Consider the following 288,358-nt stretch of genomic DNA (forward strand, 5'->3'; position numbering starts at 1 on the left):
AAACACTGCTAAGCCGGTCCAACACAAATTGAGTAAAGCCGCCCTCAAGAGGATCGCATTGGCTGTGCACGTGGAAATGGCACAAGTCTCAAAGGGGACTCCACTGCAGAACCCCAAAGGGTTCTAACCCAGTTGTGGGCGAGGATGTCAGGAAGGCTGGCAGCAGCCAGACTCTATAGAATGTTTCTACTGCCTCAGAATGGGCCACATGGCCGACCAATGTCACTTAAAGGCGTATCATGAGTAAAGATTGATAAGCTTCGACCAGACCCGCAAAATCCCCATCCACACAACCAAGCCCAGATTAACCTGAATGCACCTCACATTCAGACACAGGGAAATTAGTCATTAACTACACCACCATGACAGGTACGAGATGGTTGGCCGAACACATAGCAACAGCAGTAGCAGGCAGGGAACACTGCCCAACAAGCACCGGGGCCACAACCTCGGCAGGGTGTGGTGACTGTCTGGAGAGGCAATGCCTTTACACAATCGCAAAAACCAAATATGCGGTAAGTTCAATATCCTAATAGGAAACATCCACTTCATGCACACTTCAAAATCCATTTAAAAAATAAAGACTAGTGACATAACATTAGGAAAATCCAAGCTTTACTTGCTTAGGGCTGCTTTACGTTTTGTTAATCGGGGAATCTAATCTACAGTCTGGCATTTGGGTGCCTGCCGGGGACTAAACCCCACCCTGCTGCCGATCCCCCAGGCAACGTGGGGGGAGGGCAGTCTGATGAGGGGGAAGGGAGGCCCTCAACCAGAACCTAAAAGCAAGCACCCAGGTCCCGTCACCCAAGTCCAATTGGGACCCCATTCTCAGGCACTCAACCCAGGACCCACATTTCTTCATGTCACGTGGTCCCAATAGCAGAGCCTCCAAAAAGCCAGCGGCCTCCAGGCCAAGGGAGGCCCCCTTTCAGTTCCAAAATGAGGCGATATTCCAGTGCCGGGAGTCAGGTTCCCCATGCACTTGGGATAAAGATGATCCCATAGCCACTATGCCCCAAGCACAAATCTGACAAATTGTGAAGCAGCGCATAGCACCAGGTCAGCAGGGAAATTCACCAGGGCAGTCAGCTGTCCCAATTCATTTACCGTATCGGGTACATTGCAATGGATTTTGGCCTTGGCTCAGACTCTCATTGTAGCAAATATTGTGCCCCCTCTGTTCCTCCAATAATTTCAAAGCCTGCTCGCTAGGTCATGTCTCTCGAAGACAACGAGAGAAGCATACTGACAGTTAGCAGTCCCTGGCCACAGCCAAGGATGACAGGCCTAAAACATCCTGTATTCGAGGGAGGGGGGGTGGCATAGGGGAGAGTCTGCAAACGTCCATCACAGCACCATGCAAGGTGCAGAGATATGCTCACTGCCGTATACGACCTATCAACTAGATCGCAAGGACTTACGTGCATAATGTCTGGGAAAAACAATAGGCCCAACATCAGACACCACCACATCAGATACACATTGGACAGCCAGGCAGATCTCTGACCAACTCCGGTATGCAACTATAGAGACAGCATCACATGATGGTCTAAGGGGGCGCCCAACGATCCGCAAAAAAAAGGCCCAAGACTAGCCCAAAACGAGGACCAGAAAAGGGTGTAGCCAAAGCCATCTAGTGCCATTAGGGAGATTCACACTGCACGCTGCATGCCAAACTAGAGGGAAATGCACATGACCTCGGAGCAGGTTAGGATCACTAACAACCCCCAATTATGACACTCCCTCTTCTTTCACTTCGCCTGCGCCCGTGTAGATCAAAAGGCACTGCCCACATCGATAAAGTACCCACGTACACACAAGCTAGGGAAAGTACAGTACTAGAAGACTGATGACACCCATGAAACATCCACAGGCTCACGTAGACCACCCCATAAAACATCCTCTTCCGTCAAGGTGAGGGGGGAGTACCAATGACCCATAAAGTAAAAATCCAGATGACCCATGACTAATCACCCACCATTCTTTTAAGTATCCACCCTGATTGGGGCTACCTTCTGGTATCCCACAAAAAGTTGGGCAACGAATGTACAGAACACGCCCCTAAAGAAAGGCACAGGAATGAATGAATGACGATGACACGTGTTTTTCTGAATTAACCAACAAACCACAGCTCTTATACAAAAAGTCTGCAATAGAGCCACAAGTGCCCACCTTGACAGAGGCCCACCACCTCTTCAGTGACCACTCTCATAACCCCAACAAGGCTCAAGTGTGCAAGTCAAAGACCACAGACTGTTTTTAAGAACTTTGCAAATAAACTCTTTCACGCTTTACCAAAGTAAAGAAACGCCCATTCGCCAGAAGACTACAGACTGGAAGTCATCCCAGGACCTTCCATGGTTCAAAAGTTATGTATTATTGTACTATTGTATACCCTCTGTTTACTATGGGTGTGGTCACATCCATGCATAAACATAAATCAGCCTAGTCAAATGGATCCCACCTCAACAGTTCTACAGCACTTGCGCAGGGACCTCTCTCACATTTCTTATAATTACCCTGAACCCAACACAAGTATTCCACACGCAATACACAGCGGAGTATTACACAACACATAGTATCAGCACATGACTGCCGTGGGTCCCCCGACATCAGCCAGATCATGTTACATCTGTTCGCTGAAACCCACATCCAGTAGGTAAACACAGACTTCATTAAATCAAGAGATAGCCCCAAAAGCGCAAAATGTCTTATTCACCTGTACCTATGTAGGATTAGGGCCATGATACAACCTAACAGAGTAGAACCCCATAGAGTAGTAGTAGTATACCAAACCTGATATGAGACCAATCCGACAAGAATGTACCTCTTCACCTAGCCTGAAGATATTCAAACCGAGCTAGACAGGATGTGCAGGCGGGGCACTGCTGTAGGGGGGGATACTGTTTGGCCCTGAGATTTTCCAGAAAAGAGGTTCTTGTAAGTGGCAAAACCACTGCACCAGTGCACACCACATCCAAACAGAAATCAATGGCAAAGAATAACGGTTCTTAATAGTTATTTTATTCAGTGCGCGGTAATCAGTACACATTCTCAAATCACCATTTTGTTTAGGGACCAAAAAGAGTGGTGATGAGGTCGGAGATCGAGAGGGTTGTATGAACCCGTTATCCAAGTACTTTTGTAGATAATCCTTGAGATGTTGATTTTCAGCTTCGGTTAGTGCATAAATTCAACTGCAGGGAAGGTTTGCCCCGGCTCCAGACCTATTTTGCAACTGTAAGATCGATGGGGTGGGAGTTTCCTAGATCCCAACCCACTGAATACTTCAGAAAACTCTTGGTATTCTTCTGGAAGAATCTCCGTTCGCACCACACAAACCATCAACTTGTTCTCACATAGCAAGGTCGCCCGTCCTTTTTCTTCAGCTTCCAAATTCTCATGAAAGCAATGTTCCAAACAGTAGCTGGAATTTAGCTCCACGGTTCTTTCACTCCAATTTATGGTTGGGTTATGCTCCGTTAGCTACGGAAGTCCCAATTTGATCTGGAACTGAGGAGCATCGATAAGATCAAACTGAATCTTCTCCCAATGGCCTTCTGTAGAAATGAGTTCCACTACTTCTGTATGACTTACGATGGGGCCAGAGGATAGGTTTGTTCCGTCCACTGCCCTTATAGCTTCACATTTGGCCTTGGGAATTGCCTGTAACCCACCTTGGAGGAAAACTTTAGGTCACAAAAATTCCCCATGGCACTTGAATCCAACATTACTGCTACTCCTTGGAGAGTGTGTTCACGGTATTCTAGAGTCATGACCATGATAAGATGGGGAGACGAACATTGTAACATGTTTGCTACTTGGTGACTTGTTGGAGTTGTTTCAACATCAGCATCCACCAGTCCAACTCTTCCTACTGGTGGTGCTGCAAATCTTCCTTCTTGAAGGACTTGTTTTTTTTGGGACACCCTCTCACGAAATGGCCGCTGGCTCCACAGTAGAGACAGAGATTATTTTATCTTTGTTTATCTTTTTCTTCCTTAGTGAGTGGTCCTCGTATAGTTCCAATTTGCATAGTTTCTATGCCTTGTTCTTTCTCGGCTGATTTTGCAATATCTGTTCTCATCCGATCGAATCTGGGAATACCGAGTCGAAATTTCCTCCTTTTCTCGCCTCTTCTCTCAGTTTTGTCAGTAATCAATTTCTAAGGTCAGATCAATAAGAGCTGACACCTCGGTTGGACGATTAGGGATTTGCGCTAAAGCATCTTCCAGGTCATCTTTCAACCCTCAATAAAACAGGGCGGCTCTCTTGCTCTCAGGCCATTCAGTTTCCACAATAAGCTTGTTGAATTGTGCGCAGATAAGTCACTAATTCCCGATTCCCTTGTCTCAGTTCTAGTAGTTCATTATTGGTTGCTTGAGCTACCCTCCTTAGGTCAAATATGCGCAACAACTCCTTTTTAAATTCCTAAAAATCATACAAAATTGATGAGTCTTGTGAGACCAAGGGCATAGACCAGGAGGCGGCGTCTCCATCCAGATACGAAAGGATAAATGCTATTCGAGACTTCGCATCCGGAAAGACGGTAGGAAGACACATGAAATGTAATGAGCATTGTGCTAAAAAGATTTGGGCCGTCTGAGGATCCCCACCGAATTTCTCTGGGGGGGCTAATGGTATGATGGGACCTAAAGAGTGCACTACTTGAGTGGTGCACCCCAGACTTGTAGTTGAGCATGCATTTGAGGTAGAAGCTCCAGGAGATAAGGGGTTAAACTTAACTCCAGAGCCTTCTCCGTTCATTTGGACAGTTAATTCTAGGGGTTCTCTTCTTGAAGCCTCTATTTATGACTAGAGAGCCTTATTATCCCTCACAGTTATTAGCTCCTGTTGAATTGCTTCTAGAACCTTCCCTAAATTCTTTAAGTGAAAAACCTCTGCCATTTTGCTCGGGAGAGTACATTTCGTGGGCACTTCGCTCTGTCAAGGCCCGACGTGTACTCACTTCCACTTCCAGTACTCTCAGGAGCAAATGCTGAATTCTCCCAATTCCCTTAACAGAACTTCCCACGAGCGCCAAAGTCATAGGTGATTGTGTGAACCCTGCCGGGGGAAAGGGAATGGGGACAGAGAAGAGACTGCCTCGCTTTTCTTGGTTCTCCTCACTCGTCTTTTTCTTTTTTCACACCTTTTGCCTGCTTTTCTCTTTTCTATTCTCTCTCTTGTATGTAGAACTGTGAATTAGACAATAAATGTACCACAAGAGGTATGCAGTTCCTAAGGGGACAGGAAAGACAGGTCTTTCTTCGTGATGCCCTCACACACCCCGAAGGATGTCATGATTCATCATTGGGCTTTGCTCCTCGTCGGGCCGGTGCTGCAATGCCCGACGGGCTCACCGTAAACGGGGCTCTTTGGCTAAGACCTTTTTGAAGAAGCCGTAGGGTGCGTGCGGGTGTGGGGGCAAAGGTGTAGTGCACAGGTAGTGGATTAAAATAAGTCTGGAGCAATCTTATTCAAAAAAGGTTTAATGGTTAAGGTAGATCCAGCTAAATTAAAAGTGTGTGGATGCCCTATGTGGAAATAATGTTCCTAGAGGGCTATCTCTGTGAAGTGGGTCGACATGTTTCATTCCCTTGTCGCTCCTAACGAGTCGTGTGGCACTTCTTCAGGACCTAAGTGAATGAGTGGTGCACTACTAGATGTCTGGTTCCAAATTTATTGGGTGAAGACCAGACAACATAGAGTGGCGCCCTAGTAGACCTATACTGGGCTGCAGGAGACCTGTAAGAGGGGGCAATGGTAGAGAAAAAGGGAGGGAAAAAGACTCAAACAATGGAAAATAAAAACCTGAATAGACAGAGGTTGTCTCTGTAGGGTTAAAAAGGCTTACGCACATTACTAGGTGCTGGTTTAATTGAACATGCACAAGTAAGCGCGTGAGAGCGTGGTGGGGTGCCAAATACTGGTGCTTATGCGGTGGTGAGAGCCACTGGTCATGGCCGGTGCTTATTACTTGTCTCTTGCGTCGTGTAGATTTGTCCGGAGGAAAGAGTGCCTAGGCAAATACGTAATTGGTTAGTTAAAATTCCTGTTCAGACAAAGGAACCATCTTTAGCCAAATTACGACAAGCGGACAGGGAGGAGCCTCGTCCAAGGTGAGGCGCCTATTGTAGCCGGAGTAGTGATCATGGACATCCAGGGAGATACGCCGGATGATGAAGGTGCTCAACTAAATGGTGAAACCATGCACAAACATATAGGTTGAGGTGGACCTGGTAGCTCACCGTTATTCCTAGCCGGCCAATGCTGGGAGACAGTAAATGATAACACATAGAGTTGCACCCCAGAACGGAAAACCGAAAGGGTTTGAGGGCATGGTTTAAAATGCCGTACATGATAATACAGTCTAAGCATGCACTCCACACCACTCCACATAATAACAATTTGCATTTCAATGCAGTTAGTGACCAAAATGACAGTCTAGCAGTAAATGTTAACACGTAGTGTTGTACCGCAGAATCGCGTGTTTGCTAGGAAACCGGAAGGATTTGTGGGCGTGGTATAAAATGCTGTACATGATAATACAGTCTAAGCAGGCACTCCACAACACTCAACCACAAAAACAAATTGCATTTCTATGTGGTTAGTGGCAGAAATGACAGTCTAGCTGTAGATAATCACTGATAGCGGACATTAGTTTACCATAACTACTCACCCCAGTATAGTGGTCTATGGCCTGACGGGGGAAGTAACAGAGCAAGTTGTTGCTCTGAAGCTAAAAGGGAAGGAAAAAAGGCATATCCTGGTTTGCAATGCAGTTTGTAACACAAAGCTTACCGGAGAGTTCCAACAAACGGAGGAGTTGCATATACACTGCTGGGTGGAAGGCAACTAGCTAGGATCCTAACCTCGCTCTGGGCCCCGTGACTTTTTCTTCCGGGTGGGCGTATTTAAGCCAAATTGTGTTTAAAAAGCTAGTGCGCTAACCTTGCGGCCATGATGGTTGTGGCTGACAAATACATCGGAAGTAGAGCGTGCTTAGAGGCTGAAACACTAACCTTGTTTGTCATGAAGGGAGTGTCAGAAGAAAGTTTATTAAGTTTACGTGAGGACAATTACCTCGGAAGAGGCTAACACACTAACCTTGCCTAACATGTAGGAAGTGTAAGAACTTGCCTAAATGAGTTTGTGTGGGAGAGTGCCCGATAGTGATGTTGGCGCAGGTGACTGATGCCCCATGGACATGTGTATAACGATTAGGTAAAACACGGATCAAGTTGTGTGTTACTACTTAGTTGCAGTGCGAGAGACATAGGAGATTTGCCATTTAACATTTCTAGTTTATGGTTTATGTATCTGCAGAAGACCCTTTAGCCTAAGTCAGATCAGTATAATGGGTCTTATCTTATGCCCATATGCTTGTGATGCCCCGCGCAAGAGCTGGATCAGAACTATTACAGTCAGGTAGTCTGTGGCTTGTGATATAAAAATTCTGGTGCTCTATGGTGGAGCAGGTTATATCACGCTGGCCGTGTTGCCTAGTCAATGTTGGTTATTAGCGATTAATTTCCCCCCAGGGGATATCGTCATTGAGCCCCTTAATGTGGGAGGACAGTTTGAATACCCAACGGTGTTCTTTTCGGAAAAGTGTTTCTTTTGTGAAGTTTTTGCAAGATTCTAAGATGGTCCAACAGAGATCGTTGGGTGTGTGGTGTGCTTCTACATAGTGAGTACACATTTTGGTGTTGTTTTTTTTACACCTGATGTTACTCCTATGTTCGCTGATCCTTGTTTTTACCGGCCGGGTTGTCATGCCAATGTACTGACGCCGGCAGGAACATGTGATGAGGTACACACAATTGCTAGCATTGCAATTGGTGTATTTCTTTTGTTTCCACGTCCATGTATCTGTCAGTGCGATACTTTTTGTTGCCTTGGCAAATGGGCATGCAACACATTGCCTGCAGGGGTAATGACCTGTGACTGGCGGTAAATCCCAGAGTGTGTTAGGGGGTGTGGTGTGCTGTTTTGGTCTAGTGTTAATCAGCAAGTCTTTGATGTTTGCTGTGCATTTAAAGGCAAACCTGGGTTTGTCGAATGCTTGTTCCCCTACTTAGAGGATTTTCCAGTTTTTGTTGATCACTTTTTTGATCATGTTGGATTGAGGGGTGTAGGTAGTAACACAGGTCAGCAGGTCTGTCTTTTGTTTGGTTTGGTTTTCAAGAAGGACCTGTCTGTTGGTGTTTTGGGCTTTTTTTGGGGCATTTTTGATTTGATTTGCTGGATATTGTCTCCGTGCTAAGTTTGTGCTTAGTTCGGATGACTGTCTCTTAAAGTCTTCCATGTTGCTGCAATTTCTACGCATGCGCAGAAACTGTCCATAGAGGAGATTTTTCTTGAGGACTCTTGGATGGAAACTCTGGTAGAGTAGGGGACAGTGACTATCTGTGGGTTTTTTGTAGGTGGTGGTAACCAGTTTGTTGATCAGGAGGTCCAAAAATGGGATTTCAGAAACAGAGCTGTTGGTTTTGAAGGTGAGGTATGGGTTAAGACTGTTGATCCAGGTAAGGTAGGCAGAGATGTTGTCTCTAGTGTCTTTCCAAAATACAAGGATGTCATCTATGTAGTGTCACCACAATTGGACATTATCACTGAAGGGGTTAGTGTTGGTAAGCACATGTTTGTCCTCAAACTCTGAAATGTAGAGACATGCCAGGCTTGGGGCAAAAGTACTACCCATAGAGGTACCCTGGGTTTGGTGAAAGAGACTGTTCTCAAATTGGAAAAAGTTTTCAGTGAGTGCGATATGGGCACATTCCATGATGAAAGTAATGGGGGTAGGTGAGGTCCATGTGCCATTATGCAGGATGGATTCCACCACCTCAAGTGTACTTTGCTGGGGGATGTTGGTGTAGAGGACCTCTACGTCTAGAGTTAGTAGAACATCAGGTAGAAGGCCCTCTTGATTGGTGGTTTCAATCAGTTTTAGGACATCCCTGGTGTCCTGGAGAAAAGTAGGTGTTGTGCGGAACAAAGGTTGGAAGAAATGGTCGCAGAACTTAGAGAGTGGCTCCAGAACCGACCCTATGCCTGCGATTGGTCTGCCAGGAGGTGGGTTTAACCCCTTTGTGTATTTTAGGCAGCGTGTAAAAGTAGGGTAGTCTGGGGTTGTGGTTGATTTGGAAGTCCCCTTCATGTTTTGTAATCCACCCTTGGTTGAGGACTGTGGAGACCATAGAGTTGATCTGGGTCATTAGATGTGGTGTTGTGTCTTCAGTGAGGGGTGTGTAGTAGCGCTCGTTTTGAAGTTGGCGTAGACATTCATTTCTGTAGTCAGTAGTTACCATAATCACGATTGCTCCCCCTTTATCAGCCTCCTTGATAGTGATCGTGGGGTCGTTGGCCAGGAGTTTGATTGCCTCGGATTCAGTTTTTTAAGTATTCATGAAGGTTGTCTTTGTCTTTGTCCGTTGCTATCTCTTTCAGGACAGCTATCTCAAAAGTTAAGATCTCTGGTGGGACCATATTGGAGGTTGGCGTGAAGGTGGATGGTTTACGCAATCCTGTGTTGTCAGGTGTGGGAGCTGGTTGGTTCCCAAAGTAAGCTTTTAGTCGTATCTTCCTGAAGAGACTCTGGAGTTCACAGTGGGTACAGAAGTCATCAGTGCTTGGTGTGGGAACGAAACCCAACCCGCGTTTGAGTACATTGTTTCTGTCTGGGTTAATAGTCTCTCTGAGAGGTTCACCATTAGTTTTTCTTCTCCAGATGGCTCCGTAGTTCCATTTGCATTGTTTCCTTTGACCCTGCCATTGGACCTGTTTTTGTTGTTGTTGTGCCCCTCTTCTTCTTTTGCCGCGGCCTCTGCCCCAACCTCTGCCTAAAAAAGGTTGTGGTTGGAAGGGGGCAAAAAGGGGTTGGGGACCATGTTGGTATTGGGGGTATTGCCACATCTGTTGGCCCTGAAAAGGTAGTGGTCCTTGATAGGTAGGTGAACCATATCCATACATCATGTCGCGTAGTTGTTGGTTGGTGCCCCGGGTCTCGTTGTTCGAGTTGCTGCTTGAGGAGTAGGTGCGTCTGCGTGAGTTAGAACTTTCATCAGACGAATAGTCTTCTCTTGATGGCACATAATCTTCCTTAAGGTATGGATATACCTTTTCTTTGCTAAATCTAGCAATGTCTTTTTGCAGTTTAGTCACCTTCTGTCCTCATGAGGTAGTCTTTGTTGTCGTGTATTGCTTTTGTGCTTTCTGCTAATTTGGCCTGGAACACTGCATTGGCAATGGTGGATTTCAATGTTCCTTCAGCTATTGCGATTTTTGTGATGAGTTAATCGGCCATCTGTTTGGCTGTCCTGATAATCAGAACCAGAAGGCCCCTGGTACATTTCCAGGATACCAGAGACCATTCTTCCTTGAACTGTTTATCCTCGAGGAAGATCCTTGGAGAGTTGGTCACTATCAGGCTGTAGGGGCTACGTTGGCACAAAGATACTCCGTCATTATCGCCCCATGCATAATGATTTTCATCAGCTGACGCTTCATGTTTGTAATAGTTGTCCAGTTGCTTTTGGAGCTACTGGTGGCAATTCCTCCATCTTGGTCAAGCAGTGATGGTGTGCGTAGTATCTCAGAGACCAAATCGTCATCACAGGAGAGTCCTTGGTTCCAGACATCTAGTAGTGCACCACTCGTTCACTTAGGTCCTGAAGAAGTGCTACATGACTCGTTCGGAGCGACAAGGGCACGAAACATGTCGACCCACTTCACAGAGATAGCCCTCTAGGAACATTATTTCCACATAGGGCATCCACACACTTTTAATTAAGCTGGAACTACCTTAAGCATTACAACTTTTTTGAAAAGGATTGCTACAGACTTATTTTAATCCACTACCTGTTCACTACACTTCTGCCCCCACACCCGCACGCACCCTTCGGCTTCTTCAAAAAAGATCTCCGCTAAAGAGCCCCGTTTACAGTGAGCCCATCGGGCATTGCAGCGCCGGCCCGACAAGGAGCAAAGCCCAATGATGAAGTATTACATCCTTCGGGGTGTGTGAGGGCTTTCCCGTCCCCTTAGGAACTGCGGGGCATATTACAAACAAGTAGCGATATTTATAGAAATAGGCTTAGCGACGATTTTTTATCGCTGAGCATCGCCGGAATTTATCGCTGAGATAACGTGCTATTAGCAACGTTTATCTCCAAAGCAATACATTTTCCAGCGAAAGCGTGAATATCGCTGAGAATACAGCGATATTCACGCATTAGCGATGAAATACTCTTAGCCATGTTATCCACCTCCCATTGGATAACATGGCTAAGAACTGGTCTGGGCAGGTGTTGGTATTTGCGCTTAGCACGAATATTTTCATCGCTACGCCTGCCCTGCTAATAGGCGATAGCGATGTTAGCGACTGTTTTCAGTCGCTAACAGTTTGTGTACGCCCACATTGCATGTCATTAGCGATAAATATCGCTAACATGCAAAGCGGGCCCCAAACCCCTCGCTATCACCTAAAAGCTGTCCCTAACTGCTGTTAACGACAGCTTGCTAATAGGGCGATAGAATTATCGCCGCTTAACGGCCGAAAATGGCCGCTAAAGCGGCCGAAATTCCCTATCGCCACCCTTGATAATATGCCCCTGCATACCTCTTGTGGTACAGGTATTCAGGAGCCCTGTATGCAGGACCTGTATAAATAATGACTCCCGGTCCCAAAACCTTTCTTTTTGACGTAATTAGAAAATAACACCATTAATTCTTCCCCAACAACAAATCTCCTTTAACATGCTCTGTTCTCTCTCTTTCTTACCCTTGTAGCTTTAGGCTTTAACTCCTCTTCTTATTATCTTTACAGAAAAAAATCCAATTCCAATTTTAGGTCACTAGTTAGCTAAACTGTGAAAGAGAACTGCTTGCCATGACTTTGTGATTTAATAACAATACTGACTTCTCTCAATTTGTTTCTTTCTCATTTCTTTTTCTTAGGTTTTAAATACTTGCCGTTTTGTAGCTGTAGATACACCAGAGAAACCCCTGGACTCAGCCGGACCTCAGGTAAGTCTTTTTTTAATGTTCTGGTAACCTCTTGTGTCTTTCAAATGCCGAAAATTCTGCCTAAAATGCCTTAATACAAGCCTGAAAATTAACCTGACTAACTATCCGGCGAATTCTGAAATGAACACTACCCTACGCCTACTTAGAATGCATGCTTACAAACTACACTTATTCCTGACTAAACTAAACACTTGCACAATAGGTGTTCTCTGGAAGGAATCGATGGTGAAGTGCGCAGTTTAGAATTCTGCCGACGCACTTCACTGCTGGTCTTGTCCTCGCGCCTGGAGCCAAATGCGAGAGACTACACCGGTAACTTGGTTGACGTTCTGCCATTTTAGGCGTGCTCTCCCGAACACTCTGCTTCGCGTGACTACCACCTTAAATCTCCAGCGACTCGGTAAGCTTTTTGGAGTCTGCCTACCGAGAGTTACAGTGGTGCAGAGAAGCCTACGGGTTCTTGATTTCAGAGCCCTGACACCAAGGGAGATTGGCCCCAATAAAACACAGGAGGGGTGTGCACAGCACACACAGTACACGCAGTGATCACACACTCCTCATGCCGGACATCTGGACACGTTATCCACTGGCCACATTGTGTCCACGCACGGTCAAGACCCACCTGCATTTGTTATCAGGTGGCTACATTTACAACTCCAAGACTAGTCCCAAATTCCTTTCCCTAAAAAGAACCTAAATTGTGTTCTGATGCGCCATGATGTGTATATAATGATGCTCAGAACCAATGTACTTCGAGGCAGTCCTCAGACCCCAACACTGTAACTGTCTCCCGGCCTTAGCGTTTAATTAAACCCACTGTTCATGTTTTGCCAAAGCTCTTGTCTTTTGTTTTTTCAAGGTAAATTCACATTTGAGCAACATATGCTTACCTCTGTGGCATTTATTTTATGGTTTTGTGACATGGAGCCATTTCATCATATATACTAATAAAGGTTTCTGTGATATTAAAACGATTATTGCTAGAGGACTGAGCAAGAGATGAGATGAAACATGTCTGATCTACAAAGGTTTATGTAATTGAGCAGTAGAATTGTTTTATGATACTGCAGGATTTGTCTAGCTGTAGTGCATTTGGCCTGTAATTGTGAGATGATCTACTTTGAAGCAGATACTGCCCCTAGCTTTTTTCCCTATGTATTAATAGTGGTGTTGACTACCAAAGAAGCGTCATCTTTTAGGTCTTCCCATAGACTCTAGTAAAACGTGGCTACTTCTGATTCATCAGTCCAAGCAGCCTCCAAAGTCAAATGTTAAAAATGAGTTACATAGGAAACTAAAGGCCTGCTTTAGAGTTAGGTATACTGGTACTGCATCACAAACATGGCAGATAGCCAATTGGCCTTAATACAAGGGCATCAGGTTATTACACTCGTTGGTCTACACAACTTGCAATAAGACGGACTGAAGAACCATCATGTTTATGACTGAGCACCTATCCGCCAAATTCCAAATTAGGCCCTGACTCTTGATTCCATTGTGTAGTGTCCGCAATCCCATATTTTCTTTTTGTGTGGAGTGATTTTTTTTAAAACCCTACGCAAGACATTTGCAGCATCAGTATAGACTAATCTGGTTGTGGACTTGAAATAACAAGATCAAAAGGATTGCTCTGTGAATTACTAAGCAGACGGCTGCTTTTATTCTGATTAGTGTGATTTTGTAGGTTGACCATTTCTGCCTGTGTTATCTTTATCTTTCCTATAAAGATTTCACCACCTGGGTCACGACTGCAAAAGGACTCATGGCAAGGACCATGTGGTGGCCTGAAAAAATGTCAGAAACCTAACCATTAGTCATAATGCATTCCCAATACTTCTGACCAATGTTACAAACGGACACCCTGGGAAAGCAGTGGTAAATACAGTAGCGAAGAAGAGAAACACCCCAGTACAGGTAGTGGGAGAGAAATGCAAGAACACAGGGCTCACAAAGGTAATTTTTCAATCCCAGCTCGGTGAAATGAGAACAACCTACCAGCACAGTTCTCTGTAGCCAAGTTGTCTACCTGAAGAGCAAAGTAGTTCATAGCAAGGGAGAAGGCAGAAGAGGACACCTTCCATCTTGGATTCTAGAAGGCTCACCAAACCAAAGTGAGCCCATACGCCATGGCCTACCCAGCATCCTCCACAGGTGTCACTCTCTCCCACGAGTAATACTGTCATGCTCCATCACCCATTCACACAGTGTGGAAGCCCCACCAGATGCCTACTCTGTCTGACTGTGCAGTGAGTCTTGACAAAACCTGACTCTCTATTCTTTCTTTCATTCATCCACCGGTCCTTAAATTCGTGTTCATTCATCCTTTATGATATTCCAATTCAACAGGTCATTTCCATTTCCACTCTTAGTCCTTCATTCATGTATCTGTTTATCCTTCCTCAGATGTATCCCTTCAACCTGTAACCCATTCTCAAAGTCATTCATTCACCTAACCTATGATGCTCATTCACCCATCCACGCATTTGATCCACCCATCCTCTCACTCTCATTTATGCATCCTTTCTACCATATACCAGATTTTGTCACTCATCCTCACGTCAGATGCACTCATCCTTCCATTCGCACTGCTATTTATTTAGTCATATATTCACACACCCATCCTCACTCTATTTATCATCCATCCTGTTAGACCTGGCAGCTCTTGATGCAGTGTCCACTGTCCTTTTTTGCTTATGGCCTCCTGTTTTTGACATCTTTTTTGCTAGTTTTAGGTTTCTGGGCAGTTTACAGCTGCTGACCAATGCTAAAGTTCAAGTGCTCCCTGTCTAAACTTGTAAAGGTAATTTGTTCTCCTTGATTGATATATTTAATTTCCTGTAGGTCCCTAGTAAAGTGCACTCTATGTGCCGGGGGCCTGTAAATTAAATGCTACTAATGGGTCTGCAGCACTGATTGTGCCACCCACTCAGTAGCCCTTAAAACATGGCTCAGGCCTGCCATTGCAGTGTCTATGTTTGCCATTTTTAAACTGCCATTTCAACCTGGCAAGTGTACCCACTTGCCAGGACCAAACCTTCTCTTTTATTACATATAATTGACCACAAGGTAGGTCCAAGGCAGCTACGTGGGCAGAGTGCAGTGTATTTTTAAAAGGTAAGACATGCAGTGTTGTGTTTTACGTGTTCTGATAGTGAAAATGTAATTGTTTTTTCGTGATTGCAAGGTCCATCTCACCATAGGTTAACATGGGGATTGCCTTGAAATATATTTTAAGTGTAATTTCCCATTGGGAGCAGACAGAAATCGGAGTTTGGTGTCTCTGGACTCATAATTTAAAAATACATATTTGGTAACATTGGTTTTTAGATTGTAAGTCTGGAAATGCCACTATTAGAAGTTCCCATTTTCTTACTTTAACCATTCTGTGCCACTGCCAGTCTCTGAAATACACATTCGGGACAGGGTGACAGTTGGGCTCTTGTCCATTCACTCTAGAAAGTCACACAAAGGGAGCCCTACATTTCCTGATGGTCCATCACTAATGCTGATGGGCCTTCCTGAGCTAGAGTGGTGAGAGGAGTTGACACTTACACTTGAATACGGCTGTGCCTGTCCCCACACAAAGAAGTCTCCACCCCCTGTAGTGTGTCTGGTGTCAGGGCAGGGTCTTGTGCAACACCAAGACTTTCCTTTGAAGTTTGCTTCCTTCAAAGGCAAAAATTGGGTATAAGTACTGAACCTTTGACACTGTATACCCAGAACACTTCTGGACTGAGAATATTCGGCCAGAAAGAAGAGCTGTGTTGCTGCCAGGAAGGACAGCCACTTTGCCTGTTGCTCTGCTGTGCTGGCCTGCTGCTTGCTGCTTCTGTCCTGGAAGTGAAAGGACTGGACTTTCCTTTCTACATCCTGCTTTCCAAGGTTCTCCAAGGGCTTGAGTTGCACTCGCCTCATGTTGGAAGTCTCAGGGCCATCAAAGACTTCACGTGCATCAACTGGACCCTGCTGCTGTGAGTCCTACTCTGCCAAGTGCTGCCAAAACCAGTTCCTGGGCCCTTGAAGGTGAGTTTTGCTGCAAGAAGAAGAAAATCAAAGCATCAACTATATAAGCGTCAATCGTAACCAGCACATCTCTGCAAAACTTAACGCATCGCCGCTGCCTGCACAGAAGCGTGGTTCCTGCTTGATGCAACAACCGCGACTTACAATGCAGGTTCCAGATTTTTGACACAGTGCCTCTGAAGAACCGCCATTGCATGAGTTTTGAGCAACGCATTACCGTAGTCTGCGACGCACTGCTCTGACTCCACCGCAGCACCTGTTTCTACGCTGACTTGACTTTCGACGCATCATCCCTGGGTGCCCTTTTCTTCATCCAACCTGCAGCGCAGTAAGGAACCAAGGTATCGTGCCTGCAAACGACTTATCACCTCCCCTGTGCCACACATCATCACCGGGTGTTGGTGGCTCAACGACTGCACCGCCTTATGGAACTGATGCATCACTGGCAATAGCTTCGCATCACCTCCTCTGCACTACGCACTGTCCCTCGGCGCCAACAAGCCAACGACCTGGGTAGCGGTAAGGAACTGACGCATCACCTGCTTTTTCAATGCCTCACCTCCCCTGTACCACACATCTTATTTGATTTTTGACGCATCTAATGTACTTGTTGTGATCAAGCGCACTAGTGGTTTCTAAGAGCTAAATTCATATCTTGACTTGTGTATGTTGGATTTATGTTGTTTTATTCAGATATATATCGGCTATTTTTCTAAACGGGTGTTGAATCCTTTTGTAGTGTTTTCACTCTGTTACTATATGTGCACTAATACTTTAAACATTGCCTCTGAGATAAACCTAACTGCTCTGTGCCAAGCTACCAAGGGGGTGAGCGGGGTTATCTTGAGTGAGTAACTAGACTCGAGTGAGGGTCCCTACCTGGACAGGGTGCAAACTACTGCCAACTAGATATCCCATTTCTAACACTTCCATTGACAAACACCCATTAATCTTTGTACATTAATGCATTCATCTGTCTACTTCAACACTAAGTCATCATCCCTCAACACGTTCATGTTCACTCTTTCATATTCACCTATCCATTTTTGTACTCTTAATCATGCCATCCATCCTCACACCCTCATTCATATATTCACCTCTAATCTTATGCTCAGTCATTCACTCATTACTTTGTGCATCTATTCTCTTTCATCTACACATCCTTCCTGCCATCCTTATGCTCTCATTTACCCATCTCTCTCTATCTTGTTCACATTTTCACCCATCCTTTCATGCTCTCTTATCCATGCATTCATTCTCACTTGCAATCATACAACCATCCATTATTACACCACCATTCATTCATGCCCACGAGCATTCATCTATATTCATCCATAAATAAAGAAATACATTATGTTACAAAAATCAATGCATGTTATCCTTTTCATCTTCAAGGATGGATTTTTTTTCTGTTTCTGGCCACAGTACTGATATCAGGGGCTTCAGTTCTGTCACCAGTTACTTTTGAATGGTCCACAAGCGACAATTTTCTAGAAATGAACATTAATTTCTCCACACTGTAACTGTTTCAAGGCTGCAATAACATATTTCCGAAAACATGCTTGCCCTATTTCCATTGTTTTCATAGAATCATAGGAGACACTAAATTTCTAGGGTGGACAGGGACAGGCTTAGGGACTTTCCAATGACCCTATACAAAGTGCCCATGGTCTGCGAGCCACAGACTCCAATGAACGTAAACAGCCCCATAGTTCTGAAGTGAAATAGAAGGGCATGCATGTAGTCACAGTTTGCAAATATGCGTTAATGTTATTTAAATAATGCAAAAGTGGGCATGTGATGTCAAGCACAGGTTTTGGTGAGGAAGGATACCCTTTAGCACTTTTGCTTCTTTGTGTGTATGCTGTAAAATGCAGCACGCATGCAAAGTTTAAAAAGCTGAGAGAAAAGAAAAGTTTTCTCAAACTATTCGGCTGCCGCGAGGAAGCATACCTTTTTGGCACAAAGTCCTGTCTACTTTTTATAGCAGATAGGGCTTTGCATCAAAACTCGTGGGTGGTTACATGGAAACGCCCAGTTACAACCCATGGAACGCCCCTTGACGCAAAGTAGCACATAGCTCTGTTTTGCTTTACATTAGGCACCTTTCAAATGCAAATTCCCATTTCTGTTGGGAATCAAGCCTAGCACAACACTTTGTCCTGGTTTTCCATCACTTTAGTGAACCAAATCTAGTGAAAAGTGTTAGTATATATCCCCCTAAGTCTTTTTGCACATTTTTTGGCAGGCTACCTTATACTGTGGACAGCCAGCCATACACTGTAATACATGTTTTAAACTGATCTAGATATTCACAATGCTCTCTCTCCCAGACTGAGGGCCCTTATAGTTCTATAAACAGTACACACAGATATTTAAAGTAATCATTTTAAACAAAAACACTTTCCCACCAGAACAATTAATTTCCCACAGAATAGTTTAGCTTGCATTTATTTTTCACTTAAGGTATAATATTGTACATGTAGTTATTGCACAAAGACAGGGCAATTGGTATTATTATGTATTATGATTATTAAAAAGACCTTGTAGAGCACAGCTACCTACAACAGGCTTCCCGGCGCTGGAAGAACAAATACGGACAAGTGGGGACATGTAATGCTTAGATGAAGAGATGAGTTTTCAACTGTTTTCGAAAAGTAAGTAAATGTTTGTTTGATCTAAAACGGGTAGGAAGGGATTCCAGAGTATGGAGAACAGATAGCAGAATGAATGACTCCACCTCTTTCTTTCTTCGCTCTAGGAAGGGCCAGAAGGAAGAGGTCGTTTGATCTCGGTTCTCTGGGGGCACTGTATAGAGTGATGAGATGCTGAAGGATATGTGGGCCAGGGGAATGTTTATCCTATGGGCGATGCATAGAGCCTTGTATTCTATTCTTTTATTTATAGGCAACCAATGAAGCTGAGCAAGTACCGACCCTGATGATTGCATTCTGGGCAGGCCCAGTAGTGCTCTGGCTGCAGCATTCTGGGTAACCTGCAGCTTTCTGATGACATATGAGGTGCTGCCCAGATAGAATTGCTTTAGTCGAGGCAGGAGAGTATCAGGCCTTGAACCACCGTCCTCCGACATTCCACAGGGAGCCATTTAAGTGTCTTCCTAAGAGACCTCAGAAACGAAAGCAGGGGGCTGCAACTATCTTTGCCTGAGAACCCTTGGTCTTTATCTAGAATGACTTCAAGGCTCCTTACTTCTAGTTTGGAAGATGGACACTCTCTCAAGCACGGTGGCTTGACTAAATTATGCATCAGTAATAGGCAAAATATGCCACATAATGTAAGACATTTTTTGATGGTATTAGTTCATTATATTGACATGTTTACAAATCTTAGCACCGGGCAAAGGTTTCACCTCATTTGCATCAGTTTAACAGCCAAATTCAGAAATAAGCAACTGAAAAGTCGACATGCCACTTTACAAATAGCTTTCCAGTGCAGTGTCTCTTGCTCTGCAGTTTAACTAACTTTTGATCCATTTGAGCTAGAAACATATTTTTGCTAAACTCTGACGGTTATGCAGCAGATGATGGTTTATGTGACAAATTCAGCAAATCCATAATTATGCAGAAAATGCAGCAGCCACAAAATTTGCATTATTCTAGTGGCCCTCCAAATGGTGAATTGCTTGATGGGGTATTAGTAACAGTCACAAGCTGGCCCACGCACACGTGTACAAAAGATTAGCACAACACAGTATGATAGTACTTTCCAAGACTGCCTGGGCTCAGTCTGATGTGAAATGTAGTCATATCGGCTGACCCATCATGAATTCCAACAGCAGCAAATTACATCTTTAAATAGTAAATGTAAAAAATGTAAAACAGGAAAAACAGCTGGTAAAAGGTAACACAATGGTAAAGCTTCGAGTCAGAAGCCCCAAAGATCACATCAACCGACATTCAAACGTGTTGTGTTTCAGGGAGAGGATACATTTACACAAACCACTCCACCTCTGGCAGTGTGGTTCTGGCGCATGATTAAATCACACTAATATCAAGGATCTTGCTTAGGAGGCTCTCGTAGCCACTTCTTGAAAAGAGCAACGCTGAATATTGATCAGGAATGAACATGATTAATTTAAGGATTTCATTTTTATTTTTTTTGGCTTGGGCTCCTGAATATTTCAATCAAAATATACTTGCAGGTGTTGAGTTGGGCAGCACTTTGATAGTATTTTTTTCAGCGTGAAGCTTGGATTTTAAATGCCAAGCGGAGTAGGGATGCTCCCTGGTCCATGCCTGATCAGCTGCTTCAGTAGAGATTTTTCCTTCTCTGAATTCTAGGCCGTGTAATCAGCCGCGGCCCCGGCTGGTAAGAGCGGTGGGGCAATGGGGCTAGGTGTGTGTTGCTGATTTCCACATACGACGATGAGGGAAAATGAATTATTTATTTAATTTCCCCTTGTGGTCGTCTGTCGAATCCCCCCAAACCCAGCCCTACCACTCTTACCTGCACGGACCGCGGCTGCTTGTAGTCTTGGTTTTATAATGGAATGAAAAGACTACACGCCTCACAATTTAAAGGCAAAAACCAGGGCTGGAGAAGCACATAAAGTATGGACCTGGCAAACATAGCAGGGCTGTTTCTGAGGACGGCCTGGGGCACTAGATGGCTCAGAGCCTAGGCCTGCTAGGCAGTGGGTGGTGTGTGGAGGGACTGGTTCTCCTCTGGGGCAGGCTGCAGGCAGTAAACAGCAGGCGGTAAACAACTTTCTCCTTTTATTTTGTCCTCACTGGCACGGGATTCTGTGAAGCTATGGGCGAGCAAGAGGGTGAACACACAAAGAATGGGCAAAGCCCCGGAGTCTAAATATAAGAGCAGAGGGTTTAAGGTCTGGGTGACTTTTGTGACGGTTGCCTCGTTGGGTAACCCACAGATTAGTAGTAAGAACTAAGGGCAGGTCAGGAGGGTAGAAGTAGGGCCATCATAGGTTAGGGTGACCACATTTTGAAACCATCATAGGACGTAGGACTACAATTTTACATCAACTAAGGGGTATAATGAACAAAATGAAGTTGTGGTGCACTAAAGTATTTGCCTAGGATCTGACAGTTTGGTTAAGCAGGGAAGCTGGTTGTGATTCCCGATTTTTCAATTTAACACTGTGGAAATAGATATCTCTTTCTAACTTCAATGGTTAATGCTTTCTCTGTAATTCTTAGAGGATGAGGTTAGAACGCCAGAGACCAGAAGAACCCACATTTTATTTTTGACAGTTTTATCAGGGGCGGCTCCTCCATTAGGGTGGACGAGCGTCGCCCCACTGCTTTCCCGCAGTGCGAGAAGCTGAAACATAAAATTATATATTTAATATCATTTTATGTTTCTTCGACTTGCTCTGTGAAAAAGCAGAAGTCAGGGTATACCTGGATGGGGGTTGGGTGGGACAGTATGCCTGGTTGGGGGCGGGCGGGATGGTATGCCTGGTTGGGAGCGGGTGGGTGGTCGGGGAGGAGTAGCTCCCCTCTGGGGCCGACCAAACCAGTCATGCAGCCTACATAGAGAAATTGACCTCTCCGTAGGTGCCTGGCTGGGCACCGTCTGGACCAATCACAACGCTGCCATTGCAGCGTTGTGATTGGCTTGGGGAGGGGAGGGAGGTTGCCTGCTTCCTGTTCCTGCCTGAGGTAGGAGAGCAGCAAAGCAGCAGGAAATCGTGGGACCCGGCCAGTAGCGGAGGCGGCGTGGGACCCGGTACGTTACGTTTTTTTGTATTTTTAACCCCCCCCCCCCCCCACGTGACCCCCCACCCGCGAGTCATGCCGGCCACAACTGTGTTTTATACAGCATGAATCTTGTCCATGGACATAGACACATAGGCAAGGCAAAGGAGAGGGACTGCAAAACATACTTTTTGCAGCACAGTGAGATTTTTTAGGTTTCATTGGATGCAGAGCCAAGGTCAAGATTCGAACCAGGCTCCCCATGTTGAATTGTTGGCAGCAGTAGCCATCAGGCCACATGGTCTCCTGTGAAAGTTCAAATGATTTTTGGTTCGAGGTTCCAGGAGGCCTCAAGCTGAGCCAGAGCCAAGCATCTGGCTTCTTCCAGCCTGGCTCCAGCTTTCAGTGGCTTGCCCACCTTTACATTCAGTTTGGTTGCACTGTGGGATTTGCAGTTTTTCATCTACAAAAAGTAACAACAGTACTGAAAGCTACTGAAAGCTAATTGTAAAACTAGAATATAATAAGTGTACAAGACACAAGGGAAGGTGTTGTAACCAATACATCTGAGACAACAGGAGGTGTTGGAGAGAGGCACAAGGATCCATAAAAAAGGCTTTCCTACAATATGGAACGAGAATGAAAACATTCATATTTTTTAATCTTATTTAGCACCAACATTTTGCCAAATTCTGTTACAATTCAAATGAGAAGAGTGCAAACGTGTTTTCATTAAATAGTCCCTATCCTTCTTCTCAAAGGTTAGTTTTGAATCTAAGGGGAAATATCATGTGGTGGGGCATCAGCTGAGGGTCTTCCCAGATGCTGATTTGCCTCTTTGTGTTTTACTGATAAACTGAAGCACAGCAGGGGAGTCTATAAAACAACAGTAAACAATTGTCTTCTGTCCCTGCGATGATATAACAGGAAAGAGACAAAAGAAATGGCTCTGCTACCCATGAAGGCGCTTGAGAGATTATGTTTGACCTCCTCCTCAATTTGTCCCAGTGCCTAATTTGAGCCGGTGGTTTCCAGTGCTCGGCACCGGCCCTTTTGACAGTTTGCCACAAGGTGGCTTTGTCTGTGTACGTTAGAGATGAGCCCAACAATAGTTGTTTATTAAATAAATATGCATTAAAATGTCTAATACCTACTCCTCAAACCATGCTTACAGTTTTGGGGGCAAGGACTAGTATAAATTGCCACAGGGTGATGAGTGAGGAGTGTGATGGTCAGTAGTTATGGTGGTATGACGTTGGCATCGCTCACAGGGGCAATGGGTAGTGCACGTTGCAGTGACCTCATACCAAGGGCCCTGACACTTATTATTTTTTTGTACAAATTAAGCACTGATTTTGCCCTCCATGTCACCCGCACTCCAACATCGGCAGGGATACATACCCCTTGTCCTCCACACTTCCTACGCCCTTGAGTGTTTTCAATTTCCCATATAGGTTCAATGAAATAGGATCCATTTCCCGCCAAATCCTGCAAGCGGGCCTAGGCCATCCTTCAGACCGATCGTTGCATCTGTAGAGGAAGCAGGGATACTGCTGAAAAGCCTGTGTTTTCTTTCCCCTTCTAAAGTGGCATTGATTATTTCCCCGGGATACACAGCGAGATCATAGATGAAAGAGGGCTCCTGGCTGTTCTTCCGCTGCATTCAGCTTTCATTTCCAATTTTTGTTTTATTTGTCCTTAATGAGAAAAGAAATAATTTAGTGGTTCGAGTGCCTTGCTCACTCCTCGACACAAACAGGTCTAAATTCTCCAGTAAATTGACATTTTAAAAACGTAGCTATCAAATGTTGTTTCACTTTCATAAACCATTCAATTCATAATCTTGATTATATTGAGACACAAATGTCCACTTCTTGTGTTTGTCTAGAGTGGTAATGATGCCTGTCTTGGTTACTGTGTCACAGAAAATATGCCACCGCATAACCATTTACAGCTTTAGTTTTTTTTTTAAGTGCAGACTTCCCTGGTGATCTTAAAGGACATTCCTGATTTTATTAAAGACATAAAGGTGAATATATGGATTTCCTTTTTCAAACTCTATTGACAGCCGCAAGTGTCTGCACTTGTCATGGAACCTTAGGAGGAAAATTAGACAGGCAGGAATAGAGATGATTTTATCTGTTTGCTTATGCCCCTATCAACAAAATCAACTAAGATTGATTAAATAAACATCTCCAACTAGGAGGTAAATCCAAAGTCCACACCTTCTTCACACCACCAAGCTACATAAGGTTCATATTTGCACATTGGCATTTGGTTATCTGAGATCCAATGTGTTCTACTCTTGGGACACTCCAACCTCTTTGGGTTGGTTGCAACCCTTATGTGCCGGGCCAGTAGGAGTGAATTCTGCTCCTGAGATACATCTGAATCACAGGTACATTATCATCAGAGAGAATTCCACTATATTGAATATGGCTCCATACACCAGGATGTTCAGCACCAGCGCTACTCGTCAATTCTCCAGGATATGATCCCCGCTTATGGAAACCAGCTGGTTCCACCGACCTTGCCACCCTGTGCACAGAGCCTCACAGCTCAAAAAGACCCAGAAGCGAACCCATAGGTCGAGCGAAAAGAATCGGAAAAAACGGTTGTATGATGGAACAATGCAGGGAAATGCTTCGCGTGCCTTTACATCGCATTTCCAACCCCGCATATTTTTAGAACGCATATGCTTTTACAATGTATGCCTTTACCACACATTGTTTACATATATATTTATATATATAAACAATATATTTGTGGGGTGGCGCAAACACCCTCGAACTTACCTGAAATGCGTGGTAAAGGCATGCATTGTAAAGATATAAACGTTGTAAAAACGTGTGTGGTAAAAAATGCGAAGTAAATGCCCCACGTTGTAAAAGCCTTGTGGTAAAGGCTGTTTCATGGAAAAAATGAGCCTCGGGCAGTAGCAGCCATTGATCTCTCCTTGGGGACGGGTGAGGCACACCCCCTATGCCTCATCTGTGACTGCTATGCCAACCACAAGGGGTTCATTTACCACTTACTATCCCATTTTGATGTTGCCTCTGCATTCAGCGATATCCTTGTCAACCACTGCCACATTGTTGGACAATTCTATCTTGACTGGCTCAATTTCCTTCTGCCTCCATCCCACCTGACACCAGTGAATATACCTTTTACAGTGATGGGATGATTTGATGAGAATTATAAATGATACACTTCTTTCCCACCCAGATCAATATAGCTGAAGGATCTATTATATATATATATATATAAGAAATTCAACATCTGGAGAATAGATTAGACTCCTCAGCACACTGTTGGATGAATGCTTCTATTTGATAAGGGACAATTAAGGCCTTGGAACTGAGGAGCTGTATTAAGTTGACTGTTTGAGGTGTAGGTATCATGAATAATTGTTTTAATGTTATGTTTAATTTATATATATTTGTATGGTTTTGCTAAACCGAATGCTGGTTCTATGTCTGAGGGAAGTTTGGATTGCAGCTTCCTGTGCTTTAACCTTTTTGGTGATATTATAAAAACATACACTGTTACTGGTTGCAGGATATATTGTTTCTATGAGTGGGAAAAGCGTGCACTGCTCCAGCACTGTCAGTCCAGACAGCCAAAATACCAATTGACTATGTATGTACCAACAGTGCAAAAGGACCCTTTATTAGGGCAAGTCCATACCTGCCATCGAGTCATACAAATACATGAACCTGGCCCCATGTCACTCATAAAATTCAAATGGTTAACATTCTCCACCCTTACCCCACCCAGCCCACCCAACATCACCTGCCCATCTGCACCCAAACCATGCATCTCTTGCAAGCCCTTCCCTGTCCTCCCAAACTGCTTTTTCTGCCTTCTTCCTTCCCGCCTGAGCCATCTGAATTTTCACCGTTAACATTAATACCAAAGACGCGAGAAGATGGGGATCTAAGTTAACCTATTGCAGTAAATTGTGCTGTAAATGTTCACCCAGCTCAAAAACTAGGGGAAATCATCTAGATCTGTAAATAAATGAAAGTTCTTTGAAATACTACTGTGCACAGTCTGTAAAAATGTCAACAAACTAAGGGCCATATGTATGAAGGTACCCATTTGCGAATCTCAAATAGCGATTTTTTAGAAATCGCTCTTTGAGATTTGTAAAGTGGTATGTAAGTAGAAAATCACATTTTTTTGCGATTTCTTAAAATTCCTTAATTGCGATTTGCAAATTGCGAATCGCAATTAAGGAATAATTTCCCATTCATTTCTATGGGCCAGGAGGCCCATAGGAATGAATGGGAAGTTATTCTCAATTTGCGATTTGCAATTTGAGAATCGCAAATTGAGAATAATTTCAAGGGTGCAGGGGTTTCCAAAGGACACCCTGTTTCACCCCTGAAATTAGCATGGTTGCACATGTGGTGCACATACATGCCCTAAAGGCATGTATGTGCTTCACAGTGCACTTTGAAAAATGCAAAAAAGTGAATTTTCAAGGAATTCGCAAATTACCACCAACTTGAAGTTGGTGGTAATTTGCGATTCCTTAAGGCCAATTTGCATTTTTATAATGCTTCTTACATTGCATTAAAGGAATCGCAAATTGTGTGATTCCTTAAATGCAATCGCAAAAGAAGGAATCGCAAATTTTGCGATTCCTTATTTTGCACGCAGATTTGCTTAATACATACCATTTGGCCAAATTGCATTCGCAAACGCCGAAATTCTGCGAATTTCAGCATTTGCGAATGCAATTTGGTTTGATACATATGGTCCTATGCTCCTGTATTTTAAATGTATACATTGCACAAACTATACCTCTGTGTTCTAAAATTAATTTAATGATCCTGTAAGCTCTAAACACACCTACATTCACATGCTGATTTTATTCACCAGGCTTTGCACTGCCCAGGTATGCAAGAGTTTTTTGGAGATGATAGTACACCCTATATTAGACATTACAACTAACCCAATTAAGGCCTTGCAAGGCCCGATTCAGGGCAGCGCGACCGGTGCGGCTGCACTGGGCGCTGACCTGTGGAGAGGGGCGCGGACCTCGGGGGCGCTGTGTTTAACAAAAATTTAAGTTTGGAGAGATGAGGGGCACTTTTGCCAGGTGGTAGTGAGAGAAACCAAGGCGGAGGTCATAGGGTATGGCGGCACCAAAAACGATTGTCACACCGGGCGCCACCAGTGTTAAAGCCGGCCCTGAGGCCGTGCCACTGGTGCTACTACTGAGCTATGTCGCAGGTATACCTAGGCGTATACCTCTCACTGCCTCTGCTAGCCAAGCGCCGAGCGGCGATGGAATGGGGGCAAAGAACCCCTTCAAGAACTCAACATTGGCTTAGGGATCATATCTATTGTAATGGCAAGGCTGAAATATGGCAGCCACCCACAGCTAGATCACAAGATACAATAGTCTGAAATATTGAAATTGTTCAACTACAATAGCCGACAAGAAGTACGACTCCTGGTCCAGGGTTATCCCAGAAATTTTAATTGTCTTGGATTTTTCTGTTAGACGTGACTGTGAAGTATATTTTTATATGGATCTTTTCTGTGTAACTTAAGATAATATCAAGTGTGGTTCTTGGAAATGACTTATTGGGTTTTACCTACATTCTTATTAAATTAAGTAAATGTTTTGAAAAAGAAAAAAAATCATGTTTTCATTCTACCTGGTTTCATAATACTTAGGTCGAGTGATTTGGGCATTTGGATGGGCTCTGTTTAATAAATCTTTGCGCGGATACTCCCACAATGCAATGCGACTCAAAAAAACTCCAATTTACTACCTGTTATAAAGCCCGGCATGCACAGTGTTAACTTGCATTGTTTTGCACCTGTGCAGGTAAGGACAGCGAACTTGCATGCTTTTTTCATTTTTGTCTTATAGTAGTAGTCTGTATTATGTCTCTATATGTAAGGTAGGTGGACCAATCGCACCAAGCATACAAATGTCTTCACATTAGTGAAGAAAGCCTGTATTTAGCAGGAACATCTGATGTATTACTGACTTTAACGTTTGACCCAGCATTTGTGATATATGATATTTGACTTTTCAGTAGGATAACACAATATGAGTTTTATTATAAAATAGTTTTATGCTGTGTGCAGGATCATGATTTTATAACATGTGTAGATAGTTCTACCTATAGTTTATGCTGCTTTTATTTAGCAGTAGTAGGTATAGGCCATTTTGCAAGGGGAAATCAAACTTCCATTGCTAACATTGTGCTTCAGATGTGTACAATTCTCACACATCTTGGGAAACAAAAAGCCCACGTTGTAGCTGCGAGTTAGAGAGGAGACTGGCTATGCTGTGGGGATCTTCTGAAGAATAAGAGTGAGGTAGAGACGTCTGCCAAGGCGAGTCTGTGCCCACAGCAGACACCACAGGAAAGGTGTGTGTGGGACATTGTAACACAGCAGAAGAAACTAAGACAGACTTCTGTTAGACTCGTTTTTTATAAGATGTTAGATATTCTTTGCATTTTCTTTGTTATTCATCGTTGCTAATGCTCTTACTATTGCAATAGTTCTTTTTTTTTTTTTTTCAGAGTTTTTATATAGCACGAACTAGACCCGAACTGAATCAGGTATCAGAGCGCTTTACATAGCAACAGTTACGTTACATGAGGACACGCATTCATTTTAGGCACAGGGAGATTAAGTGATTTGCCCAGAATCACAGGAGTTTTTTTGGCGTCGTTACCGAGACTCGAACCCAGATCCCCAGGTCCGAGTTCGAGCGCCCTGGCCGTTAGCTACTCAGCAGTGGTAAATAAAAAGATTTGTTGATACCACGTTCTTGTGCTATTCGACTTCTCAGAAGCACAGTGGGAGCCCATTTCAAATAATCCCGCTAGAAATTCTGGCAGTTCTGTCCAGTCTCCCTACTGACCCAGCCTAATAAATAGCTGATTGAGTTGCCTTTCTGTTCTCTTTGCCCTGCAAGCTCACAGGCTATCTACACAAGACTTGGCACCAAGGGCCATATGTATCAAGCTAATTAGCATTCGCAAAGGCCGAAATTCTGCGAATTTCGGCCTTTGCGAATGCTAATTAGACAAATGGTATGTATCAAACATGTTTGATGCAAAATAAGGAATAGCAAAATTTTGCGATTCCTTAAATGCAATGTATCAAACAAAAAATATTCAAAAAATACCATTAAGGATTCGCAAATTACCACCAACTTCTAGTTGGTGGTAATTTGCGAATTCTTTTCAAAAAGCTTTTTTCCAAAAAACAAAAAGGTGCCATATGACGCCCATACATGCCCTTAGGGCATGTATGTGCGCCATATGCCCCCAAATGTCTTTTTCAGGGGTGCAGCAGGGTGTTCTTGAGACACCCCTGCACCCTTGGAAAAATTCCTAATTTGCGATTAGCAAATTTCTAATTGCAAATTGCCCCTTCATTCCTATTGGCCTCCTGGCCCATAGAAATGAATGGGTAAATTGCGATTAGCAATTAGCTAATCGCAAATTAGGAATGGTAAGGAATCGCTATTATATAGCAATTTTGTACATACATACCGGTTTGCGAATTCCAAATAGCGATTCCTTAAAATTCGCTATTTGGAATTCGCAAAACGGAAGTATGATACATATGGCCCCAAGAGAGGTGTAGTGGAAGGTGTGCAATCTGGGCTTGCGTCAGTGACTTATATTAGCTTTTTTTATCCAAGATCTGTTTATTTGCTTTTAACAGTGTCACAGACAAGCATCACTCACAATGCATATAGTCAGATCAGATATACATTAGCTTTTTTAATAAATATGTACAGTAAGTATAATATAACGGATTGCAATGTAATGCCATGACTGCACTTGAACAGACAACAAGAATGTCTTTGCAACATGGCTCAAACACAGCATTTGTTATATACACATACCATTATGCAAAGTCCACAAAAAACACTGAAATCGGTGCCAACCTGACTGTTTCTTCACCCTCTCATTTAAATGGGCATGACAGAGGAATCGTGGCGGCATCTCTTCTGATTTTAAGCAGAAATGTATAGCACCAAAAATCTACAACGACCAATAATCACGCACATAGGCACACGCAACACCCCACTGCACACCGTTTAGGATCAAACATAAAGATGGTTATACACGAATAAAGTTATTTTTATAAAAGCACACTCAATTTAAAACACTTTCACAAATGATTACTTTATTTGTAGTATATGATACTCGACCAAATACAAATTGTAACTGCTGAACTTAAACTATTTAGGTTAATTCTGGAGTGAGTATGAGGTGCCCCCAGAACATAGAAGAGAGTAGCACGGACTCTCTAACTTGAACTGAATAATGGTGTACCAATCTGAATTAATGAAATATGTGACTCAGAGATATAAAACAGAAAACAGAAAAAAGTCCTATGCCAATTAAATGCCACTGAGAAAAATTGAAAAAATGCCCATTACGAGAAATGGTGGCATATTTCCAAGCCCCTATTGCCACGGGAAAGTCACTTTTTATGACATTCCTGTGGCGATAGTGGCTTCGCCTTCTTTACCAGGCCTTGTAAATAAGGCCCCCTTTCACGTTATGCTTAGCATGAAAGGGGAGGGCAATGGGTGTAGCTGTGGGTATTCCAACGCAACACCCATTGATTCTGACGCTGACCCTATTTACAAGGGAGCCGTAAATGGGAGGCAGTGCCAGAATTAAGACCAGGGAAAACCTGATCTTACTCTGGCGCAACGAGGAAAACATTTTAATTTCTCCTAATTTTTGCTGTTTTCATGTGTGCTGCGTTGTGCAGCACACATGAAAACAGCAAAAGGCCAATGATTGTTTATGTACAGGAAGGTCCCCCTTCCTGCATATAAACAATAATTTTTTTAATGCAATTTTGCAACTTCTGTGTGTGCTGCATTAAGCAGCACACATAGAAGTTACAAAACAGCATTTAAAGATTGTTTATGTGCAGGAAGGGGGACTTTCATGCACATAAACAATCTTCCTCTGCACACAGACACCCTTGCACTATGGAGAAGAAGTTGTCATGAGGCTAATAAATATATGGATCAAGCCAATATTCCCAATCATATCTCTTAGGCTGTTAAAGTGTTTTTACTAAAATCATGGCAAGTCTAGGTAACCAGAGGTAGCAGATGCCAGTTTGTGCCTTGGTACCTCTGACACTAAGGGGTCCATTAGTATTGCGGGTGGATCGCCACCGCCCGTATAACGGGGGCGATCCACCCGCGAAAAACCTCTGCCCGCTCTCCATTTACCATCCCCCCCGCCACATTATCATGGCGGGGGGGAACCCGGCAGACGGAAAGACCGTCCGCCGGTTTTCCGCCTGGTCGCAGAGTCGACCGGGCGGAAAAGGTGCTAACATGGTGGCGGTGTCTGGGACATCCATATTAGCATGTCTGCTGGGTTGTGTCTTTCCGAAGGCAGGTGTTTTTCACCATTGGGGGTGCGTAGCGGGCCCCCTGGGATTCAGGGGTGTGCACATGGGGGGTACCTATGATACACCCCTGCAGTTCCCTGCACAACATGGCAGGCACCGCGCGGTGCCTGCCATGTTGTGCAGGGAAGTGCACGCCATGCCTTCCTAGCATTGTGGCAGGCGGTGCTGAGTGCACCGCCCGCCACAAAGTCAGGAATGCAGGATACGCCCGCCACTGTAGAGGGCGCATCCTAATAGCAGGCACGGGACCTCCGCAGCATCGGCGGGCGGTCCCATTCCCCATCCGCCCGCCATCCTAATGACCCCCTAAATGTGCTATTTCTGGCCATAGGACTCATGAAGAAAAGACAAGAACATAAAATAAAGGATTTTAGAGGCGCACTGTTTACGGTCTGTAAGTTTCCATTCCTTGCCCTATACCTAACTGGAGAAAAGAGCATTATCCATTTGCTTTGCATATGTTCAAAATTGAAGGAAGAAAGAAGTGGCATTTTAATATTCGCAGAATTCGGACTTGCTGACAAGCACTTATAAGGTGTCTAAAATCAAACAACATCGTTATGAACTCTGCATTCGTAAAAAATATACTAATGATTAAAAAAATTAACCCCTGATGATTTGATCAAGGAGAACGTATAGGGCGTGATTAGCAATTAATCTGTACAATAGGTTTTGCACTACTCAGACTAGCAATATTTTAAAATGTGGACATTTTCAATTTTTAATAAGTATATTTTAATTCTAAAAGTATGTTTTTACTTTAAATATATCAGCTATAATATGAATTATTATTTTTAACTTAATGTAAGATTTTAAATAATCAAACAATAAAATCTATATATACACTATCCGTAACTGCTCAGCAGGAAATAGAAGGATGTACAAGAGCTAAACTTGGGACAAGGGATATCAACAGCAATAGTTTCAGGTTCCATAATGTTCGTAATGTTAGTCACACTATCCAATGCATTTAGTTGAATCAATTTGCATGACAATAGGGTAATTGCTCAGAAAAAGAATAAAAGGCAACTGTGCAAATACCAACATCATAAGAGGAGGTAGCTGCCAGCTGCAGGCTAGAACTGCCTACCACGAATCCTCAATATTAAAACTGTGGAAAATGATTATTTTTCGTTATTTATGTCCCATTATACACCCTCTCTTTTACGTCCCGAGCTCATCATGACGGTAAATAGAAAAAACCCGGGCACATCAACGTAAGGTTGCACGCAAACACATCTCTTCCTCAAACTGCAACTGTACATTCTTATGGTTAAGCCGATTCCGAGAACCGAGCCCCCGTTGTACCCCCCCCCGCTTATGGTCAGGCTAATTCCGAGAAATAAGCCCCCGTTTGCCAAGACACAACAACCAATTCCGAGAAACCAGCCCCTGTTTGGTAAACACATGACACCAGGCATCCTGTCACTGCCATTTTTCCTTTTCTTATCCAAGGAACCAGCCTAGGGTTATTTCTTAACTCTCTGCCTCTGCCTCTGCCATGACTTCCTCTTTATTGTGACACAGTTTCATCTCAACTGCCATGATCTCTGTATGATTGACATTTTCGTAACTGAACATTACTCAAGGGAAGCTCCTTCCTCTTTTTTGTATATAATTGCCATGTTTTCTGTGATTAAAGTAGAGACTATTCCAGAGCCTCCTTAGGTGATGGAGCTCTCCCTTAACTCGAGTTACTGAATAAAGACCCCAAATTCTAACCACCACGGACTCTGCTCTTCATGCTTGACCTTATTGATATTATAGAAATTCCGATCAAGGTAAATTACTAAAATATTTACCACAGTTAATTGGCGCCCGAACAGGTACTTCCCTTTCTCCCCACACGCCGGTGATGCGGACCCGAACCTGTCTCTCCAGACATCGACGGACTTCCAAGTGCACACTGCAAGGTGTTCCTGCATGAACTCCTTCGTGTCGAAGAGGGACATTGCCGCGGCTAGCCATCCACACGAGGCGGTGAGGACGGCAGCGGAAGTCTCGACCCAGAGCCCGAACATTGGGGAGTTGCCGAGTCCGAGGTCTTCAGAACCCCGACAAGTCCCTGATCAAGAGCGCAGCGCAACTAGTCCAGTGACCAGATCTTCCAGATTTTTCAAGGTCTTCAAGTTCTCTGCACCTCGGTGAGTACTGCTGGGAGTGTATCAAGACGGGTTCTGATCTTTTTCAGAAAACGGTCAAGACGGGTTCTGATTTTTCAGAGCACGGTCAAGACGGGTTCTAGGTTTCTAGAAAACTGTATGTTTGTATTCTGATACTCAGGGTATATCAAGTTATCAAGTGTAAATTTTTGTTTTATTTATTGACGAAAATGCCTTTGTTTTCTAAATTGTGTAAACTGGGTACCCGGAAGGGGTTACTGGAACAATCTGTACCAGTCCCCCCAAAGGATACTCCTGGTTACTTCATGTATACGAAATATGGAATTGGTGCCATCTTGTATTTGGATCTTTGGGAAGGTTACACTAAAGATTTAGAAATTGCGATCAGATGGCCAAAGAGTGGCACATGGGATTTGAATTGTATCATGGCGGTTGAAAAGAAATGCTGGGAAAAGAAAGCAAGACCCTCGATGTTAGAGAGTGTCGAAATATGGCGAAAGGAAGCACATCGAAGGGAACAGAAAGAGCAAGGAAAAGTAGAGAAAGCAAAGAGAATGTCGGAAGAAAGTAGGATGAGAAAGTTACAAGAACAGAATGATGATATTAATTTTGAACAAGTGAAAAGGGAGGTCTCGGCCTCTGTGACGGGTATATATCCCATCCTCTCGCAAAAGACAGGGTCCGAGGATAGTTCAGACCCTAATATCCCTACGGCACCTCCACTTCCTAAGGTTCCTCCCATGCCCAAAGACTTCATTACCACCTATTTAATGGAACCACCTCCTGCTTATACTAATCAAATAACAGCCAGACGAGTAGTTACCCAGACGGAACCCATCCCTGACACTACAGGTGGCGTTCCACCTATGTTAGATTGTGAGTACGACCCGATTCCAGGGGAAGGTTCACAAGCAGATGTCTCCTATCGCTTACGGGAAGCCCTAGAAGGCATACGGGAGGTACCAAATATCACGAACTGCCTGAATAAAATTTACGAGGCCCTCCGAACAGGGGAAAATTTTGAAGCCTTACAAGAGGCTATTAAAGATAGACCTATCGCTCATAGAAAATGTCTCTCACGATTTATGCTTACCTGTTTTATCCGCATGATCTCAAGTGCTGGAAAAAAGGTTCCCGACGGTCTACTTCAGCTAGATCAAGCAGTGGTAACGGGAAGTTATAATAAAATAAAAGAAATAGATCTCTTTATCCCTCTCTTCACCAGTAAGGTTTCCGATTCACACCAGAAAGATGCCCCTACCCAAGAAACAGAGAATGAGGGTGCAGACTGAGACAGGGAAGAAGAAACTGTCTTTCACGGAGCAATACGTTCCCGTATCCCTCGTTCCCAAGGTAGCGAACAACTCAGGAGTAAGACTAAAAAATTGTCAGCTTCTTCAGATAGATTGTTCCAACAAACACAAGAAGCCTTGGATGATTGGATGGACGACGAGCCTCCACTCACCACACAAGAAAAAGAACTCGCTCGATCAAGCGCCCATTGGGTGTCTCAATACTCCATATACGGCCCTGACATAGTTGCTCTAATGTTTTTATCGCTCCCTATGACATCTCAAAGACTTGCCAGCATATATATGGTTCAACACCTCATTACCTTGTATGAAGACACTGGCTACCCGCCCAAAATATTACGTCCTCTCTTACGGGATTGTCTAGAAGGTAGGTGGGCAGCTAGGGGACAAGAATTCCTCAATATTTTCCTGGATCAGCAACAACGCTATGTCCAATGCTTTTCTGATGCATATGACTCAAATCCCCCTCAGTACGGCCAAGGTCAATTTCCCCTCCGAGAAGTTCACCCCGCCGTAGATTCTGCAGGAAAATTACAACAGACGTTTGTCTATACTCCCCTGACAAAATTAGAAATATTAGAAATGAAGAAAATGGTCCCTTCTCATGAAAAAGATCCTACAGGATTCCATAGGGAACTTAAGGATATTCTTCAAATGGGCTCCTTTACTTATAAGGATCTCAATATCCTCCTCAAAGTCCTGCTACCCCAAGGAATATACGACACATTAAAGGGAAAAGATTGGGAGATTGAAGGGAAAAGGGTAGCATGGACAGATTTGGAGGCAGAAGAAAACACTCGTAATCCTGGACAAGGCCTGGGACCTCTAGTCCTGGAGCTCCCTCGCATTCTCCCAAAAATACTCTCTCAGTTGTTGGCCACTAAGAAAGAAGATTGGGATGCTATCTCTGCATGCAAACAAAAACCAGATGAGGATGTAGGGGACTATTATACAAGATTAGAGAAATGTTTTCTTATCAATAGCGGTCTCTCCTCAGGTGGAGACGCCTATAGTCGATTGTTTGTCTCAAAATGTGTAGAAAATGCCTTACCTATGATCAAAAATAGAGTATTAAAAGTTGAAAGCACTTGGCAAGCTAGTTCCCCTTCACAAGCACTTCAGATGCTCCAGTATCATCAAAACCGAATTAGGGACGAACAAGAACAAGAGAAAAGAAGGACAAAAGATACTAAGATGAAGGTATTGGTAGCGCAGACGAATACAATTACTCAAACCAAAAAGCAACCTCCAGTACCACAAGAAAGGGTTACCTGTAATTATTGCAAAAAGCCTGGCCAGTTTGTACGTGACTGTCCAGTATTACAACACAATATTGCTACTGGAAAGACACAACCTCGCACCTATACCCCTCGACCCTCTGCTCCCACATCAGCTTCCCCTGCTGATACTAATCTAGCGACACAACTCTACCAGTACCCAGTGTCGTCCTATCCTGAATTCCCCACAATTTCATGAGACAGCTGGGAGGAAAACGATAGTCGTCCACTGATCCCTGTCCCGGTCGACCAAAAGGGTCCTTATGTACATGCTAAGCTCTTAGGTAAAGAAACAAAATTTCTGATAGATACCGGGGCCAGTAGGACGACAGTGCAACACAACGAAGTTCCCAAGGTACCCCTCTCTGGCTCAGATAGTATTTCCTTGGGTTTTTCAGGTACACCAGTCATCAACAAAGTTTCTGAACCAGTGTCACTTCAGGTTGGCCCTCTTACAACTTCCACCAATTTGGTACTTACTAAGTCCTGTCCCGAAAATCTACTTGGCATTCAGACATTAAAAGGTCTGGGTGCTGTGATATGCTGTTCCCCGGAAGGGATCCGACTATTCCTCCGAGATTTCAAAGGTCATTTCACCACACGAGAATTGGATGTCAGATTAAGGGACATTCCTGCTACATTATGGGCTACTGATCCAACAGACGTAGGATTCATGGATATTACACCACACATTTTTTTTTTTTTGTAAACTGTTTTATTGAGTTTGTGCACACAGCATACAATCTTAATTCACATTCCCGCCCGTTCAGTTCACATATAGCTATGACACTTCTAACAACCTCTCGCAACCGTCCCTATCCAAAACATCCCACCTCCCTCTCTACCCCCGCCCCCCCCTTGTCAGTGTGCCTCCATGGTCCTGAGATAGCCTGACAGTTCCATCCTACAGCTAGCAGATGATACTCTTCTTCAGCTCATGTTCCCTTCGAAGTCCGGGGGCTGTCGAGCGCAGCACAAGACCTTCACTCCGGTCTAAGGCTCCAGTGACCTATGCAGTCTGCTCTCGTCATGCATCTGGGCTCCCCTTCTAACCCTCCCCTCCCGCCGCATCAGCCCCCACCTCCCCCTGTCCCGTGTCCCCCTCCCGATTCACCACCCCTCCAGTCGCGTCACTATCATCATCCTCCAAGAGTGATTGCAAATCCGTTACTAGCGCGTTCCACGCCCTGGCAGTATCTAGCGCCTTATCGTTAGCCATACGCCTAGCTAGTTGCAGCCGGAGAGAGCCTTCGCACGCAGCCCATTGCGCAAAGCACCTCCGCCACCTCTGGAAGTTAGGGCCCCCTCTTGCTTTCCAATGTAAAGTAAGTTCCCTCTTGGCCATGATGAACCCCAAATCATAAAACTTGCTAGTGATTTTAGTGGCAGGAGTATGGGGAAACCAAAGTAGCAAGCAAGCGCCCGCGTCTACATCCACCTGACGACCCGTGACTGTGTTCAGGCAAGCAAAAACATGAGACCAATAGGTGCCAAGCCCTGTGCATGTCCAGAACATATGCGCAAAGTCAGCGTCCTCCGCGGCGCAGCACGGACATAACGATTGCTCACCTCCAAAGATCCTTCGAATTTTGGCAGGTGTCCAGTACGCCCTATGAAGTGTGTAATATTGAACCATCTGGAACCGAACATTACGGGTGCTCTTCCAGGCCCTGCGTACAAGCTGAGGCCAGGTTGTCTCCGGTATTTGTCGACCAAGGTCGACCTCCCAGCGCTCCCGCAGCCCGTCCAGGGGAGGAGGATCAGCCAGCGCCAGCCTCCGGTACAGACATGTGTTGGCCTTATAAGTGCCAGCCGCCATCACGACATACTGGCAGCCTAGCGACGTGGGGGGTCCACCAGCCCCATCCTCCAACGCCTCTGGATCCCCGTAACCAAAGCCGCATGTAACAAAAAGTCACCCCGCGGCAGATCGAAGGCCTCCTGCAGAGCGCCGAACGACATCAAGGTGCCGTCCCGGTATAGATCTCCTAGCATGTGAACACCGAGGTCCTCCCAACAGGCAAGCGCCGACCAATCTCCGCCATGCGGGAGGGCAGTACACATGCCCAAGGGAATCTCCGGCGCATACGGGGCGCGACACCCCACCCGCCTGTGGCTATGTAGCCAGCACCGGCGAAGGGTACGCTCCTCAAGAGTCAGTCGCTCCAATCGAAGCTCCTGTTGGAGCACAATAAAGGATAGGACATGGCGCTGCACAATCCGCCCCTGCGGTCCGTCCGGTCCTCTAAACTCCCGCGCCACCATCTGCGTGAGCCATTGAAGCTGGGCAGCCAAATAATACCATTCGAAGTCTGGCACTGCCAGGCCGCCCTCCTCCCGGGATCTAAGCAAAGTGTTCAGGGCTATGCGTCGCCTACCAGTGCCCCAGATAAAACCTATCACCTCAGACCTCAAAGTTCGGAAGAAGGAGGGCGGTATCCACACCGGCAGCGTGCGGAAAAAATATAGGAGGCGCGGCAGGACCACCATTTTCAACAACGCAATTCGCCCCGCCACTGACAACGGAAGGACGCGCCAAAACCGCATGCTACTTCTAATGCCCCTCATGGCCCTACCCACATTCCCCTCATAAAGGAGCGAATGGGTGTGATATATGTGCACTCCAAGATACTGCAGGCAATCCGGTTCCCAACGCAGGCCGTCCAGCACCGCCGGCTGGGCGCAACGGGAATTCAAGGGGAAGAGGCAGGTCTTAGTCCAATTAACCCGGAGGCCCGACAAGTTCCCGAATTCCTGGAGCAAGGCCCGTGCTCCCGTCAACGATGCATCGACATCGGCCAGGTATAACAAGAGGTCCTCAGCATACAAGGAGATATGATGCAAGTCGCCGCTCGACGGTACACCCTCAAAGTACCTTCCCTGCCGAGCCCGCGCCGCCAGCGGCTCAATCGCCAAGGCGAACAGGAGCGGGGACAATGAGCAACCCTGTCTGGTGCCCCGACCTACCGAGCACGCCGCGGATATGGAGCGACCCGTCCGGACCCTGGCAGTGGCCGACTCATACAGCAGCCTCGTCCAACGGACGAAGCCCTCCCCCAGCCCGAACCGAAGCAGCACGCAGAACAAATACGGCCATTCCACACTATCGAACGCCTTCTCGATGTCCACCGACAGCACGGCCGCCCCCGCGGGGCCCTCCCCTTCAACATCCATGACCCTTATCAGACGCCGTATGCATGTCGAGGTGTTCCTAGTAGGAATAAAACCCGACTGGTCCGGGTGCACCAAAGAGCACATATGGGCGGTCAGCCGCGTCGCCAAGAACCTGCTCAGCACCTTGTAGTCCACCGTTAGCATTGACAACGGGCGATATGCTGTCCTAGCCGTGGGGAGGCCACCCTTTTTCAACAGCGGGACTACGATCGCCTCTCGTGCCGAAGCCGGCAACCTACCCTTCTCCCAAGCCTCCCCATAGACCTGGTGTAATCGAGGGGTCAGGAGATCCACATATGCAGCATAAAACTCCACCGGGAGGCCATCCCCCCCTGGCGTTTTCTTCCTAGCCATATGCTTAATAGCTGCCCTGATCTCCCCCATCGTAATAGCGGACCCCAACGCGGCACCCAGCTCCGGATCCAGCCGGTGCAACTGGGCCTCTTCAAGAAAGGCATCCAGCATCGCCGGGCAAGTAGCCATCCTGCTCCGATAAAGGTCCGCATAGTAATCCCGGAATTGAGTGTTTATCTCCTGCTGTGAATGGACCAGGCCCCCCGTCGGGGTGGCCAGCGACAAAATCGGCGTACCCCTGGCATCAGGAGTGGCCAACCATGCCAGTAGCGAGCCGGCCCGATCCCGTTCCGCATGCGCTCGGACCATATATTCCCGGTAATCATGGCAGCGGAGCCTCTCCACCTGAACTGCCACCCGCTCTCGAGCCGCCAGTACCGCTTCCCTATTACTGCCCGCCCCGTGCTCGCGTCTCTCCGCCTGCCGCAGAGCGGTCTCCTCCCGCGTAACATCAGCCAGCAGCGTCCGGCGAACCCCCGACGAGGACGAGAGGCACGCGCCGCACACCACCACCTTGAAGGCGTCCCACTCCATCGCTCGTGTGGTCGCGGTGCCCGAGTTCTCAAGGAAATAACGTTCAATGCAGTCCCGCACTTCAGCGTGGAAGACCGGGTCCTCCAGCGCCAGCGGGTTCAACCGCCATGTGGGAACCGGCTGTCGCTGCCTGGTCCAGAGGACCGTGAGCAGGCAAGGGTTATGGTCCGATATGGTCCGCGCCAGGTACTCGCAATCGCTCGTAAGCTCCTGAGCCCCACCCGAGCAGAGGAAAGTGTCGAGGCGCACATGCAAATCATGCGGTGCCGAATAAAACGAGTAGTCCCTATCCGTGGGGTGACACGTCCGCCACGCGTCCTGGAGTCCCCACCGATCCTGCCAGTCCCTCCGAGCCTTGGCCACTCTGCGCACCACCGACTGAGCGAGCGGTGGATGGGAACGGTCCATCTCAACATCCGCCACAGAATTAAAGTCCCCTCCCATGTACACCGTGCCCACCAGCATATCCGGCAACCGGTTTGATAACACGGAGAAGAACGCAGCCTGATCAAAGTTAGGGGCGTAGACACAGCAGAGCGCAACATCCCGGCCATCTAGCCTCCCCAACACTGCCACAAACCTCCCCTCCAGATCCACCCTAGTGCTCAATGACTGAAAGGGGACAACCGCCCGAACCCAAATTAGCACCCCCCTAGCATGCGCAGAGTAAGTAGTATAGAAGAGTTGCCCTCTCCAACGCCGCTGCAGCGCCTGCCCTTCTGCCAATGTTAAATGCGTCTCCTGCAAAAAGGCCACCTGGACCCCCCTCCGGACCAAATACGCATGCACTTTGTATCTTTTTCTCATAGAGTTGAGCCCCCGCACATTCCAGGTGATGCACTTCAAGTCTAACCTAGCCGCCATCATCTAACTTATAGCAATGGCCAATCCCCCACAGTCCCACCGGCACACTGACTGACCCAAGGAATTCAGAAACCCCAAAACAACTCCAACCAACTCCCACCCCACCCACCCCCAGAACAGGCATCAAACAATTGTCACCCATCCAAACCCAACCCCCGAGTACGGGGGAAACTCTGGAAATACCAGAGACTCACAAGTTATGTGAGATCGAGGAGGTGACTCCCCGCCAGCCGGTCGGATAGCCCAGACCCGTCGCACCAGGAAAGGTCGATCCCGACTAAGAGTAGACCTCCCCCACCCCTCTCCCAGCAGCACCACCACCCATCAAGAAGGCCAGGGACCAAGCACCACCCACGCTGAGCAGAGTACAGCCGCAGGCCCATTCGATCGGAAAGCAAGTCCCCATCCGCCCACAACATACCACCCCACAGGGCCAGCACACCCCCTTACTGTCCATAACTCAGCTGCCCGTAGTCACTCATCAAGCAGTCCATCAGCTGTTTGCGGGGTGATCCGAGGCAAATCCCCAGTTTCCTTGTCCGAAGCCTCATCCGAACCACCCGGTTCCGCCTCATCCAAACCCAACCTGGAGCCTGAGTCCGCCACCTGAGTCTCAGGTACTGCTCCGGAAATGTCCGACACCGCTTGTAGGGCAGCCCTCCTCTCCTGGTCCGTCTGTGAAGCCGAGGGTGACCTCCTGCTCTGTCCTCTCCTCCTATTACGCCGGCTCCTACGCGGCTGCGGTCGGGCCTCAGCATTCCCAGTCCAAACCCCCGTGCCATCCTTGCCCGCTCGGTACCGCTCCAACCACTGCCAAGCATCTTCCGGGGAGTCACAGAACGTCGCCACTCCGTCCACCAGCACTTTCAGGCGAGCCGGGAACAGCAGAGAATACTGCACCCCCTCATCGCGGAGAGCTCTTTTAACAGTGACGAAGGAGAAACGGCTGCGCTGGACCTCCTGGGAGTAATCAGGGAATATCGACACAGAGGCATTATCCACCTTGTAGGGACCAGCCAGCCTGGCCTGCCGCAAGATAATATCCCGGTCCCTGAAGTGGAGTAGCCGAGCTATCACAGGTCGGGGAGGACGTCCCGGAGCAAGAGGACGGGCCGGCACCCTATGAGCTCTTTCCAAAGTGTAGAAGTGCGTCAAGCCCTCCGGGACCACCACAGCTCGCAACCAGGTCTCCAAATACGCAACCATGTCGTCCCCCTCAATATTTTCGGGCAAACCCACCACGCGGATATTGTTGCGCCGGTTGCGCCCTTCCGCGTCAGCCGCTCTCCTTTCCAACTGCTGCACCCTGCGGGTTAAGTCCTCCAACGTGTCATCTGACTCCTTCTGGGCCGGTTCCAATGTTCCAAGTACCAGCTCAGCCGCCTTGACACGATCAGCAAGCTTGTTATGGTCCGCTTTCAAAAGGCCAAGGCCCGTGGAGACCTGGGCGATGTCCTGACGCAGCGCCTCTCTCGTGTCCCCTATGGCCTTAAGAATTTGGTCCAACTGTTGTTGTTGCAGCCCAGCCGCCCGGTCACCCGTCTGTTGCAGATCATGAGCGTCAAGAGAATCCTCAACTTGGTCCGGCGGCACCGCGCCCGCCCCCTTCCGCGGCTTCCCCATGGGGGCTAGCTGGCGATTGCGCCGACGCCAAACACAGTAGGGCCGGTCCAACGTGTCCGGCAAAGAAGGCCACAGTCGTTACCACGCCAACAAGCCTGGCGAGAAGGTGGGGTCGCACACGATGAAGAGAAAAGAAGGGGGGAGGTAGTCAGCAGGCCTCGCCGGACTCTGGCTCCCGGCACCCCAACAAGACTCCCTCAGGTCAGTGGCCCAGCAGCTGCCAGCCCAAACCGCCAGCAACCTCACACTGCTCCGGGCTTCTCTCGATGGCCGACAGGGCCCAAGGCAAAAGTCCAGGATATCAGCAGGGGGGGCCCAAGTCCCCACCTAGGGCCAGAGGGCCGCCCAGGGGAGTTAGCAGCGCCTCCAGTACCCCACGGCTCGCACTCTGCGGGCGGCCCCAAGATCACTGCTGCCAAAGTCAACCATGGGCCACAGCGGGTTCCCCAGACAGTCTCGGGCCCCTACCACCACCGCGGGCACCAGGCTGCCCGACTCACCTCCACTGCTCAGCCGATCCGTGGTCGATTCAGCACCCCCCGGCACCAGGCGGGTGTTCGTCTCCGGGGACGTCACAGGAGCCGAGCGCCGGCGACCCACGGCGCCTCTCACCTCTGATGGGCGCCTCCGCTCCCGGAGTCCCCGCCGAGCCGCTCCGCAACAGCAGCGGTTCGACACTCCTCTTTCCGGCGTCCAGCTCGCCGCTGCCTGTCCGTCGGGTTCCCTACGGGGGATCTCCCGCAGTCGGGGTCGGGGTGCCCACCAGCACCGTCTTCTGGGCGCCTGCAGCGGCGCAGCGGCGCAGTTTCCGGCGGCCTCGCAGAAATCTAGGCCGGGGATCAGCCGCGAAGCTCAGGCCCAATCAAAATGGCCGGCGGCCAACACCGCTGCGCCCTCCGGAGATCCCAGGCGTCTGCAATCACGGGACCCAGCGCACTTCAGGCCAGCGCCGAGGTGCCCCGTGACGATTAGGGAGCAATCCCGAGTGGTGGCGCCGCCAGGGGGGTCAGTAATCAGGATAAATGCCGAGACCGACCCGGAGCTCAGGGCTTAGGCGTCCATACTCGGCGGCGTCGTAGCCACGCCCCTGGATATTACACCACACATAGTCACGTTAAAAGAAGGTGTTGTCCTACCTCGTGTCCGACAATACAAGTTACCTCTAGATGCGGAACAAGCCCTTATTCAGATTATCGATGACTTGATACAACAAGCATTTACAATGCAATGGTCTCGGCATTATTAAAGGTAGAGCTATTGGCATTGCTCATGACATTTTTTTTTTTTAAATCATAAATAAATGGCATTGTCATTTACATTGCCAATAGCTTAATCGTTAAATAAATGGCATTGTCATTTACAATGCCAATGGCTTAATCGCTCGCAAATGCATGACCTATTGCATTTACACCCACACAGAGCCACACACACACACACATACAGAGCCACCCACACAGTCATTCACATAGAGCCACCCACACACACAGAGCCACCTACACAGAGCCACCCTCACACAGACAGAGCCACACACACACACACAGACAGAGCCACACATAGAGCCACACACAGACCCCTAGTGACAGTAAATAATTCTGAGCCCCCCCCCGACACAAAATAGGTATTATCTGCTCATTTCAACCTCCCAAATTCCATGTTCTGGAGCCACTGGACCAAACATCGCCCTTGGAGAAAGCTAAAAGCGCTTGGTTTTGCTCATGACCTGCCTGACAAACAAACCAGTTTGTCTCTTTTCTTCTGTACTAATGTTTTAGCTCCGCTTCAACACACAGAGTTGTTCTATAAAGTTATCTCCGATGCACTAAAGAAATGAAATCTATCCTAAATAGGTCTAGTTGTTTTCCTAAAAACAAAGTTATCTTACAAATCCCTGTAATTAGAGGGTATCAGGAACTTTATTGCTTTATTGCGAACTACGTAAAATATGGACAAGTATGCAGTATAATCTCACTTTTATTCGGGAAGAAGAGGACGTTTGTGAATGTAACTCTGGGCACCCTTAGCAGCAACACTCCATGACAGCCCCCCACCCACACACCCCCGCCTCCCCCCCTTCGCAAAATGTAATGCCCGTGAAAAGGGCAGGTGAACGCAGAGTGTCATATGGAATATAGTCCTGAGAGCACGATTAAAAATGGAATCTAAATATAGTGTATGGTATAAACTATGCACCAAAAAGTGTGATGATATAAGATGAACAGGGGCGTGACATATAATATGCAATGCACTGTGCGCAATGACAGATTCATTAGAGAGCGCGATGTAACGCAGGAACTAGCGTGTTCTATGCAATATGCACCTTGCATTGTAATATGCAGAAGGTAGTGTTGTGTAACCTAACTAGTCTCTAAAGTTGTAATATAAAATGTGTGCTGGGGCGTGTAACATTGCATATGCACTATTTACAGTAATACACCACACGCGCTGGGAATGTGACAAAGATATGGATCATAGATTTGAATATCTATGGCAAAGCGCCGTGCGTTATAACATAGGCATCGAGGCACTCAACACCTGTGTGTACTGCATATTGTGGAAGGCACGCTAGATGGGGCAATACGACCCATGCGATGGCTAGTGTGTCATGACATATTCACGGGTGGTGTTACAGTGCACATGGGCATTCGCACTAGCTGGTTGCATACAACACAGCGGTGTGTGGCACAGGGTGGGTACTGGTGGGTGTACCACAGCATTGGGCTCAGCCAGAGCGCGCTGTGGCTCTCAAGCGAGGCTCGTCTCCTTTTCAGAGTAAAATAAACAGTATTACACATCCGGCGGTGCTTTATTTGTTTTATTAACCGCGAGGTTTGTGTGGGTGGGGGGTGAGGGGGTTCTTGCATAGTTTTGGTAGAATCCCGCGTGAATGGCTTGTTGTGCGTGTGTATTGAATGTGCCCGTTAACAGTTTGTATAAATAAACAACAAGGGTGTGTATTTGTGGGTACAGGAAGGGGGGGAGGAGTAAGCGCTGTAGGGTCGTCATACACGTCAGAGCTTCACTAGCGGTGTAATACATTCCACGTGGATTTATTGTATGCACGTCACTTTTTCCCATATTACAAGTGACGCACCAGGGGCACAAGGGGCTTATTGGGCTTGTAAATAAGCCCCCAAGTGTAGCCGATGTTATGTACGTTTACACATATATATCAATTAAAGGTACCCAGGAGTAGCTGTTTCTACCGCCTACTGGCCCCTCTCTGTCCTTGAGACTGGCCTGAGGTATCATGAAGACAAAGTCAGGCACAAAACGTTTTGCCAAAGCCCTGTTTACTTGCTGTGGTTCAACTCCTTGTCCTACCCTCAGTAGCACGCAGGAGGCTGCTGAGGGGCTGGGGGTTGACAGAGATCATGACCCTGTGATGTAATCGCCGTGTGCGTGATGTCACTTCCGTTACTCCTCACTGAATCAAGACATCCTCGAGTTTACGATGTTTTAGTCCATTCTTAAGATATTTGAAAATGGTGTCTTGGCGCTTTGCAAGACACCTCAAATAACCATTCATTGCACAATCCCCGACAATATGTTGTACTATATACATACGAAATACGTTTGAAATGCATAACCTGGCGCTTCCTGCCCACCTGCCAAGCTGCAGGTGACATGCCCGCGTGTCAGAGGTGATCTGTCACCTGGTCCCATCGGATGTTATGACCTAAAAAAAGTGACATGGGCAACAGATTCCTTTTCCAGAAAGACAATATCTTCGCGCGGATCAATAGTGGTTTATTTGGACCCTCGGCACGTGCGCTGTCGGCTTTTCCTGCCGCCTCGTTTAATCCAAAGCGTGAAGAATTATCCACCAGAGCGTCCCCTGCACCCCACAGGCAAACACCGGGCCTGGAACATTCGGGGGCGGCCTAGCATCACTCGGGGGACCTGAGCGCTGTCGAGGTCAATATATATATTCGTATGCCTTTTTATAAACGTAGAAAAAGACACGACCCCCATAAAGTAGTTTGCCGTTTATCACAGGATTATCGACGTTTATGAGTCAAATTTCCGCCTCTTCTTTGATTGAGTGCGGAGGTTTGCTCCGGCCCTAACACGTCATCCATCATATCCAAGTGCCTAACCTTCCAGTAAATGAACGGCGAGCCTGCTTGTTGTCCTGCTGAGTTTTAAGGTGGCGCACACCGCCACGTCTTCGCCGCTCAGATTGCGCAGGCTGTAAAATGTAAGCGGGTTGAAGCACCATTTTTGCGACCTGATACGATATCTACATTCCACACTCCAGCCGTGCCACCAGCAGGGATGTATGACGTTACAACGCATACTTTTACTCCGCAGACCATTACAACGCGACTTTTACACCGCATACCGTTACAACGCATAGCGCCTTGGGGCGCTGGATAGTGGTAAGTATAATTTACTATTCTAACTCCAGTCCCCGTGGACCCTAGGGAAGGTGTTGGATAGTAAATTATACTTATTCCCTATCCTAGAGCGCCCCCCAGCGCAATGCGTTGTAATGGTATGCGGAGTAAAAGTCGCGTTGTAATGGTAGTGCGGAGTAAAAAATGCGTTGTAACAGGTGTATACCCACCAGCAGCCATTCTTCCTAGAAGGATCCCGCTCTCACCTTGGCTTGCAGCAGCAGGATTTCCAGCGCAGAGTCTGTGGGACTCCGATCTGGCAGAGGTACGATTACGAATGCGGGAGGGAGGGGTGGGGGCCGGGGAGCGGCAGAGCACAACGGAGGAGAGCTGCAGCAGAGGGAGGGGGGGGAGGCGAGAGCACGACGGAGGAGGGCAGAGGGAAGGGGGGAGGCGAGCGGAGCCGAAAACACCACCACGTTTCTCCGAGGCAAGGAGAAAATGCCTCGGAGAAACGCACAGCCATTTTCGGATTCGGGGGCGTGTTTTGCTGTTTTGAGTGACAGACAACGTCACTGTCTAAAGAACAGCAAAACTTACGCCCCCAAATCCGAAAAAGACGGAGCCTATTCGGAGGGACGGCTCTCTCCTCCAATGGCTGGCCTCCGTTTAGGAAGCCAGCCAATGGAGGGAGAGCCAAAAAGAGGGAGGGATAAAGCAGCCCTCTTACTGACAATAAATCTCAGACTTCCGGTCTGCCTTCAGCAGACCGGATATTACCTCGACCTAAAAAGGAGTAGTCAGAGAAGTACCTTCCAACATATGTAATTCGCCAGTTTTGCCAGTGCGAAAGAAAACAGATGACGGTGCACCACCAGTTTACAGACTCGTGGTTGACTTACGTGAACTCAATAAATGTGTGGTACCACAATACCCTGTGGTCTCTGACATCAGTACTCTGCTAACAGCTATAGAACCTGATGCCACACATTTTACAGTTATTGACCTTAAAAATGCGTTCTTTAGTATACCCATTCACCCAGACAGTCAGTACCTATTGGGATTCTCACTACAAGGTCGTAGTTTTTGTTTCACAAGAGCTCCTCAAGGATACACAGAAAGTCCCAGTATCTACAGTCAGGCACTTAAAAGACAGTTGGACGACATTGTTCTGCCCTCCAATACGACATTGTTACAATATGTCGATGACTTGCTGATCACCGCACGTTCCGAACCAGAATGTGAACAGGCCTCACGAATTGTCCTAATGTTCCTTGCACAACATGGCCACAAAGTTTCACCCTCTAAACTGCAATTGTGTTTACAGAAGGTGGCATACTTAGGATACCTGCTGTCAAAGGAGGGTAGGGCACTCACACCTGAAAGAATCCAACTCATTTTTAACATTCCTGTCCCTAAGACACAAAAAGAAGTCCGTGCTTTTATTGGCCTCACTTCCTATTGTAGACAGTGGATTCCCCAGTTCGCCTACTTGGCCAAACCCCTGATACAACTAACGACCTCCGATTTTGCCACCTCTTCTCCATTGCCATGGACACCTGACATACTTTTGCTTTTGACACCCTTAAACAAGCATTATGCTCTGCACCTGTCCTAGCCACACCTGATTATGCCAAACCTGTTGTCCTCTTTGTCACGGAACGGGAAGGTACAGTCTTGTCAGTACTCACACAAACACAGGCCAATAAACATCGCCCCTGTGCTTATTTCTCCAGTACTCTCGACCCTGTTGCACAAGGTCTGCCTGCCTGTTTAAAATCCGTTGCAGCTACGGCTCTGGCAATCCGACAAAGTGATTCCATAGTGCTAGGACATCCTCTTGAAGTACAAGTCCCACATGCAGTAGAATTACTTTTGAATAGAACACAGACACAACACTTGACCATAGCTCGCCTCACAGGTTATGAAGTCACACTATTCCAACCCCACATTACCATCAAGCGATGCAATATCCTCAATCCAGCTACGCTGCTACCCACTGTTCCAGTAGACTACCAAACTCATGACTGCCTAGAGATAGTCGGACTAGTCACAAAGCCCCGGTCTGATCTTGTAGATGTTCCATTAAAAGCAACAGAACACACACTGTTTGTAGATGGTTCCGTATGCGCCTCCAAACAGGCAAACTTTCTGCAGCTTATGCTGTCACTACAGAAAATACAGTCCTCCTGGCAACTAGAATACCCGTACATTCAGCCCAAGCAGCAGAACTCATAGCTCTTACACAAGCATGTGAATGGTCAAAAGGGAAACGAGTCAATATCTACACCGATTCGCAATACGCGTTCGGGGTAGTCCATAACTTTGGTATGTTATGGAAGGAAAGAGGTTTCCTAACCTCTCACTGAACTAAGATACAGCACGGACATCTTATCCTTCAGCTACTAGAATCAATACACAGACCCACAGATGTAGCTATACTGAAATGCAAAGCACACACAAAGGTCATAGACTCTATCACTAGAGGTAATGCTCTGGTGGACGCCACAGCTAAACATGCTGCTCAGACAGGAACACTAAATACTGAAACTACTGTTAGGACTGTTTGTCCAGTCATCGATCCTATAGTAGACACCCAAAACCAAGCTACAGAGACAGAAAAGAGGAAATCGGAAGAAGAGGGAGGTTCTCACACAGATCAGGGTTGGGTAGCAAAAGACAAGTCCAAATGGTTTCTCCCTGACATAATGGTTCCTGTAATGATAGAAACTGCCATGGTCCCGCACATCTAGGAGAAAAAGGAATGTTAGACAGTCTAAATTTGATATGGCATAACAAGCATTTACGTTCAGCGGCTAAACAAAAGGTACGAACCTGTATGATTTGTTGTCAGTTCAATCCCGGGAAAAGTGTCTCAGTTGAACAAGGAGGGTTCCATCCTCCAAATTACCCCTTCGAAGTCCTCCAAATGGACTACATACAAATGGAAAGATGCCGGGGGCATAAGTATGTCCTCGTAGTAGTCTGTACCTTAACCCGATGGACTGAAGCATACCCCATCCCAGACTATGGTGCCCAGATGACAGCTAAACAATTGGTAAGGGAATTCTTCCCCCGATATGGGTTGCCAAGAGTCATCTACTCTGACAACGGACAACCATTCTCCTCTAAATTAATGGAGGCTGTTTCCTTACTGTTAGGATACACCTGGAAATTCCACTGTGTTCGACACCCCCAAGCGGCAGGCCTCGTCGACGACATAATCAGACACTAAAGACCAAACTAGCTAAGGTATGCGCTGACAAACAGATAGACTGGGTTACAGCCCTTCCGGGTTGCTCTCTTCTACATGCGAATGGTGGCACATTCCCGGACGGGTCTGTCACCAAATGAGGTCACATATGGGAGACCTCCGAATATTTGGGGTGCCCCATCCCCTAGAAAGCTAACTGATATTGATTCAAATGTACTGACAGATTACCTAGCTTCTTTGATGTCTGCACTACGTTCTTGTCGTTCACAGGTGGCTGCTGCCTTTCCAGACAAGACAACGCCCGAGGAACACGCCATCCAACCTGGGAACTGGGTTCTAGTCCGGAATTTCGACCGCACCAGTCCCCTGGAAAGAAGGTGGACGTCTCCCAAGCTGGTACTACTCACGACGAGGACTGCAATCAAAGTGGAACGGCGAAAAGGTTGGCTCCACGCAAGCCACTGCAAGAAATTCTTCGGACCAACTCCTACAGACATTGTTGCTAACCCCAAAGACATTGAGACAACAGACTTTATTTCACCCCTTCCTGAACTTTCCCCTCAAGAAGAGTACAAATAACGGCTGCGATCCCATCAGAAACAAGCTAGAGACATTGTATCTGACCTCGACCTACCGGTGGCTATTTAAGTCCAAGACGTAGTTTTGGTGAAGCGGTTGCTGGGAAGTGTCAGGTCACGTATACAAAATTGACTCAGACTAGCAGCCAAACATGGAAAATATGTCTAAACGCGTGAAATTGTTACATAACAAAGTTTCAATCCTCCTCTCTATAATGATTCTTATTTTCTGCATCACAGCTTGCCTAGGTTGGTTCCTTCATCTAGCTTTTCCACCGTCTTCCCTCATGCTTTTGAACAACACAGCTATGCACTCACATGTAGACCTTCCTCCACATCTCAAAAATAGAAGAAAAGAATTCTTCAATAACACGTTCATCTCCACACTCCACCAACACCAACTGGTTATTAACAAAACAAACTGTTGGGTCTGTGGTTTAATGCCACATTCTGTACATGGAGGAATGTCTTTTATCCCTCTCCCTTTTGGCTATGCTGGATCTACCTATGCCCTCTCTATGATATTCTCCGCTTCTGTTAGAAACATTCCTGAGACCAAGGCCAAGAACGCTAGTACCTGGAACGAGATAAAAACAAAGACAGTACGAGCTGTTCAAAAGATGGTAGATTTCACCACGACATGGGGACGAGCAGATAATAATGAAAATACCAGTTATTCCCTCTTTAACGACACTACCTCCTTCAGGGAAACATTCTCAGTACAAAAGAGACAGACAGAACAGGGAGGATGGGCTGTGCCTCATAAGGGCCTATTCTGTGTAAGAGGAAAGGGCAAGGGTCAGAAAATGGGAGACAGTGAGTGTTATAAGACATACACTCTACCTGATCTGAACTCCCAACGATGGCCACTGCCCCCAACACCTATTTCATCTGTGGACCTAACACACGTACTTGGCTACCCCAAGGCTGGTCCGGGAAGTGCTACATTGCATTTCTCCTTCCCCCTACCTATACCGCCCCAGCAGACTACCATCTAAGTGACCCTCCGACTGTAATTAATAGACAGCGAAGCTGAAGATACAGCGGACCAAGAGGATGGCGATTTCTTTAAAGGAGTCATCCTTTCTGGGGGCCCATGATCACCAGCCGTCACATAAGGCAACTGACTCGTGTAGTCCAGGGAGCCATAAATGAGACAGCTGGTGCATTAAGCAACATCACCGCTGAGATGGCTGCAGACAGACTCATGACGTTGCAGAACCGCATGGTTCTAGACATCATATTGGCCGACCGTGGTGGCGTATGTGAACTGATCGGGTCCAGCTGCTGTATATTTATTCCAGATAATTCACCCTCGGTGTATTCCGCTATTTCCCGCCTTCATGTACTTTCCAGAAAACTAGCTGCAGACACGCATGCCAGGTCCCTGACGGGTTGGCTCTGGGGCCTCCTGTCCTCATGGGGATGGAAGGCACTTACAGTTATAGGTCTTGCTCTAGCCATTCTCTTCACCTGTTGCCTCTGTATTCAGTGTAGCTCAGCACTCTGTAGTTTCTGTATCACTACCTGCATTCCCAGATCCCAAACTAGAAAGAAAAACAAGGAAAAGATTATGTTACAGGAACAAGTGGACAACCTAATGCACATAGAGGTAGATTAAGAGAAACAATCTTAAAAGGGTATATTATGGGACAAGAAGGGAATGTGGAAAATTATTATTTTTCGTTATTTATGTCCCATTATATACCCTCTCTTTTACGTCCCGAGCTCATCATGACGGTAACTAGAAAAAACCCGGGCACATCAACGTAAGGTTGCACGCAAACACATCTCTTCCTCAAACTGCAACTGTACATTCTTATGGTCAAGCCGATTCTGAGAAACGAGCCCCCGTTGTAACCACCCCCTCTTATGATCAGGCTAATTCCAAGAAATAAGCCCCCGTTTGCCAAGACACGACAACCAATTCCGAGAAACCAGCTCATGTTTGCTAAACACATGACACCAGACATCCTGTCACGACCATTTCTCCTTTTCTTATCCAAGGAACCAGCCTAGGGTTATTTCTTAACTCTCTGCCATGACTTCCTCTTTATTGTGACACAGTTTCATCTCAACTGCCATGATCTCTGTATGATTGACATTTTCGTAACTGAACATTACTCAAGGGAAGCTCCTTCCTCTTTTTTGTATATAATTGCCATGTTTTCTGTGATTAAAGTAGAGACTATTCCTGAGCCTCCTTAGGTGACGAGCTCTCCCTTAACTCGAGTTACTGAATAAAGACCCCGAATTCTAACCACCACGGACTCTGCTCTTCATGCTTGACCTTATTGATATTATAGAAATTCCGATCAAGGTAAATTACTAAAATATTTACCACAAAACAATTGTAACAAGTTGTCCTTTGTCATAGAGGCTGACACCGCTGTCCAGTGACTAATGTTGTAAAGTAAAACACCTATATTGTAGTGCGCTCAAGAGATGAAATAATCTAGGTGTGAATGATACACTGAAAATAATGACAATATACAGAGATTATTTGGCAACATAACATGCGCTATACTGTGTAAATGTGCTATACAGTCTGGCCAAGAAACATATCACCTGGGAAGTTGCATAATCCCTTAAGGCATTATTGAGGGAGATCAGATATAAAATCCATACAATGGAAAATTGTATTCAAAGGAACGAAACCAAAGCACCCACATTAATTTTCTGTTGCAATTGCTAAATAAAATTTGAAGCAAATTAATTGACACTACAGCAGAAAATATAGCATAGAGTTAGAACTTCTGGTAAATTGACAACAACCAAATTCAGAATGAGAAGAACAGCACGAGGAAACATGAGAACCTTACACTTATGTACATTTCCAAGAAGTAGTTGGTGTTCAATGAGGAACTGAGAAATGTTTTAGTATATAGGTGACATCATAATGGAATTTTGCTAGACATTTGGTGGCCAACCTCTCCAAAAAGATCTAGGGTAAGCAGGAACTTTATCAAAAATAGAAGAAATCATAACAAAAAAAGTTAACAAGCCGGTCTGAGATAACCCAGTGAAGCCTAGAAAGGCCCAAACCCAGAAGCAAACAGGGCATGAAACACATACATATCCTGGTCTATTAAGAGGACTCAGACATCGTGAGAAGGTAAGCAGAAACAATACATGTGGTTCACATCAAAGTACCCAGTCATGAACTGGAAATATAGATACACAGACACTTGTTACATCTCTGATGAAAGGCATCAGACCAGAACATATCTATTTCTGTTACATTGGCACAATAAGCAATGGAAGGCTTAAAAAATAAATATTTTGCTCTTGTAAGATGTCAATATGGACAGGGTCCAATTCGGCATGTGAAATTTGACTCTGAAATATGGTCTAGTTGAATTTTTGAGGTACTTTGAAAGGAGATGTGGCTTGGTGGCTAGAGTTGCTGACTTTGGAACCCGGTGACCCTTTCGAATCCCAGCCTATATACAGCTTTGTTCAACCATGTGTGATTCTGAGCAAATAAGTTAACATCCATATGCCTAAAAAATGTAATATGTGAAATGTATTTGTGTAATTCCCTCTTTATTTGTAGATGGTCTCCCAACCCCACGTTAAATGTATGTTATATACTTATAAGTGCTCTGTTACTTCCTAGCTAGGTTTATGGTATATAAATACCAATTCAATACGATATATTGATCTCTACCAAGTAAAGGGAATTTGAGTGGCTAAAGGGATGTCTTCTTGTTATAGGAATTCACTGCTTTATTTTGCCTAGCCACATAAGTCAACACACTCTACTAAGTGTGCGAAATTCATTGTTTTTGCCCTGATCACCCCCATTTTTTGCTTGGTACTCATGTAACTTACTCTGACTATGCGTTCGGCTCTCCTTATCAAACTCAGGGCCAGTGATCTGCTCTAAAGGTGCATGGTATAATTACAATCGGCAATGATACACACCTGTAAATCCCTAATAAAAAATAAGGCATAGGGGATACAACCTACCTATAAGCCCCTAGTAAATGATAGGGTTGGGAGGTTTAGAGGCCCAGTAGAGTTTCTGCAATGGAGTGTGCGCTGCTGTTTTGCCTGCTGTCATTTTAAAGCCAACCCTGTTTTGCAGACAGTCTTTAAAGTTACATTTTATATGGGAATTCGACTTTGGAATTAAAGGTACTTCCAAAGTATTAATGTACCTTATTTTTACATATAAGTCAACCCTAATGTCTCCCCTCTGTGGCTTATGGGTATGGTATCTTGTAACTATAAGCAGTGTCATTATAGAGGATAGTTTATAAGCCCTGGTTAGGGAAAACGTGCCAATTTTGTTTTCCCCCATTTTAGCAAATGGCTCCACAGGCTAACATTGAAATATTTTATTTAAATATAAATATTGACAGGAGCAAAATCAAAATATACTTCAAGGTATCAAATGAATATTTATGATACATCCAACAACTTGCCACTGTCAGATTTATAATAACTATTACAGAAAGGAAGTTATTAAACTTTCTTTTCGGTGTGTCAAAATCTAGCATTCCAGCTGCACTCTCCGGATTGGCCAGACTTCCCAGGCTGAACCAGATCTGCCCTGAATGAGGTGTGAAAGGTCCTGTCAGAGAGCTAATTATTTCCTGTGGGTGGAGGATTGCTGCTGCAGGAGACGATGACAGGATGAGGGTTACAGGTAGCCAAAGTGGTTTTCAAAGGGAGAATGACACTTTAGGACAGCACAGACTCACCCCGCATCCTACCACCCCAGCCACATTGGAGTCTCAGTAATTAGATTAGTCAAGCAGTTTGAAAGGGAGTGATATTGAATTTTAGCCATGCAGGTGGGTTATCTTAGCCTGGTCTAAATTCAAAAGAGAGACTTTTTCCATTTTGGATTTTGAAAGAATAGTGCTTTCTGGGAGAAGAATGTGCCACACTTTGGAGAAAGTGATCCTACACCTGAGTGGCACCCAACATTCGACTCATCAGGGGTGCCCCCCTGCTTGACGCCCAGGAACACTGCATAAATATGGAAGAGCTGCATAGCTCCTCAGATCTGCTGCCTGAAACTAGAAGGGGAAGAAAAACTGCTCTGCTGGAAACCTGATATTCACCCCAAAGGTTTGCACTCAGAAAGACTGTGCCTGCTGCACATTCTGGGACTACAGGCCTAAAGACTGTGCCTTGCTTCACAAAGGATTAAGGAGTGGATTCCCTGAAGCTATACGTTAACTGAGCCCTGTGAGAAAGGGCCCTCTTTCTGCATGGTAGCCCCCACTTTTTGCTGAACTGCTGCTGTGCTTTGACTGAGTGTGCCCTCGGCTCCTGCCAATCAGGTACCCAGGGCCTTTGCTCTTTCCCTAAAACTGCATTGAAAACCAAATCCCAATTGGCATTTCTGGCCACAGGTCAGTCTGTGGAAAATGGTACCACCTGTACCCAGGTCACTCTGACCAGAGAAGACCCCTAAGGGCTGCAGCACTTATTGTGGCACCCTTAGAGGCCCTCTACCACTACACTCACACACTACCTTTGCAGGCTGTGTGTTTTGGTGCAGAACAAAGGTAAGAGTCGACATGGCACAGATCCCTGTATGCCATGCCTACAGCCCACTGCCGTGGCATAGATCTGTCTCCCCTCTAGCTGGGTGCACTATACCAGTGGTGAGGGTCCTGGTGCATGAGCTCTGAACCCCTACAGTGTCTAAGTCCATTCTTCAACATTGTAAGTGCAGTGCTGCCATTAGGAGTAAATGGTACTGGGAGTTTGTCATCACGAACTCCAAAGCATCATAATGACTAAACTGAAAACTGAGAAGTTTGGTATCAAACTTCTCAGCACATTGAACCCACACTGATGCCAGCGTGGAACTTTTTTTAAAATGTATTTATTAATTTTCAAAATAATATAACAGAACACAAAACGAGATACCCAAAGGAAGAAAACATGGAAATGAAAGAAAAAAAAACAAAAAACCTTTGCATTGTCCACATCCCCAATGATACAAAAAAAGAAACAGTGCGCTCGCAGGAGCCAGCAATAATCCCACCAAAGCAGCAACTTAAATCACTGTGAAAATGAAATACATGCATTGACAGATAGAAGCAAGGCCAACACCATCAAGGAACCTGCAGCAGGCAAGAGCCAGCACAAAGCATTTACAGAATATCAGTACATGGCACAATATCGTTTACATTAAATCCCGCAAATGTGGCATTTTCAGTTCTAGCCAGCATCATTAACAGCATCATGGCCCATGCAGAATCCCCAGTCCGCTCCCGAGCCCGGTCAACAAAGGGCCCCCATATTTCTTTAGGCCTAGAAGCAGGCGGCATGAGTTCCCAGAAAGTGGCCAATTGTGTCTGGCCATATGTGACATCTTGTATCCAATTCTCAATCGTGGGCTTCCTCTTTCTACCCCACAGCCAGGCTATTTGGCGCTTTGCAAAGAGTAGCAGTAGAGCGTGCAATTTGCGTCTAATGACTTGTGTGTCCTTCACATATCCTAGCAGAGCTACTTGTGGGGATGGGGACAGTGCCATCACCAATATCTGGTTGATAGACCATAAGGAGACCTTGTCCTCCAGCCAGGACACAGCCCTCCCATAGTTCAAAGCCCAAGGTTCCTGTATGTTTCGGCTAATACAGACGCCCAAGTACTTCACTTGGTCCTGTTCCCATTTCAATGAGAATTCCGAAGCCACCGCCTTGGTATTGTCAGTTAAGGGGAATATCACTGATTTTTCCCAATTTATATTTACCCCCGATTACCCGCCAAATTTGATGAACTCACGCAACACGACATCCAGATTGCACCCAGTGTTAACAATGTATAACGTTATGTCGTCCGCATTGAGCGAGATCAACAGACTACGAGCACTAAAGCCAATCCCTTTATCAGTATGGTGTTGACGAATACGTGCAGCCAGCGGCGTCAGCGTGGGACTTAATGAAAAATGCACACTGAGGGCATCTTGGAGATGCCCCCTGGAAAATGACCTACCACTAGTGTCCAGGCAGAGTGGCTGCTTTCAGCTGCCACCACCATACATGTTTCTGGACCTCTGGGTCGAGAGCCTGCTGCTCTCGGGTGCCTGAAACAATGCACATCCTAGGACAAGGTGCCAAGCCTCCTCCCCCAGGATGGGCAGGGTCCACGAAGGGGAAGCCTCAAAGGCTTGCCGCCTTTGAGAGCTTTCCCAGGCCACCTGCTGTTTTAAGCAACTGGTCCCCATTGGTTCTGACCTCCACTTTGGGTGGGAGAACTGGTGGGAAAAACAAGTGAGGAAGCGTGGTGTGCTCACCTCTGCCAACTCCACCCCTCAGGTGGGGGAGGTGAGGTGAAGCACAACTCTCAGTCCCCACATCTTGCAGATGGGGGACTCAGCCAACCAGGGAAATGCGTATGCCCCCTCCTACTGGAGGGTGGCATAATAGGGGTGTACACACCCCAGGGAAGGGACCCATTGGTCCCAACCTATTTTCCCAACCTCTAACTCCCCATAATCTAGTATTTAGGGGCACCCTTGAAACTTGCTTCCTCAGACAAAACCTGCAAGAAGAAAAGAAGAAGAAGGATCGAACAGCCGTGCCTAAGCTAACCAGAGGAGGACACCCACTGACTTGGCACGAGCCCTACCGGCCTATGCCCACCTCGAACCTGCTCCAGCAAAATCATGATGTGTCCTGTAGCCAGCAACCTCGACAAACCCAGAGGACCTGCCTGCCTTCAATCCCAAAGACTCTGTCCGCAAGGATCCGCGGGTCGGCACAACTGTGTACCCGATGCCCATGGCCCGAGTTCGGGTGTTCCAACACCAAGAGGAGGTCCCCCTGGCGATACAGACCCAAGAACCCATGACCCCTGACCTGCCTCAAGCCTCCAGCCAACGCTTGCAGCCTCAAACCAGAAGGTCCCCCCAACTGCGACCAGGAGCTGGTAAGAAGATCTGACCCTAAAAGGCACCCATCCACCGGATGCCCCACAGCCTTGTGTGGCCCAACCGACGGTGCCTAACCAGCCCCCAAGATCCCAACTTGGGGGTTGGTTAGGCACCGTCTCCAAGTGGTGGTCGCACCCAGAAGACCTTCGTCCCAGAGCCTGCAGTACTTTTGCAAACCGGAGTCTACCCATTGAAAGGTACAGGGCTTCCAATGCCAAAACAGCACTCTGTACCCGGCCACCCCAGAGCTGCTGAAGGTGCATTTTTTGTGCTAGCCTAAACCCCCATTTGTCCTGAGCGTGAGTCCAGGAGCTTTGCGCCCACAACCCAGTGACCTGCTCGTCAGCAGCCACCAACGGGAGGCCCCCTATCCCCCATTGGATAACATTGGGCCTCAGTACTCTGCACCCAGCCGCCCTAGTGCCACTGAGGGTGTAACAAGAGTGCATCCTTGACCCTGCAGGAACCCTGAGTCTAACCCCAGCACACCAACTCCCACAACAAAGTACTTACCTTTAAACAGATAACACTATTTTTCTCCATAGGATAACATTTACTGTTTTTCTATGAAAAGTTTTTAAGTGTGGAGTTAGAAAACCTAAAGAAATTCTTTAAAATTGTACTAACTAACAAATACGCTGTTACTTACCTGTTTACGGGAAATGTCCCAGTGTAGTATCCAGTTATACTACACTGTGTAAGAAAAGTAATCTGAAAGTAATGTACTGGTCATTTTACTAAAAAGCCCATTCAAAGTATACGTACTGTATACACAAAGCATTGCATTTCTCAGTAACAACACTGTAAATCAATCAAAGTACATTTACAATTGCATTTCAAACTGTTCACAAACTGTATATTTACTGCAAAGTATTTATGCCTTACCTGTGCCAGGCTTGCTTGGTTCTAGAAAATAAAATAACGAAAAGAATATTTTTATACAAAAACAATTGATCTCAAGTTCAGTCTTTGAGTGTGTGAATTCATTTGCTGACTATGTACAACAAATGCTTAACACTGTCCTCTGATAAAGCCTTACTGCTCGACCACACTACCACAAATAGAGATAGATGCTATCTACTTTACTTCTTCTTACCTTTTGAGTTCCATTGGACTCTGTGCACATCTACCTCACTTTGGTATAGTATATGCAGAGCCAGCTTCCTACAAGCCCACCTGCATCATCTCCACCAAGAAGTCCCCATCCTGGAGTCCATCCAGTAGAATGTTAAGAATTTGGCTAGGTGCATTGTGGTAATTGTAGTTCCAAACTTCCAAGGGCTATCTCAGAGCTTTTAGACCCTTGTATTTGTTTTTCGGACAATTTGAACCCTGAAGAGGAACTTCAGGGAGAGGTTACACAGGTTTGGAGAAGTTTGTGGCAACCTTTGGAAAAAAAACTCAATAAGATGACCGACTCGATATCGCGAGTCATGCCAACGATCCTCAACCACGACCCAGCCTGGATTTCAGGTTTGTCCCGCTGAAAGCTCGGAGCTCCAAACTTCGAGAATTTGACCGGGCCTCACTGAAAGTCAAGCTGGCGAATGTCAATCTAATCCCAGCCTGAAGGGGAGCCTCATTTGACGACGAGAGAAAAAGCTCCAAAAAAACAATTAAGTGTGAAGGTACATTTTTGATGGTGGCCTTCCGCTTAGTGTATCTGACCAAGGCTCCATTGCAGTCAGCCTCAAACTTTGACTTTGTCCAGATCAAGCACGACGATTAGATGTCCCAAAGTGGCGCTGTAGGTTTTTAAGAACTAGAAAGTCTTTATTCTTTAAAATGTAATATCTCCGGTTTCCTACATTGGAGTTTTGTCATTTTGGTGTCATAAAGATAAAAGTATAATCTATTTTTATAAATTGGTTTTGGATTTTTATTGTGTGTTGTGTCTTACTTATTTAGTGTATTGGTGTTTGTAAATGTTTTACATACCTGTCTTCTAAGCTAAGCCTGCCTGCTTGTTGCTAGCTACCAATGGTTGAGCAAGGGATTCATTTATTGAGACTAGAGCAGCTAGTCATGCATGGACCTGGGAAGTCACAAGTATGGTTAGGGCTTCAGTGTAATTTGACTTACCTGCATAACAATTTGTTTCTTTTTCTGTTTTTTAATAATTCAAATAGCAACACGATGGTGCTGAATTCTGTTGTCTTACTTTGTACCCAGAAACCCTAATTCTCCAACTAATAAAAGTTCAGCACATACATAAAATGTCAGAAGGCAAAGTCATGGAGTTAGCAAAGGATAAAGTAAAGTTCGTGCCAAATACCACTACATAGGGGCACTGTGTGATGAGCTGTGTAGGAGAATACTAACACTCATAGTGCTACCCAAAGAGCCAGTTGTAGTAGTGTTATATCTGACTAATTATGGAGACACACATAGCAAAGCCATTATCTAAATTATCAGTGCTGGTGATAGGACAATACACAGCAGGAAAGGAGCAGAGAGAGCAGATAGAAATTGAATAATACATCTCCTTGAGGTTTGGTCATATAATCACACCATCATTCTGTTTGATAATTCCAAAGTGTATACTTTTATGTGGGGTACATGCTTTTGCCCAACTTTTTAATGTATGCTCTTCTAAGTGAGTGTGCCTATTTAAACTGAGACAATTTGGTATCCCCGATTCTGTATCCATTATAAATGAGACAGTAAAGGAAGCCTTGGAAAAGTTAGATGCGAGATTTGAGGAGTGCAATTAACATGGTGGAATATTTGGTAACTCATTCACCTTTGTCATCTAAAATGTCATGATAAATGAGGTGCCCATTGGCACAAAAAGGGCCACGGACTATGAAGGGAGGGGTGAACTGAACATGATACTTGATCCCAATCAGCCATATGAAGATTTGTTGAAATCTAAGTTGTTAAGACAAAGTTTGAGTGTCAATGAAGGGAAGGGTGCTAAAGTGAAATCGTTGAGGAAATTCTCAGAAGTGTGTATGGTGAATTTAGGAAGTCGATAGAGTTCTACAAGCTTACCTTGAAGGATGACACCAACCCCTGTGTGCACAAGATTGACATAGTACTTTTAGATTTGTGCAGCTGAAAAAATGAGCTGAAGAAATTGAGGAAGATTGGTATAATCGCATAAATGGAAGGCTCAGAGTGCTTGGCGCCCATCGTCATGCCCAGAGATTTGTTGAGATTGTGTGACAGCCTACCAATGCAACTTCAACCAAAACTTCTGGGTAGATTCGTGACTACTTCCAAACATTTCTGAAACGTTAGATACATTAAAGGGAGAGGTAATGTTTACTTCTTTGGATATGTCTGCAGCGACTACCAAATTGAACTACATCAAGAGTCTCGCAGCATTACACATTCATCACCGCGGAGGGTACCTATCAATACAAATGAAAGCCATTTGCCCTGGCATTGGAACTTGCTAGAGTCCAGAGAATGACTCTTAATTTGGGACCTCCCAGATAGATCAACTCACGAAATATAATCTAACTGCAGCTAACAAGAACCCCGGTGTCTGCCTTTTATGGGATGGTGGAAGGTTCTTGTTTGAAGGAGGGGCGGGCAAGATTGGGGGAGGGGCACCCCGTGGGCAGTGGCGATGTAAAGCGGTTTACACTTAGGAAGGAATTCATTGCTATTCTTGTGCAATAAGAAGAGGACACCGAACAGTTTGAATGCGGTTTGCAGCCATTAACACCCAGGCATGCACAGATACTGCTGGTGCATGCTCTGAGAGGTAAACATTCACCAGTACACAAAATGTTACTGCCTTAAGCCTTGCTAAATACAGCTTAGTATATTTGTCTTCCAGTTTGTGCGCACCACTATGCATATCCTCCCCCCTCCACACATACACACACAAAAGATTCAAGGTGCGCTGAAATACAATCACGAAAGGCAGTGGCACTAGAGAGCTGTGTGTATAAACACCCCCGCTGGAAGTATATGCCATGTGGCGACCCGGAAATGCATAAATCACATCAGGGTTTCTTGGAGCTGTACCACTCTGTGCAAATACGGTATAGTAGAATAATGCGAGGGCTCTTATAACCACGATGGCGTGGTCAGGAGATGCAACACTTATCTTATTAAGGTTGTAGGTCACCCGTGGACCCCTATCATGCAGCATGTAGGGTCACCCATAGGGGAGTTGGGAGCCCTGAGCAGAGGAGCGCTTTCGGAGGAACTGTCATCCGTTTATTTTTCTACCCCAGAGTCATTTTTTTACCACAGTCCTATAAAAAGAAAAACAAGCATTAGAAATGCAATAGGTCTCTGTTATACTCTGCATTACATATTTCTTCTATTTCCATTGTAGTTCCTTTTGCCTCGTGCACCTTTTACCTGTTATCCAATCCCTTTACCTTTCCCCTCATATGTCATTATAGAATCTTCATGAAGTATAAATGTGATGTCATAGAATGTTAGTGCATTCCTGCCATTGCCCGGTCCCTTCAGGACATGTTTGTGATTTATGCCTGTGGGCTTTTGGTTTATTTACTTAAACTTAATAAATATGTTTTTAACCTATCAACCGTGTGTCTCCTGACTTAACAATTTGGCGACGAGGATGGGATGACTTTGAAGCCCACGGCAACCTTTTTGATATTTATTATCTTTGTTATTCATCAAAATCCCTGAAGTGAAAACTGACTTTTCTTCTTAAAGGAATTGCAGTAAATCGCGAGAATACATGCATTGAAACCTAAGGTATGTCAAAAGCTTGCGTATGCGATTTGGAATTTTGTGAGGAAAGTTACTGTTTCAGAAATGTCAGGCGATCGGCAGTTCAACTGTCATTCTCTTCTGCGCGGGCAGTTCTCTTACGCGCACATCTGAAGGAGAAGTGTTTTTGAGGACTCGAAGACACCGTACTTACGTCATACGCACCAACGTGCGGCCATTTTGAACTCTGACAGGAATTCTTCATTAATTTAAACGATGATCGTAGCGTTTTGAGGAATTCTTTGATATTTCAAACGATGATCGTAGTGCTTTGAGGAGCATCTAAGAAATTAAAAGAAATAACCAGATAATTAAAGTAAGAATTACTTATAAAAGTATTTTCCATTTTATAACTATAACATGGCACAAGGTAATAATATCTGCGTATCAGCACATTTTTTAAGCGAGCCAGGAAAGCCACCCATGAGATGGAAGAACTGGATAAGCGGATTTGAAAATTATCTAGTAGCAATAGATGGCAAAGGTTATGATGCAGAAAGAAAAAAAGCCATCATGTTTGGATTGTTAGGCACGGCTGGTCAGGAAATCTTTGATAGCCTACCAGAATATGAAAATGAGCCTGGACAATTTATACCTCTAAAAGAGTACCAAGAGGCAATAAAACGTATGGAAAAACAGTTTTCAGAGGAGCCAAATATAATGGTTGGTAGGCATAAGTTTGCCATGTGGAAACAGTCTGAAGAAGAAAACATTGAAGAATACATTGCAGCTTTGCGTGTCCTTGCTAGTGACTGTGAGTTCAACGAAATGGTTGATATTTATATAAGAGACCAATTTGTGTTTCACTGCTATTCTAAAAAGATACAAGAGCGCTTATTAGCTTGCAGAAACCCTTCACTACAGGAGGTTATTGACATAGCAAAGGGTGTAGAAAGATCATTAGTATCTACAAAAGAACTTGCCATAGAATGTAGTAATTCTACAAATGTATTTGCATTGCAGAAAAAAAAGAAATATGATTTCAAGACTTCTGAAAGAAACAAAGGGGGAAGAAATTATGAGGTAAAAAATATTGCTTGTTTCAGATGTGGTTCACGTAATCATCTTGCAGATTTTCAAGGGTGCCCAGCTATTGGTAAAAGATGTAACAAATGCAAAAAAGTTGGGCATTTGACCACCTCATGCAGAAATACAAAGTACAACGTTAATAATAAATTAAAAGTGAATGCCATTGAAGTATTTGAAGAAGACATGTGTTCAAATATTGTTTTGACATTAGATGTTTAAAATGGTAAAATTAGAGGTCCTCTTGGAAATGTTCATATTGGTGATATTGAATTACTAGTCATGGCAGATTCAGGATCACCAATAACTATAATATCTGACACTACATTTTATGAATCTTGGGAAAATGTACAACTTAAAGAAACAGATGTTAATCCAAAGGCATTTGGAGAATATGAAATTGACATGGTTGGATACTTTAATGATACTCTTGAATTTATGGGAAGAGTGATTTATACCAAACTTTATGTTGCTGAGAGAGGTAGAAACCTAGTTGGATAGAGAGATTTAGCCAAGCTAGGTGTGATTTTAAAACCAAGAGCTAAGGATCCAATTGTTTTAGATGAAAATAATATTACCTACGTGAGCACATTTAGTGAAGCAAAGAATTTGGATTTGGTTTTAAAAAACAATGAGGACACATTTAAAGAACAAATAGGATGTGTTAAGGGATTCAAACACAAGATTTAATTAAAAGAAAATGCAATTCCCATTGCTCATAAAGTGAGAACTGTACCACTGTCAGTAAGAAAAGAATTGAAAGAATTATTAGAAAAACTGTGTAAGGAGGGCATAATTGAACCTACAAACTCTTCTGAATGTGTGTCCGCCATTGTCGTCTCTAAAAAAACAGACAGGAGATATTAGACTGCCGACCTGAGATCACTTAATAAAAATATAGTCATAGACTGTCATCCATTGCCCAAAGTCCAGGAAATTTTGGCATCTACCACTGGATCTAAATATTTTTCTTTAATTGATCTCAGATCAGCGTACCATCAAATTTGTTTATCTGATGATTCCAAAGACCTCACCACTTTTGTAACGCCATTCGGTGTATACAGATATGTAAGGTTACCCTTTGGACTCGCTTTTGCGGCTAGCGTTTTTCAAAAATTGATGGATATATTATTCAAAGATATGAGTGGAGTTGAAAAATTCCAAGACGACATCTTGGTACATGCTAGCACAATTCAACAACATAATGTGATATTGAATAAAGTACTGAATATACTCAAAGAAAGAGGGATGACTGTATCTAGAAATAAATGTATATTTTTAAAAGATAAAATTGAGTACTTAGGTCATCTACTTAGCTTTGAAGGGATAAAACCAAAACATGACTTAGTTAAAGCTATAAAAGAAGCACCCAAACTAGAGAATAAAGATGCTCTAAAGTCATTCATGGGGCTTAGTGAATACTATGCGCGTTTCATTGTTGGATATGCTGAAAAGGTAGAACCATTGAGAAAATTGTTACGAAATGGTGTTAAATATGAATGGAGTGATGAACAAGAGTTGGCATTCAATGAAATAAAAAAGTCCATTGTTGAAGCACCAGCACTATATCCCTATGACCCCACCCTAAAAAACATAATAACAGTTGATGCAAGTGCTGTGGGTATAGGTGCTATTTTCTGTCAAAAAAGAGGGTGAACAAGAGCACAGCATTGCTTTTATTTCAAGAAGGTTGAACAAAACTGAACAATTCTACAGTACTATAGAACGCGAAACCTTAGCATAAGTTTGAGCTGTGGACAAACTTAAAACATATCTATGGGGTAAAGAGTTTGAATTAGTGACAGACCACAAACCATTAATACATATGATGGATGGTAACGGTAGAGGCAATGGAAGAGCATCATCCAGACTTGTTTGTTTGTTGTCAAAGTTACAGGAATATAATTTTAAGATAAAGTATATTCCAGGGGGTAAGAATTGCCGTGCTGACTGTTTGTCACGTTTACCTATCATTGACACGGAAAACGTATGTCTAGAAGATACTGAGTGTGTAGTTGCACTTGTTGATGCTACCATCATGTGTGAAGGGAATGTCACTGAAAAAGAATGGTGTCAATCACAAGAAAAAGACAGTGCATTAAAAGAAGTCATTGGTTATCTCTCCTACAAATGGCCTCCTATAAGAAATTTAAGTCAAGAACTTAACGTTTTCCTTCAAATATCCGAGGAATTAACTATTGAAAATGGTTTTCTCAAAAGACATAATCTGTTTGTGCCACCATATCTTCTGAGAAAGAAATTGATTGTACTAGCGCATAAAGGGCATCCTGGACCAACTGCCACCAAGAAAATTTAGAAAAATTATTATTGGTGGCCAGGTATGAGTTCTGAAGTTAACTCATACGTTGATCATTGTGCTCAATGCGTCAATGCTGATAAACACTGGAAAATAAGAAAAAGTGAAATGCAACTCGTTAAAATACCAGAAGGTCCTTGGATTAAAGTGGCTATTGATGTTTCAGGACAATTTCATTTGCTTAATGAAGAATGTAAATTTTTGGTGGTTTTGTCTGACTACTACTCAAAATGGATTCATTATGAATTCATTCCGAAAATAACCACTGAAATAACAATTAATTTCTTATTGAAAATATTCTCAATTGAAGGACAACCTAAAATACTAGTGTCGGACAATGGAACTCAATTTGTTTCACAGAAAATGACTGATTTTTTGAAACAGCATGGAATAAAACAAGAAAAAACACCTTTGTATAGTCCTTCATCTAATGGTCAAGTAGAGCGCATGAACAAGTGCCTCAAAGAAGGCATACAGTTAGCGATAGCATCCAACCTACCTGTGAAAAGATACATACGTGAAAAGTGAATAGCTATAACAATACCAGAAATGACATTACTGATCATTCTTCATTTTATTTAATGAGAGGAAGAAGTTGTAATACAGTTCTTACGCCTAAAATAGGAGACTGGTGTGCAAAGAACAGCATGTGTAAGGAAATTCTTGACAATGAGACTAATGTAAAACAGAGAATAGTTGGAAAGCAAATAACTACGAAACGTTACAGTGACATGTATAACAAGGCTAAAAATAAGCAAATAGAAAAAGTGGATTATGTCATCTTAAAAAACCCTACAAGGTTACTAAGGGAGAATCTACTTTCACCACACCATTTCTTGTCAAAGAAGTCTCCACTGGTGCAGTATGTTTAGACAAGAAGGGTTGGTGGAGTAAAAATTACATTGTCAAATTGAAACCAGGACAAGAAAAACTGTTCATGAAAAGTGAAAAACACAGTTGGGGCATATTAGGATATGAGGATCTGTTTTCTAATGAGTCTAGCCTTAATGACAGTAAAGGAAAATTTGCTGATGGTTACAACGATAATACTGAGTCCACACCTGTAGAGTTGCCGCTCTAGTGTTTCATGCTACGTCACCACGTAGCGTGAACGGCGGCCTTTTTGGTTCGCGCACACCGAGCGCGATCATTCGGGTGCCGGAGCTGTGTGGAGCAACACGCTCGGCGCTCTGTGTGTAGGCATCATAATTTACAAATAAACAGCCTGTACCATACTCCTAACGAGTCCGCCTCCTATGTACAGCACAACATTACAATGGGGACGAGGTGATTTGAAAAAAATCGAAGTGGACCTCCTTTAACAGACCCACAGCAGAGGCAGGCTGGCCTTTGGAAGCGTCCCCGACACACAACCACGTGCTAAGGAGCGGAAGAACAGGCAGAGCCACTGCAGGATCGCAGGAGAAACACACGGAGCGCGGCAGAAGCGGTTAGTCAGGTGGGCCCATGTACTGAACGCCAAGAAGGGGCTAGGAGGGGCACCACTGCAACACACCACGTGCCCGCAGACAGCCAGGGGTCCCAGACGTCTCCCCCGGCTAGACCACAGGCTGGTCAGCAGCGCTGGCGGAGCTAGGAGCCATAGAGGCAGGCGTGAAGGACGAGACCCAGTCCCAACCAGGTGAAGACGAAGAGAACGGCGCGCCGGGCAGCCCCAAAGCTCAGAACGTTGCGCCGAAAGGGCGGGAAACCATGTGCGCCCAATCCACCTCAGCGACGGCGCCAGTTCCATTCCTACTGAAGCCAGGGGAACCCCTGATGAAGTGGGAGGATTGGAAAGAATACATCACTAACTACATTGAGGTCCTGGAGGATGAAAATGAAGAACCGTTCACGAGTGTCAGAAAAAGGAGAATCTTGCTACATAACTTGGGCCCGGAGGGGATCAGAGTGTTCAAGAATGTAGTACCCAAGCAGCGAGACAAACATTACCGCCCAGCGGTCTGCGTATCCATAGACCGATACAACTTCCAACAGCGGAAGCAAGAACCTGGCGAGTCAATGGATGAGTATGTAGCGGCGTTGAAGAAGTTGGCATCCACGTGTCAATTTGGAGGACTCCATGACGACTTCATAAGGGACCAAATAGTGATGCACACCACAATGAAGTCGGTGCAGGACAAATTTTGGTCGTGTGGAGACACCACGTTGAAAGAAGCGATGGCAATGGTGAAGAAGGCAGAATTGGCACGCAGGTGTGCGGTGGCGGCGAAAAAGGAAATGGCGGCAAAGCCTATGGTCAACAGGATAGAGGACGAAGAACCGAAAGGAGGGAACAGGAACACGAGCTCCAACCACAAAGGACCCAATAAGTGGCAAGGGAAGCCAGGTCCGCCAGGAAGGCAGCCAAAGGGGAGCAAGTCATCGTGCTACCATTGTGGCAGCTGGAACCATGAGGCAAATGACAGAAGATGCCCGGCTTTTCGGGCTAAGTGTATGTTCTGCGGAGTTATGGGACATTATGAGAAGGTTTGCCGGAAGAAAATGGGCCGCAACACGGTGAAATTTATCGAGGGCGACCAGGAAGCCGGGGAAGGAAGAGACCAAGAGGAGGAAGATGAGATACTATGCATTGAGGACCAGGTTTTGAGTGTGAGCGGTAGAAGATCGAACAAACCGGTGCTGGACATGACGATTGGGGGCGTAGCAATAAGCATTGTAGCGGACTCAGGCTCCCCATATACGTTGGTACAGAGGGCAGTATGGACAGAGAAATTCCTGCCCCGCCTTGGCCCACATCTTGAACCACCGGACATCAGACCGGTCACGTACCTAGGTAACCGCATCCCCATAGCGGGCTATAGGCCTTTGACATTCGAATTCAGGGGACGCAGCGCCGACTGCAAACTGTACGTGACGGAGAAAGGTCCATCGGTATTAGGTTGGATGGACCAGGGAGACTTAGGCATCAAGCTGGACCCTGGAGGAGCAGTGCAGGTATTACTGACGGAACCAGAACAGTGGCCAGACCTGGAGAAGTGGAAAAGAGGCTTTCCCAAAGTGTTTGGGGGTAAAGTAGGAAAACTGGAGCAGTTCTCACACAAGATCATCCTCAAGACAGATGCCATATCAGTGTCGCATAAAGTGCGGAATGTACCGATAGCTGTGAGGGAGGCGGTGCAACAAGAACTACGCAATTTCGAAGGAAATGGCATCATCGAACCCATCACATGTGCTGAGTGGCTGGCCCCCCTGGTGGTGGTGATGAAACCAAATGGTAAGGTCCGGCTATGTGTGGACCTCCGCGAGCTAAACAAAAGCATCGTAGTAGAGAAGTTCCCGTTGCCCCGCATTGAGGAAATGCTGGCGAAGACGGAGGGAAAGAAATGGTACTCCACCATCGACCTGAGGTCAGCATACCACCAGATAGCATTGCACCCGGAGAGCAGGGAGTTGACGTCATTTATCACCCCTTTCGGATGCTACCAATTCTGCAGAATGCCATTCGGGTTAGCATCGGCTGCGCCCGTCTTCCAAAAGCTGATGCACCGCCTCTTCAAAGATGTGGAAGGAGTCCAATACTTCCAAGACGACATCTTAGTCATGGGAAGTGATCAAAGGGACCATGATATCAAATTGACCAAAGTACTGAGAGTGCTGGAAGAAAGAGGGCTGACAGCAGAATGGGAGAAGTGCCACTTAGGCATGCCATCCGTCACCTATCTGGGACATGAAATTGGAGAACGAGTGGTGACTCCGAAGAAGGAGAACGTCAAGGCAATTTGTGATGCTCCACCGCCAACCAGCAAGGAGGAAGTCAGGTCGTTCCTAGGCATGGCCGAGTACTTTAGCAAGCCTTGGGAAGATTTCGCCAATTCTTGTGGGGCACAAGGTTCCGGTTAGGAACAGACCACAAACCGCTGGTAAGGGTCCTCACGTCCAGCGGGCACGCCAGTGCCACTCCGAGAATAGCAAAAATTACTCTGAAACTGCTTTAGTAGCGTTATGATGTCGAGTACATCCCGGGCAGCAGGAACAAAGTAGCAGACTATTTGAGTAGGGCATCAGCAAGGGAAGAGGCGGAAAGAGACAAGATAGAAGAAGATGAAATGGTGGCCTTGGTGGAGGACCCAGAGAAAGTAATCAGCAGCCAAGAATGGGAAGAAGCTTACCGGGCGGATAAGAACCTTCATCAGGTAAAGGAGTACATCACAGGAGGATGGCCGGAGAAGAAACACTTGAGTGGAGAGATGAGAAAGTACTTTGAGGTGCGAGAAGAATTCTCACTTGATGACAAGGGTATCTTCGTGTACCGGGGGGACAAAGTGGTACCCCCTGAAGGACTCATCACCAGACTGATGGCTGTACTGCACGAAGGTCACCAAGGAATTGGGAAGATGAAATTGAGGACCAAACAAGGCTACTGGTGGCCAGGAATGGACACACAAACAGAACGCCATGTGAGGGAATGTGGCCAATGCCAACAAGCTGACAAGACCATGACACCTTTGAGGCCGTCCATTGGAAGGTTCGACACACCGAGAAATCCATGGGAAGAGCTCTCCATTGACATTTTGGGACCTATCCTAGATGATCAAGGCACCCCGAAATACATATGTGCCCTAGTAGACAGATATTCGAAGTGGCCAGAAGTGCATGTCAAGGAGGAGATGGACACGGATACCATATTAAAGTTTCTCACCACCATCTTCCTCAGGGAAGGCATCCCCAAAAGTGTTTTAAGCGACAACGGACCACAATTCACATCAGACAAGTGGTTAAAGTTTATGGAAAGGAATGGGGTCTGCTCCAAACACACGTCCATATACCATCCGGCAGGAACCGGACAAGTGGAACGGTTCAACAGAGTCTTGATGGGCTCCATCCAAGCAGCCATCATGATGGGGAAGGACTGGGAGAAGGAAGTGTTGCATATGGTATGGGCGTACCGCATCACCCCCACAGGAACGGGGTACAGTCCCTTCCAGATCCTTAGAGGAAGAGATCCGTTCACAAAGGACAACAGGGCGTGGAAGGACAAGATGGTGCAAGCAAACCTAGAAAAGGCCCAGGGAATATATTCAGAACACTACAACAAGAGGAGAAATGTAAAGGACACTCAGTTAGAAGAAGGTGAATGGGTGAGAGTCAAGTTGGCCACACTTCAACGAAAAGGGGACAGCAAGTATAGCAAGCCGCTCCAAGTTAGAGAAGTGTTGGGCCGAGCGGCCAGGCTGAGTGACGGGAACGTGTGGTCCCAGGATCGCATGGCTCGATGTAATAAAGTAGTGCAATGGGCTCCGGAGGCACGGGAGCCCGAAGTGACGGACCAAGGCACATTGGGACATGGTTCTGACGAACAGGAAGGAGGAGAAGACAACGCGGAAATGGATTGGGGAGCAGAAGGTGGAAGCACCCCACATACTAACAATGCCAGACCAAGACAGGAAGAACCAGGCGGTAAGGGGAGAGTGTTGGCCCACGAGGATAAGGAGACGGAGTCGATGATTCAGGGTGAGAAGGAAGCTACATCCACTCCGGTAAGGTGCACCAGAGGTGGGCGCAGGGTAGTGAGACCTGCCAGATTCAGAGACTTTGAAATGGGTGAAGGACTATAATGCCCCATAGACTGAATAACTTGTTTGGACAAAAAGGGGGAGATATGTAGAGTTGCCGCTCTAGTGGTTCACGCTACGTCACCACGTAGCGTGAACGGCAGCCATTTTGGTTCGCGCACACCGAGCGCGATCATTCGGGTGCCGGAGCTGTGTGGAGCAACACGCTCGGCGCTCTGTGTGTAGGTATCATAATTTACAAATAAACAGCCTGTACCATACTCCTAACGAGTCCGCCTCCTATGTACAGCACAACATTACAACACCTTTACGTGTAATTCAGTGGTTCCCAAACTGTGCGCCGCGGCACCCCGGTGCGCCATTAGGAGAAGCCAGGGGCGCCGCGGACGCTGTGGGAACAAGCTTGTAATGTTTAGAAAATGAAGCTGAGCAATTAAGAAATAATGCGTCTTTTGACGCCCTACCTGTCAGCCTCAAGGCTGTAAGTAAAGCTTAATTAAATGACACCCAGCTGCAGTGCAACACCGGGAAGTTGCATTTGCCACCTATTTAATCCAGAATCATTGTTTGGCCCGAGAGCACGGCCGCCATACGCGCATACTTGCTTTCACACAGCCTCTGCATATGGCCGCCATAGACAGCAATGTCTGTCCAGCGTTATCGCTGCCAGTGTTCTGCCGAGCCTCTGGGGACCCTCTTTACAAGATAAAAGAAGGTAACAGGTTGGTTGCACACTAGATTATTCATTGCTTTAACTTTAACTGTAAAGAAGGGGAAAATTACAAACTCGTGACCCCGAAGCTTGTGATATATTTGTATGCAGGCTGCTGTTACGCATGTCTTTCGTGTGAAGAAACACCGCGCCGGAAAGTCCAGTATGCAAACTCGCTGTGGAAATAGGCTGCAAGCAGCCAGAATTAGGTTCCGGGACCCAGTCGGACCCTCATCCACGGCCAGGCAGGTTTCCTTCTTCACCTCAGTGAAAGCATTTCCCTCGTTTTTCCCTCCCTTAATTACTGCTGCGGAATTACCATCTTTACACGATTGTCGAGTTTTAAAATAAAGAGTATTTCTGCTCACATTTTTAACTTGCTGAAAGCAAGTGGGAAATATAAACAGAGAAGTACCTGAACTTCAAGAACTGCATGATTTAAATATCTTGGTGATTCTGAAGCTGACTTTATTCCCCATTGTGGCCCAAAACTTCATAATGCTCGATAATTAAGCCTGTGCTAATGGCCAGAGTTGGTGACCCTGGGCCTGCTGCTTTTAGTCAGATATATAAAAAATGGCAGGTCACCTCTGTAGAGAAAAACAGGCGTTTCATCAAGCAGTTTATCCCTCCATGTATATTCACCTATTAATTATTCAATCATTCCATTCTCCGCTTCATACATATACAAAAAAATGTGTATGGGATATAAAAATTTCAACTGCTTTTGAAATTCATGTGTTTAGATTTTAATCAATGATACCAAATATTTCAGATTAACAATGCCAATATCTGAAGCACAGCCGACAAAAAGACCAGCTTGCATTGTTAATAGGTAAAAATTCTTGTGTTCTGGGAAAATATTACATTAAAAAAATTAGAGGGCACAGCTGTTAAAAATCTATTAACTATGATTGTGCTCTCAGATCGCTGTTTTCAGTTGAATCTGTGGCTCTGCATTATTATTTGTTATTTTATATAGCGCGGACATGGCCCGTAGGTATCAGAGCGCTTCACAAAAGTAGCATGATACAAGGGTACAGCAAGTTACTGTTACAATAATTATGTTCAGTTATTGTCGCTGCTGAAAAAAAAGGTGACATAATGGGGAGCCACGGCCTACTGCCAATTAGGTCAAGGGAGCCACAGGTCGAAAAAGTTTGGGAACCACTGGTGTAATTGATGGTTCTAGCTGGAAGGTTAATGTTGAATCTGGTTCACAGAACAAAGTGGATGACATTCAAGAGAGTAACAGTAACAGTGATTTAGTTAACTTTGATTCAAAAGTTTACACACCCACCACCTGTTCCAATTCTAGTGCTGCTCGTGATTCTCATGGTAGATCTGTTGTCAAGCCAAAACGTTTTGATGATTTTGTTATGTACTGATTTTATTCTCTTCCCTTAAGAAAGGGAGATATTGTACTCTGCATTACATATTTCTTCTATTTCCATTGTAGTTCCTTTTGCCTCGTGCACCTTTCACCTGTTATCCAATCCCTTTACCTTTACCCTTATATGCCATTATAGAATCTTCATGAAGTATAAATGTGATGTCATAGAATGTTAGTGCATTCCTGCCGTTGCCCGGTCCCTTCAGGACCTGCTTGTGATTTATGCCTGTGGGCTTTTGGTTTATTTACTTAAACTTAATAAATACGTTTTTAACCTATCGACCTTGTGTCTCCTGACTTAACAGTCTCCCCTTTCATTAAGTTAAAGCAATTTGCTTTGCTATACAATACCATTAGCAAAGCAAATGGCTTTCACTTAATCAAAGTAGAGACCAATTGCATTTTCAATGCTTGTTTTAATTTCTCCCCATTTACTATTCTAAAATGTTGGGATGTATGCACATTACGCAAACTTGACAGGACAGGGGATTACAAATATTTCTAAGAACATGTTTAAAAACTATCAATTTTATTAAACCTCTCTCTCAACGGGTGATATCTGATGTACTAGGGAGGGTGAAATTATTCCAATGCTTCAAGTAATACATTTATTTGAAATTTGAATGCCTGGTATCATATTTTAACATGTTCTTGCAAAATGTCGATGCCAAACCGATGACTAGGTTCGTGCACTGGACCTTTAGAGCCTTCGCTTGGCTCTCCCTGCTAATTTGTTGGCTTCTTCCCTAACTATGCAGCGAATTGTGACAGATTCAATGTTTAAAAATATAAGACATGGAGAATAAAACGCCAACAAGCATGGCGTTTAACAATGGCAGAAGTATGTAGAGCGATCACTCTACAATCTTAGCATCTTATTGTTTATTTATGTCCTGGGCATGCGCTGCTTCGCCTGAAAAAAAAAGTGACGCACGCAAAAGAATCCTGGTAGGTACATACATGATGAGCGGAAGTGACGTCCTGCGAGGGGGCGGCGAACTGACATTACGGGAAATCGAAAGCTAAGGGAAATAGTAAACAGCAGGGGCTGCGAGCTGCGGGAGATTACCCCGTGGGAGCTGAGACCATAGGACGGAATCACAAGGCGTTCTCGGAGCAGCAGCACGATGGGGGCGGCGTTGGGACTATGCTCGGCCGCCAGCTGGGTAAGAAGGGTGCTCGCTATAGCGACGGGTGTTCAGTAAAGGGTGCTGCATTGACGCAACTCTGTCTCACCGCCGCAACGATCTAGCCAGTGGTATCCATTCTCTCACCCTTGTGCCTCGATATACTCGCATGTATATGACTTCAGGTTTCCTTTGTGCGGACGGAAAGCAGAGCTGTATCATAAGTGTTTGTTTTGTTTTTGTTCCTGAAAAGGCGGGGCCTGATGACTGCATCCGAGTGTCATGAAGACACTGCAGGACAGCTGCGGCTTGCGCGGCCTTGTGAGCATCAGTTAACGACTCCGTGGCCGCGGTGACAAAGCAGTTGCCACATGAGAGCAACGTCAGCTGCGTGTTTTAGCTGAGCAAGAGCCCCGCAGGCGGATCTTACCGTCTGCCGTGATTATTATTTACTAATATTGTATATTCTTTGGCTCACCCACCAGTACTATGACTCTTGCCCTGAAGTGAGCCTGCACAGCAGTCGGTGCCATACAGTGGCACCTCGAGCTGTTGGGCTGTAACTTGTTCAGTTGCCCAAGGTCAAGCCCGCAATATTACCGTCGCTCTGTCCTCATTGTAGGTGGTTCCTAATCGGGGTCAGGCTGGGTTGAAGATAGGTCCGGGCACCAAAATAAAACTGGCCCCGTTAGCGATTCAGATGGACAAAAAGTACCCCCCGTTTGCAAATCTGGGCACTTTTGAACTTTAAAAGACATGCTGTATAAGTAGGGTGACCAAGTGGCTTGGGTGCAAATTCAGGACAGTGAGTGTAAAAATTCAGGACAAAAGGTCAAAATGCAGGACAAAAATTCAGGAAAGGTCAGAATTCAGGACACCAATTTGGGACAAAAGGTACATTTTACATCAGAGGAGGTCGCGCGATATTACATACGTAAATTGACAACCAACATGAGCACAAATCAAAATAAGTTTATATTAGTTTGATAGAACATTGCACTGCACAGGTTGTGTGCCTGAGTGAAACTTAAATACCTGTGTTTGCATATTGGATGCACCTGGGTAACATCATCAAAATGAAACCTCTACCCACCACAGAGCTTGGCCCCTGGTATGGTGACAGGAACCCATAAACAAAAGCAGTTTGCCATGCTCTGGTAGGAGAAGACCCAGCAAATACTATCACTGACCCATTAACATTCTGTATGTGATAATTAGGGCAATTTACAGAATGATAATGGGCTAATAGCAGCCTGTGCCAGGTCAGGAAGGGGCTGCTGCAGGCCACTGATCACAGCAGGAGCCGAGCTGGCCCCTGCAGTGAGAGTTATAGGACTCTCAGACTGCTTGTAGGGGGCAGCTCACTCTAAAGTCTAAAATTACAGGCAAAAGGCGTCCGTGGAAGAATTGTTAACGGACAAGAAGCCCAAATTATGGGCAGTCCGTGAAATTTACGGATGGTTGGTCACCCTATGTATAAGTGTTTCACAGGATATAGAGGACTGCGTGGATTTCAGCTTGCTGCTGCAGTTCATGTTTGCTTTAATATGAGAGACATCAACGTTAAAAACCGACACAACAGACCATAAAACAGGACCACAAACAACCTAAGAACCGTCCCACACATTAGTATGTCATACCAGCTCTCCGGGTACTGCCTGACTGCCGCTATAGGCAGCACTGGCCTTGGGTATAGGCGAGCTGGGCCCATATTCCGCAGGGTCGCAGCAGGGATATCCCTGACTTAATTTCATGCAAACAGCAGCGCGTCTGTCCCACTTGGTCTCAATTGCTTCCCGTTAAAGACTTATAATCAATCCCGAATGTAACTAAGCGCGATTGTTAGCATCCCATAAACCCCCTGCCCTCCTCTCATCTTCCTCACACTTCACAACAAACAGTAATTTTCCCGATCAGTCGGATTTAGGGCTGGCCCTGGAAGCCAGTCCAAACCTTTTCAAATTCACTTATTTTATCTGCTCCAAAATCAGGTTTTGAGGGTCCAATTGCCACCTTAAGGGAAGTCTTTTGTTGCAAACCTTTAAATGCATATTTGTAGGGTTACTTGTGACCTCATTTATTTGTCAAGTGGCATACATTAAAACTTTGACATCATGGGAAAGAAAATACTGAAAGACAAAAATTCTGATATTGATTAAGAAAGAAATACAAACTTTTCAGGATAAATAATGCAGTTAAAGGAAGTAGCTTCATAACCCTATTTAGTCTCTCACTTTAATGGAAACACGTCTCTATTTCATTCCAATCTGAAGTACAGCCTATGCCGTACTTTATAGACAAGTAAGCATACAATATGAATGTGAGTTCACATATAAACCAAACCTTGTCTCTTGATTCTTGATTTTAGAGTCGTTCAGAGGAAGAATTGTAGGACGCATTTGATGTGGGCAACCCTCTTATCATGGAAGACAAGGTTTTATTTGGGAGAGCAAATTGGCAGAAAGATGTTGTTAGTACCCTAATCTGTCACATACAGTCCCTTAAAATCCTGATGTCAGTGATGCCGCAATGTGACATTCAAGTGTGGTCTGCCTACTGGAGGGCCATGATTGCTTTGAACCTCAGCAGAATTTCCAATCTATCCATAATGAGATGGTGTAATTTGTTGGTGTATCCCTTTGAAGGAAATTGGGACAGACCAGTTATTGAGCCCTTTATTTGGGTCAGTTGATGGTTATTTGTTATGATCCATCATTAATTCACCTCACAAGAGCACACTTGGATTTACAATATTGAGGTCTGAATATTTTGGTATTTCCCTATTTGTTTAGGTTGAGCATAGGCAGCGCATGCGCTGTCTATTCGAGACATGCAGTATCCACTCTGTGGGCTTACAGTCTGTCCGCCCATTGTCTTTTCATTTGTCTCTTCGATTATCCTTCTAAAATGCTTGCTAGTGGTTAATCCCTCCTTTTTAGGTTTCGCTGGAGGGCGGAGCTCTTAGCTCCGCCTCCAGAGAAATCTCTTGATTTCAGTAAGAAAATGGAATACGCCCCCCTGTCCCATTGGCTAGCTCCATAAATGGAGGCTAGCCATTGGAACAGAGATCTGTCCGTCAAGGCCGGACCAGATTCGGGGGCGTTCCCGAGATTTTTTCCCAGGGCGGAGTTACGTTTTTTCCCGTTCCCTCCCCTTTCACTGAAAGTCTGTCCATTCCCGCCCCCTCCATGTGCCTTTCCGCCCCCCCTCGCTGTCCTGTGCACGTTTCCCGCCGTCCGTGTCCTCTCCCGCCCCCTCCCGCCGTCCGTGTCCTCTCCCGTCCTCTCCCGCCCCCTCCCGCCGTCCGTGTCCTCTCCCGCCCCCTGTGTCCTCGTAGGTGCTTGTTTATATATGCAGGTGTTGGGGTAAGCTTGTCTTCGCCCTGCACTCTGCATTTCCCAATACTGCGTATTGGCTACACCGGGTAGTGCTGTATTATACTGGTTTCGACCCTGCAATCTGTATTTTGAAGTCCTGCCCTTTGGCTAGCCTGTGCGGGATATACTCATGCACGTTCCGGGGCGCGCCTTCCCGCCACGCCGTGTGTTGTTGCTGCTCAGTCCCTCGGAAGCGGCCGCAGATGGCGCACAGCTCTCGGTGGCGGTTTCCTGCACGGCCCGGCACGGGGCGGCGACTGCTGGGGCCTCGGACCCGGGTGGCGGCTTTACTGCAGGCCCCCGGTGCAGCGCCCGGCTATGACGCAGCCCTGCAGGTGTCGGCGGCCATTCGGGCAAAACCTGCGACGTTGGAGAGAGGCGCTGGGAGCGGCGGGAGAGCAGGTGAGATCCCAGACCCAGGGACCCTTGGCGAGAGCACGCCCAGTAGAGTACATCCCACGGGTAGTCCCACTGAGCCACGGTAGCTTCTTACAGCCACACCCCCACCAGATCCAACGTGCGGGGGCGGAGCGAGGGTGGGGGGAGAGGTGGTAGCAGATGAGACCTTGGACAGCGTTATTCGGAGTACCCCCCACACACACACAATATAAGACACAGCCTTCCTCGCTCATTGTGGCCACAGAAAACCCAGCCAGCTCGAGACCCCTTATCCCGGTACGGGGGATTGCATGTTTAGACCATGATTCAAGTGATTCACAGAAAAAGCTCTGGAAGTCTCTTAGCACTTTACCCTCTTGGGCTGTTGTGGTGCAGTGCCGTGGCAGGAGTGAAAGTGAGATCGCTGATCACAGGGAGGCAAACTTACCCGAGGGGACCTAGAGAAGTCATTTGTGGTATTCCGGGGACTCCCTTGAAGCCCACGCCATACACCCTATACTCAGGTGCCAGTACTCCTGCGATGTAGCGTGGCGCTGAGTGAACAGGGCAGACTTCTGGCTTAAAGGGGCAGCCCTACCAGAGCGAAACCCAAACATTTTTATCAGTTAAGGATTATACAGCTTTCTTGCAGCCTCAACTAAGCCACCAAACTTAATAATGACGAGGTGGAGTGAGGTCAGATTTGGCAGCCCCCAGCGGAGGCTTCCAGAGGAAAACTCTGCGCCATTCTCCCATATAACCACGCCCCCACTAAAGCTCAGCCTGTTGCTTTGCAACGAAGCTCTGGAGTGAGCAAATGAGACAGCTGACTCCTAATTGGACACGCCTCTTTAGCGAGAGGTAATTCCAGAGAGCCACTATCCCTCACCACGAAAAAGCCAACTTGGTGTCGGAGAGCGAATGGCTGATGATTAAGCTAGAATACTGACAATTGGGCTGGGGGAGGAACTCCTTCAAAGACAAGCATTTACAATGCAACGGTTTCGCCTTCGGAAAAGTTAGAGCTATTGGCAATGTAAATGACAATGCCATTTATTTATCGGTTTTCAAAACCAACACATAAATACAAATTTTGTCATTTACAATGCCAATAGCTCAAACTTTTCCAAAGGCGAAACCGTTGCATTGTAAATGCTTGTTGTGTTTTGTTTCCTCCCACGAAGCACCGCCCAATTACTGGTATGTTTCTCGTTTTGGGTTACTATTTCTTCCTGATTGTGGTTGACCAGCCCTCCCCCAGAGTGCTTGTTCTCTCTCACTCTCTCCAAGAGCGCTGTTAAAGAGGCCTATGAATCTTGTTCTTCTCTAATTACTTTGACTTAAAGGTGAGAGGATATCATGGTGAGGCTTGCCTGTCCCCCTAAGTCCACCCCCCCCCCCTTCATGGTGTGAGCAGTCCCCTCACCCTCATCGCTTCTTGTTTTTATTATTCTTCCTTGCCACAACCAGCCTCTGACACACACTCGGCTCTTCCACGTTCGCCATAAAGCTACACATGCTGACAAGCACTTCGGTTGCAAAAGCCCCAAACTGCGTCTGTCTGTGAGACTTCATAGTCTGTTCGCCACAGCTTCCCTCTACGAGCGTGTAAATTGCAGGGCTGTGGCCGCTTTCCCTCCAGACAAAATGATCGGGGTAGGCCGTTGTATACTTCTCTTAACCGCCACACCCTCAGGCTCTCCATCACTCCTGTACCATGTGCTTCTGTGCACTCGTTGCTGCACAACATCGACTTTCCAGTGTGACTGTCCCTCACCTGTATTGCTGTCTCTGCAGAGACCCCAAACAAATAACACCACCCACTCTCATCACACACATACACACACTCCACAGCAGAAGACTCACAAAACGCATCACTGTGATAGAAGACCATACACAGACATACAAGCACACGCACTTGAGCATCACTCTTCCGGGGCCATGCACGCGCTACCACAGTGGGAGGCACAGGACCGGCATAGGTGTTCGCCAGGGGCGGATTCTTAATAAGGGCGGGTGGGCTGCGCCCCTACCCTTTTTGCCTCCGTTATTTTTGTAATTAAATAGTGACTCCTACCTTCTGCAGAAACAATCATCCTGCATATTTTCTGACCCTTTTTGTGCGCGAGGGTCAGGTAGCGTCAGCAGACAGGCACATGCTCTTACTGCGCATGTGCCATGTTGCAGGTTTTTCAGAGCTGGAGCGACTTGAGCCCTAGTTTGAATCGTTGGCAGTGCTTTAAATGGGCCGGTACTCGCCGTTACTGAGTACCGGCACTTTTTATTTTTACCCAGCCGAGTACCGGCACTTCTCCACTGTACCGGTACTCAGGTTCTGACAGATAACGTGGGCACTGACTGGTGCCCGAGGGCCAGCTGATTGACGGTTTTTGGCAGCATGTTGGCCGTGAAGTCTGTATTATTGTGTTGTGACAACTGGCAGGCTGCCTGATGGGGCCTGAACGGCCAATTAGCGGCCTGACGCTGGGTCGTCTTGTTAGTGCCTTATAAGAATGCTGGTACAAAGGGCCATTTTCACCAATTGGCCTCCCAGTGGGATCTGATGGTCTTTCTCCTCTCTCAGTTTCCCCTGCAAATCCACCTCACCCCGCCCACCTGCTGGGACATTGAGTCCATGATGGACGAGGACGTGGTAGTGGGCTCCCTGGTGCTCAGGTGAGGTGGGAGGTCAAATGACTTCCCCATGGGAGGCAGTATTGTTCTTCTCCCTGACCGCTACCCTGCTGGACTCTGCATGCGCTGGGGACCCTGCAGTATTCACTGTCTGCCACTGGAAGCTCTACTGCCCTGGGGCTTTCTACCGAGGTGAGAGGAGAGAACATGGGGGTGAGTGAAGGTGAAGAGTGAGGGGGGAAGGAGCAGAGAGTTTAAAGTAGGAAAAGGCAGAAGGGGCAAGCGCAGACAAAGTAATGTAAGAGGTCCAGACGGTTCTGGAAAGAGGTAGAGAGGCGTGGAGAGGGCAGATTAGAAATGGAAGGAGTAAAATATTTTGAACACAAAAAAAAGAAATATAAGGAGTGATGGTAGAGAGTGATAAGATACAATAGGGGACAGAATTAGCTACAAACGGGAGAGAGGTGAGTGTGGGAGGGATCGCTAGGTTTGAGATATGAAGACAGATAGTGTGTGTTTGAGACGAACAGAATCGGGATGTATTTGAAAAGAAATGCAAGGAATGCTTTTTTGTGTGTGTGTCCTCCTGTATATATAAGGATTACGCCAGATGCAAGCAAGTAGGAACATTAGAATTATTATTTTAAGAAGCTGTAAATATTACAAAACAAGGAAATATGAACATTTGGCGTTTGTCCTTCATTTTGTGAAATCAGTTAACACATTTTGTTTAGATTGATACATTTCTTATGTTTTGCTCTGTCCTGCAACCAATGTAAGTGCCAGAGTCTCTCTCGCCCTAGAGCACATTGATTATTAGCCTGAAAGTGTTAAAAGTACTGTTGATGGCTTCGCACATTCAGGGTTTTAGCTATTAATCTGCACATATGGAAAGTTTGAGACCACTATCTAGGAAATCAAAGGGCAAAATGAATACTCAATAGAAGTATTTTTGTATCATGTCTTGCTCCGCCTCTAACCCCGCCCACTAGCCACGCCCCTAGCTCAATTTAATGAGTACCTGCACTTATTTTTTCCCATTTAAAGCACTGATCGTCGGTCAGAATGCAATGCCACTCCTCCTGCCTCACGTATTCCACCCTCGCTGACTGACTGCCTCTTGGGCGCTTCAGGCTGCAGCCTGTGAATCCCAATAGTGCGTGTCAATCAGGTTCACCTTTCTTCCCAGCTCGTCACATCATTGGATGAATCAGGAAGCCTCACTGATCCCACCCTACTGTGATGAGTTGGGAAAGGGCGGCAGCAGTAGACGCAGAAGTTAGTGACGTGCTGGAAACAATGGGGAGCAAACGATGTTTGCTGAATGACAAGAGAGTAATGTAGGGTGACCAGAATTTTAAAGCCCAAAACCGGGACATTTCACAAAAATAGAAGAAGGACTACACTTTTACTTCAAGCGATGAGAGCGCTCCTCAGCAGAGAATTACAGAACAGGCAGTAAGAACATATATATAAAATGCCATTTTTAAACCCAGTAGCTTGCCTGTTAATTAAATTGCTTTCTTGAAACAACTGCTAACTATCCCTGCTTTGTAAAACTTAAGAAACACCTCACACCGTTTTCAGTCGACCCTCTTTAAAAACCAGGACATGAGCTACATTTCTTGAAATTTGCCGGGACAGCTGGTTAAAAAATGGGACCGTCCTGGCAAAACAGGGACGCCTGGTCACCCTAGAGCAGGGGTCTTCAAACTGTGGGGTGCGACCCCCAGGGGGGCCGTGGAGTGATGTGAAGGGGGTCGCGCATTCACAGTCACACTTCTGCCCTGGCCTCCAGGGCTTCAGCTTCCCTCCTCCCCATCCTGTGTCTCAGCCCGGGCTGCTGCAGTGAAGCTTGCGCTCCTGGGGGCTCGGCTGGGCAGTGTCTGGAGTCTTATCTCCGGCATGCCGAGTTTTTCACAGGTCTTTAAAGACCATTAGCATATTTACATGCCTTTGTTAACTGGTTACCAAAGCTTAGTTTTTTTATGGTTACAGTAACCCCTGGGCCCCCACTTTAGCCTATTCCTTACATTTGTATTTTTACACTTACTGCTGTAGTTTGAGAATGCATTTAATGAAAAGGGATATCAAGTTTAGTTGCCAAAATAAACATGCCTGCTGTGTGTTTAAAGAGCCTGCAGAGACCTGCTCGTGACACTAAATAGTTATAAATAAAAAAGTATGTATTAATTAGTTATGTGACTTTTCTGTCTTTATTCTCTTTAATTATCAGTCATGGATCATTGAGGCATCCCTAGAACACAATTAAAAGTGCTTTCTATTTATATTTGCTGTTCTAAGTATTCACAGATAAGTGTCAAAAATACAGCTTTAGGTGACTGCTTATTTCTGGGCCATCAAAATAATGAGCTGGTAACCCTAATCATTACACTGGAAGTTTGTTGCAGGATCAGCACATTATTTATTTCCTCCACCCTCGATCCCTGATTAATGCCATTATAGCAATAGTTTAACTTATATCTGAAACCCTACGCTTCAACTTTCTGGTAATGCACCCTTCTTTCAGACTACTCACTTCTCATTCTCGCCTTCGTTTTCACGTTCACCCTGCACTCCCAGCAATCACAATGCACTCACACTCATCACCATGCACTCACACTCATCACCATGCACTCACACTCATCGCCATGCACTCACACTCATCGCCATGCACTCACAGCGATCGCCATGCACTCACAGCGATCGCCATGCACTCACAGCGATCGCCATGCACTCACAGCGATCGCCATGCACTCACAGCGATCGCCATGCACTCACAGCGATCGCCATGCACTCACAGCGATCGCCATGCACTCACAGCGATCGCCATGCACTCACAGCGATCGCCATGCACTCACAGCGATCGCCATGCACTCACAGCGATCGCCATGCACTCACAGCGATCGCCATGCACTCACATCGATCACAATGCACTCACTCTGATCACCATGCACTCACTCTGATCACCATGCACTCACTCTGATCACCATGCACTCACTCTGATCACCATGCACTCACTCTGATCACCATGCACTCACTCTGATCACCATGCACTCACTCTGATCACCATGCACTCTGATCACCATGCACTCACTCTGATCACCATGCACTCACTCTGATCACCATGCACTCACTCTGATCACCATGCACTCACTCTGATCACCATGCACTCACTCTGATCACCATGCACTCACTCTGATCACCATGCACTCACAGCAATCACAATGCACTCACAGCAATCACCATGCACTCACAGCAATCACAATGCACTCACAGCAATCACAATGCACTCCCACTGATCACCATGCACTCCCACTGATCACCATGCACTCACATTATTCTCCCGCTCACCCTGCACTTACAGTAATCACAATGCACTCACATTGATCACCATGCACTCACACCATACACCCGCTCACCCTGCACTCACAGTGATCATAATGCAATCACACTGATCACAATGCAATCACACTGATCACCATGCACTCGCAACATTCACCAGCTCACCCTGCACTCACAGTGATCACAATGCACTCAGTGATCACAATGCACTCACACTGATCACCATGCACTCACAACATTCGCCCGCTCACCCTGCTCTCACCGTGATCACTCTGCACTAAAAATGCGCTTGCTTTGTTCACTCTGTACCTCACCCTGCCGTCACACGAGCACACTTCTCTCCCTGCACTCATGTGACAGTTAACTCACCTGTCCCCCCCCTCACTGCCCAATCTGTAGCTCACTCAAACAAGGCCATCACTAACTATGTACTAATTCGTCCCCCTCTGCACTTACAGCCGAACCCAAATTCATATGGTCACCTCACTCACCCTGTAGTCACTCCTTTAACCCTACTCTCACACTGTAGCATTGCTCACCGTGCAGTCACATGGGCCCTCTTGTCACCCACACAGTGCAGAAGGTTAAAGTGCCTGGTACAAAGAAGATGTACCATGCACATCACAGAACTGAGTGTGAGTAAACTATGAGAAGCGCTATAGAAAAAATGAAATGTTTGTCAGACAGGTGCTATAGAGAGATGAGGTGTATTCTTGGTGAGTGGTAGTGGGGGAATTCATGGAGAAGGTGGAAAGACGCACTGTGTGCGACCAGTGCTTGGGCCAGCCCTGGCTGGGAGTGTTAACCCCCCCCCCGAAGTTTGAGTCTAGTGGATCCCCTGCTTCTGCCTATTATTATTTACATTTGTAGTGCGCTACTGTTACCAAATGGTGTCCTGGGGCTAATAACCATCTGCCTGCAATGTGAGAGAGGGATCTGGGGTTGCGAGAGAAGAGAAGAGAGGGATGGAAGGAAGGGGGTTAGAGGAAAGGGGCATGGGTAAACTGCTTAACTCTGCACAAGACCGCCACGGTTTGAAGGGACCCTTGCTGCTCCTGGCCATGGCCAGGTGAGCTTCTAATGTGGCAGCGCGTATTCCTGCGGAGTGGGAGGCCCTTCACAGAGGTTGACTAGATATCTTTCTGATGTTAATTGCTGTATTTTGGTTATAAACTGGTATTGATGGGGTGAAATCTTTCCTCAGTTTTACTGTGTTTTAAACATTTCAAAATAATAAAGCAATGCTACCCCAAAATACGCAGCATCACAAAACATTATTTATATTTTCTACTCGCACAATTTAGTCAAGCCTGTCGCATAATTTGGTCCTCACCTTCCTCATAATTCCAGTAGCCCTGCCTAGAGGTTTAGTAATTTTTGTCAGGAAGGGGTCCTTACGCATGAAAATGTTGACAGGGGGGTCTCGGCATTCAAAAGTTTGAAGACCTCTGCCCTAGAGTAATGCTACTGCATGTTCAGCTCAGGTCCGTACAGTGAGTTTGTCTGCAGTTCTCTGTAAAACCTGAGCAGTCTCCAAAAACGGAGTTTTTAGGTCGAGCGTAGCGATGGACCTTTTGTTGGCGTGTTAGGGGGAATGTGAGACCGTGTACAGGCACGAGCGTCTCCGATTTGCCATCGAGGGCGCGCACGGCGCCGTGCAGATGCCATGCCTCTGATTCACAGCCTCACTCACGCATGCGCACACAGACACACACGGCGCCGTGCACATCCCCTGCCTCGTTTTCCAAGTTTTTACCAAAAGGAAAGGTTTCTTCCACCCCACAAAATCAGTTCCACCTTAATACATCATCCCTTTGTTTATCAACAGTACTGGGCACCACACATGGCAACCTGATTTTAAGAGAACTTCACATACATTTACTGGTGTGCCTGGTCTGGGGAGAGAGTGCTATGGCCCCGTGAAACTGAATGACAAAATCAGGGACACGTCGTGGTTATAGTTTAGGCAGGTCCCAGTAGTATTGGTAAAACGACAATAAAAGGGCTCATCTGAGAAATGTATCTAAATCGGCTATTTTCCTGGTGCTGGGCGAGGCGTTGTTTCTTCCTAAACACAGGTGAGAGATAGGCACAGATATTTTCTGCTTGTGTAGGTGTTGGGAACACTCCCTATCTTTACCTTTGTCTTTTCCATCACCCACATTTTGGGTCCCTCCACCACAGACCAGGGACGAAGTCCTCCTGCTGCGGTCGGTAAAGTGACCCCCCGACTAGCCGAGCACGCACTGGAGAGCGAGGCAAGCCCTGCCCGGCTGATGCACCGGCTGTGCTGCTTGGTGCCTCGCCTCGGCTCTCACCCATTGGTAGCAAGAGAGCTGGAGCAAAACAGGAGAAAAATGAAAAATACTCACTGGCTTGCGTGCGGTCTGCGGCTAGCAGGACAAAGAGCAGCGCGGCCCCCAGCAGGGCAGCGGCAGCCTTCATTGTGCTCGGTGTGCGGGAGCCCCGGCCTGGCTGGGGCGCTCCTGGAGCCTGTCTTCCTGCTCGGCGCGCTCCGGTCTGCTCTTCCCCTGCTGCTGCCTCCGGAGCCAGCACATCCCAGCCCTGCTCCTGCAGGGGGGGGTGGTGGGGTCGATCTCCGGCCTTGCCCAATCGCTGAGAAAGTTTGCATACATATGCTAAACGACCGGGAAGCAGGCATTTCACTTTCGCTTTTCCTGTGGTGTCAATAAAAAAAAAAGTGTTAAAAAAAAAAAGAAAACAACAGATGCGGCTTCCCAGACGTGAGCAACACGTGTCAGTTCTGCCACTGGGTACTGCCCCCGTTTGCTGCTGTCATCCCGAGTCCCGAGGGATTGTTACTGAATTTTGTGCAGACTGGAATGAAAAAACGTGAAAAAAGGCAAAGAACATCAAAATGTGCCCCTTTTCCAGCTTCTGCTTCGAATTAGTCTAAACTGTTTGTCTTCACATTAATCTTTCTAAAAAACCACGGTGACCTACCGTTGCCCGCGCGCAGCCTCTTCATCTGCATACCCCTCCAGCTGCGTGTGTGGGTAACGCAGCCCTTCAAATTACACATTTAAAATGACAACGGCATACGCAACCTTCTGTTATTGGAATGTTGTAAGGTAAAATGGTAATCTCCGTGGCAGGAAATGGCGTAATCAATGGCAAACACTGTATGCAGATTTACCACCTGACCAGGTCAGTATTTTACTTGCAAGACCTGCGTTATACTGTCCCCGTGAGTAAAAACAGAGGGAAAAATAGGAAAACAATATTTTTTCCTTTTTGAAATATACATTTACAAACAACAAATTCAAAACACAAATAATTGTTTACAGCTGTTCAAACTTTGCATACAAGGGGCAGAACTGCTATGTAAAAAAAAAAAAAAGAATGCAGAGAATTTTACGCAACATGTTGCTCAATGACCAGCTGCTGACCTTTTCGTAATCTTCAAAAAGGAAAAAGATGATGACCGTTATTTTGCCCGAAAGAGGCTGAAACCCTAACATGAGGGGAAAAGGCTGCTTTATAGTAAGTCTGACTATTCACTTAGAAAAAGTAGAACTATTTAGCCGGCCGCCGGAGGAACTGTGAACTTTATCCACTATTTATCCAGAAGGTGGCTAAATAGTAGAGATTATTTACTATTTGGCCGGCTGCCTTGCAGGTAGCAGAGACACTTCACTGTGTACCCTTCCGCTGGCTAAATTGTGCAGATTATGCCCTGCTTTGCCAGAAGGTACAATTAGGCTTGTGACGCAGATCGCAAATATACTTTATTACTTATTGGACTGCTGACTAAATAGCAACAATTATGCAGTTTGGCCAGGAGCTGCACAAATACCAGAGAAACTTCCCTTTTTACGCAGTGGCTGGATACATATCAGATGCTATATATTATTTAGATGGTCTCGCATTTACGCGAGCTTGAGCTCTTGGCATTGTAAATGACAATGCCCTTTATTTAGGTTTTGGTTTATAAAACATTCATAAAAACGCATTGTCGTTTACAATGCCAATAGGTTAAACTCGTGTAAATGCGAGACCTATAGCATTGCAAATGCTTGTTTTTTTTTGTCATCCTGGGTGTCCGGTGGTTGTGTTTATTTCGCCTGCAGCTAAAGGTGGCTTGAGGGAAGGGGGCGACTCTTGGTGAGAACAGAGTTGGAAGTGGGAAAATTCTTCTGAATTAAGTTATTTATGTTTTTTAGGCAGCAGCACAACGTGGAATACAGAATTGATTCTGTATCACATCTGTGTTTTTCATGTGCATCACGTACATGTCTTGAAAAGTGCATTGCTTTGTAGTACGTGACCTTTGCTTTCCACTAGTACGAATTAAGAATATAGAACTGGTGAGCAGTATTCTATATTTACTGCTGTGTTCCAAACCATTCACATTCCAGTTCAACACGCAGTGACGGACTGTATTTGTTTAAGCTTTCGGCTTGAAAGCTGTAAATGTGAGGCAGATCTGAAGGACCTTTAGTTGTATGGAATGTGCTGCCAGTAGCAGTTACCTAGAAAAACATTTATTAGCCTGGAGTAGAAATATAAAAGTCTGTTAAATACTGCATTTTTTTCAGTACTCACAAAAGTAAATTTCCAAACGTTGGGCATTATCCTCGTACATTTTTTATTTAAGAGACCTTGTTCCCCACATTTCTATGTTTTAATACTGTAAGTAGTTCAAGGTAAATATTGGTTGCTTTATTACTCTGGTTTCTTTGGTGACCAGAAACATTATACAGATTGTAACAGAGCTTTAATCTAACAGTGGCTGAGAGTGCACATGATGGCTTTCTATTGTAGAAATACAACTAAAGGACAAACTAATGTCCCCAAGAGTGCTGTGTTTGACTACTGACGGAGTTTAACACAGTAATGCTCTAGTGGGTGGATGAGGGGGGTGTTGGGTGGGGGTTGTGTTTGTGCACTTTTTATGGATCATGCTGAACTGGATGAATCTCTCTCATACTTAATCATACAGATGTAGCGTGCATGTTTAATTTTCACAGAATCATGCACACTTTATAGGTTACATCTACATTTAATTCCATACTCTCTTACGGGTGTTTACCTGATGGACTAGCCTGGGAATAGCAGGTGGCGGACAGAGGCTACAAACAGAGTATTTCATCTAAGAGCAGTGGGATTGTTTTCATTCTCAAATTTAGCCAAAGAATTGGCAGCTCACTATCTGCTGCCCTTGACTGCAGCTGACATGTCCTTGAGGATGAATGAATTACATCTTTTAAGCACAGATTAGGCAGAGGTATGGGTGTTATAACTTAAAGCAGTACATTGTTACCATTAGCTCAAGTAGAACAGCGCAAGTAACAGTTAATTTGCATGAATTACGATGCTGTTGCCAGTCATAATAGGCATAGCCATTTTGGCTTACATTTTAAATAGTTTGCATTTTAATGTTAAAATTGTTCTATGTCTGATATGTGCAGCTTGCATATGAAAAGTTTACATTAATTTATGTTACAGATGAGAGGTAACTACATTGAACGTCTGTTCTTTAGAACATTGCTAAACCCAACTCAGCCTGATCCCATTATGCTAGTGTGGCACATGTGTTATTTGCTTTGTGTAGCCATTGCAAGATAGTTTTTTCAGCGGAACTCCTTCCCTGGAGCCTAGGTCTGAGAGCTCATCATGGAGAAGGTGCATCATGGTGAGGGAAGTGTGAGGATATAAGTAAAGAGTGATAGAAGTGGAAAGAGAGACTGATGGAGGCATAAGGCAGATGCCTTGACCTAGATACAAGTGGACAGCAAAAGATGGGAAAGGAGAGAAAGAAGTGGAAATAAGGATGAGAACAGAGCTAGAAAATAATTGTAAGTAAGCTTTGGACATCTGAGGAACACAGGCGAATTCATAGCTAGTCATTGGTTCAATTGATTTTTTGCTTTTACTTTGAATTTTGGTACTCATATTTTGCTTTTAAATTTCAAATAATTGAATGCAAAGGAAAGAGGTCTGGATGAACTACTTACTGCTCACATCAAGCATTTTGAGAGTGAAAAGGTTAGAAATAAAGGGAAGGTCTTTGAAGGAAGAGGCAGCAAGAAGAAGAAAAGGAGAGTGATGGAGATCAAGAAGGAGAAGGAGAGTAGAGAAGGAATAAAGGCTGATCTAGAAAAACAAGGAGAAATGAATGCATTGAGGGAAGGGAGACAGAAAAACAAAATGGGACTAGATAGAGGCAAAGTGCAGAAGAATACAAGTGTTACAGGTGACAATGGATAAAATGAACTCTTTTAGGAAAGATGAAGGAAGGGACGAGGGAGGACATGTAAATGGCAAACATGAGGGCGGGATGGAAAATTATACAGATTAGGCAAACCAAGATGAGCAATTGCTTTATACAGTGTTCTATTACCTATGGGTCTGCCTTATGTAACTATAAGTAAAATAAAGGAAGGCTAGTGAAGTGAAGGCCACAGAGAGGATAAAGGATATGAAGGACGAGGAGATGGAATTAGATAACTATGTGTGGAGGGTTTTAGTAAAAGGAAGAGAGTCATGAAGGGAAGAAAGGAAATAACAGAGCATAGAGGGCACGAAAGAAGGGATTTTTTCCCGAATACCATTCACAAAAATATTGTGCTAAAGAAATATCATTGCCAGGATATTACCTGCCAAAATATATTTTGGGTAAGTATATATAGGTAAATATAAATATAATATCCCTAATTCTAAACCTATATGCTTTGAGACACCCACACAAAGTCTTATGGTGACAGTTGCACCTGCATACTACATTCGCTTACACAGTCTAATGTCGGACCTGCAATTACCCTCACCACTTTGAAAATTCACCCGCCGCCGCTCGCACCAATCACTGCATGAGGCGCACACTCCTCTGCAGGATGCACAAGCGCCGCTTCAGAGGCGTCTCGGGACAGCACCAGCGTTAGGGGGCAGCCCGTCGTATCAGCTTGGGGTGTCGGCTGTAACTAGGTGGCAACACTGTTATCAGCTCTGTGGGCTATGTCACCGTAACTGAGAGTGATTGTAAAAAGGTAAGAATTCTGCCACCTACTACGGGGTGCACCGCACTGCCCTCTGTGCTGCTGCACATTGTGTTGCAGTTCATATAATTTGCTTTCTACCAGTACGTGCCTCGATCATTCGGATACCGGGACTCCTAGGTCTTAGCTGTGCAGCTGTCTGTTTGTGCCCTACTGCCTCTGCCTGTATTTGTTGTGTTGCTCTCTGTGTGTGCCCTGCGAGTGTCTATATGTGCCTTGCTGCTGTCTGTATTTGCTGTGTTGCTCTCTGCGTGCGACGTGCTGCTATCTATATTTGTTGTGTTGCACTCTGTGTGTGAGTTGCCTGTATTTGTTGTTTTGCTATCTATATGTGTCCTGCTGGTGTCTGCATGTGCCCTGCTGTTGCCTGTATTTGTTATGTTGTTTTCTGTGTGTGCCTGACACCTGTCTATATGTGTCTAGCTGTTTGAATCTGTTGTGTTGCTCTCTGTATGTGCCCTAATGTTGTCTGCATTTGCCTTGCTGCCACATCTTTTTGCTGTGCTACTCTGTTTGCGCCCTGCGGCTGTCTATATTTTTTTGTGTTTGTATGTTCGCTGTTGCTGACTGTATGTGCCCTGCTGACTGTAGTTGTTGTGTGGCTGTCTCTGTGAGTCCTGCTACTACCTTTCTTTTGTTGTGTTACTGTCTGTATGTCCTCTGCTGCTGTCTGTGTGCACCCTGCTGCTGCCTGTATTTGTCTTGCTACTGTCTGTAGTGGCCTGCTGCTAACTGTATTTGTTGTGTTGCTGTCTGTGTGCGTTCCACTGGCATTTATCTCTTTTTGTGGTTATGCTGTCTGCATGTGCCTTGATGCTGTCTATGTGAGCTCGGCTGCTGCTTATATCTGCCCTGCTGCTGTCTTAATCTGCCTGGTTTGATCAGCCCTGGTGTTACTCGTGTCTGGCTTGATGCTGCCTCCATGGGATCTAGGCACTCTCTGCTGTATATATCTGCTCTACACCTTTCTTTCATGAAAGAAAGGTGTAGAGCAGATATATACAGCAGAGAGTGCCTAGATCCCATGGAGGCAGCATCAAGCCAGACACGAGTAACACCAGGGCTGATCAAACCAGGCAGATTAAGACAGCAGCAGGGCAGTGTTAGAACCTGGGGTAGCCTGGCCTAGGGCAAGACATACATTTCAGAGGCACAGTGTGAAGGTTGCAGACCACCCAAAAGTAAATCCACGCAATAGCACACAAAAACAACACTACACCAAGTTGTTAGGAAAATATGAGCTGTTTTATAAAAAATAGGATTCTCTTTGATTTAACTCTTAGTATTCACACAGGAAAAATTTACACTTAGTTCAGGAGAAATTATAACACTGTTTGTCTGTAGAAAGAGAATTACAACTCAATACATGTAACTTGTAAATATAGTTGTAAATTTGCTGTGAAACTGCAGCAGCCCATAATTGTGAAGCACACGCTCGAGGGAAACAAAGTGTCTACATTGTAAATAAACCAAATATACACAGCAAATTTACAACTAGGAAGGAATATTTCTTTCCTGTCCATATTTTATTGTATCTTGCTCCCTGTCCCATCCTCCCCCTGTTGTTGCAACAACACCTCCTCACTGTACCAGAGTTTTTTCCAGCTAGTACTGCAGCCACTACGTTTGGTGCACTACATGATTTTAACATGGCAGCTCCCAGTCTATGATATTGAGTATTGTGAACCACTAGTAACTCGATTGCTCTTGACGTTCACTCACCCATGCAGGGTGCAATAAAACAATTAAAAGGCTAATCATAATTCTACTTTATACATTTATGCTTGTGTTTTCCAAAGGTTTATATTTTGGATTTTTTTTTGGTAAAAATCACACGTTGGCCTTCCCTACACCTCCATTAGTTATGGGGATGTTCCTTCCTCCTTCCCACCCTGTATATGGATTTACTCTAACCGTATCCAGACTGGAGATGTGCCTCGGCGAAGTTTGTGAATACCCTCGGTCATACGTTTTTGTGTGAACAATGAACATCACATTTCTGTGGCACGCCTCCTCCCCTCCCCTCACAAGGAGGCTTATTTACTACAGAGTAACTTTCCAAACTACATTTTCGTATGGTAAATATAAAATGTTAAAACGCATTCAAAAATCATGCAGCCCATGCGGAGTTTAGGTGCTCAAATGGATGTCTGAATTAGGCCTGGCAAGAAGATTGCGCCATTAAACTGGTGGCATTGATTCTGTGCGCGTGCAGACAGGAAGTGCACAGACTCAACTCTTTCAATAACAAGCATTTACAATGCAACGGTTTCGCCTTTGTAAAAGTTAGAGCTATTGGCATTGTAAATGACAAATTTTGTATTTGTGTTGGTTTTGAAAACAGATAAATAAATGCCATTGTCATTTACAGTGCCAATAGCTTATTCTCTCACAAATGCGAGACCTATTGCATTTGCACACACACACACAGAGCACAAACACACACACAGAAATGGGGGGGGGGACGAGGAGCAAAACCAAGGCCCAAGTGATTGGTTCTTTCTGAAATGATAGTGATGAGCTAAAACGATAGTATGGAATGCACTGCTAGTGATTTAGAGTAATTCAAGCATTTCCACGTGTCACTTTTATTCTCTCCCAGGAATGTGCTGCCATCATTCTCACCTAAGATCCCATTATTTGTTAGACATGAGGGCTGATAATCGAAAAAACAGGTGTTAGAGCTCATATGTTGAGTAGTTCTTCTTTTTCAATATGCATACACAGGTATCAGCAAGCAAAGCTGCGCTGTAAAGTTAACTCTTCAAAGAGCATCTCTTGCCAATGACAAAGAACCTCATCTCCTTCTGCCCTCTAGAGCAACGCTTTTGTAAATGATATTGAATCGTTCCCACTCTGCTACTTCTCAAAACAGCACGCTTATGAATGTCAATATAAACTTTCACAAACATACAGAGAATAATTCCAAAAAGAAACCATTCCCATCTTCCATTCAGGAAAACTGTGAAAAATGTAGATTTTCACAATGACAGGGAACAGTGCTCACAAACAATAATAACTTGCAAACGAATGCGTCCCCAACCTAACAAACTGCACAACTTTTTCTTAAATACACTAGCTTGGAAGAAGCCACAAAGCAGGAGGATGCTTCAAAAATGGGTGCCATGATTGTAAAGATGCGAAAACAGCTAAGAATGCACACAATCACAGAACCGAAGAGCTCTATCACTCTAAACGTTGCATACTTACGGAACAAAATGTGAGCATATTACCGTAAACAATTACTGGTCATTGATGGTATTCCTTATAATGGCAGGCACTTTTAAAATAAAATAATCATCTGGGGATAGTTTCAAGTAAAGTCAGAATAAAAACAACAGATTATACTAGCAGCCTCACAGCTGTGTTCACACATGATCCTTTGTTCATGCGAATAACATCCGCACGGAAGAGGGCTACGTGATAATAATAATAAGTAATAAGGAGCACAAAAGGCAAAACATGAAAGTAAATAAAAATATAATCTGCTATTGTGTTGTATAATGAAAATATAAAAGTTTCACATTGGGCTTTTTGTATAAATTATTCTCAAATATGGAACTTTTGACAACAAAGCATATTGTTATATTTTTACAACCCTCAACGGTAAAGTGTACTGGCTTAGTGGAGTAATGCCTCGACAATATGGGCCTGTGTTTCATCTTACAGTCACAGGTTCAAATCGGTTATGTGAACTCTAGCCTTTCATCCTTATGTGGTGGACAACATTAGTAATTTAAATTTCAAAAGGATAAATAAGCCTGTTGTCCAACTAAGGTTAACACAATGAGTACTGCTGTGAGAATTACATATGTTTTATATACCCAAATATGGCCACAGATAAATACACGTTTTATAAATACTAATTAAATAAAGAGTGCAACAAAAACTTGCCATTCAATTCTTTGTTTACATTGCCGAAATTATAGATTGTGAAGAGTAATTTTAATTTTTTATTATATATGGATGCTGCATAAAAGGGAGGCATGCTACATTAGTATTTTTGCGGCTTAATGGGAACGGAGTGTTATAACAAGCAGTGGTCGGAAACTAATTAAAATGAATCAATCTGTGCTTGGTCTGTGCTCCACACATTGAAAAGGAAGTGATGCCAGATCCGCGCTGAGCGATTAGGAATCAGCAAATAAGACTAACAAAAAAGGAAACAAATAATAAGCAATGGGCGGGCTCCAAGCCCTTTACTGTAAGCAACATCCCTTGCAGCAACGTGCACATGCGCTGTCAGGTGAGACCTCAAAACTGGCTACCTTACCCATTCACGCATAGAATCTTGAAACTGCAGAGCACTATCCATTGTAACAGAGGATTAGCTGTGTACAATAAGCAGTTGCTGCAAAGTACATTTGGGATATATCTATATATGTAATTATAATATCAAACCTTAGCTCTCAATAGGCATGCATACAGGAGTGAAGTAAACCCGCATCCTCGGCCGTCCATAACGCGTGTGGCGTTAACTAGCAATGGAGTTCTCTTCCCATATTAAACGGGGGAGGTGTGGGGTCTTCAAAAATATTATTATTGTTATTAACCCTCTAAGAACTCTGAGTGTCTAACAGTAGGGTCTCTTGCATTCAGCTGCCAAGGAGGAGCGGAGCAGCTCTTTGGACACAAACAGAACCACTCTGTCAGCAACACGATCTCAAACGAATAGCAGGCCGACGCTGCATACATCCCATGCTTGCATTAACCTACAACCCTCTTCTCTCACCTGCAAACGCCACAGCAATAACCAGTGTTGGACGATCGTTGCTGCTGCCGAGGACGCAGAGCGAGGGCGGGATGTTCATAATGGAGAGAGGAATAAGCAAGCCTCCTTTACATGGCGGCCATATTTGAGAGGGACCTCGTCCAGCTTACAAGCACAGAGCTGCCCCGTTTTCCCACAGTCTGAACTCGATGGTTAGCCAATCTACTAGAGTCCGGTTAACTTTAAGAGTACAGACATTTGCTTAAATATGCCTTTTCAAAACCTAAAATACGTACAGGGTAAATCGTTCAGTATTACCGCATTCTCGTACATAAAATTACCACGTCTATGACTCATGGTCACATTCCTTTTTGATGCACGGGGTTGGAGGGGGGGGGCGACTTTTTTCAGAACCGCTGGATTTTGAGCCAATTCTAGTAGTCTACTTCCAAAGGCGGCAGCTGTTATGTTCAAATAGCGTCGCATCCTCTGGGATATATATCCTAGTAAAATAATGAATAACGAACACACGGAAAGAACCTGTGCTCTCCCATTTCCATTGGCTGGAAGGTGAAATTTCAGCCAATGGGAAGAGGAGAGGGCGGGACTTAAAAAAAAGACCCAGAAACGCCCCCGAATCGTGTTGGGACGGGGAAAAGAGTAACAGAAACCCATCTCTTCCAATGGCTAGCCTCCATTTATGGAGCTAGCCAATGGAAGACAGAGGCGGGACAAAGCCCCATACTGTAGATCAACAGATTTCGCCTGCGCGAATGCTGCTGCGCAGCGGACGCCAGGCGAAACCTAAAAAGAAGGCGCTGGCTGTAAAGAGCATCACTAAGACGATTCAGACCAGAAGGCACTTAGACGCAAACAGGGCACATCTGGAGGCCTCTTTAATCTGCTCTTTAAATAATTTCCCGCATGGTAAAGAGATGTTATGGTGACGCAGGGCCCCGAGGTCTCTGTGGGATGAAAGCGCAGTAAAACATTCCAACTGGAGGAAGACGAGCTGGGTTCTAATGACAAACCTGGACAGGAGACGGGGCCTCCCCCAGGGCCTCTCCCGTCGGCTGCTGATGCTGCACTGCAGCCTCCTTCCAAACCTCGGTGCAAATGTGCCTTTTAACCTGGAGAGCCGGGCTGCGGCAGGTTTGTGCAGCGTGCCCGTCTGTGGACAGTTCTTAGTTTAAAAAAAAAATAGGTGATGGGTACTTGATACTGGCCGACAATAAGTCGGGAGGATGCCTCACACCCACCCTTCCAAAGACCGCACCCGGAACAGAAACGCGAACTCGAAAGAGTCACCGCCGAATCATCCCCGCACCTCGGGGACCTACTGACCTATAAAGGCTTCTTGCCTTCAACTCTGAAGACACGGACGTTCTGTCCAGCATCTTTACTCCTACTCCGCAAAACCGTGTCCTCATCAAAGTTTTTCAACTAAGGATCATCACTACACTACTCGATAACATCGCTTCATTCCTGCGATAACCTTGTACGATTTCAACAATACCCGGTCTCGAGCGGAGCTGGGTCGGAATTATCACCGGCACCGCGACCTGCTGATCCTATACCTTCACTCCTATAGCCCTGAGGAGTCGCAGAAACAGTGTGGTTTCTTGCGACGAAACACGTGTCGGCTGGCTCATGTATGGACAATAAAAGAAGAAACTGTATTATTGCGGACAACTTCTTCGCTCTTGAACTTTGAACTTTATGTCCATTGAGACATCGCCTTAACTCTAATTTTTCCTACAAGTGTGCTGCAACATTGTTTTTCTTCACCCTTCCAAAGTAGTTTGAGGCTGTGCAGACCCCCCAGGATATAGCGGCTTTTGTAAAAAATGGCGCGCGATTTCTACAAAAGTGCCGATTTCGCGAGCACTTTTGTAAAAATCGCGGCATTTTTACAAAAGTGCCGATTTCACGGCAAATCGCGAAACCGCGATATCCTGGAGGGTCTGGCTTTTGGACAGCCTACCACCGCCTTGCGTCTGGGTTGCATCACTTTTTTTTTATTTTTACGCAGCCTGACACAAAATGGATTTCGGGATTTACTAAACCATGCAAAGCTCAATTTGCGGAGCTTAGTGAGAAAAAAATGTGCCTGCTTAATGGGGAAAAAAGTACTACGTCCATAGCTCTGCCTTAAATTACCTTGCATCGCGGAGGCATTCTATCAGTGGAGCATGGACGTTCCTTTTCGTCCACCCATGAATTTTGACGCAAACCCAGATTTACTAGAGTCTGTAAACCTGCCTTTGCGCAAAAATGGTGGGCCTAGGCGAGGCTAACGTAGCAAAGGGAAACCTCTTTATTTCTCCTTGTCGTCTCTTTGTACATGTGCTGCATTTTGCAGCACACATACAAAGAGGAATAAGTGTCCAAAATAGTTTTTGTGCATGATGGAATCCCTTCCTGCACAAAAACTATTCTGATCACAACGCAGGCACCCTTGCATCATGGTGCAAGGGTGCCTACATTGTCGCTAAGCTCCCAAAGTGCGCCTGTGCAAGGAGACCGTAGAAGTGTGACATACCGTTGTAAATATGTCGCATTTCTGCTCTCTTCCTTTTACGCAACACAGTGCAGCAAGTTCCAGTTCTGCATGTCGTCGATCGGGGTAGGCCATTGTATGCTTCTCTCAAACCCCGCACCCTCCGGCTCCCCGTCACTTTTGTACCATGCACTTTTGTCCACCCAGCGCTATTTTATTGTCAAAAACACCAACAATCTACTCTTACTATGCACACACTCTTTTGTAAAGCAAAGAAAAAAAACACTCTTGCAAAGGCGAGACCTATTGGATTTGCCAATGCTTGTTTATTATTATGGAGAAAGGGGAATTATTGCGTACGGTGCTGATATGTAATTTTAGAGGCATTGTGACTTCAGACCATACAAAATATGTTTCTTTCCCACTGCCGAGTCTTCTAAACTGCGTACTCCAAATTGTCATGTGGAGCCAAATGTGCTTTCTGGTATTGACTTTCATCATTTAAAAGTAGATAATAATGAGGCTACAGCTCCGCTCGTATTGTGAAATGGATTTTCTTTCCATGTGGACGATTACTTTGATTGCAGCACTGATGTTTGTTTCTCTTTTCGGCAGCACCCTACCACTTAAAATAACCAATTTCAGAGCATAAAAAAAGCAAGTATGACGCACGCGACTGAGCTCTTTGCACAGTCCCTGCACCCATGTAGCATGCTGAAAAACAAGCCACTGACTCAAGCCCATCCATCGCCTGTCGCGTGGGATCTCCAGTTTTTAAGTACCTATGCCTGTACTGCGAGGGCTGGCTCAAACTGGATGTAGAATAGCATTTTTTTAATGTGGCTTTAATATAACTGTTTCATTCTGTCCATTTTTTCATCTCTTCAATCATGCCCATTTCAAAGCTATCAATGTAGCTGTTTACAATTTGTGGTACAAAGACCGACTTAGGTTTAAAACCACTATTGCTGCTCATTTCAATTGTACCTTCAGAGTCTACCAAATTCAGCAGAGGATTATCACTGACATCATCACATCCTGCTAATACATGAACAGCTTGTAAATGCAGGCAAAATTGAGAATCCTGAAACACCAAAGGGCAATCAAGAATGTAAATCAACAGTACCCAGTGGCTAGACACTTTGCGGAGGAACACAACAAAAATCCAAATTTAATGAAATTTTGTGTATTGGACTGTGTGGAGAACAGGGAGCGAGGAGGCAATAGGTGGTTGGAATTAAGAAAACTAGAGTCAAAATATATTATCAAATACAACACAATGCAACCCATAGGACATAACCTGGGGGAAGAATTTGAGATTCACCTACATAATTAAAACTGTCATGTAAGGGGAAGTAAAGTAGCTGCTGCTTGCTATGTAACTGTATTCTTGAAATTTTAAAATGATTTTAATTTAGGAAACGTGATCTGACATAGTTTACTATGCTAAAAGAGCAATATCTTTCTTAAATTACAGGAACAGGAAGAATAACAATATTGGATACATTGCTTTGCCCACTGGGGCACGACACTGGGTAATTTTGGCCACAAGGCATTATGCAACGCATCATTTGAAATATGAATGGACATTTGCCCACATGGGCAGAACTTCTGTGTAAATATTATATGATGCAAATAATGCTGATGGGAACTTTTATCGGCCTGCCCACTGGGGCTAAATATGTTGTGTTTACTGTGTATCGCAATAAGAATGCATATCCTGTTTAACCCCTTCGCTGCTAGGCCTTTTCCCCCTCCTGTGCTAAGGCTTTTTTTGGTGTTTTGGGGTAGTGCGCGCTTAGGCCCTTGTAACTTTTTGACCACATAAGGGATCCGCGCCAAATTTGCGTCCTTTTCTTCCAACATCATGGGGATTCTAAAGGCGCCCAGGGTTTGTGGATTCCCTTGGAGGGGGCCCAGAAATTAACCAAAATATAGTGTTTTTTTTGTTTTTTTCAGAAAAATGGGAAAAACGGGCTGCAAATGAAAGCCTCTGGCTTTTTCCCTGAATATGGTATCAAAAAAGGGTTTGTGGGGCTGAATTCTCCATTTTCTCAGCTTTTAGGGAATGACAGTGTTTTGTCAGAGAACCGAAATTTTTCACTCAGTTTTGGCATTTTTCTGGGACATAGCCTATTTTTGCTATTTTTAGAGCTTTCCACCTCCTTCCAGTTAATGGTAGAAATGAGTTTGAAAGCAATAATGGATCCTGGAAAGCTTTACATTTCCGAAAAATAGACAAAATTCTGAATTCAGAAAGGGGTCATTTGTCTAAATCCATGAAGGTTTCGTTATAGAAACTAACAGTTAGATATTGGAATATTTGAAAATTTGTTGAAAACAACGGCCTTTTGTCTCAACGTTTTCACCTATAACTTTCTCTAATTTTGACAGCTCTTGGAAAGCAATATACCGTTACATCCGTTAGACCTTCCTGGTTGTGGGGATATATGGGACTTGTAGTTTCACCAAGAACCCGACGAACCCAGATCCAAAAACTGAGCAGCAACTTGCAATGGTATTTTTTCATTTACTGGGTATAGTGCACTTTGTCTTGGAAAATGTACACATGGAATAATCTGCATGAAAGACACCTATGTATGTATGAATTGGGCACAAATTATAGAGTTCAGAAACGGTATATAATTGCACATTTTCAAAGTTGGGAATACTCATACTAGCATGAGAATTATTGGTCATTTTTCATAAAGTTTTTTTTTCTACACAATATCTTTCATTCAAAGGGAGAAATGCAAGAAAGCTCAATTGGTAATAACAGTTGATTTACAAATCTGAATTACCCCAAGTGTCCCGATAAAAACGGTACCTCACTTGTGTGGGTCGGCCTTGTGCCTGCGACAGGAAACGGCGCAAAATGCAACGTGGTCACACCTAAATTTTGCAGTTACAAATTGACCCTTTTTTGGCAAAGTGCCTACCTGTAGTTTTTGCACCCTAGTTCTTCCGGCACCTAGGGAAACCTAGCAAACCTATACATTTTTGAAAAGTAGACACCCAGGGGAATTCAGGATGGGATGACTCGACTGCCTACCACCAGGTTTTGTTACCCAGAATCCCTTGCAAAGCTCAGATTTTGACAAAAAAAACACATTTTCCTCACATTTCTGTGGTGGAAAGTTCTGGAATCTGCGTGGATCAACAAATTTCCACCCACCCAGCGTGCCCCCAGGTCTCCCGAAAACAATGGTACCTCACTTGTGTGGGTCGGCCTTGTGCCTACGACGGGAAACGGCACAAAATGCAACGTGGTCGCTCCTCAATTTCCCAGTGAAATCTTAAGCTCATTGGACAAAGAGACTACCTTTTGTTTTTGAGCCGTAGCTCAACCAGCACCTAGGGAAACCTAGCAAACCTATACATTTTTGAAAACTAGACACCCAGGGCAATTCAGGATGGGGTGACTCGTCTGCCTACCCCCAGGTTTTGTTACCCAGAATCCCTTGCAAACATAAATATTTGACCAAAAAAACACATTTTCCTCACATTTCTGTGGTGGAAAGTTCTGGAATCTGCGTGGATCAACAAATTTCCACCCACCCAGCGTGCCCCTAGGTCTCCCGAAAAAAATGGTACCTCACTTGCGTGGGTAGGCATAGTGGCTGCGACATGAAACCGCGCAAAACGCAGCATGGTCGCATCTCAATTTCCCAGTGAAATTTAGCACGATTCGGACAAAAAGACTACCTTTTGTTTTTGCGCCGTAGCTCTGCCAGCACCTAGGGAAACCTAGCAACCCTATACATTTCTGAAAACTAGACACCCAGGGCAATTCAGGATGGGGTGACTCGTCTGCCTACCCCCAGGTTTTGTTACCCAGAATCCCTTTCAAACAAAAAAATTTAACCAAAAAAACACGTTTTCCTCACATTTCTGTGGTGGAAAGTTCTGGAATCTGCGTGGATCAACAAATTTCCATCCACCCAGTGTGCCCCCAGGTCTCCCGAAAAAAATGGTACCTCACTTGCGTGGGTAGGCATAGTGGCTGCGACATGAAACAGCGCAAAACGCAGCATGGTCGCACCTCAATTTCCCAGTGAATTTTTGCACGATTCGGACAAAAAGACTACCTTTTGTTTTTGCGCCGTAGCTCTGCCAGCACCTAAGTAAACCTAGCAAACCTATACATTTCTGAAAACTAGACACCCAGGGCAATTCAGGATGGGGTGACTCGTCTGCCTACCCCCAGGTTTTGTTACCCAGAATCCCTTACAAACATAAAAATGTGACAAAAAAAACACATTTTCCTCACATTTCTGTGGTGGAAAGTTCTGGAATCTGCGTGGATCAACAAATTTCCACCCACCCAGCGTGCCCCCAGGTCTCCCGAAAAAAATGGTACCTCACTTGCGTGGGTAGGCATAGTGGCTGCGACATGAAACAGCGCAAAACGCAGCATGGTCGCACCTCAATTTCCCAGTGAAATTTTGCACGATTCGGACAAAAAGACTACCTTTTGTTTTTGCGCCGTAGCTCTGCCAGCACCTAAGGAAACCTAGCAAACCTATACATTTTTGAAAACTAGACACCCAGGGGAATTCAGGATGGGGTGACTCGTCTGCCTACCCCCAGGTTTTGTTACCCAGAATCCCTTGAAAACATAAATATTTGACCAAAAAAACACATTTTCCTCACATTTCTGTGGTGGAAAGTTCTGGAATCTGCGTGGATCAACAAATTTCCACTCACCCAGCGTGCCCCCAGGTCTCCCGAAAAAAATGGTACCTCACTTGCGTGGGTAGACATAGTGGCTGCAACAGGAAACAGTTCAAATCGTACGGTGGTGAATTTACATTACCTTATTGCAAAACTACCTTGATTTTGGGGGGGGGGGATCTGAATTTGTGGCCCGGGGCTCGGTGGTATTCTTTGCAAAGTAGCAAACCCAAACAGTTCTGAAAACTAGACACCCGGGGGAGTCCAGGGAGGTATGGCATGCATGGGTCCCCCAATGTTTTCCTACCCAGAACTCTCTGCAAACCTTAAAATTAGGTAAAAATTGCACTTTTCCAAACTTTTTGGCGTGGGAGCGCCGTGCCGGCAAAAAAGTCGTACCACCCTGCGTTCCCCTTGTTCTCCCGAGTAAAAGGATACCTCACTTGTGTGGGTGCCCCAAAGCAGAACACCCCAAAAATGAATTTTGAAAAAAGTAGTTTTTACTCATATTTACGTTTTACAAATTAAGCACCCCAGCCTAAGTCACTTGCCTTTGGCCCACCCACACAAGTGAGGTATCATTTTACTCGGGAGAACAAGGGAAACGCTGGGTGGTAGGACATTTGTTCCGGCAGCGAGATCCCACCCAAAAAAGTATGGAAAAGTTGGTTTTTGGACCAAAATTTCAGGTTTGCAGGGGTTTCTGGGTAGGAAAACATTGGGGGACCCACGCATGCCATACCACCCTGGACTCCCCCGGGTGTCTAGTTCTCAGAACTGTTTGGGTTTGGTAGTTTCCAAAGATGCCTGCCAAGCCCCGGGCCAAAAGCTCAGGTGACCCCCTCAAAAAATAAGATTATTTGGCTAAAGGTAATGTTTTCGTCTCCACAGTATGAATTGGGCCTTTTCCTAAAGCAGCCGCTATGCCTACCCACGCAAGTGAGGTACCATTTTTATCGGGAGACCTTGGGGAACGCTGGGTGGGAGGTAATTTGTGTGAGCCCAGTGATGCCACGCTTTCCCACACTAAAACGTGTGAAAAAAAATGATTTTTTCCAAGCAAAAAATGAGGTTTGCAAGGGATTCTGGGTAAAGGAACGTTGGAGGATCCACGCAAGCCATACCTCCTTGGAAGCCCCCGGGTGTCTACTTTTCAGAAATGTGTGGGTTTGGTAGGTTTCCCTAGATGGCTGTCTCGCACGGGGCCAAAAACCCGGGTAACCCCTCTTGCAAAAGCTGGTGGACATGAATTCTCCAGCTTTTGCAAGAGGGGTTACCTGGGTTTCTGGCCCCGTGCGAGACAGCCATCTAGGGAAACCTACCAAACCCACACATTTCTAAAAAGTAGACACCCGGGGGAGTCCAGGGAGGTATGGCATGCGTGGGTCCCCCAATGTTTTCCTACCCAGAACTCCTTGAAAACATAAAAATGTGACCAAAAAAACACATTTTCCTCACATTTCTGTGATGGAAAGTTCTGGAATCTGCGTGGATCAACAAATTTCCACCCACCCAGCGTGCCCCCAGGTCTCCCGAAAAAAACGGTACCTCACTTGCGTGGGTAGACATAGTGGCTGCAACAGGAAACGGTTCAAATCGTACGGTGGTGAATTTACATTACCTTATTGCAAAACTACCTTGATTTTGGGGGGGGGGATCTGAATTTGTGGCCCGGGGCTCGGTGGTATTCTTTGCAAAGTAGCAAACCCAAACAGTTCTGAAAACTAGACACCCGGGGGAGTCCAGGGAGGTATGGCATGCGTGGGTCCCCCAATGTTTTCCTACCCAGAACTCCTTGCAAACCTTAATTAGGTAAAAATAGCACTTTTCCAAAAATTTTGCCGTGGGATCGCCGTGCCGGCAAAAATGTCCTACCACCCAGCGTTCCCCTTGTTCTCCCGAGTAAAAGGGTACCTCACCTTAACAGAGTTACTCAAAAGACAAACATTCAAGCACGGCTATCTATTCCTCAAAGACACACACATACAGGTTGGATTTGGCACGAGGGCGAGTGATGGTTCAGTATATAAAATTTTATTAACAAGATATTTCAAAAAAATGAAATGCTCTGTCAATAAATAAATGCATAAAAACCGAACCAGTGACTCGCAACTCGTGAGCTGTAAAGCCACGACAAGGCACCAACCGTTTTACAGGCCATTCACGCACCTTTCATACCTGATACAAACAAGACCACTGACACCATCTGGAATAAAAGCAACACATTACAACAATCACAATAAGGGACAAGGTACACCCTAATGCAGAAAGAGAAAAAAAACAATTATTACTGCACACCCATCTAATCCGCAAGCACACACACATACTGGTTGGATTTGGCACGAGGGTGAGTGATGATTCAGTACATACAATTGTATACGCAAGTAATTTCACAAAAATGAAATACACTGTGTATAATTGCAAGTATGATAAACTGAACCACTGACTCACAGCTCGTGAGCTGTAAAGCCACGTCAAGGCACCAACCTCTTTACAGGCCATTCATACACCTTTCGTATGTGTGACACATTCAAAACATTCACACCGCCAGCCGCGGACCCATCACATTTCAACACTCACACCAGCAAACAGCGCCATTCAAGGGCCCATCACTTTCACACGCCCACATTTCTGACACTGGAACTACACAAATTGATGGACTGCGTGGAGTGTCACTCAACAAGCAGTGTGTGCAGTGACCAACAGAAAGTAACTACTCACACACCGCCAGCCGAGCGCCAGTCCACCCACACCACCAGCCAAGCACCAGACCATGCACACCGCCAGCCAAACACTCAGCGCACACCGCCAGCCAAGCGCCTCTCCACGCACACCGCCAGCCAAGCACCACTCCGTGCACAGACAGCTAAACACCGCTCCACGCACACCCTCCAGCCAAGTACCACTCCACAAACACCACCAGCCAAGCGCCACTCCACACACACTGCCAGCCAAGCACCATTCCACACACACTGCCAGCCAAGCACCACTCCACACACACCGCCAGCCAAGCAGCACTCCACACACACCGCCAGCCAAGCACCACTCCACACACACCGCCAGCCAAGCACCACTCCACACACACCGCCAGCCAAGCACCACTCCACACACACCGCCAGCCAAGCACCACTCCACACACACCGCCAGCCAAGCACCACTCCACACACACCATCAGCCAAACACCACTCCATGCACAGACAGCCAAGTACCACTCCACGAACACCACCAGCCAAGCGCCACTCCACACACACCGCCAGCAAAGCACCACTCCGTGCACAGACAGCCAAGCACCACTCCACACACACCGCCAGCCAAGCACCACTCCACACACACCGCCAGCCAAGCGCAACTCCACACACACCGCCAGCCAAGCACCAGCCGGCACACACCACAAACACATTTAGAATTCTTTTTTTGAAAATGACACTAAACAAATGGAAATACCTACAAATCAGGTAACACAAATTCTTAAAATAAAAACTTTGCACTAATGCCAATCCTTGAAACAAACTAAAAAAGTTTTACAGAATGCAGACCAAGCAATTCACTTTACAGCTCAATCAAACTCCCAATAGTTCTTTTGCGTGTGGTACGATTTAAAACAAGCTGACATACACAATGCAGGCTTAGAAGGACAGTCAGGACAGTATATACGAGACTCCTTCCGCACGCCTCTTCGCCAACAGACTCTGCATCTTCTAGTCGGAAAGTCTCTAGCAGTAGTGGAAGGAATAGATTCAGGAAAGTGGCGATCTTGCAATCTAGCCACTTCCTCCACCACTCCAAATCTAGGAACACTTGCCTGCTGCACAAGTACAAGGCTGCCTATTATAGACTCCTGAAACTTAAGAAAAGTCATCTTCGTCCCAGGACAAGACTTCTGGTACACAACGAAAGCATTAAATGATGCCAAGTGGAACAGATGGATAGCCAACTTCTTGTACCAAACGTAAGCCTTTCGAAGAGCAGCATAAGGTTCCAACCTCTGATCTACTCTGTCAACACCACCCATGAACTTATTGTAAGCTACAATGCACACAGGTTTGCGCACTTCAGCACCCTGACCCCAAACAGGCACAGGTACAGTACTTTCATCGTGGATAGTAGTCAGCATGTACACATCTCTCTTGTCTGAATACTTCACAGCTAAAAGCTCCCCACATCGCAATGCCGTAGACTGTCCCCGCACAAGCCTTTTGCAAACAAGTTCCTTTGGGAAACCTTTACGGTTACTGCGCATTGTGCCACAAGCAACAGTGCCCACTTTGGCCAACTCCTTGAACAACTGCACACCAGTGTAGAAGTTATCTACATATAAATGATGGCCTTTGTTAAATAATCCTCTACCTAGTTCCCACACAATTTTCTCAGTTACTCCAAAAGTAGAAGGACAACCAGGAGGGTTAATGCGGGACTCCTTACCAGTGTACACCCTGAAATTGTAGACATATCCAGTCTCACTGTCACACAGCATATACAGTTTGATTCCATAGCGTGACCTCTTACTAGGAATGTATTGCCTAAAAACCAAGCGGCCCTTGAACAACACCAAAGACTCATCCACTGCAATTTCTTTACCAGGGACAATAATCTCAGAAAAACGATCAACAAAGTGATCAAGGACAGGCCGAATTTTAAACAAACGGTCACAATCAGGGTGATCGCGTGACAACGCTAAACTATTATCAGCAAAATGCATCATCCGAAGAAGAAGCGTATACCGATCACGACTTATGACTGCTGGAAATATAGCTGTTACCATCAAGGGACTAGTGGACCAATATGAAGTAATTGATGACTTCCTTATCAAGCCCATCAAAAAAGTTAATCCCAGAAACTTCTTCATCTCTTCAACATTGGTGGGAGTCCACCGGATTGCTCTACAATAGGGCTTAAGGCTGGCACTGTTGGCCCTCAAATATTGTTCTGCATATAAATTGGTTTGCTCAACAATCTCTTGCAAAAACACATCGTCAAAAAACAACTGAAAAAAATTAATTGGCAGAAAATTCTCTGTATTCACTCTACACCCAGGAACACCAGTGAACTCTGGCAATGCCGGCTGCACCAAGCCAGGGGGAACCCAGAGGCCATCCCTATCAACGGGGGGAGCAGCCACCCCAGCCTGCAGCACCGAAACATCTTGCTGCTGTTCTCCAACGGGAAGCCTAACAGCCACAGATACTTCAGGCTGCACAACACCAACAGAAGACGTAGCATCCCCAGAGGGCTCTTCCTGCACTACACCAACGGGAAGCCCAGCAGCCTGAGATGCTTCTTGCTGCACTACACCACCGGGAAACCCAGCAGGCCCAGATGCCTCTTGCCGCTCTACACCAATGGGAAGCCTAACAGCCCCAGATGCCTCTTGCTGCACTACACGAGCAGGAAGACGAAAAGCACCAGATGCCCCTTTGCGCACCACAGCAATGTGAAGCCTTTTGGGTGCAGGCTCCAGCCCACATGCCTCTTGCCGACGTAAAAAGAAAGGAAACCTTGCGGCCCTAGGCAGCAGCACAGGTGCCTCTTGGCCCACTACCGGCAACACAATGTCCTCCTGTACCATAGGCCCTTCATCAGCACTAGAAGAAGAGTCATCATCCGATGATGATGATTCCATGCGAAGAGAAAACTCACTGCCTGAATCTTCTGCCGCTTCCTGGGAGTCCGAATCGGACTCAGACTCTGAACCATGGTCCGAGGAAGACTCAAAAAGCAAACCAAGAACCTGCTGAGCAGTAATCCTGCGACTAGCCATTATCCTTACAAAGCAAGAAGACTGCACACACAAGTGAACAACAACCTACACTGTGCAAAGTAAGAAGTAAACAAGGTAAGGCTTTCACTAAAAGATAAATACAATCCAAAACAATTTCACTCTTACAAAATATAGCTACACTCACCAGCACCTACTCTGTTGAGACACAGCGAAAAGAAATGAAATCCCACTAGAAAGAAAAAAATAAATGACATTAGAAAACAAAGTGCACATCAAACACTAATGCTGAAAAAAAAAACACAGAGCCACACAAACTGCTAGAAGTACAACCTTTTTCAAAAAGACAAACATCAAGGAGAAGTAGTACAAAATACATTCACTTACCAAGCACAAGCAACTACACAAGCTGCAAACAGACACGCAACCTACAACAATCCAAACAGCAAAAGCCTGGAACAAGACAAAAATAGAGAAGAAAAAAAAATTACTACCACATTTCACAAACAATATAACAATTAAAAAAACAACACACAAATTTGCCCCCCAAATTAAAATTCGGCCAGATGGGCCATCAATTAGGGCTTAGACCAAATGAGATTAGATGAGGTTTAACATCAAGACACTGGATAATTTTTTGAATTTTTGTAAAGTGCCTGACCACTTTGGTGCCAGTCAGTCTTTTGCTACTACCAGTACCCATATCACACAGGGGCAGTAAGGACATTCATACACCTTTTGTACGTGTGACACATACAAAACATTCACACCGCCAGCCGCCCATCACTTTCACACGCCCACATATCTGACATAGCAACTACAGAAAATGATGGACTGCGTAGAGTGTCACTCAACTAGCAGTGTGTGTAGTGACCAACAGAAAGTAACTACTCACACACCGCCAGCAGAGTTCCAGTCCACCCACACCACCATCCAAGCACCAGACCATGCACACCGCCAGCCAAACCCCACTCAGCGCACACCGACAGCCAAGTACCACTCCACGCACACCATCCAGCCAAGTACCACTCCCCACACACCGCCAGCCAAACACCACTCCCCACACACCGCCAGCCAAACACCACTCCACACACACCGCCAGCCAAGCAGCACTCCGTGCACAGACAGCAAAGTAGCACTCCACGCACACCACCAGCCAAGCGCCACTCAACACACACCTCCAGCCAAGCAGCACTCCACGCACACCACCAGCCAAGCGCCACTCAACACACACCTCCAGCCAAGCAGCACTCCGTGCACAGACAGCAAAGTAGCACTCCACGCACACCACCAGCCAAGCGCCACTCCACACACACCACCAGCCAAGCAGCACTCCGTGCACAGACAGCAAAGTAGCACTCCACGCACACTAACAGCCAAGCGCCACTCCACACACACCGCCAGCCAAGCACCACTCCGTGCACTGACAGCAAAGTAGCACTCCACGCACACCACCTGCCAAGCGCCACTCCACAAGCACCACCAGCCAAGCACCACTCACCGCCAGCCAAGCACCATCCAGCCAAGCGCCACTCCACACACACTGCCAGCCAAGCGCCACTCCACACACACCGCCAGCCAAGCAGCACTCCGTGCACAGACAGCAAAGTAGCACTCCACGCACACCACCAGCCAAGCGCCACTCCACACACACCGCCAGCCAAGCAGCACTCCGTGCACAGACAGCAAAGTAGCACTCCACGCACACCACCAGCCAAGCGCCACTCCACACACACCGCCAGCCAAGCAGCACTACGTGCACAGACAGCAAAGTAGCACTCCACGCACACCACCAGCCAAGCGCCACTCCACACACACCGCCAGCCAAGCAGCACTCCGTGCACAGACAGCAAAGTAGCACTCCACGCACACTAACAGCCAAGCGCCACTCCACACACACCGCCAGCCAAGCACCACTCCGTGCACAGACAGCAAAGTAGCACTCCACGCACACCACCTGCCAGGCGCCACTCCACAAGCACCACCAGCCAAGCACCACTCACCGCCAGCCAAGCACCATCCAGCCAAGCGCCACTCCACACACACCGCCAGCCAAGCAGCACTCCGTGCACAGACAGCAAAGTAGCACTCCACGCACACCACCAGCCAAGCGCCACTCCACACACACCGCCAGCCAAGCAGCACTCCGTGCACAGACAGCAAAGTAGCACTCCACGCACACCACCAACCAAGCACCACTCCGTGCATAGATAGCCAAGTACCCCTCCACGCACACCGCCAGCCAAACACCACTCAGCGCATACCGACAGCCAAGTACCACTCCACACACACCGCCAGCCAAGCACCGCTCCACGCACACCATCCAGCCAAGTACCACTCCCCACACACACCACCAGCAAACATGCCCAAGGGGTCGCTTCCTAAAAACTTTGTGTTAGTGGGCATTTTCCGCCCCCCCTGGGGGCAAAACGGCAAAAAAAACAGGCCGATTTGCCCCCAGGGTGGACAGAAAAACAAAAACACAATCATGTTCACCTGGAAGCGACCCTTACCCAAGGGGTCGCTTCCCAAAACAAACACATTGCCCCAACAAAAATCCCTGGTTCTAGTGGGTAATTTCTGCCCCCCCTGGGGGCAAAACGGCCGAAAAACGGGCCGATTTCCCCCCAGGGGGGGCAGAAAAACGAAAACATACTCAGACCCCACCTGGAAGCGACCCTTGCCCAAGGGGTCGCTTCCTAAAAACTAAAATTACATCCCTGGTGTCTAGTGGGCATTTTCTGTCCCCCCTGGGGGCAAAACGGCAAAAAAAACGGGCCGATTTGCCCCCAGGGGGGACAGAAAAACGTAAACAAAATCAATGGCCGCCATCTTTGTAAAAATCTATATCCCTGGTGCTAGTGGGGAATTTCTGCCCCCCCTGGGGGCAAAACGGCCGAAAAAACGGGCCGATTTCCCCCCAGGGGGGGCAGAAAAACGAAAACATATTGCCAGCCAGCCTGGAAGCGACCCTTGCCCAAGGGGTCACTTCCTAAAAACTAAAAGTATATCCCTGGTGTCTAGTGGGGGCATTTCCGCCGCACAATCGCGACGCTGTGCGCGATCGTGAGGCAGAAATGCCCTGCAAAGAGACATCAGGGGAAAGGAAAATCTCTTTCCTCTCCCCTGATGCCTCTTCGCTGCCCCCAAACCCCCGCCAGCCTCGAGAAACCTACCTTCTTTCCCAGCGCGCAGGAAGCAAATGGCTTCCCGAGCGCTGGGAATCCCTGATGATGTCAGCGCGCGCTGTGCGCGCTGACGTCATCAGGGATTACCATGGGGGGGGGCGGGGGCGGCAGCGGAAGCTCTTCCACTGCCGCCCCCAGCAAAACAACGACGATCAGAGAGCCTCGGGGGGAGCGCCAGCGCTTCCCCCGAGGGTGTGGCTGATGACGAGCTGGCCTTGTCATCCACGCAGGACAGGTAAGCGCGATGACGAGCCCAGCTCGTCATTAGCCCCGAAGGGGTTAAATAATACGTCATAACATGACAATAATGCGATGGAAATGAGTTAAATGAATTTATAAACTTTCATTTATTAATTGAAAGACATTGTAACAACGAAAAGAACTTGTTTATGTCTATAGATCACGTGTGACTTCTAAACACGGTAATTTTCACTTTAAAAGAATGGCAGTACACCTAAGCTCCACCCGTGAGCAAGAGATCGGCTGATCTCGAAACGCGTAGGGTTTTTTGTGCCAAATAAAACCTGAAAGCACTGTGAACTGCATTGGGGCCTCGACTCTGGTTTTTTTCGAGTGAAGAAAATAAGTGGACCAGGAGTGCTGTTTAATTTTTAGGGGCTGGCGAACCCCGTCGAGTGCCCGCCGTCTTAAGTGGCAGAAGCACGCCATCTGTGTGGGTGTGTATATATGTATATATATGTGTATATATATATATATATATATATATATATATATATATATATATATATATATAATTTTTGCTTAAAAATAGACAAACCGCTTCACCATGTGGTGGATTCTCGTAACTCTGTGCCCGTGATTAGCAATAAGTGCGGAGTACGGGCACAAATTAAGCACTGCGCTGCACTAGGTAGCTCAGGTTAAAGGCATTGATTTTTGGATCGTCCAGCAAAATTGCACTTTGGGCACTCTCCCCGATTACCTTGGCACTGAGCAGTCAGCCTTACCACAGAGGCAGTGTGTAAAGCAATGGCACAGCGCTCACTCACAATAAATACCTTGAGCGTCAAAAGAGACTTCACAAGTGTGATGTATGTAAATAAGTTTTGTATTCAAGACACATAATAATTAACACAACATGAACATCTTTGAGTATAAATCACATTGCTAATTATTACTAGCCTCTAGACCCAGTCGTGTCCAAATTACATCAATAATATACACACTTGGGACGATCCTAATCTACACCCCCCCAGCACCCTTATGCGGTGCAGTACGTTGTCCACTCCAGACCCACCCTAGCAATTTTTATAATTCATTACCACAGAGTTATAGGGTGCACCCCGGGTCACAATGATATCTGAAATATGCACATATGACAAATTATAACACTTTTTAGCAGCACCGCAGGCTGAGGCCCCCTGGGTAAAACCAATGTCAAACTTAATATTATTCTGGCGGGAAATCACTGTATCAGGCAAACCATCGCCCAGTGCCGTGAATCACAGGTGGTTCCCGACTGTCACTCCCGCACACACTCACTCTGCATTGCTGCGCGGTGCAACGGACACCAGACAAGTGCATAGGGAATCATGCACACATAAACACTCGGCACATTAATGCGGTGCAACTGATACCCAGCAGGTCAGTTTGTTATACACTGTAGACCCAGTATCTCGAAGCCTCCCTCCACCCTCCAACTCACCCGACTATCCTACACCCACAGATTGGAGACACACTGTCCTCCCTCCAGGCACTGGGCCACAAGCTGCTGAAGACACTTTTAGTCAGGGTCCCAGGAAAACTGTTGGGGGTAGGCAGCAAGGTCAATTAGGAGGCAGTTGGCAAAAGGGGGTTGACAGCCACTTGAAAAGTTCACTCTCCGGATACAAAGCAGACTCGGGCCGAGGGCAATAGACGGCCACACAATAGGGGTGGGATCATGCAGTCACTTGACCCGCTTCTGATCGGTCTTGGGAGCATTCCTCCAGCTCAGTCACACTCTCACCACCAAAGCCTGAGCCAAGAAATTCTACCTGGCAACACAGTGTCGTCGAGGAAGGCCGGGTGAGGAGAGGGCAGGTGGTCCGCCGCTTCGAGGGCCAAGTAAGGGAACAGTAGATGAATGGAGAATGAAGCAGGGGAAAGGGGATCTCAGAAGAAGGAGGCACCCCGTCCAGTGCACGTTGATCAGAGTCGCACCCAGCCGATCTGGGCACAACGTTGGGTGTTCATTGATACGGGTTGCACCAGACTGATCCGGTCACTCACAATGAGTTGCAAAAAATCCGTACCTCCTTGGAAATGAGGCACAACTTCCGGTGTGATTTGATTTTTGGCTGCACCAAACAACTCCCAATGAAGCATTGCAAATTCTGCGCCTCCCTGGAAATGGGGCACAGCGTCCAGTGCACGTCTATATTGGTCGCACCAGACAGTTCCGGTCTCGCACACACAGGCTCTAGTTCAGCAATGCATCATGGGGTAGAAGGAGGCACTACTACGGTTATGCCCCCACCTCCGAGGATCACATTCCGGTGAATGGGACACCACACGCAGTGAGCATGCAGTCAGCATGTCACACAAGAGGGATGCAGCATGATCACAGAAGCGGGGCATTCTGGGTCCCACAACTGGTGAATCCGCTCACCACCAATGAGAGGCTTATGTTTGCCAAGGTCCCCACAATGCAGGGGCCACAACTAAGATGCTGGCCAGACTTTGGGGCTCGGCACAAGGCAAACCGGTCGCCAGGCACAATTCTTAGTTCCACGCCCCTGCCGTGCTGCCAGTTGGAATCTAGCAGACAATATGGGCACTTGAGAGAGCACCACGCTTCAAGTATCACAGGTAGACCACGTGGCTCCCTCTTAGAAAATCTTTGATGTTCCTGAAACCTTAGAAAGAACTCAGGAAATACCTTAGAAAGAGCTGGGGGGGGGGGGCTCAACAAGCCCTCAAAGAGCACACCTCAGTGTGCCACACAGCAGCAGGTAGTCTGCCCAGGCCAGACACTATTCAGGAAGGGCATGCGGTCCCTTTCAAGGCCAGTAATCCTCCTTGTGCACAGCAGAGTTCTCTGGCAATGTCCACGACATAGTTCCATGTTCTCCTGTCCCACGTCCCACAAGCGTATCTCCCCCGTGCTGAAGTATGGCACCAGTAGTTGTACTGGAGTGTACCTTTGAAGTTGGGGATGGTTCAAAGGGTCTCACTTTGAAACACAGATTACACGCCTAAATTTCAGTCTTGTCCGCCATGAGGCATGGAATGCAGATCTTTTTAATTTTATTGGGGCCATGATCTGGCCAAGTGTCAAAACCTCTTCCTTCAATCTCTCCAGCTGGCCCACAGATGGCAGAGGTCTGTCGTTCCAGTTGTATGTCCATTGTTTTATAGCTGTCACTGGGGAATGTCCAGATGTGCTCCCCCATCCTCCAGTGTGGACTGGAGCCAAGCACCCAGGTACACAAAGAGAAATTCCCACTTTCTAGTAGTGGCATTCCCACATGAATTACGACAAAGCCAATGATAGGAAACATCATGAGGCTACTTCACTGCAATCTACTATTACAGCCTGAAGTGATTTCCACCATTTCCCCATGTTACCCTATGGGAAGAGCAGACCTCGTAGGTAGTGAAAACACTCCTGGGTATTCCTCACTACCTGGGCAGGAGACACACAAGTGTACCGGCCTTGCCTTTCACCTATCACTCAATTCACCCCTTAAAGCATAACTTTGGGGAACTCAGGTGGCAGTGAAAGGTACTCACAGGAAGGCTAGTGACTGAAACAGGCCAGTCTGAGTAAACACGCAAAGTGCCTACCAGTCTGCAGTGGCAGGCTGGGCACATATTTTGGAGCACCACTGGTGCAAAGCGCACATCAGCCTATAATGGCAGGGTGGACCAAGATCTTAAAACATCGTAGGTGCAAGTGTATGCACCCACCGGCTGGCCGTGGCAGACCTGACCAATGCTTTAGAAACCCTTCGGTGAGCACCACTTCCTATTGTGTGTAGGAAGGGCATGTGCTCACTTTCACACTGCACTTACATTGGGAAAGAGCCTCAGACCCTAAGGCCCTAACGAGAATCTGCCTCACCCCGGGAAGTGTCCCATAGAGTGAGCCGACTCCTAGATAGAGAAAAAACACACTGGGGTTAATACCTACCCGGGCAATGCACTCACAGATGTACCTACCCGGCCTCTCACCTACCCCGATCTGGTGGTAGTGAACGTCCCCCTCAGGGTTGGCTTCGGAAAGGGAGGGGAGGCACAATCCGTGTAGCTTCTCCCTATTAGTCAGTCTCGACCTTGCCATGGGTATGTGGTGTTTTTTTTACAGATCACTCCCCAGTATGACACTTACCATTCAAGTAAACACCCTATCCTGACGTGCAGGAAGGAAGTGCGCACTTTCCCGCTGCAGTACAGTGGAAAAGTGACTAGAGTCCTAAGTTTAGGAAAAGAGAGTTGGCAAAAACCAGGGGGACCAAAAGTTTTGGGGGAAATCCCCCTAAGAAGGGCCATGTCCAACAGCGACATTCAGGTTTGGCCCTCCAGTAGTCCAGAGTTTTTAATTTAATAGATATATCTCTGTTATAGACAATATTACTTAGGTGAGGCCACATATAGATGATACATTATATATTTCACCTTTCGACAAGGCGAAATAGAGCAATTCCTGCTGTGACCCTCCAATATCCTGGTCCGTTTGCAACCATACTCCAAGGTATTCTTTCTTTAGAGTACACACTAGTACAGTATGTGCGAATGAGGCAACCATGTCCGTGATAATTGAGATTAGTTTCTTTGAGCGTTTGACGAGATTATATACTAAGTACAGAACAAATCCAATGAGGGAATAATGTTAACAATAATTAAGCAACTTTTCCACAAATAGGTAGAATTGATGTGTTTGTAGACGTAAGCCTTTAGACAAATTAGATTATTTCCTGCTAACTTCAAATAATCATAAATTTGCAATTTGTATTTTTAAATTAATGTTAACCCCTTCCGTGCTCCCGTCGGCCAACGGGAGGACTCCCTCCCTGGTGCTGCGAACGACCGTTGGCCTTCACAACTCCGCCCACACTTTAGAACGCCCGCACCACGGCGGAATTGCTTCCGGGGTTAAGGCATTAATATTGGTATTTATACAAGTTTGTAACGTCATGTGAGTTAACTAAAAGGACTAAAGGTTTGAATGTCTCCCAATTTCCAGAAACTTTGTAAACCAGTTGATAAAATCATGGAGTTTTAAAAGAAACACCCAGTAATTATACTGATATTTATGCACAGTGAACATAACATTGTTTTATGTTTATATAAGGATTATAATGTTCAGTATTTTATGCGATTTTTCATGTATTATGATCATCACAATGGGGTCTTGTGTCGAAGAAATGTGCAATAATGATTTTAAAGTTGTGTTTTCATTATTTGTATTTTGTAACCCTTAAGAAGTCTTAGTTAAGAGACAAAACGCGTTGGCTACAGGGAATTTTATTTAAAAAAGCAGAAGATATAAATAAAGGAAATTCTGATGCAAAACCGAAAAGGAGTCTGTGCCCTACATAATAATTTTGCTTCACTGTGAGGTTTATATAATGAATTGAATGTGGTGGGTGCTGATTGATTTTTGCAAAAATCAGATTACTTGGTGATATGCAAATGTATTTTTGCTGAAAGCCGATTTCCACACATTATTCCACATCATGCTTTAGTAATATATTTATTAAAAGTGAAAGTTTTAAATATGAACTGAGAAACATTCTGGCCCCAGCCCTGATAACAATGCTGTTAGTGAACACTTCAGGGGTCATGCGTACACTGTATGTGGACTAGATTTTAATTATGCATAGAGCAAATGTTTTAAATCTGTTCAAACAAACAAGAGATTTTTTGTACAGCGGATGTGCTGAACTCCCTTATTTAAAGTACTTGTATGTGATAATGAAGACAAAGGCTACTCGGTAAAATAAAATCTTTGCCTAGGGTCCCATAATTTGAAACCAGTTTATTGGTCAAGCGCATTACCGTTAGATCTAATAGATTATTCAAGTCAACAGACCTGCAGGTCTGGTAAATTCTTTCAGATTTTTCTGGGTGATGACCACTCACCCTGCTGGGAGATTGGCAGGCCTGCTTGTGACCAAGGCTGGGGCCTAAAAAGTCTTGCAGAGCTTCTCCTCCTCACCCAGCCCAGCTGGCTGCTTGACAGGTGACAACTTTGGGGGCCTTACGCTCCCCTTCCTATAGTCCATTTCTGGCACCAAATGTGATATAGGGTCTGAGTCATTGAAGCTTGTGTTATTCTCCAGCATCAAATATGATTTAGGGTCCGAGTCATTGAAGTTTGTGCTAGGGGTCTTCTTCCTTTTGAAGTGCCCACTTCTCTGCCTCCAGAAAGCAGTCTGTGTCAGCAGGATGGACTCCAAATCTGATAGCTCCACAGCACAGGCAGCGAGTGACTACAGGTTCACACCTAGATGTCTGCCACAGTGATATGCAAATCAATAGTTTACCACTGGATCCCAGCCATACACTTCATGATTCTCTAATAAGCCCTATCTCCTTCCTGAGATGTGCCCCGGCCTATTTTCAGTGGCATTTTCTGAATCAGAGCGCCCTTTGAAGAGTTCTGAAGAGCCTGGCCCTTACTCCCCCCAGTGGGTGTCCCACCCAACTCACAGGAATGCAGCAATCCACAAATATGTCTAGGGTTCTTATTCTACTTCCTCATGCTCCTCCAGTCAGCCCTGGGTTTCCCAAAGAGGAACCCAGAATGCTCTGTTTATTGTACCATTTACAGGCATACAACACCATGGTGACCGTCCTGATTTCTTCAGAAGCAGTCGCTCCTCACGCTGCTCCCTGCCCTGCTGGCCGAATTGGTATCGTAGCGCCTACTGCCAGACTACTGCCTGCTCGCCTTGCCCCCACACCTTCTATTTCCTGATCACTAATTGAATACTTTCGTAGCGCTAGATCGCCATATTGCGCTTGAAAAATCTGCTCTGTTGTGCTGCGCTGCCTTGTCTATTTACTGATTGCTAATTTGCATATCATCGTAGCGCTAGTCTGCCAAAGTGCGCTGCAACGTTCTGCTCAATTGTACTGTGCTGCCTATATTTTGGTTTTGTGCCTGATTGTGCCGGTTCCACTGGTATTCACATCGCGTTTCTTCTATATTGTGCCCCAATCCTCTTTCGCTTTTGGCTTGCTGCCATTTTGTTTTTGTTGTTGTTGTTGTAACTCCCTGCACCTCTCCAACCCAGCTCCCGCCTCCCAGCTGCTCCTCCCTCGCCCCTCCCCCTCCACTATCTACATATGACTGATGCCTTTACGCGCAGCTCATCGCCAGACCCCCTGGCCCCCGCAAAACCCACCCCACCCGTATTACATACGACGCCGCAACCCTCTCAGCTCTGAACCCTGGCCGCTCACCACTATGCTACCTGGCTGCCCCGGGACACACCCATGGACCCTTCACCTGCCACTCCTGCAAATTCGACTGCATCAGGACCCACACCAAACCCACAAACTCCAAACAGTGCCCCGACAACAACTACCTGAAGTGCATCCTCCTCAACACCCGCTCGATCCACAAACACTCCATTGAACTCTGGAACCTACTCGACACCACATCTCCGGACGTCGCCTTCCTTACAGAAACCTGGATGAACGCCTCTTCAGCTCCCGACATCGCCATAGCCATCCCGGACGGCTACAAGATCATCCGGAAGGACCGCACCAACCAAACAGGAGGAGGCATCGCCATCGTCCATAAAAACACCATCCGCATCACGACCAGCTCTGACGATAACCTCACTACCGCCGAACACCTTCACTTCCAGATCCACACCGACCCCAAGACCACACTCAGAGGCACCCTCATCTACAGACCACCAGGATCCCGTACAAAATTCAGCGAAGACATCACTGACTTTATCAGCCCACATGCCCTCCCCTCCGAGAACTACATCCTACTGGGAGACCTGAACTTCCACCTGTAAAAGAATAACGACAGCAACACCACCAACCTTCTAGACAACCTAGCCAATCTCGGATTCAAACAAATTGTTGACACCCCCACCCACCTTGCCGGACACACGCTCGACCCAATCTTCACCTCCAGCAAGCACATCTCCTTCGAAGACACCACTACTCTCCATTGGACAGACCACAGCTGCGTTCACTTCAACTACAAAAAGACCTCGACCCACAACCCCCCACAACCTATTCCCCGAAGAAACTGGAACAAAATTACCACCGACCAACTCTTCACATCGCTTCACCAAAACCCCCCTGCCAAATCATCGGACCCAAACCAAGCAGCCACCAACATCACACAATGGATCACCCACAGCGCAGACGAACTAGCCCCCTTGAAATACCATCAAATCAAGCAAGGCAGCAAAAAAAAACCCTGGTTCAACGACGACCTTAAGAAATCCAAGAAGCTCTGTCGTACCCTCGAGAAAGCCTGGAGAAAAAACCCAACCACTGACAACCTGGCCTCCTTCAAGAACGCCACCCGCAAACACCACCAACTCATCCGATCCACCAAGAAATCAGCATTCAAGGATCGACTTGACAACAACGCCCAAAACAGCAAGGAACTATTCAACATCGTCAAAGAATTCACCAACCCCACCGCCGGCACCAACGACATCACCCCCTCCCAAGACCTCTGCGACTCTCTATCCTCATTCTTCCACAACAAAATTGCCGACATACATAACAGCTTCAAAAACCAATCGGAAGACCACCCTCGAACCAAAACCGCACTCTATACACAGCTATGCTCTCGCAACTACAATAAAGTATCACATAAACAGTACAATGACTGATGAGTATCAAAGAAACAGAAGCAGATTCTTTAGTGTGTTCTTAGTCACAGCAAGAAGATGGTTTATTCTCTCCAGACTTGAGGAATGTCATACAAAGCCGACACGTGTTTCGTCGTGTACAGTTGAGTCAACACGACTCTTCAGGGCTTAGGGCTCAGCTCAATCGTATTAATCAAAAATAAGTCTGGACTTTATGTTCATGTTGCGAGAGCATAGCTGTGTATATATGTTTAGTCTTCTGACTATTTCAGACGGTTAAGGGTGTTTTTCCGCCTGCTCTTCACGCACTACACACAAACCATTCACATCACACACTGTAACGTAATAACTGAGGCAGTGCGCCCTAGAGATCTGAATTTCCAAAAAACCCCTTTCCAGTGTATTCAAAACCGCACTCTAACAACCTCTACGCCTGGAACCCAATCACCACCGAAGACACCATCCGCCTGATGAACTCCATCCACTCAGGATCACCAACCAACCCCTGTCCCCACCACATTTTCAACAAAGCAGACTCTATCATCACACCCCATCTCCGCGATGTCATCAACTGCTCCATCAACTCCGCCACCTTCCCGGATAGCTGGAAACATGCCGAACTCAGCGCCCTTCTGAAGAAACCCACAGCAGACCCCACCGAACTTGAGAACTACCGCCCCATCTCGCTCCTCCCATTCCCCGCCAAAGTCATTGAGAAAGCAGTCAACAGTCAGCTCGCCGCCTTCCTCGAATCCAACAAATCCCTCGACCCTTCACAGTCCGGCTTCCGAGCCAGACACAGCACTGAAACCGCCCTCATCGCAGCAACAGACGACATTCGAACACTACTGGACAACGGAGAAACGGTTGCCCTCATCCTACTTGACCTCTCCGCAGCCTTCGACACAGTCTGTCACAGCACCCTCATACAACGTCTCAACAATGTCGGAATACAAGGAAAAGCACTGGAATGGATCATCTCGTTCCTCGCTGGAAGAACCCAGAGAGTCCGCCTCCCCCTTTCAGATCAGAGGCCACCGAAGTCATCTGCGGCGTACCACAAGGATCATCACTCAGCCCCACCCTCTTCAACGTATACATGAGCCCCCTCGCTTCCATCGCGCGCCAACACAACCTCAACATCATCTCCTACGCAGACGACACCCAGCTGATCCTCTCTCTCACCAAAGACCCAAACACCGCCAAAACCAACCTACACGAAGGAATGAAAGATGTAGCCGAATGGATGAAGAACAGCTGTTTAAAACTAAACTCGGACAAAATGGAAGTCCTCATCCTAGGTTCATCCCCCTCTGCCTGGGACAACTCTTGGTGGCCACCTGCCCTGGGAACCGCACCCATACCTACGGATCACGCACGCAACCTGGGCTTCATCCTAGACTCCTCTCTCTCGATGTCCAGACAAGTCAACGCCATCTCATCATCCTGCTTCAACATCCTACGCATGCTCAAAAAAGTCTTCCGTTGGATCCCCACCGAAACAAGAAAAACGGTCACCCACGCCCTGGTCACCAGCCGTCTGGATTACGGAAACACCCTTTACGCCGGAACCACAGCCAAACTACAGAAAAAACTCCAACGCATCCAAAATGCCTCAGCAAGACTCATACTGGACATCCCTCGTCAAGCTCACATTACCGATCACCTGAAAGACCTCCACTGGCTCCCCGTCAACAAGAGAATAACGTTTCGTCTCCTCACCCACGCACACAAAGCCCTCTACGACCTTGGACCCGAATGCCTCAACACAACGACTAACCTTCTACACCCCCACCCGCCAACTACGATCATCCAATCAAGCCCTCGCCGCTATCCCAAGCATCCGTAAATCCTCCATGGGGGCAGATCCTTCTCCTACCTAGCGGCCAAGACCTGGAATTCTCTCCCCACCCACCTCCGCCTTACTCAGAACCACCTCTCCTTCAGAAAACAACTAAAAACTTGGATATTCGATAAGTAAATGCCCCCCCCCCTCCCCCAAGCACCTTGAGACCCTCTGGGTGAGTAGTGCGCTATATACATTTCTGAACTTGAACTTATGTGTGCTGCACAATGCTACATACTAACATGATTAAGGGTGAGTTGAGCACCTAGCAACATAACTTTACATGAGTAACCCTGCAGGCTTCCCTCCAGAGACACGGGTTAAAAGACCTGTTAATTTCTACTGATCCTACACTGTATCCTGCCACCACAGTGCTCATGCTAGTTAACTCCAGGCAAAAGCAGTAGCCTTTCATCACTGTGAGGGCAGCACTTTGGGTGCTCTTCCCGCTCCAACAAGACCGCAATCCATGAGACAGGCCTATGTTATGGGGCCATGCATGGTCGCTGTTCACCCATGACAACAAAAATCAGCACCAGGAACGCAGACATCATGGCAGCTGGAGCTTTCAGGGCAGGGCAAGGGTGCACGTCCATCCGAGGGACTTTTCCTTTCCTAACAATGCTTAAAGAGGTTGTAATGTTTCAGACTTCGTAAACTTGATTTAGAAATGTATAACCCAGATAAAACGTTTAAGTTAAAACAGTTCTCACATTACCTGTGGCTCATCTGTGAATGTAGTTTAAAAGTCCTCTCTCCAATAGAATCTCCTTCATTTGCATAATTTTAGTCTTCCTTGAACCATTTCATTCCTGCTTATGGGTGTGCAGTACATCTCCCTAATTCTCAAATCCATGTTTTGTATTGCAAATATGATTTGCTTCCGTCTTCATTAAATTTGCCAGGAAAATAAATGAAAAAGTAAACCGCTTGATTTTAGATGATGTGGATATTTGAGTGGTGTAAATATATATTTTTTTATTTTTATTCTAGATCCCTTGTTTATGTGGAAGTGCACCATGTTTGCTGTCTCGCTGCTGCCCAAGTGGGAACAATTCCACAGTGACCAGGCTTATCTATGCCTTCTTCCTCCTCCTTGGGGTTGCAGTCGCCTGTGTGATGCTCATACCTGGAATGGAGGCACAACTGATGAAGGTCTGCTTTGCTTCAAGTTTATCAGCAGTTTTTGTTCAGATTTACAAGGAAATGTAAATATCTTCATGTGTTCTACTGTGATGCGCTCCCCATTAACCTACAAATGTTGCATTTAGGGAAAACCCAAACACGCTGCTGCGAGGCTAGGAAATACAAGAGTACATACATTGAGCCTGAAATTTACCATGTGATGTGGAAGACGACCTCCCCCAACTCATTTCTCTAAGTTTCCATTTGATGACGTAGCCCGAAATGGTGTGGCACCAAAGAGCTCACCTTTCAAACTCAGACCATCCCTGTATTGTATTTAAATCTTTGACACTGCTTCCTATTGTTTCAGTCTGCTCATGGATCCCTATGCACGTGTTCGGAATCACATTTTGCCTTAATAGCTCACACTTAACGATTTGTGGCTAGGACGAAATAAAAGTACTTTCTATTTTTGTAAATCACAGTTTCTCGGGACATTAGCTGAACAGTTATCAGTTCTAGGGATTGAGCAGTTGAGTGTACTACTTCTTCAAGTACTTTAGCAACCCGACGCATTTTAAAAATGGCTGGATCCATCCCGTTAAATGGGATCAGGGTGTGGAAGAATCGAGCAGTATGGTTTGTCGGTGTCTCCTACAGAGGTAAGGGGTCACTAAGCAAAATATCTAATGTGAGCACAACCTAAGCACTATAACATTATCTTGACCAGTCCTTCTGTAGCTTTAACCCCTTCAGCGCGGGTGAATTTTCGCTCTGTGCTGAAGGTTCTATTGAGCGGGCGGGGCCGTGATGTAGCGGTTCCATCATAATCACAGCCCAACTGGCACTCAAGACCGAACCGCTCCGTCATGAGCACCGAAGGGGTTAAATAAGCTAGGTAATCAAACAATCCGGTGGCAACCTTAAGTTGTTGTGGCTTTTGTTTCTCAAAAGACGGCAGTCTTGAGCTGACAACAAAATAACACAAATGTGTTTAGAAATTAGACAGAAGACCAGAAGCAAATCCAAGCTGAATTCAGACAACAAGTATTCTAATATTGGAGATACAGTTGTTGCAATTTTTCCAGTAACATCAACTGCCAGACTCTAACAAACCATTCTTCTCTGGGTGGAATCATTGGCACACCCCACTTATTTAGTGACAATTGTTGGGAAAGCTAGTAATAAGATCGTTGCCAGTCTGACCGTGATGGTATGCAATGGATACTTAGTTGTGCAGGGAATGCCCAAGGGTACATACACCCGATCCCTTGGAATGCTAAAGCCTACCACATTGACTCTGTGGAACTGGTTTACGGTTGCAAGGGCATGCTAGAGTTTCTGGGCACCAGTTTTGTCAGTTGGGACCTTTTATCTGTTATGTCCTGCGTCCTGATGACTAATGGTGCCAAAGCTGAGCAACGAGTATTCCCTTTAAACGCGTGGGGCCTGATATGCAAAGAGACCTGTCTTAAAAAAAATTATAGTCACAAATTGAGTACAGACTAATCATAACTGAAGCTGCAGTCTAAGTACTAATGGGTAACTTTGCCGTAATCTCTAGTCCCAGACCAGCATGACTAATGAATATTAGTTAGGCAAGTCACTACTTATGATCCTCCTGTGTTTGGCTGTAAATGCCAAGATGATGAACAGCAGACCACCATGTCTGTGTTTGCATTCTCAAATAGAAAGCATTTTTAAAGTAGCCCATTTTCTTTAAAGAACCCCCATGTACTTTAAAAAAAAAAACAACAAAAAACTTCCTATTTGGGAACAAATTGGCAGAAGCAAGTTCCCCAGGACAAATGCCTAGCTGTCTTTCAGCCCCCTTTCCTCCCACAAGCATCCCTCCCTCCCAAGTAGCCACACACAATTTTCAAAGGAGATGCTGTCCAATTTCGACAGCTTCCTTTTTACGTATGGGTTGCCACCTCTTTTAAGGTGTCCATCACTTTTCAGTGGATTTGACTGCAGATGTCGTCCAAGCATTTACACAAATCATTCGAGATTGTAATTAGAAGGCAACCCTGTTGTGCTTCTTCTAAGTGGAATTCGGAAAAAATATAAAAATTCTCTTTGCAATTTGGAAAGGCTTTACTGAATTTCAAAATGGGTTTAGTAGATGGGGGGGTAAAAGACATTTTGCGGTCCCAAATCTTCCGATTTTATTGAATCACAATGTTTGCGATAGCAAAATAGATTTGTACATCTGGTCCCGTACACTCATGATAGGAAAGTAGGGTGCTCAGCTTACTCAGGGCAGTAGTGAGAGGGTTAGAGACTTGGGCCTCAGCAATATAGCATTGGTAAGTCTTTTACATGAATTATCTGTATCATAAATGGAAGTATTTTCCATTTGACCTACAATGTTAAATAAAGTTTGCATCAGTTACGCTATAAGCTGGTCATAGCGTATTGGAAAGAAGAACGATTTGCACTCATAAAAAAATGCTTTTTAGTCTACTGCCCTTGATTTTTTTTGAGGATATGTTGCTGAACAGCATGCAAGGAAAAAGTGTGTTTGTAAAAGAACCAGCTAAAATGCTGTTGCATTTAAAACATACAATCTTCATTAAAAAATATACTGTTTTATTCGGGGCAATTCCCATGTATAGCGATTGAGCGCAGTTTGAAGTATCTGATGGACTGCTAGTATACATAAAATGTCCTACCTTTTAATACTCCGAGGCCCTACTTGGTGCCTTTCTAGTTGTTCACAATTGTTTTCAGTTTGTTGAAAAGAGTGTCTTCTGTATTTTTTCCCAGATTCCTGGCTTTTGTGATGGTGGGCTTGGGACCTCTCTTCCTGGAGTTAGCGGCCATGTGAACTGCGACGTTCTGGTGGGCTACAAGGCTGTGTATCGTGTGTGCTTTGGTATGGCTATGTTCTTCCTTCTGTTTGCCTTAGTTATGATCAAGGTGAAGAGCAGCCAAGATCCCAGAGCTTCAGTGCATAATGGGTAAGCAATAATTCATAGCTGTATAGGAATGTTTGGTGTCCCATATTTTCTGCATGTGTATTTGGAGTCAATTAATAAGCAGTTGGTTGTGGTGGTTTTACCTTGTTCTATAGCTACCCAAATGTTACCACTACTACTTCATTTTACCAGCAGCGTTTGTAAAACTCTTGTTGTGTCCTTCTGCCGCGGCAGGTCAACTGAACTCTTTAAGACACTAAAAAGACATGGTTAGGGGACAGAGGCCATTTTTAGGTCTTATCTACAGCCTGCGTTTACCATCTGTTGTCAAAGGCCTGGTGCACAGCTTTGTTACCATTGATTTGATTGGATGACTTTGTCTCTTCACAGCTGAAGTTCTAGAACTACTTTTTAGGTCTCACCCAAACTGTGCTGTGCATGTGTAAGCTGGAAAACGTATTGTTATCTTACAGTGGGCCTGACCCCACCCATTGTTTACTATTGTTTGGCTTACATTTCACTCTTGTTTTTTTTCCCTTCCTATTTGATATGTGTCTGCTTTCCTTCGTCTCTTTGTGTTTGTCCCAACCTGGAGCATGCCTGCATTACTATGCCCTTCTACGTTTTCTGGTGCTTCGGGCCCCCAACAGCAAAGACTGCGAGCCTTTCCATGGCAGCAAAGCCGCCATGGAAATGCTCATCACTGCACTCATCATAATTTGGATGGCGGTGTCTCACAGACACCGGCACCATATTGTGATCTTTTTCCACCTGATCGACAAGTTCCCCCGGCGGAAAACTGGCAGACGGTCTTTCCGGCGAGGAAAAATGGGTGGCAGGCGGAGGGAAATGTAGGGCTGATCGCCACCGCCATCCCTGAACGCAGGGCGTCTATGCCTAGCGGATCACGAATGGCATCTCCACCCGGACATCGTAATCAGCCCCTTGGTTTGAGCTCATGTAACTTTTTTCCCCACTTTTTTTTCCTTTTGTTCTTTATTTTTTTTCTTCTCTTTTTTTATTTTATTTACCTTTTTCGTTCTCCTGCTTCCAGTTTAGTTTTATCACTTGATGGCAGGGCATGGTGTATCATTTAAATTCGTTTTCTGTTTCTCTTTTGGCGTGATCCTGTTGGCTTGTGACTTTGAGCATAAGATGGGAGCCCATAAGGGATAATTTAGTTCAATTTGTGTATAACCGCTATCATTTGACTTTTAGCACTTCAGGAGCATGATGGATCATTTCAATAATTTTTTGTTCTGGTTTAGTCATGTGACTGCTCCCATTTTACATGCTTCTATTGCTGATAAATGTACTGCTTGACTATGCTCTGGTTTAAAAGTGTTTGAAAATGGAACTGTATTGTCTGGGTATTGTTGTAATTTCATAGATCAGGTAGGGAAGGATCGCTTGTCCTGCATAACCAGGGTATGCAGGTCTGGTATCTGCGTGTCCCAAATAAAAAACCCTCATGCACGTGTAGAGTGGATCGGATAAGCGGTATATCTTGATTCTCCGCTGTTCAGACACGTGTATGCATAATCACGGGGTTAGTTGTTATGCATCCTCCACCTGGAGGTTATTACCCACGGTTAAAAACAGTAGTGATCAGTGATAAGGGTGGTGCAGGGTTAAAATACCCGGACAGCCAGATTGTCAATTTTATTCGGTCTGGATTCGGGTAGCCCTTAAGCAATTCTTCAGAGTAGTGCGCCTGATGAATAATTAGGATTCATACGCACTTGATAGTGGATGGTTTTAAAATGGTCGACATGTTTCTGCCGTATGTTGCCTTGTCAGGTCATGCGGGCTTTCTTCAGGACCAGGATGAAAAAAGTGAGCAGAGATATTGAGTGTCTCTTAGTGAATGTGGTTGTTATAATAGAGATTTTCTAATTATAATCAAAGTTGAAAATAAAGCGACGTATTGGTCCTTTATTAATCAAAGAGGTCTTATTTTACCTTTTGTGATTTGTATCACACATCAACGGGCAGTCAGGGGGCAAGGGAGCCTACTGCGGCTTTGTCCTTTCTGCACAACTTGTGCTGACACTGCCTCTCTGTGCCCGGATGTTGTTGTAATTTAACATTACTTTTGTGTATGCATATCAAATACATTGTAATGGCAAATTGCAATTTTCCTAAGAATAACACAATAGTTAAAACCCGTTCATCCATACACAATGGCGCCGACGCTGTTTCAGACAGCATGAAAGTGCAAAATTCTCCTCCCCATAAACTGAACGGACACACATATTACCACCACATTCTACACAGATCTAGGTTTTGTTGTTACCTTCTTAGCTCCTCTTCCCCCCCCCCCCCACCCCCCCCCACCCTTCACAAGTGCTGAGCTTTTTGTAATTCTTTTTTATATATTGTCTGGCTTGGCAGTGCCTGCTGTTGCCAGACAGCTATGTAAGCTATGTAAGCATCACTAGAGAGAGGCTTAGGTTTCGCCCACATGTTGGTATCCAGGAGTACATGTTTTGATGGAGCAGAAGTTGTGTGCTTCCACAAAAAAAAGTGTTTATACTTTACAACTGTGCTCATATTGTGTATTTATTCAGCAGCCTGAGTTTGAACTTTCAGGGACACAGACATGATATTATAATGCTATTTAAGTGTATTGGATAACTAGATACTTTTTTTTTATCTGGCAGCTGCAGAGGTGGGAAGAGGGCAGCCATTAACCTACATGGATGTTTAGGTCTGGCCTCACAGTGCAGTTGTCACCTGACCTCATAGCCCACACCAATATTATTCTACAGTCCTTTGCTTCAGATAAATACAGATCAATTCACATGCTATTTCCAGATAAAGCTTACCATATAATATTCTTTTTAATATAGACCTATTGGCATAGCCAATGGTTGTTTTTTATGTTTGGGTATTTATTGCAAAAGCCTTCATCAGCTTTTAATCTACACAAACTATATATGCCAAATTAGTGTCCTCGTTTTCACATATTTCTTGGGTTTGAAAGGTACCTAGGGGTCCATTACGATGTCGGGCGGTTTGCCTCCGCCAGGCTGGCGGTGGCCACCGCCGGCCTGGCGGAGGCAAACCGCCCGACATCGCAAGCCCAAATCCCCCCCGCCATATTAGGATGGCGGAGGGGAAGGTGGCGGTGAAAAACACCGCTGCCTGTTTTCCGCCCCGGTTGCCTTGCGGCCGGGGCGGAAAACGAGTAACATGGAGGCGGTGTCTGTTAGACACCGCCTGCCATATTACTATGGGCTTTTTTATATGCCTTTCCGTGAAAGGCATGCGGTGTGCACTCTGGGGGGCCCCCTGTGGACCCCCAGAGTGAAGGCCAAAGGGGGGTGGCACACGGGGGGTACCTGTGGTACCCCCCTGCCTTTGCATAATCGAAGAGGCAGGCACCGCGCGGTGCCTGCCGCTTCGATTGTGCAAAGGCTGCTTTTGTTTTTTAACATTGTGGCGGGCGGCAGTGAGTACCGCCCGCCACAATGTTAAATTGAGGAATGCACTCGCCACTGTGGCGGGCGCATCCTGCCAATGTCGGGACCCCCGCCCTTTAGGCGGGCGGTCCCGATTTCCGCTAGGGTGCCCCTAAGTGTCTGTAGATTTCCTTTAAGGTTGGAGGGTTACGAGGAGGGTGGTTGAGAAAATGGCCGAATAAAAGCAACCTTTAAAGATTATTTTTTAAAGACATGAAGGGGGTGGGGGACACTGCAGTGCAAGAAAGCATATCATTTTTCTAAAAATTATATCCGCAAAAGGGATTGAAGGGCTAGGATCTCCAGCCCCCCAAAAATAAGTACAAATCGTAAAAGAATGTTCGATGTAGTGTAGTGTGGCTGCAGATACACATGCTCTGTATACTCCTACCATCCAGTGTTGGGTCCGGATGTGCGCAGGTTGTTTTTCTTCAAATAGGTCTCAAGTCGCAGGGTAAAGTGACTCCTCCTGTCGATGATATTGTGTGCATGGGCTTCGGCTCCATGGTTAGATTTTTTTTTGTTGTGCTCTGGTTCAAGATCGCTTTCGGGCTCCCTTCGTTTGATGTTCACTTCTTTATTAATTGGTATTGTTTTCCAGATTGTGGTTTAGATCTCGGAGTGGACTGCAAAGAATTTGCGTTGGTGGCTAACAAACTGAGATTGGGGTCAGAGGCAGACCCCTCTTCTTTCCCGAACCAGATCTCACAGTAGTGATGCGTCGCTCATGGGATGGGGTGGCAATCTGGGAGAGGTGGAGATCAGAGTACTTTGGTCTCCAGTGGAATCCAGACTCCACATGAACCTGATGGAGCGCCGGGGAATCCGATAAGCATTGAAAGCCTTTTTACCCTCCATCAAGATATGGCTGGTACAAGTGATCATAGACGACACCAACGCCTTGTGATACTGCAACAAACATGAGTGAGGCCGTGGACCCTTTGTCAAGAGGCCCTGCATCTCTGGACATGGCTGAAACACCAGGGCAGCCTTTCATTTCACACTCTTTGTACAGCACTGCAGACAGGTCCCTTTACAAAACTCTGGAAGTCTGTAGTACGAGAAAGAGAAGTAATTGTAAGACGATGTAAACTAACCTCTGTCTCTGAACACAGAGCAGATGTGACAAGATGAAAACAAGATTTAAAGGCATATTGCGCCTTCTCTTGCTGAGTGAAGAGAACACCTGTTCTTTGTCAGCTTACCAAAACGAACGGGTAGGCCCTAAATATAGCTCACCCTGCTAAAATCTGACTCTCCAAGCAAGTGGGCTAATAGATTTCTCCGGCCTTTCTGTTAGCTATCTATCATCAAATATTTGTCGCTATGTAGAATGCTGAGGTAGAGGTAGAAATGGTAATGCATCAAGAACTGTGTGTGTGAGATCAGCTGAAAGTTAGAACACAATGTTGTGCAAGTGAGAGTATATTAAAAAAGTAATTGAAAGAGCAAAAAGAATTGGCTGAATCAAAACAGCTTCTCCGTCCAGATACTATGTTCACCAATTTCGGTAGAGAAACTGCAAGAGAAAAAAAAGACCAAAAATGACATCAACTTACAACGCACATAATTAAGCAAACTAAAATACAATTACAATGACAAAACTGTCATTGTAATTGTATTGTAGTTTGCTTAATTATGTGCATATTTTCCCTTTCCTAGGGTACGGGATGTGGGGTGACCACGGCTCAATCACCCTCCCCCTCCGCCAGTGAAGGGAAAATGCTAAAAATTAATTATTTCCTCCAACCGCCTACCATACGCCCCGAACACTCCACCTACTGGTGGAACGACCACATCAACCAAACACATTTCTGTTTTTTGCACAGATTTAGTTTTGGAAAAGAGCAGGGCCCCCGTCAGCCTAAAAAAAAAATGGTCTAAAAGGAAAAATATTTGCGGGTGTCGCCCAAAGAAAAGCACTTTTTCACCATGTTAGTCCCTGGCATTCAGGAGTAACTACTTTGTATCTGGATGTACTCCTTGTGAACGTGAAGAATGCCATCACTCACAGGCTGAAGTGGTTTGACCTGTTGCCATGGTGTATGTTGAAGAGGACCTAAGACAATTGAGCCTGACACCACAATATACCTATAGCTGAAGTGGCACCACAAAACAACAATAGGTGAGCAGAGCTGATAATTTTTATTCCCAGCCGCGAACCATGAGCAGGAATCAATGGTAGATGCATACCATTGAAAACTGGGGAGGAGGGTAGAGGGGGGAACTATCTCCTTTCTAGTGGTGCCCCATATGGAGGGCCACTAGAATTATGCTGCAGAGGAGGACCAAATTAGTAATGTTTGATCCATATGAGGTTGAATTTTTTTTTTCATTTCCTGTGTACTTCGATTGATGATTGCGCCATACTTGGTTTGGCCTCTAATTCTCCCCCTGGCCTCTAATTCTCCCCCTGGCCTCTAATTCTCCCCCTGGCCTCTAATTCTCCCCCTGGCCTCTAATTCTCCCCCTGGCCTCTAATTCTCCCCCTGGCCTCTAATTCTCCCCCTGGCCTCTAATTCTCCCCTTGGCCTCTAATTCTCCCCCTGGCCTCTAATTCTCCCCAAAACCGCAAGAGGGAAACATGTTAAAACGTTTATACCCCCTGACAGTGTCAACCCATGTCCCAGGAAGCTGACACATTCACTTTGTAAAAAATCTCCACCCGAATGCAAAAGGGAGAAGGCGCAGGCCTCCTTCCACCCGGCTCCCATCCTAATGCGGCAGTGATTACAGTTACCATTGATCTGAAGCTCCAGTCACAGTCTTCTGGATATGGGTGTTTATTGACAGTTGCACTTTCTCTTAGAAAGAGTGTAAGTCTGTTTCAAACCCACCGAGTCCCTTCATCGGACTAATGCATAAGAACTGGTAACATGCACACTCTTCCAACTGCGTCCCACGGGTGACCCTCCCTCTACACAGACGTCATACAAAAAGACTTGTCAATTCTGCCCTACACTAATTAAAATATCTTGCAGAAGCGATGCTGCCCCCCTGCACTGGCCAGCCGCCCTCAGAGGGCTTGAGAACCGTAGCCAGCTCCCTTCTGCACCCTTTTGTTTCCTTTCAAAAGCTGCATAGGCGGTACCGCAGCCCATGAGGTCACGTTTTCTGTTGCAGAAACAGGCTCAGCTCTCAAGGGTTTAGGTCTAAAGTGCAACCTTTCGATGAGTGTACACTGAAGCATCCGCCTCCCAACAGATTAGGTAATCCTGACGTAGGCAGCTTTTTATTGTGCCAACAGACTACCCTTTCAAGGCCAACAACTTCCTCTTTCTCAAATAATGAGGACACAGCCTCCCACTCCAATATAGAATAGGATGTGTTCAAGAGAATTAAGTATTTAGACCTCTAACAGTGTTAAGAAAACAATGATGAGGGAGGTTTTAGAGATGGAGGCTCATCAGCTGCCCAAGCCGTCTTTAAACATGGCCATGGAGGTGCAAGAAATTAAAGTGACATTAGACCAACTTGCAAGGGGAAATCGCCAGGGATAGATGGACTCTTCCAGAAATTTTAATGCCACCTATCCATCCCGACTAGTGCCCTTTCTTCAAAAGATGCATTCTGAGGCATTTAATATGGGTCTGCTCCCTGACTCTACCAGGTAGGCCGCTATTGTGATCCTCCCAAAAGGACCGGGATCCATTGACTGTCCAATCATACCACTCACTATCCCGGCTAAATACCGAAAATAGAATATTAGGAAAGATTTTAAAACAACTGACTACTCCCTTATTTATCCGGGCTGATACATCCAGACGAGTTTGGGATTGTCCCTGGTCCCAACTTACATTTGAATATCAGACGATGGTCGATGGACATCCACTGGGGCCAGCAGTGGTCTCCCTGGTCATAGAAAAGGCCTTCAACACCCTCATGTGGCCCTACTTGTTCAAAGTGCTTTTCACGGGGGGAATCTATGGTAACCTTTTGAAATGGATACAGCTGGTATATACGAAACCACTGGCCAGGTGAGACCTTCACTGATAGTGGCCAGTTGTACGGGGGCAACCGTCGGGCATACCCCCCGTCGCCCATTCTTTGTCCTGGCCCTCGAGCCAGTGGCGAGCCTTCTGAGATTTAAATGCCCGATATGCAGCATGGTACGCAGATTATGTGGTACTGTTTGTCTGAGATCCAGAACATGCTCTACCCCAACTTGAACAATTACTCCGTGAATTCATGGACATATCAGGACTCTGAGTTAACTGTGAGAATTCTGTTAGGCTCTCACTTAAAAGCAAGTGCCTAGCAGACCGTCCCCTTTCCCCCCGGAGACTCTCTTAAATGGGTGCCCACCACGTTTATGTATTTAGGTGTCCAAATCTACCACATGGATAATGACCTGAAGGGTCCCGCTTGGGTAAAAGTGTGTCCAAGAACTGTCAATCCATTCCTTCGTGGTACAATCTCCGGCTCTCTCCTCTCTGACGAGTGGCTACCACAAAAATTATAACGCTCCCCGACTACTAAGTCCATTTATGAACTTACCTTAAAGGCTTTTCCTGTGAACTATCGTACATACATTGAAACCTGATCTGGGGAACTATACGCAGATGTCTGATAATAGACGAAGTGATGTGCCCACTGGCTGAGGGTGGAATGGTGGTATCTAATCTGGAGTCCTATTACATGGCAGCTCAGCTAGTGTGGCTGGCAAGGTGGCTGGTGGTAGAGATAGAGTCTGAAAGATTAGACATAAGGCACATCTTGGGGAAAGGAAACTTTCTGGGAGTGCTGCTGCACAAAAAAAACGCCCTTATCCCTGCACACTAGGGGCTGTCGAGGCCTGTTGGGACGCCTACATCAGAACACTGGAAGTAAGCACACCATACTCACCAGACTTCCCGATCTGGGTGCCACCACAAATAGCGACGGAATCCACTAACCCCGTCATATAAACATGCACCAGGCAGAGATCACCACGATCAGCAACCTTTCTCCGAGGGCAAATTCATCACTTTTGACCGCCTGGTGGAAGACTATGGCCTGCATAGGACAATTACTGACCTGTTATGAAGTACATAAAGTGATTGACACATGGGAAAATGTCTTACTGGAACAAACGAAGTTGGCGGTGTTGACTAACATGTTGACGCACATATATACATATATACGAACACCCCTATACTCACTTTAATGTTATAAATTCCCTTTCCACCCAAAAACCTACACCTACCCTAAAAATACCCTTGCATTCCCAAAAACCCATACCTACCCTAAAATTACCCTTGCCACCCAAAAACCCATACCCACCCTAAAAAATTCCTTGCCACCCAAAAACTCATACCCACCCTAAAAATACCCTTGCAATCCCAAAAACCCATACCCACCTTAAATCCTAAAACTACCCTTGCCACCCGAAAACCCATACCCACCCTAAAATTACCCCTGCCACCCAAATACCCATACTCGCCCAAAACCCTAAAATTCTCCTTGCCACACAGAAACCAACGCTCACCCTAAACCCAAAAAATGCCCTTACCACCCAAAAATCCACACCCACCCTAAACCCTAAAAATACCCTTGCCACCCAAAAACCCATACTCACTCCCTTACAAATACACTTGCCACCATATATATATGTGTATATGTGTATGTATATAAGTATGTATGTGTGTGTGTGTGTATATATATATATATAATATAATAAAGATAAACAATGGTCCAGAACCTATTTCTTTATAAGCTGATTCAATCAGTACATATTCATGCAATTATATATTCATGTGCGTTCCTCCAAATACGCTCCAACCCATATATGGACTCAGTTACTTTGGATAGAAAGGAATATCACTACAACAACAGTATATCAAAAGAGAGAATGAAATATTTTAATTCATTGTCTCTAATCAAGTAATTGATGAACAACAAAGTTTTCTCAATGTTTTTAAAAGTAAAGAGGTTACCCGGAGGAGCGTGCACAAAGGAAGTGATCAAAGATGTGTACAGTGAATCAAGAAAGAAAGGAAATTCAGGAAAAATGATTAAACAAAATATTCACATTAGTATTCTGTAATTACGGTCTTTCAATTTTCCGTAACAACACAACCTGGCCCATGTAATAATTAATAACACCTAATATCAGAATAAACTAGATACAGACAACCATGTCAGATGTGTGCACTTTTTTGTATTGCAGAGATGGGGCCAAGGTGGAAATAGTATCGTCGACGTTTCGACTCGACTTAAGGTCATCCGGTGAGTTAGACCTGGACCATGCGAGTCTTCATCAGGACAAACAGTAGTGGGGCAACCAAGGGTTAAAGATGACCCTATAGAGAATAAAAGGGAATTACCCCGTTGTAGTGATATATAGCGAAAGAATTAAAAACCAAAAGGGTTGTTTGCTTACCCAAAGGTACAAGGCCACACAAGGTATACCTCCTAATCAGCCGAGTGAAATTTACTCCTGCAAAACATAATAATGCAGAATATGGGCTACTAATACTAATCAACCATGCGTACTTAACCATCACATGGTTGTGTCCATAATGTTACCTTTCCAAAACGATGATTCAATCATCCATCAAAATTGCGAGTCTTATGCTGATAGTGGTTCCAAACAGCCATGTTAAGGACTTGACTCCATTCCCTGTCACACCCGATCAGGAAACTATATGGAAAAAGGATATCCATAAGGGATAAACCACTCAAGCTGATTATCACTCAAAGTGCTTAATATTTAAAGTCACTGTGCTAATAGTGTTTACCTTGAGTCAGTAGTATAGTTCCCACAACGCTCCTGTCCCGCACAGATCAGGCAGCTGTGGCAAAAGAAGAAACAATGCTTCTTTAGGAAGGAGTTCACATAATCTCCCGCCTCCAAACTACCGCAATAAAGCAAGCCTTAAACATACGTAACGGAATATCTTACCGTTCTGCCGTAGTAGCAGACTTGTACAACTCCTTAGTTCCAGTGTCCCGTCTGAATGCCGCGTAACGGAACGTGTCACCTGACTCCTGTGTTGAGTCCCTCAATTACTGGATGGTAAACAATGGACATAGACAAAAGACTTATCGTCACATTGAGTGGGGGACGATGCGTCTAATTTCTGATGTAATTAAAAGATTTTAAGAGGAATTGATAGAGATAATAATAACCTTATCAACTTTATCCTCAATCAATTAATAGTCAGATTAGGAAATCCAACCGCAGTTAAATTTCGCGGGCGCCATTTTGAATTGGGAAAAATTCCTGAACCATTACACAAAAACCCTCTACAGGCATGTTTTTCATCTCCATAGGAAAAAACTTTTATGCAACAGTGTAATTATCAATTGGTGCAGTGTTTGTCAATATGCATCAGAGAAATATTTGTAAAATTACAGTATAATGGTAGAGATTATTGTTACCATACAATGGTTACCCACAATTAGGCAGTGATACATACACAATTGACCCCCAATTATCGTTATCCAACACGGGCACCACACATTTAAGTAGTAATACAACCATAATTATCGAACATATCTCATTTTCGGGCTGTGACTTAAAACGATGTCGCATATCACTATACTCCCAAAAGTGACACTTGTCTATTAATTTCCTCCAACTCATTCAGTCCAGTGTTCACTGTATCCAGGGTATATATCCATTTGCATTCTCTTCTGTTAAGGATATCAAGCAAACCGCCCCCTCGTGTATTGGCTGATACTTTCTCAACAACCCACCACTTCAGGCTGTTTTCAGAGTGTCCAAACCGAGAGAAATGATCCACCAAAGGTGCTCCTATAGTTCCACACCGTATGCGGCTCATGTGCTGCAAGATCCGGCATTTAACCTTCTGTATGGTCTGCCCTATGTACAAAAATCCACACGGGCAAAGAATGGCATATATGGCCCCTGAGGTATTGCAGTTGCTGTGGTCCTTCAAATTGTAAGTACGATCATTATGGGTAAACATGGTACATTCTATTGTCAATGAACAGACCTTACACATGCCACATTTCGTGTGACCAACCACCGCCGGAAGGCCCCAGAGTGTTGTTTGATTCACTAACTGCTTCATAGGTAATAGGGATTTAACCACATGCTCCCTGATGTTTCTACCCTTACGGAATGCATGTAGTGGTGGTGCGATTCCCCCTAGCTCTTCACTGATTAGGTGCCAGTGCCGATTTATACACTTTTTTATGGCATTGCTCCGAGTGTTAAATGTAGTAACACATACCAGTCTTTTCTCAGTTGCTTTGGGTTTCACATTCAGCAAGTGTTCTCGATGGTTATGCCAGGCACGTTTACGTGCCTTCTTAAGTAGTCGTAGCGGGTAGCCTCGTTCACTCAGTCTGGCTATCAAGAGGGAGGATTCTTCAAAGTAATCCTCCTTTTTGAAACAGTTCCTCCGCAACCTCAGGGATTGCCTGAAGGGCAAATTATCCCTGAGGTTGCTGGGGTGATGACTCGTATATCTCAGCAATGTGTTTCTCTCACTGCTCTTCCTGTATAAACTAGTATACAGGAAACCTGCTTCTGTCTTAATTTTTACATCCAAAAAATTAATGGAGGTATTATCAGAATCAATCGTGAATTTGATATCATTTGAGCGCCCATTAAGCCATTCATGGAATTCCGTTAGTTGTGTTTGATTGCCCTCCCAAATGAGGAGGACGTCATCAATATACCTAGCCCATAATAAAATGTTATTCCGATATGGGTTAACCTGGTTCAGGATATATGTGCTTTCATATTCACTCATAAAGGTGATGGCTAGATTAGGGGCAAAGCTTGCCCCCATAGCCACCCCCTTGGTCTGAATATAATACTTTCCCTGAATCATAAAGAAATTTTTTGACATGGCTATTGAGAGTAATTCGATAATAAACTCAGTTGGAACTCTATGTGGGGCATCTCTTTTATTCAGAACATGTTCAATACATTGTAGCGCCGCTTGCTGAGGAATGTTCGTATACAACGCAGTGATATCCAACGTTGATAATGAACAATTATTACAATCATATGGGCGTCCCTCGACCAACTGGATGGTATGCATTGTATCCCTAATGTATGTGGGTGTAGAGATGGCAATAGGTTTTAAAAACACGTCCACATACTTGCACAATGGTTCCAATAAAGAACCGCAACCTGACATAATAGGCCTGCCGGGAGGGGCCTCCAGGTTTTTATGAACCTTTGGGAGGGTATAAATAGTCGGCATTCGCGGATACTTGTTGTTAAGGAACTGGTGCTCAAGTTTAGTGGTTACCCCCTCTTCCAATGCTTTTTTTGTCAATTTGGAAATGGCCTCACTTATCTCTTTGGTAGGATCTTTTTTCAGTAGAATATAATTACCTTCTACCTCTAGTTAAGACAGAATTTCAGTTTTGTATTTGTCAAGGCTTTGAACCACTATAGCCCCCCCCCCCCTTATCGGCGGGCTTTATAACTATGTCATTGTTATTCTTTAAAGAATGTAAGGCAGCTTTCTCTCGTCGACTTATATTATAAGGGACATACTGCCATCTGGTTAATACCTTTTCCACATCACGTGAGACCACTTGCTCATACGCCATTATTTTATGGTCCAACAAGTGAGTCGGAGGACTGAACTTCGAAGGGGGTCTTAATCCACTGCCTGAAAAAACAGGATTGTAAGGTATAATACACGTTATACTTATCTTTCATACTTAACAAAATACCTACATTTAAAGGTTAAGGCATTCGTGGTAAAGGCATACTCGTTGTAAAAAAAAATCTTTGTAAAAACATTTGTGGAACAGACGTTGTCGTTGTTCTGCCTTCGTTGTAAAGGTATCTCTTTGTCCAGGCTTCATTGTAAAGGCTACTTCCCCTGAAAAAGAGTGGGGACGTGTCCTGGAATAAAGTAAAATTTTGCAGTAATCCCAGGTTCAAATACACACTACTCCACTATTTACTTTGCACCTGCCTGTCGCCGGTGAGACTCGCAAAAATGTGCTCGGGGCTTTCATCAAGCTGTCAAAATGCCAAGTCGCCTTGGTGGATTTTTTTCCATGTGGTATGAGGCTATCCACACGTATATGCAATTTCCTGGACCTGATTAAGTGGAGTACTGCAGAAATCAATGACCATACATAAACAGATGGGACAAGGGGCACTATTCACAGAGTGGTATACACTGTTGTTGGCACTACAAGCGAAATCCGCAAGATGCACCCCTGAACAGACAGACGACATGACACACATCTACCATATCGTAGGTCAGGAGGGCACAAGGCCATGGCAGAACGTAGCATACCCCACGTGGACCCATACACCCAAATCAATACCACTCACAGGTCTAAAACGCATGGTTAAATGGCATCCCAAGCGCGACAGGTATATCGTAGGTCCACAGAAGTCACTAGCATACCAATAGGACGGCTAACCTGGGAGATGGGATTTATCATAGCACAAGAAAGAAAAAATGTGTTGCTGGATGGGAGTGTACACAATCTATGCCCAATAACAATACTATGAGTTACATGTTCCATTGTTACTGTTAAACTCTTAAGTGCTGTGAATAGTAAATAAATAGATGCCAATATTATGTGCAATACAGACATTTGCATGTATATATCACTTTTGTACTGTATGATAAATATGACAAAATCTAATAAAGGGTATTATAAAAAAAGGCTACAAAACTTCTCACTCTATTGAAATGGAAATGCTTGCTAACAGTGCAGTATCGCAGACACAAGTAATTGGACTACCGTTCAAAAGTAAAATCCCATTTTTACTTTCTATAAAGTAAACTGGAGTCTGGGTCCTACCCAAATAACCCTTTCTCCTTTTTTTATATTTTTTAAATTTAAAGGTACAAGTTCTGTCATCTTAAAACAGTAAATTGCTGTGGTCTTGTGACTTATACAGTTGGTGGGAGATACAGGTACGCGTATCACATTAGGCAGGAGCTGCCCGTTTTGGTTTTTAATTTTTTAGCTATTCTGTCCAGTATCGGTAACCAGCATTGGCAAAGCAAAAGGACAGTTAACGCCTTTCAAAGGCGAGACTTATTTGCTTCGCCAGTGGTCAATGTTATTTAAATTTGCATCCTCATTTTGTCGGACCATGCATTTCTAATTCACATCATGGTCCTGAAAATTCTGTATACCTTCTAGATTACCTTTCCTCCTCATTGTGACTTTCCTTTCATGAAATCGTCTCCATTGTTCAGTTATTCTGCGCTCCTTTCCCTCCTGGTGAGCAAGAAACGCACACTTTGTTAATGTAGAACAGGTATAGATATCAGATGCTCTTTGGATATCTAGTTAGGATTATCAGGACAGGAGCTTGATGCTGCAATCAACATAAGGAAGCAAAATGATGTATGTAGAAAAATTGGTTTTTGAGGTCATGCAAGGTGTGTAAATTGGCAACGTGTTATTTGCTGAGAAGAAAGAATCCATTAATACTCCTTTGTTCTGTTTGTTGAAAAAATTCAGTTTTATCTTTCTCAAAGTTGTATTTCATGTAAAACAATTCAGAGCAGAAATCCTCAGGTTGAACAGCCACTTCGCCTTTCCCAACACCCCAGGATTGTAGTTCACCCACCCTGCATAATGGTTATCATGATGTGATGTCAGCTAATTCATAGATGCATCGTATAGGAAACTTCATTGGTGATTCTGAAAAGTGTTTTGCAGGATGAAACACCGTATTTTATTAGAAACTTTGAGCACATATTACATCTTGCTCTTGTTTTTAGACACTGACTGTTGAGAATATATTGAAGCTTCCATATAGCTGAGGTAGATTGTGTGCTGTAATGCTGAGACTTGTGGATTGGCGCAATAAAACTATGCATGAGCACTAACATTTCGCGCCCCACCCCCAAACCAATACAGCCTTGTCATCACTGTAATGCGTAACTTGTTCTCTTTCCTTTTTTTCTTTTTCTAGATTCTGGTTCTTTAAGTTTGCTGCAGCAGTTGCAATTACTGTTGGTGCCTTTTTCATCCCAGATGGACCCTTCACTACTGGTCAGTTGAAACTGGTGGCTTGTTCTCATTTAATGATTTTGTTCTGTATCCTCCGTAAATAAGTCTTCATGCCAGGATGGTGTCATCTGTCTAGGGCTGAACATTTACCAAGCCTACAAGAAGAAAAACAATCCAAATAGACATATAAATAGAGAGGGAAGGCTTCATTAATGGATTACAATCATGAGACCATGGTTTGGGCCATTCTCCAACTTCATCTGCAGAGTCCCACATTCACTGACCTCTTGAGTGTTCGAGTAACAACGCTTTCCTCGTGCCATGTAGGCCATTGCCAAGTAGCAGAGGAAGCTTTCGCTTTCCCTATTTTTTCTAGCTTCCTGAACTCTACTATCCTCTAACTTTTCTGTTCCACTTAGGCAACCTTCCCTGTTTTTACCCTACGTGTGCCAGTGAACTGTCGGTGTGCATTGTAGCCAAGGCCAAGTGTGTCAAAGACATGAGACATCTCACTAAGTAAGCAAGTGAGTGAGCTACCATAATCACTGGTATTTGTCACACCACAGATTTGTTTGCAGATGAAAACAAAATGGTGCATTTTACTATATTTTAGTGGCATGAAAAAGAAATTGATAGCTGCAATTTTGCTTAGACGACTATTCTTCTGAACACTTTACCACCCTTGTGACACCACTTAAAATTAATGAGCTATTTAATTGAAATGACTACCTTTGTTCTCCATGTTGTTTTGGCTACAGCTGACTTTCTCCATATGTTTGTTCGATGTCCAGTAATTTTAAAGAGTTTGCTTGCGGACCTTTTGAACTTTACTTTCGACTCCATAGTAAACAGCAGCGCTACGCTTCTGTTTACTTGACTGAGCGCTAACATTTAGAAAGTTTTTAAATGAACAAGCATTCATTTACACGTTAATTGAAGTAAATGTAAAGAAGCGTAGTTGTCCTGCACACCTTATCTTTAAAAACACCTTTGTGTTTAAAGATGATGTGCAACAAGTAAGCAAACATATGATAAGCCTCTTTAAAACTGTATATGTATTTCTCTAAAGTCTGAAGGTGTTTAGTACATCCGATTATATCACTCCATTCAGAGACCTTTATTAGAAGTGATCGTTTTCAAGTGTAAATGTAAAAACCTTGATACCTCCCCTCTGACGACAACACCATTAGTGAACAAAGAGGCAAGTGAGTTGTCACATACACCCTCTATGGTGCCTACATTGTTAATGTACATGAAACAACATTATAGTCTATTAAATGAAACTCGAGAGAAGTTTTTGTACAGTGCATATCCTGAACTTATGTAATTCAAGGTTCTCTTGTATGTATTAATGAAGAAAAAGGAGACCATGGGAAATAAAACTAATGCCTAGGATCACACGATTTGGTCAAGCGGGGAATCTGGGATTGTTCCCAGGTTTGTTTTTCTGGTTTCTCAAAGTGCAAATCAGTCTCTATAGATGGATATCTTTCTCTCTCCTTTTACATCAGAAGTTAATGCTTGGTGCATGAGGCTAGAGCGTGGGTGGCAGACAGAAACATGAAAGCCCAGCTCGTTTTGGGTTTGAGAACCCAAGAGAACCTTGAGGAGAGCCAGAGCCAGGCATCTGGCTCCAGCTTGGTTCGAGCCTTCAGTGCCACCCCGACCTCTGTCACTTAAAGGGAATTTAGGAGACCAAGGCACAGGAACAAAATGATTTGGTCATGCTCAAAAGATTCGGTAAAACAAGTACTAACACTATACTGCAGTGGTCCTTCTTTCAAGGTCCATAACTTTCTCACTACACCATATTTTGGTGAGTGGACGATGAGACTGGGTGTTCTCACCCTAGTGGGTAAGCGCAATGGCTGGGTGTAATAAAAAGCAACAACTGGGTTGCGGGAGGGTCTGATGGTGAGCCTCGGGGGACTACTTTCATCCAAAAAATGCCACTGAGTTGTGGAACTGGACCAGACTTTTAATGCAGAGTTCACAGCCCATGTATTTTGGCAAAGTGGTAAAGCCAGTATTAAATGTCGTCTCCTAGAGCCGTGACTAAAACTTTCCTACTGTACCACAAGTAGTAGTGGAGATTGGGTATTTGTGTTGCCCACCTCCATGAATTGCACACCATGTTAATGGGTACTTTGTCAAGAATTGTTTATCACAGACACTACATATTAACTGAAGTACTCCTTATGTTTGCAGATAAGAGACTAAAGCATACACCGATTGTGAGGCCTAAGATTATACTTAATTTCAGTACTTCCTTTGTATGCTTGACATCCCAACGCTAGTGATAACAAGCAGAGAAGGCTTAGTCAATGTCTAGAGACTAGTGGCTTATTTTAGAGGGCAGAATGACATGAAACACTCAAAATAACTACTTCACTCTCAAATGTACATGCTTTGCTCCTCCAATGCCCACCAAACACATGCGCCCCTCCCCCCATACCTTCCTACCCTCACCCCGGTGGCATCAGTGCAGCCCTGGTCACACCATAGAGTGTAGTTGTTGGCCTTTGGGAAAATATTTGCGACTACCCGTGGTGTAAAGCATTAATGTGAGCTGGCTTTTATTTGCAGCCATATATGTGAATCTCTCCTTCAGCCTGTTGATATACTAATGCACCCAGTGCTTGTAGTGATGTTACAAAGGTTTCGAGCCGCTGAAAAGTGATTTGGCACAGAAGTGTAAGCAGGAATCTTTTCTAAGAGACCTGGCCTACGTGATTAAGGGCTTGCTTAAAACATGATCACTAGAATCATGTGCTTCACCCAGTATGCCTCCTCACTTGTGTTTGGGTGCCTCTTTTAGTTTTCTGTTACTGTAACAGGGCATAATGCACAACACCCAAAACAAAGACAGACCTATTGGTTTAGTACTGTTAGGTAAATGAGTAAAAATAATAATAGTGCAAATAATTACAATGGAAAATGTTTAAATGCTGAAAATATGGCACTGTGAATTAAACATTTGTAAGGTCTGTGGAAGGGGTAGTGGTCCTCGGAGAATTCAATCACTCCTGTTCTCTCCTTTACACCACTTTCATTCGTAATCGCTCATCTGTTAGATACGTTTGCTTTTTTCTTCCCCGCATCTTTCTGAAGTCCTCCAACTGCACATCTTACACATCTTCACCTTCATCTGTCTTTTCACTCTGTCCTAATGCATGCACTTTGTGATGTCACTTCTTATTCATTCTCCACCTGTAAAGTCAGCATTTTCTTTTACTATGATGTGGTCCACATTTCAAAGCTGTGCATACCTTCTTCATACACTTGCACATAAAATGGTAATTACATTGTGACCGTGTGTGACCAAAGCTCTCTGGTGAAAGGCCATGCATTACTTTGGCATGAAATCTGAATACTTGACCCAGCAACAGGCACATTTCGCTCTGACAGCAGCTTCATTTCCAGAGCTCTCAGTTGTGCCCCGGCAGGAACACCCATTCACACCTAGGTATCTGCGTACTTTCTGGAAGTGACTCACTTAACAGTATGCAATATATAAAGCTCAAATGTAGTTTGAAAACAAGGTATGAGAATGCAACAACTGGAGAAAAACAACTATTCTTAGACAACGTAAGATGAGGTAAAACAGGACTTTTAAAAGGGTCTGCATCACTGACCTTTAAAATGTTGAGGATTTTTAAACCATTGTTGACAATTCGATTTAGTCGTTTTGCTTGTAAAGTTAAGAACGTAACTATAGGGCCAGGTAGAGAGCTGTTTCAAAGTTAGTTTTTAATCACTGTTGGTCGTCACACTGGCGGGAACAGCCCACTTAAAGAACTGAACATGGCTATCACCTTTTCGGGTAAATGAGTATCGCCAGGCAATATTGAAAGCATCCAAAGGACATGGAAAGGTGTTAAGTGCATTAAGATAAATACACTTCACTTCAGGCGGAGAGCAGGTGGCATTGCAAATAAATGCCTGCTCCCGTAGCCGCACTTATATGAATGGCCCCCATGAAAGTTGTTGTGGAGATAAAATGCTGCTCACTGGATTTCCTTCTCCTCCAATGTGCGCACCAAGAGAAAGCCTCCTTTAGCACCACTTCTTCTTTTAGAAGAAAAGAAGCTACGGAAGTCTTTCTCTTGCCACTCCTGCAGAGACCTTGCATACTTTGAAACTGGTGCGTGCATACCTTCAGGGAACATATCTCATAGGTAAGATAATCCAAATGTGCTTAGAAGTGCGCTTTCAGGCCATGACCTTTTTAGGGTTCTTTCTAAAGTTAGGCTCAGTATGGCTCTGTGCTTAACCCCTTCGCCGCGGGGCTAATTCCCCTGCAGCGCTGGGGGGGCGGGGGGTGGGGCACGCGCAGCGCCACCGTGTCGCTGAGCTCGTCATGACCACACCTGTTTGCGTGGAACGCTCAGCACAGCAGGGGAGTTATCCCCTCGTGTGAGCTGAGCTCGTCATGAGCATGGGAGGGGTTAAAGATCTTTTCTGTTGTGATTGGATTCATTTCAACTGTGAAGTTGCCTCTTGTTCTTAATGGAATTTTTTTGGGTTTTCAGTGTGGTTCTATGTGGGAATGTCTGGTGCCTTCTGCTTCATCCTCATTCAGTTGGTCTTGCTCATCGACTTTGCCCACTCCTGGAACGAGGCTTGGGTTGAGAAAATGGAGGAAGGAAACTCAAGATGCTGGTATGCAGGTAAGAACTCTCTTTACATCCTATGTGGCTCATGAAGGGTCTTCCAAATTAATGTTATGTACAGTGATTTAGAGATGATTGCTGAACTTGGGGCACTCCAGTATTGGAGTCTCCCGGTACCATAATTAGAAATACAATATCATAGATAGAGCATGAAGACCTTTGGCCCTTCAATATTGCAACTTATCATAGTCTGTTTTAAAAAGGAGAACAAACTTATACTTCAGCCAATCAGGCTGCTTTTTTCCCTTTAGAACACTCCTGAGAGAAGCTCCAGTCCCTCAGATTTTCTACTGCACGTCGTGCTCCACTGAGCTGTGCTCACTTATTACCTACTTTTTAAAGAGAATAATTCCAATATTTTGGTAATGTGGAAGTATTTACCTTCTGCCCACAGTGTTTTCCTCCATAGAAATCAGACTTAATTTTTACCATCATGTCAGAGAAGGAGAAGAAAAGTCTCTTCATAGCTTGCAATACCTGCTGTAAAAAGAGATTACACTCTGAAGACCAGCACTAAGACTGCTTTTATTGCTTCTACCCGGATCATTCTGCCAAAGACTGTAAGGTATGTCATACCTTTTCAACCAAAACCTTGAAGGAGAAAGAAGGGAAGGTCGCTTATCTAGCTTTAAAAGCTCAAAACTAGAAAAAAAACAGTTTCTGACTCCTCTTGGTCCTCTAGAAGATCCCATAAGAGGGTGAGATCAAACCATTCCAGACCCTCCTCTGAGCAGCCTAGAAAAGCCTTAAAAAAGACTTCTCGTAGGTCTTGCAAAGGCCACAGTCTTTCAAAACCTACTCCCAAATCTGATTCTTCTTCTTCTTCGAAAGAGAGAAAACTTCTGCCTCCTCAGAGAAGGCTAAAAGACCATCCTCTGAGCTGCCTACTCCACCTCCTTAGATCAGTCACTCATTCAAAAAGCCTTCCTAAGCTCCGCCTGCCGACAGATTGTTGACGAGCACCCTACCATCGATGAGACATAGTCGTCAGCGCGGTAGGCAACGAAAACGTATACGTTCGATGACCGCTACAAGCACTACATTGTGTTCACCACCTCCTCCTCGATAACTACATCAACAGCATCTATGACACGGCGTCTATGGCCTAGCTGAAGATTTTCCTGATCTCATAGATGGCGACACTGTCGAAGCAGATAACCGCGCTGACTGTTTTAACTGCGACGACCACTCCGCCATCGGTTGATAAGATATTAGTGATCCAGCGCCTCTATAGAAAATATGTCATAGCAACGCTACCCAACTCCACAATACTCACCATTAATCATAAAACACTCACAAGGCCCATAAACTAACGTGCTTGATTAGCGCACTGACATTGTTAGTGCGTCCCTGTGGGCACACCATGTGGTTCGTTATGAAACGCAGACTCCGTTGTAATTAGTAGGTTTGTTTATTCTTGATTACAAATTAAACAGTTCATTTGTATCAAATTTTGCTTCAAAGATATTTCATTTAGTTTCCAATCTTGATAATGTTATTAACAATGCAAACAAAAAACGCTCCAATGCATTTCGGGCGTGGCCCTTTCTCAAAGAGTTCTGTGAAATTGAAAATAAATAGCACTATTGATATTTGCGATAATTCAAGGTATTCATCACACCGCTTAAAAGGTAAAAGTAACGTGCAAAAACATGCAACTTCAATTGGGTGGTGAGGGGGGTGTAAGGGTGAACAGGGTGAAAACATGACGATGTGGCGAATGGTTACATGCGTGTAGCCAGGAAAAAACATACCGGCTGTTTCTTGGTGGCGTTTATTGCTTATGGAGATTGCTAGCGCTGTTGAAAAGAAGAACGAAGGTTAACAAATAATCTATCGCGATAGGGCTCGCTAATGAGGTTAGTGAGCTTGGATTTAACTCGCGTCTAAACTCACTTCGATCCAAAGCTGAAAGGTTGATCGGTGGGTCCGGGAACTCCTCGGTTTGGAAAACCGTTGGGGAGAACGAGATGTAGATGTGTTTTACCGCGTGGATAGAGAGTTTAAATCAAACGAGTACCCGGAAGGGTCATGTTGTCTGATAGACATCGAAAGTGGACTTTGGGATTTTGCAAAATAGTGGCGGCCATCTTGGCTAGGTTCGGTGTAGTGGAAACAAAGTGAGAGAAACTATTGGACAACGATGATGAGTGAGGGATGAAGGGAAAGCTTGTGATTGTTTGCATAAAGCACGAAGATAAAAAAACAAGGGTGAGAAAATGATAATATAAGAACATAAATTGGTTAAATCAAAAACCGTACATTTTTACAATGCGTAATGACGTCAGATCATTCTTTACAAGTAACAACTAAATTCGATGCGGTCATTGAGACCGAAAGGTTTTAAAGATTGCAACCGATAAATCCAAGTTGTTTCACGTTGTAAAAGAGTTCTATTATTGTCTTTGCCTTCTTTCTTTTCCACCAACTCTAGTACCATGTATTTCAATTGAGCTATATTGTGTCTTTGTTCATGGAAATGCATAGCTATGCTTGATCGTTCGTTTCTTGTCCGTATATTGGATTTATGCTCATTGAGTCGTGTCTTTATTTTCCTTTCTGTTTTCCCTATGTAGATTTTTCCACATGGGCATTTTAGAAGGTAAATAAGATTCATAGAGTCACAAGTGGCATTGACATTGACCTTAATGTTGTGTCCCCTCATGGGGTGGCTGATGTTGTTTCGTCTTATAACGTTGTTGCAACTGTTGCAATTGTGACAAGGAAGTGTACCATTGTATTTGATTTGTTTTACAGGTTTCCTTGATAGTATTTCTTTGAGGTTGGATGTCCTGGTGTAGGCAAAAATTGGAGGCTCTTTAAACAATTCTTTAAAGTCTGGTTCTGTGGCGAGTATACGCCAATGGTTTAATACTATTTTTTTATATTGCTGGCTTTGGGTGGAATACTGTGAAACCACTACCATTCTGTTGTCTTCTTTTTTAGTGGCTCTAGTAAGAGCTTGAGTGCGTGTGATAGCGTTTGCTCTTTTTGTTGCCTCAGTTATGATGTCTTGGGGGTACCCCCTATTTTTTAATCTGTTTTCAATTTCTTACATGCGAGTGTGACAAGTGATGGGAGCTGAGGTTATCCGCTTGATGCGTAACATTTGACTGTACGGAAGATGCCTTTTGAGCGAATTCTGATGGAAGCTAGTGTAATGGAGGGTGTTGTTGCGGTCTGTTTCCTTCCTGAACAGGTCTGTCACAATTTTTCCTTCTGTCAACTCAATGGAAACGTCCAAGAAACTTATCATATGGTCACTAATGTTCCAGGTTAATTGGATCCTCTGGTCTCTGCTGTTTAATTGAATAAGTTCGTCTTCAAGTTTAGCTTTTGTGTCTTTCCAGATGAAGAAAAGGTCATCAATATATCGGACAAAAAGTTTAAGATTGTCCGTCCAATTTTTGTTGCCGTAAATATATGTGTTTTCAAACTCAGCCATGTACAAATTGGCATACGTTGGCGCGGCGCAATTGCCCATGGACATCCCGGAAAGTTGTAAGTACCAGTGTTGTTCATAGGTGAAGTAACTGTGATAGAGTGTGTAGATCATTAATTCCATAAGGAATGATTGTAGAGGCGTGGGGATGTCACTGTTTAGAATGGCTTTTTCCACGGCTTCTATCCCTCCGCCGTGGGGAATGGATGTGTATAAGCTGTTTACGTCGGCGGTGCATAGAACAAGATTTTCCCCTTCATGTCTTTGTACTTCAGCAAGTTTAGCCAGAAACTCAGTAGTGTCTTTTATGTAGCTTTTTTGGGTTTTGCCTAAAGGCTGTAGATAACGGTCCAAGAATTTACAGAACGTTTTATGAACTATCGCTGTGCACTTAGCCACTTTTTTGTTTATATAGATCTTTACCGCCCTCCAGGCTGGTAGCGCGCATTTCGGAAACTGCATCATGCAATACGATGAAATTTCAAAAACCACTGAACAGAGAGCTAGCACTGTAGCCTTTGACAAAGATGAAACTGCACGGATTTATGCCTTAATAAATGAGGATCTCACACAAGCCACCTCAAACCGCACAAAAGAGCAATGCATAAAACAGCTATTATACTTATCAAAAAGAAAGATAAATCAGAAACTTCATGCCAATACTCTTATCAAGTACCATCGCGCATCGCGCATACCTCGTGGACTCAGGATCTCACTCAAACCATCATTATGCAAAAACTCTAAAAGCTTTCAGGAAAAATGGAACGCCATTTTAAATAAATGCAGTCTAGACTTAATTTTACTGATCATGCAAGAGTTATACTGGTCAATAGACCAGATTAGTTTATTATTTTTTTTTACAAACAAGCATTTGCAACAAAAAGCAATTATATGAGCACATATATTAGTTCCCGCGTGTCATGATCTGCAATTTAATCTAGGTTGATTAGTAATATTCACTTCATTCTCGTTGTGTAACATGCAACTAATCTTTAACCACAGTATCACAAAGACTATAACTAATAAAGGTGTCAGTATTTTGCCAAGAATTGAACCACCAATCTCTTGAAACCAGGTTTTGATTGCTGCAAATATTTTGCTCAAACATTCTGAAAAATCACCCTCTTCTAAGGGTACAATTTCTGATTGCAACTCAGTGATATTTTTGATATACATCTCAATACTCTGACTCTTATCAGGAATATAGGTGCAGCAGTGTTGGACATGCAAAATGCCACAAACTCCTCCCTCTTTTGCTAACAGAATGTCTAAAGCAAGACAATTCTGCATTACCATGGACCGTATAGCAATGAGCTCAGTATCCACTAATTGAAAGCCACTAGCTGTATCAGTTGACAACCTGTCAACAATTGTGGACAATTTTCTAATTCTACCTGCATTCAGGGTTATACCCACTAAAGGTATTACTGCTTCAAAAATGTCTCCCAGAATTTCTGAAACACTTTCTCGTTTGAATCTATTCAGATGATTGCTAATTTCAAATGATCCTTCTGCATTTCTGTCAACATGAAATATTTTTGGAAAAACAAGTCCAACAAAACACGTCCCATACCAGTGATCAGGGAGGTTATAATAAGCTTTGTCTCCACATACAAAATAAATTCCAGGGAAGATTGGATCTTTGCCACCTTTGAATCCCCAACCCCCCATGATTTGATATGTGTCTTCACAATGACTTGCACCTACAAAATAATTGTCAATCAAAGTATTATCTCTCCTAATACAACATTTTCCACTAATTGGTTTATCAATGTGAATAGCAACATTTTCAAAAGATTTACCATTGAGTTTTTCGTCCTCTAACTGCCAAAATTTAGATTTGGTCTGCTTGAGCATCTCATTTCTTTTATAAATTGCTCTTCTCTCCTCAACTAAATTCAGGAAAGATTTTTCCTCAGATCTCAATTTACAAGTGAAATTGTTTTTAAAAGCATACTCATAGGTGAGTTCATTTGTCACGATGAAAAATTCCCTCATCTGTTTGGCTTGTTTGTGCTTATTTAGACTTTTTTGAATTTTCAGGTTTGCAAAAATCTCGTCATGGTTAGAATAGTAATATTCTAAACGACCAGTCTGATAAAATAAGCTAGCTATCACACTACAGGTTATGCCATAGGTAAGCGGAAGCATATTATAGGTAACTCACTCCGAAACAGAAGCAGGCAATTTCACACAGATATAACAATCTTTGACTTCCATAACTTTTACATATTCAGCCAAAAGCCTTGAAAAAGTATTACTAGAAAAATCACCAATAGATCTATCTTGGTGAATCTCTGGATTGTGATCAATAACTCTGTTAGTTTTGCCTGTTACACTATTTGTCTTGTTTAATTGAAGCTTTACTCGTCATGTTAGCCTTATACATTTCCTTGTCAATTCCAAAAGGGAAAATGACAGCTAAAACTATTCAAAGTAAGATTATTAGGACCACACAAATCAAAGACATTTTACAGCATCTCCTAAGAATGGAACACCTTGAATTGTTATTAGTAAAAACGTAAGGCATTTTCACTCTTCTAACAAAGACTTGCCAAGAAAACAAAAATCAAAAATTAAAAATGTCTAAATTTTCTAAATTTCTAATACCCCCTATTTAATTATTATTATTTATTATAACCCCACCTTCTAACAACTTTTCTTCGACCTTGCGTCTTACATCAATGTGTTTTTTCCAGCTAACACAATTTCTTCGACCTTGTGTCACCTAACACAATTTCTTCAGCCTTATGCCAAAAACAAAACCTCAAAATTTACAGAAATATTTCAATCCTTGTCACTATTCTCATCTAACTCTTCCTGACTACTACTATTCACCTCCACCACAGGTGGGATGATAATATAAGTCCACTCAGGGGACTTATATTTTTGGTTTGGTTTCACAACTCTCTTTGCCCTACCACTAATGACTTCTATTTTCTTCCCTGCTTCGTTTTTCTCTCCAGTGTCACCTTTTTGACTTGACACTTCATTCACCTGTTCTTTTGATCTTTTCACCAATTTAAATTTTAGGCTTTCATTATCACTTGGCCAGTTATCACCTTTTCTCTGTAATTTCTTCTTTGGCTCGGTTACATTACACTCTGTTCTCCAAGCTCTTTTTCTGAAATTTCTTATTTCGATATCTTCATCACTCTCTAAAGTTTCACTGTCAGAAATTTGAATTCTGGACACAGGAACTTCTTTACTCGGCAATTTCACTCTGTTAGGAACTCTATCTTTATAGCTGGTACTTGGTAATTCATCTTCTTCTTCAATTACCTTCAACTTCCCAGTTTCAGGATTTCCGTTCCTGCTTTCAGAGCTACTCTTCTGCTTTTCAATACTCTCCTGGTCTTGAATCACAACTTGATCAGACTCTTTTTCTGCTTCTTTTTCTAGTACATCTTCATCATTTTCAGAGTCTAGTATCATAATTTCCAAATCTTTTCCATTCGATGCTTGATTTACATTTGAACTTTCCAGATGTCGACTTTCCTGTCGAGCTTCAGGATCTGGATTTTTCTCAGGTTCTTCTTCGGAATCTGAATCATTTGTGGTATCACTGTCACTTTCGTCAGAATTTTCAGGTGGAGGTACACGTATGGTATGACTTGCGTGGATCCACCTTTTCAAACCCTTGCACTTCACTGCATTTGTTGTGACAAGAATGACTTGTCTTGCTTTCTGCCACCTGGGTACCAGACAGTTTCTTCTTCTGTGAACTTTTGTCCTCACCCAGTCACCTGGTAACAGATCATGTGCTTGCTCTTTTTCTCTAGTTAGCACTTCAGTTCCCACCTGATGGAACACAGAAGTCACAATGTCAGACGGGTTCCTGCAGTATTCCAAAATGACGCTATCATTAATAGTCATCAATTTTCCTACTGGTATAAATGCCTGTCTCATGACCCTGCCCATGAGAATGGCATGTGGGCTTAAACCTGTCTTTTTATCAGGAGTACTTCTCAAAGACATCAAAACAAGTGGAAGTGCGTCAGTCCACTTCATACCTGTAGCTAAACACATTTTGTCAATCCTATTTTTAATAGTTCCGTTCACTTGCTCAACAACACCTGATGCTTCTGGTCTGTATGCACAATGTAGCTTCTGTTCTATATTTAAAGCTTCACAAACCAATTTTAACAATCTATTTTCAAAATGTGTTCCACGATCACTTTCCAAAGTCTCCGGAAATCCATACCTCGGTATGATTTCCCTTAAAAGCAATTTTGCAACAGTAACAGAATCATTGTGGCGTGTAGGAAATGCTTCAACCCATCTTGAAAACAAACAGACTATCACTAGGACATAATGTAACTTGTTGTGTGGTGGCATTTCAATGAAATCCATTTGTAACCTAGTGAAAGGACCCCCCTCCCGTCCTATGGTTCCCATGCTCACAACTGTTTTTCTGTTTGGGTTCATTTGTTGGCAAATCAAGCTACTTTGGCAAAGGGATTCTGCAATAATTCTGAACTTTGGGTTATACCAAGTCTGTCTGAAAAGTCTAATCATGGAATCTCTTCCTATATGTCCCTGTCCATGATACATCCTAGCCATGTCAGCAATCATGCTATTTGGTAAAACTGGTCTGTCATCTTTGTATACCCAAATCCCGTCTTCCTCTCGCTGTCTGCAACCTGCTTTTAACCATGTGTCTTTTTCATCATCATTTGCCTCGTCTTGTAAATCTTTCACTCCCTGCCATGTTTCAACTACAGATGTTAGCATAAGTGAGTTCAAGACATGTTCATCATTCTTTTCCCGATTAATTGAACAATTGTTTTTCGCACAGTCCCTCGCTATCTCATCTGCATAGGCATTTCCTTTTGTAATAAAATCTTCTCCTTTTTTATGAGCTGAACACTTCATAACAGCAATTTTTTCTGGTAGCTGAATGCCATCAATCAATCTCTTGATCAATTTTGCATTTCTGATGGGAGTACCTGCAGAGGTTAAGTAACCTCTTTGAGACCAGAGCTGTCCATAATCATGCACAACTCCGTATCCATATTGGCTGTCAGTCACTATGGTGATTTTTAACTCTTTTGCTCTTTCACAAGCACGAATCAAAGCAATCAATTGTGCTACTTGAGCTGAACTAATTCCTTCGAGACATGATGCTTCAATCACAGTAGCAACTGTGCAGACAGAATATGCTGCTCTCAGAAAACCCTCATCTGTTCTCAGACAAGAACCATCAACAAAGTAAACAAAGTCTGACACAGGCAAAGGAACATCTTTAATGTCCTGTCTAGGCTTGGTACAATATTCCAAAACATCTAAGCACTCATGGTCAATGTCGTTTTCATTCCTGATTTCCGTTACAATACCATCAGGAAATAATGTGGAAGGATTTAGATTCACACACCTTGCTATCGAGACGTTATCTGATCCCAGAATAACTTTCTCATATTTTGTAAGTCTGTTACTTGTTAAATGCTGAGTTTTGCTTCTTGTAAGGAGAATTTCAACAAAGTGTGGTACATAGACTTTTACAGGAAATCCCATTATAATTCCCTCACTTTGCTCAAGGCTCACACTAGTTGCAGCTACTGCTGTTAAGCAGCCTGGTAATGCTTTTGCAACAGGATCAAGTATTGCTGAAAAATACGCTATTGGCTTTCTCAGTTTCCCATGTCTCTGAATTAGAACAGACAATGCACATCCTTCTCTTTCACTGCAATACAGCTCAAAATCCTTTTCATAATCGGGCATGCCTAAAGCCGGAGCTTCACACAAACTTCTTTTTAGCTTTTCAAAAGCTTGCATCTCAATTTCTGTGAGAACAATTGGATCTTTTATATCTGATTTTGTTAGTTTCTGCAGTGGTTTTGCAATTACTGAAAATCCACTAATCCGTTGGCGACAATAACCAGCCATTCCTAAAAACATCCTGACCTGTCTTTGTGTTTTTGGAGGTTGCATTCCCTGAATCATTTTAATTCTCTCAATTGTCACTTGTCTGATTCCCTTTGCAATTCTGTGACCAAGGTATTTTACTTCTTGTTTGCAAAACTGTAATTTTGCAGGAGAAACTTTATGTCCCTCATCTGCCAGGTGATTCAAAAGAGTAATTGTATCTGTAACACAGTTATCTCGGGTTTTTGCTGCTACGAGGAGATCATCAATGTACTGAACTAATGTCGATTTTCCAGGTAAATTTAGATTCTCCAAGGATCTTTTTAACAACTGATTAAAGATAGATGGACTCTCTGTATACCCTTGAGGGATACTACACCATGCTAATATGCGGTCTTGGAACCGGAACGCAAACATTTGCTGGCTGTCTGGATGCAATGGAACAGTAAAGAGCGCATTGCAAAGGTCAATGACTGTATACCATTCTGCATCATGCGGAATTTGGTAAAGAATCACTGCTAGATTTGGAACAACTGGCCAACAAGGAACAACTATTTGATTAACCTTTCTCAGGTCTTGAACTATCCTGTACGTTCGGTTTGGATTTTTAATTTCCATAATCGGTGAATTACAAGGACTGCTTTCAATTTCTTTTAGAACACCTTGTTTTATGAATTTGTCAATTACAGGAATGACACCTTCAATTGTTTCTGCTTTCATTTTATACTGTGGTATGTTTGGAAAATCTATTCCCTGTTTCACTGTTATTTTAACTGGGTCTACATTTTTCATTAAGCCCATCTCATTTCCTGACAAATCCCAAATTTCAGCTTTGACTGTCTTTTTCAGTTCTTCAGGTAAATTATCCTTATTAAATGCAGGAAATAATTTACTTTCCTCTGCTTCAACCATTAGCATTGTCAATTTGTAAAGCCCATCTTCTTCTAGTGTCTGAAGCTCTATACCATCCAGTGAGCAGTATATTTTACAATTCGTCTTGCAGAGAATGTCTCTCCCTAGCAAGTTTACAGGACTGCTGTTACAAACTACAAATCTGTGTTTGTCTTTAAATTTGCCAATTTCAATTTTTACAGGCTCTGTTAAATCTGTTTTAATCTGTTGATTAGCTACACCAACTACTTGGATGCTTTCACCAGAGAGAGGCAGGTTTTCTATTTCCACTGATCTAACAGTAGAACGGGTAGGTAGCACCAGTGTCCACAAGAAAAGTGATTTCTACATCATTCACTTTGCCATTAACAAATGGACCAGACTGGTCAACCTCAAGAGTGGCTCCAAGCACACACTCTTCCCCTTCTCGCAGGCACCGTCATAAGTAATCTTCAGAATCACTTCCACCATTTTCTGTCATCAAAAATTGTCGAGAAACATTTGGCACATTAACTCTTTGCGGTCTAATTACCTGATCACCTCCGCTGAATCCTGTTTCCGAATTATACCTCTGACCATTCACACAGTTTGGAAGAGGAGGTTGTGGAATCTGACTCTGCTGATTCACTAACTGTCGCTGTAGCTGTTGCTGAAGATTTAGCTCATTTAACTGTCGCTGTAGCTGTTGCTGCAGATTTACATCATTCTGCATCTGTGGATTTAATGATGCATTTTTTAAATTTCTGGGCGGATTTTTACATTCACGCTTCCAGTGTCCTATTTCGCCGCAATTAAAGCAAGCTAACTTTTGTTTTAGTTCTTCAATATTAACATTAAATTTCGGTTTATTAAAATTGCCCTTGAATTTTCCTTGACCCTGATTCTGATTAACATTGACATTCCAAATTTGCAATCTGTTGTTCAGCTACTTTCACCTGTGCCCACATTGCCTTTTCTTTTAACTTCTTTTGCTTTGCGTCTATCTCATCACTGCAGTATTTAGCCTTTCTCAAAATGTCATCAACTGAGAGTGATTGCCAGCCGACAATCCTGTTTCTAATCATCTCTCCAAATTCAGGTCTCAGGCCATAAACAAATCTATATATAAAGTGGCTCATGTCCTTTTCACTTAATTTTTCATAGCCACTGTACTGTTTAAAAACCAACAGTAGTCTTTCATAGAATGAATGCACTGATTCTTTTGGCTCTTGATTTGTTCTATCAATTTTGACCCAATCAACTTCTTTTGGGGGAATCTTATTTTTCAACCAATAAATCACTTTATCATACAGTCCCATGACTTCCGATGATGGAGCACCTGTTACTACATCTCGAGCAGGTTCTATCTTTGGCCAACTTACAGAAACTTTACATTCTGTCCAAGATCTGACGGTACAACAATGTCAAAGAATCCATCCAGATAAATCCACAAAACTTTCGATACCTTTATAAATCTGTCTACCTGTCGATACCATTCCACTGGCTTTTCTCTCAACCGAGGAAAATCATTTGTGAACAACAAGATGTCTTGTCTAGACCAAGGAACATGCACATAACCACCTCATGCTATTTCTCTCATTGGGTACTGATTAGCCACCATGCCCCTTTCTCTCCTTTCTTCCTCTCTTTTCTTTGTCCATTTCACTCTCCATTTGCTTAAATCACCTAATTTTTTGATGTACACAATCAAATCTTTTATATGCAAAATTCTTCCCATCGCATTAAAATTCCCAATGTCTTTTTAAGAAAATTCTAATCTGTAATGTTTTCCCAAATTTTTTTGTTTGCTCAAGTCAATTTCTAATTCTGCAGCTAATTCCTCTAACTGTTCATATTTATTTTTTGTTTTCCATTGTATGCTTTTGCAAATGAATAACAGTTCATCATCTTGATAATGCTTTAAACTGTCAGCACCAATTGCGCCAATGATTAATTCCTCCAAATCTGCTTTAAGTCTCGCGACATCAAGCTTTGAGGTTGAATCTGTTTTCTCAACACTCCTTTCTGGAGATTCAGTATCTGATTCTGCACCTATTGGTGTTCTACATAATGAACCTGGATTAAAAGTTAAATCAGGCATCATTGTTTTTTCTCGATGTATTTCAGTTAACTCCGAGTAAAATATTTCAGCCACTTTCTGAATTTCTGCATTTAATGGAATAGTCAAACCTGGATGTCTAATTTCTCCCTGATTGAATACAGGTTGAACAGGACCAATCGTTACTGGAACTGTTACTGCTTCCATTCCTTTAGTTAATTGTCGAATTAATTCTTCTTTTGATCGTAAATATTCTGAAGCACTTGGAGTTTCCTCACCTCTTCCAGCACCCATTAGACCTCTAGAAGGAGTCTCATTTCTTGAAACTGGAGTTTCAGGAAAATTTCTACTTTCACCATATGCACTAGAATTAGTTCTCGTTTCTACTCTTTCAGGAGTTTCTGTATTATTCTGATAAAATCTGGTTGATTCCTCATTAAGTGAAGGTGCAGTTGGAGTGGTTCCTGTAGAAACCTTGGGGTAGACCATGAACAAGCTGGTTTTAAAGGAGTCTGTTTCTTATTTGTAAGATATATTTCTTCTAAAACTGGATCTTCCAATTCACTTTCTTCAATATTATTTTTCTTTTGAGTATTCTTTTGACCTGGTATTTCAGTAATCATTACTCTCACTGGATATAAACCATCACACATGTCCGCCTGTCTCCATCGACGCATTCTATCCTCATAAGTTTCTCTTTTAAAATTTGATTTTGGACTTCTTATTATACCACAGCTTTCCCGTTGAAGTTGAAACATCTCATCCTCCCATTCAACTAGAGCCTCAAATTGTGTTGGTCTAGGCTTCTGTGTAAGAGCCATCATTTTTTCTCTCACATTTTTCCAAATGCTCATATTAAATGAGCCATCCTCTGGCCAAGCTAAAACACCATCATTCTTGGTATAATCCATCCAATTATCAAACCAAAGGCAAGTATGATAACCATATTCACCTTCCATATAAGCTGCAGGTGTTTTGTACTTATGAAGTAATTTTCCACCTCGCGTTTCAATCTTCTTATCAGGTGAAAATAGATTTTTAATTTCTGAAGCCATGTAACCTTCTTTTCTTCTTTTCTTAATAACTCATGTTTTTAATCAAATCTGTTTAATTTAAAATGATCGTAAATGTTTCCTGGTTGTTCCGCAAAACCAACATCAATCCTATGCAATTACCATGTAACATGTCAGTTACCATAGTAACCGTAACTCTGCTACCAGAAAATTGATCCAGCGCCCCTATAGAAAATATGTCATATCAACGCTACCCAACTCCACAATACTCACCATTAAACATAAAAAACACACAAGGCCCATAAACTAACGTGACATATTTTGAGCAACTGAATCATGTGACCTAATTAATAAAATCTATTCACAAATTATATGTATATTTATATAGAACTGCAGTATAATGATTTCACCATGCTTTCTGTAAAGCTTTGTATTTAATTAAGTCACTTGGGCTAATGGATCTACTAATGGTAATGACTATGAAATAACAAGACCAGCTTGTCTTTTCAAAAATCTTATTTATTAACTATTCAAGAAAAGTGCATTTTATTAGAAGCGTAGCAAATTAGACCGACAGTTCCAAGTAAAATTAAATAGCATGTTATTTGAAGAATAAACAGTTTTCCATCACCTAAGCCCTATTTTCCCTGTCTAAAACTCACTTCGCTTAAAAGAATAAAGGTAAAAAGTCATTTAACCCTATTGATCCTTACGTGCTCCAAAGAGTCCGTCAGCACGTCACACCTAACAGGAATCGGGAGAAGATGAGCAGCAAGAGCCCCCTCCCTCCCATGGGGACAGTTTTTATACCTTTTCTAACTAACTAAAGTATCTTTATGGCACATTTCTTCTGAGAATCCAAACTTCCAATTGGCTGAGCCATGTCAGTCCACTATTAGGTCATGATCTCCTGACCAAGTCCGGAGCCTCATCATAGCCCTTATTGTTCTTGGTTTCACCATCCTTCTTGCTTCCTTAAAAAGATACTTTTACCGGGGAGAAACTTTTCACTTCCTAATCTTGGCAGGCCATTCAGCATCCTGTCCTTGGCTAAGACTCCAAGAACACATCCGACTCCACCATAATTATTTCTGCACAAAACGTTGTCAGCTCAGCAAAATACTCTGCACATGGGTGAAGGCTTCACTCTGGTCCAGTTTCATATACTGCAACGCTGCCAGCCATTTTCTTTAGGCCCATTCGTAAAACTAATGTATAAACAAACACTAAACATCGATTAATGAAAGAAATAGAATTCGTTCTGTTACCCACCCACCTTTGCTAATTATTAACCCCTTAATAAATGTTACCTAGCCAAAGCATTTTAGCAACAAACAGAATTTGTATAACATTAAGACAAAAAGACAAAACATGAGCACACGCAAGTAAGCACATGCCATTAATAAAACAGCCGCATTTAATTTTGACAAAGACCATAGACAAGATTAGTTTATTATTATTTTTTTTACAAACAAGCATTTGCAACAAAAAGCACATATATGAGCACATATATTAGTTCCCGCGTGTCATGATCTGCAATTTAATCTAGGTTGATTAGTAATATTCACTCCATTCTCGTTAATTCAATTATTTTTATTATGGAAGTTTAACTTTGCGAGTTGAAATAAATATATTTCTGAATCTCGCTCCATCATTAGCGACACAGTTGGCGGCCTCATTGATGGCAGGAAAAAATGGCAAAACATCACAAAAACATGTTTAACCCCTGAACACACCTCTCCAACTAGGTGACACTCCTAATTCCAGCTCATCTCTTGGAGGAAGAAGACTCGGATGATGATGGGCCCTTTGGGGTCGCAGGCAGTGCTTCCGAGTTGCTTGTAAAATGTCAAGAAGAAGAGGAGGACTATGATGAGGAATATGAACAGCACTATTATTTTTCCCATGATCAGTATCGGCAGCCATTCCAGGAGGACATGGTTTGTATGGTTGCTGACTTGCCGCTCATGCTTTCAGATTATACAAAGTGATTTCCATCAACTACAGCTACTGTGGCACAGGCATCCATCCACACCTTCAGATGGACTATCTTTTCAGTGCAAGACTTACGGTTTTGAGACCAACCCTTCTTTGTCCACAACCAGGCTGACTCCCCAGCCGTTTAGAATATAAGCTTCTTAGTCCTAGCTGTTGCTCATTGGCCAAACGTTACGCTGACATTTTTTATCTCATTTAAGACCACACTCCAGACATTTTGTTTCTCATAGACACCTGGTTAACACAGGTCTCTGTGGCTAAACATGCCCTAGTGCTCCCCTCAGCTACCATCTGAAGAATTTCAACATAACTAGTGGCAGAGGAGGTGGCATGGCAGTGATATAAAGCGAGAGCTAGCTATGCAGTCTTCCTCTTTTTATCATCCCTGGCTGTGAAAGCGCCCTTTTCAAAATCGCTTTGACCAGCAATTTTACCCTATAAGGAATATTAATTTATCATCCTCCTGAACCATCTAAGGCCTTTAGGTAGGCCACCAATCAATCTCACTGCCTTACTCTCTATTAAATCAGCTAACATTAACATCTTGGGAGATCTTAACCTCCATTTGGAAGACTGCCAAGAGAGTGACATTGTCAATTTTATTGACAATCTCGCTGTGTGTCAGTTAATCCAATTAGTCTCTGGTGCCGCTCACACAGCTGGTCACCTCCTAGACCCTGTCTTTTCTAATCTCTGCTCCATGAGGGTAGCAGCCCCTCTCCCCTTGCCTGATCATTTTATGATTTCGATGTCCATTCGCTTCCTCTGCCAGAGGCAGACACCTGGTTTGCACCCGATCCTCAAAACCCCATGGCACAGCTTGATTTCCAAACATTTGGGGATTTTATTTAGTCACTGCCTTCAGTTGGCCTCTACTGTAGAGGCAGCGAAAAACTCTCTGCAATTTTGGCTGACTTCAGCCTTAGACACTTTCATTCCTGATAGACCGGTACAAGGTAGAAAAGAGCACGCAGCCCCCTGGTGAAACGAAACCCTGATCTCTACTAGAAAACATTGTAAGGCCTTAGAATGCTCTTGGAGAAAATCTTACGATCCTTCTCTAAAAACACAATACAGAGTTGCTATTAAGTCCTACCATAAACAGTTTTGGTTATCCAGGACAGACCATTTTGCAAATAAAATAAGGAGCAGCAACAACCCTGCAAAGTAATGTTGTAACCTTTTTGAACAGTCTTACAAAACCAGTACTTTCAGCAGACTCCTCTTAATCCTCCAATGGTCATTGCTAGAAGCTAGCAGAGTATTTTACTGGCAAGAATTCTGAATGTTTCCCCTAATGCTACTGCCATGAGTTCAGATGGCTCCATTAGCACTGCCCCACCCGTGCTCAATTATCTATCAGCTCTGCGTTTGGCTCACCTGCGGACCCATTTAATCCAGATGTGTTCCTCAAACTTCAGGAGTTTCTGCTCCCACCCTACCTAGAACTGATCAATCTCCCTTTGGCCTCAGCATCTGTACCTGGTCCCTAGACACATGCCCAGGTCATCCCCCTCCTGAAGAAACCTTCTTTGAATGCTTACAAACCTGAAAATGTTCGTCCCATCTCTCTCCTGCCTTTTCTCACTAAAATGGCAGATAAACATGTCAATGTTATTCTAAGTAAGTTCCTAGAAGAGAACCAGATTGTGGATACTTCCCACAATGGCTTTAGGCTGATGCATAACACAGAATCTGCCCTTCTTGAGGTTACGGAACAACTCTGTACCACCTTAGATGAAGGCAGATCCGTTGCTCTAATTGTGGCTTTAGCGCTGTTTGATATGGTGTCTCATAAAAACCTGCTCCAGCGCATACAGGATATTGGCATTGGTAAATTTGCACTGTCTGGGTTCACATCCTTCCTTTCAGAGCGATCTTTCCAGGTAATCCCCCCTTACAGTTTCCAGTTGAAGAATCTGCATCACTGCATTCTCCAGGGCTCCTCTCTGAGCCCTACTTTGTTTATTATGTATATTCAACCTTTGGCTTAGGTCGTGAAATCCCTGGGGCTTGAGCTGATGTCTTTGCCTACAACACCTTGCTCGTGCTCTAGTTCTCTGACAACCCAAAGTCAGACCTGGACAATGTTCAAAGGGGAATGCTTGTTGTCGCAGAGTGGTTGGATGCCAAATGCTTACATCTGAACTGGGGTGGTGTAGTGGGCAAAAGAATGATGGATTTATTTCAGATCTTTTGACTGGGGGAGAATGTTTGCATTGTCAGCATTCCGTCCATCATTTGTTTGCTGTAACACATACATCTGAACACAAGCAAAACTGAAATTCTCCTATTAGGAAAATATACCTACTACTGGAGCGATCACTGATGGCTCCTCTCACATGGGTCCCTCCTCAATCTTAAGAGTGCTGTACAAAATCTATGCATCTGGTTAGATAACACCTTAACTTTTTAAGCGCTGGCAAAATCGGTGGCAGGCACATATTTCGGGCTGTTGCGAACTCTCAAGCCCATTCTTGGATTTTTCAACCCTTCCACCCGTCAAATCATCATTCATGCCGCAATGTCATCTCGGTTAGACTATTGCAATATTCTCTACTTAGGAGTCAACAAGTCAGAGGTTAGAAGACTCCAGCTGGCTTAAAGTGCCACAGCTAGACTGCTGTTTTCCCTTCCAAAATAATGCATTGCTTCTGGTCTCCTTCCTAAACTGCATTGGTTACCTGTGGAGAAGCGTGTGCACTTCAAGACCCTGTGTACCGCACATAAGATTTGACTTTTTCAAGGGACCCCTATTTTGTCTAATCTGTTATCCATGTATCATCCTTCATTCCCCCTATTAGCCGACCTTAACGCGGCTACTGTCCCTCATGCCAAGCGAGCAAGAGCAGAGGCAACTTGTTTTGTGCAAAAGCCCCATCTCTTAAAGTCCTTTTCCCTTCCATCAGGAACATCCAGAACCACTCGTAATTCAAGAAGACTCTAAGGCCTGGCTTTTCCCCTCTTAGAATTTTTTTCTTGTGGGTATCCTCTTCTCAGGATGTTCTTGAAATAGTTTTTTTACTTCAGGACTAGCACTGGGAAGCTCCGTAGCTGGGGCTGCTATGCACTGTATACATTTTGTAACATAACAAATTGGCGCATTCAGGTTTAGCTCATGCATCCAACGGGAGTTCACCTGGCGGTCAATTCTTGATTCAGACTATCACCCACATCACCCTTATTATGGTCCTCCAGAATATTCAAACAGTTCCTTAAAGGCTTATTTTTGGGTCTTTCCTACAGTCAGACCTCCTCCTCCTCTATCTTGGCATCTGAATTTGGTACTATCACAGCTCATGAAGCACTCATTTGAGCCCATTCACAGAGCGGGTTTAAAGTACCTGTCCTCGAAGGTTGTTCTACTTGTGGCCCTGACGTCTGCCAGACATATCAGTGAGATCCAAGCCCTCACTATTCAAGAACCCTTCCTACAATTTAGAGAATACAGGATAATTCTACGTACAAACCCAAAGTTAATCCCTAAAGTCCCTTCAGACTTCCACTTCAATGAGCTGCTGATTTTGAAGACCTTCTTTCCAAACACTCCAACACAGGCTGAACGGGCTCTTCACTCTTTGAACATTAAGAGGTGCATCAAGTTCTACATAGACAGGACCAAGACCTTTTGTAAGTCTAGCCAGTCGTTGTGGCTTACAGCGCACCATGGAAGAGGCAACCCCTTTCCAAACAGAGCATAGCTAAATGGACAAATACTGCAGTTCACTTCTGTCACCAAGCAGCAGGAAAACCGTTACACACTTCTGTGCATGCTCACTCTTCAAGGACTGTTTCAACCTCAGCAGTACTGTTTGCAGTTGTGCCTCTCTAGAATATTTGCAGAGCAGCTACCTGGAAGAATACACATACTTTCACGCAACACTACTGCCTGGATTTGACTCCTCAATTTTATTTATTTAAAAGGTTTTATATATAGCGCTGGCTAGACCCGGGAGTATCAGAGCACTTTACAAGAGTTTAAAGAAGGAACAGGAATAAAACATGTGTTCAATAATATAGCATTAAGACCGGTTAAACTAAAAAGAATAAATTGGTTGATACAAGTTAAGTTAACTGCTGATGCAAAAACAAAGAGATATCTACATAAATAATATGGATATAGGTGATCACAAACTTTAGCGAGTAATGAGTAGTTAAGCTTTGGTCGGGGGTGAAAAATATATAGGGGAAGGGGAGGAAGTATAGATGGAAAGAGACTATGGAAGTGGATAGGTGAGAGTAGGTGAAGGCAAGGAGGGGAACTAGGGGGAAGGGAAATAGTAGCACGAGTGAAATATGTAAAGAGGTTAAAGGTAGAGGTGGGAGACAGGAGGACAGTAGAGGGAAGCAGAGTGAGGAGTCGGAGGCGAGGGTTAAGGACCCCAATATTTGTTAAGAAGGTGCAGTTTGAGGTATGTTTTAAAGCTAAAGTGAGAGGGGTTACATTGCAGGTCTCTAGGGAGGGCATTCCAGATGTTTGGGGCATTTCCAAAGAAAGAGCGAGATTGTGTGGTTTCCTCTCTTAACAAAGGAACAGACAGGAGCAGCCCGCTTTGTTGAGTTTATTTGAGAGGTACAGCAGGGTGTTTTGATGAAGAGCTTTGTGAGTAATGCAAGCAATCTTGTAGGAGGATCTACCTTCGACGGGAAGCCATTTGAGAGCTTTAACCACATCGACGCTGATGACGAGCTCAGCTCGTCATGAGGTACACCTCTCGTACGCTCATGACGAGCTGAGCTCGTCATGAACCGCGGGTTTTTAAAAACTTCAGCGCGTAAAAATTTTACAAAAAAAAATAAAACTTCAGCGCCAGCGGGAAAATGCGCCCCAGTGATGCGGTTAAGGGCAGGGGAGATGTGGTCAAAATGTTTGCAGTTAGTGATAAGCCTGGCCGCTATGTTGAGCACAGATTTGAGTGGGGCTAGGTGAACTTTAGGTGTTCCGGAGAGGATAACGTTACCATAGTCGATTCTCAAGAGGACCTGTGATTGGATAACCGATTTGAAGTCATCAGCAGGAATGAAGGGTTTAATTTTATTGAGATGACGGAGGGCGTAGAGTGCTCCTTTAGCCAAGTTTTTTTATGTGGGCATTAAGAGTTAGTCTGTTGTCGATGGTGGTACCGAGTGATTTTACTTAGTTGGATAGGCAGAGCGAACAGTTGAGGCCATTCCAAGACATCTTTTCCTGTAATGGTTAGCTACCTCTTTTTTTTTCCCACCAATCTATTACTAGTTCACACATTGCCGATTAATCAATCAATCAATCATGCCATTTGTATAGCGCACTACTCACCCGGGAGGGTCTCAAGGCGCTTGGGGGGGGGGAGGGGTATGCTACTGCTCGAACAGCCAGGTCTTGAGTTGTTTCCTGAAGGCGAGATGGTCCTGGGTCAGCCGAAGGTGGATGGGGAGGGAGTTCCAAGTCTTGGCAGCCAGGTAAGAGAAGGATCTTCCTCCGGCGGTGGCTCTTTGGATGCGTGGTACGGCTGCGAGGGCGAGGCTGGTGGACCGTAGCTGGCGGGTGGGCGTGTAGAAGGTCAGGCGGTCGTTGAGGTACTTGGGGCCCAGGTCGTGGAGAGACTTGTGTGCGTGGGTGAGGAGCCGGAACGTGATCCTCTTGTCGACGGGGAGCCAGTGCAGGTTCCTCAGGTGGCTGGAGATGTGGCTGCGTCGGGGGACATCCAGGATGAGTCGGGCAGAGGCGTTCTGGATGCGCTGGAGTCTTTTCTGTAGCTTGGCTGTGGTTCTGGCGTAGAGGGCGTTTCTGTAGTCCATAATATGTTTTTTTTCTTTACAGCATAGTGAAATGTTTTCATATGTTCAACGAGATATTAAGAAATGTTCATGGGTATGTCTTCGTTTAGTCTATGTAGAGTGGGGAGAGGAGTTGACTTAACAGCTAGGGCGGTCGACCTCGAATCTGGGGAACTGGGTTCAAGTCTCGGCAATGACACTGAACATCCTGTGATTCTGGGCAAATCACTTAATCTCCCAGTGCCTAACAAAAAATGAATGTGTCCTTATGTAATGCAACTGGTGCTATGTAAAGCGCTCTAATACCTTCGGGTCAAGTTTGCGCTATATAAAACTCCCTGAAATGTAAAAGGAATATCTCTATAGAATTGTATTCCTAACAACTAACAGTTTAATGTGCCTCACTACTGCTTTATACTCTGATTCAAGCATGTGATTCTATGAAAGTTTCAATACTGGAGTAAAAAAATAAGTTACTTACCTGTAACTGCAGTTCTCCATTATTGGAATCTTTCATAGATTCACATGCGACTCACCCCCCTCCCCTGAGAGGTTCACCTTTCCCTCCTTTAAGTGGTTCTCTGGCACTTGTGTTATTGAAAAGCTGAGGGACTGGAGCTTCTGTCAGGAGTGTTTTTAGAGGACAAAGCAGCCTTATTGGCTAAAGTATAAGTTTGGTGTCTTTTAAAAAAAAAAAAAAAAAAAATAGATTATGATAGGTTCCAAAACTGAATTAATGGTCTTCATGCTCCATCTATAACATTGTATTACTATTATATGGTACCGAGAACTCCCATGTCGACGCCTGGAAATTCAAGCATGTGAATCTATGAAACATTCCAATAGTGGAGAACTACTGTAACCGGTAAGTAACTTATTTTCTCACATAACTTATTTTCGTATGGAAAGCACTTGGATATATGATAAATAAGTGAGTTGCTGTATTGGGGACCATTTATACGAAAGGAATGTGCTCTCTGCATATTATTCAGAAGAGTGGATATTCTGAGAAGTGGTTCTGCACAAATCTTACCCACGTATGTCAGTTTATCCGACTGACACATGTTACATAATCATAGAAAGTAGATTATGGGGGCTATAGGAATAGTATTCAAAAATATAAATTATTGACATCAACAAATTACTTACTCTAATATTTAAAAGGTTACTTATTATTAGCAAATGATCATATCCATAATGGAATTGACAGTGACACAAATATGTCAATCATTAATCAATGGCTAAGGGTCCAAATGTCCAAATTGCTAAGTACAGAGTCTGAAAAAAGGATGACATTGACATGGCTTTAGCCAAGTGTTTCGCGTAATAAACGCTTTTTCAGGGCTCCTGAACTTTTATGTGTTATATATTGATTATACTGATGCCCATTGTATTATGCACTTGACCATCATTCCTTTAGGGCCTAACGGCCTTGTAAGTTTCTCAATTATGAATCTTGCTTATTTCTCATTATTTACGATTGTTTCCAACTCCTATAATTGGTTTTTAAGTTGATAATGAAATAATATTCAACTACATAAAGTACTGGGTCAGAGATTCATAATAGGACCGTGTTCACAGCTGTATCTTGGATAGTGTATAGTCGCATTGCAATACTTAAAACATTCTGGGGTCACAAAGATCAAAAGTATAAAGTGACTTGAAAGAGGTACATAGTGGCTAGTGATTCTATCAGTGAGGGACCACTGTTCATATTTTGGGGGCGATAATACCAAAATAGTCCCAACAGGGATTCTAAATCTTCTGGTGCTTGCACTGGCATCCCTCCATCTTCTATATTGGTGTTTCAGTCAGAGAGCAAATGTCCATGCCTCTCGGCCATTGTTGTAACTGAGGTGACACAACCAATGTCTAACTGTTACGCTTAGCTAATAGATATGGTTTATTAATATATTTGCCCCTGTACCAAGTTCAAACTCTCTGACTAAGCCTGATAAGGCCTTTTTGAGGTTCACTACCACGGGAAACCCAGCTTCCGCCAATAGGCGATAGGGCACATGCCACCTCTTCCAAATATTTCTAAATGACTGGGCATGACCATAAAATATGTAAGAAATCTAAATACTGCTAGCACTTTGGCGAAGCCCCACGCTGCATCTCCCACAAAATCAGGAAAGTCTCAAACGCCACTGTCGTGTGTCAAATGCACCTTAAGCTGAGTTTGAGTAAGCAGCTCTGTTGAGACAGCTGACATGTGGGTGTCTCGTTGTAGGAACTGGGGCAGGGGGCTTCAAATTAGCCAAGTCTATTTTATGTATTTTGCATGGTCACTAATGTGGGAGCTCTACTGCCTAAAACGTTCTCTGTAGTTCTTTTCAAATGATGTAGTGCACCCCTCTAATTTACATCTTAAAAACCTTGACTCATCACTTCAGAAGTGTTACTGAAAAAGGTGTAATATTTTCAGTATTTCAACCCAGCCAAGCCTAAAGAAAAAACTATTTGCCATGTTTGCGATTGTATGCTTAGTGTCTACACAAAGTGTTGCTTTTAAAGGTGTCTGTTACTATTGTATGATCATGTTTTCAATTTGGACTCCAAAGTGAGATTGGTTTGCATACAAGCCGTATTTGAGTTTGTAATATTTAATGATAATGTTACATTTGATTGCCCCTGTATTGCAAAATGACTTGCTACATTTTGAAATCTCTTTTGTTTTATGTGTGATATTTAAAAAAGCTAGCGTTTGTGTTGAGGTGTTTTTAACCTGTTGGAAATTAATACTTGCATTTTTATTTTTACAGCTCTGCTATCGGCAACTGGTATTAACTATATCCTGTCACTGATTGCTGTAGTTCTCTTTTATGTATACTACACTCACCCTGAAGGCTGCTCTGAAAATAAAGCTTTTATTAGCGTCAACATGCTGCTGTGCATCGGGGCCTCCATCTTGTCAATTCTGCCTAAAATCCAGGTATGATTGCCTCATATTCAAGATACAATCTCCACAAAATGTTGTTTATGTTTTCCTTTTTATGTGGCTGATTCTTAAACAATCAAACGATTTTGAATACTCCTAAAATTGACAGAGATTATCAATCTGTAGGTTGATTATTCTCAAGCCCCAATAATTCAGCAGTAATCTTAGAAATTCATGCAAGTTGTAGATTTTCAAGAGTTCCACAAAATCTATTCCTGTCAACTATTAAGTCAGGGTTTGAGTAGGTCCTTAAGTATCCTTTATTCTCTCAAATGGAAAACCTTTTTCTGCTGAAGGAGAGAACCATCTTTCCACACTGCCGTGAATAATTGTGTTCCTTTCTGTGAGAAAGTGCCTCTTTTTGCATGGTTGACCCCTAGTTTTTGCCTGGTTTTGATATGGTTTCAATTGTAGTGTACAGTTTCCCTGTCAGCCAGGTTCCTTCTGCCATTGTTTTTCCCTAAAACATATCTCAAAATGGTACTTCTGCCCCATGTAAGTCCCTAGTAAGTGATGCCCTGGCTACCGAGGGCCTGGGTGCTGAAGAGGTACCCCTAGCACCCCCCCCCCCCCTTCCCCCCTTCACTGGGACCATGCCACTGCCCTTGCAGCTTTCATGCCTCTGTGAGGGAGAAAATGACAGTCGGCATGGCACCCTTCCTGTGTGCATTCTAGCCAGCACTGCCTGAAGGTATAGGTAAGACACCTCTCTAGCAGGTCTCACAGACCTACGGTAGGGTGCACTATACCACAGGTGAGGGCATATCTGCATGAACAGATATGCCCCTGCAGTATTGGGGTCCTCTCCAAAATATGGTAAGTGCCAGTGAAGACATAAAGAATATATGAGCTGGAAACTGGACAACTAGATTTCCCCAGCACCATGGTGGCTTCACTGAACACAGGAGTGTTTGGTACCAACCTACTCCTCTTAATAAATCCACACTGATGCAAGTGTGTGATTTATTGTACCATGTACCCAGAGGGCACCTCAAAGGTTCCCCCTGAAAACCCACCAACTCTGGTGTGGTCTCTGACCGGCTGTAGGCAGCCAGCCACCACCAGATATGTTGCTGAACCTCTGGGTAGAGAGCCAATGCTCTCTGGGACCAGATACAATGCACATCATGGGCAGATGTGTCCCACTTCCTCCTCCAGGATAGGGTGTGTTTGGTGCTGCTTTGTGCCCTAGTGCTTATCTTAACCCTCAAAGCTTGGCCCCTGCAACCGATCTACTTACCTGTAAGAAGTGTGGCTCCAGGCACCCCCAGTCTCCATTGAAAAGCATTTGGACGCACTCCGATTTTGACCTCTACACCCAGCTGACCCGGAGCCGCTGGTGGTGCAGTTTTGGTCCTCACCTGACCCTTGCCACTTGCTGACTGTTGGTCCCGAAAACTGGAATTGTAAGTGCATTACTTACCTGTTTAACCACAATATTGTTTTCCCCATGGGATAACATTGAACTGTGCTGAAATGTTTGTGTCAGTTTTTCAAATTGAAAAGTATTTTTATTTTAAAACGTACTTGCCTTATTGCGAAGATCTTGGTCATAAAATACAAACAAAATATAATTTTTTTAAAAATTGGTCTGGATCTCCTTCTTGAGATGTGTGTGCATTATAGGTCAGTGTTGTGTTATAAATATCTTGTACTTTGTGTTTTACATTGAGCCCTGTACACTTTTTGGGAACACCTGGATTCTGTGCACGGTATAACTACCTAGTGGTAATTCCATTTACAGAGCCAGCTTCATACACTTTCCCATTTCTATCTATTTTAACTGTTATCCTGATGATTTTTTCAGTTGATTTACAATTGTTTCCAGGTTGAAAATGATTATCTAAAAAGTTTGTGAATACCCACTATGTTCAAGTTGTGTTGTTCTTCTGCCCCAGCTGAATTTACAATCTCTGAATGTACATCAGTTGGGAGTTCATCTGCAAATGTAAATACCAGCAGATTCAGATTCTACGTTTTAGGACATGAGGAATTGCACCTGCTGGGTTTTTTTCTCTTTTATTTTTTCACTTCTCTGTTAAAGATAGTTAGTGAAAGCTAGCTTTAAAATCTGGCTCCTAATGTTTAGATCTTGAAGCATTAAAATGTGTTTCTCTCTTTCTATTCTCCCTGGCCTATTTCTCCTCATTCCTGAAATTAGGAGTCACAACCACGATCGGGATTATTGCAGTCTTCGGTGATCACAATTTACACAATGTATTTGACTTGGTCCGCTATGACCAATGAACCAGGTATGTTTACTATTTGAGTTGGTTACATTTTATTTTTCAATTAATTGCATATTCCTGCTGTAGTAACCGTACTTTCACTGCTAAGTTTACTTAAAGCCCTGTTAAGATACAGTGGTAGCTGCAAACCTGCTGGAAATTAAATGTGTAAAAGGAATAAATAGAAATACAGCACAACCATAAATCACTGTTTTAAACAAAGAGTGTAGTAATGTGCACTTTTCACATAATTCTGGACATTGTGTTTCTGCACCATTCTGGCGGACAGATTGTAAATAAAGTTGAAAAAAGAAAAAAAATCATGTCACCTGCATGAAAACGACACAACTTTTCGGGGAAAAGAAGCTACGTTCTTACTGATGACACTTCTTTGTTTTGGAATAAAAGACTTAGGAGAGAATTGAGAATGTGTTTCACTTATCTTTCTGGACAGATGAAATGGCCGATAAGTCTACATTCCATGACTTGTGTTGAAAGACCGATTTATTCATTGGCTCAGATAAAACACCCATCATCTTGGAAAGCAATACATTGGCTGATGGACAGCATTTGCATAGCTTGTACACCCTTCAAGGTCTCTTGGTACTGATCCTAACAAAATAAATTCCAATATCGAATAAGTCCTCCGCTTTATCGAAGGTTACAAGTGAAGATGAGAGTCTAATGTCCAGTAGCAATGCGTGCTAAATCATAGGAGCTGTACCGAAAATGATAGCCCTTTCTGCGTTGTGAGATTGAATTTAGGTACAATCAGGTGTACTTTACATTAAGTTCTTAATTCGAGATATGCCAATTGATTTTAGTAAATATGTAATTAGTGTCTGACTGATGTAGACACTTAAATCAGGCAGTGAACACAATCTTGGAAGTAATGTTGTATGTTAGCAGCAGACAATATAATGCTTCGAAGGCAAATGGCCTGCAGTGCTGCAATCCAAATATTTTTGGAACTGATTCAGGATGGTCTTGGGAATGTAGACATGAAGAGCGCTATACAGGAGTGCACTTGGGAACTACTACAATGAAGCCAGTTAGTGGCCAGATTTCACAACATCAGTAGACATCCTCTTCTGATATGGTAGCTTTTTCAGGTTTCTTAAGGACTGAGCACTGCTGTTTCCTCCCCCAATAAATCCAATTAGGGAGGGAATAGATGTGCATGTTTGTCTGATGTTGAAGGATGTGGACGGGGAAAGTATATTGATCTCTCCACTAGCAATTACCTTTTTTGAAAACACACTAAAAATCGTGTCACTAGCAAATTAAAAAAAAGTATTTCCAAAGGGGACCGATCCTGTGTGCAATATTGACTGCTAGATCAAATTATGGAAGAAAATTTGCAAGAATTTCTGCCATAGGAAAAAAGAAGCTAAAGTTAAAATGTCAGTGTTCTGATCTAGATACAGTTAGCTTGAAGACTTAAAAAGACTAAGTGGGAGGATGGCAGGACTCTTTCGGCATACATACATAACCAACTGATCAAATGAACATCTCATTTTCAGTTAGGTCCATGGATGCAAGCTTCTTACAATTTGTATTTATTTCTCTGGCAGCAAGGCCCATTTTGTGATCCTAGATGTTTCACACACGCTTGCTCTCTCTCTGTGATGCCATCTATACCACTCTACCTTTGGCCACACCATTTTAAAATGTGTAAAGAAAGCAATTACTTTATTTTTACATTTAATTCAACCTCATTTTAAAATAAACCTGGATTTTTCAAACTTTAGTTTGAAGATTTCTTCATGTTGCGTTGAAGTGATGATCGCTCGAATATGTCTGACTAATTACTGAGGTTAAAGGCAGTTGAAATAACCTGCATTTGCCATTCAAGCTCTTTCGATCTCTACTCCTTGTCCTGGGTTTGTGAAAGAGGAACATTTGCAAGATTGCATTTGATGCAATTGAAGTGTTTTAAAGTCTGAGTATGACGACATTTTATCACTGCGAAGTTAATTTTTACAATGTTTTTATTATTTTCGAAACAGTATTGCAATGGTTTTAAGCAACTATGCAAATACATAAATAAATTCAGTATTTGATGCAGTAGAGCTGACCTGATGGTTCCTCTGCTGAAGCACGGTTCCGTGACGGAACTAGGCAGTGGTCAAATTTTATGAGTCTCTCTCGTTTTAAGGGTGAATATTTTAGAATTAAAGTAATAAATGCAGAATTTTTAGGCATGTTCTTCTCACAGCCACGTAATCTGTGAAATGGATAGGCATATTTGTGTTCCTGCTACTTCGCCTGTCTTGATTAATCCAACCACCATATTTGTAAGACTTTGATTTCTGACTAAGGCCCCAGCCATTTTCCTAGAGGTACACAACTGCACCATTTCTCAGTCATCTGGACGGGCTACTAATCTTTGCGCTATAAATCCATATATGTAGGCTTTCTTGTCCTATTTCTCTTCTCTTGGAACACTGGTGCTTATACTCTTTTCCTTTATATACCTGTTCTCTGTGAGGCGAGTCTGTTTTGCTGCTAAGAATGTGTATTTCTGTGTTAAACTACTGGTGTTGGTATTATGCCGTTTCTCTGTGAATAGCACATATAGTGCTGCTGCCGTTACTGTTTCTTCTGTGTGTATTTTTGGAAAGGTAAAGGACATTCTTCATCGTACACAAAAGCCAAAATGTTTATTTTTGTCAAAGCTTGTTTTACATGCATTTTACAGGCTTAGGAGCTGTCCCTTCAATCAAATGCCTCTTAAAAGGCAAAGAGCTTTTTTTATAATGTGTTTCAGCTTCGGTTTCTAACCAGAAGGCATTTTGTTCTTGTTTAATATCAGTGAAACGTTTTTCAGTTATTAAAGCACATGTTACATGCTCCAGTCACCCTATATCTTTGTTGGATGAAAAGGTCTCAAACTCTGGTCCATGGCTTTTATCAGAATTTTTCTGCACTTTTGGGGTAATATATGGCCAAAACCTGGATTTATCTGAACGCCCTTATGAATACTTTCTCTCACATAGTTTTTATTTTTTTATAAACTTTTTATTCGTGACTATGACAGTATTACATGGTACATTCAGTCATTGTACATTCTTTTAGTCTTTCTTTTTTCTTTAACTTTAACTGTGGCGTAGTATACAACATAGATAACCTTCATCATGTCTTACATTTCTCCGGGGATCATTCCTTTACAACGTTTATCATTAGCATTCAAGTTACAATATCGCCTGTAAGTGTACTGTCCCCCAGCCCCTTCCCTCCCCCTCCCTGTCAGTTCCTTGCACATATTCTGTATCGTGGAAGTATTAGCTTTAGTCGTTCCAGAGATTATTTCAATCTTTAGGCTTGGTTAACCAATGCATCTTGCATTCGTATCTGTACGCGCTGGTAGTCTACATATCATGTGTACGGTCATATGGTACGTTCTTGTGACATATCTAGGTCTACACCCTCCATCTCTATCAACATTTGTTCCCACTCTTGCGCTATAGGATATTTACGGAGCCCTTTCTCTTCCTCCCCACGCAGTGTCGCAGCTTCCGCTTTGCCCCATTTCAACAAATCAGAGCGCCATAGTTCCACATTTGGGGGTCTGGCCGATTTCCACCTCATAGTGAGAACCCTGAGTGCCAACAAGAGGGCCAAGTCTAAGAATTTCAGTTGCGCTTTACAGGTCTTGGATCTCTTCCTGTGTCCTATCAGGCAGGGTAGTGCCCCTTCAGGGATCTGCAGGGCTGTTACAGTGTGTAGTGTGTTTTTGATCGTCTCCCAGTAATTGCTTATTCTCGGGCATGTCCACAACATATGGAGGATGCTTGCTTCGTCCTCCTGACATCTAGGGCAATTGTGGGGGGTGGCAGGGAACATCCTGTGGAGCCTTTGAGGGGTGAGATATTCCCTGTGTAAGATCATGGCCTGTATGAATTTGAATTTAACGTTTCTGGACACTCTCCTATGGTGACCTAGGATGATCTTCCATTCCCCGTCCGTTATGGCCTCCCCCGTGTCCGTAGTCCAAGCCTCTCTGAGTGTAGTGAGGGGCAAAGCTGCATGTTCTCTAATGCCCACATAGAGCCATCGTACTAGGTGTCCACCCGTCCCCATATAATGGAGGAGATGGACCAATTCATGTTGGCCTGGCTTGGTGCGTTGCGGTGCCCACGTTCGCCGTATATAGTGAGTCACCGAGGCGTGCAAAGGGACATTCGTGGCGGGGCACCTGTGGATTGTGAAAAGGAGGCATGATCCAGTAGGGCGTCGTCCCCGAACAGGTCACCCACTCTATCCACCCTGGTTTCCGTCCAGGGTTGTAATCTGCGTTGTGTCAGGTTCCCCTGTGGCGTTGGGAGTCCCAGGAGGGGGATGTTGTCCGCGTAGGGAACAGTCCGTGCTGTGTACGCCAGTGCCTTTCTCCAGCACCTCAAAGCAACGTGTAATGGGGGTGGCAGTCTCTGGGGATCTTGGCAGCGGGTAGTAGAAGGGAGTGTAGGTCTCCGTGTGCCAGTTTGTCTGTTGTGAAGGCAATCTCGTGTAGGTCTCTACCCGCCACCCAACGTGTCAGCCATTGGAGTTGGCTTGCATAATAGTAGCTTCGTAGGTCCGGTACGCCTAGGCCTCCCTGTCTGGTATGCAGTTGTAATTTCTTGAGGCTTATTCGCCTTCTTCCCAATCCCCATATAAGGGTGACTAATAAAGTGTTCAGTGTGGTAAAAATTTGCTGTGGGAGGAGCACCGGTAAGTTCACAAAGTAGTATAGTATCCGGGGAAGTAGGACCATCTTTGAGATCGCCACCCGTCCCATTACAGATAGGGGCAGGGACGTCCAGAAGCTCACACTACCTCGAAGACCATTAATTGCCCTCCGTATGTTACCCTCGATCTGATCTTCCTGACTTCGATACACGTTAATGCCAAGGTATTTAAATGTGGTCGGTGCTACTTGGATCTCATAGGTACCAAACTGTACATGGGGAGGCCGCTGCCCCTCCCGGAAATAGAAGCCTAGGGATTTTCCCGGGTTTATGGCCAGGCCAGAGATATTCTCAAATCGTTCAAAGATGGTCGCTAAATGTGAATGATCACCACGCAGATCTCGGAGGAACACCAATATATCGTCGGCATATATGGACACCAAATTATGGATTCCTCCAATTGGTATGCCCACCTCCGCTGCCCTAGCCCGAAGTGCGATTGCCAGGGGTTCCAGTGTAAGTACGAACAATAACGGCGACAGCGGGCACCCCTGCCGGGTGCCCCTGTGGACGTCATAGCTGTCCGAGGTGTACCTGCCTGTACGTGCTCTAGCTGTTGGATTCGTATATAACAGACTAATCCATTTTATCAGGGCATCCGGGAAGCCGAAGCATCGTAGAGTTTCAAACCTAAAGCCCCATATCAAGGAATCGAATGCTTGTCGGAGATCCAGGGCTATGCAGCCGGCGTGTGTCAGATCCTGTGGGGTGGTCGCCATGAGGGCGTGGAGTCGTCTCGTATTCTGGGAAGTGCTTCTCCCTGGGAGAAAGCCACATTGGTCAGTATGAATCAGGCCAGGGAGATGGGATTGTATTCGTAGGGCGATAGCCTTGCTAAGGATTTTGTACTCCGTGGAGAGCATGGAAAGGGGCCTATAGTTGTTCACATCGAGGGTGTCCCTGCCGGGTTTCGAAATGGATATTACCAAGGCCTGCATAGTCGTGGCTGGTAGGCGGCCGACCTCAAACACAGTTTTGTATATTTTCTCCAAGACGGGTGCTAGTGTTTCAGAGTAGGTTTGATAAAACTCCCCAGGCAGGCCGTCCATACCGGGAGTCTTGCCCCGTTTAAGTGCGTGGATAGCTACTTTGATTTCCTGCTGCGTTATGGGTCTGGCTAGGGCCGTCTGGACCTCCTGGGTCAGGGTTGGAATTGTCAGATCTTCAAGGAAGTCTATTATGTCATCCCCAGCATCTGCGGGAGGCGGGGCATATAGTCTCTCTAGATGGGTCTTAAACACAGTGTTAACCTCCAGTTGCGTGTTTACCTCCCTGCCTGTTTCATCTCGGATGCTCGTAATTATTGGGATCTCAGGGGTATCTCTTTCTCTCACATAGTTAAGTCTGTAGTACTTGAACGATACCCTTCGCTCTCATTGGAATTCATGCTCAATCTCTTTACCACACTTGTTGAAAGGGGTCTTAAGATTTTGTCTGTTTAGAGCTGAGTTTTTAGGAATCCCATTGAACCACTTGTCACCTAATGCGAAGCCTCTGAGATAGTATAAGTTAGAGGCCTTGATGGAAACCTGTACCCACCCAGTAATGAAACATTACTTGAGACCTTACTGTAGTACATCGTAAATATCATGATTTAGCTCCTTCAGTAAGAAATTTTCATCCAAGAGGGTTTAAGAGAAGAAGTTGTGTTGCTGACACATCTTCCATAAGGGGTTTTTCATTTCATCCAGAAAAAAGTTACTAGAGAGGTGCAACAGAGAGGTGGTGACCACTAGAGCTGAGACTACAGTATGTGGGAAATGCTGGAGATGAGCCCGACCATGGGGCACCTATGGTGCACCCCCTACGGTCCTGAAGATTTGCTAGCTTAGGACTTTGAAGCCCCTATCAATCTTTGCTGTTTGTGCAACTCTGGAGATACCAGAGCTGTGTTTTTTGGGTGGGTGTCTTAATAATTGTTGGTTGGGCCAGTCTTCAGCAATATAGAGATCTTCTTAGCAGAAGAGGCTATTTCCACTGGCAAATTCCAAATCTAAAGAGCACACTACTAATTGTAAACGCTAGTTCCATCTTGTATATCGGGAAGGCTACAAACCTTAGTCTGCTGTAAGCTCTAAAAGTGTCTGGTACTGGCATGCAATATACATTACCTGAACAGACCTCAAAGGAGAACAGAAAGAGGTATTTGGTTGTTCAAAAAAAAAATAACTTGCGGGACAACGAAGATAAAGAACGAGTGAGTGACGTCTCCCCTTGTTGACCGTTACAGGAGCATTCCTAAAAGAGAACATCTGTGATGGAATGTTATAAAGAATAGACAAACCATCTCACTGATTCTCAATTTGACCTACTGTAGAAACCTGATGGACCTAAAGGGAAGGTACTACGATTGGAGATGGGGAAGCCACGTCTCTCTCTGAGGAAACAATGAGGATACCAGAGGGAATCTCCAGCATGCAAGAAATCGAGACAGCATTGCTTAAACATCAGGGCTCTGGTGTGTTACGAATAGAACAAGTGAAAACACCCAAAGAACCAAAAAAGCTATAGATGCTAGGTATTGAAGACAGACGACTTGCCGAATTATCTGGAGACATGGTTGGTATAGACAGTGGAACTGCTGCTGGAATTGATCGGGGAGGGATCCGTACGTGCGGTTTCTGAAGGGCAACACAACTGAGAGCTTTGAAATGGACAGCAGTCCCTGGTTCTTGCAGTTGAAGCATTGATTGATGAAATTACTGACGGTAGCCTGTTCCAAGATTAAAATTACAATTCGAAATTCCTGGTTACACATCTTCTCTGTTGTATACCAAATTTTACACCTCTTCTGTGTTGTATGCAACATTTTAGAGCGGAGTAGGAGCAATGTATTGAAGAACGAATTTGCTATGTAGGGCACAAGGTAACCTCTCATTCCCTCTAGAGGTGAGCATCAATTTGGGAAATGAGTAGTACCTCTTTTGGGACAGATAGTTACCAGCCTATGAGGAGGAAGGAAACTATTACCATCCAGCCCCTCCCCCAGATGCAGATAATCTTAATATAGCTGACACAGCAACAAGAAGAATCACCCTTATCTGCCCTCAGAGTTTAAATCTGCTACATGGGATGATAGTATCTCAAGATTATGTCTTTTTCTGAGTATTTCCTTCCAGAGTTAGTTATTTGGTTCATATGTAATCCTGTGGGCGCTGGGGAATAGTTAGTTGACTAAGAGAGGAGTGATTTTCTTTTTTTGTTAAGTTTTTAAGCACACATGATTTAGTTTGTTGCAACAATTCAGACTTCCTTAAAGTTTGTGATGTACATTCATTCTTGTAATTAGGTAACTGAAATTGTTGCATAACAAATAATGTTGTGTTTACAAATTGTGCTTTCTTCCAAAAGATAGGACATGTAACCCAAGTTTGCTGAGCATCATCGGATACAACCGTACAAGTACTGCTCCAGGACAGGCTCAAGTTGTGCAATGGTGGGATGCACAAGGAATTGTGGGACTGGTGCTGTTCTTGCTTTGTGTTCTCTACTCAAGGTGAGCCTGTGTTTCTGGACTGCCCTTTTAATATGAAGGTACATCCCGATTTTTTTGTGTGCTCAGTCCTTGCTGATTGAAAATGGGTGAGCCACCTGTATAAGTTGTGAGAAGTCAGATGAAGGAAAATGACAGAGAATAAGGAATATATTTAACGGTCTTCTGTGCATTGAGAATGTCAAGCTAACACGGCCCTAGTTCATAGTTTTTAGGGCAAGGTCCTTTTTTAATCTTGTTTGGAGAGTGAGCATATTCGGGACCACAATAAAAAGTAAAACACCTTGCCGCCGCTGGGTCTCGCGTCTCTACTCCTGCTCCGACTTCAGGAACAGGAAGCAAACAGCCAGGCTCCCTCCCCTAAGCCAGTCACAGTGCTGCAATGCAGCGTTGTTATTGGTCTGAGCGCTGTGACACAGCGATCATCCAGGGGCTAGAGGGGTGGGCATGTACTCCATGCAGGCTGTAATGCAGCCTGCATGGAGAAATGGGAAAATGTGCATGATTGATTTGGGTGGCCCCCAGAAGGCCGACCAAACAGTCATTACGCACTTTGGAGTGGGCAAACCGCTCCTCCTCTGCTCCATTAGCAGAGCATCCCCACCCACCCGCTTGCAAAGGAAACATAAAATTATAATAATTAAAAATTATTATCATTTTATGTTTTTGCTTCTAGCACTGCTTGAAAGCAGTTGGGCGATAGCGGAGGAGCTGCCACTGAATACAGAGCGGCTGCTTCAAAGCTGCTCCGTGTTTCACTGTGCAGGCGGCAAGTAACCTGCACTTCCAGGAGGGGAGAAGGATCCCCTTGCAGTCAGTGACTGCACCCGCCTGCAAGGCGATGACTGAAGAGGTCCATGGGACCCCTTGTCTCCCCTCTAGAGGGCTGCCGTTAGGAGGCATTCTGAAAGTGCGTCACTGTTTTTGGGATCACTTCAGGTGTGCCTCATAAAGGAATTTTTGCTTCTGCATTCATGTCCATAATACGGCGCAGAGGCAAAGGGATTCCCTCATTTGCATGGGACCACACCCCCATGCAAATGAGTACGGCCTCTAATGATAGCGTTGGCATACATGTAGCTCAAGCGTTATCAGTATTGCAGAAGGGGCAGAAGAAGCACCTGTGGCCCCTTCTGTAATACCAAAGTGCCCCAGGGGTGCACAGAATGGGTGCACATGCCCATAGCGCCCCCGGGGCACTCTCTGTAAAAGGGCCTCTGGTGTATTGTACATGTAGGCAATGCGAGCCACTCCGTCCAAGAGACATCTTGCTTCACATGTGCCTATATAACCAGGCTTTTGCTGCAGAGCTGAAAGAACCCTCCGCCCCTCTATTATTGATGTTGCGTGTGTACAATTTTTCCCTGCACTATGGGTAGGAAGGAGTAGTGGATGCTAAGGGGACAGTGAATTTCTTTAAGCCGGAAGTGGATTTGGCAGTAACACTACTGTGGAATCCTCCGACTGCTAAAGGAGAAGTCATGTGGACTTTACAGCAGAGGTGGAAAGTATCTATGACCACTATCACCTGGAGTGGGGCTGCAAATACCAAAACCTGCCCCAAATGAATTGGCTTCCAGTACCCACCTTAGCACTTCGTCACATAGTTATTATGAGACTGGCATGACAGCTGGCACTTCCCACACCTCAGCATGCCCCCTACGTTCTTGGCTGTAGCAAAATACAGAGACATGACTCCAAGATGGAGAGGCAGCACAGACCTTGCAGATGCACTCTAGTCTGAAAAAGGCAGATTAGCCATTGAATTGCTTATGGCTAGAGGAGAAAAGTTTGCCCTGTGCTATGAATCATGCCACTAACATTTAGGCATGAGTAGAGTTCCAAGGAAGGCTTTAGCATTTTGGTTGACAATCCCAACTCGTGTACAGTAGGACACAGTCCCAGCAAAGATGGTAATAGGTATTTAATGGAGAGTTTACTTTGAACAGCCAATAAAGCTATGGGTAAAGGTGGATTCCCAGTCAGGTAAGAGTTGCCACCTGTACTTTGTTAAAAAAACAAAACTGTGCAGAGGGAAGGCTGAATGGAAATGAAACAGATTTAAAATTCTTCACCTTCACTATGAACCTGAAGGTCTTTCAGTGACAGGCTGCACGTGGACAAGGAAGTAGTTGTGATGAAGGGTCAAGGACACCAACTACTCCGTATATTATAAATCCAGAAGCACACAAGCAAGAGACAATACCTTTTAATTGCCTTTGCCTAGGAATGTGTTTACAAATAGTCTACCCTTAAATAAATTCCTGCTGTAGCAACCAAAGTCATGGCCTTTAGTAAGACCAGTATTTTTGCCTGTTTCTGGACCAAGGTGAAGATTTCTTTGAAGGGGACCTCCAAGTGGTGACAGTTGTAGGAAAATTTAAATTTTAGGACCAGAAGTTTCCTTTTTTTTTTAGGAAGGGAAAAGAGCGTTACGAGTCTGCAGGACACCATCGTCCAAGGTCACTCTCCATAATTTAAGAGAATCATCCCCACCACTAGTAAATGGTAGGAGGGAAAGCAATCTACATCAAAGTGGCTCAATTGCAGGGGTTTAGAGGAGGGTTGTTGTCTTCCTCTACTCATGTGTCTTCCTAGTACCAGCTTGAAACCATGAGGTTAGGACAACTGCTGCGTTGTTTGGCACCAGTTGCTTGGCACCCTAAACCTATTGTACAACTGTTGAAAGGATCTGGCATGTCAGAAAAAAAGCTATGTGCCTCAGCTGTCAGCCAGGCCTGGATGAACTCCTCCAAAACGCTCGGCCTCAGTTTCAAAAACCTTCTCACATCAGTGTCCTTGTTCTCCGGTGCACCTGGGCATAGCCTGAAACCCTTTGAAGAGCATTCACACCCATGGAGCAGAGTGAAGGGTAGAACATGTGGCATGTTTGGGGCAGCTTCTACTGGTTTGTAAATCTCAACAGTCCTCTACAGAGACAAATTGGGTGAAAGGATGGCCATTTAAAACCAGGAGGATGTGTTAATTGCATATGTGGCCAAACTCACTGGTACTTAAATTTTTCTTTCCCAACTGATATATATTTACACATTTTATTTCATTTAAACTTTGTTTGGGGATCAGAGGTTGGAGCCTCAGTGCAGCTACAGGGGTAGGCCTAACATTAGCCACAAACACCTTAATGACCATGCTCTGTGGAGCATCATTGGCCTTTCAGAATGCAAAGTCGGATGGATCCAGAGGTGGCTCCCTGCTCAAGAACAGTCCAGGCTTTGGTGGGCTTTTGACAAAAGCTAAAATATGCTCCACCACTGCCTCATCAAAAACATGCCACTATCCAGCTTCACAGTAGAACACCACAGGGTCTTGGTGAACACACTTAGTCTAGTCTCTGCCATGATGAGTGGAATTGAAAGAGTTTCTTCTGTATTAATCCCTACTTTAGCAAATTAAGACAAATCATTTAGGGTTGTCCAGGAGCTAGAAAATACACCTCTGTTAGGTATTTAATCTGCTGGCATTCTTCAATTGAGTTGATGAGGCTGTTTTGGAATCAAAATGGGGAAAGGGTTTGAAACTGTTTTTCTTTCTAACCGGATACCTGCAGTTGCCCTCCTATGTCCATAGATGCCCCCAGCCCCGGCCGGTACAGGTAAGAGCGGTGAGGCTGGATGAGGAGGGGTTTCGACGGACGATGACCAGGGCAAATTAATTATTTATTTATTTTTCCCTGGTCATTGTCCGTCGAAATCTGCCCTCACCCGACCCCACCGCTCTTACCTGCACGGGCCGTGGCTGCCAATCCCACCCCCTTCAAAAATACTATTTTGTGAAGCACTTGGTAACATAGTGCCATGCCTCCAATTTCCGGACAATCTGTAGTTGGTAGCTTTTTTCCTTTAGATTGTCAAGCATGTTCAGATCAGGCACTGGTTCTGGTGCTCTTAAGTGAGTTGCAGTGTCAGACGCCTCAACAAAGACCTTAAATATCTTGGGACTGTAGCCAGAAGGTCTGCCACTGAAGGTGAGGCCAAACTTGATCAATAAAACTGCACTGTGTTCAACAAAGAAGTGTATGAGGCCACAAGAGGCGACATGAAAACCATAAAAGTAGGTTTCATTCTCAGATACTCAATCACTTATATTGAAAAAAAGAAAATAGTTTATTTTATAAACTCGGTGTAGTTCTCTTTGTGAAGTTTAAAAATGATTATTATATGTCTATATTATATATGTATTGTATTAAATTGAAATAAATGCTATCAATAGATTATTAGTTATTAATAGATAATTATTAATAGATTAATTCAAAAACTCAAAGGCAGTTTATGCAGATCAGAACTTGGGGTTAATGTTTGCAACTGCTAGCACACATTCTAACTTGTATTGCTCGTTTGAAATTATTTTGAAATAGCCAACACCTCTTTGATTGCACAGAAATAAAGCCCGTCTTGAAAGGGTTGCACTTGTCTAAATGTGTTGCCAAATAATTGTGAATTAATCATTGAAGCATGTGCAGTGCTTGCAGCATAGGTCGATACTAAACTGAATCCTGACTGGCTGCCATCTACCTTGGCTTGTAGCCAGATGGGGCTACCAAATTGTGAAATTTCGACAGTGAGATTAGGTGAATTCTGATAATAACTTTGGTGACTAGCTACCTCTTCTGCCATTTTTCTGACACAGACCAGCTGTATCCACTTACATACCTTAGATACGAGGCTAGTCTCACGATCTTGTGCATACATTAAAGTTGAATGTATTCAAATGGCATTCTTACGGCACTGATGTTTATGTCTGCATCTGTCGCAGCCTAAAGGTCTTACCTGGCTTGTGAAAAATCGGTTCGTTTGAAACACTGAAGCGCTGAGAGACTATTACCATGTCATCTTTCACAATTCTTTCTGAAGTTTTACAGTATTCGTAACTCCTGCAAGTCATCTAGAATGGTTCACTAGTACCCCTTGAACAGTTGTCTCAATGTAGAAAAATATGGTGAGTATTAGTGATTCTAGACATGTGCTTGCGCTGTGTACACAGTGGGGCTTTTTTCATGTGCGTTGCCTGTTGACTCCTTGCACAGGGTACATGGTGTCCAGAGAGAATAAGTTGTGTGCAGTCCTAAATCATTGGTTCCCCAGATTGTATTTGTCCTTCTGTGGACGTGACATCATGCATCCATTTTAAAATCAAAATAGTAAAAGAGGGTGGGGTGAACAGCTGAATGTAAGAATTACCTATTCTAGCTTTCCAGGATAATGGAGCTGCTGTTTGACTAGGCTTGTGGGGATAAGCATGGAATGTCCAACTTCTAACACTGTTGATTCTGAAATGTGATCTTCCCTCCCTTCTTTTTACACAGCATCCGTACTTCAACAAACAGCCAGGTGAATAAATTGACCCTAACTAGTGACGAGGCTACATTAATAGAAGATGGTGTGAGTAGGAACGATGGTTCACTGGATGATGGTGATGAGGCCCACCGAGCTGTGGATAATGAAAAGGATGGTGTGACTTACAGTTATTCCTTCTTTCACTTCATGCTGTTCTTGGCATCACTCTACATCATGATGACCCTCACCAACTGGTACAGGTATGTGCTTGACATTCCCATGTGTCCTGTCCTCCAGTATAGTTGGTACAAGTGTACTGGCAAAGTGACATACGTTTATGAATGGCACAGAGTGATACACACGTCTGTAAGTTTGATCACAGCTACGCTGTCAATAGTGTTCAGAAGTGCTGTTGCGTTTGTGTTGTCCAGTTTCTGGTTGCAAGGAACTAATTCCCCATTTATTTGTATTGTATTTTGCACTTTTAAGTACTCGACAATGAAACGTTATGATTGTGCGTATGAGATATATTTTGTAATACAGTGAGTATGTTGTCTGCCTTCTTTCCTTAAAGATGCAGTTGGTTAACAATGGACTAGAGCTGCCTGGACATTCATACATGCATGGGTCTGGCTCTTCAACAGTTTATTCAAAATTGAAATGTGTAGGTTGTATCTTAACCTGCACCTTTTCCAGAATATTCCTTTATATGGCTAATAGACCTAAACATGTTGGCTTTAACCTGGCATTGAAGTAGGGAAGAAAATAATGCCCTATGAAAAATAAACATTACATGGGTGGACATTAAGGTGAGACCAAAGCAATTTGTGAGTGATTTACCACTATTCTATTGGTCACAACAGCTAAAATAGTGTTATAGGCTGTGTGGCTGCAGATAAATATGTTTTGATTACTGGACACAGACTTCACATTTTTTTCTCCCATTGGGTTTGCACCTGCTAAACTGCTGCTCTGAGACGAACGCATTTGCTTGCGGTGACTTTGGGCCTGTTTCAGTTCTTTGGTTCCGGTGAAATCGAACAATAAAGTTGTGCTATTTGAACTTCCAACACAGGCAAACTGTTTAACCAGTTACATGGTGCATAGCACTCCCTCTTTTCAGTACTGCAGAGAATGTCCACCGATGTAGAGTACTCCTTTCCCATTGCACCCACATTGTAAGTATCCCTGAGCCAATCACCATGAGGTCTGTAAACTCATGGTCTGTGAGTAAGGGAAGGTGAGACCCACCAGGAGCCCAGTCCTGTATCTTCATGCGCTTCGGGGGAAAAAAGTGCTCCCTTTGGAGTCTACACCGGCAGGTCCACTCACAAAGAGTCACCAAGGTCCATCAGTACCACTCCAAGCCAAGGGGTAAAGACCAACCCTAGAAAATTGTCCTTATTTTTTCAAAAGGACTCTAACCTGCACTGACGTGTAGCATGCTTCATCAATAAGACCTACACCCGGGCCATCTTATATTACCAAGCGGGAGCAACCCCACTTTTGGAGGGGGCTCCTTGATGTTGCTGACAGTGAAAGATCTGAATTTTAAAATGACATGCTGGTAACCTAATGTTCGAGGCACGTGTGGCTGTAGATATACATGCTTTGCATAGGCCTAACATCTATTGTTGGGTCCAGATGTTTGCAAGTTGTTTTTCTTCAAATAAGTCTTTTGAGTCACAAGGTAAGATGACTCCTCATTTTGGTAACAGCGCGCATGAGCATCAACTCAATTGTTAGATTGTTTTCTTTCTGCTATCTGGTTCAGACGTGTATTACAGCACTCCGGTTCAAGACCGTTTTCGGGATCCTTTCGGTGTGTATTCCACTTCACCCTTGTCAGTTTTGTTTCTAATGCGTTTTCCATCCCGCGCATATCAAAATTTGGAAGTATTTCCATAATCTGGTCAAAAGACTCCAACGACGGATTCAGGCTTAGCCCATTTGATCTAGTTTACACTTATTAGCATCTCCATCCATGCTAATCTGCTGATGGAATGGACTCCGTTTTAGTTATGCCCTTGGTGCCATTCCAGATACCCATGCACCGACCTGCATAAAGTCTGCAACCTATGATTGATCCCCAGGTACAAACAAGAAGATTGTGAGGCCTCTAAAACGAAAGGCTTCCAGCCACCACTACCATCTGGCCATTGTAAGCACTGAAAATCTGCTTTGGCTGCCCCGTCCTAAGGTTCGCCACCGAAATCAACGGCTTCACGCCGAGATAACACCTTTTCGGCTTCCACCGCATCGGTTCTGAAAGTGAAACAAAGTTGGGCTCTGAAACCTTCAGCACAGCAACAGAAATCTGCTCCGTCAACAGTCCCAGAATCGATTTTAAGACAATACAAGAACAACTCAATCCCAAACAGAAAAGGGTCCATATACACCCAGAGACTGGCCAGATTGTCACATAATCTGCCTTAATAACTTCTGCTATGAGAAAAACCTCTTCCCAACAAGATATTCACATTCCAGTACCTTTAAAAAGGAAGAAAAAAGACAGTTACCAGTCACCTGCACCTTGTCCCTCCTCTTTCTCCAGCACCTATACCTACATCTCGTTTACATGTACCTTCAGTACCTCATTCTCCACACAATCCTTTAAACGTCACTCCTCAGGGTTCTCCACATACACACACCGATGCAGATGTGGGGGATGATTACAATTATAGAGCCCCACCAGGATTACTACCCTCCATGGACACAGACTGTGAGAAAGTGCCCTCTTTCTGCATGGTTGCTCCCACTTTTTGCTGAACGGCCGATGTGCTTTGACTGTGTGTGCCCTGGGCTCCTGCTAATGAGGTACGTGAGGTCTATGTTCTTCCCCTAAAACAGCATTGGAGGTAAAACCCAATTGGCACACTCTGGCCACAGGTAGGTCCCTGGTAATTGGTACCACAGGTACCCAGGGCACTGTGACCAGGGAAGGCCTCTAAGGGCTGCAGAACTTATTGTGCCGCCCTAAGAGGCTCTGTCCTTTTACACTCACACACTGCCTTTACAGGCTGCATGTTTTGGTGCAGAACAAAGTGAAGAGTCAACATGGCACACATCCCTGTGTGCACACAGAAGGATACAAAGTTCCCCAGGGAAGAGAGTATTACAGTGTGGAGAGGGAATAAGACGTGCAGAGTCAAGGAACGAGGGAGGTTCCTTTGTCGGAACTAGAGAGCCTCACACACCCAGAGCGTTAGGTGTGAAACACACCCTAACTGTAGGATGTCCAGTTTCATCATCGGCTCACTGCTCCTCGTCAGACCGGCGCTGCAATGTCTGACGGAGTGCCGGAAGGCACCTTTTTGGCGGAGTTCTTTTGTTCCTTGCCGATGGTGTGTGTGAGTGAAAAAGAGAGGAAGTGTAGTCGGTGCAGAGTGAGTGTATATGAAAACAGGGTAAACGGTCCACAATGGGTTTTATTGACGTGGCTGATTCCCTGATTAAAAGGGGTGAGAGGGGAGCTAGAGACTGTGTAAGGGTACAGAAAACTAACTCAACCCCCCGGTGTGGTCAAGATGTGTTCGAGGCATGTGGGCTGCTAAATTCATATCTGTTGCATTAGATCGCCGCCTAGTGTTGGGTCCGGATGATCGCACATTGTTGTCCTGGAAGAGTCTTCGAAGTATCCTGAGATAGGTGGCTCCTCCCCTGGACTACAGTGCGCATGGGCATCGGCTCCATCCCCAGATTGTTTTTTTCCGCCATTGGGTTCGGATGCGGTCTCGATGTCTCTCTGTCGGAACCGAGAAAACTAGCTTTTTTACGGCCAAAAGGCCTTAGTTTCATTACGTCGGTATTGTTTGCGTACGGTCTCGAGTTCTTCCGTCTCTTTGAGTCGGAATCTGCGGAGTCGTATCACTCTTCGGACATCGAGGCCTTCTCATCGCAACACGACCAGAACTTTTCAGCATGGAGCGGAGCCCGTTTAAATACTGTCCCGTCTGTGGGTCCAAATACCCACATATCGACGTGCACCCGGTCTGTAACAAATGCCTTTCGCCAGACCATAACGAGGACAGCTGCAAGGCCTGCTCCAGATTCAGGTCAAAGAAGACGCTCAAGCTTCGGCGCGCGGTGCGCCTCGAGGCCAGACAAGCGGCCCCGGCTCCAGAGAACATCTTCGGCGAACAGGAAGAAGAGGGCCTAAGCCATCATCTTGAAATCTCGCCGCCCGCGACGGAGGTCGAGGCGGATCCGGAAGACGACGACGGAGTCGTGGATCAAGGCCTTGAATACGTCGACGAGGTAGGGGACGTCGAAGAAGTTTATGGGGCCGCGGAAGATAGCTCAGGGGATGAGCTATGCCCCGAAGGTTACGTGGATCAGGCTCGGGTCACGGGATCGCCACTCGGCCTTACCCAAGACCCCGTACCGCAAGCCACGGCCCGCCTTCAGGCCCGGCCACGGACATACTTGCTACGCAGCCCGTATCAAAACCGAAACCGAAACAAACGGTATCGACTACACCTAAAATGGCCGACCCGAAACCGAAACTAACGGATTCGAGTGCATCTAAGATGGCGGCCGTTCCACCGAAAACACCAAAGCCTGCTACCTCATCGACTCCGTCGGCCTCCGGTCCACAGAAGTCGAAGAAAACTGTCGATTCGACAGTGCCGAAGTCGTCAACGGAGGAGGCATCCTCTAAGAAGGTCGTCCGGCACGGGTCGACCGGGACGACGCCGTCAAAGCCAGCGACAAGACTCCGGTGCCGACTGGGACGTCGTTAGTCGGACGCGTGGTTGACACGGAGCCTGTGCCATCCCACGGATCAAAGAGCGGAAGCTCAACACATCGGTCCAAGGACTCGGTGTCTACGGCTGCAGCATCGACGTCTAAGACTCCGAAGGGACCACAAGACGTCGGTTCCGAAGGCAAGGTGAAGGCCTCCTCGTCGGCGACAAATGACGCCGTGAGTGAAGCATCCCTCATCGCCGCTTCACTCCAGAGAATTCGGGATAAGGCCTCTACGACGTCGGCTCCGGCGCCGTCGCAACAGAAGCCGATGGACATGCCGGCGAAGCCTGCTAGCAAACTTCTCTTCCTTCTGCCGCCAAAGGAGGCACCAAAGGCCTTTGCGCCAAAGACGGCGCCAAAGACATCGGACTCGTCCACGTCTGCTGGAGTATCGGGTCGACAACTCGACTCAGGAGACGATTCGGAGCGTTTTATCGACGCAGACACGGGCAAGTTGACCCTTTACAAGAGGAAGATCACTTCCCACCCAGTGGACTCTTATGTTATCCCACTGAAGAAGAAGAGGCTTGCACAGGACGCTCCAGTCCTGATTGAACCTATCCAGCCTCCTCCTAGAAGGAGTCCGACACCTTCCCCCGAACACTCTGAGGGAGAGGACTATGGACAAGATGACCAGTACACTTTCCCCATCAATGAACCCGATGCACAGCAGGAGAAGTGTGGCTCAGTGGTTAGAGGCGGCAGACCCGGAATCTGAGATCGACCGTGGACCAGGGTTCGATTCCCCGCCTCGGCGGGTCTCGGGCTCATAAATTCCACGGTCTCGACAATTCTCGCTCCGGTGCCTACTCGACTCACGGGGTCACACTCTGCGACTCTGGGCAATAGCTTGCTTAATCTCCACATCGGCCCCTCGCGGCGGGATGCCTGGCTTTCACCTTGTGGATACCCTGCCGGGGTTTCTCACAGGGGAATACCAGGACGGGTTCCCTAAGCAAGCGCGGAGATGCCCCAGGGTAAGTCCTGCGCTATATAAGTTTCATACATTTACATTTACATTTTCCTATGACGACTTAGGCGACCAAGGGATACAGATTGTGGGGCAGGCCCCACAGCCTTTCAGTGCACGTGCATCCCCAACAGAAGACTCTGCAGGTTTTCATGCACTCATTGAACGGGCAGCTGCTAATCATGATGTGGACATGCATGCTGACCCAGTGGAGGAAGATTTTCTGTTTGACACTTTTTCAGTCTCCGAAAAGACAGTAAAGACACTGCCTATGCTCAAAGGTGTCCTTAAGCATGCTGCGGACATCCTTAAAGAGCCTACCACGGCGCGGGTGGTCAATCCACGCATCGAAAAGAAATACAGACCAGCACCTGCAGACCCTGCATACATTCGGGGACAGTTGCCACTAGACTCTCTTGTGGTCGCGAATGCCCGCAAACGGGCAAACTCCCAGACGACGGGTGAAGCTCCTCCCCCAGACAAGGAGTCTAAAGTGCTTGAGGCAGGAGGCAAAAGGGTAGCTGCGCAAGCCGCAAATTTCTGGCGGATTGCGAATACACAAGCACTGTTGGCACGTTATGATAGGGCGCATTACGACACCCTAGAGCAAGTTTTAGAACACCTGTCTTCGCAGTTTCAAGAGGCTACCAAACTGCTTATAGAGGAGGGCAAACTCATCTCCAACGCAGCCATAAAGTGTGCACTTGATGCCGCTGACACAGCAGCTAGGGCTATTAACACTAGCGTCATGCTGAGACGACAAGCGTGGCTACGCATATCAGGGTTTAAACCGGACATTCAAACGACCATACTCAATCAACCCGTCAATCCTGATAGACTGTTTGGTCCTGATGTTGACACCACCCTCGAAAAGATTAAGAAAGACAACGAAACAGCTAAGTCTATGGGGGCCCTTCAATCACAACAATTCCGGGGCAACACTTTTCGTCGCTCAGGTGCACGTGGAGTCACCAGAGGACAGATGGGTCAACAATCACAGTTCACTAGAGGTGGAGCACAGTCCTCCTACCCAAAGCAGAATAAAGGGGGTTATCGAGGAAACAGCACCAGAGGACGTGGCAGAGGAAACAACAACTACCGTTCCTCTGCCCCAAACAAACAGTGACTCTCTGTCACTGCCCCCCGACCATTTAACACCTGTCGGGGGGAGACTACAGCAGTTCCTGCCGCTCTGGACAAACATCACCACAGACAGGTGGGTACGACAACTTGTCCAGTACGGTTATTGTCTAGAGTTAAAGTCCACTCCACCCAACATTCCACCAAGGCAGCGGCCTATGTCCGCAGAGCACTTGCACTTATTGCAGCAGGAGGTAGTGGTGATGCTGCAAAAAGGCGCAATCGAGCTCGTGCCAGTGGAGGAGGAAGGCACAGGGGTATATTCCCTGTACTTCCTTATTCCAAAGAAGGACGGATCTCTCAGACCCATTCTGGATCTGCGTCCCCTCAACCTGTATATACTGTCAGAACATTTCCATATGCTTACACTGCAACAGATTCTTCCCTTGTTAAACCAAGGGGACTTCTTAGCAACCTTAGACCTCAAGGATGCTTATTTCCACATACCACTACACCCATCCCACAGAAAATACCTCAGGTTCACTATCCAAGGCAGGCATTATCAGTTCAAAGTCCTACCCTTCGGAGTGACCACCGCCCCAAGAGTGTTTACCAAGTGTCTGGCGACGGTGGCGGCGCACCTCAGGAGGCAGAATATCCATGTCTACCCCTACCTAGACGACTGGCTCGTTCAAGCCAAGTCGGAACAACAGTGCGCCGCGGACATGTCGACTACCATTCACCTCCTTCACAATCTGGGCTTCTCGCTGAACTACCCGAAGTCGCACCTTCAGCCAGCACATGTCCGGCAGTTTCTGGGCGCGACGATCAATACCCTGACGGCTATGGCTCAGCCAAACCAGGTCAGGATAGACAGCATGCAATCTCTGATCCAAAAGTTCAGACCACAACACTCGCTTCCAGCGAGAGTGTTCATGCAGTTGATTGGCATGATGGCCTCCTGCATCTTCATAGTCCCTCACGCACGGTTACATATGCGTCCGCTCCAGGAGTGCTTAGCAAACCAGTGGACACAGGCTCAGGGACAATTGACAGACCTAGTGTTGGTTACCAGTCGGGCGTTCAACTCTCTGCATTGGTGGACTCCACACAACCTTTGCAAGGGCCGACTGTTCCAAGAGCCAGTGCCACAGATTACCCTGACGACGGACGCATCTCTCCAGGGATGGGGAGCTCATCTGCTCACTTACACAGTGCAGGGACTATGGACGACGCAGCAACAGAAGATGCACATCAACTATCTGGAACTGATGGCAATCTTCATGGCGCTCAAGTCCTTCAATGTACATCTGTGCAACAAGGTCTATTCAACTTGTATGTAGAACCTCTCACAGAGATTCTTCGGACCTCACAGATATCTTATCACATGTACGCAGACGACACCCAAATATACATGAAGATTGCCTGCAGTGAAGACATTGATCTTATGAATGAAACTCTAAAAAGAGCATTGCAGTGGCTTACAGCCAATCACCTGAAACTGAATGCCAATAAAACTGAATTCCTGTTAATCTCACCGACAAGGAGTTACACAGAGGCAAAGGAATGGGCGAAATTGGTGACTGCGCTGAACTGCACCCCGACCCTAGTTAATTCAGCCAAATCATTAGGAATTACACTAGACAAGAACCTAGACATGAAAGAACACATCAACTTGATGGCCAAGGGCACCCGCTTCCATTTAAACTATCTAAGGAAACTGAAGCCCTTTATCTCCGAAGCAGACCTAAAACTTGCCATCCAATCGTTAGTTATCTCGAGGATCGAATATGGCTGTACCACATTAGCTGGCCTACCAAAAACATCCACTGCACCACTAAAAGCCTGTCTCAACGCAGCGGCAAGACTCATCACAGGAACTAGGAAATTCGACCACATATCTCCTCACCTGAAGGCCCTAAACTGGTTACCTTATGATGCTAGAATTAAAATGAAGATGGCCTGCATCACACATAAAGCGGTCCACTACAACACGCCGAGATATCTCGCCAAGAAAATTAAGATATCGGGAGGTAACAGAACAACAAGAAGCTCCAAAGAGCTGCTATTGCGGCCGGCATTCTTCCAGAAAAAAAGACTTATGACCGAGCTTTTTCAGGAGCGGCCCCCAGAGTCTGGAATTCACTCCCTCCTTACATCAGGAGGATTCAAAATATCGTAGCTTTTAAAAGGGAACTGAAAAGCCACATGATGAGTAAATACCCTATATAGAGATGACCACAGACTTGCGATACGAACATTTCTGCCAAAAAGGACTGGAGTCACCACGAACTCTTGGAAGACCAATTAGACAAACGACTGATGCCACTCAAGCATCGGCTTTACAATCTATTGCTACCTCATTATTAGGTGATATCTATTCCATACCGCTCACCGGAAGATATCACTCATACCTGAACCTGTTAATATTTATGTTTGATGCACCCAACGATACCCATACTACTCTTATGGCTTATTACGCCGATATTGACTTGTTAATAATATACTATACTACCTCATAGAACTTGACTGCATGACTATGACACTACCTAAACATAGGCACACCCTAATACTAACAACTTAGGCCTTAGGAATATATCTTACCTTAATCACCGTAGACAGCACACTACCTCCCACACCTGATTTGTTTTTGCTGCTATAATTGCTATTATAATGTCAACTGTTTAATTCTTCTATGTCTTTAGGTAATCCCTTTTCTAAGCATACTGCCCTACCCCTATATATGTCTTGCTGTTATAAATGTTATCACTATGTCAATCTGTTTTCCATATGTTAAGCGCTCTGATACCCACGGGTCATGTCCGCGCTATATAAAACACTATAAATAAATAAATAAATAAATAAGGTAGTGTTAGTCCGGACGGACAACATGACAGCGATGTACTACATTCAAAAGCAGGGAGGCACCCACTCGCCACAGCTGTCTCATCTGGCTCAGAGCATGTGGAAGTGGGCCATTCAGAGGAACATTTTCCTCATGGCAGAACACCTCCCGGGCAAGGACAATCAGATGGCGGATCTGCTCAGCAGATACAGCCATCAAATGCACGAGTGGGAGTTACACCCATCAGTACTCCGCCCGTACTTCCAGCAGTGGGGTCATCCGGAGATAGACCTGTTTGCCACAAACGAAAACGCAAAATGCCAACACTTTGCCGCCAGGTTCCCTCACCCACAATTGCAGGGGAATGCGATATGGATGAACTGGTCAGGCAAATTTGCGTACGCTTTTCCACCAGCCCCTCTGATACCGCTGGTGGCGAGAAAACTAAAGCAGCACTCGATGACACTCATCCTAGCTGCTCCAACGTGGGCACGCCAAGCATGGTACACCACGTTTCTGGAGCTCTCGGTGGTGCCGCATCAAAGGCTGCGCCTAACGCCCAGGCTTTTGACGCAGAACCATGGAGACATTCAGCATCCAGATCCGCAACAGCTCAACCTGGCGATCTGGCTCCTGAAGTCCTACAGTTTGGATACCTTCACCTACCTCCAGAATGCATGGACATCATCAAGGAGGCAAGGAAGCCGACTACCAGAGCATGCTATGCTGCTAAATGGAAGCGTTTTGTTCTTCACTGTACAGCCAATAACATAAACCCGCTAGATGCATCTATCCCTAACATCATTTGCTATCTGTTACATCTTTACAAGTGCAATCTAGCCTACACTTCCATTCGGATACATCTATCCGCCATAGCAGCTTACCTTCAGAACCGGCAACATCTCTCTGTCTTCAGAGTGCCTGCCATTAAGGCTTTCCTGGAAGGTCTGAAACGAGTCATTCCCCCAAGGACGCCGCCAGCTCCGGTGTGGAACCTCAATGTGGTCCTCACCAGGCTGATGGGACCACCTTTTGAGCCACTACACTCGTGTGAACTCCAGTTCCTAACATGGAGAGTGGCTTTCCTTATTGCTATTACGTCACTGAGACGTGTTAGTGAGCTGCAAGCGCTCACATACAAATTCATCCAAATAGGGTGGTACTACGTACTAACCCTAAATTCCTTCCGAAGGTGGTGTCACAGTTTCATCTCAACCAAACTATTGACTTGCCTGCATTCTTCCAAAACCCACAAACGGTGGCGGAAAGAATGCTCCATACTTTGGATGTTAGAAGGGCGTTGATGTACTATATTGACAGGACACAACCCTTTAGAAAAACAAAACAACTTTTTGTTGCCTTCTCGCCACAGCACAAGGGCAACCCTATTTCCAAAGCAGGAATAGCCAGATGGATTGTTAAGTGCATCCAGATCTGCTATCAAAAGGCTAAACGCACCTTAACAATACCCCCAAGGGCGCACTCCACACGCAAATTGGGGGCATCCATGGCTTTCCTGGGGAACATTCCTTTAGAGGACATTTGTAGAGCAGCCACATGGGTTACACCACATACCTTTACAAAACACTACTGTGTTGATGTGCATTCCAAACAGCAGGCAGCTGTTGGGCAGGCTGTTCTCAAGACACTTTTTCAGGTTTCTGCAGCTGGCACGGGCAACCGCCGCTAATGGAGGGACTGCTATGTATTCAATGCAACAGATATGAATTTAGCAGCCCACATGCCTCGAACTGAATATGCTACTTACCAGTATGCATCTGTTCTTGGCATGTAGGGCTGCTAACATTCATATCGCCCACCCTCCTCCCCGGTGCCTGTCGCAGCTGCAGACATACTCTTGCATTCAATCATTAGCATGGACATCCTTTACACTTTACACTCCATCTCTGCCACAATGGCTAAAAACAATCTGGGGATGGAGCCGATGCCCATGCGCACTGTAGTCCAGGGGAGGAGCCACCTATCTCAGGATACTTCGAAGACTCTTCCAGGACAACAATGTGCGATCATCCGGACCCAACACTAGGCGGCGATCTAATGCAACAGATATGAATGTTAGCAGCCCTACATGCCAAGAACAGATGCATACTGGTAAGTAGCATATTCATTCTCGCCAACCGGCGATTCGTCAGGACCAAAATAGGGTACTACACGTAAAAAAAGGTGATACAATGCTCATTCACAAAGTAAAAAGCAAATACAACCTCACTGGGTCGGGTACAAAGAGGGCCAGGGGGTCCTGCTCTAGTTAGGCGACCTAAAGGTAGGAGGAAAAAAAGGATTAAAAGAAAGCTAGTCAAGTCATATCTCGAAATTGTGAATATACATTGAAATAATGTAGGGTGACTTGTAGTCAATGCTCTCCACACTATAGGGGGTGTGAGGGGAGTATGTGCAGGGAAAACATTCATACCGAGCACAGGGTGGATGAAAATTTTTCTTACTAATCGGTCTGGGTATGGTGCGACTATTATCCCTCATTGGAGAAACCGGAGTGCAGTGAAAACACTCATCTAAAGTGTCTAGCCGAATCTGTCCATGCAGCACCCATTCCTGGGAGAAGAAAAGGAAGGTTCTTACCCTAAGGGAGAGTAACACGGGCCTCGCAGTATGCTCCCGTGAGGCCAGCGCTGTCTGGTGGGTGTACCTACAGGGTATGGAATGGAAGGAATGAATTATGTATAGCAGGATACAGGGTAGTGGACTAGTGCCTGGTAGTCGAGGCTCCCCCAATGGGGAGGACCGGGCTCAAGCCAGAGCACGGCCACGTGGAGGGCACAGGGGTGAACACTCAGTGGCCCTCCAGGGTTAATAGGCCCAATACCACGGGAGCAGTCATCGGGTAGGCAGGGAAACGGAGCCTCTGTCCGGGTGGGGCGTCTGCATCTCAAAGGAGCTCCCAGCGCGGGGCACAGCTCGCACACCCAGCATGCCACACTGTATGCTCCCAAGCCGTGAGCGCAAGTCTTGACAGCGCCGACGTGCAGCGGGGCACCGCGCAAGAAACAACCCCCAGAGTGCAGCCTCAGGAGCGTGAGTAGGACCGGGGACAGGAGGGCGCTCCCCACCTCCTCTGAACCGCCGGCCGCAATGTGGCAAATGGACTGTGGTAAATAAATAATTAATTACCGGTACTATTTTTCAGGATACTCATACAAATAGATAGCTCAATAAATAAGAGTCAAGATACGAGGTAGCTAGAGTTGACAGGCTTTAATTAAGCGTAAAGGACTGGAACAGGACAGCCTGTACGGGGATGGGATGGCAGGGCCCGACAGCTGCCGGGGCAGGATCTGGGAATGGCTAGCAAACTTTAATAACAGTGCACAACATTTATAGTTAAACAAAACACATTATATTCAATACAGGGGGCGTAGCAGTAGGCGGAGTTTGTAGCAGTCGCGAAAGATAAGGCATAAAGTGGGTGTAACAAGAGGTGTGTACAGGGCGTATACATAGACATGTGATGCAAACGTAACAGAATATGTCATAAATGGGGCGGAAACATGGAGGGGGCTACCTAAGGAGCCGGGACCTCTGACCTAGTGGTGCGCGCAAGCTGGCAATGACGTGTTACTAGGAGGAACTGGGGGGCTATGACTTCTGCGCTAGAAGAGGAGACTAAAGTCTGGAGAGTCAGAGCGACATGTACCTAAACACTATCTAGTATCTGATGTTTAGAGAACATGTTGATAGAATCCAAAAGTTATCAGGGCAAAGGCTAACAGACTCTAAGACTGGTGCATGCATTATTCTACATGTAGTGCGGGTTGAGGAATATTAAATGACCATTAATACAGTATTTCTCTTACATGGAGACGTAAAGGCTAGACCATGACGGAAACTATTGATGCGATTCAGTAGCTTAGGAATGCAGAGAAGGAGAGCTGGACTGATAACTAGAATCATAACATACTTTTGGCAGACTGGCAGGCAGAGCCAGGCCGAGCCGGGCACTGCGAGGCAGGAAGTAAGTGAAGGGTCAGGGATGCAGGTGGGGGCTGTATCGCTCCTCAGCGAGGGTTCAGGAGACAGGAGCTGAATCTGGTGTCCGGGCCCTTTTGAGGCCTAGAAACGGGGACTTTTACTGAATTAACGTGCACACTGTGAAACGTGGCAACATAACTTTACATAGGCTTAATACTCGTAGCTTTCACGAGAACTAGAAACTTGGCATACTAAAGTTGGACACAACTAGAACTGCGTCTTTAATCGATCATAAGGGAATACATATGCATATTAATCATGCACATATAACATAAGATGGGGAACACGTAGGGACACAGAACATGGCAAAATTTACTTTTCCACAGGACGGGGAGCCCGGACGGGGCTGAGGGCCACCCCCGCAACCGCCTGGGCTGAAGTGCTGCCAGCGTTTGAGGCGAGCCTCAGGTCATGAGGGCAGAGGGAGAGAGAGAGCTTACCTCTGTGCAGACGCTGGGACGGCGGAGACACCTACCCCTCACGCTCTCGGCACCTGGTCAGGGTGCGGAGCAACTGGTAGTGTGTCCCGGTAGTGTCCGTCTATAAGCAGGCTGAACGCTAGTTCCCCCAGGCGCCGAGAGTACGGTGGCGCCTATCGCGCATCATGCGCATGCGCACAGGGAGCCCAGGATCTGGAGCTATTAATAGGCAATGATGGCAAACGTGGCGGCCATGTTGGAAAGGTCGCTGGTGCTGGCAGAGGTCGGATGTACAGTCTGCTGGGGGTTAGAGTGGCGCTGGGTTGCTGCTCAAGCTGGATATTATGCGGGTGTTGGATCTTAATAAAGGTAACTTATCGTGAGGCGGGGCCGAGCGACTGCTGGGGGCAGGGTTTTTTTTTTTGACCAGTCATCAGATCTTGGGAATAGAGTACACTCCATGATGGACACTGGGATATTGTGCTTGTGGTAGAGACAAAGCGGGTCAGTCAGGTTTCTGGAGGGACATCATGTAGAGATAAATCGTTTGAGAATCATCAAGGGTAGGACATAGACCCTCTGTGATGCAATGGCCGGGGCCAAAGCTCCGGTGTATGTAGTGAATAGGCTGAATGGGTACAGGGGCTAGCTACGAGGTCATCTAGAGACGGTGGCCCAGGGGACTGCATCGTTAAGCCCTACTGTGTCAAGCTGAAGGCGGTGCACCCATCTCTGTTCCAGCCTAAACAGTGCCTGCCTGGACATGGCTGGTTGGGACTCGAGCACTAACCACTGGATGCTGTCTGCAGGATGATTGTGAAGTTGGTAGTGTTCATACAATCTCGTGTGGGTCCTGGAGCACCGTATGTTGCTTTTGTGCTCTGTTATTCTGAACTTTACCTGTCTCATGGTCATACCTACATAGAATTTGTCACAAGGACAAATCAAGAGGTAGATACATTTAGTACTGAGACAGTTGGTGTGTCTGTTGAGTTTCCACGTGAAGGAATCAGTGAGTTTGATTTCTTTGCATTGTCTGGACTGGGGACATACCGCACAGCCGCCACAAGGGTAGTGTCCAACAACGGGGGGAGGTGCCATAATGTCTGCTGCCCACTGCTGTATTGTTTCTTAGGGCGTGTATGTATCAGGGAGTCTTTAAGGTTGGCTGTTCGTTTAAAAGCGAACCTCGGTTTGGGTAGCTCGGCGCCTCCTGAGTTTAGGATGCCCCAGTGTTTGTTCACAGTTTTTTTAATAAAGTTGGAGTTTCTGGTAAAACTGGTGACACAAGTAATCCGGTCATCACGCTCTTTCTGGTGTACTTCAAGGAGGGCCTCCCTATGGTTGTTGAGTGCTCTCTTGCTGGAGTCACGTATCAGTTTAGTGGGGTACCCTCTATCCATCAGTTTATGTTGGAGGGTATTAGCTTCTTGCCTATAGTCATCCCTAGAAGAGCAGTTTCTACGTACCCTCAGGAATTGGCCAAAGGGTAGATTCTCGCGCATTGCTCTCGGGTGATGGCTATTGAACAAGAGAAGACTGTTTCTGTCCGTGCTTTTCCGGAAGAGGGTAGTGCTCAGACCGGCTGGGCCCAGCCGTATCGTGAGGTCAAGAAAGGGGAGGGCTTAAATTCTTCGCAGTGGAGCGTGCCCATCGTGTTCCGGGAGGCCAGGGTAAGCCTGCGCCCCGCCGAGGCCTATTGTTGCGAAACTCTTCCACTATAGGGATCGGGACGCTATCCTGCAGGCATCACGTGTGAAGGGCCCGGTGGCCTTTGAGAATGCCACGGTGAACTTTTATCCGGACTTTTCTCAACAGGTGCAGAAACAGCGTATGGGCTTCCGTGGAGTCAAGAAGCGTCTCCGGGACATGGGATTGCGCTACGCTATGCTTTTTCCGACCAGGCTGCGAGTTGAGTACAATGACCGAACCTTTTTCTTTGATCGGCCTGATTCAGTGAATGACTGGCTGGACTCTCTGCCGGACCGACCTCCTGCGGCTGAGTCCGCCGCCCACCCGGGTGGTGCTGAGGGTGGTGTAGAGAGCTGAACTATTTGTCCTTGCCCGGGTCCTCGTGTAAAGTAACTTCTTCTGGGATTCTATGCCTAAGTGCCTCTACTGTCTGTGTGTTTTCCTTGTTATTTGTCTTGTTGGGGTGGCGGGTGGGCCAGAGCCTTTCCTCCTCCGGGGTCTTTTTGTAGAATGGGGGTTCTTGGGCGACAGGCACACTGCATGTTGGGGTGGCTTTTTAGCTTCTTGCAGGGGTGCAGGGTGGGGGGTGTTTCCTTGATTGTTGGGGGGTGGGTGGGTGGGAAGTTTGATGTTTGTGTGTTGTGTTCTCAAGGCGATTCTATCTTGCTAATGATGTTTTTGATGTCATGCTCATTGGAGGGGGGTTGCGGCGTTGCTGTGTGGGATGGGGGGTAGCGGGTTGAGGTTTATTTCGTGGAATGTTAATGGTCTGGGGGATCGTATTAAGCGGGGTGTGGTATTGCGATGTATACGACATTTGTCTCCAGATATTGTTTTTCTACAGGAGACTCATTTGGTGGGCAATACATGTCGTGCAATGAATAGGTGGGGCTATCGCCTCGCCGCACATTCGGGGTTTACCACGGGTTCCAGGGGGGTGGGTATCCTTGTTCGGGCTTCCCTCCCCCTAACTATTGATGATGTGATCCTTGATGATCAGGGGCGTTATGCCGTCCTCGTGGGTCGCTATGAGGGTCGGACCCTTTCCTTGTTTGCCGTTTATGTGCCCCCCGGTCTACAGACCTCTACCTTTTCCGATTTGGGCCGTGTGTTGTTGAACCTCCCTGATAGTACTCTCTTCATAGCAGGTGACTTTAATTCTGTATTCTCCGGTCTACATGATCGTCACCCCCCTAGGGACACCCCTTTGGCCCAACAGTGGCTGGGTGGGTTTCTGGATACGTTCGGCTTGGTGGATTGCTGGAGACTTATGCATCCTACTCGGCTTCAATACACTTTCCACTCTGGGGCCCATGGGAGTCTGTCTAGACTGGATTATTTCCTGATGCCTGCGGCGCAGTCGCTAGCGGTTCGTGAGATTAGACACCTCCCCCGGGGCATCTCTGATCATTCTCCGCTCTGGCTTTGTTTTGAGGTGGGGGTGGAGGCGGCGGGCCGGGTGGCTCCTATCAACCCATGGTACCTCACCTCCCCCGAGACCCGTAATCTCTTGGTTAAGTCTTTGGACAATTATTTTTTAGACAACGAGGGTTCCGTATCCTCTGCGATATCCCTGTGGGAGGCCTTTAAGACAGTGATTCGCGGGCAGGCCCTTTCCCTTATTGCTGAATCCAAAAAGGCGAGGAATCGGGAGGTGGTAGACCTTGAGAGGGAGATTGCGGAGATAGAGGCTGACCTAGAATCGGAGGTTACATCTGCTAAACTCCACACCCTGGGTCTGAAACAACTTGCTTATAAGTCTTTGGTCACAGATGCAGCTAAACTGATGTTTCGGGAGCAACAGGGTCGTTTGTATGATGTGGGGGACAAAGCGGGTAAATTACTGGCATGGTTGGATAAGAAGGAGAGGGAGAATCGTGTGGTGCCTGTGATTCAGACTTCGAATGGTGTGGGAGTGACGGACCCGGTTGGAATAGTTGAATGTTTTGCGGATTATTTTCGTGTGGTTTATACCCCTGTGTCTGAACGGGATGTTGATGACTCTCGCCTTTTGTTGCGTGATATAGCTCTGCCCAGTGTTTCCGATTTAGACCGAGTCTCTTTGGAGTCCCCTTTTACTACGGACGAGATAGCGACGGCCATTCGCTCACTCCGTTCGGGCAAAGCTTTGGGCCCGAATGGATTGCCAATTGAATTGTACAAGTTACGTCCTGACAGGGTGGCGCCCTATCTTCGTACCATGTTTTTGGAATCCCGCGAACGGAGTATTCTCCCATATGATCAGCGTCTGGCTACGACAGTTGTTATTCCCAAAGAAGGCAAACCTCGGGACCTTTGTTCGTCTTACAGGCCCATTTCCCTGTTGAATGTTGAACCCAAGGTCCTGGCTACCCGCCTCTTGACGGTCATTAGTGGCTTGGTTCATCCGGATCAGTCCGGATTTATCCCGCATCGCAATACGGCTCTTAACCTACGTCGTCTCCACGGAGCTGTTGCGAGGGCAGGGCTTCTGACGGAACCGGCCATTTTGGCTTCGCTAGACGCCTCGATGGCCTTTGACACGGTAGAGTGGCCCTATCTTTGGGCAGCTCTTGAGAAATTTGGTTTTGGACCTGAGTTTATTGGTTGGGTGAAGTTGTTATACGCCGAACCCTTGGCACAGGTAGTGGTAAACGGTCGGGTTTCTGTCCCCTTCTGTCTTGGTAGGGGGACCCGTCAGGGGTGCCCCCTGTCTCCGTTGCTTTTCGCGCTTGCTCTGGAACCGTTGGCTGCGTGGCTTCGATGGGAACCTTCACTCAAAGGGATCCGTTGGTCACCGGATTTTGAAGACCGCGTCTCGCTTTACGCGGATGACATTCTTCTGTATCTTACTTCCCCGCGTAAATCTTTAAATGTCTTATTTGACGTTCTTACTTCGTTTGGTGCTAACTCGGGTCTGGTTATTAATTGGGCTAAGTCCTGTGTGTATGTTCTCTCGGGTGTTTTGCCCCCATTACCGGACAGGTTTCCTATCCAGATTGTCCAATCTGGCTTCAAGTATTTGGGGATCTTTATTACGCTGGACTCCTCGCTCCGGTTCGAGCGTAACCTCCTCCCCCCGCTTCTTCGACTGCGACTGGATGTGGCCCGTTGGCGTAAGCTACCCCTGTCTCCTCTGGGCAGGGCTGCCCTTTTTAAAATGATGTCTTTGCCGCGATTCCTATACGCGCTTCAAAATTCTTATGACGACATTCCCGCTACCTATTTCCGGGAGATCGAGAGTCTTCAGAGGCAACTGATCTGGGACGGGCGTCCACGTATTGCCCTTGCGAAACTTACCATCCCTTGGTATGACGGGGGCATGGCGCTCCCAGATATCAAGAGATATTATTGGGCTGCCCAGCTGTCTGCCATTAATCACGCAATGTATTCCCCGGGTAGAGATCCGGCCTTTGAGATGGATAAACTCCAGCTGCCGGGAGGGGATTTTAATAGAGCGCTTTATTCCAGATCGGCCGGGCGCCATCTTGTGGGCCCGTCCAGGATCGCAGTCAATGTGTGGCGCGCCGCGAATGTGAGTTTGGGATGGGAGAATCGACTGACAATGGCGACTCCGCTTTATGCTTCTGAACGTTTGGGCTGTCTCTGGTCTACTAAGGGCTTTGACCGCTGGGATATGATTGGGATATGTAAAGTGGGTGATGTCTGTGTGAAGGGTAGAGTGAAGTCTTTCCAGGCCCTTAAGGCAGAATATGACTTGAGTGATAGAGAGTTTTTTCGGTATTTGCAGGTCCGGCATGCCCTGGCCTCAGTTCTGACTCCTGATGTGACCCTGCCCGAGTCCTCCCCCCTTGAGGATCGTATACTGGATGGACACCTGCCCGATAGCACTATCTCCCTTATTTACAAGAAACTGATTAATAATCGCGCTGACTTATTGGTCCGACTTAGGGAGGTTTGGGTCGGTGACGGATTGGACTTGGATGACGAGGATTGGCAGTCGGCACTCACTTCTCCGAAAGAGGTCGCCATCCCCGCCCGTCTTCGTTTGGTTCAACTTAAGATCCTCCACCGGGTGTATGTAACTGGTCCACGTCTGGTTGTGATGGGTTTTTCCCCAGATGGCTTATGCAAGCGTGGTTGTGGGATGAGTGCTACATTTCTGCATATTCTTTGGGAGTGCCCGGTGGTAGCAGCCTACTGGATTGATGTGCTTGCGGTGATGACTGTTGTAACTAGTATTACCCTGCGGCCTGAGGCCCGACGATGCCTGTTGAACGTATGGGAACCCACCGACTATTCTGTGGCCCAGACCAGATGGGCGACCTTGGGATACATAGTCGCGAAGCGGGACATTGCGCAACTCTGGGGCGCACCCAGACCTCCCGAGGTCTCGGTGTGGGAGGATAACATGGACTGGTCCATGTTCCGAGAGAAGACCGTCTATGTGGCTAGGGGCAGACCCAGGGCGTGGACGAAGATTTGGGGTCAGTGGAATGCGTATCGTGGAGATATTTGTACCCCTCCCTTGGTTGACACTCCCGATGTTACCCTATCTCCCTAGGCTGACGTTCCCGAAAATTTTTCATGTTGTTTTAGGATTTTCCTGCCCTCCCCGCTGGCACCCCCCCCGGCCTTGCCGAGTCCCATTGATTTGCTTTGGTCTTCCTGATTAGTGGCTTTCCCCTCCGCCTTCTGGGCTGATCTGATTAATGTGCATTCGCCTTGTTTAGAGTTTGTTGTTTTTATGATTAATACAGAAAATTGTTATGTCCTGTCCTATGCTTTGGGCAATAATTGGTATATGCTTTGTGCCTGGCCACGGTAGTGATCGTTTGCTTCTATGTTGTGCGTTGCTATTAGCGGCCAGCCCGTGTGGTTGTGGGCCCATCTCTGTAATTCTTATTTTATTGCTCAATAAAAGTCTTTAACCAAAAAAAAAAAAAAAAGAAAGGGGAGGGCTGTCTCAGAGATAGAGCCTGTAAATTTAAGGTATGGATTCTGTTGGTTGATCCATGTGCAGAATTGGGTGCAGCTATCGCGGTCACCTTTCCATAGTATCAGGATGTCGTCTATGTAGCGACGCCATAATGTAAGATGTTGTCTGAAGGGGTTGGATTCTGGGTAGATAAATTGGTTCTCGAAGGCTGCCATATAGATACAGGCAATACTAGGAGCAAAGGTTGAACCCATTGAAGTACCCCTGATTTGATGGTACATCTGTGATCCGTATTGAAAAAAGTTTTCTGTCAGGGCGATGCTCGCGCAGGCAATGATGAACGGTATTGGTGTAGGTGAGGACCAATCCTCCTGCATTAAGGCAGATTCCACTGCTTCTAGTGTGGCTGCTTGGGGAATATTCGTATATAATGCTTCCACATCAAGCGTGAGGAGAGGGTCCACTTCTTCTCTACCTTCGATTGAGTCAAAAAAAAAAACCACATCCCTGTGTGCCATGCCTACAACCCACTGCCCTGGCATAGATAATTCACCCCACTAGCTGGGTGCTCTTTACCAGTGGTGAGGGTACAGGTGCATGAGCCCTGTACCCCTACAGTGTCTAAGTCAATTCCTAAACATTGTAAGTTCAGTGCTGCCATTAAGAGTATATGGTGCTGGGAGTTTGTCATTACGGACTCCACTGTACCATAATGGCTGCACTGACAACTGAGAAGTTTGGTATCAAACTTCTCAGCACATTAAACCCACACTGATGCCAGTGTTGGATTTAATGAAAATGTTTTAATGAAAAATGCACACCTGAAAAACGACCTACCACTAGTGTCCAGGCTGAGTGGCTGCTTTCAACTGCCACCACCAGACATGTTTCTGGACCCCTGGGTCGAGAGCCTGCTGCTCTCTGGGGACTGAAACAATGCAAATACTGGGACGAGGTGTCAAGCTCCTCCCCCAGGATGGGCAGGGTCCACGAAGGAGAAGCTTCCAAGGCTTGCCACCTTTTTGAGCTTCCCCAGACCTTTTGCTGCTTCCAGCAACTGGTCACCCCTAGTTCTGACCCCCACTTTGGGCAGGAGAACCGTCGGGAAAACCAAGTGAGGAAAGGAGGTGTGCCCACTTCTGTCAACCCCACCCCTCAGCTGGGGGAGGCAAGGTGAAGCACAACTCTCATTCCCCGCCATCTTGCAGATGGGAGGACCCAGCCAACCAGGATGAGGCTTATGCCCCCTTCCCTCTGGAGGGTGGCATATTAGGGAAGGGACCCATTGGTCCCAACAGTTTACCTACCTTTAACTCACCTAAATCTAGTATTTAGGGGCACCCATGAACCTTGCTTCCTCAGACAAGAAACTACGAGAAGAAAAGAAGAAGGACCGAACAGCCGTGCCGAAGCTAAGAAGAGGAGGACGCCCACTGACTTGGCCCCAGCCCTACCGGCCTGTCCCCACCTTAAACCTGCAGAAGCGATACTCCGGTGTGCCCTGCAGCCAGCATCCTCAAGAACCCCGAGGCCCTATCTCCAGTGTACACAGGATTTGTTCACCAACGGACTCCAGCTCTGGCAAGATCCGTGAGTCTGCACCCATGGCCCAAGTTAGAGTGGCCCAACACCACAAGGAGGTCTCCCCGATAATTCTGACCCGAGATCCGGTGATCCCTGACCTGTCGAAAGCCTCCAGCCAACGCCTGCAGCCTCAAGCCGGAAGGTCCCCCAACCGTGACCAGGAGCTGGTAAGAAGATCCGACCCTAAAAGGCACCCCTGCACCCGACGCCCCATGACCTCGGATGGCCCAACCGACTGTGCCTAACCAACCCCCAGTATCCCAACTTACTTCTCCAAGTTGTTGTCACACCCAGAAGACCTTCGTCCCAGAGCCTGCAGTGTGTTTGCAAACAGGAGACTCCCCATTGAAAGCTACTGGGCGCCAAACCCCAAAACCGCATTCTGCACCCGGCCGCCCCAGTGCTGCTGAAGGTGCACCTTTTGTTCTGCCTTGAACCCCCATTTGCCCTGAGCTTAATTCCAGGAGCTTTGCTCCCACAACCCTGTAACCTGCTCGTAAGCAGCCAACAACCGGAGGCCCCCTATCCCCCATTGGATAACATTGGGCCTCAGCACTCTGCACCCAGCCGCCCTAGTGCCGCTGAGGGTGTAACGAGAGTGCATCCGTGACCCTGGGGGACCCCTGAGTCAACCCCCAGAATACCAACTCCCACAACTGAATACTTACCTTAGGATAACATTGACTGTTTTTCTGTGAAAAGTGTAGAGTTGAAAAATCTATAAAAGTCTCTAAATCTGTAACAAAATAACCAAGACGCTTTTACTTACCTGTTTACAGGAAATGTCCCAGTGTAGTATCCAGGTATACTGCACTGTGTAAGAAAAGTAATCTGTAAAGTAATCTACTTAATATTTCAAAGTATTGCATGTCTAGTTGTTCTACTGTAATCAAACCAAAAGTATATAAATATAACTGCAATACAAACTGGTTATAAACTGTATTTTTACTGCAAAGTACTTATCACTTACCTGTGCCAGACTTGCTTGGTTCTAGGAAATAAAATAGTTAAAAGAATATTTTTATACAAAACCAATTGGTCTGAAGTTCAGTCTTTGGGTGTTTGAAGTCATTTGCTGATTGAGTGTGTACAACAAATGCTTAACACTACCCTTTGATAAAGCCTTACTGCTGTACCACAAATAGAGAGTAAGGTGCTCTCTACTTTTACCTCCGCCTCCCTTTGGGTTTCCACTGGACTCTGTGCACGCTATACCTCACTTTGGTATAGTATATACAGAGTCAGCTTCCTACACAGCCCCAGACCTATACTATATCCTGCTAAACCCTCACCTCCTCATGATTCCTCCTCATATCAGGAGCTGAGAGCTATGGCAGCAGAATATCTTGTGGTCACATTACATAAAGAATCTATAGAGTAAGCTTTTTTTATTCAAGACACTAGGCGCTACACATAAAACATCTCAGCCCCTTCCAATGTTAAAAGGCATGATTCACCATGCTGAAGATATTTGTAAAGACTCTGCACGGGCGCGCATCGTTTCACATAGGGTGGATAAAAAATATAAACCTGCATCATCTGACCCAGTTTATATTAGAGGTTAGCTTCCACCAGACTCACTAGTTGTGTCAAATGCCCGGGAAAGAGCAAATTCACAAACTACAGCAGATGCACCACCTCCAGATGCCTCAGGCAAACCAGTCACTACACTATCTGCCAGTCATTGGCGTACTGCAAATACACAAGGACTATTGGCCAGGTGTGACAAAGCGCACTGGGATGAGATGGAGGAACTACTCCAGTATCTCCCAAAAGAGCATAAGAAAAAGGGACAAACAAGAGTTAGTGCAGGAAGGGAAATTTATTTCCAACTCCTCCATCAGCTGTGTATTAGACGCTGCTGCTACCACCACCAGAGGTATTAATACTAGTGTCCTCCTATGGAGGCATGTCTGGCTGCTTATCTCTAGTTTTAACCCAGTAGTTTAGCAGACTTTATTAAACGTAACTTTTGATAAGGAGCATCTCTTCGCCCCACAAGTGAATGAGGCCTTAGAAAGGTTTAAAAAAAGATACAGATGTTGCTACTTCTATGGGAGCACTTATTCAAACACCCACCAATAGAGATCCCTTTCATTGCACCTCATATAGCTGGGGTTCCAAAACCACTTCCACAGATGCCTCCACATCTTCATATAGGCCACAAAATCAATCTTCTCCATCAAGAGGTTATTTAAGTGGCCATTACAGGGGTACCAACTCCAAAGGACGGGACAGAGGTACACAAACCCGTGCCTCCCCATCCGGTAACAAGCAATGACTCACTCATTATTCCCTCCGATCATCCTACACCTGTTTAGGGTCGACTACAGCAGTTTCTTCCCACCTGGCAGTCAACTACATCAGACAGGTGGGTGTTAGGCATTATAGAACATGATTATTGCCTGAAGCTCATTAGTAATCCTCCCAACATTCCACCTTGCACCCACAGACTCTCTCTGGAACATCAACAACTGCTCAAACAGGAAGTTCAAGTTCTATTACTCAAAGGAGTTATAGAGCCAGTTCCAATAAAACATCTAGGGTCAGGGATTTACTCCCTGTACTTTCTAGTTACCAAAAAGGATAGCTCTTTCCAGCCTATTTTGGATCTCAGGCCTTTAAACCTCTTCATACTATCAGAACACTTGCATATGGTCACACTTCAACAAGTGCTTCCACTTCTACAGCAAGGATACATCATGTCAGCACTAGATTTATAGGACTCATACTTTCACATCCCTGTTCATCCAGCACCTTGTAAATATCTGATTTGTCATAGCAGGGAAACATCACTTCAAAGTCCATCCATTCTGAGTCATTCCTGCACCCAGGGTGTTCACCAAATGTTTAGCAGTAGTAGCAGTGCACTTAAGAAGATAAAACATTCATGTCTTCTCATATCTGGACGATTGGCGTATCAAAGCCAATACACACCTCCTGTGTCGTTAACACACCCAAATTGCCATAAATGTTCTACATCAGCTGGGATTCACTATCAATGCTCAGAATTCCTATCTTCAACCTTCACAGCTGCAACCATATCTAGGAGCTATGCTCAATACTCAAGTAGGTCTAGCCTATCGAAATGCAGCCAGGATTAAACATTTCCAAACGCTGCTAACACAATCCTAACCCAATCAATACTTAACAAACCAAATGTTCATGCGTCTTCTAGGGATGATGGCATCATTTATTACCATAGTGCCTGATGCAAGACTAAACATGCGTCCTCTACAGGAATGTTTAACACGACAGTGGACTCAATCACTGGGTCGACTCAACAATCTAGCATTGGTAGGCAGCAGTGGTCATCGCTCTCTGCAGTGGTGGAACTCCCAAAACCTATTAAAAGGGCGGCTATTTATCGACCCTGTTACACAGGTCGTGCTAAAAGGAGACACATCCCTAACAGGATGGGGTGCTAATCTACAAAATCTAACAGGTCAGAGACTCTGGGACATCAAACACCAGAATCTCCACATCAACTACCTAGAACTTCAAGCTGTTCACCTAGTGTTGAAAACAATTCTACCTCACCTTATAGGCAAGGTTGTCCTAGTTCGGCCGGACGGTATGACAACCATGTGCCATGTACGAAAACAGCGGGGGCCACACTATAGGTATCACGACTGTTAGACCTGGCATCTTCTGGTGTGTTTCCCTGTCTTTTTGCTTCTGACCTCCTGTTTTTTGTGATACTCGAGATCTTGTTTTTACTGGTTTATTGTTTCTGCACACGTCAATACTGCTGATCAATACTACTGTGCAAGTGCTCCTACTGTAAATTGTATTGATGGATTGGTGTTTCCATGATTGGGATATTGGATTTACTAGTAACTCGGTGCACTATGCGTGCCCAGGGCCTGTAAATCAAATGCTACTAGTGGGCTTGCAGCACTGGTTGTGCCACACACGCAGGTAACCTTTCAAAGGTGTCTCAGACCTGCCACTGCAGTGTCTGCATGCAGTTTTCACTGCCATGTCATCCTGGCAAGTGCATCCATCCACTTGCCTGGCCCAAACCTTCCCTTTTCGTACATGTAAGGCACCCCTCAGGTAGGGCCAAGGTACCACCCTGGGCAGCGTGCAGTGTATGTGAAAGGTAGGACATGTACTGATGTGTGTGACCTGTCCTGATAGTGAAGTACTGCCAAGTTCGTTTTCACTATTGAAAGGCTAGCTGTCCCATAGGCTAACATGGGAGGTGCTTTGTAACATCTTACAAGCATAACTTTCCATTGGGACAAGATAGAGAAGTGGAGTTTAGGCTTCCTGAACTCCGAATTTAAAGATAAATATTTTAGTAAAGATGATTTTCATGTTGTGTGTTTGAAAATGCCTCTTTTAGAAAGTGGGAATTTTCTTGTTTAACCATTCTCTGTGCCTCTGCCATTTGTGTATTCGCCGTCTGGGTTCAGAGTGACCGGAGCAGGGATGTGCATTCACACTAGACAGACACAAGGGGGGAGGGGGTTGGGGCATGCCCTGCCTTTCCTGGGTGACACCTAGCCAGGCTGAATAGACCTGGTTGCATTTAGAGTAGTGGGAGAAGTTGTCACTTGCACCTGAATGGACTGTGGCTGCCTTCCACAAACCTGCCTCACTCTCCTGGAGTAAACCTGGCCTGAGCCAGACAGAACTAGTTTATGTATGCCAGTGGAACTTTGTTCGTGCCAACTTCAAAGGGAAATGTGGTATAAATATTGGGGTGCTGACAACAGAACTTAAAAACCCTTTTGGATCAAAAAACCTGCCAAAAAGAAGAGCTAGAGAAGCTGTGAGGAGAGACTACCCCTTTGCTGTGTTGGCCTACAGTGGCTGCTTCTGTCTTGGGCAGTCAGGACTGGACTAGACTTTCTGCATCTTATTTTCCGGAGTTTCCAAGGGCTTGAGTTAGAGCTTGCCCCCTGTTCAAAGTTCATCTGCTACCAGCACTGGCAACTGTGTGTTTTGTGCTGCAACAGGAGAAAAAGCAACCAAATGCCGTCTATGACGCCACTCCCGACACCGTGACCTGACGGCACCACAGAGGGGACCGCAACCCTGGTCGCCCTGAAGCCAAAACCCAACGCCACCACCGAGCCGCTGCTTTGCACCGTGACCTGTGGTCACCTCATTCCGTAACTGGACACATCACACCATCGCCCTGGTTCCCCGATGCCGCTGCTCCACGGCCACCTCGATGCCGCTGCCTGCACCACGAACTGAGGGCACTGCACTGCACCGCACCGCTGCACTTCACACCGCAGCTGCAACGCCAGCGCTCCTGACTTCAATCGCACAGAGTTGGATCTGAAACACGTGTGACTTCAAGGGCCCGACGACTCCTGAACGGACCTCCTTAACCAACCCCTATCGATGCCAGCTCTTCAGAGCTTATCACGAGGTCACTGCCGTCTACATCTCTAAAGGTTGTGTTTGCGGGTCTTCCCAACACCGTAGCTGACCTGCAATGCCACCGTCAGCCAGGACTTTTGGATTTATTTGTTCACAACACCATGATAATTCTGTCTGGGGCTATCGACTTCAAGGAACTGTTTTTAAGCCTATTTTTGCTTTATGAGTATTTTAAATAACTGTATGTTGGATTTTTATAGTTTTGGTTTTGTTTTGCACAGATAAATATTGGCTATTTTTTCTAAAACTTGTGTTGTGTACTTTTGTAGTGTTTTCACTGCATTACTGCAGGTTATGTGCACATGCTTTACACATTTGGAGATAAGCCTGACTGCTCGCGCCAAGCTACTAAGGGGTTGAGCAGGGGTTATTCCAGAATTGTAACTCCCTTATTCTGACTAGGAAGAAGGGTCCCTACTTGGACAGGGTAACAACCTGCCAACTAGAGACCCCCATTTCTAACAATGATTCCCTCAGACCACTTGGCGTTGGGCAATACATCACAAAATCCATCTCTTAGCGGAACACCTTCCAGGAACGGACAATGACTTAGCTGCTCTCTGCAGCAGGATGCAGCAACAAGTCCACAAGTCCCAAGTCTTCCTCCCATGTTTCCACGAGTGGGGGTTTCGACAAATAGACCTCTTTGCGACCGCACAGAACGCAAAATGCCCAAACTTTGCTCTCGAAGGTCTTCTTTGGTCTGGTATTGACCAGATTATCCTTCAGGCTTTGTGCCCGTCTGTAAGAAAAAAGTGGCTTGTCCCAATTGAGGTTGCCGGAATTAACCATGGACCAGTGTTATTTAGAGTACGTTGTACCGCGTGGTGTACCTACTCCCTGCCCGACGAGGCACCAAACAAAAACGAAAATAGTAAGCCTGACCCCCGCCATCCTGTATTTTTGTTTCCTTCTGTGTAATCCATGTACTGTCAGTCTTGTCTGTCAATTCACTTGGAGTCACCCCCAGCCACCAGAGTTTGACTCGTGAGAAACCACATTGCGCGTCATAATAGCCACGCGCCGCTAAGTTAATATGCTTCCCTTTTTTCTTTTATCCTCTTAACCTGAGAGATAAAACGATACAATCTGCATGTGATTTAGCACGCACCTAACAGATATTGGTATATCTCTTATTGGCCTAATAATAAGCGGTCACCCACGATATATCACAATGCTCATCAATAACTTGAGGTCCCATAATCACCACTGTGGCATGCAGAATGACTGCACTAAGAATCTGCACGACGTTACAGGCTAGTAACAATGCTTTGCGCCTAACGCCAACTCATTTCTTTCTCCCCACAGGTTTTTGTTTTTCTAATTTTCGCTCCACAACGTTGTGAGCATTTTACCTAGGTACAACTGTGCCATAGGTTGCACAAGGATTTAGGATAGGGTGAGTCCTTTAGGAGGCTCATACCGTCCATCTCCTTTGGTCCTGAAGAATACCGGGAACTATCCCATAAGGTAGAAACATGTTGACCTAAAAACACCAACAACACATATAGAGATACGTAGGTCGTAACTTCCCCCTTCCAGTATCTCGCATTTTGTTTTAATATTGTCCAGTTGCTTTTTAATAAAACTCACTTTTGAAAGACAAACCAGGACATTTTTAACATCACCCCTTTTTTTGCACTTACACTTCACAAACCTGCTCCACTGTATTTCAGGTGTCGAAGCACACCCTGGTGACGCTAGGCCACCAGGGTGGACCCCGATGATGAAGCATGTCACCACTAGGTGGTGAGTGAGGGGTTTATAAAAGAAAAGGATCATTTCTCCTTTCTTTGGGTTGACCCCCACCTGACACGTCGGAGCATACTCCTTCTTTTGTTTTGCATAAAGGTAGTATCCTCTCTTCACATTAATCCATCGGTTGAGTTACCCGTTTTCTTATCACAACCAGATTCTGTAGCTGAAAGACCTCTTCATACATTAGATGTTAAAAGAGCATTAATGTATTATATTGATAGGACAAAAGATTTTCGTAAAACAAAACGACTTTTTTGTTGCATTTGCTTGCCCTCCTAAAGAGAAACCTATTCCAAAATCAAGCATTTCTAGATTGGTTGTTAAATGTATCTAAACATGCTATGCCAAAGCCAAAAGGACTTTGTCTATCCCCCTAAAGCACACTCTACTTGTAAAATAGGGGCATCTATGGCTTTCTTTGGAGCTGTTTCAATAGCTGACATTTGTAAAGCAGCTACATGGTCTACACTGCACACATTTACCAAACACTATTGTGTGGATGTTTTAGCATGCCAACAAGCTAATGTAGGGCAGGTGGTGCTACGTACACTTTTTCGAACAAATGCAACATCCACTGGTTAGCCACCGCTCTTTGGTGGGCACTACTGTACAGTCAATGCAAAAATGTGCATCTACAGCCACACATGCCTCGAACGGATTATGTTATTTACCCTGTAAGCATTTGTTCTTGACATGTAGTATTGTAGATTCACATGCGCCCACCCACCTCCCTGGACACGTATGGCCATTGCAGTCCTAGTCTATGTTTCACTTACATGGGCATCTCTTTACTTACACTAATTTATACTCTAATCCCACCCTCTTGCGAGAAAATGATCAAACAATGGAGTCAATGCCCATGGACACTATGACCAAAAGGAGGAGTCATCTTACCTCGTGACTTAAAAGACTTTCTCGAAGAAAAAACAATTTGCAAACATCCAGCCCCAACACTAGATGGCAGGAGTATGCAAAACATGTGAATCTACAGCACTACGTGCCAAGAACAGATGTTTTCTGGATAAGTAAAATAATACATTTGTGGCTTATGTTGACTGCAGATGCACATGCTTGCACACTCCTGCCATCTGGTGTTGGGCTCGGACTCTACAACTTGCTTTTTTCCTTGAAAAAGTATTTTATCGCTGACAAAAGGTCGAGAGAATGCGCATGTTCAATGGCTCCATTGTTAGATACATGTCCGAGGCATGTGGGCTGCTGAATTCATATCTGTGCATAGAACGCCGCCTAGTGTTGGGTCCGGATGATTGCACTTTGTTGTCTTGGAAGAGTCTTCGAAGTATCACGAGATAGGTGACTCCTCCCCTGGACTACAGTGCGCATGGGCATCTTCTCCATCCTCAGATTGTTTTTTTCCGCCATTGGGTTCGGATGCAAACTCCTATACTCCAACTCGGAATCGAAAACAAAACTTTTCTAAAGGCCAAAAGGCCTTCGACTTCGTCGGCATTGTTCTCGTTCAGTACCTCTCTACTCGATCCAAACTTCCATCTCGATTTGGTCGTCGACGCGGGCCGTTGGGCCGTTTCGATGCCACGTGAGCCGACCGTCGATGGAAAGAAGCCCGTTTAAAAGGTGCCCACAATGCCACTCCAAGTTCCCACATACTGATAAACACTCAGTATGCAACAAGTGCCTTTCCCCAGACCATAGGGTAGAAACCTGCCCAGCCTGCGCCCAGTTTCGATCCCAAAAAACTATACGAAACCGACGGGCTGCTAGGCAAGAAATGCAGCGACAGGCACCGGAACCGGACTACATCTTCGATGATGACCAGGATCTACAGGACGCCCCAGACTCGGACCTAGAAATCGTCACCGTCGAAGACTACTCTGACTCCGACGACGAAATCCCGTCGGGGCAAATCGTGAGTACACTACCCCCGACACCAACTAACCCGTTACCAAAGGCTCCGGTCGAGGCATCGCCAAAAGGCCTTAGCCAAGACCATCAAAAACTTTCGCCAGCCCCGCCTTCCGGCTCGGCTCCGAAACCGAAACCTTCAGAAACCCCAGGGCCCAGTACCATCGTCCCAAAGAAGGTTCCAGAGCCAAAGAAGATCACCGACCCAAAGGGCGTCGATCTAAAAAAGGCCGCACAGCCAAAGGGCGTCGAGCCAAAGAAGACTGCCGACCCCACAAACGCTATTCAGCCAAAAACAGTCGACCCCAAAAAATTGGTCGACCCGAACAAAGGCACACAGCCAAAGGGCGCCGAACCGAAGAAGGTCGCCGACCCGCCTGCTGTTCCGAAAACCGTCGACCCGGCAACCGGTGCCGTACCGAAACCAGTATCGAAGCCGGACAAGCCTATCGACCCACAGATAACTGCTCCTAAGACACCAGTCGATCCAAAAAAGAACATCGACTCGGTGACAGACACTCATCCAAAGAAGTCTACAGAGCACAAAAAACGTGTCGACCCGAAAGTTCCGGTCGACCCGAAACCACTCGTCGACCCGAAATCAGGGCCCGAGCGGAAAAAGTCCAACAAAACTCCGAAAGTCGTCGAAAAACCAAGTGTTACCGACCCGAAAAAGTCTAACACTAAACCCAGGACTGTAGAGAAGAATTATTCCACCCAGATCCATCAGACAACCAAGCTAAAGTATACATTAATCCAGAGACTGGTAAAGTTACCATCCTGCATAGGTAAAAGAGGCCTTTGGACTTTGAACCCGATTCACCTATTCCACTGAAGAAAAAGGACTTTGGGACTTCTCCCTCAAGACCCTTCAGCCCTTTTCAACCTATCATGCCTACCACACCTTTTGCTCCTTCTTCACCTTCTCACCATGGGGACGATGAGGGAGACACAGGGTATGAGCCACAGCCTCAATATGATTTCCCACAAGATCCTAACCAAGAGGAACCTTGGGAAGAGCCAACAGATTCTTATGACACCCATCCCATCCCTGATGTACCCACTTATCCTACTAAGCCGTCACCTACAGACGACACAGTAGTCTTCAACCAACTCATGGACAGGGCAGCACAATTCCACAATGTGGACATGCATAGTGAGTATTAACAATATGAGAGAGAGGGTAAGGGACCCACCTCACGGGGCTCAATGACCACATTCCATGGTCTTCTGTATTAAAGCGTTAGTCTCTCCGCCTCCCCTACTGAGTATAACATTTCATTCGACAACGAGCCCTGTGGATATGCTATGCATATCAATACTGGTTAGACTTATCTAAATTGTGGTCTTTTTCTGTAACCATTAATCACCATAATAAGGACCGTTCTATGGTTGACAAGCCAACTTAATATCTGAGTTTTTATTAAGTTCCCATGTGTTTTTATCAAATTTCCCATGTAAGTCTTTTTTCTAAAGTCTTTCTATAAAGATTTTTGAAGTATAAAACATTTCTCCTTACAACACCCTTTCAATGACTCTCCCTCAAATCATGCTCATTAGTGGTTTGAAAGGATAACAATTATTGTCCACCAAGGGAGCGCAATATTGATAAAGCTATCTGCTTTCACAAACTTCGAATCAACACACCGCCGCGCTTGCGTTGCAAGTCTCTTTTTCATAACGCGAACGCTATTGGCTAACCTTGCCCAAGCCTCCTTTTGGCCTTGTACGCTGATTGGCTCCGCCCGCCGAGACCGCGCCCTACGCCCCGAATGGCTCCTTTCATCTAGCATTTCCCTGCCGGCCGGAGACCATCCACGAGGTCCGGTTGCAGGGAGCGCTAGGTGCCAAACGGGTGCTGGGCGTAGCGGGCGTAAGGACGACTTTCTCCTTCACATATCGAGCTAAGTACCAGGTTCAATTTAAATTCGTTTACAAATTCGCCCTATCTCTGTTTACAGGGTGTGCCATTGTCGCCCCATCCACCTCCCGAGACCTATGGGGAGTGGATCGTTTTTTATAAAAGTGAGCATATCTCGTTTATAGTTAAATGTTGTTATTGATACAATTACCAGTGTTTTCACATACTTCCACTGGCCCTACCGTCTGGCCAATTGATCGTCACCCACGAGTGCCACGACCACGGTCTGAATTTCTCTCGCTAGTTTGCATGCTCTGACCATATCTGTGAACAACAGTAAATATCTGGGTTGTTATCAACCCCTATATGAAAGGTGCATGTACTAAACACCATTGTGATGGAGTAAACATAGCTTGTATGGCACAACGGTCATGCCATCTTGATTAGCCATAAGCACAGTGATTCAGAGTGTCATCTCACAGACAACATCTATGAAGAGACTTCTCTAATTTTCTGTTTGTCTTCTCTGTTTGTTTGTCTTTTTACCAGACCACACAGGTCCCTCTAAATTAGAGGTAATTTTCACGACTTGGTTTTTTTGCACTATTTTTCACTACTATTTTAACTTTAACGTCCTCTGGTAGGGTGGACCTTAGCGCGCCCACACCGCCGAGGTACACATCCCATTGGTCCTGAAGAAAGCCCGGTAAATTGTACACATAAGGGCAGAAACATGTCGACCCCACGTCTATAGTGGAAATAACCAATACATTACTTGGTAGATTTCCCGACACATAATTTTAACCTTGTCAGACTGACCACAGAATAAAATTTTTCTTTCTGGTACAGTTCTTTGACAATTTTAATTATCACATTTTTTCACACAACTGTCACAAAACCAGCTCCGCAGTAATCTGGCGTTGCAGCACACCAGGGAGGCATTCGGCTTCTCCTGGTGGGCCCGATGATGAAGCATGTCACCACCCAGGGTGGTGAGTGAGGGCTTCCTGTAAAAACCTATAACGACTTCCAATGTGTAGTGTATAGGGTCATATGGTTCTCTGATCATGTGCTACTAATTTATACCTATTCTGTTGACACTCTCTTGTTGTTCGACATGCATAGTGACCCTGTGGAGGAAGACTTCCTGTTTGACACATTCACTACTGCTGAAAAAAGTGTCAAAACGCTTCCCATGCTGAAGGGAGTTCTAAAACACGCACCTGACATATTTAAGGATACAGCTAGGGCACGGGTAATCAATCCCAGAATAGAAAAAAAGTATAGGCCAGCTCCCACAGACCCTACTTACATCAAGGGCCAGTTGCCACTAGACTCTCTGGTGGTTGCTAACGCACGAAAAAGAGCCAACTCTCAGACAACAGGGGAAGCACCTCCCCCTGATAAAGAGTCAGAAATTCTGGAGGCATCCGGCAAAAGGGTAGCTGCACAAGCCTCCAACTCATGGAGGATTGCTAATACACAAGCCCTACTGGCTCGTTACGACAGGGCGCACTATGATCAGCTCGAAAGCCTTATGCAACACCTACCCAAGCCTTTTAAAGCACAAGCCAATGATCTCACCCAAGAGGGAAAGTTCATATCAAACGCCTCCATCAAATGTGCGCTCGACGCTGCAGACACCGCAGCTAGGTCAATTAATACTAGCGTCCTGCTACGCAGACATGCATGGCTGCATATTTCAGGTTTTAAGAATGAGGTGCAGTCCACCCTTCTTAACCAACCTGTCAATCCAGATTTTCTATTTGGCCCTGCTGTCGACACCATTTTGGACAAAATGAAAAAGGACACAGAAACCGCAAAATCTATGGGTGCATTGCAATTTCTGCAACATAGGGGCTCCTTTTGACGCTCCTCATACAGAGCAAACACACGAGGGAATGCTTTGCAAACATCTGCCTCAAACAAAAGTAACACACAAGCTTCCTTCAATAAGAACACAACCAGGGGAGGTTACAGAGGTAACAGTAATAAGGGAAGAGGGCGTGGAGGCAATAACACCAGGGCCTCCACTGCCTCAAAACAGTGACTTCATTACGCTGCCTCCAGACCCCTTAACACCGGTCGGGGGCAGACTACAGCAGTTCCTACCTGTCTGGCACGCAATTACCACGGACAGGTGGGTAAGACAAATTATCCAGTCTGGTTATTGCCTAGAACTGACTTCTACGCCACCAAACATACCATCCAGACATCGTCCTATGTCCACAGAACACATCACCCTGCTACAACAAGAGGTGAAATGCATGCTGGAAAAGGGGGCCATAGAGCAAGTCCCTTTCCACCAACAAGGTACAGGAGTATACTCCCTATACTTCCTTATTCCAAAGAAGGACGGTTCCCTCAGACCAATATTGGACCTCAGACCCCTAAATCAATATATACTGCGGAGCACTTCCATATGCTCACACTACAACAAGTGCTCCCCTTGCTACGGCAAGGAGACTTCCTAGCAACACTAGACCTCAAGGATGTGTACTTCCACATACCCATCCATCCAGCCCACAGAAAATACCTCAGGTTCGCAATAGAAGGTCAACACTACCAATTCAAGGTTTTGCCCTACGGGGTTACCACGGCTCCAAGAGTGTTTACAAAATGCTTAGCGACAGTGGCGGCACATCTCAGGAGGCAACACGTCCATGTGTACCCTTACCTGGACGATTGGCTAATACAAGCAAAATAGTACCAACAGTGTGCAGCACACACGTCCCAAACAATACAGTTGCTACACAGCCTAGGCTTTTCAATCAACTACACAAAATCGCATCTGCAACCTTCCCACGTACAGCAATACCTGGGAGCCACTATAAATACCTCCAGTGGCAAAAGCATATCCAAACTCAGCAAGGATAGCCAGCATGCAGATACTCATTCGCAAATTGCTGCCACAACACTCCCTGCCAGCTCAAGTCTTCATGCAGCTCATAGGCATGATGGCCTCCTGCATATTCATTGTCCTCCATGCCAGACTCCAAATGCGCCAATTACAGGAATGCCTAGCACGGCAATGGAACCAGGGTCGTGGACAACTAAAAGACCTAGTGTTGGTAGACAGTCGCACTCACAACTCTCTGCAGTGGTGGAACCCACAAAACTTTTCCAAGGGGCGACTGTTCCAAGAGCCGGTTCCACAACTAGTACTAACAGCGGACGCATCACTGACAGGCTGGGGAGCCCATCTCCTTCAATACACAGTACAAGGGCTCTGGACAAACAAACAGAAACAGCTGCATATCAACCAAATAGAGTTGCTAGCAATATTCCTAGCCCTGAAAGCATTTCAGAAATACTTGTACAACAAGACGGTGTTGATCCGAACGGACAACATGACCGCAATGTACTATATCCAGAAACAGGGAGGAACGAACTCTCCACAGCTGTCCCATCTGGCACAAAGCATATGGAAATGGGCGATTCCAAAAACATTTTTCTCCTCGCAGAACACCTTCCAGGGAAGGACAATCAGATTGCCGACCTGCTCAGCAGGCACAACCAACAAATACACGAATGGGAGATTCACCACCAAGTTCTTCAGCCATTCTTCGAAGAGTAGTGTCACCCAGAGTTAGACCTGTTTGCCACAAAAGAATACTCCAAATGCCAGTACTTTGCCGCCAGGTTCTGACATCCGTTGTCACTGGGCAATGCGATATGGATGAACTGGTCAGGCAAATTTGCGTACGCTTTTCCCCCAACACCGCTGATCCCGCTGGTGGCACGCAAACTGCGGCAACACTCACTCGCACTAATCCTAGTTGCTCCCACATGGGCGAGACAACCATGGTACACAACATTCCTAGAACTTTCAGTAGTTCCTCATCAAAGACTGTGCCTTGCTCCCCATCTTCTAACTCGGAACCATAGAGAAATAAGACACCCAGATCCCAATCTGAGGAACCTAGCGATCTGGCTCCTGAGGTCTTAGAGTTTGGATACCTTAACTTGCCCCCAGACCGCATGCACATCATTAGGGAGGCAAGACGACCAACCACATTTTTTTTGTAAAAACAATTTTTATTGGCAGTCAAGTTCGAGATTAGCTTAGTACAAAGGATAAAACAATGCGGTAATAGCTGACATTTTAGGTGAACAGTGCAGTTCCGACAAGACGCCTTTTATATATAACATTCCCCCAAACCATTCCCTCCCTGTGTCCCACCCCCCTAGTCAGTGTGCCGTTGTCCTCTCTCTCAAGCAGCCGAGCGCCAACAGTGAGTTACCTCCCTGATAAGAACAATAGTAAAAGGTAAGTAGTGCCTATCAATGGGGGATCCGATCTCTCAGAACCTCTATCGTTACTTGTTGTTATTGCGTGCCTCGCTGGAAGTGGGGTACCCCTGAAAACAATGTCCCTACGGTGTCGCTACTCCCTCATCTTCGCTCAGTTCGCTCTCAGGCAGCTGGAGCGCAATCACTAGGGCCTCCCACGCTCTAGCTACCTCCAATGCCTTGTCCTTATCTAGGCGCCTAGCCTGTTGTAGCCGCAATGTGCTCTCCGTTTTCGCCCACCGCACCAGAGTGGTCCTCCAACGCAAGTAGCTGGGTCCCTGGCTAGATTTCCAGTGCATGGTGATCTCTCGTTTGGCTAGTATCAAGCCCAAATCGTAAAACTTACTGGTAACACGAGTACGGGGGTTGTGAGGGAACCATAACAATAAGCAAGCGCCCATATCCGCGTCAATCTGCCGGTCCGTGACAGCATTCAGGCAGGTCATCACCGCTTCCCAGTAACCAGCTAGCTCACCACAGGTCCAAAACATGTGTGCGAAGTCCGCTTCCGCTGTCCCACATCTAGGACCGAGCGAAGATGCACCTTCAAAATATTGCGAAATCTTAACTGGTGTTGGGTATGCTCGGTGGAGGGTGAAAAACTGGATCAACTAGAACCTGGCATTCCTAGTGCCCTTCCATGCCCGCCGCAATAGCTGCGGCCACGTCGACTCAGGGATCGGTCGCCCGATATCCCCTTCCCACTTGGCTCTCAGCCCATCCAGGGGCTGCAGGGTTTCAGTCGACAGCCTCCGGTAAAGGCAGGTGACGGCCTTGTAAGTACCAGCAGCCATGACCACATATTGACAGCACTCTGACGTCGGTGGTTCGGTGAGCCCTCTCTTCCAGTGTCTTCGAATACCGGCCACCAGCGAGGCGTGCAGCAGATAGTCACCTCTCGGGAGGTCTTGGAATGTGAGCAGCGACCCCTCTTTGTAAAGATCACCGAGCATTTGCAAGCCAAGCTCCTCCCGGGTCGCCAGCGCAGACCAGTCGCCGCCGTGCGGAAAGGCCGTGCACATCCCTAGCGGGATCTCAGGGGCATATGGGCGAGTGGTACCGGAGCGCCTATGGCAACGAAGCCAACCGCTATGAATCGTACGTTCCTCCAGAGTGAGCTGGGTGAGGTCCAATTTCTGGTCTAGGATTATAAAGGAGATGACATGTCTTGGAAATAGTCTGCCCACTACTCCCTCTGGACCTCGGAATTCTAAAGCCACTGCCTGGGTAAGCCACTGCAGCTGCGCTGCCAAATAATACCACTCGAAATCCGGGACTGCAAGTCCCCCGTCTGCCCTGGGGCGCATCAACGTGGCCAGCGCAACGCGCCGTCTACCCGACCCCCAGATGAACCCAGAGATTAGGGAGCGGAGTCTGTTAAAAACCGACGCCGATATCCAGATCGGCAGAGTGCGAAACAGATATAATAAACAGGGAAGTGCTACCATTTTCAGTAACGCCACTCGTCCCGCGACCGAAAGCGGCAGCGTCCGCCAGAATCCCATGCAGCCTCGCAAACTCCGAATCGCTCTGTCGACGTTACCCTCCAGGAGGGCCAACGATGAATGATAGATGTGCGTACCTAGATATGGGAGGCAGTGGTATTCCCATCGCAGTTCGCCCTCCGGTTGGGAGTCATCCGTCCCTGGTGTCAGCGGGAAGAGGCAAGATTTCCCCCAGTTGACTCTCAGTCCTGAAAGGTGGCCAAAATCCGAGAGCAAGCGCTCTGCCCCACGCAGGGAATCGTCAGTGTCCGCTAAAAACAGCAAACAGTCGTCTGCATAGAGAGAGATGTAATGGGTGTCGCCTCTCAGCGGAAGGCCTTCATACGCTCGGCCCATACGGGCGTGAGCGGCCAGGGGCTCTATAGCGAGCGCAAATAGTAGGGGGGACAAGGAGCATCCCTGTCGAGTCCCCCGACCTACCCTGTATGGGGCAGAGATGGTGGCCCCTGTCTTGACTCGGGCAGTGGCCACAGCATAAAGCAAGGCAGTCCACTTCACAAATCGTTCGCCCAGTCCAAAGGCCTCCAGTACCCGGAGCAGGTATGGCCACTCAACGCTGTCAAATGCTTTCTCGATGTCAATCGATAGGACAGCGGCACCCGGGTGGCCAGTAGCATCGCCCCCTCATGACCCGAAGCAGCCGACGCACACAGGTGGCGGTGGTGCTCTGGGGAATAAAGCCCGCCTGGTCTGAGTGCACCAAGGTGCGCATGTGGGCCAGAAGCCGCGTCGCGAGAACCATGCTCAGAATCTTATAGTCCGTTGTGAGCATGGAGAGTGGGCGGTAGGCCGAACGGGAGCCAGCATCGCCATCACGCTTCAGTAAGGGTACCACCAAAGCCTCGCGAGTAGTCGCAGGTAAGACCCCGGTGTCCCAGGCCTCCCGGTAAACCGCCTGTAATCGCGGTATCAGGACATCCGTGTAGGCTGCGTAAAATTCAATCGGTAGCCCATCCGTGCCAGGGGTCTTGCGGCGAGCCATGTGTTTGATGGCCACTCTGATCTCTCCTTCAGAGATATCCCCGCCCAAGCTGTCCGCGTGTTCCGGGTCAAGCTGGGGCAGCTGCGCTGCTAATAGGAACTCATCCAGCTCCACAGGCGTACGTGGCATCTTGCTCCTATAAAGGTGCGCATAATATGTCAAGAATTGATCGTTGATCTCCGATTGAGTATAAACCATGTGTCCCTCCGGGGTGGCCAGATCTACAATCGGAGTGCCTCGGGTCCCAGGACTGGCCAACCAGGCCAGCAGCGAGCCCACCTTGTCTCGCTCAGCATGAGCTCGAACAAGAAACTCCTTATAGTCAAAGCAGCGCAGCTTCTCCATCGCCGACGCCACTTCCTTCCGCGCGGCCGAAACCGCTCCGTGAGCCTCAGGAGTCATGTGACTACGTCGTTCCTCCTCGCGTAAGCGAACCTCGCTTCGCGCAACATCCTGCAGGAGGGTCTTACAGACTCCCGCGGTAGCCGAAATACAGACGCCCCGAACTACCACCTTAAAGGCGTCCCACTCTAGCGCCCTACTTGAAGCTGTGCCCACATTAGCATCGAAATAGCCTTCCACCCCAATGCGTACATCGGCCTTAAATGCCGCGTCCTCCAACGCCAACGGGTTTAACCGCCACGTCGGGATAGCTTGGCGTTGCCCCGTCCATTGGACCACTACCAAGCAAGGGTTATGGTCGGATATTGTTTTAGCCAGGTATTCGCTGTGGCGGACTAAGCACTGAGCATCCGGTGAGCAGAGAATGCTGTCAAGGCGAACATGCAGAGCGTGTGGGGGGAGTAAAAGGAAAAATCCCTCTCTGTAGGGTGTTGAGTTCGCCATGCATCAACCAGGCCCCAGCTACTTTGCCACTCTCCCCTACTCTTCGCTAGTCTGTGAGCTGCCGCCTGCGCCAGTGGTGGGTGAGATCTATCTAATTCCACATTCAATACAGAGTTAAAATCCCCCCCCTAGTAGGACCGTATTGGCTAGGACTGTCGCCAGTTTCCCGGACAATCGCGCAAAAAAGGCAGGCTGTTCCACATTTGGGGCGTAGACGCTGCAGAGCGTCACGTCCCTCCCATCTAGGCGGCCCTGTACAGCCACAAACCTCCCCTCAGGATCGATCACTGTCACCAAGGGTTGGAAGGGGACCCCCACCCGCACCCAAATCAAAACTCCCCTTGCAAAGGGCGAGTATACTGTGTAAAACAGCTGTCCCCGCCACCTGCGCTGCAGAGCCCGCCCCTCTGTGTGGTCAATATGGGTTTCCTGCAGGAAGGCTACCTGAATTCCCCTACGAACAAGATAGGCATGCACCTTGTGGCGTTTCAGCATGGAATTCAGTCCCCGCACATTCCAGGTCACACACTTCAGCTCAGGTAAGGTCCCCATTCACAATAGCAAGTACAGTTCCGAATAAAGAAAAAATCTTGGGCACACTGACAACACCCCAAAACCAGAACCCTAAGACCACCCAACAGTCCCGCGTCCCACCCATCCCCAGAATAGGCCCCAAACAGTAGAAACCCATCCAAAAGTCAAAATCCCAAGAAGAACAGTCTCTGGTAACTACCAGAGTCCCACAATAGGTGTGAGATGGGGGGGTGGCTTGTCGCTATTTCCAACAGACCGCAAGCTACATACACCTCCCGACCGGCCCTCCCCAGTGTGCCCTAGGTGCCCCACATCCCCACCCCGTCAGCGGCAGGAGCCACTAAGTGCGCAAGGCAGCCGCCCAACAACAGTTCCCTGCCCGCCCGGGGTACATGTCTCTACCCCAAACACAAATCAGGAACACAGCAGCCTATACAATACCACTTCGGGGGGGCATTAGGATCATTCGTCCAGTAAGTCATCTGCAGTTCCAGGTGTGACATGGGGCGGCCCGGGGCCACCAGCGCCCGACTCCTCCGAAGCCGCCTCCTCAGAGCCCCCACGGGAGCCCGACTCCATCGCTGACGTCGATCCCACTGTCTTGGAAATGGTAGAGACCGCCCGGAGGGCCTCCCTGCGTTCCAGCTCAGTCTGTGAGACGGAGGGTGTCCGAGCATTCCGTGGTCGTCTCCTGGGTCTCCTGTTCTGCCTAGGTCCCGGTGCCGCCCTCCATGGCTCCCCAGATGTCAGATGAGCATCCGCACCGGTCCTGTATAATTCCAGCCAGTCCCATACTTCGTCGGGAGAATCGTAGAAGGAGGATTTACCTTCCATCATGATCCGCATGCGGGCTGGGAACAAGAGAGAGTAACGGATACCCTCCTCCCGAAGAGCCTTCTTGACTGCCAGAAAGGTTGAGCAGTGCCTCTGAACCTCAAGAGAATAGTCCGGGTAGATGGAAACCTGGGCGTTGTCCACCTTATAGGGCCCCAGTGCCCGCGCCTTTTGCAGAATAAGATCACGGTCCCTGTAGTGCAGCAAGCGCGCCACCACCGGCCGAGGAGGCCGACCCTCAGCTGGGGGCCGAGCTGGCACCCGGTGGGCGCGCTCCAGAGTGTAGAACGGCATCAGACCCTCCGGGACCACCACGTCACGCAGCCAGGACTCCAGATAGCCCAACATGTCTGCCCCTTCAATGTTTTCAGGCAGGCCTACCACGCGTATATTATTGCGGCGGTTGCGTCCCTCTGCATCCTCCGCCCTCTGTTCCAGCAGGTGCACCCGTTGTTGCAGCTCCCTCAGCGAAGCCTCAGTCGCCTTGGCAGTGGGTTCCAGTGCGTCCATCCGAATCTCGGCCTGCTTGACCCGGTCCGCTAGTTTGCCGTGGTCCGCACGCAGAAGCCCCAAACTCGTGGATACCTGACCGATGTCATGGTGCAAGGCCTCTCTGGTGTTGGCGATGGCCTTCAAGATCTGCTCCAGTTGGCCCTGCGGTAGGCCAGTCGCCGATCCATTGTCCATTGTGGAGTCCTGACAGCTCGCCGTTCCCCCCACAGCGTCCGGAGGAGGTTTTAGGCGCTTCCCCATGATGGTAGCCGGTCTCAGTTCTCCCCGATAGCAGGTGCAGGGCGTCCCCCCCCAATCAAGTCTGCCGAGGGTGCACGCTGCGCCGGTGGGCCAGCACACAAGCCTGCAAGTCCAAGGGACACTCCTCGTGTCGCGCACGTGTCGGCGCTAAGGGCCTCCAAGTCCAGCACCCCACCACCAGCCCCGGGCCGACGTGCCCCGTAGCCCAGGACAGAAGCCGCGAGGAGGCCCCAAGGGTGAGCCGCCCCTCCGGTTCGAGGAGCAAGGCACCTGGCAGGCGGCAGTCTGTGCGTCCCCTGTGGTACGGCGGCGTCAGTGGCGGGCTGCCCCGGGCCCGGCCATGGGAGGGTCGAAGATATGCACGCCAGGCGAGAGCTGCCCCCCGGGTGCAGGCCTCGCTATGTTCTTAGGCCCCCAGTCCGGGCCCCAGCTCCCCACGCCAGCAGCAGCTAGTAGGGTACCACAGGATCAGGCCGCTTCGGGGGCCCGCAGCGCCGACCCTTCAGGCCTCCCGCCGTAGGCAGGGCACTCCGGCTTCGCAGGGCAAGTATCCAGTGCTGGCAAAGCACTCTCTGCAAGGTGTTGCAGGATCGGGCCCGCCCCAATCCCGCATCCCGCGTCCAGCGCCCAGCAGGCCCCCGCAGCCACAGGAGACTTCCAACCCTCTCACCTGCAGGCGCTTCCAATCAAGTCCCTCCGCCGTTCCACTTCAAGGCAGCCCAGGCACCGCCGTCGCCGACTGTCCGTGAATCCGCGGCTCCGACTTCCTTGGCGGCCGGCGCGCCCCACCGCAGGTCGGCCTCCTGCGTAATCGACGCCGGGGATGCGGCAGAGTGCACAGGACGCAAAAGATGGCCGGCGCTGCCCGCGAGACCTCGGGCGCGGCGCGGCCCCACACCGCCGCTGGGTCGACCTCTCCGCCCCCGATCAGGCCACACTGTCCGCGGGTGGGGATGCGGTTAAATCCAGGGCATCAGGGTCATCAGGATAAGGGATAGCAGGATTATCGGGGAAGGCCGCCTCTGAGCTCAGAGCTCACCCGTCCATTTTCTTCGGCGGCCAAGCCACGCCCCCAAGACGACCAACCACATGAGCGTGCTATGCAGCTAAATGGAAGAGATTTGTTATTTACTGCAACAATAACCAAATCAACCCATTAGACGCTTCCATATAAAACATTATATGTTACCTGCTGCATTTACAAAGAAGTAACTTAGCATACTCTTCTATACGACTACACCTTGCTGCTATAGCAGCATACCTTCAAAACAGGCAACACCTTTCACTGTTTAGAGTACCAGCAATCAAAGCCTTCATCGAGGGTTTAAAGAGGGTGATCCCTCAAAGACACCCCCCTTCCCCAGTCTGGAATCTAAATATAGTGCTTACCAGACTCATGGGACATCCTTTCGAACCTTTACACTCATGCGAACTACAATTCTTAACGTGGAAGGTTGCATTCTTAGTTGCCATTACCTCACTCAGAAGAGTGAGCGAATTACAAGCACTAACAATTCATGAACCTTTCATGCAGGCACATGCTAACAAGGTGGTTCTTAGAACAAACCCCAAATTCATGCCTAAAGTTGTATCCAATTTCCATATCAATCAAGCAATTGAACTGCCAGTATTCTTTCGGAATCCAGTCAGTAGCTGAGAGAGCCCTACACACACTAGATGTAAAAAGAGCTCTACTTTATTATGTGGACAGAACTAAATCATTTAGGAAGGCAAAACAACTATTTGTTCCTTTTGCACCACAACACAAAGGAAATCCTATTTCAAAGTCCGGAATAGCCAGATGGATAGTTAAATGTATTCAAATATGTTATCTCAAAGCTAAACGCACTTTAACCGTCCCCCCTAGAGCACACTCTACACGGAAAATGGGGGCATCCATGGCTTTCCTAGGAAATATTCCCCTTGAAGACCTCTGTAAGGCAGCCACTTGGTCCACCATACACACTTTCACTAAACACTACTGTGTAGACGTGCAAGCAAAACAGCAAGCTGCTGTAGGCCAGGCTGTCCTCAAAACTCTTTTCCAAACTGCTGCAGCTGGCACAGGTGGCCACCGCTAGAGGAGATACTGCTATTCAGTCTATGCACAGATATGAATTCAGCAGCCCACATGCCTCGAACGGAATATGCTACTTACCAGTATGCATCTGTTCTTGGCATGTAGGGCTGCTGACATTCATATCGCCCGCCCTCCTCCCCGGTGCCTGTCGCAGCTGCAGCATTATCTCTGGTATGGCCATCTCTTACTTTCCTATCTCCATCTCTGCCATAATGGCGAAAAACAATCTGAGGATGGAGAAGATGCCCATGCGCACTGTAGTCCAGGGGAGGAGTCACCTATCTCGTGATACTTCGAAGACTCTTCCAAGACAACAAAGTGCAATCATCCGGACCCAACACTAGGTGGCGATCTATGCACAGATATGAATGTCAGCAGCCCTACATGCCAAGAACAGATGCATACTGGTAAGTAGCATATTCCTTTTTTCCGCCATCGGGTTAGGACGGATTGCGCCGGAGCTATGTGCATCCTCTATGCATTCGCAGACGGTGGAAGCGCAGTTAACTCTGCATTTTCTGTTCGGTGAATCCAACGCTTTGTCGTGATCGCCAGCCGTCAGATTCAAGTTTTCTTTGACAATTCCGTTTGGGTCTACTTCCACATGAGGGCCCTCTTCCAAGTTCCGCTGAGAAGATTGTGCTCCTTGTGATTGAAGGGAAGAAAAATAGACTTTTTAGAAAGTGTCATAGATTGTTCAAGAATAAGAAACCATAGAGATGGTGGCAGAGGCGGAGTACTCTGCAGATGAGGAGCAGCAGCTAGAGATAGACGAAGAGGATGTTCCCATAGAGGGGGAGGAGGTTGCTCCATCTTGTGCAGTCTGTATTATGTTGCTTCCGATGACTCCAGCCAACATGAGGAAAACTGCAATGAGTCGGTGATGTCGGCTGTGGAACTTCTGGAAGGTCAGACAGCATCGGGTTCGGGCCCTTGACTAAGACTACACCAATGGCTGTGAGTACCCAAGTCCCCAGAACCCCCAACCATACCAAAAGACAAACCAAAAGACTACCCCCAGAGCCCTCCAACCATTGCCTTGGTGCACCACAGCCTTCGGGTTCTGGCTGACATTGAGAGCGTGCCATGGAGCCAAGACAGGATGAGACTGCGCTCGTTCCTGATCGAGCACCAGCCCACAAGGACAGACCTATACAGGACACAGAGCCCTCACAGAAGCATTTAGTACTGACAAAGCCTATGACATTTGCACAGCCTGTGGCACCAACAAAACCTTTGATGGTCTGCACTCCATCAGGGTTGACAAAGCCGTTGGAGCTGACCAAATGTATGACATCGACGCTGCATACCCAGTTGGAGCCGAGCCATAGATTAAAATGAGAGCTGTTGGAGCAGAAACATATGTCAACTTCACAGAAACCATTGGCATCCCACACTCTAGCAGAGCACAGGAAGTAAAAGACTGATTATGACACGGGCCCAAGAAAGTAAACAACATCCATGGGGATATGGAGGGGAATATTTTGAGAACCTTCAAGACATGATGGTTAAAAAATGTTCTCTGGAGGTAAGACATTTGCCTGATAGGGCCCACAAATGGAAAAGGCTGGACATTGAAATATAACCGGCTCTTCCAAAGAATTGTATGGAGCATAAGGCCACTAGTCTTATGCCACTTGACACTGCACCACCTCCACAACCTGTCGCCATCATTCACACATTCAGGTGATGCAGACGCAAGGAGCGCTAGTCATTTTACTCCTGGCACAGATACACAGGAGCCCCTTCCTAAAGCCCATTCCTCCTACCATCGTGTCATTCAGCGTGCTGCTGAATACCATAAAGTGTAGATGTGTACTAGAGAGTAAGAAACCAACTTCTTAGTCAAGACAATCTCCAAGACAGAATGCTACTTTCAATACTAACAAATAATAGTGTCCGTGCTGAAAGTCTTCACAGAGTTATTCAAAGACCTGGTAAAATCTAGGGTACTAACACCACACATTGAACGGAAATACAAGCCTTCCCCTACTGACCCACTTTATATCAGGGGACACGCGACAGCTGACTCCCTGATTGTACCAACTACAAGGAAGAGGGCAGCTTCCCAGAGTACTGAAGACGCACTTCCTCCTGATGAGGAAAGCAAGCGCAGAGATGCAGCAGGAAAGCCGGCTGCAGTGGGTCATGCCACTCATTGACGCGAGTTTGCAATGGGGTAGTAAGAGGGCCACTTGGGATGACATGGAAGAGTTGTTGGGACATCTCCCAGAGCAGTACAAAAGGAGAGAAGAGTTAGTCACTGAGGGTAGGCAAATTTCAAATGCAACTACTACCTAGATAGTGCAGACTCTGCAGCCAGAGGGATAAACTCTTCAATCCTTCTGGGTATACATGCCTGGTTACGCATCTCTGGGTTCAAACCTGAAGTGCAACAACACTTGCTTAATGTCCCATTTGATGGTGAACATCTCTTTGGCCCAGATGTAAATTCCCACTTAAAGAAAATAAAAAAGGATACAGAAACTGCGAAATTTAGGGGGCACTGCAGTCCACTACCCACTTCAGCAGTCCTTTCGTAGATACAAAGGCTGAGGGCCCTCCAATGCCACCACCCCTGACACAGACATATCAAAAGCAGCAGCATAAATTTCACCAGCAACGGGGTAAAAGTTACTACAGAGGAGGCTTTAAGGGGAGTAGCCAGAAGGGCTGAGGTAGGGGAACTTAGGAAGGGAGCCGCCACCTCCAAGCAATGACTTACCACACATTCTCCCTGGAGACGCAACACTCGTCTAGAGAAAACTGCAGCAATTTCACCAACTATGACCAGAAATAATATCAGACCAGTGGGTACTGTCCATCATCTGTCATCGATACTGCCTGGAACTGACCTCCAACTCCCCTAACATTCCTCCTTTCAAACAGACCCTCAGACACTTCATTGTCTCAAAGAGGAAGTAAAAGCTTGCTTGTATAAAGGTGCCTCAGAGCCTTCTCCACACAGGCATCACAGCAAGAGTATATTCCTTATACTTTTTAATCCCCTTAAACAGACGGGATGTTCAGGCCGATACTGGACCTACGCCCTCTCAATTGTTACATTCTATCAGAACACCTTCACATGATGACACTACAGGATGCTGCCGTTACCAGTTCAAAGTGTTGCCATTTGGGATGACGACAGCACCACGTGTGTTTACCAAATGCCTAGCAGTGTTTGCAGCCCATTTGAGAAGACTTAACATTAATGTCTTCCCGTGTCTCTCCGGTTAACTGATTTTGAGTTCTAGGCAGAGTAGCCTGCAGGATACATGGGCCACCATCAATCTTGTTCACAAATTTCAGGTTGACAATAAATGCCACCAAATCATATTTACAGCCTCTTCAGATACAGCCCTGTCTAGGAACAATCTCGATTCAGTCTCAGCCATAGCATACCCTGATGCCCAGAGGATTCTCAATCTCCAGAACGAACTGGCTCTCTTTCAGCCCCATCATCATCTGCCTGTCAGAACAGTGATGTGCCCTTTGGCCATAATGGCCTCCTTTATAGCAATAGTTCATGACACGCTCCAAATGTGCCCCCTATAGGAGTGACTAGCATCTCAGTGGTCATAAGCGGGGTTAGTTTAGGGCCAGATGTACGACCATGACAATTTGCGACACACAAATTGCACTCGATTGCGAGTTGCAATTTGCGAGCCGCAAAATGCCATGCACAACAGTGTCTGAGACACTGTTTGCGATTCCCAATGGGGTTGCAAATTGCATGCCTCATGAATATATTTAAGGCACTCGCAATTTGCTTTTCCCATTGGGAATGGCTGGCCCTCCCAGGGATGGTGGCCTGCTGGGCTCAGAAGACCTTCATGTCTGGGACTGCTTCTAAATAAAGCAGTTTTTTTATTTTTTAAATGCAGCCTGTTTTCCTTTAAAGGAAAACGGGATGCATTTAAAAAAAAAGAAAATTAAACGTTTTGTTTCATTTTTTAAGGGCAGGTAGTGGTTCCTGGGACCACTGCCTGCTCGTAAAAAATATTTTCCCCTGCATTTGCAAAGGGGAAGGGGTCCCCTGGGGACCCCTTCCTATTTGTGAGTGCATTACCACCGGTCGAAAAACATTTATACATGGGGTAGAGAGTCGCTATTAGGTTGGGATGCCCTTGAAATGCCCCTTCCTAATAGTGAGTCGCAATTCCTATTTAGCGAGTCATAAATAAATTGCGACTTGCTAAATAGGAATTGTACATGGCCCTATTCATTTTTGCATGCACAAATGGGTCGCTGACCTCCACCTCTCCCACTCAATCCATATCTGGTCAGTAAACTCAGACAGACATCTCTCAAGATTATTCTAGTAGCTCCCACCTGAGCGCAACAAACCTGGTTCACAACGCTTCTGGAGTTGTCCCAAGAAATTCACGAGAATATCCCCAATATACTAGACCTCACTCACACCAAGGGCAGATTCAGGCATCCAAACAACTCAATCTGGCTTCTAAAGTTGTAGAGTGTGAATACTTGCAGTTGCCTCCAGAGTGTATGGACTTTCTACAGAAGGCAAGACATCCAACCACAGAAGCTTGTTACGCAATTAAGTGGAAACTCTTTGTACTTTACTGTATAGCCTAGCACATAGACCCTTGTGTGCCTATTGTACTACAGATGGTATGTGTGAAAAAGTGCCTCTTTTGATATGGTTAGCCCCCACTTTTTGCTTGGTTTTGATGTGGTTTCTACTGTAGTGCACAGGGTCCCTACCAACATGGTTCCCTGTGCCAGTGCTTCTTCCCTAAGACATACCCCCAATTGATACTTCTGCCCTCCTGTAAGTGCCTTATAAATGGTACCCTAGTACCTAGGGCCTGGGAGCTGAAGAGGGCACTTTGGGTTTTACATTGAACCCTGTACACCTTTGGAGAACCCCTGAACTCTGTGCACGGTATAACCACCTAGTGGCATACCATATACAGAGCCAGCTTCCTACAACTGGTTAACTGTTCAAGGATGGCGGAGGTGCCACGTGAGCAACTGTGATCTGTTAAAGCAGATGTCTTTATTTCCTTTAATTGCTACTTATTTCTTTTGTTGCCCTAACTAAAAGTGGGCAGAGACACTTTGCAGCCTCTTTACAATGTATTTGTTAGAAAAAACACAGTTAGTGTTCCAAAATATATTGTGTATGGTGCAGAATCAAGATGTTAGTGGCTTCAAGTTCAAAATCCCCTTTGATACTCTGATCTGGTGAAAGCACTTTTTTCAAATTGGCGTGTGCTGATTTGTCAATCTTTTTTCCCCCCCTATTTCACTGTTTAATTATTTGGTTCTACTGACTGGGCAGGTGTAATGTGGGAGAAATTACTATCTTTAATTTCCATCAGAACGTGATATTTAGAAGAGGTTTTTGTGGTACTTAAATTGAATTTTTCTTTTTTTTGGTTTTTGTTTAGTCCTGACTCGACCTACGAGACAATGGTCAGCAAGTGGCCTGCTGTGTGGGTGAAGATCTCTTCCTCGTGGGTCTGCATTGTGCTTTACGTATGGACTCTTGTGGCTCCATTAGTTCTCACCAACCGCGAATTTGACTAATGGCACTTCCGCACCTGAAGACTTCAGTTTTCTCTTCAGCGCTCGTTTGAAAATGAACAACAGTATTTCAGAGTTTAAACATATTAATGTATATATGTGTGGTTATCAAGAAGTAGAATCTTGTATTTGCATGAATATTAGGTCATATTGCTTTGTGAGTGTATTGAAGCTATAAATGATGAGAATTGCCAGAGAGGCAAGACCTGGCAACAAAACCTAGCAGTAATATATTGTGAAGGAACACACACTTTACTCAAAAGCATGTCTTCAAATTGGGCAACTGACTGATTACTACAGAGTATTATTGCAAAAGGCAAACATTAATTGTGGTAGGATGCAATGTCAACTAAGTGAAAATGCCTTAACAAATGTGCCCTTTGTTGGGGATGCACAGTATAACTGAGTTTTTAACTATTTATTGTGGATGTATACACTCATCCAGGGCTTGTTTGAGTATTTCCAAAGTTGGTTGCGTCATTGTGGGTAATGCTGGAAACTTGAGCCAACGCTCCACCTGAACGCCAGCATTCGTATTTCATTGGGTGTGTTTTGTACTCTGCAGGTGGAGATATGTGTTGAAAACAGTTTGTTCTTTTGCAGTCTGTTAATCTAAGACGCTGAAAGGGAAATGTTTTTATCTCAATAGGTCATGGTATGCATTTGTTTTCAATTTGTCCAAGATATTTGGGAATCTATGAATTGGTGTAATTTATCTCTGTGCATTATCGCTCAGGCAGTTCAATTTTTGGATGGCCTTGAGTGATCTGTATATACTTCAGCCAGTTTATTGTATACGTTCTGTTGCATATAGATACCAATTACAAAACATATTCTGCTCTGATTTATGTGTGGTATTACTGCCACTTGTTGTCCTGTGAAAATGTTTCCTAAATTATTTGTTTCCTTTGTTTCGTTCCCCCTTTTTTCTTTGCTTTTCTTCCTTCACTTGTTATCATTCATATTTTTTTCTTTCGTTCTTTTTTAACCATTTTTTTCTGTTTTCGGTTATTTTGTTCTACATAATTCTGGAAACCTCTCACTGGAAGTGATGTTTTTTATTAGAACTGTAGAACGTTTTATATCATTTATATATTGTGTACTAACAGTTATGGTTCTGTTTTACAGCTGGTATACTATATGTGTGTGTGTACAGTGAATAATACAACTGCTTTAGTTGGTACCATGAAGTGGCTTGATTTTGAACTTGGTCCGCTTCTCTTTGTATATTCGGTATAATGTCTGTGTTTTCCCAAATTCAGGAGAAATTGACTGGTTGAGGTTGCCAATTGAATGTATTTACTAGTTTGAAGTTTTGAAGAGCTACAAGGCTGGGAAAGCTAGAGAGGGTTCTGGCATGTGACATGGTGTGCAAGAGTTGGAGGTAAATGCTATAGGTTTTCATTTAAATGAATGGGGGTAGATTGCCATCTAAATGTATTTACTGCAACATAACATAACTGCACATCAGCTTATTTAGTTAGCAAAAAGTAAGTACTTTAAGATAGCTAGAAATCACACATCATATTCCTCAATATAATAAGAATGCATTAAATTCAATGTTTTGTTGTATTTTAAATCGTAGGAAAAATGAACCAAGCTGTGTGTTATTTTAATTAAACAATGGGGTGCTATCTGCTACTTAACTGGAGTACATAGCAATTGCTGTTTCTTGGCCCTGTTATTTGTCCATTTTTGCAGTTAATTGTGTAGTTACCTTACAAGTATGACCTGCAGCAGTTCTGGTTTTCTCCTCTATGATTGTATGGCCGATACTGTCAATTAATGTAACCAACTTGGTCTTTTTTAAGGAGCCTTTTTGACTATGCTTAACATACTTGCTGGAAGCTATTAAGATTATTAGTATTACTGATAAGTTAATAAATAGTAAATAACTCTTGCTTTTCAAAAGTATGCAAGGAGAAGTAATGAAAGTTGATAACCGCAGGTTGTAAATAATTGATCTGCTACCAACTAATAAACCTAAATATATACAGAATTGTTTTTCTCATTGTTTGTGCCCCAGAACACTATATCAGTACACACACACGTAAAACAGATACACTCTTGTGGCAGTGCGATAAATATTTTTTTAATACGTTATCCCTGGTACAGGTCTTTAATACTTTCCATGTTCAATTTGATTTTTGGTCTGAAACTTTAGTACACCTGTTACCATCCCAATGTGAATATCACATTGAGCTGCTGTAGCCTATACAAAAAAGTCTGTGCACCTAACATTAACACAGTTGATGGTAGGTAACATTCTCATTAAAATGCTAAAGGGTGTGAGTCTTACACTTTCCAGGCGAGACACCCTCACACGTCATAACTCCGAAACAGCCACCCTGATATCTCAAGAGTTCGTATAGGCACCCTTTCACTGCACAGGTCTGACTTGATAGTGCAGCTGTTTGCAATCTGTATTATTGCCAATTCTTTAAAATATACAGTGGGCTTTCACACCACCCAGTAAAGTATTTCTCGCTCACCTCATGCTGTTGACTGATTGTGTATATCCCCCCACCCTCTCCGGAAAGTGCTTTCATTGGAATGAAAGAGGGACTATTTCACATCTAAAAAGTATACTGTCCTCAGTGTGTCGCATCAATTCTTTATCTCCTGTATGCGTTCTATACAGAAAGTACTTCTTTTTGCTTCCTGTTGAGTAACATTGACAGTGCCAATATGTCTGGTTCGAGCATGCTAAATAGCATTTGTTTGTGCCCGTGTTACAATCATTAACACAATAAAGCCAAACCTATCGACTTTCCAATTGTTTGATAGCCCACTCACTAATTCAAACAGGAACATTGCTGTTCGCACATACCATTTAGTCTGTACCTCCCTACAGACATGCCTAGTCAGCTACATTTATTTATCATGTTCTATCATTATCACGTGATATAAGTCCTTTTACTTCATTTTTTTATTTTTAAAGTTACAATTGGCTTTTTTCTTGGTCTTGATCTCCTTTTCCTGTCTGCCCCTTCATTTGGTTGTTTGTTTCACCTCCTAGTACTATGGTGTCCAAGGGTGGTAGTTTGTGCTTTATAAATGCATTCTAATATCTCTCCCACTTTCCCAACACCCCTTCAACCCAAGCTGCTACCACAGCCGCAAGAACTGCTGCAATAAAAGCTACCTTAGCCGGGGTCACAACAGCTGTGGCCACAGCCACATCCACAGTAGTAACAGCTGCTGCATCAGTAGTTGCAAGCAGGGCAGTGACAACAGCTTCTATCACAATTGTATCCATAGCATAGACCACAATACCAGCCACGGGTGTACCCACTGCACAGTATAGGCTCCTGCAAACATGAGTGGGACCACAACGTGAAGCACTGCAGTGACCAAAGTTTTCATTGCACACCTTAAAGGTGATGGGAGGCTGCTTGAAATAAGTCTGCCACTGTCAATCGCTTGGGTTTTCACTCCAACCCATCATTCTTTTTCTCACTATGCCACCTCAGTTTGGACCTACCCATATGCAGATCAGTCTTGACCCTGCTCCTCATGGGACTAGTCCAGGCCAAACTGCCAAGCCATATCCGCCCTGAACCAGAATACAAGCAACCCAGGACTGGTTTTGTTCTAGTTATGGGCTCATCAGACCTAGTTATGGGCTCATCATGACCTGATCTGACCTGGTCAGAGCCGGTCGCTCCACCCGCCTCGTGGCCCATCCCTGGTGTGCCCGATCTCCGCTTGCTGCCCGCTGTGCCTCTGTTGTGCCCCTAAGCTCCTGTGCCCCTGAGCTCGCCTGACCGTACAGTATCTTGTTTTGTTGCCGTGTACTTGTTGAGCATATTATTTTGTTCGTGACCGTCTTTGTTTCTGCCCCTGTTGTGCCACTGTATTTTTGGTTGTTGTGTTCTCGACCCCTGTGCCCCTCCACCCCGCTCCCCGCTGCTGCTCCCCGCCACCCCGCTCCCGCCTCCCAGCTGCTCCTCCCTCGCTCCGCCCCACCACTCTCCATATATGGCAGAGTCCGCGCAGAGGGCGCGCCAAAGGCAAGCCCGTCTGCACCTGGACCGCGCCCAGCGCCATACCTCCTGGCCCCCGCAGATGCCATTCCACCCGCCGGACATACGACGCCGCCACCCTCAGCGCACTCAACGCCGGCCGACCCCCTGGCTGCCACCAAGCCGCCCCAGGACGCATCCACGGACCCTTCACCTGTCAATCCTGCAAATTCTCCTGCAACCGGACCTGCAACTCACCTGCACCCGCCAAGCCGAGCACCAACAGCAACCACCTGAAGTGCATTCTGCTCAACACCCGATCCGTCCACAGACACGCCGTGGAACTATGGAACCTGCTCGACACCACCTCTCCGGACGTCGCCTTCCTAACGGAGACCTGGATGAACGCCTCCTCAGCACCCGACATCGCCATAGCCATCCCGGACGGATACAAGATCCCCAGAGGGACCGCATCAACCAGACTGGAGGAGGCATCGCCATTGCCCACAAGAACACCATCCGCATCACGACCAACTTCGACGACACCCTCACGGCCGCCGAACATCTTCCCTTCTAAATACACACCGACCCCAAGACCACTCTGAGGCACCCTCATCTACAGACCCCCAGAACCCTGCACACAATTCAGCGAAGACATCGCAGACTTCATCAGCCCACACGCCCTCCCCTCCGCTGACTACATCCTCCTAGGAGACCTCAACTTCCACCTGGAGAACAACAACACCACCACCCTGCTGGACAACCTCGCCAACCTCGGACTCGAGCAACTGGTGAACACCCCCACCCACTACGCCGGACACACGCTGGACCCAATCTTTTCCTCCAGCAAGCACATCTCCTTCAGCCACTCCACCGGAGTCCACTGGACCGACCACAGCTGCGTCAACTTCAGCTTCAGAAAGACCACGACTCCCCACCTCCCGCAACAAGTTCCCCGCAGGAGCTGGAACAAGATCACCACCGACCAGCTCATCACATCACTTAGCCAGAACCCTCCCACCAGATCAACGGACCCCAACCAGGCAGCCCTCAACCTCGCACAGTGGATCACCAACTGGGCCGACGACCTCGCACCCCTGAAAACCCATCCCAACAGACCCGGAAGCAAGAAAGCCCCATGGTTCAACGACGACCTCAAGAACTCCAAGAAGAACTGCCGCACCCTTGAGAAAGCCTGGCGAAAGAACCCGACCACAGACAACATGACAGCCCTCAAGCCCGCCACCCGCAAACACCACCAGCTGATCCACACCACCAAGAAGTCTGCATTCAAGGAACGAATAGACAACAACGCACACAACAGCAAGGAGCTCTTCAGCATCGTCCAAGAGCTCTCCAACCCCAGCGCCGGAAACAACGACATCGCCCCCTCGCAAGACCTCTGCGACTCACTCGCAACGTTCTTCCACAACAAGATCGCAGACATACACAACAGCTTCGACGAACAAGCCACGCACCCAACCGCAGAACCAACGCCCCCCACCACCACCCTCTGCGCCTGGACCCCAGTCAACACCGAGGACACCATCCACACGATGAACACCATCCACTCCGGATCGCCAACCGACCCATGCCCCCACCACGTCTTCAACAAGGTCGACTCCGTCATCGCGCCCCAACTCCGGGACATCATCAACTGCTCCTTCAACACCGCCACCTTCCCGGAGAGCTGGAAGCACGCCGAACTCAGCGCCCTCCTGAAGAAACCATCAGCCGACCCCACCGACCTCAAGAACTACCGCCCCATCTCGCTCCTCCCGTTTCCTGTCAAAGTCTTCGAGAAGACCGTCAACAGACAGCTTGCCGCCTTCCTCGAGACGAACGGATCCCTCGACCACTCACAGTCCGGCTTCCGAGCCAACCACAGCACCGAGACCGCCCTCATCGCAGCCACTGACGACATCCGAACCCTGCTCGACAACTGGGAAACAGCGGCCCTCATCCTCTTGGACCTCTCCGCTGCGTTCGATACTGTCTGCCACCGCTCCCTAGTACAACGCCTCAACAACGTCGGAATCCAAGAGAAGGCGCTGGATTGGATCATCTCGTTCCTCGCCGGAAGAACCCAGAGAGTCCGCCTCCCCCCGTTCAGATCCGAGGCCACCGAAGTCATCTGCGGCGTACCACAAGGATCATTACTCAGCCCCACCCTCTTCAACGTGTACATGAGCCCCATTGCACGCCAACACAGCCTCAACATCATCTTCTACGCCGACGACACCCAGCTGATCCTCTCCCTCACCAACGACCCCACCACCGCCAGAACCAACCTACTCGAAGGGATGAAAGAAGTAGCCGAATGGATGAAGAACAGCCGCTTGAAACTGAACTTAGACAAGACGGAAATCCTCATCCTGGGATCATCACCATCTGCCTGGGACGACTCCTGGTGGCCCCCGGCCTTAGGCAGCGCACCCAAACCAACGAACCACGCATGCAACCTGGGCTTCATCCTGGTCTCCTCCCTATCGATGACCAGACAAGTCAACGCCGTCTCGTCATCATGTTTCAACATCCTACGCATGCTCCGTAAGATCTTCAGATGGATCCCCACCGAAACCAGGAAGACTGTCCCCCAGGCACTCGTCACCAGCCGACTGGATTACGGAAACACCCTCTACACCGGAACCACAGCCAAACTGCAGAAGAGACTCCAACGCATCCAGAACGCCTCCGCACGACTCATCCTGGACATCCCCCGTCACAGCCGCATCTCCGGACACCTGAAAGACCTGCACTGGCTCCCCGTCAGCAAAAGAATCACGTTCCACCTCCTCACCCACACACACAAAGCCCTCCACGACCTAGGCCCAAGGTACCTCAACAACCGCCTGACCTTCTACACTCCGACCCGCCAACTACGATCAACCAGCCACGCCCTTGCCGCCGTTCCACGCATTCGAAGAGCCACCATGGGAGGAAGATCCTTCTCCTATCTGGCAGCAAAGACCTGGAATTCCCTCCCCATCCACCTCCGTCTTACCCAAGACCACCTCGCCTTCAGAAAGCAACTCAAGACCTGGCTGTTCGAGCAGTAGCGGACCCCCCTCCCCAAGCGCCTTGAGACCCTCCGGGTGAGTAGCGCGCTATACAAATTCTTGATTGATTGATTGATCAGCCGGGTATTGCTTGGTTCCAATGATTCTGTGAGAATGGGACCCATGTCTGGGCATACCCATGCCACTTAGGCCACTACATGAAACACTTAAAAGGTGATGGGAGGCTGCTTGCAATAAGTCTAACCACTGGAAAGTTCTCTGGATAGCACCCCAACCCACCATTCTTTTGCTCACCATGCCACCTCAGTTTGAACCCAGCCATATGCAAATCTGTCTTGACCCTACTTCTCATGGGAACAGTCCTGAGTGATTACCAATGGCTGGGATTAATTCAAGCATTTCATCCATCACTGTTTTTCATACTTATTGTGTCGCCCTAAGTGAGACAGGTATACCTAGAAATGGGTCCCATGCATACTGTGCCACTGGAACTAAGCTATACCCAGCTGATGAGCACATAACTATGGTAAAACTGGTCCTGGGCTGCTTGTTATCTGGTTCAGGGAGGACCTGGTTGGACAGTTTGGGCTGGACTGTTCTTACTGGAGCAGGGTCACATATAGCTGGGTCCAAACTGAGGTGGCACGGTGTGCAAAATAACAATAGATTGTAATGCAGCCTAAGTGATTACCAGTGGCTGGGATTAATTTAAGCATTCCACCCATCACTGTTTTGTATATTCAAAGTTTTCATTGCTGCAGCTACCAGCATAGCAGGTACCGCCTGTAGGAAGCTGCCTCTTTATATGGTATATCAAAATGAGATATATTGTGTGAAGAGTGCAGGGGTTCCATTATAAGTGGACAGAGGTTTTCACTAGCTTTTCCAATGTGCTTTTCTAGGCGGTAGTGTGGCCGAGTAGCATTAGGCTTATCTTCGAGGAGTGTAAGACATTTGCAAATACACACAAAGGTCATTAACTGAGACACACGACTCAATAAGGAGAACCACACCAAGTTATAAAAATAACATATCTTTATATATGTTTAGGCACCAGAGGCAAATTTGTTCAGGTAGGTACGTTTTTCAATAAAAACACTTTTGAGTTCAAAAAGTGGACAGTGCAATTTTTAGAAGTTGCAATTTTATCCTATGGGAGAAAAAGCAAATGCGGCATTCGGGTATGGCACAGCCACTTACAGGACCATTCTGCAGGAATTAAGGTGAGTGGTGGGCCAGGTCTGAGGCAGCACCAGCAGAACACCACCGGCGGCACTAGGGTGGCCAGGTACAGGGGTACAAAACACCATTAGGTGCCCAGTGTTACTCTGTGGGGATCAGTCTTCACATAAAGAGGCCTGTGTGCAGAGGCTGCAGGCGATGTTGGATAGTTCACAGGGGGCAAAACCATAGTGAACTCTGTCTCTGAAGGGCTGGGGCACCACAAAGACACTGTTGTACCACTTCAACTCGGGCTTGGAGCGACGGGTGCAGGGATGTCTTCAGGGTTCGGGCTTCTGTGGTCAGGAGGTCCTCTCCGGAGTCTTTGGATGCCTGCAGGAAAGCAGGTCCACTACTTCTCAGGAGTTCTTGGTTCCTGGGTGAAGTTTTGACAGGTCGCCTGGGCTTTCGGTACTCGGCAGCAACAGGACAAGTCGTCTTTTGGTGCAATTGTAGAATTCAGCAGGCAGGCCGGCAGGGTTGGTACCAAGTCAGTAAATTGCTGGGTCTTCTGTTCTTGCTGTTGCATTTCTTCATGTCTGTCTTCTTCCAGGTCAGCAGGATCAGAGTTTCTGGTGCCAGGGGCTCCCCTAAATACTGAGTTTAGGGGCGTTAGGGGAGTGCAGGTGTTAGCCAATGGGCTACTGACCCCTGGTGTCACTACACCCCTATATGACCACTTGCTGTGGGAAGTGGGCATAACCCTGTCCCAGAGTTCCTAAGTGTGTCAGCACTAAGATGGTCAAGAAAAGTTGTACCCACATCTGGTTAGGCCCACCTTAAAGGTGGGACTATCATGGGGATGGGCACACCTACCTTGCTAGCTGTTTTCCTGATTGTCTAGGTGACAAAGGGATTTGAACAAATGGGGGTAGGCCGCCTTCTGTAAGGGGAGCCAGATTTGCATTGCAAAGGTTGGGTATTCTTTGAAGCTCGCCGGCCTAGGAGTGCCAATCAGTAGGTCATCCAGAGGGGTGGGCATGTGAACATCCTTGTCCAGTGTAGGCTTTGATTCTCACCTCCTGAGAGCAAAGGCCCTCACCCTGGGAGGGCAGATATCTGTCTCGGTGGCAGGCTGGCAGAGACCAGTCAACAAACACACCTGAAGCTGGTAAGTTTCCAGACGGCACCTCTAAGGTGTCCTTTGTGAGCCTATATTAATAAATCCAACACTAGAATCGGTGTGGGTTTATTGATATGAGATGTGTGATAGCAAACATCCCTATTTTCTGTGAAGCCATCATGTAGCTGCGGAATTTGTTTTCCCCATGTCCATCACGTGTTCTTAAATGGCTTCCCTGTTCACTTGTACTGGCAGTAATGGAACTGACCAGCACAGGGGCATATCTGCTCATGCAGGTATGCCCTCACATGTAATATTAAGCACCCTGACTTAAGGATGTAAAGCCTGCTGTAGGGGTGACTTACAAATACTGCATGCAGTGTTAAGGGGCAAGGTACAAAGGGATGTGTCATATCGGGTTTTCACTTTTGTCTGCACCAAAACACTAAGCCTGGGCGAAGCACTACGCTAAGCTCGCGAAGTTTGCGCTACTTCGCACTATGTGATTTGCACGTAGCACAATGCAAACATGCGTAGCGTAGCATCACAGTCATTTTTTGCTTGCTCGCGGTCCTCAACGTCAAGTTGGCGACCGCGAGCGAGCAAAATGACTTTCCGGCGAGACTTTTTCCTCAGCAACATCAAGTTTCCCGATCGTGAGCGTGGAAAACACACCTCCCGGCGAGATTCTCAACGCGAAGAGGTCAGGTTTCTCATTGCGAGTGGTCGCGTATGCTCGCGACCGCTCGTGATGAGAAACTACAAATCTGCGTTGAGAAAGCTGCCGCTCGAATAAAATCTACTAGAGCGGCAGAAAATGACAGCTCGTACTGTGCAAGATGCCGTTTTCAATGATTGCACAGTGCGGATAAGCATCCGGCACTGTGCGATCACCGCGAACAGCGCACTACGCAGTTCACATAGTGCTACGCATATCTTGCGAAGTGCACTTTGCGTAGCTACATGTAGCGCTACTACGCGAACTACGCCCAGGGTTACAAAACACACAGCCTGTGATGGCAGCCTTGCATGCATTTGGTGAGTGGTCCCTTAGGGTGGTGCGATTCAAGGTACTGCTTTTGGGGAGAGCCTCTTTAGTACATCTAGCCCTAGTTGCCAGGGGTGCCATTTACTAGGGACTTACAGAGGGTGCTAAAGGTATTGCCAATTGGGGAAAACATTGTACAGTTTCAGGGAAAGAACACTGGTACTGGGGACCTGGTTGCAGGAACCCAGTGCACTTCAGTCAAAGTTGCATCAAGTACCAGGCAAAAGGTGTTTGGGGGTGGTACTGCAACAAACACCCAGCTTCCTACACCACTGTGGTGAAAAGCAGATAGCACGGTAGCATGGACTGCAGCAGCTATAACCCCAACAGAGGCTGCAGCAGCAACCACAGCTGCCAACTCAGCCACAAGTGTCCACATGGTAGTGAGAACATCAGGGGCAGCCAGCAAGACGAGGGCAACAGGATTGACTAGAATTGTAGCATAGATGGGGCAACAGTGACCACAATTTAAACTTCGCAGAAAAACAAAAAAGGACGAGTGGAATGCTTAAATTAGCCTCGGCCCTAATATTTACAACCAGCATTTGCAATGCAATAGGTCACGCATTTGTAAGGGTTAGAGCTAATGGCGCTGTAACTGACAATGCCTTTTGTCCATGTGTGTTGGTTTGGAATGAAATGGATGTATGTGGTGTGGAATGGAAATGTGTGGGTTGGATTGGAAATGTGTGGGTTGGATTGGAATTGTTAGTTCTGGAATTGTGTGGTGGAATTTTGTGGTGTGGAGGGGATTTGTGGTGTGGCATGGTGTGCAGTGGAATGATGTGGATAGTAATTATGTGGTATTGAGTGTGAAGTGTAAATATAGTGATTGGTATTTTGTGTTGTGGAGTGGTATGTAGTGGAGTTTAATTATGTAATGTGCTGTTGAATATTGTGACTTGATGTGGGATTCTGTGGTATGGTTTGGATGTATTTGATACATTGTATAATTCTGCTGTTGAGTTGATTTATGTGGTTTGTTGTTGAATTATGTGATATGGAATAGAAATATGTAGTAAAGTATGAAAGTTAATAAAAAACACATGGGAACCTGCCACTATTTATCCAAATGTAGCTTAGCTGAAGGTGTTGCGAGGCCCAGCAGCAATCTTGAGATTTGCTTTTCAAAGTTTTGCAATTCGTTACAGGTGTGCAAGAAATACTACTGTTGACATTTATAGAGAAATACATGAGCTGTGGCAGCAGAGAGCCAAAACGTACAGTCATTTTTTTTAATGTAGTGGCTTCAGATCAAATTCATTGTTACCTACGGTTTAAGGATTTTAAGCTACCTTGAGTTATGTCTGGACTGTGGGGGCAAATTGACAAAGCGGAGGCACGCATGCAATAGCAGAGGTCTCATGGAGCAAGAGGAAACTATTGGTTTATGTGCGTTTCATTTTTTTTTCCGCCCGCCGATCTCCCTGTCTCATTAATGTACTTTAAGATGTGAAAGTGATTAGGGTTGCAACATGCCTAAATTTGAGACAGAGTTTTAGAGAAGTCATGGCAGCAGAGTTGTGGTAATGCGCAAGATAGTTTCTGACTGCAAATCTTGAACATCCCCCAGTAACGAGAAGAACACCTGCCACCTGCAATTAGTAAAGCTACACACAATAAACGTAATGCCAGGAACTCAACCCACTGAAATACCTGTGACAAATGTCAGACCTGACCCGTTTGCCTCACAATGGTTAATATTGGATTTGAGCAGGTAGTCAGTTCAGGTGGAAGGCCGACTTAATAAATAATAAATAATCACGTAGGAAACTGATCAACTTACCCAAAATCACACAGTGTGGTCAAGTCGGGGATGTCATATAAAGCTCGATCCAGCGGAAGCTACTAAAGAGAAAAGAGATGCCAGACCCACATGATTACAATAGAGAGCGCCATAGCCGCTCCTTGCACTGAAATTAAAGAAGGACTACGTGTGCGTTCTAGTTTAAATGAGAGTATTGCGATAATTTCAGAATAGCAGTTGACCGACAACAGTTTGAAATAATCAATTTGCCAAATTGAAGACTTCAGTAAGGAAACTGACATATCACGCTTCCTGAAAGAGGCTTTGGCCCGTAACACTAAGCTTTGACAAATTTGCTCAGCCCCCCCCCCTTTCTCCCTACTCCTTCCAGCTCCTCTGGTAAGCTATGTGGAGGCAATGCCACGTCTCTGTGCTGCAGTTCCGGTGTACGCGACGTCCTGTAGTGCAATGGCACACATAGAACCTTCTCAATTATTGACTTTGCCAGTCCTTGTTTCAGCACCATGGACAAGAGAAATGCAGACAGAGGACAGCGCGTTCTTAGGCAGGCTTTGGGTTGCGTAATGTAAACAGGGTCACTCATGTCTCATATCACGGTTTATTCAAGGAGCCACTACGTAGTGGTGGGCGGAATTTGCGTAGTCGCGCTACGCAAATCTCTACGAAATGGTAAAAAATCTCCATGAACATGCAAAAGTTCCGCGAATACGCGGAATTGCTTGTTCTGCGTGTTTGCGATGCTTTTTGCCTGTTCGCAAACGCTGTTTGTGTGCTCGGGGAGAAATATTTAGCGAACAAGCATTTTGAAAGTGCGAACAAGCAAAAAATTCCACAACGCTGCGGATTGTGGAATTTTTTATGATTTTGCGTTCTCCGCGGAACGCAAAATTACCCAAATTCCGCAATTTCCGCGAGCGGAACGGAATTTACCACCTAGGCCTACCACTACGTCAAACTAAAGTCGGCCATTGAAATCCCGCCTCTACACATTCGTCCTGCAAGACACCTTAAGGAACACCCACAGGAACATCTCAGACCCCATTTTAGTGTGTTACGATGCTTGGCTGCCAAGCGGGGAACAGGCTGCGAGGCTTTAGCCAGTATGTTACTGGGGTAAGTCCCTTCACAGCGCCTCAAAAGCTTGAAGTTTGGCTCTGCATGAGCACGCGGCCATAACGCCATTAGCATCTCCAGAAGAGCGGGGACATTGGTGAAAGACTGGGTTTCAAGTGCCTCATATATTGTGTGAAAGTAGGGGCTGTGCAGGGATAAGTGATCGTGGCTTGTGCTGGTCATGGAGAAGACTGACTCTTCCAGCCACAAATCTGTGACTAACCGGCTAAGCTATCTTTTCTATCTTATAACTGTGGTGGGTCGCAGTTCCAGGAGAGAGAATGTGAAACTTAAGGACCCCCATAAAAAACTAGATCAAACTACTTACAATTAAGAATAAGCTGTCGCCGTGAGAGTGAAAGCGCGGGGCAGGAGATGTGCGTACGCAACTCCTGTACAAACTGTTGCCATGAGAGTGAAAGTGCGCCATGCACGCGTTCTGCTCAGACACCGCGAGCGCGGATAGGAGATGTGAGTACGCGTGCACAACTCCTGTCCTCTGCACGCGTGCACATGTCCTGTCCCCCTTCGACAACCAAGTCGACAACAATAGATCTCGCCAAGGCGAGCAGCGCAAGCTCTGCTTCTCTAGGCGACACCTAAAAACTGCACTTTGCCAATAAAATTACTCCCGCGCCTCCCAGCTCAAAACACGGGTAGACCAGTGGTGCCGGTGTCGAGCTGTGGTTGTCCAAAACCACCAACAATATTATAGTTAGAGGTGGGTGAGCCATTGAAACCTAAAGCCGGGTTCTGGCTCAGCGCGCAGTCCTCTTGGAAGCCCAAAAGTAGCCGAGCTTTGATGTGACTTGTTCTACCTGGCACCCTCACGCTACCATTAAGCACAACGATTTAAAAAGGATAGACAAATAGACACCAATTTAGTGGTTGATTTGTGAAACCAGAGAACCTGGGATCAATCTCTGCTTCCCTGCCGTAAAAAACTGTGTGAATTAAGGCGATTATTTAATTTTACTTTTAATAAATACCTCTCAGTGCAGCGATATAACGTGACTTGTAAATGTTTGTTGCATAATTTACATGGCAAACATTTCCAGGGCTCGGCTAGTACATGGCTTCTTAGAGCCGAGCTTGACCGTTGGGCGGGCTCTGGCTCGGCTCTCCGTTGTAATGTGTTTGGCTCGCCCACCTCTAAGCCTATATATCTCTTGATTTCAAGGGTTCTCTAACCACAAATGCTTCCCAAAGCAACGGTACTCCAACGGCAAATGATTTATGAAATACTCCAGACTTTATTAAAACAGTAAAAACTTTAAAATAGGATGTTGTAAATATAGCAATCCAAATAGACATAAAAAAACACCTCCAGCAGACACTTAGGGTCCGATTCACAGAACTAACTTAAGACAAAATCCTAAACTTACTACCATTTTCGTATTCACAGAAGGCACTTACTCATTTCGGTATTCACAGAAGTTAGAAGTCCTAACTTTAGGACTCCTAAATGCCATCTGTGAATACCGAAAGTCTTAAAATTAGGATTTTTCTCAATTTAGTAGTAGTAAAGTTAGGACTCCTAACTTTAGGACTCCTAAATGCCTTCTGTGAATACCGAAAGTCTTAAAATTAGGATTTTTCTCAATTTAGTAGTAGTAAAGTTAGGACTCCTAACTTTAGGACTCCTAAATGCCTTCTGTGAATACCGAAAGTCTTAAAATTAGGAATTTTCTCAGTTTAGTAGTAGTAAAGTTGAGAAAAATCCTAATTTTAAGACTTTCGTTATTCACTGAAGGCATTTAGGAGTTCTAAGATAAGGAGTCCTAACTTTACTACTACTAAATTGAGAAAAATCATAATTTTAAGACTTTCGATATTCCCAGCAGGCATTTAGGAGTTCTAAGATAAGGAGTCCTAACTTTACTACTACTAAATTGAGAAAAATCCTAATTTTAAGACTTTCAGCATTCACAGAAGGCATTTAGGAGTCCTAAAGTTAGGAGTCCTAACTTTACTACTACTAAATTGAGAAAAATCCTGACTTTAAGACTTTAGGTATTCACAGAAGGCATTTAAAGTCCTAAAGTTAGGACTCCTAACTTCTGTGAATACCGAAATGAGTAAGTGCCTTCTGTGAATACCGAAATGAGTAAGTGCCTTCTGTGAATACCAAAATGGTAGTAAGTTTAGGATTTTGTCTTAAGTTAGTTCTGTGAATCTGGCCCTTAGTCTTTTGGCTTAGCCCGCAGGTCTCACGAGCTAGTACAAATGCAAACAAAATAATGGCCTTCAGAGATTAGTTTAAACGCACCCCTGGCAAAATTATTATTCGAATTACACTTAATCTCCCACACAGTCTGTATCAAAAATTTAGAATTTCAAAGCAATTCGACAGTTAATCTCATGACATTCCTCTCTTATTGGTTTGCTTAAGAGACCTGTTGCGTCATATTGTTAAATGTAAAACTAAGCAGCAACAAGCATTTACAATGCAATGGTTTTGCCTTTGTTAAAGTTAGAGCTATTGGCATTGCTCTTGACATTTTTTTTTGTTTATGTTTTTTTTAACATAAATAAATGGCATTGTCATTTACAATAGCAGGGCAGGGCACAGGGAAGGGGGAGAGGAGAGACGAAGGAGAGCTGCGGGCTCAGGGAAGGGGGGGGCGAGGAGAGACGAAGGAGAGCTGCGGGCTCAGGGAAGGGGGGAGAGGAGAGACGAAGGAGAGCTGCGGGCTCAGGGAAGGGGGGGCGAGGAGAGACGAAGGAGAGCTGCGGGCTCAGGGAAGGGGGGAGAGGAGAGACGAAGGAGAGCTGCGGGCTCAGGGAAGGGGGGGCGAGGAGAGACGGAGAGATGCGGGCTCAGGGAAGGGGGGGCGAGGAGAGACGAAGGAGAGCTGCGGGCTCAGGGAAGGGGGGGCGAGGAGAGACGAAGGAGAGCTGCGGGCTCAGGGAAGGGGGGAGAGGAGAGACCCTTTTTTTTTTTATTCAGTCTTGGTACACGCACTCTTCCTGCGCGCTGGGTTTGCCCTAGTTGCCTCCAAGTTATGAGCACGAGGGGCAAATATGAGTATATCCAGACCATTCAATCCTTGGCCTCTATTTAGAAACAAGAACCGCCCCCCCCCCCACACACACTTCTTCGGGCAAGAAAGTCGTGCCATTTCCAGGGAATTCCAAGGTTAGGAGACTGAGACGACTGCTGACATGACACCGTGCCAGCCCCTCCGCCTCGCCTCCTCCTGCTCTTCCTCTTCCTACCTCACCGGATCGTACCCGCAAGAACCTTATCTGTTTTGGGAGTCGCTGGGCCTCAACCCTCCGCGCTGCCAGATGTTCCTCAATGCCACTCCCTTGCCTACATGTTTGTTGTCCCTGGCCCTTCGGATTGTGGCAAGCCCTCAGCCCACCCTCCCACCCACTCTCACGTGACCAGCCCCTCTGACCACCCTCCTACCCACTCCTCCAGAACCCAGTTTGTCCGCCCAGGTTCCCAGTCACGTAGCAAGCGTGACACGAACTATAGCTTAAGTGAAGAACATTGCCTACGAAAGTCCGCGCTATATAAAATTGCATAAATAAATAAAAAAATAATCACCAGTTGCTTTACACACGTACACACTAATTTTGTTATGCACAGGCAGATTAAGTGATTTGCTCAGAATCACAGGCTGTTGAGCGTTCCTGCCGAGACTCGAACTCTGTTCTACAGCCAGACAACCATGTAAAATATATTTATATGTGAATTACACTGTTTTATTATCGTACAAGCAATGGTTTCCAACCTCTTAATCCGCATAAATAGTGTCCTCAATTAAAATTATTGGCATCATCTTCAGGGGTAGCCTCATTTTAATGCATTTGCGATTTCAACCAATGGCAGAATTAGAAAGAAAAATTACATTTTCGGAACATAATATAAAACATCTTCAGAGTTAGGTTAGCATGTTATTCTTCTCCAGGGTGACCCACACATATACACGCTGATGCTGCCGATTCTCTTGCTGTCAGGGCGTTTTCTCTCATGGTTTAATCTTTCTTCCTCTCGCGCACATTTCATCCTTTACATTCACTGTCACGCTTTCCTCTGTCCCGCTTACACACTTTCTCACAAACTCACTTTTTTTTCATTTTATTCAAGCTCACTCACACACCCTTCCACCTGAGCGCATCTTTGTATGTAATATATACCCTTTCACATCTTTTTATGTAATATATACTATATTATGTAATATATAGCCTTTCACACTTCCCCATTCCCTCGGAACCCTGCTCTCTCACACGAGCGCGCGCCCACACACACACTATAAACCAAATCTAGGCATCTCTATACCCACAATTATAATGAAAAAATGCCAATTTAAAACGTATGGTATTTGTCATTTAATGGCACACGTTGGCATTTAACAACTGTCACCACGAAGCAATCTACAGAGCCCGGAGCCAACATTCACCAGAGCTAATAGTAGTAAGAAACGTAGGTGTGCAGCACTACAGAAAAACGGGAAAGAAGGGGAAATTGTAGGCGCCATATGTTTCCATGCTGCTGTATGTTGTGGTGTCTGAGGATGCCTTACTTAGTGTTCATTCGATTGATGCGCTGTAAACACTGATCCACTCTGCTTCGGAGAGAGAGTAGAGCTGGGCCAGAGCCGCCCTTTACATGCCATGATCGCCGGCGGCCACTAAAAGGCCAGTGGGGCTGGGAACTCGTTAGTCACATATCAGGGTCGCATCCTTGAAAACGCCTGGCAGGGCTGTGACTAGATATATAGCCTTTCACACTTCCCCATTCCCTCGGAACCCTGCTCTCTCACACGAGCGCGCGCCCACACACACACTATAAACCAAATCTAGGCATCTCTATACCCACAATTATAATGAAAAAATGCCAATTTAAAACGTATGGTATTTGTCATTTAATGGCACACGTTGGCATTTAACAACTGTCACCACGAAGCAATCTACAGAGCCCGGAGCCAACATTCACCAGAGCTAATAGTAGTAAGAAACGTAGGTGTGCAGCACTACAGAAAAACGGGAAAGAAGGGGAAATTGTAGGCGCCATATGTTTCCATGCTGCTGTATGTTGTGGTGTCTGAGGATGCCTTACTTAGTGTTCATTCGATTGATGCGCTGTAAACACTGATCCACTCTGCTTCGGAGAGAGAGTAGAGCTGGGCCAGAGCCGCCCTTTACATGCCATGATCGCCGGCGGCCACTAAAAGGCCAGTGGGGCTGGGAACTCGTTAGTCACATATCAGGGTCGCATCCTTGAAAACGCCTGGCAGGGCTGTGACTAGGTCGGGTTGCTTCTAGCAGACTGCTAGGGGGCGCCTGATGAGCAGATGGCGTGTGACTGACTCTTTCCCAGCCATCCCAGCTGTTGAGAAACACCAGCCTGTCTGGATTTGGGTTACTCCGCTGAAAGCAGCCAAATGGTGGACCATGGTGTAAAAGCGACAACGCCCGAGTATGCCAACTGGCCAGTGTGTATACCTAGGCTAAGCGCTTTATCAAATCATTCAACAAATTATGCGGTTTTAAAATGCTCATCTGCGCCTAGATACCACGGCCCCTGACGGCCAGATAAGGAGCTGTGTGGGATAAGCGGGTCTGCCTTTGATCCCTTTCAGGTCCTTATCGGGCTGATAGAGGCCTGTGGTGCGAGGTGTCAGCCTCACACTGCGCCCTGCCCAGGTGACACCTCTGATAGCGATGCGGCGCAGTACCGAGACCCGTGCTCGTCTCAGGGTTAGGCCTCGATGAGATTAAGGCCAGGAGATAGCTCCGTGGGTTAAAGCACCTGCTGCCACTAGGTCCGCATAGCCTTTTGTCTTTCCTAAACTGAAAAACAAGCGTGCCGGTGAATAGTTTATTACAAATGAGTTATGCCTCTGCCAGGGTCAACTGACACCGATAAAGGCAACCCCCCTAACCAGAAACTTTACGGTACCTCAAACAGTTAAAGGGACACCCAGCTAGCGGAGGCTCGGCCGGCTGGGCCAATCCCAGCGCGGCCCTGGCTGGAGGCACACGGCTGCTTCCTTCGGGCCGGATCTCGCTGCGGGCAGCATCTCCGGTCTCCCTCACAACACGGGAGACCGGCAAGGCAGGAAATGGCTTCCCCAAGGAAGGGGGAAGCGAAACCACGTCCTCCCGGCCCCGCCCACAACCAGGCGGCGGGCCGGACATCTTCTTCCGGTGTTTCTAATGCGAGGCACACGGCTGCTTCCTTCGGGCCGGATCTCGCTTCGGGCAGCATCTCCGGTCTGCCTCACAACACGGGAGACCGGCAAGGCAGGAAATGGCTTCCCCAAGGAAGGGGGAAGCGAAACCACGTCCTCCTGGCCCCGCCCACAACCAGGCGGCGGGCCGGACATCTTCTTCCGGTGTTTCTAATGCCGGACCAGATTCGGGGGCGTTCCCGGCTTTCGGCTGACGTCGCGTGACGTCGGCAAAAGCCAAAGAATCTCGGGAACGCCCCCGAATCTGGTCCGGCATTGACGGACAGGCCCCTCGTCCAATGGCTAGGCTCAATTTATGGAGCCAGCCAATGAATGACGAGGGCCGACCCAAGCCACACTACAGTTCTCATCAGGTTTTCGCCTGCGCGAAAAAGATGCGCAGAGCGCATCTTTTAGCCAGGCAAAACCTAAAAAAGCAGTTCTAGCAATTTCACAAGACTTCCTTAAGTCTATAGCGCCATCTAATGGATTTGCTATGAAACCTATAATTTAAATAGGCCATGCAATCTTTTGTCATTGGTTTTCAACACAGATTAATCAATTTTAGGCTCGTAGCACTCTTCATTGTGCTGTAGCACAGGAAACACGATAAGCCCCATCGTAAGGATTTCTTTTGGTTTTCTATTTAACAAATACATCCAAATCCCTTCCATTAGTCTTAAGGAATATACTCCATCATGCCTTCTAGTTTTTTTGGTAGGTAGTCTGTTCCGAAGAATCTAAATCCATCTATTTTGCCTTAATGAATTTCTAAAAAGGGATCCGCTCTGCCCTAAGCGAGATTTTTATTTTCAGTTGTTCCAATATGTGCAGCTGTGCGTGTTTTTACATTACTGATAGTGCTCCCATTATATTGCTTGACACAAGGACATACTATAAAATACACTAAAATCTGTTAAACAATTATAAACATACGCATTTCATCTTCCTGTGCTTTCTTATTCGTATTCCCAAAATATTTTGTGGAACTTTGTGCAAATTACACATTTTGCAGACAGTGTCCACACGCATAGAAGCTTTTGTGCAAGGGAATGAAGCCATGCTCTCCTGATATTGGAATCTTAACATTCGTTGAACATGGTCTGGCTTTTAAATTTGGTAATTTTTTTTAGATATATGTCATTCAAGGATAATCAGGCACTAGTAAAATGCTGTCTTGAGTTAATAATAAGTACAATGCCTATTGATCACTTTACTTTTAATTTCAAATCTTTTTTTATTGAGTTTAAAAACTGAACATAGTAGTCGACAGTATATTGAAAATGATAAACACAATTACAAAGAAATACAAAGTAAATATAGTATACCTAAATTAATAGGATGGTTCCTCAAGTGTCTTGCCATGGTGAGTCAATTGATGAGTCGCAGTGATGTGCAAGCGGTTGGCCAAGTACAGATATCACACAAGTGGTAGTACGAGTAGTTCAGTACACATGTAAGCAAGTATAGGTTGTACAGTTGCCGAAGGGGAGAGCACGATGCGGTACAAGAGTATCATTATAAATAATGAAAACATTAAGAGTTGCATAGTATGAGAGAGAGTCTGAACTGTGCATGTATCACATAAAAAGGGACATCAATGTACTTTAGTGCAACTGTATTAAGCATGTACAGATTACCCAACTATATTAGTAAAAGTACAACACAGTTCTGGAGTATCATCATGAATAAAGCCTACGATAAGAGCTGCGTTATGTGTGGATAAGTCTACTGTCATGGAGGATCATATGAGAATGAGAAGGCATCAAGGGACTTCCACATTTTCCTGTGTGGTGTTCGCCATGGGGAGAATTGGAGAGCAACGTTGTCTGCTCCTTTTAGGAAAGATAACCATTCTTGCCACATCTTGAATGAGACTTCTTTGGAGTTCTTCCACTTATTTAAAACAATTTTACAGGCTAAAGTGAGCATAAGATCTACCAAGTAACAGTCCGTGATCCTAGGATCCAGAACGCCCAATATGGCGTAGGAAAATTCCCTGGGGGGAGTTACGTTGAAAATTCTACCTATGAATTCATAAATCTTATCCCAGTATACTTTTAGGAAAGGACCATTGAAGCGCATATGGGCTAGGTTACCGAAGTGAGAGTTGCAGTTCCAGCAGGTGGGACTCTCACTGAGGTTAAGTTTAAAAATCGTTTCGGGTGTCCAGTATGTTCTATTTATTAACCTCATTTTGGCTTGTGACAGTATTGGGGAGATTTTAAAAGGGGGTGATGAGTATCTTTTCCCCGTCGAATGGGATATTACTAGAATTGTCTTCTGCTTCCCATTTTTCTTCACATTTCCTATGAGATTTACGCGGTTGAGGTGATAGAAGTTTATATATTTTAGAGACTATGTGTCCTGACTTTAGCAGCTGTGACATTCTAGAGAGTAATGACGGGTCGGAGGGTTTGATAGAGTGCGCTGAGAGGAGAGATTTTAGTTTTAAAAATGTATGAAAGTCTATTGGATGTAATCCGTGGTGAGACTGGAATGTGGAGAAAGACAGGGGAAGTGTTCCCTCATAGAGATCTTTGACTAGATTTATGCCACTTTTTGACCAATTCTCCCAATGGAACGTCCCTCCTTCGATCTTCAAACTTGGGTTGCGCCAGAGAGAGGACCGGTTTAATTTATTAGTTTTTGTTATGGAGAGGTGTTCCAGGCGTAGCACAGCTCTTTTGGTATCGAGAAGAATGTACTTTGAGTGAGGGAGGAAGGATATATCCATGGTGAGGAGAGCAGGCAAGGGCATAACGTTAATGATTGATCTTTCTACGTCCACCTGACTGGTGTGTAAACAGTCCGCGGAAGCAGCCAGTAAGATCCCTGTTTGCAAAGAAACGCGGTTTGGTAGTTCCTGAAGTTCGAAAGGCCCAGATCACCTTTGTCTTTAGATAATTGTAATTTTCCATTGATATTCTGGGTCTCTTACCTTGCCACAGGAATGTGTTAAAAAGTTTATAGATTTTACAAAGGAAATCATTTGAAAACATCATGGGTAACAAGCTGGCTAGGTAGTTGTCAAGAGGGGCAATCATCATTTTTAATGTCTCCGCTCTTCCCCACCATGTTAAAAATGTAGGAGACCAGCCATCTGACAACAAAGAGATTTTTTTGAAGTTGGCATTCTCGTTGGCCTGAAGGGGGATGATCAGGTCTTTCGTGAAATCCAAGCCAAGGTGTTTAAAGCACTTAGACTGCCATAAAAAAACAGAGTTACCCATAATTTCTTTTCCTCCAAGGTTATTCAGGAGTTTCACCTCCGTCTTATCTTCGATTGAAGACATAAGTGCGGGGATAGCAGCTTCGCCATTTTCAGAGACAACCAACACGTCGTTGGCATAACCAGTAATTTTAACCGTACATTCGTTGAAGCAAATTCCTGTGATTTGTTGATTGTTCCTAAGATGGAAAGGGAAGGGTTCAATTGCAAGGAGGAATAGAGAAGGGGAGAAAGGACAGCCTTGCCTTGTGCCCTGATTCAGTTTGAAGGAGGATGAGAGGCAACCACCCGCTCGTACCCTGGCTGAGGGGTTCAAATATAGTGCCATTACCATGCGTTTCAAATTTTCACCCAAATTAAATTTGTCTTCCAAGTAGGCCCAGTCAACTTTGTCGAAAGCCTTCTCTACGTCCTGAGTGATCACGACTGTTGGTGAATCAGTGAGTTTGACTTTCTCTAGGACATGAGCGAGGATGCAAGTATTGTCACTAGATAGTCTGTTTTTTAAAAACCCAACATGTGACGGGTGAACGAGTTTGGATACAACATTTTGAAGACGTTTGGCGAGTATCATAGCATACATTTTGCAGTGTTGGTTGATTAGTGAAATCAGTATGTAGTTTTTAGGTAACATGGGGTCCTTCCCCCTCTTTGGGAATTATGGCTATAATGGCATCTGCTGGTGTCCCATTAATCTGTCCAGAGTCACTAAATTCATTGAACATATTTAATAGTGGAGGGGTTAGTGTGTAGGAGAAGCATTTGTAGAATTTGGCACCAAACCCATCGGGTCCCGGAGCTTTCCCTACTTTTAGGGCTTTTATTGCGCTTCCAATTTCTGAAGTAGTAATGGGACTGTTTATTTCAGTTTTTTTCTTCTTCAGAGAAAGCAGGTAATGTGCATTTTTTTTAAAGTATTCCTGTGTTTTTGTGTTGTCTATATCTTGGTTCTTACTATACAGGTCTTCATAGAAATCTTTAAAGGTTTCCGCAATTTTGTCAGGGTCAGAGTGAGCCATACCATTTTTGTCTAATAGGCTTTGCATTTTAAACTTTAAGTATGAGGCTAAGCTCTTTCCTGCTTTGTTGGATTCACATAACCTGATGCTCTTTTGTTTACTGAACCAAACTCCCGTTCTATCACTGATTGTTTTATTATACTCGTATTTCTTCCTCACTATTTCGTTCAGGACTAGTGACTCTCTGGATATTACTTGTTTTTCCTCTAACATAGCGATCTCTTTTTCCAACCTCTCAAGATTGCTGTTGGTGTCCCTATTCATGGCAGATCTAATTTTAATGATTTCACCTCTTGACGACGGTCTTCAATGCCTTCCACCTTGTTAAATCCAATGTATCCCCTATTTTGTTAAATTTAAGAAAGTTCTGTATCGCGTTATCAATTAATTGTCTATGAGATTCCTTTTCCAGGACTTCATTGCTGAGTCTCCAAAGAGGTTGTTTTTTGGAGGGCTTTTGGGTCAGAGAAGGATAGGCTAATGTATGAGTAGTCTGAGATCACCCTTGGCTCTATTGAAGTTTGCTTGATCCTGTTTAGGGCGTTATTTGATATAAGTAGGCAATCAATGCGTGAGTAGGAATTGTGTGGGGATGAATAGAAAGTATATTCTCTCCCAGTGGGGTTTTGTAACCTCCATGTATCTACCAAATTAAAGCGTGCACAGAGATTTATAAGGGCTTCATGGGAGTTATTGGCTCGAAAAGGGCAGAGAGAGTCTCTATCTAAACTCAGGTCCATGGGCAGGTTAAAATCTCCAGCTAGTATGTGCAGGGCAGTTTCTGGGATTGTGTCAATTTGTTTCCTTAGATCTTCCCAGAAGTCCAAACCATCCCTGTTAGGTGCTTAAATATTAGTAATGTAAAATTCTGTATTGTCTTTGGACAATTTTGTTGTGATCCATCTCCCTTTAGTGTCAGATGTGCTTAACAGTATATCAATGTGTGATTTTTTAGCTATCAGAATCAGGACACCGTTTTTCTTCCCCATTGACTCCGAACCAGCAACATCGCTATAGTACCCATTTCTAAGTGAGTTAAACTGTTTGGAGTCAATCTTTGTTTCCTGTAGAAGGCAAACGTCTCCCTTTTGCTTATGGAAGTAGTCTAGAATCTTTCTCCTTTTGACGTGGGGTGTAGGCCCTTGACATTCAGTGAGATTATCTTTAGGTTATTGTTACTTAAAGTAACTGGAGAATTTTGCGACATCATAGTTCTGTTTAGAAAATTGCTATTGATTGTTTAACTCTTGAGTAAGATTTGTTAGGTATATGCGGTATATGAAATCTACTCACTATGTGAGAATAGTGTACATTATTCTCTTGTGTTTGTCGTGACATTAGTGTACACAGTAGTCCTGGTTTGATTCACCTCCTGTGATATATAACATGTAACATGGTCTACCATTTAGAGCGTTGTTCTCTTTGTTGTGTTTTTTGCGAGTAGAATAATCGCATCGGCACATCACATACAGGATTATTGGGTACATTGCATAGAGAATTAATAGAATAGCATTATGTACTGTAAAGTAGCACCATGTACTTAAATAATTTATTCTGGAACTTATATAAGAGGATACATCATTAGTTTCTTGTATACAGTACACACCTACCATAGTAGAACCTTCCAAGGTATTATCATCTGTATGTGAAGGGCTAACACTGCGGCAATTGCTACCGGAGACATGACAAGAGGAGAGAGGCAAGGCACTTGAGAGACAAAAGCAAAAATGGCTAAGACAGCAAATAAGGATAAGTAAAACAAAGAGAACAAGATCTAAAACACCCAATCCTCACCCCTAACCCTCTCACCCACCCAAAAGTAGATGACTGGCATGGTGACACAGGAAGAGAGCTCCCCTCCCATGGGAGCCTGGTGAAACATCTTGAACACATAATGGTAACTTGTGGTGCGGGGAATAAAGGAAGACTACATAGTCTAAGTACTGGGAACTGTGTGTGTGTAAGGTGTGATGTGGTCCATTGCAATACCGGACGTATTGTTTGTCTATGTATTTTCTACTGTTATTGCTACTCTATGTTCTTCATTGCAGCAGCATGCCTACTTCAAGCTTTTTACGCTAGGTAAGGTTAAGTAAGGCTAGGCTAGGCAAGGTAAGTGTAGCTAGGCCAGGCAAGGTAAGTGTAGCTAGGCCATGCCTGGCAGTGTCTGGTAAGGTCAGTAAGATCGAGCTATGGAGAATGTCCCTACGAGGGTCGAGGTTGTAATAGGAGTTGCCTGCTTTGATGGAAGACCTACTCATTTTGATTTTGACTGTGACCGTGTGACACACCTGTAATACAACATTACACTACAACATTACAACGTTGTGAGCAAACTACAACAGTATGACCAGGTAGATTAGATACTTGCATAACAACAAATTATGACCATGCAGCAACCATGAGACAGAAGAGTTCAGACAAGCTCCTTGCCGGGATCATGTCATATTTCTATTCACATTCATTTGAGCATTGAACATATGTTATGTTATGTTATGTTATGTTACGTCTATTTATTGTGTGCGCAGCGACTCCAGCCAAGGAGCGTCCCGGCGCAGAGACAAGGTAGCTCGTAACACAACGGGATATAAAAAAGAGGCCAGTAAGCAACTAAAACAGGAACAGGGACAGAAAACAGCTAAAACAGGAAGGTTTTTATCGCCTTCCGGAAGGTCAGAAGGTCCTCCAGCAAACGGATTTCAACAGGCAAGGAGTTCCATGCTGACGCAGCCATTACCCTAAACGAGCGGCCTCCCATGCGGCTAAGCCTGAATCTGGGAACCACCGCAAGGGCCAGACCTTGGGAGCGGAGGCAATGGGCAGGAACATAAAAAGACAAACAATTCGACAGGATTTCCGGGCCTGTACCTCTCAAGATTTTGAAAGCGAGGCACAGGACTTTAAAAAGAATACGCTTCCTAACCGGAAGCCAGTGTAGGGAGCGAAGGACACCTGTCACTGAACAAAATCTTGGTAGGCCGACAATCGCCCTCGCCGCAGCATTCTGAACCCATTGTAACCGGGTTAGTTCAGCCTGATTGGCCCCAGCCAGGAGAGAGCTGGCATAATCCAGGCGAGAGATGATAGTGGCCTGGATCACCAGCTGCCTGGTCGGGGCGTCAAAGAACTTGAGAACAGGTCTCAAGCCCCTCAAAAGACCGAAGCAACAGGCCGCAGTTCTTTTCGTATGGCCTATAAAGGAGAGGCCCGAGTCCAGCCAAATCCCCAGATTTTTCACTTCCGATACAGGGATCGGAGTGGGGCCCAACTCTGAAGGCCACCAGTGATCACCCCACAATTCCACTCCCTTCCCGACGACCAACACCTCTGTTTTAGTGGCGTTTAGCTGAAGGCAGTTGCCTGTCAGCCAACTAGCCACCGCCTTCAGTCCGGACTGAAACCTGGGGGCCTCAATTTCCGCATCCCCGCTGAGAGTAACCGCCAGCTGAGTGTCGTCGGCATACGAGACCAGGGTAAGGCCCCACTGCCTGGCGACATCAGCCAGCGGTCTCACGTACAGATTGAACAACGTGGGACTCAGCGAGGACCCTTGCGGAACCCCCATGGCCAGTGGATGGTAACTGGACTTGAAGGGAGGGATGGCAACACAAAAGGAGCGGTCGTCTAAGAAGGAGCGGAACCATCGCAATACTACACCGCCAATGCCAGTCTCCTCGAGCCGATGCAGGAGGATGCTGTGATTTACCGTATCAAAGGCGGCGCTAAGATCTAATAAAATAAGCGCCGCCGTTTGACCAGCATCCAGCCTTGCCCGGAGATGTTCCACCATCACAAGTAACGCAGTTTCCGTACTGTGCCCAGCACGGAATCCGTTTTGTGTGGGGTCGAGGGCATTGGTCCGAGTCAGATGTTCAGACAGGACCAAATTGACATGGGCTTCAGTGATCTTGGCTGGCCAGGGTAGCAGCGAGATGGGGCGATAACTTTCAGGCTTAGAGGGGTCCAGGGTGGGCTTTTTAATAATCGGGGACACCACGGCTTGTTTCCACTTAGATGGTACAATTCCCGTTTCCAAGGAGAGATTGACAAGGGAGCATACAACTGTACGCCCCATAAAAGCTTGGTCTCGAAAGAGAGCAGGCCTTACTGGGTCGGATGGAGACCCAGATTTAAGTTGCAACGCAAGTTTGTCAAAACCATCCGAGGCAAGGGGGGGAAAAACAAGCAGTGTGGTCTGATGGTGATCCCGATTAGTACTTTCCACAGTGGACCCTATGCTAGGGAACGTCCTGTAAATGGCTTGGACCTTCCCCAAAAAGTAGGAAGCAAGGGATTCACAATGGGAAAGGGAGCTTACGGTCGTAGTGGTAGACCGCTTCGCCATAAGTTGTTTTACGGCCTTAAAAATAGCCTTTGACGGATTTGAGTTGTTCCGGAATTCGGTAGCATAGAAGGCCGCACGAGCCCGGCAGATAGCTCGATGGTAGAGCTTAACGGACCTGGTATATGCGGCTTTTAAGTCAGCCGCATAGGTTTTCCTCCAGGCCCTCTCTGCTCGTCTACAGGCACCCTTTAGGGCCCGAAGTGCGCCATCGTACCAGGGACTGGACTCTCTAGAGTTGATTTTGGTTGATACGATAGGTATCAGAGAGTCCAAGGCCCTGGTGATCCAAGAACAAAAGAGGTCATACCCCTTTTCTACATCCGTCAAGAGGTCCAGCGGCTCCTCTAATAGAAGACGATGGAAGTCTTCTAACCTAAGCTTTTTCCAAGCCCTCTTCTGAACCCATCTAGCCGAAGAGATGGAAGGAGTGGCAGAGACAGGGCATAGAATGGACACCAAGAAGTGATCTGTCCACTCCACCGGAGAAACAGAAGTGATTTGAATCCCCGGCAGATTGGTGAACAAGGGATCCAAAATATGCCCCCCCGAATGGGTAGGCTGGGACACCATCTGAGGAAGTTGAAAGGCCTCTAGGTCAGAGGAGATGGAACGCACTGTCAAGCCAGAGAGGGTGTCGAAATGCAGATTTAGATCACCCATGATAGAAAAGTTGGCACAATCTGCAGCCAGAGGGCCAACAATATCGGGGAAAGCATTTCTAAACGCCACATCACTGCCGGGTGGACGATAAACGACCATCCCGGACAGGGTAAACTCAGGGCTGACAGAGACCTTGAACATGGCACTTTCACACCCAGAGATGTTTAGGGCGCTCCAGACGCAAGGGTAGATAGTTTTTACCACTAACGCGATACCCCCGCCCCTAGACAGCCTATTCAGGGTGTACATAGAATAGCCGAATGGGCAGGCTAGATTGGTAATAGCTGTATCAGCGTCCTGCAGCCATGTTTCCGTCATGGCCAATACGTCAGGAGCTTCCTCCTCAATGAGGTCATAAATGTGCTGATAATGTTTCAGCACAGACCTGACATTTAGGTTCAGGATCTTCAAAGTAGTAGGGGTACCCATAATGCGGCGAGTCTCCGAGGAAACAGTCCTTGAGAGGGGGCGCGGGGATTCTAGAGCCCACCTATTACAGAGGCAATGATAAGGGCCTCGCAGTGGGTGTACCGGTGGAAGGGTACAGCAGCGGCTTACCTGTCCGATGGAAAGCAGGCAGTCCCGCGAGTACGTCAACATGGTAGAGCCGGGATAGAATAATAATCCCCAGCCAGAGTACCGCGACGTCCAGCGCGTCCTTAACGCGGACGGGCGCAGACGGGCAGGACTCTGGCACGACTCCGGCCACGCGAGGACGCGCCCGCTGCGCGATCCCGCTGCGCTAGGGGAGGAGCTTTAAAAAGGTGTTCCAAGTCCGCGCATGCGCAGTAAAGCGCAGGCAGAACGAACAGCCTCCAACCAATGACCCCACTCAAAGATGGCGACCAAGATCTAATAGGCACCCACCCAGGACCAGACCCTCCCAAACGGCGGTGGGGGGCACAGATTAAGGTGCAAGTAAGTGGAAAATTAAAAACAATGTCCTAATGACCAGAATAATGCGCAGTACACTTTAAAATAGCACTCTTAGAACAGCGCGCTAAGCGCTCGCGCTGCAGCCAGCTACCTTGTCAGGGGGCGAGGTGAGGAAGGACTCGCCTTAAAAAGGTGTTCCAAGTCCGCGCATGCGCAGTAAAGCGCAGGCAGAACGAACAGCCTCCAACCAATGACCCCACTCAAAGATGGCGACCAAGATCTAATAGGCACCCACCCAGGACCAGACCCGCCCAAAAGGCGGTGGGGGGCACAGATTAAGGTGCAAGTAAGTGGAAAATTAAAAACAATGTCCTAATGACCAGAATAATGCGCAGTACACTTTAAAATAGCACTCTTAGAACAGCGCGCTAAGCGCTCGCGCTGCAGCCAGCTACCTTGTCAGGGGGCGAGGTGAGGAAGGACTCGCCTTAAAAAGGTGTTCCAAGTCCGCGCATGCGCAGTAAAGCGCAGGCAGAACGAACAGCCTCCAACCAATGACCCCACTCAAAGATGGCGACCAAGATCTAATAGGCACCCACCCAGGACCAGACCCGCCCAAACGGCGGTGGGGGGCACAGATTAAGGTGCAAGTAAGTGGAAAATTAAAAACAATGTCCTAATGACCAGAATAATGCGCAGTACACTTTAAAATAGCACTCTTAGAACAGCGCGCTAAGCGCTCGCGCTGCAGCCAGCTACCTTGACATATGGAGATTGAGGCTTGTCTTGAGTATTTACTGGTGGAACTTGTTAGACGGAGTCTTAGGAGGATGTTGAGGAAGATCTGAAGGCTGTCGTGTCCATAGGAGGAACATCAGGACCGTCGAGGAATCTCTTCAGTTGTAAGTGGTCCGTGAAGAAATGTGGGGATCCTTGGATCATTACACAGAATTTTGATGGACCCTTAAAGGCAAACTGGTAATTCAAGTCTCTTAAGGCCAGATGTAGGTGGCTAAATACCGGTCGGTAATGCCGAAATTCGGTAAATTTCAGCGTTACCGACTGGTATTTAACCTTTCCTAATGTAGATAAGGAATCAGTAAATAAGGAATCGGTAAATACCGATTCCTTAAAACCGATTCCTTATTGCTCTTGCATTTAAGGAATCAGTAATACCGATTCCTTAAATGCAATGTAGGAAGCACATTAAAGAGTGCTTTTGAGCCTTAAGGAATCAGTAATTACCACCAACTTCAAGTTGGCGGTAATTACCGATTTCCCTTAATAAAGCACTTTTTTGCTTTTTTTAAAGTGCCATGGGCACACATCCATGCCCTTAGGGCATGTATGTGCGCCACACATGCACATTTCAGGGGTACAACAGGGTGTTCTTTGGACTCCCGGGCACCATTGAAATACCTCTCGGTATTACCGATTCGGTAATACTAATTCGCTAATACTGAATGTCTTCACATTCATTCCTATGGGCCTCCAAACCCATAGGAATGAATGCGTAGGTATTCCTTATTACCGAATCTCAATTACCGATTCGGTAATAAGGAATATTAAGGATTCAGTATTTTTTTCATTTCAAAAGTATTTATTGATTGTCTCCAAAAAGAACATAAAGGACAAGCATATATAATAAAAGAAACATAGGAACCAATGATGGGTACAGTGATAATGGCGATTGACTGTAGAAAATAAAAAGAAATAAGTGCATGGGCGATAATAGACATTAGGCGATCAATATAATAATAATATGGGACAAGCAAAAACAAAAAGATGCATGACAACAATCGTATACATTGCCCGTAGGTGTTTACGTTCATTGGAGATGATTGACTTAATGGTTTAGCATGAAGAGAGTGTGTAGGGGCATGATGAGCTGGAGTCAGCAGGGAACGAGTGGGATCTTGTTAGCTGGAGACGAATCTTTACCTACATCGGAAATACCGATTTCTTAATAGCGAATCGGTAAAATTCGCTATTAAGAAATCGCTATTTCTGATTTACCTACATGTGGCCCTTAGTCTTGATCGAAGTGCTAAAAATCCTTTTCTAGTATCCACAGTTTCCTTGCTGTAGTCTTGAGATATGAAAATTTTGTTGTGTTTCCAGAGAATGTGGTTATTTTTACGCATGAAAGCAAAGATCTGTTCCACATGTTGGTAGCGGAAAGGTTTACATAAATTGGTCTTGGGTTTTTCTGGTTTGGTATGGTTTTAGTTGGGACCCGATGGGCCCTGTCAAACTCTATGGGTTTACTGAAGGTTAAGTTAGTGGCTTGTGCAAACCAGTTTTCCAAGAAGGCAATGCATGAGCTTGAATGTTCTTCTTCTCCTTCAGGGACTCCAAAAATTCTTAGGTTCCCTCTCCTGTTTTTGTTTTCAAGCCCAGACAGGCGTTTCGTTAGAGAGTCAGCTGTAATTGTTAGAGTTTTGAGAGATTTGCATACTTTGGCTTCCGTGTCTTCTAGTTGACTAATTCTGTTCTCTGTTTCTGTTAGTCTGATGTTGGTGTCACTAATGTCCTGTCTAATTGCAGACACTTCTTCCTTCGTTGATTTGGCAAGGTCATGTACCTCTGCAAGTTTGCTTTAAATAGTATCCATTGTGGCGTTAATATCACGTTTGCCTTTAGTCGGCGGTCTGGATTTGGTGGGTCAGCTTTGAGTCTTTTGAGGTTCTTAGCTTCTTTCTCTGCCATTTTAGTTTGATGTCTGCCGTCTTTTAGTGCGTCGTATTTGAAGTACTTGAGGTACTTGAAGTGAGGTCCGAGCTTGGGTTAGTGCTGGGAACGTTAGATCGTTGCTTTGTTCCTTGCTACGTGCTACCACTAAGACCCAGTGAGCAGCAGTGAGTAGTATTAAGCAGCATTGGCGGCAGCAGCGCAGAGCACTCTGAGGTTCAGTCTTTGGTTTTAGAGCTCACTAGAGTGGAACTGAGTACTTCATATTGGGGTCAAGTGCTTGGTAATGTCACATCACGAGTGTCCCACAGTATGCTACAGAGATCATTAATATAGGAAACGCTGGCTAAGTATCTCAAATGTCTGTTTGCCACAACGTGAAAGATCAAGGCAGGGTTAGCAGGAATAGGATTGCTGCACAGGGATATTGTTACATAGACAAGTAAAGATCTCTAGATCTGTTTTATCTGCTGTGTCTATTATATCAGTGTAAGGGAATTAGAGCACAGGTCTGAGGGAGAACTGGCCTGGAAGGGCTAGGATCTTTCCACAGTAGCGGCCAAGTGCTAGGATCTTTCTACAGTAGCGGTCATCATAAGGTCAGGCAAGCTTGAGGCCAAGGCTACGCATCCCTATGGCAGCAGCCATTTTGAAGTCAGACATCAAGATCTCAAGGTTAAACTGACTATTGTTTCAAGGAAAGTTTTCAACATACATACATACTGGTAATACAGTTAGATGCAGTCCGTCAGATGCAGTCTGTTGTCCATTTTCTCTTCATCTGTGTGGCTTGCCCCGATCAATTTTTAACAGTAACGCGGATTTGCAGCTGAAATTGCTTCCGTTTTTCATTCAGATACACCGCTTTTAGCCATCATATGTGCTGCTTGATGCCTCTCGCCATTGAATTGTTATCAAAATTCTGCCTTCAACATATGCCCAGATTATGTCGATTTTGCTGTTATTCGGTGTTGTTTGCTGCTATTAGATGTATCCCCCTGATAAACTGCGCAGTCATTGGGCAAATGGTGTTCAGATGCAACGCTTCAATAACCGCTCAGTTGAGCCGTTCAGATGTGCTGTTTACTGTCACCTGCAACTAGCATTCAGTGCATTGCACACACGTCAATTATAGCTCCCTGTGCAGGACATAGAGAACGCCCGCCATTTTAGGCGCGAGCGCGCGCAGCCTTACCCGGGGACATTTGAGTACACAGTTGAGGACTTCTGCCGGTGTATGGGTTTCCCTTGGTTACCGCCGTTGAGTAGTATCCCACGTAGCCTTAACACTCATCTGAGTAGAACTTCAGTCACTCCAGCACACGTTCTCACCCCCGACCGAGCTCCGGGCTCGGTGAAGTCCGATGCAGTCAGGTGTGAGGGCAGGCTGTGTTGTGCTGGGTGGCACCTTTCTTGAGGTTCAGAATCTTCTCAGGTGGTCACAGTGGATTCATCCCACATTCCGCCGCTTTCTCCTTGCTAAGGGTGGTATCAGTCCCAGCAGGACACAGGTAGAAATGCGGTATTGGGCTACAACTTGGGAGGAGGTGAAAGCTCACGCCGCCATCTTCGCCGACATCCAAACCACGTCCCCTATTGATCCATTTACTAATCTCTCACGGTCTGTGTTGTATTACAGTACTAGGCACTTTTCACTTTTTTCTAAGTGTTTGGATTTGGGTGAGGGCTCAAAAAGGACATTCTCCATATTAAAGGATATTACCATTGTAATGCAGCTTTTACATTTTTTTGGTTTGTATCCACATTTGATATTTCTATCCATCATATTTTGTGATTTTTCCACAAAATGGCCCTTTGAGCTACAATTTCTCTATGCCTTTAAAAAAAAATATCACCCACAAGAATGCGTGGTTAATTTATGGGGATAGCAGAAGATTTTATTTGTTATTTATTTTATTTTACATGGAGAATAAAATGTAAGCAGTGTGTTTTCTGCAAATATACACCTCTTTTTTACTTTTATCTCAATTAATGTATCCGAAAATATTTTCTTAGTTTACTTTTTTTTAAACATCAAATGTTATTTGGTATTTTCACCGGTACATTCTGGCCCTGAGGTCCAATTACTTTATGCATTACAACAGCATAGCTGGTACAAGACAACAAATTGACATGTTACAACTTACTTTGGCACAGGTAATACACCCCACCCCAGACCATGTAAGGCCAATCGAATGTCCAGTGGAATCATAGCTGTTGACCTAGGAAGACACAAAACCCACATGCACAAGTAATTTATACTATGGAGGATCCCAAGGAAGGGATCTGGGGCAGATCAGTAGCTCTGTATGTGGCCCAACATGACCAAATCTGTGGGCAACCCCGTGCCTTGTACTCTGCGATTGCCATCTCCATGCATCTATACATGGTGCATTCCCCTCCTGCCCCCCACGGACGGTGGCAAAGTCCCCTTGCAATGTTGAGCAATGTCTCGCTTAGCTAAAGAAGATGTTGCTTATATCAGTTACCCCCGATTCCCTCCGTGCAGTGTAATAAAAATAGCTTGGGGGGCTAGGGCTAGCTGCAGCGATAAAACTTGTTTTAGGCAGGACGCCACTCTTCGCCAGAAGGGCAGAAGCACCTTGCAACTCCACACCGTGTGTAGTAAAGTTGCTTCTTTGTCCGCGCAATAGAGACAGTTGGGGGGACAGTATCACCCCATTTTGCCACAGCCAGGACCTAGTGTAGTACACCCTGTGTAGATTCTTAAATTGAATGAGGCGATACCAGGTTGCAATAGCAGCTTCACAAGGGCTTGCCACAGCTTCGGTCCAATCTTCGTTGGTGAGATTTGGGATATCATCCTCCCAGATCGCCCGCAATGTATCTAATGTGGTGCAGTTATGAGTGATTCGCGTTTGGTATACCTGCTAAATCTTGTGTAAGCCTAGGTCTCCCATAAGTAAACGTCCCTCTAGTGGGTGGAAGTCCGGCAGGGAGTGTATGTATGGCATCAGTGCATGCCTGAGTTGAAGGTATCTGTAGAATTGACTACGGTGTAGCTGGAATTCTGTTTGTAATTGTTGGAAGGACTTGAGTACCGCCCACACATTACATCACCAAGTGTTGAGATCCCAATGTTTTCCCAAGCCCTGAACCTGGGTAGTTTGGCAACCTGGTGTAGGTAAGTGCCATGCTAGAGTTGAGTTCACGTCAGTCGCCCTTGCCAGCCCATCCTTCTAGCTGAATGCCGCCATAGTAGTATGACTACATTACACGCTGGTGATCCAGATTTGACCGGGAGTATAGGCGGTCGAGCAAGGTTTGAGGGTGCTTTGCTTGTCTTTCAACCGCAAAAGGCAGATCTTTCTGCACGATGTACCACCACTGGTAAATGTTGAGTAGGTGAGAGGCAGTGTAGTAGGCAGAAATGTCAGCTGCGGCAATCCCTCAGCAATAAGTAGATTGCGTGCATGTCCGAAGAGCCACCTAAACTGCGCCTCTTCCCCACAGCAACTGATTCAGGAGAGTATTGATGTGCCGGAACCATGAAGGGGAGGGGGGAGTTTTGAACTTGGTATAGTATTCACGGGAGGGAGACCATCTTAAAGATGGCTGATCTCCCATAAAATTATACGGGCAGAGGTGTCCATGCTTTGATCTTTCCAAGTTGTGGCACGATCTGGTCAACGTTATGCAACCATTAGACCGTCAAGCGCAAGGAAAAAAATAGCCCTAGGTACCAGAACCCGTCTGTAGTGGGTATGAGTTGCAACAACCATGTGCCCCTCCCCTGATCCCCACAGACCAGAAATAACACAGTCTTCGCTAGAGCACTTTTAAGCCCAGTGGTTTCTATGAATACTCGCAGGATACGTGGGCCAGAAAACCAGAGGTCTATGAAAAAGAACAGGATGTGTCCGCATACAATGTGATTCTATCTGAGGTTTCTGCAGGCCAGTCGGATCCCAGCACCAGGGGATCTCTCCTTACTCATGTTGCCATACGATCGATCGCTAAAGCAAAGAGTAAGGGGGAGAGTGGACACCCTTGTCTTATGCCCCAGGGATGAGGAATCGGTCCCAATGCGTCCCCGACACCCACACTGAAGCCTAAAGACCCGTATATAGCAGGCGGACATATGAAAGGAAACGTGGGCTGAAGTTGAGTGTTTGCAAGAGGAGAAATAAATACTTCCAGCTAAGGGAGTAGAAGGCCTTATCAATGTCTGCAAGTAAGAGGGCCGCAAGGCGGCCAATGTCGGGGGCATTTGCATTGGCTTTATGCACCCGACGGATGTTATGTTGAGTGAATCTATGTGACATGAAGCCCGCTTGGACGGGTGGATAAGCTCAAGGATGTAAGTGCGCAGCCAGTCCACTAGTACCTTACCTAACAGTTTAGGCTTGAAGTATGAGCGAGATCGAGTGATATGAGGAGGGCTCCTCTGGCGGGCGACTTGGCTTGTGGAACACCACTATCTTGGCGTGTCGCCAATCTGGGAGAAGGATGCACTACTGAAGGGCTTCATGGAGTGCCACAAAGAGATGTGGGCCCAGGAGGGCCACATGGGATTGTAGAAATTCGCTCTGGAACCCATTGGGGCCCGGAGCTTTACCCGGTAGTAGGCTCAACTGCTTTGGTGTTGGGTAATGTCGTCCTGTTTCATGTATAGTGTGGAGAAATAGGATGCGAACACTTGAGCAACAACGGGAGATACAGTACACAGAGTCCCCTCTGAGTTACGTAGCGCATGACAGAGACAGTGCAGCATTTTACTGGATTTGTTCCCCCACTGATTTATTCTGGATTGGGCCGCCTGCCATATGTGCTGAGCTTAGTTTGTGAGCAGTTGCTGTAGCTGCTGTGGCGCGAGGACGAGATCGTTGGTGGCATTGGGTCGGGTGCCGTCTCTGACCTTGGTCTCTAGTGCGCTTTGGCATGTCTCAAGCTCCACCACCTGTGCCTGGTGGTGATGCTTCTCCCTGGCACGATGACTGATATCTACTGCATGTAGTGTAGGCATAAGTGCCTCCCAAAGTACCGAACTAGAGGGGGCAGTGTCTGCGTTGGAGTCTAAGTAGTCTACAATGGTTTGCCTAATGATGACGTGATAGGCCGGGGCATTCAAGTGCCAAGGCGACATACGCCATTCGAAAGAGAATGAGCAAGGCCCTATATGTAGCTTCAGCATTACCGGGGAGTGATGCGAGAGCCCCCTAAGAAGGATGGAAACTCTGTGCATGTATGTCTTAGTTTACTTTTACACCGATTGGCATATGGATTTTTCAATAAACGAGAAAGAGTATAGGAAGCTGGCTTTATATATGATGAGTCAAAATAAGATATATTGTGTAAAGAGTACAGGGGTTCCCTTATAAGTGGACAAGGACTTAATCTAGCAATCACAAGGTTCTCTTGTAGGGAGTAGTGTGGTCAAGCTGCCTTAGGTTTATCTTAGAAGAGTGCAATACATCTATCTGCAAATACACACAATAGTCAATAAATTAGACACACTTCTCAATAAGAAGATCCACACCAATTTATAAAAATTACTTTTATCTTTATATTTGTTTAGGCACCAGAAGCAATTCATTCAGGTAAGTACGTTTTCAATGGAAATTCAGTTGAGTTAAAAAAGTCAACAGAGCAATTATTAGAAACTACAATGTTATCTTATGGGAGGAAAAGCAAATGCGGCATTCAGGCATGGTATAGCAACTTACGGGACTAATTTCCAGGAGTTAAGTTGAATGGTGGCCAAGGTCCAAGGCAGCACCAGCATAACAACACCAGCGGCATTAGGGCAGCCAGGTGCAGGGGTGCAAAACAGCTTCCGGTGCCCAATGTACTGTTTGGGGCTCAGTCTTAGTGTAAAAAGGCTGTAGATTCAGACTGGGAGGCCAGTCGGACTGAAACAATAAGGGGGCTCCGGCCTGACGAGTCTATGGGACATAGGGATACAGTTGGTCCTCTTATCCACTGCCCAGGGGCGACGGGTGAAGAAGTGTCCTTAGGCATCTGTTTGTTCTTACCAGGAGCAGTCATGGTAGAGGGGGCCTGCATGCAGAGGCTACAGGCATCATCTGAGAGTTCACAGGGATTGATACTACAGTGTACTCGGTCTCTGGAGAGCTCGGGGACCACAGTGACACCATGCGCCCACTTCAGCTTGGGCTTAGAGCAACAGGTGCAGTGGTGTCTTCAAGCTTCGGGTTTCTGCGCTCACAAATTCCTCTCTGGAGTCTTTGGATACCTGCAGGGAAGCAGGTCCGCTATTTCTCTGAAGGTCTTGGTTCCTGGGTGAAGTGCTGGCAGGTCTCCCAAGCTGTGTGGACTCAGCAGCTGCAGGACCAGTCATCTTTTGGTGCAATTGTTGCAGTCTGCTGTTCTGGTGCCAGGGGCTCTTCTAAATACCTCATTAGGGGCCTTATGGGAGTGTATGGTGACTTTCTGTGGGGAGTGGGCAAAAACCTGTCCTAGAGTTCCTACCTGTGCCAACACTAAGATGGCCACTTGTTAAAAGTTGTACCCACATCTGGTTAAGCCATCTTAGGGTTAGTACTAGCCTGGGGGTGGGCACGCCTACCTGACTAGATAATTTCCCATCTGTCCCAGTGCCAAAGTGCCCCGGACATATGTTGGTCGGCCTCCAATCCTGTGAGGGGAGCCAGATTTGCATTGTAAAGGCAGGAGCTTCTTTGAAGCTCGCCTGCTTAAGCGCAATAATCAGTAGGCCATCCTGAGGGAGGTGGTGTGGACACTCTCTTCCCATGCAAGCTTTGTTTCTGAACTCCTGGGAGAAAAGGCCCTCTCCTGGGAGGTCAGAAATCTGTCTTGGTGGGAGGCTGGCAGAGACCAGTCAACCAACACACCAGAGGCTGGTAGGCTCTCAGGGGGCACCTCTAAGGTGCCCTCTTGCTGCATGTATTAAATAAATCCAACACTGGAATCAGTGTGAGTTTATCAATATGAGATGCTTTATACCAAACATCCTTATTTTCAGGGAAGCCATCATGTAGCTGGGGAACTCTTTTTCACCAGTGTCCAGCACATGTTCTAAAATGGCTTCCCTGCACACTTGCACTGGCAGCAATGGAACTGACCAGCACGGGCATATCTGTTCATGCAAATGTGCCCTCGCATGTAATATTAAGCACCCTGCCTTAGGGCTGTAAGGCCTGCTGTAGGGGTGATGTACAAATACTACATGCAGTGTTGGGGAACATGGCACACGGCGATGTATGTCATGTTGAGTTTTTCCCATTTGTCTTCAACAAAATACTTAGCCTGCAGTGGCAGTCTTGCATGGGTTTGGTCAAGGGGCCCTTAGGGTGGCACAATTCATACCACAGCCCTTGGGGGACCCTCTTTAGTGCCTCAGGCCCTAGGTACCAGGAGTACCATTTACTAGGGACTTGGAGAGGGTGCTAAAGGTATTGAAAATTGGGCAAACAATTATACATTTTTGGGGAAAGAAACCTTGCACTGGGTACCTGGTTAGCAGGACCCAGAACACTTCCAGTCGCAATCACATCATTTACCAGGCAAAAAGAGGGGGTGACCATGTCAAAAACGAGCACTTTCTTACAAAGAGCATCATATCAAATAGTGTTCCCTTAAGATTTTCACAATCTGTGCATAGAAGCCCAACAGGTTATTAAGTGCAACACGGGCATGGCTGACGTAGCCACAATGGCGGACGTGTTTCCCTGAGGCTCCGAACACGGCCCATCAATCGCCTCACATCCACGCCGGTGGAGCTAAAAAAAAATGGCCAGAAGTCTGTCGCAGACACCCCTCCAGACTCAGACGCTGCACAGGTAATACTGGAGTGCCGGAGATGGGCGATCCGACTGAGAACACCTATCAGTCATCCCGGGATGCCTGATCTCAAGATGAATGCCGCAGGCAACAGTGCCAGCAGACAGGCGACCGACATATAACGGTCACTGCCACCGACCCGCAGAGACCCTTGCACGGTGCGGGCACCTGCTGACAGGGACCACGAAGAGACCGGAACTAACTCCCGTTTAAAGAGACCGGGTATGTTGAATCCACATCCACGGCGACACATGGACCTACATCAAAATGGTGGCAATGGCTGCTCTCTAGCACCGGGGGAAGGAAGGAGATACGACCCCGAGGGGGAGCCATAGAGAACGGGGGGGCCCTCCGTTACCCTCCCCCGGACTCACTGCTGCAAAGATCATGCCTAACTGAGAGGAGGCTTTTCCCTCTCCCCCGTCTCAGACCATAGCGGAGGTGATCGGAGCTGCAAACCCTGTGTCCATAACAGGGTTGGACACTTACACCAGTCAGAAACAGGGACCAGAGAAGAGCGAAAGCTGCACCAGTGCCCCCCCTCACCCTCGAACCCCCATATGTGTAAAAGATACCTGAGCTCTGATGCGGGCTTGGGGAGAGGGCCGGGGGCGCCAGCACCCCCCTCACCCGCTCCCTCCTGCCAGGATAATAGTGCGACACCTAAAGGCGACCTTCTGGTAAGAAGCCAGTTTATGGCCTGCAGTCCTCGAAGGGAACCAATACACCCCTACATCAATGAAAGGCACGAGGGGAAGCCACCTCTATGCCACATAAGAGGTGGAAGACCTCTTGATTGTCCCTCTACCCGAAAGAAGACAGAAACCTCAAGCAGGCATGGGAGAATTGACCCATTCCCAGCCTACACATAGACACCAGAAACAACATCAAGGACCAAAGTACACTCCATATACTAGGACAAAGACACGGGCTGTGATCCCAACATCAGTGGCAGCCGTTAGTAAACATCTAGAGACCGCCACCAAAATGGGGCCTCAACAACCCCACCCAACTCAAAACAAGTCCGCAAACACGGAAGACCAAGGCACGACAGCGGTACCCTCCGACACAGCCTTAATGTCAGACAAGCTAGACAGAGTATTAGCGGCCACTGAACACTATAGGGTCACTATGGAGGACCGCTTCGGAGCACTAGCCACAGACCTAAACCTCCTTCAAGATGATCATCGTAAACTTGCAGACAAAGTAGCAGATGGAGAAAAGACCCTCTAGACGCTACAACCTCTGGCAAAAGTACAGCAGGGCACGCTACAAGACCTTCAGGCCTGGATCACACTACTGGAGGGGAAGACAGGCGACTTGAAGGGGCGATCTAGATGGAGTAAACTCTGGGTGTTGAACCTACTAGAGGGGGTGAGGGGATCGTCCCTAGTCAACGATATAGAAGCTTGGCTCAAGTTGTTTACACCAGCCTCAGAACTGACCACCTTTTTTTCTGTCGAAAGGGTGCACCGAGTGATGGCGAGACGGCCATCCCCTGGGCTCCCCCGCACTACCACTGCTGGTCAAACTTCTACACTTCCGGGACAGAGGCGCAAAATTGCGGCCTGCAAGAAGCAACAGCCGTATCACAGTGGAAGACAAGCATGTGATGCTTTTCCTTGATTATTCAAGGGCAGTACAGCGCCAAAGATCATCTTTCCTGGAAGTATAACAACTACTCCGTCAAGAAGGTGTACAATACTCGTTATTATTCCCAGCCCGCCTCAAAATAATACTCAGAGACCAAAACATTTTTCACTGACCCAAAAGAAGCTATGAACTGGGTGGAACTGCATCTGCAGGTCACCCGTGCCTCAGCGACAAAATCGGAAAGCTCAAGCACACGCACACTGGAACAAACACAGGCGTGGAAAGGACACCTAACAGCGCACTGGATTCCAACAACATAGAAACATTATGAACTTTCCAGATCTGGAACAAATAATAGCGGGACAACCGAAGGCTCTCCAGGTGGCTGCAGAATTGGGAGCGAGATCAATGGTTTCCGATTAGGATGAAGGCCCACACATCTTCACGCCCGAGGAAGACCCCATACACTCGAGCACCTCAAGTGCAAAGTCAGTAAACTCCCCCTTAGTCACCCCACAAACAGCAGACGCACTTATCTGAAGAACGTAGGTAAGCGTCCTCAGTCTCTTCGCACACCACCGGCCACTATGGCACCTCAATAGTTCCGGACGATCTATCTCACTTATGCCACAGAGCAAAGTTACCTCTAATTGGGACTACACCGACACCTTTGCTAGTTAACTGGAATTTGCACTATACGGGCCCCGGAGTTACGTGCTAGCCACCTCGTCATAACAGGTTAGAGCGTTCACACCAGAACACGTTTGGATGTGCTGCCTTTTGCAGCAGACCTCCAGCATTGGGTCTTATCCACGTTACAGTTTTATAGTTCCTCCCACCCTATTCTACCCCAATATCTATCCACACATAATGGGCAGTCACAAAGAACAACCTTCATAGGCCAATCACTGGGAACGGGCTCTCCCCACTCGGCGACTCCAACTGCTTTTCCACCCCTCAACTCGAATAACATCTCTCTTGGCATCCGCAACAGACATTAAATTCCTCATGCAAAAAGTTTGAGGGATACACAAGGCACGGAAACACTATGCAATATAAGCATATATCAAGCGTCAGCAGGCACATATCGCACTACTCCAGATGTACCTCACCATAGGGAAACTAGACAGACTCAAAAATACGTTGGCGGAGGACCTTCTGTGCCACTTCACTACTTGGTATGGCTCAGACCAGGGATCGCCTTCCAGAAAACTTGCAGGGCGGTAGACCCGGAGGGACGATATGCTCTGCTAGAGGGGCTATTAGATTGCCAGCAGATACCAATAGAAAGCACATATGCACCTAACACTGAACAGAACAAATTCTGGGAGACCCTGTTGAGTGTTCTCGCCCAATTCACAACCTCACCTTGGGTCCTCGGAGGGGACTACAACTGCACATTGGACATCTCCTTGGATAGGTCCCATCCCCCCACTCTTACCCCCCCCCCCCCACACATGCACAGACAGCACACTTCCATGCATGGACGAACCAATGGTCACTGCTGGATGCCTGGAGACATCTAACCCAACAACCAGGCTCTAATCCTTTCACTCGATTTAAGAGTCCCACTTGACCGGTTTCTATGCTCCCCAGCACTCATTCCCATAATCCAAAAAGCGGATTACTTAGGCCGGGTGCTATCAGATCATGATGCGCATGACCTGACCCTTAGATGGCAACCCCCCCACCCCCCACTTACCACAGATCCCAACTTGGCGACTGCCCAGAGATTGCCTTGAGGACCCGGTATCTAGACATGAGCAAAAATAAAAGCATTCAAAATTACTTTGCGGAAAACGCACACACAGTCTCCTCTAGAATACTAGAATGGGATGCCTTTAACGTATTCATGAGGGTGGCTTGCATACGACAAATCACGGGAGTGTGGGCAACACTGGAACGCACCATACGAGCGACGGAAAAAACACTAGCAGACATGATGAAAGGCGCAGATGCAAATACAATATCCCCAGTGCAACTGGCGGAAGCCAAGACAGCATTCGCGGAGGCCATCGCGGACCTACGTAGATACAGCGAGGATACATATGAAGGTTGATAGAGCAGTAGCACGCTTTGGCAAGGTTAATCTGACAAGAAACAGATACACAACCAATCACTAGATTAACCAACTCCACAGGATCCACTATATACACACAAGCAGAGATCCTGCAGACCTTTCACGAATATTACACTGACATATACAGAGCTCTGACAGTCAACAACTTGGAAGAAATAGACAAATTCCTTAACCCCCTTACCATGCCAAAGCTCACCCCACCAAACAGTCTCCCTGGACAAGCAGATCACAGTGATAGACATCAAGAATGTGATCCAAATTATTGCACAAAAAAAGCCCCATGTCATGACGGTCTACCACTAGAATACTACAGCACATTCTCCCCACAGCTAGCCCCAAAGCTAGAAACTGTATGTATAACAGCACTGAAAGCAGGAGAACTCCCAAGCTCAATGCTCCGCAAATCCATAATAGTATCATTCCTAAAGTCAGTCTGTGACCCCCTGCTACAAGCGTCCTACAGGCCCATCACATTATTATCAACAGACTGCAAGATCCTAGGTATGATCCTAGCGGACCGCTACACAGGGATGCTCCCCAATCTGATACACCCCGATTAATGCAGGTTTGTACCTAGAAGAAACACCTCACAAAATATCTGCAGACTGTTCCACGTCCAAGACAAAACAAAAAAACATTTCCCCAACGCCACATCTTAATCTTAGATCTTGAGAAAGAATTCAACACCCTGACATGGCCATATCTCCTCGCAGTCCTTCAGCAGGTTGGAATAAGTCCCAAGCTCATGGCATACACAAAACTATTATACACAATACCTATGTGTCGGGTCCGCATGGGTTGTCTCATATCCGCTCCCTTTCAGGTGGCATGGAGCACATGCCAGGGCTGCCCACGGTCCCCATCCTTTTTGCCATTGCGATAGAGCGTTGGCAATCCATCTCCGAGAGGAGGGAAAGAACTGGGGTATCCCCCTAGCCATTACTACACACCGCGTATTGTTATACGCCGATGACCTACTAATATATATATATATATATATATATATATATATACACAGGATATCACAATGAATCTCACTCCCCTGTGGACCACACTGGACGACTTTGCGCAAATAGCTGGACTGAAAGTCAACTAGGCGAAATACACTCTTTAGCCCAGACCTACCCCCACAAGAGATCTGTATGGGTTCAGTCCGAATTGCCTGGAGCGAGGGAACCACACAAAACTTGGGAATCAGACTCTATCATACCACTGAGCACCCATACGAGGCAAACCTCCATGGAGCGCTGATAAGCCTGCGCGCCCAAGTAAACTTCTGGCGAACCTTACCACCAGCTCCAATAGGAAGAATAGCCCTGGCAAAGATGGTAATGGTGCCCCGCCTCCTCTTTCACTTTACGACCATACCAGTCGTACTCCTTCCGAGAACTCAACTCTCTATTGGTCTCCCTAATATGGAGCTCAGAGCGCCGGAAGGTAGCCTTACAAACACTACAACTACCAGTGGACCGGAGGGGACTTGGCGCACCATCCGTCGAAGCATACTTCCTTGCAGCACAACTCTAATGGCTATCATGTTGGACAGCAGGACACCATCTGGAGGAGATGGGTACAGACGCAGGATTCCTGACAATACACCACCCACTCCTACCTGGCACCCAACCAGACCCGGCCCACCCCATTGAAGAGACGATTGCCAGATCATGTATGTTACGTTATCACCAACTATCCAGCAACACACCACTATATTCCATGTTATTGCCTCTGGCAGGCTTGCCCGAGGCCGCAGTCATTACACCACCGGAATCAGGCAGACATAGACAGAACTCTCCCTATTGGAGATGGAGTCCCTATTTGCAGACGGGCAGCTCCTGGCATTTGACCACTTGACAGAGGATACCGGACTACCACAAGGCATTTACTCTTACATATGCGACTGATGTCGGATTGCAAACAAACTTGGTATCTATCTAGGGGGAACCCGCAATGCACCCAGTTCTCCATGCTATCTTATCATGGGCACCTCTTCACATGGATCGACAAAGCTATCTGAGAACTCACCAACAAACCACTCGCACATCTCATGCTGAAATGGGAGGAGGAATTCGGGCGCACACTGCACGACAAAGAGTGGCAAGCATCCTTAGAGCACCCCAAAAAGGTATCGCGTAACCTGTACCAGTGCTTTAAAAACATACAATTCAATATATTACATTGAGCATATTTAACACCAGCGAAACTCCCAACGCTTCTACCCACTACACAATTTCTATGCCCACGATGCCAGCTCCCTGACACAACATTCCAACACGTGTTTTGGAATTGCCCCACACTGCTGCCCTATTGGGACGCAGTACACAATACAAGAAACCACTGGACTTATGGACATGGACACATGGGAGGCTAGAGCGCCAGGGATATCCCAATGCAGAAAAGATTGTAAAATAGATAGACGATTTACATTGTTGGCCCTCCTCTTAGCAAAACGATGCATAGCAATGCATTGGTGAGCACCCGTAGGACCCCTGCTGGCGGCATGGAAATGGGCAGTAATAAAATGGGGCACAGCAGAATAAGATGTGCTTTGACAGGAGGAGATACGTGGTATATAACGTCGCTATATCTCCATGGAGTGGACAACGGTCTTCCAAAGTTTCTGACAACAGGAGACACTCACCCACGGAACCACCTGGCACAAACAAGACAACGGGCCCGAACCCAGTGACCATAAATAATAACGAGCCCCCCACCCGCTACTCTCCCACAAACCCAGCCACACAAACTCGAAGAGAGTCCCCATGACAATGCACACTTAATCAACATTATAAAAAAAAACAACAGATGCCCCGCACATCAGCCAATATGGATACACGCACACATGCCCACCCAATATCCCCACCCCCAACTACTTTGCCTCAATTAAATCCCTGGTTGAATAAGAATGCCCACACGTTCCACTCATCGCAGACTGGGCCGTTACTGAAGCCCTATAAATGAGGGCGATGTATCACTACGGCTCTGCTCAAACAGTACGCCATTCAGCATACACAAACGCGCCCACAACCCTATATGGACACCTATAGGAATGAAGAAGTGACCTATTTCGTAAAACATGCAAATGATGTTGAATGTACATGTGGAAAATAGAAAATCCAATAAAAAGGTTTAAACAATCAAGTGCAACACAGGGTCTGTGTACTGAAAAAAAACTTTATCTGGTTCTCAGGAATGTGTGCTCAGACCAGGTAGTTCAATCCAGATGATCCTTCTCAAGCTGAAGAAAGTTTATAACAGGTAATAGGCACTTAAGTTGACCAAGAACTTGAACCATACCCAAACAGATTAAGGATCAAATCAGAGGGGCGTGGCCTGAGGCACCGGACCCCCTCCATCATCCGCCCGCTTTCAGCTGCCATCGGCTTCCCACGTTACCGGGAGCTGTTTCCTCGTCCTGCCTGCATCGTCCTAGTCCTCTTTGAAGGCTGCCCGGTGACCAGACTGTCCGCGCTGACCACCTCCTTCGGGCGGCCCTGCTGTCTCAAGATGGCGGCCCCCTCGCCGTCTTGTCCTTGAGCCTGCAATCCCAGCCTAGACGATCTGGAATTCTCTCTCCCCGCCCTATCTGCCTGCGACCCACCTGGCGGTGTCAGATTCCACCGTCGGCTGCTTGCTTCGCCTCGGAGTCCGGTGTTGCGGTGCGGGCTCCGCTCCAGTGCCTGCTGGACTGACGGAGGCAGAGAGCGGCCCGGGGCGCAGTGGAGGCGCCCTGGAGTGCTGAGGGGCGCCCTTGACCCTCCGGAGGTTGAGAGGACCGTGAAGGGTAGCCGGCTGGCCTTCGGAGCAACGGTGTGTGAGGAGAGGCCCCCATGAGCTGCACCTTGTCTGGAAGAGACATGTCCGGGGACTGTCGAACCAGGCCGCGCTGCAGGGCCGGCCCTGCCCGCGGGCGAAAGTGCGGTGAGTGGCGGTGGAGCCTAGGCGGAGCGGCTGGCCTGATTGGAGGTGAGAGTGCCCGGCGCCGGCCCGACATGGTGGCAGAGAGAGGGCCTTCGCCTGGGTGAAGCCTAAACTGTTCCTCTGGGGATGTGTGGGGGGCCCGGGGCCCAGCTCAGTGTCGCCTCCCCCCGGGACCTGACGCTAGATTACCGGAGTCGCGCAGGCGCCTTCCCCCCCGGTGTGGGCTGAGAGACTGGGCTCCACGGTGGCACCTTGACGGGTGGACTGCCCCTCAGGGCCGGTGCCGACTGCAGCCGAAACCCTGCGCGCCTCGCTCCAGACCTGCGTGGGACTCCCTCCGAAGGCCTTAATTCCCCTTCTGCCCGCGGCTGCTTTTTGCGCCCTCCGCCATCATGGGGAGGCAGCGCGGGGATGCATGGTGCCGCTGAATCCATTGGGTGAGCGGAGCAGCTGGCCGAGGACCGTCCTGCAATCCCGGGGGGGGGGGGACTGCGCAGTGTGGAGCCTCCAATGACTGCACCTGCGCGGGAGATACTGGGTGCCCCGTCTTCCAAGGCCCTGAAGGTTCTCCGACCAGCCCCGGGCTTGACACGGAGGGCCTGCTTCTCCCCAATATCTGCGGGCTGAGGGGTGCGCTGTGGTTTGGTGCAGGGGCACGTCGGCCACCGTGTCGGGTGGCGCTTACGCACCCGGCCCCCCCTTCTCCCCCTGAACATCTGAGGCCTTGCTGCCAGGGCCTGCTGGGGGGGCCAGGAGGTCTTGGGGTCCCGGGGCTGCCTGGGGGAACACCACTGCCGTCGGAGGCTGGGCCCTCCTGGAGAGCGGTCTCCACCCTTCAAAGTCGGTGAGTGGGAGAGGGATCGGCCACTACAAAGGGTGGCGGGGGCTGTGGCTGTGGCCGAGGTGCTGGTGCGCCCCCCCCTCTGGCCTCCCCAAGCAGAATCTTCGGGGGGCATGGGCCGAACCCGCACCACCCAGACCCCCCTCCCCCAAACCCAAACAACAATGGACCAATTTACCAAGTCGGACCGAGACCTGGGTGGCGGGTCCCCGACTGCGCCTGGGCCCGCTGAGGGAGATCTCTCCCCCATCCTGCAGGCGATAAGTATGTCACAAGCCTCAGTGGAGAGCAAGATCGGAGAGGTGAGGGTGGACGTGGCCCTAATTCGACAGGACCTTCGTAATGCCACGGCGCGTATCACGGAAACGGAGTCTCGTATCTCAACGGTAGAGGACGACGTGGGCGCTCTCAAGTCCCAGGTGGCCCGCCTTCAGACACAGACCTCGGATTTGCACCACAGGGCCAAAGATGCTGAAAATAGGGCACGAAGAAATAACCTGCGCCTCCTGGGCTTTCCGGAGGGAGTGGAGAAAGGACACACCGATACCTTCATTGAGGCCTGGGTCCGTTCCTGGATGCCCAAAGAGAAACTCTCCCCCTGGTTCGCGGTGGAGCGGGCCCACCACTCTCTCGCTCCCAAACCCCCTCCCGGTGCTCCCGCTCGTCCCATCATCCTTCGAATCTTCGACTTCCGGGACAGGGACGCAATTCTGGGGGCGGCCAGGGAACTGGGACCGTTACACTTCCAGAATTCCAGAATTATGGTCTTTCTGGATTACTCCAGAGAGGTGCAGACCCAGCGCCGGTCCTACGACGAGGTATAGCAAAAACTCAGGGCTATGGGACTCTGCTATGGCCTAATTTTCCCCACGCGTCTTAAGGTGATCTTCCAGGATAAGACATTCTTCTTCGACACCCCCAGGCAGCATGGACCTGGCTTACGGAGGAGCGTCCCCTCCTGCCTGGTGCGCCCAAGGCCCAGAGGCGCCGGACTAGGTCTCGAAGGTGGGGAGGCCGTCGTGGTGGGGGTTCCCACACACCGAGGGCGCACTCCTGGCGGTCCCCAACTCAACCCACGAGCCAAAGAGCCTCTTCCCCCACCTCTTTGATCGACATGGGGAGTGCCCCCGGGTCAGAGGTGAATCTGCGAAAGGCCATGTCAGACTCGGACCTGTCTGGGAGCCCTGTGATCCGTGGCTCTGGTGGTGAGGAGGGGGTGTAACCAGCGCTGCAGACTGTGTATCCTGCATTTCACTTGTCAAGACTTTTCACAACGGGTTTGCTCCTGACCCTATGTACGAGGTCCTACTCAGCTCCACTGGGTGGCCCGTTTGTCATATCTTAAAGGATACTCTTGATTAACTGCACGGGAACAGAGATGCTGGCTTCCGAATCCACCTAAGGCAATGATTTGGAACTCAACAAGTATACGCAAGACTCCCAACCATTACCCCTGGGGGAAGGGGAATTGGATAAAATAATAAACAACAAGAAGAGATCCTCTTGGGTGGCTTCACCTGGATGTCCGACCTGCAGACCTTCTATGGGTTGGAAACCTGTAGGGGAAGATATTACAACTCCTTAGCTCTGTACCTCTGACTTCCTTTCTACTCTTTCCTAAGACTCTCCTTGATTCTCACCTACCAATTTTGTCAAGAGTCTTGCCCTCTCTTCTTTTAGGTTAAGGCTTCGGCTATCTGCTGAGAACTTCTTTAATATTTTCTTTCTGTAAATTCACAAAGACACTTATGTTAACCTGACCCTCCGTAGCTTGCCTCTTCCTTTGTATTACTCTCTCTCTACTTACTTACTATGAATTCTCTTGTTCTGTTGTCTGTATGCCTTTTCCTATCTTCGTGTGTGGTGTCTTGTCAACTGTAATACATTAGCGTAATTATTACACAGTAAATTCTCTACTCTACTTCTACTCTATAATCTTCTTTGTGTTGTACCCTCACTTACTTATTCTCTCTTTCTTTCTTATTAGTCCTGTGGGTTCTATCTTCTAGGTGTCGATATGCACAGCTCCAGATTCTGGCTTGTTATTATGCGATATCCCAACTAATATATGGTAAGTATCATTTCAGTCTTTACTTCGTGTTATTTACACAAGCCTAAAGATTATTTCACTAATCTCTGGACTTCTTTCTTCTCGACAGGAGTTCCTGCGCTGCAGAGACTTC

The 288,358-nt window shown here is 46.0% G+C and overlaps 1 protein-coding gene across 1 annotated transcript; it reads left to right on the forward strand.

Annotated features, from left to right (window-relative positions):
- The first annotated feature begins 75,118 nt into the window (after positions 1-75,118).
- SERINC1 (serine incorporator 1) lies at positions 75,119-239,751 on the forward strand. Its single transcript, XM_078648461.1, has 10 exons — positions 75,119-75,322; positions 124,460-124,621; positions 127,361-127,554; positions 142,846-142,925; positions 147,416-147,553; positions 171,326-171,495; positions 173,663-173,753; positions 181,811-181,955; positions 187,276-187,506; positions 237,617-239,751. Exons 1-10 carry the CDS (start codon positions 75,284-75,286, stop codon positions 237,753-237,755), a joined length of 1,389 nt encoding a protein of 462 aa, XP_078504587.1. The 5' UTR covers positions 75,119-75,283; the 3' UTR covers positions 237,756-239,751.
- Positions 239,752-288,358: the final 48,607 nt, after the last annotated feature.

The sequence above is a fragment of the Lissotriton helveticus genome, chromosome 6, assembly GCF_964261635.1.
Source record: "Lissotriton helveticus chromosome 6, aLisHel1.1, whole genome shotgun sequence".
Lineage (NCBI taxonomy): Eukaryota > Metazoa > Chordata > Amphibia > Caudata > Salamandridae > Lissotriton > Lissotriton helveticus.

Bases quoted from the DNA above. Each gene is read 5' to 3' on its own strand.
- SERINC1 (XM_078648461.1), top strand. From the start codon at position 75,284: ATGGGGGCGGCGTTGGGACTATGCTCGGCCGCCAGCTGG. The intron at 181,956-187,275 runs GTGAGCCTGTGT...CTTTTTACACAG, and splicing joins CTTTGTGTTCTCTACTCAAG to CATCCGTACTTCAACAAACA. The intron at 187,507-237,616 runs GTATGTGCTTGA...GTTTTTGTTTAG, and splicing joins ACCCTCACCAACTGGTACAG to TCCTGACTCGACCTACGAGA.